Below are 288,358 nucleotides of genomic sequence, written 5' to 3' on the forward strand. Positions count from 1 at the left end.
AAATAAAAACCTCAACCCTAAAAATTTACTTGGCTCATGAAGGTGTTGAGTGTAATTTTTCTCGGAACCAATAGAAGTTGAGTGACAGGAGAAGGTGCCGAGGGAGCTTGGCACATGAAGGAGCCAAGTGAACTCGGCACGTGAAGGGCAACTCGACATCAATGGATTCCAAGTGAGCTCAGCTCAAACCGCAAAGTTTTAACTCAAACAAAGACCAAGCCGAGTGAGCTAGTTTATAATGTAAATGTTACCACCATTAAAACCAGAGAGCCAAAGCTTAAAATATTCAACAATAAAATTTACAAATACAATGAATAAGGAAGAGCAATGGATTCACATCTGCTTTCTTTCTTTCTATTCAATTTTGATTCAAACTATTACAAAATCTGGGAGCATTTGGCTACAACAAGAAAACCCTAAAATAACCCTAAAATTTCAAACTAATGAAACTTCAACATTTAAACTTTAAACTTGCAGCTCTAATGGCTGCATACAATAGCACCTAGAGCATTCACTGCTTCATAGGTCGAACCACACAATAAACTATGAACTTACAGAATGACAGGAAGAAACACGTGCAACTGCAAGCACGAAAACACTTCCTTCTATCTCTGCAATGACTGGATCTACTTATCACTTTCTTTTTTCTTCCTTCTCTGCTCTTCTGATCTATTTTACTTCAACTGATTGAATGAGAGAGTGAGACATTCCTTTTTTCTTCTGGTAAATAATTTTCCCCCTCATTTGCAAATTTGAAAACTCACGTACTCGTAATAAATTTTTTGGTTGTTGTGTAGGTCGTCAAAGGTGATAGGTGAGCATTTGGCTCTAGGAACAAACAACTATAGCATTTTAATTTCAACACTCCCCCTTTGTCCTGAGCTAAATAAACAAGGATCACTACTAATCCAAATCAACTACACCAAGACACTCTCTTAGGTGTACAAAACTTCCAATTCCTAATGGCTTAGTAAATATGTCTGCTATTTGCTGCTTAGTCTTGCAATATTCAATTTTGATATCCCCATTCTCTACCAACTCTTTGATGAAGTGATATTTAATCTCAATATGCTTGCTTCTCCCATGGAAGATTGGATTCTTGGACAATGCAATTGAGGAAATGTTATCATAATAAATTGTGGTTCCATCCTCTTGCCTTTCATTCAAATATATCAAGATCCTCCTTAACCAAATAGCCTGACATGCTACTACATTTGATGCTATGTATTTAGCCTTTTCTATAGATTGAGCAACAATAGGTTACTTCTTGGATGCCCATCAAATTGCACTCGATCCCATATGAAATACATATCTGAAAGTGCTCATCCTATCATCTATACTTCCAACCCAATCACTGTCTGTATAACCTACCAAATTGAATTCATTTACTATAGTATACAAAATTCCAAATCCCTTGGTACCTTTCACATACCTTAAGATCCTCTTTCCCGCTTGCCAATGGGAATCCTTTGGTGTTTCCATAAATTTGGAAATCAAACTTACTGCATGCATCAAGTCTGGTCGAGTTGTAGTCAAATATATTAAACTTCCAACCATACTCTTGTATAGTTTTAGATCCACTCTCTTGATAGAGTCTTCCTTGCTCAACTTCAGACCTATTTTTGTTGGTGTGGGGGCTGGCTTACTGTTTTGCATTTTGAATCTCTCTAAGATCTTCCTTGCATATTTTTCTTGAGAGATAAAGATGACATCATGCATTTGTTTTACTTCTACTTCAAGAGACCAAGGTCTATCATCTCAAATTCATTTTTCATGGTCTCTTTGAACTCACCAATTACAACCTTTTCATTACTAGTAAAAATCAAATCATCTACTTACAAGACAAAAATCAACACATTTCCATTTGCTGCATTGATGTAGAGAGTAGGTCACCATTGGCTTTGCTAAAGCCATTGCTCATCAAATATGAGTCAATCCTACTGTACAATGCCCTTGGAGGTTTCTTGATCCCATAAAGAGCTCTCTTCAATCTATATACTTTGTGTTCTTCACCTTTAATTTCATAACCAAGTGGCTACTCCACATAGACTTCTTCCTTCAATACACCATTCAAGAAAGTGGACTTCACACCCATTTGAAATACCTTCCATTTTTGTTGAGCTGCAATTGCTATGATAGCACACATGATTTCCATTCTTTCAATTGGGGCATATGTCTCATCATAATCTCTGCCATATTGCTATTTGTAGCCCTTGACTACCAGCCTTGCCTTATGCCTATCAATCTTGCCTTTAGCATTGCATTTGGTCTTGTAGACCCATTTCACTTCAATCACTTTCTTTTTGGGAAGCAATTTAGTTAGCTCCCATGTCCCATTCCTTTCTATTGCATCTACCTTCTCATCCATGGGCTTACACCATTTCTTCTCCTTAACAACTTCTTCAAAATATATTGGATCACTATGAGAAAATAATGCAAAATTAACACTCTCATCATAATCTTCATACCTTTCATCTGGGTATATCTCCCTAAGACTCTTTGTCTTTCTTGGTAATAGGGAGGAGAGAGTGGGATTAGAATCTTCACTAATGTTGCTTTGTCGACTAGCTTGGTCTTCACTGTTACTTAGCATTGGCACTCAATCATGCCTAGAGGAGCTCAACAATGACTAAGGTTGCTTGCCTTTTCTTCTATCTGCTCCATCTTGCTATTCTTCAACATCCTCTTTACTCATAATTGACACTTTACTTGAGGTGCTTGGCAATTCATCAGTCGATCCATACATGATTGGTTTGCAAGAAATTCCACATCTCTTGAGATAATCATCTTGTTGTTCAATGGGTCATACAATCTATATGCCTTTGATTCTAAGCTATACCCTATGAAGATGCACTTCACACCTTTTTCATCCAATTTCTATCTTTTCTCTTTAGGCACATGTGCATATGCAACACATCCAAACACTCTTAGGTGTTCAACTATCCATCTTCCTTGTGACCATGCTTCCATAGGTATTCTATCATGGATTGCCTTTTCAGGATACCTATTTACTAGGTAAACTATTGTTGCCATAGCCTCTCCCCAAAATTCAATTGGGAGACCTTTCCCTTTCATCATGCTCCTTGTCATTTCAACAACGGTCCTATTCTTTTTTTAAGTCACTCCATTCTACTATGGTGTATAGCTGGCTATGAGCTCTTTCTTTATGCCATGTTTCCTAAAAAAATTTACAAAAGAATTGGAGGTATAATCCCCTCCTCTATTTGATCTTAGGACCTTGATATAGTGTCCACATTCTCTTTTAGCCTGGGCTTTGAACTCAAGAAACTTATCGAATGCTTCAGATTTAGATTTCAAAAAATAAACCCATGTCCTACGACTGAAATCATCAATAAATGCCATGAAATAATTACTTCTCCCAATGGAAGTAACTTTCATAGGACCAACTAGGTCAGTATGCACTAACTCTAATAGATATCTAGCCCTCATAGAATTTCTAGAATAAAAGGGAAGCCTATGTTGCTTACCCAAAATACAAGTCTCACAATTGTCACATGAATTTCCTATTCATGGCAAACCTTCTACCATTCTTTTATTTGACAACAAATTTAAACCAGCATAGCCAAGATGACCATACTTGAGGTGCCATAGCCATGAAGGGTCTTCAATCACACTCCTTAAAGTTTATTGTGTGGGAGGCGCAACACCAACTTGAGATGAGAAACATGTCTCTATCCTCAAGGGAAACATTCTCTTATTTGTCATTTGAACTGCTACAAGTAAGTTCTTGTTCTCATCCTTTTCATGAATGACACACTTGTCATTCTGCATCAACACTTTGTATCCATTTTGAATGAGCTGACCAATGCTCATCAGATTGTGCTTCATACTAGGGGAAAAATACACATTTTGTATTTCTTTCTTCTCACCTTGCTTGGTGCAAACCATAATAGATCCTTTGCCTACTATTGGTAGGGTTCCATTGCTACCCATTTTAATCTCAGATTTGAAACTCTTGTCAATAAATGAAAACAAGGTTTCATTACCACTCATGTGGTTGCTACATCCACTATCAAGTTACCAAATTTCAGGGCTTCCTTCTTCACCAACATTATGCATGATGAAGGCAATGGCATTGTTTCCACTTTCCATGTTCACATCAACCAAATTTTCTTGCCCTGACTAATCATTTTGCTTCTTCCAACATTCACTTGCATAATGCCCATATTTATGATAGTAATAGCATTCTACATTACTCCTATTTGAGTTGTAGTTTTTCTTACCTCCTCTTGAAGTATTTTGTGAGCTACTTGATCTATTTTCTCTTCTTGAGCTTTCTACTACAGCATTTCTTTGTCCTCCATTACCTTGGCCTCTGCTTCTAGAGTTTCTGCCTGAGTCATTTCTTCCTCTCCCCATTCCTCTTGGATTTGACTAAGTCTTTAATGCTTGCTCTTGGGAAGAAGAAGATGTAGATCTGTTGATCCTATGCTCATGGGTTTAAAGAATACCCATCAACTCATCCATTCTCAAAATAGTGATTTCTTTTTCCTCTTCTATGGTCATGACCAAATTGTTATATTTATGAGGTAAAATCCTCAATATCTTTTCCACTATCCTCTTCTCTTGATAGTCTTCTCCATTTGACTTCAGTTGGTTAATCACATTGGAGGTCCTTGAACTGAAATCTACAACTGATTCATTTTCCTTCATCTGAAGGTTCTCAAATTCCCTCCTTATATTCTGCAGCTTTACTATACAAACTTTATCAGTCCCCTTGAAGTTTATCTCAAGGATATCCCATGCTTCCTTTGCATAATTTTCTATTGCAATCTTGAGAAAAATAGTTTCTATCATTGCTACCTCAATCATACTTAATGCTTTAGCATCCTTCCTCCTTGAATCTTTCAACTTAGTCTTTTGTGCATTTGTGAGAGCAACATACTGAGTTGGGTCTATCACATCATTGAACCCATTAATCACAAACTCTCATAAATCATTTGTAATAGTTATGGTCTTCATCTTCTTTGCCCATGTATCATAATTTTGTCCATTGAAGGGTGGTGGCTACTGTCATATCTTTCCTACATCTCTTTCCATGTCAAATGTCCTAGAAAAATATGCCCTAACTCACTATGGATGTGGGGCCTCAAAGCTCTAAATGGAGAGAAATAAAATAAAATTAAAACCTCAACCCTAAAAATTTGCTTAGCTCATGAAGGTGCCAAGTGAAATTTTTCTTGGCACCAATAGAAGCCGAGTGACAGGAGAAGGTTTTGAGTGAGCTCAACACATGAAGGAGCCAAGTGAACTTGGCACATGAGGGTAACTCAGCACCAATGGATGCTGAGTGAGCTTGGCTGAAACTGCAAAATTTCAACTCAAACAAAGACCAATGTAAATGTTACCACCATTAAAAATAGAGAGCCAAAGCTTAAAATATTCAACAATAAACTTTACAAATGCAATGAATAAGGAAGAGCAATGGATTCATGTATGCCTGCTTGCTTTCTATTCAACTTTGATTCAAACTATTACAAAATCTGGGAGCATTCAGCTACAACTAGAAAATCCTAAAATAACCCTAAAATTTCAAACTGATGAAACTTCAACCTTTAAACTTTAAAATTGTAGCTCTGATGGCTACATATAATAGCACCTGAAGAAATCACTACTTCACAAGTCAAACTACACAATAAACTATGAACTTATAGAATGACAGAAAGAAACACATGCAACTACGAGCATGAAAATACTTCCTTTTGTCTTTGCAATGACTGGATCTTCTGATCACTTTCTTTTTTCTTCCTTCTCTATACTTCTGATCTCTTTTACTTCAACTAATCAAATGAGAGAGTGAGACATTCCCTTTGTCTTCTGCAAAAAAAAATTCCCCCTCATTTGAAAATTTAAAAACTCACCTACTTGTAATAAATTTTTTGGTTATTGTGTAGGTTGTCAAGGGTGGTAGGTGAGCATTTGGCTCTAGGGATAAAGTACTATAGCATTTAAATTTAAATAGCAGGTATTAGGCATATCATCTTAGTCTTCTAAGAGAAATTTTTTTTTGACATATTACCTCCCTTGTACTTCTATTGAAAAACTACATGTGAATGGTTGTGAATGCCCACCTCTATCCCTCATGGTCTCGTTTGGTATCCAAACTCAAACTAGAGCATGTTAATGTAGTTATGATACCTCGTAATGAATAATAACCTCAAAACATCATAGAAAGTTTTGATGAATGTTAAAAGTGAGTTGATTTAGGACTCTTCCATTGTAGGTATGGCCTTTATATCAAATTTGAAATATGCTAAATTGTTCCTCTTTAACATCACACTGCTTAGTGATTAAAATGACCACCTATTTATACCACAATGTTCTAATATATCATTTGAAGGGATGAATATTGAACCATGTAACTGCTAGATAAATGTATTGTGAAAGGAAATTACAATCTAAAGTATTAGAAAGGGGACTATTTGTAGAAGGAGAATATCAATAAAGACAACCTGAAAGAGAAAGTAATGTATGTATACTGAGCCTTGTGCATAGATTGCTCTTATGAATGTGAAATTGTAAAAAAACTATATTTTAAGTTACGCCTCTATCTCCAACGATCGTTCACTCCAGGTGACATTTTGACAAATTATCTCCAAACTATCTTAAGACTATTGTCAAAATTGGGGCAGTTTCTTCAGTTCAAAAAAAGGAAGTCTATGATCTTCCATAGCTATATATTAGATCTCCATATCCACACTATCATGTAACATTGAATGATGCATTGAATCTATGAATTGTTACACCAAAAATTAACACTCGAGGACAGTAAACCTATGGCTTCTCCATGAGTGAAATAATCCCAGAAGGATGCTCTATTTTAGAAGGCGTCTAAGCACAATCAACCCAAATTTAACCTTCCAAAATTTTGATCCTCTATGGGTAATTTGAACCCACATGCCAATTAAGAAAAGTTAAATTGCTTCTATAGAAATTATGATGGGTGTTTTTGTGATTCATTACCAGTTAAGGATGGACTGAATATGACAATGATAATACTCTTGTTTCTTAATGAGTGTTCCTAATTTTATTGATAAAGTAACATGTAAACTAAGTTTAGGCTCCAGGGGTATATTTACTAGATAAACCATGTTTCAATGAGATTTCCTAGTTTAAGTGGCATCCATTGAAATTACATATAATGCCAAACAAATGCTATTATATTTCACACTACAAATGCATTGTTCTATTACTCAAAGTTCTATTATAAAATCCTTATATTCCGAACACACAGATCTTCTATATAATTAAAAATTATGTTTAGATTTCATACTCCTTATTTCTTACACCATAAATTGCTCGAGATGACATTGATTAAATGCTTGCATTGGGGTTTTCATTACTTTAATATGCCTATCATAGTTTATACCAATGTACAATTAGCAGACTAAATATTTTGTTAAAAATTGGAGACTACTCTATATTCATGCTAATATTGTTTGATGAATACAAAAATGAGTATAGTCCTAAATTATTTTCATTATGCTAAATGTAAGTAAGTATATTATGGAGATATACTAGTTAATTAATAATTGTTGTCCTAGGCATTCTCTTAACTCCTTATGGTCAAGTATAATGTGGCTTTAAATTGGAGGGTTAGAGATGGATACATAATGTTTTATTTCTCTCTACCTGTCAATACTATTATAATGGATTTAATATGCTTCATTTATTCTATTACCTATTTTTGTCCCTTAAAGTGCTTTGTCAAGATATTTTATTTTATTGCACATGTCTAGATATGTCGTGTATCATTTTCTACATATAGATAGATATGTTGTTATTTTATTTACACATATATGTAGATGTGTTGTGATGCTATTTTCCCTACCACATTCAGTGATTAGGCTACTTAGAGATACGTGGAAAGTAGTATGTTTCACAGCTACACTAGATCCATCCGATCCTCTTGTTTCGAGTTGCTAGGTTTTTTATGCTAGGGTTGGGGTGTTCTTCATGCCAGGAAGAACCCTAGGGGAGTAAATGCTCTATGGTTGGTGTGGTAAATGTACCTGGGCCACACTCCCATCTTAGAGAGTAGATGGATGATGACCATTGGCTTTGGAGATTGGATCACATAGATGGACACATGCTAACGTTTCTTGATTCCTAAGGATTGTTCAATCATCTTTAGATGATCATTATGATATAATTATATAATTGGATAATGTCTCTTTAATTATCTCATTCTAGTTGTTAAACATGCAATTTGATGGATGTGATGTGTAAATCAACATCTTAGATAATGCAATTATAAGTATTTGTTGTTATTGATGAATTTTTAATCTTGATTATAGTTAATATAATAGATATTGACTTTCCAACTAGGGTTTCTCTCATCTTATCCACATTTTAAGAATTTGTATGATGTGGCATTTTTTGACTGGGACTTGGTTCTTAAATGATGGCTCGCAACTATACTAAGAAGACTAGCAAACTTTGTGAATACTCATTTGCATAGTGAAAAAGGCAAAAACTAACATCATATTTATAAAACAAAATATACATTACTTCTCTCAAATACTTTTGATGCCTTAAACCATATTAGGTAGGAAGGTATGGCAACCTTTCCACAAAATATGAAGGGGATCAATGTTGGATGATGGGAAGAACTAAATTATGCACAAATTATTTTTAGAATAAATTAATTAAGGTGGAAGAATCTTCATTTTTTGACATGGACATATTGATCTCTAACAACATATACTGAAAAGGATTATGGTATCACTACAAAGATAAATGCATTTATATTCTTGGGAAGATAGCCATGTTTCAAATTTCAATTTTTTTAGTTGCTGAAAAAGAAATTCATTTTTTAGATTGGTAATATTCTCAAATATGAGAGTTTAGTGGAAAATTTCTTAACACATAATAGTCCTAGAATTTTTCTTAAGATTTAGTAGTGAAAAAGTTAAAATCCCTATAAATAATTAAAAAACAATTCCATATATCTTCTAAAACCTGAGTATGGTAATTTGGTTAACACAAAGATTAACTTAGGCACCCAAAACTTGAAAGGTGATTTTATAATCATTTAGATTTTTTTTTAAAATCCACAAATTGCCATGACTAGTATTTGTGGTGAATATAAGTAGAGAATTGTTTGACTTAAATCATAAATTAAAATTAAAATATAAAAACAAATTAAATTATTAGTATAATAATTATAGTGAATTTATATTAGATTAATTATATTAGAAGAATAGATACATTATTTTTTATCAATTTAATAGATTATGGAATTAAAAAATTATGTATATTTGAAGGAAGATTAATATTTATTAGTTGACTGGCTCTAGACCCTTCAATCTATGTAACTATTCTATGTAATTCATATTTTTTATTTGATGAATAGACCTTTTCCATTAATTTATAATTTAAATACACATATTCACAAAAAAAGAGGTCGAGGGATACAAGATCACCTCGCAAGTTCAAATGACACAAGGCCGGATTAACAACTATTCATAAAAAAAATTGTTTAAGGAAAAACATAAAGCCTTAGGCGACAAGAGCAATGCCAACCAAAAGAGGGTCTTTATCATCAGAACCCTAGAAGTCCTTGGGGTTAGTGGTTAGCTTATGGGGAACCCAATCATTAGTATTAGCATCAACATATTAATCTCCCTCAGGCCTAGATGTGGAGATAGCTAAGTCTAGTTGAGGGAATGTCCACTTGGGATCATGTTGCATAGACAACCAACTTACAATAGAGGCAGCAGGGGGAGTCACCAGGGACCAAATTGAGGCCAACCTCTATGGAGGTGAGGTTGAGTAGTGACAACCATCAAAACCACCATAGGAAAAGCGACAATGTGGCTACTTCTAGGGAGTGTGCGAGAGACATCTTGATCTGCTCTAGTCTCACTGGTGACCACAAGGAACACGAGAAACCGTACATGGAAAATTTCCCCAATGAGCAAGTAGCTCCTGCAAGTAAGCCACCTCTAGTGCAACTTTGTCAGTCTATACTTGAATCTACATCATGATATTATTACAAATACATGCTTTAGAGTACATAGCAACATGAATATCAAGAAAGTTGTGAGCGAATAAAACAACATTTTGGTCCTTCCAAATAGTAAAAAAAATTTCTATTCCAAAAACATGTCAAATTTGGGCATATCTAAAAGGAATTTTAGATGGATCTCCTAGCACCACCATATGCCAGGTGAACTCCTCTAGATGGAAAGGCTTAAAAAATTCATGAATCTAAAGCCAATATCTCTAGGCTCACCTGTAGAACCAAAAAATGTGCAAGAAGCTTTTGGGCTGATCACAAAAGGGGCATCTAAGATCCAAAACTCCCAAATGTCAGTGCTGAGGGCCCAAAGGCAAGCTTTGGAAGAGGAGACACCAAGAAAAGTGAGCAATCTTTGGCTCTATAATGGAATTCTAGGAAATATTAAATCTAAAGCTCCAAGTCTAATGAGAAGAATGCAAATGGCAATACTGATTGAGCATATTGACCATTAGAAGATGGGGCACCAACCATCAATACCCTAGCTTGGGCTTTTAGTTAGCCATAGGAGTGGTAGGATACCACTTCCAATCCTTCCACCAAGGGCAAGATAAGTAAATACCAAGCTTGTACAATAGATTGGGATGCATCGCAAAGACTAGAAGATCAATTGTTTGCTAATCTACATGGATGAGCTTGAACTGAACCTATAGATCCTTCCAAGAGCAAAGGCTCATAGTGACTCTAGAAAATAAGTGATTAGGAGGTTTAATACCCCTACAAAATAAATGCAGAGTGTTGGCTCCCTAAATCTTAGCTAAAGGAACACCTTGAATGGAAAATAAAGGAGACCACCAAAGGTTTTACTGGTTCATTGAGAGCCCAGCTTTGAACCCATTAGTAGCCTAGTAAAGCCATGGCTTGAGGGCTTCCCAGGCTTTCCAAATGCTCTTCACAATAAAAGTTACCTGAATTTGAACAAATTTAGGAGTCACAAGAAGGGTCGAAAACCAATCCCCTTCCATGTAGTCTGGTTAACTAGAAAGCCTGAAGAAATGTAGTGTCTTAATAAAATCTTCCAAGTCTCATCTCCAGTGAGATCCCAAATTATCCACTTGGAACAAAGGGAAATCCCCTATTTTTTAGTGGAGAGCAACCCAAGCACCCCTGAGGCTTTGGGAAAACAAAAATAATCCTAGGAAACTATGTGAAAGCCATGATGCATAGCATTAGTAGCCTAGAGGAAGTCTAGGAGGAGAGCTCCAACTTGAGATAAGAAGCTTTGGAAGGATCCTAGTAGGAATAATAGTACACATGGGTGGCAACAAGCACTTTAGAAAAAAATCAAAACTTTCCTATAGAGGAAAGTGGTTTAGTGATCCAATATTCCAGCTTATTCTCAATCCTAGCAAGGACAACATTCCACAACTCTACAGGGGAGGCTTGAAATTTGAAAGGAATGCCCAAGAATTTAAAGATTTCCCAATGTTGGACCCATTTCCACCCATATTGTTGAAGCCACTAAGGGCCTGGCAAGAAGGACTACCGATAACAAAGGGTTTTGTGCCATTGAATAACAAACCCAGAAGCAAGGCAAAAAGTATCTAGGCATTGCAAAGTGTTGGCTATATTGTCTTCCTCTTCAATCAAAGTAAGGAAGGAGTCATCAGTGAAATGACCATTCACAAGTTGTGTAGAGGAATTTGGAAGAGAAATACCATGAACCATACCCCTAAAAATGGCATCGACAAGAAGATAGCCAAAGCCTTTAATCGCCAGCACATAGAGTGAAGGTGCAAGAGGGCAACCTTGACAAATAGATCTATAAAGCCTAAAAGCTTTAGATTTTCTCCCACTAATGGTGATGCCAGAATAAAAGGCCACTCAATCTGGTCATAGGCTTTAGCAAAGTCAATTTTGAGAAATAAGGCCTATTTCTTAGATTGTCTAGCCCATTCCATGTCTTCCCAAACAACAATGATATTGTCCAAAATATAGAGGGATTTGATGAAATTAGTTTGTTCAGGCCGAACAATTTGAGGAAGAAAATGTCAAATTTTGAGAGATAGGGCTTTGGAAATGATCTTGTAAGAGACATTCAACAAGGTGATGGTTCTCCCATTTCAAATTTCCTCAAGATCACCAGCTTAAGGTATGAATTTAATATTGCCCTTATTGATAATGTTGCCTAGGGAATTAGAATTGTAAGCTTCATGGTAAACCTGGAGCAAATCAGGACCAATATCATCCCACAAGATTTTGTAGAATTCATAAGGAAAGCCATCACAACCAGGAGCCTTGTAAACAACCATGGAAGTGAAAATTTCCTTCAAGTTTGTAAGCATTAATTTTTTCTCAAAAAATACATAATGCTTAGGAGAAAGCCAATTGGGAGTAACCGCAAGACATTCTTCAAGAGCTTACTGATGCACAAAAGTGGATCCTTGGGTCATGAAAACCTACTCATAATGGCACACAACAACCTAAAGAATACTTGGTAGATAAGGAAAGATTTGATCATCTTTTTGGATGCATTTGATGCCAATTGTAGAATGGTGAGCCCACACAACATTAAAAAATTATTTTGAAGCCTAATTGCCAACCTCGAACCAATGGAGATAGGCCTTGATCTAAGCTCCTCTAGCAGCATAGTTGTTTGCAACTTGCTTCAAGTGCTAAAGATTGGCAAGCCTAATCTGGAGATCTGTATCAAATAGATTCATAGCAAGAGCTTCTGAAGCCGTATGCATATATTTGCTAGTGGTTTCATAAGATCTTTGATAGTACTTGGCCAACTGTCTACCATAAATGTGAAGAAACCTCATAGTATGAAGAATGGCATCATTCCACCATTGAATCCACCCAAAATGGGTGTGGGGTCAAGGCTCAAGATTTTACACTTGATGAATATGGGAAATAGTGGGAGGATGGGACAACAATGAGGTGTTAAGGTAAAACTAGGTTTTACAAGGATGAAGCTGAGCTATTTGCCAAGTGATAGAAAAGATAATGGGGGAGTGATATGATAGCATCACATCTGGAAAGGGGGTGACAAGTAGGGAATATTTATGGGAAAAAGAGAAAAAGGACTGCATAGAAATCATAGCTCTATCAAGTCTCTTTAATACTTTGTTGGACCCAACTCAAAAATTTGACCATGTATGCCAAACCCCATCTAGGCAGTGTTGACTAGTATTGGGATCAAAAAGACCTAGCTCGTTCTACATGTAAACTAGGCCTCACATTCACCATCTACCCATCTAAAAAGCATAAGTCTCTCCTTGTAAGTGGCCAACTCTACCATGTTGAAATCTTCACAAAAGACCCAAGTCACGAATGGCAAATTATTTTCCAATCAGTGCCATTGGTGTAATCACTCCACATCATCAGTAGGAGGACATACATTAACAATACCAAAAGAATGATTATGAAAAGGAAACAAAATCTAAACCACCCTATGTAGTGGGTTAGAACCATACAAAGTAACAAAATAAAGTAAACTAGGAGAGAGAAGAGTAACAACTACACCTTGGCTAGCCTCATGTTGGAAAGAAAATACGATGCTATTTGGCCATATAACATTACAAGCTAAGGTGAGAAGAAACCCAATAACTTTAACTTCTTGAAGACAAATAAAATCAATATTACCAAGCATATGCTTGGTGTCAGAAACAAAATATTTTCTAGGGAGGTTTGTCAGCCCCTGCATGTTCCCTAAGACACAATTCATTGTAAACTAGCTTGCATGTCATCCTCATCTCTAAGAGAGGAGAAGCTATTATGTAAATATTTCAAAGAATCCAACAAAGAGTCATCAATAGAAATGACTCTTAAAATCCTCTCCCCATTATCAAAATACTCATCACGGTCATCTGGGCTGTGAGACCTACAAAGAGTTTTTTGTGAGATCATTGATGCCTCTTGCAATGCTTGAATCCATGAGGGCCAAGGCTCAAGAGTGTGACCTCTCACTATCCCCTACACAATAGGGTTTGAAATAGGAGTTGTAGGAAGCAGAGGAATGGAAGGCTCTAGTTGAACCAGGCTTGGGCTAGGCCAACCAGTATCCACAGTCAAAGGACTCTCCTTAGTTGCAGCTGAGCCCTTTCCTTTTTTCACCATTGTTGTCTTGTTTTAATTAATATTGTAATTGATATTTTTATTTAAAAATTAATACAATGAATATTTGATAAGAAACCATTTCTAAAACTTTTTTTTTTGTTATGATTGTTTTGTAAACTGTTAGCAATATCAACAATAAAGTAATCACCATTTAAATATATGGAACTATTTTTTTGTTATGATTTTATGATAATAACCATCTCATGTTCTCATTTTTCTTCATCGATTATATTGTACAATGGCATCATTTTTCTATTATTCTCTTACATTTGAGGCATTCAATTTCTCAAAGTTTTAGGTTCTTTTAAATTTTTTGGAAGATTTTGTTTCTAGTTTTTCTTTATTTGTTGCATACATCACACAAATTAGTTTATTTTATCAATATTTATTTTTTTCACAATCAAATTTTAAATTTCATGATGCAACCATCCATAAAAGGAATTAAGTGCCTCTAACTATTTTTTGAGACTGGAAATTCAAATATAGTTGGTTCATGTTTACAATCAGTAATTGAAACCTTAGATTTTTTAAAATTGTGAACTTTTCCTATCCCTAAAGATTATATTTTGTAGTATCCTTTGGATTTGAGGATGGAATCCTTCTTTAGCATTCATTGTACAATTAAATAATGATATAGTACGTTGACAATACCACTTCAATTGGGAAGTATAATTCTCCAGAGGTATTAGCATGAAACTATAATACACATGACTAATCATGATATCATTAATTTATATGCCCTTAATTTATCATTGATAATATTTGATGATGAAAATTTCACAATAACATTTTATGTTTGACATACTCAATTTTTGGTACAAAATAATTTTAAAAATGACAAGAAACAAATGCTGAAAATTGAAACTTCATTGACAGGCGAATCAAGAATTATTTAGTTTGAGGCCTATAAGGGAAATTGAAAGCTTACACCATGCCAAAGATTCCAAGCAATAGATTAATAGCCACTCAAAGTTCCATTTTGAATTCTCACTATAAATGGTTAGATAAATCTAAAGTGTGATTGCTACAAGGGTAATCATCATGATGGTAATGGGAGAATCATGAGTGAAGTCCATTTCACTATATAGAGATCAATGAATTCTATTAGGAAAGCAACATCATTGGGAAATAAGTAACACCAAATTTTAGAGATACACAATTATATAAGATAGTAAAAAATTTTTAAAAATAAGATACAGAGAAAATACAATTTAACATGGGAAACCCTTTCGACAAAAAATCCACCAACTAAAACCTCGAAAAAACTTTTGTAATATAGTAAAAAAAAATTACTTACAAAAAATCATATTTTTATAGGTCCAAATTTCCTTACAATCAACCTAAGATTCATCATTATCAATTCTTCATGAATCTTGTAGTCATTTATGCACACTATAATTCATTGTAGAATTTGGTAAAGAAACCATTACATTACTAGTCACAATGAAAATAGTTTTTGAGACCTTTGGTCACACATATTTCTTTGGTGATGTGGACACCTTCAATGACATGAATACCTTTGGCAACATGGATGGCTTTGGTGATATGGATGTCTTTGGTGACACGAATAAATCTAGCAATGTAGATGACTTTGACAATGCAGACAGGTGGACACTTCCAATCACTCTATTTGCCTCAAAGACAAAAAACACCATCATTTTTGTATGATCCACTCACCATATGCCTTGAGACATTCCCTTCACCTAGGAATATTTCTTTACCATGAGAATCTTTCTTCACTATATAGTGTGAGCATTACCTCCATTATATGGTGGTCTTGGTGTATGATGAGGCACATCCATCAATGACGGTGGAATCTCACTTTGTCATTTCTTAACAATCTCTCACTTGATGAAGTGTAGATTCACTCAATGAGGCTAACAAGAATCAAAGGTTTTAAGCCCTATGGAGCTTGCACACCATTTGAACTTAACTATATTCACCAACTTCATCAATATATCTGTAACATTCTCCTGAGTGTCAACCTTTACTAGATTTAACTTTCCATCTTTGACCATGTCATGTACAAAGTGATATTGTATGCCAATGAGTTTTTTCTTGGCATGGAAAATAGGATTGTTTGCCAAACATATTGCACTCTGACATTTAGAAATAATTTTAATTCTTCTAACATCATAGCCAACATCAAAACACAAGCGCTTAAGCCAAACTGCTTCTTGAAAAACGTGAGTAGATGCCATGTACTTTGCCTCATTTTTTGACAATGCAACTACATTTTTTTGTTTTCTCATATGGATTTAATAGAACCACCATTTATTATGAATATATATCCATTGGTGGATCTTCTTCTATCAGTGTCCCTAATCCAATCAACATCAACATAAACTTGAATGCTAACCAATTTGTTAGATCCAACTAAGTTACCTTGATAGCACAATGCATACTATGATGTACCCTTCAAATATCTTAGAACTCTTCTCACAACACCCTAATGTGACTTGCTTGGATTCACCATAAACTAACTCAGTATTTCCACTGTGTGCACAATTTTTGGTCTCATACTAACCATTGCGTACATGAGGCTTCCAAAAATACTTGCATAAGGTACCCACTTCATGTCTTTAATCTCATTGGGATATTTTGGACTGTCATTGACTAATAGCTTCATTCCATGTAACAATCAAACTACATGTTGCCTGCAATTAGTCATATTAAATCTCTTTAGAACATTGGTAATACATTTTCTCTGAATGAGCCAAAAAAAATTTGTAGACCCTATCGCTTCTAATTTCCATCCCCAAAATAAATTTTTCCAACCCTAAATATTTCATTTCAAACTTCAAGGGCAACTGGGATTTTAATTCAAAAACCATTTCCTTACTATTTCCTATAAACAACATACCATATACATATAGAGAAATAATAAGTATTCAATCACCTTTAGCTTTATAATACACATAATGATCTGATTTAAATCTCATAAAACCAAAAGAAAAAACATATGTATCAAAATTTTGTTACCACATTCTAGGTGACTACTTCATTGAACTGTACATAGACTTTTTTAGCTTACATACCAGATGCTCTTTACCTTTTTACACAAATTACTTTGGTTGGGACATATATATCTCTTCTTCAAGATCACCATGAAGAAACATCGCTATCATATCCATCTACTCAATTTAAAGGTCATGTGTCACTACAAATGACAACAAAAATCTGATAGATGTTAGCTTAGCTACATGAGAAAATATTTCTCAATAATCAATCCCTTCTTTTTGAGAATACCCCTTCATAACCAATCCTTCCTTGGACTTGTCAATCCTATTCTCTAGATCATACTTCTTCTTAAACACCCATTTACATCCCACAAGATTTCTACTTTGAGGTGCAAGGGTAGATCCTAGGTTCTATTCTTCTCTAAGGACTTCATTTCATTCTTCATGGTGTTCAGCCAAGAAGCTAAATATGGCATATTTATTTCTTCCTTGACAATTCTAAGCTCATAAACATTTGTAAGAAAAAAATCTAGGTATAATTAACATTCAACATAGATTAATTAAACCTCTCTAGTGATTAGTTGTACCTATCAGGTTGTCACCTTTCTTGAGTAGATCTCCTCACTTCATGTGGTGAAACTTCTTGAGGCTCAACATGAGGTTCCGAATCATGTTATTCTTCACTTATATGACTGCTCAAGCTCTCTTCATCCTCATTCTTGGGTAATTTTGGATCTTCATTCTTAGCTTCATTTGAAATTTGAAATACCTCCTACTTCCTTTCTCTTTTCTGTCTTCTCTGGTTACTCTAGTGAGATAGGTTTCATATGATGAAAAATAACACTTCTATTGTACAACACATTTTCAGTGAGAGGGTTCCACAATTTGTATCCCTTCACATCAATATCATACCCAATGAAAATGATTTTCACTACTTTGTTATCCAACTTGGACCTACTCACTTCAGGTACATGAGCATACACCTCACAACTAGAGACATGCAAATGTCTTAATGAGGGCTTCTTACTAGACCATTATTCCATAGGTATTTTGTTGACTATTGCCACTGTAGGAGAATGATTCAACAAGTAACACATTGTAGCCACTGCTTCGGCCTAAAAATTGTGCTCTAATCTAAAACTTACCAACATGCTCTTTGCTCTCTCCTTCAATGATTGATTCATCACTTTTGCTACTTAGTTCTATCGTGGAGTATAAGGTTTCATCTTATGCCTTTTAATGTCATGATCTCCACATAATTTGTCAAAATCTGCATTACAAAACTCATCATTGTTATCTATCCTTAAAATTTTAATCTTTCTACTAATCTAGTTTTCAACAAGGTTTTTAAATTCCTTAAAATGACCGAACACTTCTAATTTATTATTAAAAAAAATGAATGTTCTCCTCAAATAATCATCAATAAATGATACAAAATATCTTGAGTTAGATAGATAATAGACATCCACAAGATTGAATACATGGGTAAGACCACCAAGATGGTGTTCAAAAAAGTGGACAATCCCTCCCCGCCCAAAAAAAGTAAAATTTTCAATAACCTAATCGGGTTATATGAAATTTCAAAAAGTGGCTAGACTTGGCTACCAAGCCTAGCAAAAATACACAATAAAAAACCCGATCTAGCAAAAATACATAAAAAATAAAACTCAATCGGGTTTCTAGGATGAAAAATTTATTCAAAACTTGATCAGGTTATGCAAAACCTGGTTGGGTTATTCAAAACTTGATTGGGTTTTGAAGAAATAAAAATAGGCTCCAACCTAGAAGCCATAACTTTCACATCCAAACTCCAACTGACCGCATTCAAAATACATTGGAAATAGATTGAAGAGATATACAACATTATAAAATTAAAATTATAGTAGGAAATCAATACTTTTTTTTCCATCCATTATAATAAATCATGGTCTAAAATAAATAGTCATTATTTTCCAAACATGGTATGAACAAATAGGTAAGAGTATTATGATATTTTTAATCTTTCTATCATCTCTCTCACTCCCTCTATCCCTTTCAAACACAAAATCACTCACTCATTCACTCATTAACTCCTAATCTCTCTCTTACTAACTCTTAGCTTCTCTCATTCTCACACCAACTCCTAACCTCTCTCTCTCTCTCTCACTCACACACACACACATATTCCCTTATCTCTCTTACTCTCTCTATCCTATCTCCCCACCTCTCTCTCTCTATCCATCTTATTTCCCCCATCCCTCTCTCTCTTCATATTTCTCACTCTCTTCATCCTCTCTCTCTCTCTCTCTCTCTCTCTCTCTCTCTCTCTCTCTCTCTCTCTCTCTCTCTCTCTCTCTCTCTCTCTCTCTCTCTCTCTCTCTCTCATTCACTTCATCCTGTCTCCCTCTCTCTCTCTCTCACACACACATATTCCCTTGTCTCTCTTACTCTCTCTATCCTATCTCCCAACTCTCTCTCTCAATCTTATTTCCCCCTCCCTCTCTCTCCATATTTTTCACTCTCTCCATCCTATCCCCTATCAATCTCTCACTCTCTATTATCCTCCTCTCTCTCTCTATTCCCCCCGTCTCTCACAATCCTAACCCTCTCTCTCTCTCTCTCTCTCTCTCTCTCTTCATGCTATCCCCATCTGTCTCACTCTCTCTTATCCTATCCCCCCTTCTCTCTCTCTCTCTCTCTCTCTCTCTCTCACACACACACACACACACACACACACACACACAGACCCTTGTCTCTCTTACTTTCTCTATCCTATCCTCCCACCTCTCTCTCTCAATATTATTTCCCCTCCCTCTCTCTCCATCCTAACCCCCCCACACTCTCTCTCCTAACCCATTCTCTCCATATTTCTCACTCTCTCCATCTTATCCTACTATCTCTTACTCTCTCTGTCTCTCTCTATTTCTCTCTCTCTCTCTCTCTCTCTCTCTCTCTCTCATCCTATCCCCTCTCTTTCTTCCTATCCCCTACTCTCTCTCTCCCTCTCTCTCTATCTAACCCCTAATCCCTAACTCCCCTCTCTCTCCCTGACATCTAATCCTTGAAATGGGAACTTCAAGTAGAGAGAGGGAGGGAGAGGGGATAGGATAAGAGAGAGCGTAAGAGAGATGGAGAGAGAGAGAGAGAGAGAGAGAGAGAGAGAGAGAGAGAGAGAGTGTGTGTGTGTGTGTGTGTGAGAGAGAGAGAGAGAGATGAAGTGACATGGAGAGAGGGACATAGGAGAGAGATTAGGGAATAGGATAGAGAGAGATAGCGAGATGAATTAATGGAGAGAGAGGGACATAGGAGGGATATATTAGGGGATATGATGTAGAGAGAGATATTAGGGGATAGGGGAGAGAGAGAGAGAAAGAAAGAGATTAGGGTTTAGTGAGATAGAGAGGGCTTAGGGATTACTTAGTGAGAGATAATGTATAAGGGTAACAAGTTAGACAGAGAGAGAGGTTATTAGTTAGTTAAATAATGTGAGAGGTTAGTAAAAGTAAGATATATATCTTATGATTTATTTAGCTAGTGAGTTATTGTGTGTGTATCTTGGAGAGAGAGATAATTAACACAATGTTAGCATTCATATTTATGTATTGATTATGCATTTAGAAAATAATGACTACCTATTTTAGATTATGCTTAATTCAAATTGATGGTAAATAAATTTTTTATTACATAGGATTGATTTATCCAAATCATGTTGTATATCTCTTCAATATGTTTCAAACACATTTTGAACAGAGTCAATCAGACTCTATATGTGAAAGTTATGGCCTTCAAAGTAAAGCCTACTTTTAGTTCTTCAAAACCCAATCAAGTTTTGAATAACCCACTCAAGTTTTGAATGCAACTTTTCATTTCATAACTCAATCAAGTTATTTGAATCCTAGAAGCCTAACTGGTTTATGGCTTGGTGATAGCATAGGGAAATGACCCAAAGGCTTGAGAGACTATTTTCCTTCCAATTTTTTTTCTTTTAGACATTTTTTCATCTTCTAAGATGAATTCTCATCTTTGCCTTCATTAGGTTTTCTAATGGTGAAGTGGGTATCTCTAAAATCACCACCATAATCTTACACATCTTCTTATCTTTCTAACCATATAATTTTTTCTTTTTTGGAAAAAATTAACATTGTAAACTTTAATTACTTTTACCAATGCCTAGACATTCCCCATAGACATATGTCTACCATTTTTTTAATAACTTCTTATATGCTTAACCAAATTCAAAATAAATTATATATTACTATTCTACACTTGTTTCTATACACTTTTTTTTTTTAAGTTTTCATTTTTTATTATTTTGATGCAAGTTATGCTCAACACATGAATAGGTACCAAAATTTTAGGATGTAGTCAGTTCAATAATTCATAATTAAAAAAATACTCATCATAAAATTATAAAAAAACACACTTCTAGATATGACTCTTAACTATCATCCTACCAAAGGGATATGCAAGATACTAAATATAACTTGATCTTTTGTGTTGCATATGAAAACAACTATGTTCTATTTTCTAAAAAAATCATGGACTATTTTTTGTGTGTGTAGGGTTTGACCCACCTAATCTTATTCATTTTGTCAAAAATCTAGTAGTTTAGAAAGTAGATTTAGAGTACTACAATTTATATGTTTTATACATCTTATCATTTTTAGTAGATGACCTCAAATTTCTTGTCCAAGTTCAAGTTTACATGATTTAGAAAAAAGGTGTCCACTAATACCCCTTTTTTTTACACCATCTTGGTGCATTCACCCACATTTGAGTGAATATAGTCCAACAAACTAGAAGATTTTTTAGAACGGGAATATAATTGAACACAATTTTTCTTTCCATAGATGCAATGTTCAAAGAAATCAAATTCAAGGTTACAATCAACCAACCCCTCAACTAGGTTTTTATTCTTCAAGGTTTCCAAACCTTTCTCACCAGTATGGCCAAGCCTATAATTCTAGAGCATTGTTTTCTCGGTAGGAGGTTTAACTTCCATCACATTTACACCATGTATTTCCATATTAATTTTATCAAACTTGACAGAGACATTATTACAACATAAAGGTTTGGGATCTAACTTATACAGTATTCCAATGTGTTCACCCTTAGCTAAAATAATATAACCCTAGTCATCTTGCAAACACAATGGACAAATTTTACTTGAACTCTGACATTATTCAACTTTCTGATAGAAAGTAAATTTCAAGCTAGGCTAGGTATATGAAGTAGTCCATCAATTCTATTTACTTGGCATCAAGAAACTAGATTCTAACTCTGCCTCTTCCAATAATCCCCAGTGTGGAATTTCTCACCAGGAACACATTTCCTCCATCATATGGTTCATACTTTGAGAGCCAGTCTTAATGTGATATCATGTGGAAGGATGCTACCCAATCCACTAGCCATACATCATCGGATGCAGGCACTGCTAAGGCCGCTATGAAAGCATCATTGTCCCTCTGAGAAGATTTAATGTTTGAAGTTTAATTTTAATTTTTCTTTTTCTCCTCCTTACAATTCTTTTAAAAATGACATTTTTGCCCACAGTTTCAACATTTCACCTTGGACATTTTTCCAGTAGTGGCAAATCATCACTCATAAGACTTTGACTTTATGTCCTTCTTACTTTTTTCCTTAGATCTACCTCATATAGTGAGATCTTATTTGGCCAATTTAGAGGGCTTCCTTCACATTTCCTCTAACAAAAGTATAACAACTACTTTATCCATTTTAAACTGGGCACTCATGCTTCTGATGACAATTACCAAGCGATCCCACAAATCAAGCAATAAGAACATCAATAACATACAACACACATATTCACTAATGGACACACTAGCAAATTTCAACTGCAAAATCACCATATTGAATGAGTTTAGATGATCTTCTAGATTCATTTCACCATCCATCCTCAAAGAGTACAATTTCTTTCTTAGCAAAAGTTTGTTTACCAAGCCTTTTACCTGATAAATGTCTCCCAACTTCTTCCACAAGGAATGTACAAATTTCTCCTCATGGAAATTCAATAAAATTGAATCCACAAGAATCAATATTATTAGTCATCTAGCCTTCTGATCCACTATATCTCAATCTTTCTATTTCACACTTGAAGGTTTATTGTTAGACACAACGATCCAAAAATCTCGATCGACTAGCATATCTTCAACTTTAAGTTTCCACAACTCAAATTTTGTGCTATTGAAAATTTCAATGTCCACTCTTCCTGAAGTACCAACCATCTCAAAATTTAACAAAAAATATTCAAAATCCCACTAAAAACAAATTGGCACAAAAAACCAAACCCTACTCAACAAGGATAACAAAACTAGCTAGGCTTTGATACCACTTGTTAGGAAAGCAATGGTGTGAAAACACTTTCTAAATTTTGAATGAAAAGGAAATAAGAAACAAAAAATTTCAAAAATGCACAATTATATAATATAGTAAAATATATAAAAATAAGGCACATAGAAAAAAAGATTTACTATGGAAAACACTTCTGGGAAAAAACCCACCACCCAAAACCCCGAGAATTTTTTTGTATTATAGTAAATTAAATTTACATACAGCATTTTGGATTATTCACAGGTCAAAATTGCCTTACAATAAACCTAACATTCATCATTATCAATTCTTCATGAATCTTGCACCATTGATGCACATTGCAATTCGATGTAGAATTTGGTAAAGAAATTGTTACATTACTAGTTACAACATAAATAATTTTTGATCATATAGAGGCCTTCAATCATGCAGATGCCTTTGGTGATGCAGACACCTTCGGCAATGCAAATAGCTACATCAACACAGACACCTTCAGTGACACTGATGACTCAGATGACGTTGATGCCTTTGGTGGCAGGAACAATGTGTACGACTCTAATGATGTAGATGACTTTGACAACACAGATGACTCTGGTCACTCCATTTGCCTTGGAGACAAAAAAACCATCATTGTCCTATGGTCCACTCACCATATGCCTCAAGATATTCACTTCACCTCAAGAATCTTTCTTTACCTCGAGAGATCTTTCTTTCACCATATGGTGTGAACATTTCCTCCATTGTATGGTGGTTTTGACATATGGTAAGACACATCCACTGATGGTGGACTCTCACTTTGTTAGTTCTTAAAAAAATCATCATCAATGTCATCTCCTCTAGACTTTGACATGAGTTTGAAAGATATCTCAATTCCTACAATAACCTTGAACAATCCTTGCAAAATGACACCTAGACAAGCGTTAGTGCCTCCAATGTGATAGAATTGTTTGTTTCTCCATTAGTCTTCAAGCTCTATACTAGACCACTTCACCTCGAGTATTTCCAGTAGGGACAAGTTTACTATTATCAGGAGGTATAGTAGGAATTGCACTTCTATGTTGGAATTATAGATGAAGTAACTGAGAGGGAGGGGGGTGAATCAGTTACCACAAAAACAAATTATGATCCCTTAGATGTCTTAGATAACTAGTTACTACTGATACTTGGTAAACACTTCAAAACGTGTTGTAACTTGATAGATTAACTTGTTACTAATCTTTAAGCATTCATAATTTTTAGCATGCATGCAAAAGTAAATAACATGAACACAAGAGAAACTAGATTTAACATGGAAACCCAATATGGGAAAAACCACCAAGTAACTAGCTACCAATTTTCACTCTTCTGAAGTGAGCCTTGTTAGGATCCAGCCTTGTTAAAGGTTACAATACACACTGTTAGGTGTGACCCTATTAGAGGATTTAATCACCCTGTTAGGAGTGGCCTTACTAGAGGTCTTTAGAAAAATTCAACTAAACTATCACCTTGTTAGAGGATTTACAAAATGGTTGTTAAACCAACTCTGTTAAGAGATTTTGAAATTATTGCTACAATGGTTAGAAAGTAATAATGAATTTACCTGAATATGATGCAACTATATTTTTTGATTACAGATCTCTATTCTACACCATTAGATCCTCCTTGATCAAATATAGCTTTTCTGGTCCTCAATGATCTCTGATCATCCTTCAAAATTTGCTCTCACAATAATCAGTCCTCCTTCACATTCATATCACATCAAATCCATCACACACTTAGAATTTGTAACTTGACCTCTTATATATACCATTCAGATTATCAAGTTAGCTTATTCACAAGTTACATTTACCAATAAACCATACATTAGTTGGCTACAAATATTACATTAAACAAATAAACTTTATTTCACAAAAAAATGAAATCCTTCATTGGCTAACCCTGCTCGGTAAGTGTTGCTTCCAGAAACAATTTCCTGAGTTAACCATCTCAACTCGGTTAACACTACAAAATCTACAAAATCCTTTGGCTATTGAGTGAACTTGGTAAGAACTAAATTTCCCTCATTGTCCATGAGAGCTCAGTAAGAAATGTCTCTACCATATTTCTCTTTGATGACCAAGTAAGCTCAGTAACAACTAAACTTCCTTTCTTAACCTTGAAAGCTTGGTAACAACTATCTGCACAAGGTAAATCCTAAGAATGCTTGGTAGACACTGTAAACCTTCTTGCTAACCTTCTAAGCTCAATAGACTCTATCTTTTTCCTTGCTAACCAATAGAGCTCGGTAGACTCTATCTAATAACTGATATGACATTTGTGTAACATCAAAGACAACACACAATTGAACAATTGTATCCAACATTCTAGAGGCTCCACATTGAACTAACCTGAGAAGAGAGAAAGGCCTAGAAGGAAGTAGTATGAGGAAGAATCAAGTGAAAGGGTAGATTTCACCACACTTGACTCCAATGAAAATTTGGTTCATGAGTGACCTCTATGAATATAATTATCTAGCATTTGTAGGTACCCTATTTCTTTCCTTATGAGATCATGTTAGTAGGAATTTGGAGTGTCACAATGCTTGACTAGGGCTAAGATTGTGAAATATTAATTAAAAAGGGTATATTTATATAGATAGTTATCTAATGTTAAAAGAAAATGTATATTTATATTGTTATTAAATATTTAAATTTCCAAATGTTAAAGAATATAAAGAAATTTATATTGTTAAATATTCTAAAGATGATTTAATTTTGTTGTAATCTGTTTCTTCCTATAATTTTATTTATCTATTTAATGTATATTTATAGGTGAAATGAATTAAAGAGACACAAAAATGCCAAATGTAATCAATGTGAATAAAGAAGAGTTAATTTAATTACCAAAACAAAATCTACAATTACTTCTACAAAAGGAAGTAGTTTTTAAGTTGATTACATCTCTTCTAAATTAATTTCCCCTCTTTATTTTAAACATGAGACTTGCAAATGTAAATTTAATCTTATAAATACGAAATTCAAAAATTGAATTTTAAATTTTATAAAGTCAACTCTAAATCTGACATAAAACAAACTCAAGAAATATAATTTGTATATAAAATTGTGAAGTGTTGAGTGGATTTTTTTATCAATAAGACTCATATTTAATGAGTTATTTATTTATTTTTTAATCTACTTGGTTATAATTTTATGATGTAAGTATTTAAATTAATAAATAATAATTGTTTATTATTTGAAAAGGTCATGCAAATTTCTAATTTCATTTAAAGTGGACATTTATTAAAATTGTATTAATTATTTAATAATTTGACATTTATAAAATAAAATTTATGTTTCACATAATTTTTAATTCATTTTTCAATAAGGAGAGTAAATATTTAAAGGATTGACCATTTTTATTAAACAAAAATATATAATATATGTTGATATTAATGTTATATATATATATATATATACAGAGAGAGAGGGGGGGGGGGGGGGGGGGGGGGGGTTTGTGTGAGTGATTTAGATAGAGAGCATAAAGGGAGATATGGTGGAGAAGGGGAGAAGGGAAAGATGAGCTAGAGGGAGAGAAAGGAAAGATGATAAAATAATGGAAATATTGATTTAAGAGTAGGATAATTAGGGATTGAGTAGAAAGGGAGAAAGTGAGAAGGGGAAAGTAAGAGTGGGGAGAGGGATATAAATGGGATATACCATGAGAAGTATGAAAATTAGAGAACAAAATAAATAGAAATGTTCAAGGAAGAGAGGAGGGGAGAGGAGAGAAACATAAGGTAGAGATAGATGGTAATATATGGAATTTAAGGTTAGAGAAGGGATGAAAGAGCTAAGATAGATAGATAAAGATAATAAGTAGTGAGGACAAGAGAGATGAATATAATAACTAGGTCATGTAGTGTAAACATATGCTTATGGAGAAAAGAAGAGGGAGGACAGAGATAGAGAGATATAAATGGTAATTAAGATCAATAAATGGTGAGTGGAGGTAGAGATTTAGGAGTATGATTTAAATTTAGTTGTAGTACAAATGTTTATGGTTATTTATTTTAATCATTCATATTTAAGATTAGGTTTCATGATATGATTTGTAAATTCAATTAAATTATTATTTTATTAATTTAATTTATAAATTTTATTAGATTATATAGTTTGATTTTTATATTTTAACTTATTTAATCAAATATTTTAAAATAGAAGTATTATTTTGTAATCAAAATATCACATCTCTTGAAACAAATTTTAATTAATAAGCTAAAAAATTTATATATATCATTTAATCATATAAGTACACTAATTTTTTACAAAGATTAACCTTTTAAATACAAAGAAAACAAAAAGTGAATTTTATCAACACAAATAAATAAAATGTTGATGCTAAGTGCAATTCAACACTAAGCCCAATATATAACTTATATTTTATATGGGAGGGTAAATATAGGGGAAGCAATGTTGATACTATTGAGAGTGGAGAGTACAAGTCAAGGAGAGAGATATGAATATTATCAAGAGTGGAGAATGCAAGTCAAGGAGGGAGAAAGATGTGTGTGTGTGTGTGTGTGTGTGTGTGTGTGTGTGTGTGTGTGTGAGAGAGAGAGAGAGAGAGAGAGAGAGAGAGAGATGAGGATATGAATAAAAGGAAATATAGAGGTAAATGAGATATATCTTGACAAAAATGATAAGTAGGGATTAGGATAGAGAAAGATGGATATATGGATATGTTGATATATAATAGGGTGGAGAGATGGTGCAAAAAGAAGGGGGAGATGTAGAAAAATGAGATAGACAAAAATTAAGGATAAAAAATAGATAGAGAAGTAGTTTGGGGAAGATAGAGAAAATAGAAAAAGGGAGAAGTGAGATATTCATTAGATATAGATAAAAGAGGATAATTAGGAATAAGAATATATGGGGAGAGAGAGAGAGAGAGGGGGGGGGGGGGGGGGGGGGTGGTAAATATAGGGGAAAAGATATTGATATTATCAAGGATTGAGAGTACAAGTCAAGGAAGGAGAAAGGGAGGTGTAAGAGAGAAGGTGAGGATATGACTAAAAGGAAATAGGAAGATAAATGAGATGTATCTTGATAAAGGGGATAATTAGGGATTAGGATAGAAAAAGATGAATATATGGATAAGTTGATATATAAGAGAGTGGAGAGATGGTGCAAAAAGAAGGGGGAGAAGTAGATAAATGAGATAGACAAAAATTAAGGATCAAAATAGATAGAGTTTGGGGAAGAGAAAGAAAATAGAAAAAGGGAGAAGTGAGAGTCATTAGATATAGATAAAGAGGGATAATTAGGAGGGAGGGAGGGAGGGAGAGAGAAAGACGGGGGGGGGGGGGGGGGGGGGGGTGGGGGGGGGGTGAATATCATATAGTTGGAAGAGGAGGGATAGTTAAAGAGAGTAATTAGGGAAATATGAACAAAGGGATAGAGAAATATAATTTTAGGGAAGTGATGATGAGAGGGAGAGAATAATGAGGATATGAAAATAAGGGGACATATCAGTGAGAGAGACAATTATTATAAGGGGAGATGTGTGAGAAAGAAGTGGAAGAGGGTGAGAGACATGACATAGACATAAAGGATAAATAGAGGGATGATATATTGAGAAGAGGGAGGTAAGAGAGTGAATGGGAGTGATATAAAAAGAGTGATATAGGAAGATAGTAATTTTAGGGAAGTTATGGTGAGAGGGAGAGACAAAGAGAGATGATGTAGAAACATAAAGAAAATAATTAGGAAATAGAATATAAATAGATGGTTATGGAGAGAGAGAGAGAGAGAGAGAGAGAGAGAGAGAGAGAGAGAGATTTCAAGGGGATATATGAGAGATGTTATTGATAATTATAAGGGGGAGAAAGAGAAGTTAAAGAGGATGAGAGACATGAGGTTGACATAGAGGATAATAATTAGATGATATGGTGAATGGAGCATAGGAGAGAGAGAAGTATAATAGCTAAAGAGAGCTAAAAAGATAGGGGGAGAGAGAAAGAGAGAGAGAGAGAGAGAGAGAGAGAGAGAGAGAGAGAGAGAGAGAGAGAGAGAGAGAGGATAATTATAGGGAAGTGATCATTGGAGGGAAATAAGTAAAGAGGTGAGGAAGAGTGAGAAAGAGAGTGATTAGGGAATGAGAGAGAGAAAAGAGAAGGAATGAATGGTAATATTTGGGAGGTGAGGATTTGAAGTTTTATTTATGGGAGAGAGATACGATAAAGTGATAGATGAAGCTACAAGTAAAAGAGAACAAGGAGAGAAATATGATAGTACTTGACAAAGAGGATGATTAGGGATTATGATAGAAATATATGGTGATAGGGTGTAAGTTATAGATTTTTAAAAAGGGGAAGGGATATGAAACTTGAGTTAGTGATATGATTAAATAGGAATCTAGGGAGAAATAGTCAAGGGGGTGGGCAGAGGGGAAATTAATAAGATAAGGAAAGGGGGAAGTGAGAGAGTGATTATATACCAATAAAGGAGGATGATTAGTACTCAAAATAAAGGGAAGGAGTGAGTGAGGGAGAGAGAGAGAGAGAGAGAGAGAGAGAGAGAGAGAGAGAGAGAAATGATAACTATAAGGGGACATATGAGATATATATGGTGATTATGAGGGGACATATGAATAATATTATTGATTATTATGAGGGAAAAATGTGAGAAAGAGAAGTTAAAGAGGATGAGAGACATGAGGTTGACATAGAGGACAAATATGAGATGATATGGTGATTGGAGTGCAGGAAAGAGTGAAAGAGAGTAATTAGGGAGAGCTATAAAGAGAGATGGTAATTGTAGGGAAGTGAAGGTTTTAGAGAGAGAGAGAGAGAGAGAGAGAGAGAGAGAGAGAGAGAGAGAGAGAGATCTTGAAGAGGAGGGGAGAGTTAAAGAGAGTGATTAGGAAAATATGAAGAGAGGGCTAGAGAGATAGTAATTTTAGGAAAGTGATGATGAGAGGGAGAGAAGGAAAGAGACAATGAAGAGAGAGAAAGAAAATAATTATGATATTAAAATAAGTAGAGAGAGATAGTAATTATGAGGGGGCATATGAGTGTGAGAGAAAATTATTATATGGGGATATGTGTGACAAATAATTGAAAGAGGGTGATAGACATGAGGTAGAAATAGAGGATAAATAGAGGTATGATATAATGAGAAGAGAGAGGGAAGAGAGAGAGAGAGAGAGAGAGAGAGAGAGAGAGAGAGAGAGAGAGAGAGAGAGAGAGAGAGAGAGAGAGAGATGTTATTGACAATTATAAGGGGAAATATGACAGTGAGAATTTGAAGAGGATGAGAGACATGAGGTTGACTTTGAAGGTAAACATGATATGATATGGTGATGGAGAGTAGGAGAGAGAAAAATAGAATAGTTACAGAGATCTAAAAGGAAATGGATAAAGAGAGAGAGAGAGAGATGATAATTATAGGGAAGTGATTGTTGGAGGGAAATAAGTAAAGAGATGAGGTAGGATAGAAAAAATATAGTGATAGGGTTTTAGTTATAGAATTCAAGAAGAAGGAGGCTTAGAGACTTGAGTTTGAGATAGGAATAAATATGAATCCAAAGAGTGGGGGTGAAATATTGTTGGAAATATAAATAATTGAGAGCGGGGGGGGGGGGGGGGGGGGGTGAATCAGTTACCACTAAAATAAATTCTAGATCCCTTAGATGTCAATCTTAAAATTCATATTGATAAAATTGATCATTGTTGTTACTTGGTAAGCACATAGAAAATTTGTTCTAACTCAGTAAATGTATACTGTGAATTACTTTAGTAAATCTTAAGATTTTATTAGTAATTAATTGCAAGCATGAAAGAAATAATATGAACACATGAGACACCAAGATTTAACGTAGAAACCCAATCTGGAAAAAACCACCAATGTAACTAGTTACTATTTTCTCTTCTGAAGTGAGCCCTTTTAGGAGCCAACCTTGTTAAAGGTTACGAAACACACTATTAGGTGTGACCTTGTTAAAGGAATTAATCACCTTGTTAAGAGTGGCCTTGCAAAAGGTCTTGAGAAAATTCAATGAAATTGCCACCTTGTTAGAGGATTTACAAATGGTTGTTAAACCAACTCTATTAAGAGATTTTAGTTCACTGCTATAATGGTTAGAAAGTAACAATGAAATGACTTGATTGTGATGCAACTAAATTTCTAATTATAGATCTATGTTCTAGTTCATACTTGATCCTTCTTGATCAAATGACACTTTTCTGCTCCATAAGGATACCTGTTTATCCTTCAAGTTCACTTCTTCTTCTTATCTCTTTCAACTCATTCAACTTGCATACATCACATACATTGAAATCACAACTTGAATTTTTACTTATACCTTCTAGATTGTCAAGTTAGCTCAAATACAAGTTAGAATAACCAATATTCAAAACCTTAGTCGGCTAGGATCAATAGGTAAAATAATTGAGCTTTTCATGCCAAAATAAGAAAATCCTTTGGTAGCCGACCCAACTCGGTAGAAACTGATTTTGAAGTGATTTCTTGTGTTAACCAATGGAAAATTAGTTAACACTTCAAATTTACAAAATTCTTTTGGTAACTGAGTGAACTCAATTAACACTAACTTTGATCAACTTTTCCTTTGTTAATCGAGTGAGCTCGGTTAAGACTCTTTTCTACTTAACTTCCTTCGACACCCAAGTGAGCTCGATAGAAACTGCCTTCTACTCAGTAAACTAGGAAAATTGTCTTCACTAACCAAGTAAGCATAGCATGCACTTACTATCAACTAATATGATATTAGTGTAACATCAAAGACAACACACAATTAATCAATTGTATCCAACAATCTCCCTCTTTGGCATTGTGGCAACACAACATGTCGTAGCACAATGAAATTTTGAGAACAAGACTCTCTCTATCAAAAGTTTCTCCCTCTTTGATTTTATGCAAAAAAATTCTATTATAGTAGTCTCCCTCTATGAAAAAACTTCTTAGCTTATCCCTTTGCAAAATTCTAGAAAGATATGAAAATAAAATTCTCCCTCTTTGATAACACATGCCAAAGACAATGTTGATTAGTATCAATGTACCTTGAGTACAGATTCATTTGTAATATGTCCTTATCAATACTACATCAACTGATTGATTTTCAACTTAGTTCTTGTTGATGGATCACTAAACTTTATTTAGTGAGCTTCTAATAGGGGAATGACTCCTAGCTTACCTCTTAAATACGAAATTTCATCCTTAGGTAATGACTTGGTGAATATATTTGCAATTTTTTCTTTTGTATGCTCATATTCCAATCTAATTTCTTTGTCCAATACTAATTCTCTTGCAAAGTGATATTTGATAGCAATGTGCTTTGTTTTGGAATGCATCACTAGATTCTTTGATATGTTGATTGCACTGGTGTTATCACAATACATCACTATTAGCTCTTTGATTTCAACCTTCATTCCTTCTAACAACTATTTGAACCAAACAATGTTAGAACAATTCAATACTACTACTACATATTCTACTTCTACTGTGGATTGAGATGTTCAATTTTGCTTCTTGCTTGTCAAAGAACCAGCCTTTTACCAAGAAAGAATGCTCCACCACTAGTGTTTTTTTTGTCATCAAGATTTCTTGCCCAATGAACATCAGTAAATACTTTTAGGTCAAGGTTGTCTCCAAGTTTGTACCATAAGCCATAGTCTTTAGTACCTTTCAGATATCTCAAGATTCTTTTTATTTCCATCATGTGATTTTCTCTAGGTTTAGCTAAGAATCTTGCCATTATCCCAACTGCTAAGGCAATATTAGGCCTTGTATGTACCACATACTATAATTTCCCAATCATTGATCTATATAAGGTCTAATCTACTTCTTTGGAGTCATCATCTTTTGTAAGCTTAAGTCCAGTACACATGGGGGTTCCAACTGGTTTTGAATCCTCCATTCCAAATTTCTTGAGTATCTCTTTGATGTACTTAGATTGAGTGATATAGATACCATTTATGTTCTATTATATCTGCAATCCAACAAAGAATTTTACTTCACCAAACATGGACATTTCAAATTCTTTATTTATTTGTTCTGAAATATTTTTTACATAGGTCATCATTTCCTGTGAATAAAGTATCATCCAAAAATATTTATGTCAACACAATCTTCTTGTCTAGTCCTTCCTTGATGTATAGGCTGCTATTATAATTTGTTTTTTGAAAACCAATATGTATCAAATAGTTATGTAGTCTTTCATACCAAGCTTTAGGAGCTTGTTTCTGACCATGTAGGGCTATGTGTAATTTCTAGACCATGTCCCTTTTGTCTAGATCAACAAAACCTTCTAGTTGTTCAATGTAGACTTCCTCATCAAGAATTACATTCAAGAATGCAGATTTAACATCCATATGATAAACTTTGAATCCTTTGTGAGCTACATAAGCTAGTAAAGTCCTAACACCTTCTAATCTTGCAACAGGGGAAAAAATTTCACTGTAATCAATACCTTCTTCTTGAGAATGACCTTTACATACCAATCTTACTTTGTTTCTTAACACTTTTCCATCTTCATTCAGCTTATTTTTGAATACCCATTTTGTACCAATTATATTTTTATCTTTGGGCCTAGGTACAAGAGTCCAAGTTTTATTCTTTTTTATCTATTCTATTTCTTCATTCATAGCCTCAATCCAATGTTCATTTTCCAATGCATCTTTAACACTTCTAGGTTCAAATTTAGCAAGTAAACATGTACCTTTTAGTTTGCTTCTTGTCATTGTTCCAACTATTTGTCTCCAATAATCTGATCAGGTGCATGATGCGTTCTGATATATTTAGCCAATACAAGTCCTTTGACTTTTGAATGAATTGTAGTGTCTTCATTTTGAATCTCAACTTCTTGCTCAGGGTCTTCTATCTATGGCTCAGGTTCTTCAGACTCAGTATGAACTAACTCAATAGCCTCTAAATATGACTCAAGTCCCTGTGACTCAATCAACACTTCCTGCAACTTGACAACTGATGGAGATTTGGTTAGCTTGGGATATGAAGTATTCATTTTCTCAAATGTGTTTGGTAATGTATCAGGTTCATAGTAGACAAATCTTTTGTAATATTTTGGTTCCTTTTTGCTTTCTTCTTCAGAATTTTCTAAAAATTCATCAATTCTCACATGTGCACTTTCTATGATTTTGTGAGTGGACAAATTCAGATATTTGTATGCTTTACTTCTGTAGGAATATACTAGAAATATACCTTCATCACCTTTTACATTAAATTTTCCTTTTCTAGATTCTTTCAAGATATAAAATTTGCTACTAAATACTTTCAAGTAACTTACATTAGGTTTGTAGCCATACCATAGTTCATAGGGAGTTTTGTTTGAGTTCTTCTTCAACTAAACTTGGTTCAAAGTATGAACTGCAGTGCTAATAGCTTCCTTCTAGTATTTGATAGCAACATTTTTCTCAATCATTAGTATCATTGCACAATCCATGATAGATCTACTTCTTCTTTTAGCTATTTTATTCTGCTTAGGAGTACTAGGGGCTAATACTTTTGTTTTGATTCCTCTTTCAATACAGAAATTGTTGAATTCATTTGAGATGAATTCACCACCTCTATTTGATCTTAATCATTTCAATCTTTTTCCAGTTTCCTTTTCTAATCTAGCCAAATACCATTTGAATTTCTCAAAAGCTTCTGATTTTTCTTTGAGATACATAATATTCATCATTCTAGAATAATCATCAACAAAAATAATGAAAAACTTTTCTCCATTATAGGTTTCTATTTCAATGGGTCCACACAAATCAGTATGCACAATTTCTGAGACATCTTCTAATTGATAGTTTTTGCTTTTAAAACTAGTCTTTCCTATTTTACCAATTTGGCAATTCTTGAGTAATCCAATATCAAGTTTCTTCAAATTAGGAAGACCTCTTACTCTTCTAAGTTTACTAATCTTGACCATATTATCAAAGTTTACATGATATAACCTTCTATGCCATAACCAAATTTCTTATGCTTGAGCAGTGAAACATGAACAATCAAAATAAAATAGGTTACCTTTTGTTTGTCTACCTAATCCAATTAGATTTCCTTGGTTATCTAGTAGTCTTGCTTTTCCATTCATGAATTCTACATTGAATCCAATGTTGTTCAATTGTGCCACACTCAGAAAATTATATTTTACTCCTTCAACCCAATAGGCATTATCACATACAAGTTCATTAGTTAAAGAGATTCAACCTTTCTCTTTTATGCAACAAGGTTCATTGTTCACAAACCTTACACTACCTCCATCATAGTGTTCAAAATGTTCAAACTTAGTTTTGTCTCCAGTCATATGGTGAGAACATCTAGTATCTATGATCCATGTGTCATTTTTAACAACGTGAGAGACAAGTGCCATCTTATCTCCTTCATTATTAGATTCATCTTTTACAGCAATATACACTATTTCATCTTCACTATTATCAGAATCTTTAGCCATAAAACAATTTTTCTTACCTTTGTCTTTGTAGGATTTGTGACCTTTGAATTCCTTCTTTCCTTTGTACTTGTGGCTTTTCTTCTCTTCCTTGCCTTCTTTATTTGGACACCTAGCAATAATATGACCAATTTCTTCACAAGAAAAAAATATTAGAGGGATCTTACCTTTGTACTTTCATCTACTTTTGGAATATTTCTTTGCAAGTAAAGCTTCAACAATTTCAAGATCACTATTTGAACTTTCTTTAGTTTCTTCCTCACTTTCTGATTGATTATCTTTTATTTTCTTGCTTTTTCCTTTGAGTGAGATTTTAGCTTCGAATGAAAACTCAATATTCTTGGAAGTAGGAACATAATTTTCAAAGTTGTCTAGTTCAAAAGCTATCAATCTTCCTACTAGGGCATCCAAACCTATCTTGTTATTTGGATCACATCTCTTTTCTTGAATAGCAGATACTCTGATTGCATAGATGGGAAGCAAAGTTCTAAGAACTTTACTTACAACAATTTCTTCTTTGATTTCTCCTCCAGATGCTTTGATTGCACTAACACTAGCCTTGATTCTTTCCACATATTTTACAACATTTTCATCTTCTCTCATCCTCATCTGATCAAATTATCCTCTAAGGCTTTCTTCTTTGGCTCTTCTTACATTGCCATCACCTCCATAGATTTCTTTCAACTTGTTCCACATATCAAAAGTAGTTTTACACTCTTTGACCTCATCAAATTCAACATAATTGAGAGCAGATGCAATGTCAATCATCATGATGTTATGGTTCTTCCTCTCAGCAATATCATCTATTGATAATGTTCTAGTGGGAATTTTATATTCTTCATCAAGATATTTGCATCCTAAATCATTAATGGTAGCCAGATGAATCCTAATAAGTCCTTGTCATGTTACAAAGTTGTCTCTATTTAGCTTTGGAATCTCTCTCTCTTGTAAGACATCTCAATCTTTAGCTTAGGTCCTTGAAACCTTCTCTGCAAGCATCAAAATCTTTGATACCAATTGTTGGAAATATAAGAGGAGTAACTTGGGAGGGGGGTGAATTAGTTACCACTAAAATAAATTCTAGATCCCTTAGATGTCAATCTTAAAATGTAGACTAATAAAACTTATCACTATTGTTACTTGGTAAGCAAATTGAAAATTTTCTATAACTTGGTAAATGTAGAGTGTGAATTACTTTAGCAAATCTTAAGATGTTATCAGTAATTACTTGCAAGCATGAAATAAATAATATGAACACATGAGACACTAGGATTTAACGTGGAAACCCAATTTGGAAAAAATCACCAATGAAACTAGTTACTATTTTTCACTCTTCTGAAGTGAGCCCTATTAGGATCCAACCCTATTAAAGGTTACAAAATACACTGTTATGTGTGACCCTATTAAAGGATTCAATCACCCTATTAGGAGTGGCTGTTAGACCAACTCTATTAAGAGATTTTAGTTCCCTGATTGTGATGCAATTAAATTTTTGATTATAGATCTCTATTCTAGTTCATACTTGATCCTTCCTAATCGAATGAAATTTTTCTACTCTACATGGATACTTTCTTATCCTTCAAGTTCACTTCCTCTTCTTATCTCTTTCAACTCATTCAACTTGCATACATCACATAGATTGAAATCACAACTTGACCTTTTGCTTGTACCTTCTAGATTGTCAAGTTGGCTCAAATACAAATTAGAATAACCAATATTCATCACCTCATCCAACTAGAATCAATAGGTAAAATAATTAATCTTTTCATGCCAAAATAAGAAAATCCTTTGGTAGCCAACCCAGCTTGGTAGAAACTAATTCAGAAGCAATTTCCTATATTAACCAACAAAAGCTCGGTTAACAATGCGAACTTACAAAATTCCTTTAGTAATAAAGTGAACTTGATTAAAACTGACTTTGATCAACTTTTTCTTTGTTAATTGAGTGAGCTCAATTAACACTCTTTTCTATTTAACTTCCTTCGATGCCCAAGTGAGCTTGTTAGAAACTACCTTTTGCTCGGTAAACTATTAAAACTATCTTTACTGACCAAGTAATCTCGATGTGCACTAACTATCAACTAATATGACATTTGTGTAATATTAAAGACAACACATAATTAATCAATTTAGAGACTTGAGTTTGAGAGAGGAATAAATATGAATCCAAAGAGTGGGGGGTGAAATATAATGGAGACATGTAAGAGAGAGTTAGAAAGGGGCAAGCGATAAGAAACTTGAGTTAGTGATATGATTAAATAGGGATCTAGGGAGAATGGTTAGGGGGAGAGATTAATAAGATAAGGAAAGGGGAAAGTGAGATAGTGATTAGATATTACTAAAGGATTATTTTTAGGAGAGAGAGAGAGAGAGAGAGAGAGAGAGAGAGAGAGAGAGAGAGTAATTAAGAAAATATGAAGAGAGGGATAGAGAGATTTTAATTTTAGGGAAGTGATGATGAGAGGGAGAGAAGGAAAGAGATAATGGAGAGAGAGAGAGAGAGAATAATTATGATATGAAAATAAATAGAGAGAGCCAAGAATTATGAGGGGACATATAAGTATGAGAGACAATTATGATAAGCAGACATGCATGACAAAGAAGTAGAAGAGGGTGAGAGACATGAGCTATAAATAGAGGATAATAAGAGGTATGATATAATGAGAAGAGGGAGGGAAGAGAGTGAATCAAATTGATTAGGGAGAGATATAAAATGAGTGATACACAAAGATAGTAATTTTAGGGAAGTTATGGTGAGAGGGAGAGATGAAGAGAGATGGTGTAGAAAGCAAAAGAAAATAATTAGGATATAGAATATAAATAGATGGTTATGGAGAGAGAAAGAGAGAGAGAGAGAGAGAGAGAGAGAGAGAGAGAGAGAGAGAGGGAGAGAGATTTCAAGGGGATATATGAGAGATGTTATTGATAATTATAAGGGGGAGAAAGAGAAGTTAAAGAGGATGAGAGACATGAGGTTGACATAGAGGATAAGAATTAGATGATATGGTGAATGGAGCATAGGAGAGAGAGAAGTATAATAGCTAAAGAGAGCTAAAAAGATAGGGAGAGAGAGAGAGGATAATTATAGGGAAGTGATCATTGGAGGGAAATAAGTAAAGAGGTGAGGAAGAGTGAGAAAGAGAGTGATTAGGGAATGAGAGAGAGAAAAAGAGAAGGAATGAATGGTAATATTTGGGAGGTGAGGATTTGAAGTTTTATTTATGGGAGAGAGATACGATAAAGTGATAGATGAGGCTATAAGTAAAAGAGAACAAGGAGAGAAATATGATAGTACTTGACAAAGAGGATGATTAGGGATTATGATAGAAATATATGGTGATAGGGTGTAAGTTATAGATTTTTAAAAAGGGGAAGGGATATGAAACTTGAGTTAGTGATATGATTAAATAGGGATCTAGGGAGAAATAGTCAAGGGGGTGGGCAGAGGGGAAATTAATAAGATAAGGAAAGGGGGAAGTGAGAGAGTGATTATATACCAATAAAGGAGGATGATTAGTACTCAAAATAAAGGGAGGGAGTGAGTGAGGGAGAGAGAGAGAGAGAGAGAGAGAGAGAGAGAGAGAGAGAGAGAGAGAGAGAGATGATAACTATAAGGGGACATATGAGATATATATGGTGATTATGAGGGGACATATGAATAATATTGTTGATTATTATGAGGGAAAAATGTGAGAAAGAGAAGTTAAAGAGGATGAGAGACATGAGGTTGACATAGAGGACAAATATGAGATGATATGGTGATTGGAGTGCAGGAAAGAGTGAAAGAGAGTAATTAGGGAGAGCTATAAAGAGAGATGGTAATTGTAGGGAAGTGAAGGTTTTAGAGAGAGAGAGAGAGAGAGAGAGAGAGAGAGAGAGAGAGAGAGAGAGAGAGAGAGAGAGAGAGAGAGATCTTGAAGAGGAGGGGAGAGTTAAAGAGAGTGATTAGGAAAATATGAAGAGAGGGCTAGAGAGATAGTAATTTTAGGAAAGTGATGATGAGAGGGAGAGAAGGAAAGAGACAATGAAGAGAGAGAAAGAAAATAATTATGATATTAAAATAAGTAGAGAGAGATAGTAATTATGAGGGGGCATATGAGTGTGAGAGAAAATTATTATATGGGGATATGTGTGACAAATAATTGAAAGAGGGTGATAGACATGAGGTAGAAATAGAGGATAAATAGAGGTATGATATAATGAGAAGAGAGAGGGAAGAGAGTGAATGAGAGTGATTAGGGAGAGATATAAAAAGAGTGATACATGGAGATAATAATTTTAGGAAAGTTATGGTGAGAGGGAGAGACAAAGAGAGATGATGTAGAAAGAGAAATAAAAATAATTAGGCTATAGGATATAAATAGATGGTTATGGAGAGAGAGAGAGAGAGAGAGAGAGAGAGAGAGAGAGAGAGAGAGAGAGAGAGAGAGAGAGAGAGAGAGAGAGAGAGAGAGAGAGATGGTGATATTTTTTATGGGAGGGACAAAATAAATTTATGGGAGAGAGATGCGAGAAAGTGATAGAGAGGTTATGAGTAAAATGGAATAGGAAGAGAGATGATATAGATCTTGATAAAAAGGACAATTTGTGATCAAGATAGAAAGAGATAGAGATAGGGTCTTAGTTATGAGGCAAACACATGTTATAGAATTAAAAATGGGGAGATGGTGATAGATTTGAGTTAGATATAAGAGTAAATATAACTCAAGAGAGTGATTGGGGATTGAAATAAAATCAAACCATTTCACTTATCCTAATTAAATAAAAAAGTCCACTAAACTAAATTGAACACTAGCCATAGCACTAATTGAAAACTAAATTGTATTTAACCTATCTCATAGATTAATTATTAATTTATTCTAAAATGCTATGTGTGGTTCTATATGTTATCCTATAAAAAAAAATTCTAAATATAATCTAGACACTCACACAAATCAAAATTATGATTTTATTCTTAGGATTTTCTCCTCCAGATGCTACAAGCTATATAAATTATGTATTATATAATATATATAAAATACCAATATAAATATAATTTAAAATAAGAAAATTGTTATTAATGGGCACTAGTGTATACTAATTAAAGAAAATCAAAGTAAACAATAGAGAATAAGGCTAGATGGCCCAAATTAAAAACAATTAACAGACAAATAATATTTTTTTTGAACTTTTAAGAGAATAAGATTATGTGGATTAATTGCTTTGCAGTAAACATTCTAAAAAATGAAAATTATTTTGAAATCTAGGCAAAATTTGTGGAAGGCTCCTAAACAATTGTTCCTATAACACAAATTTGCATGACCAGTCATATTTCAAATAAATCATTTGAATATTTGAAAAAAATAAAAGAAGTAAAATCAAACTTTATAAAAACTATGATTAGTCTTTCAAATATAAAAATACAATATTTTGATTGGTCCAAACTAATTTACTAATTGGTAAAAGTGAATGCAATAATATTGCCTACAACAAGTGAAAAAAGGAAATCAATTTTTAGACTTAGGTTTAGTAGGTAATGTCTCAATTCATTACAACAACATTAATAAAAATGTTCAAAAGAGGGACATACAAACATAAATAGAGAAGATACATTCTTATACCAATAATATGATTTTTAGGGTTTAGAAGAAGAAGATGCAACAATTGATAATGAGAGACCAAGTAAGCAATTAGCTAATATTAATCGGATACCTAGTCAAGAAATAGAAGAAGGATCTAGACAATGGAAGAAGAAATACATCAAAACTTAGATCAGAACCAACTATATGGTAGGAAAAATAATAGTAACCATTGTGATATTAAAATTGGCTTGGAAGAGATGGAAAATGATGTGGTGGATGTTGAAAAATAACTTCAAGGAATCCCAAAAATTGATGAAATATAAATAGATTAGAACAATGCAAAAAATGCAAGCATTAAAATCTAAACATTGAAGATATCAGGGATAACATTTAGGACACATAAAAAACTATTAAATGGCATCATGTTGATTCACAATGACATCCGTGACCAACTCATCTTATGGAATGATGTTCATAAACCTCACCTAAATTTGAAGGAGCAATTGTTAATTAAACATAGGAGTATCTATAAGGAAGAAACACCTAATGAAGACATAGTAGTTGAAAACCAAATAGCTCAGTTAGAAGGAGACTCAAACAAGATAAGAAAATATTTAAGAATAGAAAACCAAAATTTTCAATAATAGGGCTATCAAAGAAATTCCATCAGATCCACAAGGTTAGATTAAGGACCCTTATGCAAATAATAAGTTAGAATTATTAAAGGAATGGGAGAAACCACTATTACCCTGACACCAACATGGGAATATATTAGAGGAGGTTATATATTTAGAGGACAAAGATCATTATCATCAAGCAAACAAATCATTAATAAAAGAAACAAAATCACAAAGATAAATTGAACTCCAAAAATTTGATATAATCCAAATATCAAAGACAAAATGAGTAAGCCTAAGAGGAAAAAAGGAAGAAAAAAGAAGAAATCACCTATAGAGTCAGGGCAAGGGGTCAGTTCAATAAAAAAAATGATGAAAAACCCATTTTTGAGGAAACAATGTTAGATAACCCAAAAGATATTGGAAAAGATAAATTATCAATAAATCAAGAATAGATAATTAGGATTCAGATAAATCAAATGGAAAGTGGAAATAGGATGAATTTTTGAGTAATAAAGAGAAAGAGAAGTAAATATCTAACAATATGTTTATTGAAGTAGAAACTATCCTTGGGAGAACTGAAATGAGGATTAACTAGGTGGAAAAAAATCTAAATTGGGAAGAGTTTGGGGTACAAGGAGTGATAGAAACTTAGCAAGAGAATGATACTTTAGTGGATAAAGGGAGCCAAGAAGTACAATTAGATCCCATATCTTTGGATGACGGTAATAGAGGATTAGATAATAGAATTAGCAACACTATTATTCAATAATTAAAAGAGAATCAAGAATATAAAGAGAAGGATGAATCCAAAGAACTTAGTGTTAAAAATGCATATAGTAACCCAAATAACCTAGGTATTGCAACAAACTTGGAAGGTATACAAATATCCAAAATGTGGAAAGCAAATAAAAAAATATGACAAAAAGTCTTTGGTTGAACTGAGAGAAGCTACATGAAAAGCTAGTGACCAAAAAAATTAATGACATGCTCCATGCAGGGAAGACAAATTTCCTTCCCAAGGAGCCATGAAGTTGACCACATGGAATGTTATGGGTTTCAATGCCCCTAACAAAAATCATGTACTCAAGCACAACTTAAAATTGTTTGAATCACATTCATGCCTGTAAATTCTTTCTTTTTAGATACTATGGCAGAGCAAGGTAGAGTGGAGTGGGGAGGAATTTTGAATAGGATTTTGAGTAGGAATTCTACCAAAATGGGGTAGGGAAACCATTCTATGGGTTTTGAGTAGGGCAAGGATGAGGGAAAGGGGGATGCTACTAAATATGGGGACCCACGTGCTTTGTAGCCACACCCAAGAGAAAAAAGCATCTCTGTTTGCAACCAAGGACATTAGGAGGATGGGTCCTAGGGGCCTGGGGAAGATGGACTAATCTTTTTGGAGTCAAACCTTTAGGTAAATCAGCTTTTCCTAAAGTTATAGACAAATCTAATAAGGAAAAGGGGATTTTTACCATTGAAGTTCCCACTGAGATTATTGACCACAACATTCTAGGTATGGCTGCCACCCTAGTGGGTAGATTTATTGGCCCCCAACCCAATATTGATTTGGTAAGGATTTTTGTTAGGAAAAAATGGGAGTCAAAAGGTCAAGTTGAGGTAATGGCTATGGAAAAATGCTTTATGTCTTTTGAGTTCTCATGCCCAGAAGATTGCTCTAGGATTCTTTGTGTGGGAAACTGGATGATGGGAAAATCTACTCTTATTCTCCAAAAGTGGACTTCCAACCTTTACCTAAACAATGACTTTCTAACCCAAACCCCGGTCTAGATTAAGCTACTAGAGCTATCCTTGGAATATTTTCATGAAGATTTTTTTGATGAAATTGCCAACTCTTTTGGTGAACTGTTATTTATTGATCCTATTACTGCATCTAAGAAAAGAATCAAATATGCTAGAATCTATGTTAGAGTGGTTGAAGGCTAGGATATTCCTCAAGTGATTGAGTTTCAATCTTGTCTGGGTAGACGAGTGCAGCAGATTGACTATGAGAATGTTATTTTTTCTTGTTTCCACTACAAAAATGTAGGACATAAAGAAAAGGCTTGCCCTATTTTCAGAGAGAAGGAAAAGGTGTGTAAAGTTCAAACCAAACAAGTGAAGAACAAGGAAAACCTAGTTGATGCTCCCAAAAAGGTGTGGAAGGAAAAAGATACATAAGGAAAGGCCCTAGGGGAGAAGCTAATGGAAAAAAGGTCAAGGGGGATCATAACAATCTAGAAGTAAACAATGATCCTGAGAAGGAGGCACAACAAAAGACCAATAGGGTCTTGATTGATGTAGTACCAAGTCCTAAAATCACCTTACAAAAGAATGGAGGGAAGGATATTTAGTTATTATAGTGGTGTAGGAAAGAATTCCTTTGAGGAAACTATAGAGATGGATACTACCGATGCCTCTTGTGTTCCATAATCTCAAGTTGGGCCTTTTGAGGAGGAGGTGAGACATTCATAGGAATCCAACTTCAGCACAAACAAAGGGGTCTCCCCTATAGTGGTCAATTATTTCCTTGAAAGGGTCTTGGCCACCACTCCTAGTCACCTCTTCCATTTGGAGGCCTTCTTTGATAGCTACAAGGAAGCCAATGAAGCTCCATGGATATCAATCAAGAAAAAGAAAAAGAAAAATAGTAGGGACCCTTCGCTAGTATCACCTACAACCACCAGAAGTAGGGTGAAAGATGATATTGGAAGAAAATCTGGTACCCTAGGGAGAAAAAAAAAGAATCAAATCAGAAAGGAAGAAACAAGGAGGAATATTCTGGATGGGACCCAAAGAACCATCTAGGAATCTTGTAGCCAAAATAAAGCATGAAGATCATTTCTTGAAACATTCATGGACTGAATGGAATCCACAAATAGGAAATTGTTAAGAATATGATTAGGGATCATAGGCCAAATTTATTTTTAATTCAAGAAACTAAAATGAAGGAGAAAGTTGACAAGATTTCCTTTGGTAAAGGAATGAGGAAGATGGCTACAAACTCAGATGGTGCTTCGAGTGGTCTGCTAAAAATATGGAAGGAAGCCTTTGAAGCCAACATCATCTATGACGAAGGTAATATTTTTCTCATGAATTTTTTTAATCCCAAGGATTAGGATAAATGGTTTCTTTTGAACCTCTATGCTCCTAATATTAAGAATAATAGAAGAATTTTTTGGAATTTTTTTTTATTTGGTTGTCTAGATGGACGATTCTAAGGGAATTGTTATGGAGGATTGCAATACCCCTCTGTTGGCTTTTGAGAAGTTAGGAGGGTTACCACCAGATGTGGATAACAAGCAACAATTGGCCAACTTGATAAGGGATTTGGCTCTTCTAGATGTTGATCTAGGGGGATGCAAATCTACCTAGTCCAATAGGAGAATTGGTTAGGAGTGCATCCAGGTGAGATTGGATATAGCCCTTATTACTTTGGACCATTCCCCTATCTCTCTTATTCTTGATAGAGTCAATAGAAAGAAGGCTTTTCCTTTTGGATTTGAGAAGATGCGGTCAGCATGCCCTGGCAAGTATGACAAAATTAAGGAGTGGTGGGGTATTGAGGTTGATGGTACAACCATGTACAAGGTTGCTAAGAAACTTAGATTCATTGAGTTAGAAATTCAAAAATGGAACAAATTGGACTTTGGCAATATATTTGATGATAAAGAGAGGATATTGGAGGAACTTTTTGAGGTGTAGGAAGAAATCCAGACCTGGGGATATGATGAAATAATGATAAGTAAATCCTTGCTAAACTTTACAACATAATGGGTAAAGAGGAAATGTTTTGGAGGCAAAGGTCTAGGTCGGTTTGGCTCAAGGAAGGGGACAAAAACTCTAGATTCTTTTACCTATCCACTATGAAACACATGGCTACCAACAAAATTTGTGAGATTAAAAAAGGAAATGACACTATCAAGGAAGATAATGAGATAGCGGAGGAGGCTATTAGGTACTTTTCTTCTATTCTTTCTCAAGATTTTAACTCTGATGTGGAAGATCAAAATGTTATTCTTAACAACATTCCTAGTGTTATTAGTGATGCTCAAAATCAGGCCTTAGTGGCTATCCCAAAGCATGAAGAAATTAAAGGGGTAGTTTTTGCTCTGTTGACTGAGAAGGCCCCTAGCCTAGATGGTTTCCCTACCTTCTTCTTCCAAATTTTTTGGGATATTATCCAATTTGATCTTGTCAAAGTTGTTCAGGAGTTTTTTGATGCCAAGAACCTATTGAAAGAAATCAATGCCACCTTTTTGGTTATGATCCCTAAAGTCACTAGGGCTGATTATTTTGGATTTTTCAGACCAATTAGCCTCTACAATTATTTCTATAAGATTTTTTTGAAAGTCTTAACTAATAGAATTATCAAATTACTCCTGGAGATTATTGCGCCTCAATAATCGAGTTTTTGTCCCAAACAGAAAAATTCTGGACTCCATCATGGAGGTCCATAAAGTTATTCATTCCCTTGAAGTTGGCAAATAGGAGGGTTTTCTGCTCAAACTTAATCTATCTAAGGCCTATGATAAGGTGGATTGCAGGTTTTTGGATAGAATCCTTGAAGCTTTTGGTTTTAATTCCAGAGTGAGAATGATCATCTCCTAATTGGTCTTCACTTGCCCTTCCTTTGCGGTCATGGTGAATGGGACCCCCTCTAACTTCTTCAAATCCTTTAGGAGTCTTTATCAGGGGGATCCTCTATCACCGATCCTCTTCATCATCTTTGCTGAAGGTTTGGGTAGGCTCATCCATTCAGGAGTAGAGGGGAGCTGGTGGGTCTGAAACCTTCTTCTAGCCCCTTGGTTTTCACTCACCAGCAATTTGTGGATGATACCATTTTAGGAGGTGAAGCCTCGGTGAGAGAAGCTAGGTCTATGAAATGCATCCTCAATACTTACTCTAAGGCCTTTGGGCATCTCATCAACTAGGACAAGAGTTTTGTGTTCTTCTTCAATACCCCTTTTGATAGACAGAAGAAAATTGTTGACATTTTGGGTTATTCTATTGAGACCCTCCCTTTCATCTATTTAGGCCTCCTCTTGGGGATTAGACCTCCTGAGAGCTTCTAGAAAAATCTAATTGATAGATTCAGTAGAAAGCTAGCAAGATGGAAAGGTATAACTCTAAGTCAGGCTGGCAAAGTGTTGTTGATCAAGTCCACTTTGTAGAACTTACCCACTTATGCTCTCAGCCTCTTCTCTATCCCTTCTAATGTTGTTGATCATGTAGAAGCTTTTTAGAAGAATTTCATGTGGTTAGACACTAATGAGAACAAGACCCTTCGGTGCCATGGGAGAACATTTGCAAATCTACGAAGAAAGGGGGTTTGGGGATTAGGGGATTAGGAAGCTAAAACAATTCAACTATGCTCTTTAAATGAAATAGATTTGGAGACCCTTTAATACCAATGGTGAATGGAGAGATATTTTGAAGTTAAAATATGCTGCCAATCTCAATCTTAAATAGTTCAATAGTAGGGATCCTGACCCTAGAGGATCTAATATCTAGAATGGCCTTCTAATCCCCTGACCCCCTTTCTTTGTAGATTTGCAAAATGGCAACTGGGCAATAGTGAGGATATTAATTTTTGGCATGATCAATGGCTTAGGTCTGGACCTCTTTGGGATATCAAGCCTTTCAAAAGATGGGCTAATACTTAAATTTAAAGATTTTAGAGTAGGATGACTATAGATCTCATAATAACTAGATTGATCTAACAGAGATATCCTAGGAGCTCAAGCCACTAATGGACATGGTCAAGCATATTCATTTGTCACATAACAATGATTCCATTATCTAGGGGGAGACTATGAATGGCACTTATATAGTGGCCTCAGGCTATAAGACTTTACAAAACCTTGGCCTAACCCAAGTGTTGGCCAAAGCCTAGTACTTGGGGCTAATCCCAAAAATTAACATTTTCTTTTGGATTATGCTCCAAAATCATATCCTTACAATGGAAAACCTCACCAAGGGGGGGAATATGATGCCCAATAGATGCATTTTTGATGCAAGAGCATCTTGCATGGGAAAATTATTGGGGAAAAAAAAAAGTTGAAAAAAAAAATTGTGGAGGAGAGAGAAAGTGACGAAAAGTAGAGGAAAAATATTTTTTTTTAAAAGGAGAAAAGAAACAAAAAGAGGATTTCTATTTTTGAGGTGCATAGGTGGCATAATAGAAAAAAATAAAAAAATAAATGGTTGTCATTCCATTTATCGAGGTGTGTGGGTAGAATTCTAGAAAGTTATGAATATTGTAGAAAGTTGTGGATATTGTAGAAGGTTATGGAAGTTGTAGAAGCTTGTGGATAATTCATGCATGGGGTGGTAAGTGCCTATTTAAGCAAGGCATATGAGCATTTCTAATCAAGCTCAAGGAGAAGCTTGAGGAGTAGAAGCTCAAGGAGAAGCTTGAGAAGTGGAAGCTTGAGAAGGAGAAGCTTGGGAAGTAGAAGCTTTGGAAGGAAAGCTTGGAAAGGTGAAAGTTGTGGAAGGTGAAGCTTGGAAAGCTTGGAAGGATTCAAGGTGTGAAAGAGCAGGAGGAAGTGAAGAGTGAGTTTTCCTGAGTCTGTGGACAGAGCACCGAATGTGAGGCAGTTTATAGCAGGATTGTGATAGAGTTGTGAGTGTGTAGACAAAGTGCCGAATGTGAGGAAGTTTACACTTGGATCTTGATTAGGTTTGTGAGAAGAGCTAGTGACTGCAGTTTAGAAACAAGGAGGTTTCTTGGTGGCTTGCGAGCACAAGTTGAGATCTCAGAGGTTTCTACCAGAGTGTGGATCTGGACTAGCTTAGGCTTGGATTGGATCTTGAGAGATCTTGTAGAAATGTTATTGTAATTACTACTAGATTTTCAAGTATAATAAAATTGTCTTCATATTGTTGCATTCTTGGTTGTGATTTGGTAAGGGTGTGTGGCCCTCTATCAATTTTATGTGAAAATCACTATGAGAGTGTTGAGCATATGTTTATCCACTATCCTTACATTAGAACCATTTGGTCTCTTTTCCTATCTTTTTTCAACATGTCTCGGTGTTTCCCTGGTAACATTTTGGGGCTCTTTTAATAAAGGCACCTTGGGATGTTGGGGAGCAACACAATGGCTTTGTGGAACTGGACCTTACCCCATGTGTGCTAGGGGGTTTGGAAAGAGTAGAACAATAGAATTTTTAGGGACAAGGAGACTAAGGTAGACATTTTTTTTCACAAATGTCTTAATCCCTTGATGGAAAACTACACCAAAATCAAAGGCTCGGTCTCCCCTTCTCGTACTAAGGGCAAGGATAATAACAAGAGGGATGGATGCAGATGGTCTCTTCCACCTGAGGGATGGCATAAGGGTAATTTTGATGGGGTGGCCAAAGGCAACCAAGAAAGGCTAGGGTGGAAGGCATCATCAGAAATGCTTTTGATATAAGGATTGCTATGGTTGCAGCTCCCCTTGGAATACAAACTAATCATTATGTGGTGGCTATAGTGTTTCACTAGACTATTAAACTGGCAAGAGAAATGGGAGTTAAATTTCTCTAGCTAGAAGGAGATTCAAAAAATATTATTGATTGTCTAAATGAGAAAAATAAGCCAACCTGGATGACTGTGAATATCATTAATGACTATATTCAATATCTCAAGACCTTTGAAAAGACCTTTGTGGCACATGAGTACCAAGAAGCTAATCAAGTGGCAGATAGGCTAGCTAACTGGGTAGTTAAGCACAATGAAGTGGCTAAGTGGATGGAAGGCTATAATATCCTATCAAAAATTAATGATTTAATTGAAAAGGAAAGGATCCTAAGAAGATTGGGTATCTTAAAAAGCTCATCATGATTGTTAACAAGTTATGGAAGTAGTCAAAAATATGATGTGTAGATTTATTATGCTTGTTAGTGTGTTATGGGGAAAGTGCAAAATTGTGATGTGGGCATGCTTATACTTCACACATCAACAATTTATATCAACTTATTTCAAGTATCAATTTTGGGCAAAAAATTAACAAGGTGGAAATTAGGCCCAAGAAAATGGGAGAGCCAAAGTTTTTCTAATTTTGAAGGGCTTTGATATAGGTTACCGAGCTTGTACAAAGGAAGATAACATAGTGGGAGAAAGACACGGGAGGGAACTAGAGGAAAAAGCTTAGAAGTGGTCGAGGCACTCCAAATTGTGGAACATTTTGAGAAAATGGGAATCATGAATTTCATTGAAAGATTTCATGGGTGGAAACCCTCTATTACCAAGAGAATGGTTAAGAGCTAGAATGAGGGAATAGTTAAAATTGATGGGGTGGATTTCATAGTGATGGAGGATGTCATATCTATTGTTACTGGCATTCCCATCATGGGAAAGAAATTCTACAAAGATAGGAAAATCTCAGGGCAAGCAATGGTGGACTTTACAAAGGATCAAGAGGAAAAAAAGGCACTAGTGAAGAAAGGAATGCATTACCTCCCAATCTCCATAAAGCCGCTATGCAAGTTCATGTTGTGGGTCATCATCAAATATTTATCCCTCAATACTAGATTTGACCACCTTTGAACCCACCACTTTGTGTTACTTAACCACTTTAGATATGGGGTGAAAAATTCTATTCCCTTCTACATATAATCTTTTATGAATGCAAATATTAATGATCTTCAAGAGAAGTGTACTAGGAATCTGGTGCTCCATGAGGGGCTCTTACTGTTAATCTATGAATTCTTTAAGGCTAGAGCAATGGGGAAACAAATTAAGTATAGGAAGGAGGGAAAGAAGGGTAGAGGGGACTCTAAAGAATTAGAAGAGGACTATTGGCCTTTTGATAGTAAGGATAGCCTTGAAATGCATAGAGACTCGAAGGGAGAAGACTCCCCTTAGTAGGGCTCTAGCAAAAAAAATCATCAACATGGAAAGGAAGGAGAAAAAAGCTCTTCCTGAACCCAAGCAATGCCTTGATACCTCCTTGGACAGAGACTATAATGAAAGGTTGAAGGAATGGACACTGGGTAATAAAGTGCAAAAGGAGAGGAGGATCTTAGAGAAGGGGAAGACAAGAAGAGGAAGAGTGGTAAAAGAAACATCATCATCAAAATTTTGACTAACAAAGAGGAAGAAGCCATGACTTCCTAGAGCTAAAAAAGGAAACTCTCTGAGGCCAAGGAGGATAAATAGGAGGTGGAGAAGGAGGGGGTGGAAGGGGACCCCAATTAGAGTGATAGGGAGGAGTAGGATTAGGGCCATGAGGAATTTGACACTAGCAAATATAGATGCTCAATCATGGCAAAGGATTGGAATGTGGTGTGGCATGGGGATCAATTGTGAGATGATCAAAACTCTTGTCAAAGAGAATGAGGAGAGTAAAATACAAATGGAAGAGTTGATATAACCAAACCTAGTGATTTTTAGTGACACCACAAAGGAAAATCTGGATATGGATGTCCTCAACAATTCCAAAAACAACACGGTGGACAGCTTCTGCACCACCAAGTAGATTTTTCATGAAATCCAAGATCTTAAATATAGGGTGAGTAGCTTGTAAAGGGAGAACTTAAACTTAAAGAATAGGATAATGGAGGAAGAATAGAGCATGGACAATAGAGTGGAGGAGGTCAAGAACAGGACCCTAACAATGGAGAGATCAATGCAGATTATAGTGGAACAAAGCTATAATATTCTCAAAGAGGCTGATGAAAATATTAAGTTATTCATTAACAATATAGAGGACCAAAGAATCAGTAAGGAGGATGACCCTACCCCCCACAATGCTAAGGACAAGACCCTTGAGGGTAGCTCAAGGAAGTGCACTAGATCCAACATGAGGAAGAAGGTTTCCCTAGAACTTGACCAGAAATTGTCAAACTTAAAGGAGGTGACTGGTAGACTAACAAGGTTGGAGATAAGTGTAGCAAAATTGCTGAGAGATATCTCCTAAGTGCCCTAGCTTTTTTTGGCTAGTCCTAGTTTTTTGTCTTGACTCCCTAGCTTTTTATAGGTCTTATCTTTTAGTTTTGGGGAGTTGTTTTAGTTGTTTTCTTTTAGTTTCTTTTGATACTTCAAGCATTCCTTTTTGTTCATTCTATGTACTATAAGGGTTTCAGGGCCCAGTTAAATCCTATTTTCCTTAATCAAAAACATTGTTTGAATCACATATTGTACTAATACAAGAGACAAAACTTAGTAAAGGAGGAAAACAAGTAGAAAATTGGGAATCTGGAAAGCTAAACTGGTTGATTTAGTACAGGCCATCAGAGTAATTTGTATTCTATGGGATCCTGACTTCACACTATATATATTTAATAATAGTTGGATAGGGGGGAAGTCTATAGCTTCAAAAGAGAAGTTCTCTCCAACAATAAATAAGAAAGAAGTGTAGAATGAGATTAAAAAAACTTTATGGAGGCAAACCCTACAAAGAATGTCTTTATTGGGGGAGATTTTAATTCCATTTTATTTTTCAAAAGATAAAGTAGACCTAGAACCAAAGAAATCTCATAGACTATGCTAGATTTCAAAGAATAGTTTAAAAAGGAAATATTTCTAGGTATCCCAACCTCAAATGGGGTGTTTGCACAGAATAACATACAAGCTAGTTTCTATAACACAACATAAAGATTGGAAAATTTTATATTTAGAGGTAATTTATTCACATTCAACCACTCTTTTAGTTTGACAATTCTACCAAGTGTCATTTTAGATCATTACTTGGTTTGACTTAAGATAGGAGAACCTCATTAACCAACTAGAAACCCATTTAAATGCAAAAGAATGTGGTTCCTAGAGAATGAATTCTTAAAAAATATAAATTAGTGGTGGTATGAAGAGAAATTTGAAGGATCCAAGTTGCTCATTTTCACAGCAGAACTGAAAAAACTAAAAGGAAAATTTAATAAATGAAACAAAGACTATTTTAATAACATATTTAAACAACATTAGAAGTTGAAGAAGAACTAAAAAATCTTAATGAAGAAAATATCAGGCTATTAGCAAAAGAAGAAATATATTGGAAACAAAAGTCAAGAGTGACATGGCTATCAAAAGGAGACAAAAAAGAAAAAGAAATCCATAATAGTACACTTAATAAAAGAAAAATAAATTGAATAATTAAAATTAAGGATAACACATGAAATATGACTAGAAACCCAAATGAGATAGCATAAAATTGTGCTAATTATTTCATTGACACTCTAAATAACTTTGACTCCTCAAACTTAACAACTCAAAATAAGATGTTTGGTTCAATTCCCAAGTTAATCACTACATAAGAAAATTAAATTTTAATAAATAAATTCACAAAAGAGGAAATAAATGAATCTCTTTTCCAACTCAATCCAAATAAAATCACTAGGCCATGATGGTTTTAAAGATTTTATTTTTTTCAAAAATAATGGGATACATTAGGACATAATTTGCACGAGGCTATTAAAGCAACTAGAAAATTTGGATCCCTATTAATTGAAATCAATAATACTTTTTTAGCATTAATTCTAAAGAAAACTAATTTTGAGGAGCTAGGAGATTTTAGGCCTATAGCCTTATGCAATATCATCTATAAAATTCTATCTAAAGCATTAGCCAACAGACCTAAAAAAGTTTTACTAAAACTCATCTCAAAAGAATAGATAAACTTCATTACCAATAGATCAATTCTTGATGGTATTATCATAGTTCAAGAATTAATTCTTTCTATACAAATTAATAAGGAATCATACATGTTAATATAGTTAGACATTGAGAAAGCCTACAACAAAGTGGATTGGAGATTTCTTTGTAAAACACTCCAAGCCTTTGGCTTCTCTGATCAATGGATAAACAATATATAAATGTATTTTGATACACAAATTTTCACTACTCATAAATGGTATTCCTAAAGATTTTTTAACTATTCCCAACATTATTAGGCAATGGGACCCAATATCACCTTTTCTCTTCATCATTATGGCCGAAGTATTTGGTAGAGCCATAAAAAAAGCATAAACAAAAGGAAATATTAGAGGCATTACATTAATAGTGGAAGTCCCTAAAATAACTCACTTCTAATTTGTTCATGACACCATTTTACCAGGAGAAAGTACCTTGGAAGAGACTCAAAATTTTAAGAAAAGCAATAAAAACTTATATAGGGAAGCATCAAGGAAAAAAATTAATGCAAAAAAATTAGAAATTTTCTTTATTAGTACCAATGATGAAACATAGAGAAATATTTGCAATATAATGGGATATTGGAAATGAACTTTCCCATATAAATATCTTAGAATCCAACTAGAAAAAGGAGTTATAGAAGTCAAAACTTGGACTATGATTATGGAGAAAATAGATAAGAAAATGGAGAGTTAGAAAGGAAAATGGTTAACCAAAGCAAGTAGGATAACTATGATCAAAACAATTATATCAGCCATTCCTACATATCATATGTCTTATATTTCCCTACACAAAGGAGTTAAAAGGAAATTGGACTCTAATCTAAAAAACTTCTTTTGGAAAAGTATGAAGCTAAGAAAAAATAGGCATTGATAAAATGTGATAATATTTGTAGACTTAAAGAATATGGAGGCCTAGGAATTAAAAAATTGAGTTGGCAAAATGAGGCTTTAGGAGCAAAACTATTACATAGAATATATAAAGAGTATAATAGTAAATGGGCTAAAATTTTATTTCATAAATACTTGAACAACTCTATCCCCCTTTGCTTTTTCTAAACTATAAATCCTCCAAAAGGATTTAGAAATTGGAATTTAATGATGAAATAGTGTACTAACTTGGGATATCGAGCTAGGTCAGGATGATTTATTTTGGGACAATTCATGAGATGGAATTTCTTCTCTAGATAGTTTTAATTAACTAACCACTATCAAGAATATCCTAACTAGTATCTATGGACATCGAGTTTGTGATTGTAACATTAAAGTAAATAATAACTAGTATGAAGGATGGTAAAGAAAAACACTAGAAGGAACACCTCTATCATAGTAGGGAAAAATTGCATGCACTCAATTTCTAAACAAAAGGCAAGTCAATCATAAAGAAAGGGATAATAAATTAATATGGGGACCTTCAAAGGACATAAATGGGTATGTGTGGGATCACGGTGGGCCGAAAAGTGGCAATATGGAAAAAAATCACATTTCTTCCAATTTTGATGAAATTTCAAGGGTTTCTAAAGGATATTGTCATCTTTCTATTGATATAATTGCTATCAAATTATGAGTTTAGTAAGTCATTATTACTTATTTCTAATGGAGTTACATATAAACTATTGATTTACATACTAATTGAAAAAAAGTTATAACTTTCAAATGGTATAACCTTGTCAAAATCCAAAAGATGTGCCACATTCTATGCATTCCTATTATGAGGAAAACAAAAAAAATCTTAATTTTATAAAGTTTTGAATGAGTTAAGTTGGTCAGACATGAGATTTTTTAATTCCAAAAAATATTGTCTTCGAAAATTCAAAACTAATTATTTACTTGGAGCAAAATTACAAAAAAAATATGTATCACATCTGGCTATGAGTCTGCTTCTTATATCTAGAATCTTAAAAAATAAATTATCATTTGATTGTGATTAAGGTGGTCAAACATACACCTACTTCTTATTTTTTCCTATAATATTTGTACTTTTGCATTGAAATTCTAAATTTTGAGTAATTAAATTATTTTTTTATTATAAAAGTGTTATCATTTTAGAAACTATGTTCAATTTACTATAGATTCTATTCTTACAATTTTTATATATAAGGTTCATAACTAGTTCAAGATTTCACATCAAGTTGACTAACATTGTTGTCTTGATTTTTCATTGCCACTTAAGGCTATAGTTTGGCCCACCATAATCTTGCACATACCCAAATGAAAAAGTTAAAATAGGATATGAAAAGATTTTAAACTCCTAACAATGGGAAAAGATAGATGTTCCCCTTAATCTTTGTTTGGATTCAACATGCCTTCTGAAGGAAGGAATCTTTCTTTGGGCTTCCATACAAAAATAAGTAAAAAACCTAAATAATGGACAAATTTACCAAGATTGATTTCAAGGGTCCATCAAGATGTCCATTATGTGAAAATGATTCTATAAAAATTGAGCATTTGATGTACCATTGTTCATATGCAAGGAATAGTTGGCAATGATTATGTCAAAAACTAAACTACCAAACAACATTTACTAAAAATATATCAAACCTTCTAAGGAGCTAGCCTAATCAGAGGGAATCTAGAGTTTATTATAACCCATATAAAATATACCCCTCCATTCTACTATGAGAATTATGGAAAAAAATAAACATAAGGATATTATATAATAAATTGATGGTTTAAGCATCCTTCCTTAACAAGATGGAGGCTAGTATCATAGAGGTAGCTAAGAATAATCTCTAGAACATATATAGGTAGGAAGATACTTTTATTGAATGGATGCAAATTTTGGCATAATGATTTACAAGTTGTTGATGAAGAAAGGGAAGTTATTTATTGGATTGTTAATCAATTATACTATTTATCATTAATGTCAAAAGCTTGACATGTTATTTCATGTTGATACCATATCTTTAGCAAATATATTGTTTGGAGCACCAAGGAATTGAGGAGGAAATAAGAAAGGAGCCTTATTGGGTACCAACTAAAATTATCAATGGAAGCAATTTTGCGTGGTGAATTGACTTTTTGGATTATCAAAGAATAAGGCTTATTAGTGAACTTATCTTAAATTGGAGCAGTGGAAAAGACAAGCTTTAGGTTAAGAGAAGGAAGATTAGTTGAGAAGATTCTACATGGATAGAAATATGTCTTTATGTGTTGGAAAATGAAGATGGTGTAACTGAGAGGGGAGGGGTGAATCAGTTACAAAAAAAACATTTTCAAAAGTCCCAAAGATGCCTTAAACTTAGTTGCTGGTGCTACAAAAAAATCACTGCTTAAATCTTGATAGATGTTTAGTTAATTTATGAAGCATTTACTAAAAATAAGCAATTATGCAAAAGAAAGTAATCATTAACACAGTAGACACCAGATTTACGTGGAAACCCAATATGGGAAAAACCACCAGCAACTAGTCACCAATTTTCACTCTTCTGAAGTGAGCCCTATTAGGAGCCAACCCTATTAAAGGTTACAAAACACACTGTTAGGTGTGACCCTGTTAGAGGATTTAATCACCCTGTTAGGAGTGGCCTTGTAAGAGGTCTTTTGAACAATTCAACTGAATTGCCACCCTGTTAAAGGATTTATGAAATGGCTGTCAAACCAACTCTGTTAGGAGATTTTGGAATCACTGTTACAATGGTTAGAAAGCAACAATAAATGATCTGAAAATACATGCAACTTATCTTGCTGAATACAGATCTTAGTTTTGCTCCACAAGATCCTTACTAATCAAATATATCTCTGCAGCTCCAAGATTTCCCTCTGCTCAATTCTACTTAGGCACACGCAAGTCTCTTCCTTGCACTTCCTTGCACTTTTCGTATGTTCATTCTCTCTCTTCTTCTTTTTTCTTGAGCACCTCTTTATATATTATTCATAATACCATGTCAGCCCAACCAACTTGTTAATACAATTCCAAAGTCGGCTTGCCCAAACAACTTGACTAAACATATTCTAAAGTCGGCTTGAACTAAAAACTTTCACTGGCCGATGTTGCTCGGTCAATACAGAACAAAAACTTCCTTCCTGTGTTAACCGGCAGAACTCGGTAAGAACTACAATTACTGGGGAATTCGGTAAACCTACCACTTCCTTTGGAAACTGACTGGACTCGGTAAAAGCTGTCTTCGACTACCGAGTGAGCTCAGTGAAAACTCGGCTTTCCTTAGCTTACCGTGTGAACTCGGTTAACACTAACCGTTTGCTAAACAATCCTTTGATACCCGAGTGGTCTCAGTAAGAACTAAAATTTCCTTAGCTTACCGAGTGAACTCAGTTAACACTAACTCACCGTGTGACATACAGGAACGCTCGGTATATACTGCAAAAGGCTTTTACTGACCGACTGAGCTCGGTAGACTCTGTAAACTGTTTTCCTGGTTGATAGAACTCGGTAGACTCTGTCTGATAACTGATATGACATTTGTGTAACATCAAAGACAATACACAATTACTTAATTGTATCCAACATTTATGATCATCAGATCTAGGTTTAGGGTTTGTGGTATATAAAGAAGAAAGGAAAGGAAAAGAGGAGAGGAGTAGTGATTGGATGAAGTGATAGAAAGGAGAAGGAAGATAAAGCGACTAGAGTACATAGGAAAAGAGTGTTTAGCAATTGTAAAAGAATGGTTAATGATATGTTTTTGTATTAAAGAACTTTATTGGATATGATATAGAAAGACAATGTAAATCACATATCATTTTTTTATTCTTTCTATTACTTTCTTACCATTGTAGCAGTCTAAATCCCTTGAAAGGGTGACCTTAATCAATTTTTTGTAGAGCCTCTAACAATGTCACATTCCTAGATTAGAGTGTTGAAATCTTTTAGTAAGGTTAATCCTCATAGAGTAAAGATCCTAATAGAGGTACACCTAACATTTTTTGTAACCCTTAATTAAGCAAGCTCCTAACATAGTGTATTCTAGATGAGTATAATATTTGTCAGCACTATTCTCACACCATAGTTTTCACCCAAGTCAGGTTTCCATAAGATGAATACTTATGCTACTATTTCATGGATTATTTTACTATTTATTTTGGTTTAACATACATCTAACTGATAACAACATTATAGGTATAACTGAATCTTATTGGTAGATAGTTTAAAATTTATTAATTTGGTGATTACTAATTCACCTCCCCCCCCCCTCTCAGTAATCAATCCTATACCTAAAATTGGTATCAAAGATTTGGTCCCTCAATTAGAAGCCTACCTACTTTGGGAAAATATCTCAAGAAGTATAAGAAGGAAGCACCAAAGTTTAACAAGTATGAAGATGATTTCAAAATGTGGGAAAGTTGGATTAAACCACACCTATTCAGTTTTGGAGACAATGCACAAGACTCTCTTACCATAGGACATACATAACCTATTGGTCCACTAGATGATGCTCAGAAGAAGGAAAAGCTAGTATGCAAAAAATTAATGATACAACTTGCTAGCACATTAAAGAAGTTAGAGTATGTTGACATTCAAAATATTTCGACAGCTAAGAAGATCTAGGATAAACTATTATGAGTACATGATGGATATATGCATGTTTTGGAAGCCAAGGTAGAAGGATTGAAAGGAAATCTAGATGCCATGAGAATGTGTGAGAATGACAATATTTCACAGTATGAAACAACATCAAAGAAATCATTGTTGCAATCAAAGGAGCTAGATGAACTATTGAAGAAAGTGAAGTTGTAAGTGAGATGTTGAGAATTTTACCTAACCAATATGCAATTAGAGTCTTTTCTATACAAGAACTAAGAACTATTGATAAAAGTAAGATTACCATTGATTCACTTATTGGGAGACTAACATTATTTAAATTTAGCAATTATGATAATAGTCAAACAATTGGTGAAGTTGCACTTCAAGCTTCAACAACCAAAGAATAATATCAAAGAAGGAGATTTGTTGATGATGGAGAATATGAAGGTCTAGAAGTAGAAGAGAAAGAGTTGAAAGAGCTAGAAACCCTGATTGAAAAAGTATTTCCCAAAGCTAAAGGCATATACAAAGGAAATTGTCCTATCGCATGTTGGAATTGTAGAAAAATTGACCATTTTGTACATAGTTGTCTTAACAAACCAAAGAAATAGCAAGGTGAGGAAAAGATAAACTAGTATAGGAAAAAGAAACACTTTGGAATAAAGGGAAAGATGGAATGTTATATAGTTGAGAATGAAGACAATGAAGATGATGTAAATGGAGATGATGAAGAAATATTTTTTGTTGTCGTAAAAGAAGAACCAACCACCAACAAGGAATTTATTAGAGAACAAAAAGCATTAATCTCATGTGTGGATAAAAAAATGACTAGATCATTGACATTGGCTACACTCATCACATGATCGGGGCAAAGGACAAATTTGTAACCATGAAGGAATGAGATAGAGGATTGGTAAAATTTGGAAATGAATCACCTGGCATAATCAAAGGAAAAAGTATAGCCAATCTAACTAATGATATTGTGTGTGATGAAGTTTATTAGAATGACAATTTACAATACAATATTATGAGTGTTTCTCAATTGAATGACAAAGGCTTCAAGTTTAAATTTAGTAATGGAAAATGTAAAATATTTGAAAAGAGTGAAAAGTTACTTGCTACCAATGAACAAACTAAAGGCAATATTTTTAAGTTGGAAACCTCATTAGGTCATTGTTTGATTTCTAAAATAGAAGAGAGTTGGTTATGGCATAAGAGACTATCTCATATAAACTTTGAAAATCTAGAAAAATTAAGCAAAAAGAAAAGTGTGAGGGGAATGTTGATAGTAAACAAAATGGAAAATGTTGTATGTAAAGAATGCCAATTTGGAAAAATGTTTTTTTCAAGTTTTTCAAGTAAAGAATTCTTGACCCAAAACATATCGGATTTAGTTCACACAGATCTATGTGGTCCTATTGGTCCTAAAACTATCATGGAGATAAATTATTTATAATATTTGATGATTATTATTCAAGGCTAATGTCCATTATGTTCTTGAAAGATAAATTAGAATTATTTGATATGTTCACAAAGTATAAGGATAGGGTAAACTGATCTAACTTTAAAGTATCTCAGATCAGATAGAGGAGGAGAATTCACATCTAATGAGTTTAGTCAATACTGTGAAGAAAATGAAATCAAAAGATAGATGACAGCACCAAGAACACCTCAATGAAATGATATTACAAAAAGGAGAAACATATATATATTTGAATGTGCTAGAACATTATTAAGTCAAAATAATGTACTACACAAATTATGGAGAGAAGATATTAGCACAATAGTCTACACATTTAATTGGGTACAACTTGGGAAGGAGTAAACATGACCCCATATGAAATTCAGTATAGAAGAACACCTAATGTAAGCTATTTCATAATATTTGGAAGGAAGTGTTACATCAAGAAAGATGAAAGGAATGGGAAGTTTGACACCAAAAGTGAAGGAGGAATGTTTGTGGGATACTCAACCAAAAGAGAAACATACAATTGTCTAAACTTCAAGAAAAACAAAATGATTGAAAGTGCAGATGTGAAGATAGATGAATTCTCTAAACATAATGAGGAAAATAGTACAAGGAAATTAGAGGAATACAATGAATTGATATGGTTTGAATTTGAGAATATAGGAACATGACAAGAAATTGCACAAACTAATAACATTATACCAACAATGCCCTAACAAGAACAAATTGAAGAGGAGAATCAAAACACAAAACCTATAACACCAAAGTGGGCCAAGATCAATCATAGTTTTTCAGACATAATTGGAGACAAAAATGAAGGAGTGTTGACAAGAAGTTAGGCAAGAATAAGGAACACTACATGTCTAATATCAGAAATGAAACCCAAAAAGGTGAAAGATATTATGAAAGATGAAGATTGGAAATAATCTATGAAGGAAGAACTGGACTAAATTGAGAAAAATAAAACTTGGTCACTAGCTCCTAGACCCAAAGAAAAAGACATTATGGGAACAAATGGGCATTTAGAAATAAATTGAATGAAAGTGGGGAAGTGATTAGAAAAAAGTAAGATTATTCTAGAAGGGTTATGCATAGGAAGAAGGTTAGATTATGGAGACACATTTGCACTAGTAGCCAGATTGGAAGGAGTAAGAATACTACTTCCATATGCAACCTATAAAGGTTTTAACATCTATCAAATAGATGTAAAATCTACATTCCTAAATGGAGTATCAAAGGAGGAAGTATAAATTGAGAAACTAGAAGGTTTTGCTACAAAAAAAGCAAAAGATATGGTGTGAAGATTACACAAAGCTTTGTATGGACTAAAGAAGGCATCAAGAGCATGATATGAATTATTACATTCATATTTGATCAGAATAGGATTTCTAAGAACAAGTGATAATTGTAACTTGTATCTTAAGTCTATAAGGAAAAATAGGGCCTTAATTACTGAAATTTTGTGGATGACATAATATTTGGAGGAGATGAATCATTAAGTAGGTCATTTGCAGAATAAATGAGGAATGAGTTTGAAATGTCTATGATTGAGAAATAAAGTTTTTTATTAGAATTCAAGTACAATAGATGAAGAATGGCATTTATATCACTTAGTCAAAATACATAAAAGAGATATTGATAACATTTGTGATGGAAGAATCTAAACATGTAAGTAAACCAATGGTTATTGGTTGTAAGCTATCTAAAGAAGATGAATATAAGGAAGTGAATAAAACATTATATAGATCTATGATTGGGAAGGTATAGTATGTTGTTCATAGTAGACCTCATATAGCTCAAGAAATAGGAATTGTTGTAATATTTTCATCACAACCCAAGGAATTGCATTTGACAATAGTTAAAAGGATATTATGATATCTCAAAGGCACTCGAGATTTTTGTTTATGGTATGAAAAGAAAGGAGACTTTGATCTTAAGGTCTACATATATATAGATTGGGGAGGCAATATTGATGACATGAAAAGCACAACTAGTGGAGATTTTTACTTGGGAGAAATATTAGTTTCATGGATGAGAAAGAAGTAGAATTGTATATCACAATCAACTACAAAAGCTAAGTAGGTGGCAACTGCAATCAATTTTCAACAAGTTGCATGGATGAAACAAATTCTTGAATAAATACAAGAAATAATTGAAGAACTAGTTGTTAAACATTGTGAAAATACCAACACTATCAACATATCCAAGAATCTAGTAATGCACTCAAAAACCAAACATATAGCAATAAAGTATCATTTTCTAAGAGAGTAAGTGAAAAATAAAAGAGTTAGACTAGAATATATTCTAACCAAGGAACAAGTTGTTGATATATTTATAAATCCATTTCCAAGGTATAGATTTGAGTACTTGAGAAGAAATATAGGGATTATACTCTTATTTGAAATCAAATAAGTAGATGTAGTGTGCATCATTTGATGAAGAGCCTAACCCAATATTTTTTGCATGGATTGATGTAAGTATGGGATGCCTATAGGTAGAGTAGTCTAAAAGAGAGGATACATGAACATCATCATCAAAGTGAGAAGCAAGATTAGAAAAAGGTTTAACACCTTTCACATTGTTGTTAAAGGGGGAGAAGATATGAAGTCAAAGAGAGATCATGTAGACAAAGATGGGAAGTTTGAAGAAAAGATAGAAACAAGGGAGCAAACTATGATGAACATGGAAGAGAATCTAAAAGGAATCACAAAAGAATGAAAAGATCATATTGTATGGAGGAGATCAATTTTTTGGCACATGATCACATTGCTTATTCTTAGTTTTCCATCAATGTCAAAGGGGGAGATCGCTCGCATAATTGATTTACATGTTCCTGAGGAAGAAAGGGAAGCTATGTATTGTATTGTTCATTAGTTATACTATTTTTATTGATGTCAAAAGTTTGACATATTATTTCATTTTGTTACCATATCATTAGAAAATAAATTGTTTGGAGAATTGAGGAATCAAGGAGAAAATAGGAAATGCACCTTATCAGGTTGCAACTAGAATGATCAAAGGAAGCAGTTTTACATGGTGAATTATCTTATCAGATTACCAAAGAATAAGGCTTATTGGAGAAGTTATCATTCTTCACAGAAGCTGAAAAGACAAGATTTAGGTTAAGAGAAGGAAGATTGTTAAAGAAATTTCTACATAGATGGAAAGATGTCTTCATGTTTGTCCTAGATCTATGTTTAGGGTTTGTGACATACAAGGATGAAAAAAAGGAAAAGAGGAGGGGAGTGGTGATCAGATGAAGTGACAAAAAGGAGAAGGAAGAGAGAGCTATTGGAGTACAAAGGCAAAAAGTTTATTTCAATTATAAAAGAATAGTTAATGGTATGCTTTTTTATTGAAGATCTTCATTGGATTTGATATAGCAAGACAATGTGAAGCACAAATCATATTATTATTATATATGTTACTTTCTTACAATTGTAGTAGTCTAAATCCCTTGAAAGAATAATTAGTCTGTTGTAAAACCTCTAACAAGGTGGCATTCTTAGATTAGAATGTTGAAATTCTTTAGCAAGGTTACTCCTAATAGAGTAAAGATTCTAATAGATCTAAACAAAAATCTTGTAACAAGGTACACCTAACAATGTTTCTAACCCTTAATTGGGCATAGAGCATATTCTAGAAGAGTACAATATTTGTGAGAACTATTCCCACACTATATTTTTCACCCAATTTGGGTTCCATGAGATAAATACTTGTGATATTGTTGTGTGCATGATTTTACTATTTATTTTGGTTTAAAGTACATCTAACCAATAACATCATTATACGTATAACCAAATATTATTGGTAGACAATTTGAAAGTTGTTAATTTTGTGATTACTAATTCACCCCCTAGTAATCAATCCTATACCTACACTAGAGATGCACAAGAACTGGTTCAATTTAATCAATCCACCAATGACTTATCCAAAATAAACAATCTAGCAAGGGTAGAATGCAAATGGGAACCTCCCCCAATTGGATGGGCTAAGTTAAATTTTGAAATGGCTTCTATAGGTAACCCAAGTCCTACTATCTTAGGGTGTATTTGTTGAAGTTGATGAAAGATCAACCCCACATCTCCTAAGAATCACTTGCATGAAAACACCTATCATAGAAAAAGAGAAGCAAAAGCTATGGAGGCTAGAATTCCCAAATCCACAAATGAGACATTCTTGATAAACAAAAAGAAGATTGTTATTATCAAAAGTGAATGAATAAATTAAAAAGAGATCAATCCTTATAAAAGGAGATCAAAACCCTAACAAGTAACTAACCTAGTTTGAATTATAATAATTAATATAAGAATTAATTATTATATGCCCAAAGTTTAGCTTAAGTAGACTAGAGATAATAAGTGACTTAATAATTAAATCAATATGATTTAATTAATAAGAAAATAATTTATTACTTTAACACCCCCACTTAGATAAACTTAGGAGTAGCTAAAAACCTAGAAACTTCTACAAAAAGAAAATTTGGGTCCTGACAATAAAAGCCTCATGAGGTACCCAAGCACAACCAAATCTCTTAAAAGAGGAGAAATAGACAAAACCACATGGTAAAAACCTTACTCCAAAAAGAGATGGAATAATGCTAAAAAGAACTAGTGAAGGACTAAAGAAGCCTCCAAACTAGGAAATGTCCTAAAAGATAGGAACAAAAGGTGATCATGAAGAACGCCACTAAAGCATGAAGTTGCGAACACTACCAAACTGCCAATCTGAAGAACCTCCATTGTATAGAACATGACTAGGTAGAGAAGACTAAGTCTGATGAGATGATCAATCAAAGTTGGAAGGTATCTTCATGGCCTCCAAAAAAAGGAATGAAAGAATGTCTATATGGTAAATAATCCATCTCACCGAAATGCATAGGTATCCGTCCACTGCAATTGCCTAGTACATAGGATCAAATACTGAATACATAGCTCACTCCATTGAACCAAGAAAGTAATAGAACCAACATAACCCCCTATAATGTTGAGAGGTAAGATATGAACACTGAGACTAAATGCAATATCTCATGCAGATAGAAGAATCAGGAACATTGAGAGTACAAAAGAAGTATAAACACTTGTAATGGCATGTGTCATTGACACATCATGGGGATAATATCATGGAAGGAAGATTCACTTGACAAAGGAAGATGGTGAATATGTCCAACATGAAGCCCCCCAAGGCACTTTATAATGTAGTGCGAGTACAAAAAAAACAAAGATATGCAAGATCCCAAAATGCAATAGAGTGACACTTTATCTCAGTGCATTTGCAAAAATACTACAAAAGGATGTCAACAAAGATCAAAAAAGACATAAGGTTGATACAAGAGATAGTACAACCCATGAAAAATTATTTGAAGCAACAAAATCGATCTCCAGACTTGAAATAATCAAGATATCCACTAGAATGCAAAAAGAACAAAAAACTAAATGGGATGTGCCTAGAGTAGAATTTGGAAAATAGAATGTCTCAATCTATGTCTCCCAGAGTGCAAAATAGAATCTCTAAATTTGAATGCATAAACCATAAACTAAACATCATCAAAAGTCCAAATAAACTGCACCATTACGACAAGCTACAAAAAGTGAAATCTGGATGATGTAAAAAAACCACATGTAGGTAAAAAAAGTGTTGGAAGGGCAAAACAAAAACAAAATTATTGCCTTGAGATTTGTGCTAAATGTCTCAAAAATGTTCCCACTAGTACCAAAAATTACTATGGGAAGCATGCTAATTTTGTATAAAAATGTCTCGATTTGCATGCCAAAAATATTGGTATGTATGCAAAAATCTTGGTTTATGTGCAAAATCTCGATTTTCATGTCAAAAATCTCAATTTATGTGCCAAAAATCTTAATTTTTCGTGTAAAAATCTCAATTTTCATGTCAAAAATATCGATCTACGTGCCAAAAATCAAAAAATACCACCTTGGGAAACATGCCCAATCTGGAAGCAATATTATTTTGCCTCTAATTTCAATTGGGTCCAAATTGGACAAATTTTATTTGAAAATAGGGGTTTGGGCGCTTTGAGTGCAACGATGATGACTACTTGGTCTCAAAGTGACCCAAAAATCAGTGACCCCCTAGATTCAATACAAAATAACTCTAAAAAATGAAAGCCTCTAAAAGAAGAAGCACAAATCAAAAATCCAAGCCAAACCTCTCATAAACATAATAGGGCATGAAGATTTGAAGCTCTGATACCATATTGAAATTGATGAAAGATCAACCCCACAACTCCTAAGAATTGCCTGCTTGCAAACACCTATCACAAAAAGATAGAAGCAAAAGCTATGGAGGCTAGAATTCCTAGAACCATAGATAAGACATTATTGATGAGAAAAATAGAGATTTCTATTATCAAAAGTGAATGAATAAATTAAAAAGAGATCAATCCTTATAAAATGAGATCAAAACCCTAACAGGTAACTAACCTAAGTTGCATTATAATAATTAATAAAAGAGTTAATTATTATATGCCCAAATTTTAGCTTAGGTAAACTAGAGATAATAAGTGACTTAATAATTAAATCAATATGATTTAATTAATAAGAAAATACTTTATTACTCTAATAGTATCTAGGGATAATGTCTAATAATCTAGTGAAGCTAGAGGCTTTGATCGAACATTTAAATATCAACAAAGAATTTGGAATTAATAAATTTGTTATAAAAGGTGACTCACAAATTACCTTACACTTGTTAAGGAAAAGGAAAACTCCTAATTGGATTCTCAACTCAAAACTTGAATATGCATTAATCGTAGTTGATAAATTTGAGGAAATAATCATAAAACATAAATATTGAGAAGAAAATAAAGTGACAAGAAACCTCACCAAAAAAGGTGTAGATGGAGAAGACCTTTTTCTTAGATTGTCTAGCTGACAAAATCATCTTACATTCCATATCTAGATTCTATATAGTTTTAATTCATAATCAATAGTCATTATGATGCAGCCAAAATTCCTCAAATAATTAACAAAAACTTAAAAGAGAAAGAACACAAAAATAAATATTAGAATCCCAAATTTTTCTTTATTGTTCTTCCAAATCCTTCTCCTCCTACAATGAGAGAAATTACAATTTTAAATACAAATCTGAAATTACCATTTTTGGCATTTTTTCATAAAACTATTTTTTTGCCATTTTTGGTAAGATGAGATGAACTGCCAACTAACATTTGAGATTGGAAGTAATATTTTGAGGTTATTAGTAAAAACTAACTTTCTAGAAACTAAGAAAGACATTAAAAGCTATAAAAAAAACTATTAAAAGCTCCTACTTAGAAAGCCAAAATAAAGGAATTATTTGAGGAATTTTGCTAATTTATAAATTGTAATTTATACATTGTAAATTGTATAAATTATTTTAGGAACTTTATAAATTGTAATTTATACTCAATTTAGATAAAATATTCATTGATTATTACTAACAACAGTCTTGGTCAAAGAGGTGAGTGTGTGGATGATAAATAAAGTAGCCAATCTAACCATAAGTCAAAGTAGCAAGAAGAACACCTACTAAAAAGGGAATAACAGGATAAATAAAAATGCTCTAAATTGTGTAAATGAGGAACAATCCTCATAATCGCACTATTTATGTAAATAGGGGAATGCCTCTATATTGTTTTGTATCTTTAGTGGATGTAAGTCCTCAAGCAAGATAGGAGGTTTTCTTGTCTCTATTCTTTTCTACCAGTGCCCACTTGAAGGGAGGATTCATGTGTAAATTTTATTAATAAATAATAAAAATCTTGGCCTCAACCTTTTACTGATTAAAAAAAACATTAAAAGAAGAAAATTATTTTTGAGATAGAACATTACAAGCCTATCTTAATTTATTTAATTGTTTTGGGAAGTATTTGTTTAACCTAATCTTTTACTTCAAAATAAAATATTAAATAATAAATAAGTGAAAATCAAATACATGCATTAATAAAAATTGTGCATTTGATAGGTCAAAAAGGGAAAATGATTTAATTGGGTTTGTGTGCCCTGTAATAGGTCAAACTTGTCAAAACTACGACCCTTGTTCTCTGCCAATTCTATATGCCTAATGGACTTCATTGTCCCCATTATGTCACACACAGTCTTCTTATAAGTTCTACACCTTGGATGTGTACCCATAGGTGATGTTAGCAAATGAAATTTTTTTTGGGTGGACATATTTTGTGGAGGCCCCATGTATCAACAACCCTTTATTTTTCAAGCCTCTGCACCTTGTCTTTCATTCAAGATTTGTTTTTTTCACTAGTTTTTTTTTTTTTTTTTTAATTTAAAAAAAACTTGGACCTAGATGTGCATCGATGGTTTTTCAACCCCCATCAATAGTATTTTTGGTTGTGGGTCACTTTGTTTCAAACGCAATGCTCAAAGCCCTTGGAAGGCTCCCTCAGTGCCTTAGAAAGTGGATTTTTGGGACATGTATTGAAGGCATTGAAGGTGAGTTACAATAGCAGCAATTTGTGTTATTTTTTGGAGTCTTTTTTGCCACTCCCCCATGCAACTTGTGATTTGTGGGATGTTTGATCCCCATGCTTGGAGTCCCCTTACCAATGTGTACCTCTTCTAGGGCCTTTAAAGGCATATTATTTTTTGGAGATCTTTGGCATGTGACTCCATGCATACCATGATCCAAGGCCCACCCACTCCATGTAGGCCCTACACACCATATACCTTCAATGAAACAAGGTGGATTGATAGGAATTTTTGGCCTTTCTATCCATGTTGAGAATATGTTGGTGGTTTTGCCCTTGTGGGACTTTCCTTTCTTGCTTGGAGGTTTCACATTTTTTTTTATGCATGAAAGTTGGTTCTAGAAATCTAGACGTGGTTGTTTGCCTTTGTTGAAGCAAATGTTTTTGGCACATCCTTTATTTGGACCACTAAGTTATCTTTTTGGCACCGACCCTATTGTTTTTGATGAAAAGAGTTTTTTACTAGCACATGGGGATATTTTTAGGCTTTTTTTTTCCTCGTTGGCCATTTGACTATCAATTTTTGGCTTGTATCCTATCGATGTCAACATTCCATTAGCATGCATGTTAGCGGTTATGGTTTTGTTTGAACCATCTAGTTGTTTTTTGCTCATATCTTAGGCATACAAACTATGTTTTCTATGAACAAGATATCATCAGAAAGTTGGTTCAAAGCCCCTTCATAGTGGTACATGTATTTTATAGTTTTGATTCTTTTTTTTATAGCTTTTTCAGCTGTCAAAGTTAGGATTTATATTTTTCACTATGGGGAACATATCTTGAGCATCTGATCTTTGATTAATTTGGGAATTATTTATATCATTGGAAAGGTCTTTCTATAATTTTTCCAATGATATTGGTTTTTTTTTCTAGATTATACTCCAAGTACATTCTATTCAATTTTTTGTAATTTTGTATTCTGGTGGATCTCTTGGTTGTTTTAGGCCCAAGGATCATTTTAGTTGCTTTGGATGACTCGTCATGGGCTATGCTATCTTTGTATCAGCCTTATGCCTCTTTTGATATTTTTTGACATCCTTTTGTAGCATTTTTGCAAACACACTGAGATAAAGTGTCACCCTATTGCATTTCAAGATCTTGCACATGTTTTTGTTTATTTTATTGCACTACATTATAAAATGCCTTTGGGGGGTGCATGTTGGTCATTTTTTTCATCTTCCTTTGTCAACTAAGTGTTCCTTCCATGATATTAGCTTCATGATATGTTGATGACACATGCCATTATAGGTGTTTGTACTTCTTCTGCACTCTTGATGTTCCTAGTTCTTTCTGCAAGAGATATTGCATTAAGTTTTAGTGTTCCTGTCTTACCTCTCAACATTATAGGAGGTTTATGTTGGTTCTAATTCCTTCTTGTTTTGATAGAGTGAGTTATATATGGAGTATTTGATCCTATATATTAGGTGACATCAGTGGCTAGACACCTATGCATTTTGTTGAGATGGATAATTTATATGGACACTCTTTCATTCCTTTTTTTGGAGCCATGAAGATATCCTCCATGTTTGATTGATCAGATCTTTAGGCTTAGTATTCTCTACCTAGTCATGTTATATATAGTGGAGGTTCTTTGGATCAACAATTTGACAATGTTTACAAAATCATGCTTTAGTTGTGTTCTTCGTGATCATCCTTTTGTTACTATCTTGTGGGTCATTCTTTCCATCTCTTTTTGGAGTAGGGTTTTTCTCATGTGGTTTTATCTATTTCTTCTCTTTATAGATATTTGGTTGTTCTTGGATACCTTATCAAGTCTTACTGTTGGGACCCAAATTTACTTTCAGTAGTTGTTTTTAGGTTTTTAGATACTTCCTAAGTTTATCTTGGCAGGGGGGGAGGTGTGGGGAGGTGTTAGAGTAATAAAGTGTTTTCTTATTAACTCTATTTTACTTTAGCTAAACTTTTGGCATATAATAATTAATTCTTTTATTAATTACTATCATGCAACCTAGGATATTTCTCTTTTGGATTTTTACCTTTTAGGTTTTACCTTTCTCCTTTTATAAGGATGGTAAATGTAAATCTATTCATTCAATACAATTTACAATTTATTTATTGCACATCAAGAATTTTTCATCTTTTGTGGATATATGAATTTGAGCCTCCATAGCTTTCTTCCTCTCTTTCTGTGACAAGTTCTTACATGCATTGATTCTAGGGATCTGTAGCGTTGATCTTTCATCAACTTCAATAATATATATAGGAATGAAAATAAAATATTTATTGCAGCAAGAAAATAAAAGTAGCACTAAAAGATAATGAAATACTTATCTCATTATTCAAAAGAAATTGCTCATCCACATCCCATATTTTCCAGATCAATCCTTTTATATGATGCATAGTCACAACATGCATTAAGGAAATATAATATATTCCACAATATACACAGTGCCTCCTACAAAATTAGAAGTGTTTCCATGTGCCTTCACACTACTTGGAGATTGATTTCCATAGGTGATTATTTGTGGAAATACTTGTTTTACTAACATCTCTTGAATGTAGTTCCATATGCATCAAATCAAAAAATGTCTCTAAAAAAGCATTTGTCAAACAATGGGAATAAAATATCAAGCGACATCCAATACACTTCAAGCCAAAATATATATTACTAGAATGTTCAAAGTTGTATTTTCTCTTATTTAAGTCCATGATGAAGTCATATGAAAACTTGTAAGAATTTGTCTTAGGGAAAAATTCACCAAAGAACTAAGAACTCAAACACAAGAAAAATTGTAGACTAGAAAGGAGTATGATTAGAATAACAATGTATTTGATTCAATATGTGCATGGAAGTACACTAGGAGTGCCTATATATAAAAGCATTTGAATGCCTAAGAATCAACTACATCATAAGTCATACAACTAGGCACATGTCAACTAGATATGGGTTATCCTCCATTAAGCATGAAAGTAAGTGTGATGATGAGAGGATAAGGTTACAATGGTGTAACACAAAAATTAATGTTGTAGACAAGATGTGCTAAAAAGGGAGTGCGAATAACTGTGTTGTTTACATGAAAACTCAGTGAATGATGCAAACTTCAATGTTGTAGACACCATGTGCTAAATTAGTGTTGTGTACTTCTATGTTGTCAACATGACAACTCATAAAGGTGCACAAACTCCTAAGTGTCTCACAAAATAAATAATAAAATAATACATTAACCTAAGTAAACTTAAGTAAGTGTAAATAGTAAATAAATATTTACACCAATAGCCCCCCTTTAAGTGCAACTTAGGGGAATGCCCTTAAGCTTACAAAAATTAGGATGAAATGTAAGATGGGTCCTAGCTACTAGGCCATGTTAGGTACCCATGTACATAATAAAAATGCAATCTCTCATAAAGTGGAGAAAGAGGGAAAACCCCATGGGAAAAACCCTCTCCCAAAAAGAGAGATGAAAAGACAAGATGCATGGATGGATGGAGTAATCAAGACACCCCCCCCCAATTATGACATACATTGAGTATATACAAAAGTGAAGAATGAGAAGAATAAGACCTCATAAGAGGAAAAAGTCCCCCCCATAAGAAAGAAGAGGAAGAGAGACAAGGTGGTGCCCCCCCCCCCCCCCCTCCCCCCCCCCCCAATGAAGAATGTCGACCATTGATTACTGCTCCAAGGAAGAAGCTGGTCCAAGAATGTTGAATGATGTTTCTCCCCTTTGGAATAAACAATGGAAAAGGTACAATCTTGAAGATGTATGTTGGCCTTGAAACCTACTCAAGTGTCCCTATGTTGATGTTGATGGTCACCCCTTCCAATAGTACTGAAAAGAAGGAATGCAAATCTGGCAAGGATGTCTATTGAACCTATTCCAATGAACCATATGTCTCCTCAACTAATAAAGAGACCTCCAAAAATTGTTGTTCATAAGGATCCACAATCATGACAACCTATGAAGATTGATCATGTAGAGAATGAACATGAGGGTCAGAGTGAGCCCTCACAACAACTATAGAAGGATCATCATCATCAAAGAGAAGATGTAAATCATCAAGGTGGTCTCCCAAATCTAAGGTGTGTGACTCCATGAACAAACCTACAATGTTTGCTAAATAGTCATCTTTTGTTGTTGGAGCTGGAAGACTAAGTGTACCCTGTTGTGCTGGACCTATCATTGTGGCAATATATGCATGTGGAGTGTGTTAATGTCATGACCTCTCACTGAAACTATTGTTAGAATCCCACATGTCTGAATACATTGAAGCATTATCAATCATGTCACTATCAGTTTCCATAGTGTATGAAGTGCGGAGAGGATTAGAGGATAAGCTGGGTGAACTTTCCTCAAAGTGAACATCCTTCTCCACAAAAATCTCATGAGTATTTGGATCCATAAGTTTGTATGCCTTAGCTCTATCTTCATATCCTATGAAAGTACAAGGCCTAGGTTTTGGTGCCTTGCATCCCTTAGAAGATAGGTTTGTCAATGTTAGACAACCAAAGACTCTGAAGTGGCTCACAACTAGTTTTCTACTACACCATGACTCAAAAGGAATCTTGTCATCTAAGGCATTATGAGGAGACCTGTTAAGTATGTGAGTAGCACTACTAATGGCTTCAACTTCAAGTGTAGGATCAAGAGACTTGGCTTTAATCATGCAACTTGCCATGGTTTTAAGAGTTCTAATCCTCAATGCTGCAACATCTATCTTGTGCAGATTGAATGCTGGTGGATTATGAATATCAATTCCCTCAAGTTTACAAAAATATTTAAGTCTTCCATTTATCATACTTCTCCTTGAGATGCATATCCACTAAACATGATGAAAACTCACCCTTAGAAAATTTGATGTTAGGTAGACCTTTGACCATGTGTTTTGAGCAAAGTTTCTAAAGATAGAAAAAGTCAAGATGACCAAACCACTCATGCCATAGTTTGATTTGTGAATGTGAGTGAGTTAACAAGGCTTGAGAAGGAGACTTAGGCACAAAGTGGGAGAAGGAATAAAGTCACTTGTCATGATTGAATTTCCCCACTACAACCAATGAATCATCTCTAAGACTGTGCACCATCGCTGAATCTAGAAGGAACTCAACTTTGTGACCATCTCCAAAGTGAGTGATTTGGTAAACTGAGAGGAGATTGGAGCTAAGGTTTGGAATGTAGAGAACATATTTGAATTCCCCATTGTCCATTTCCACATGTCCTTTCCCTTCAACTTCCATTTTAGTATCATCTCCCATGAAGATGTGCGATACCTCTGTCTGCTTCAAAGAAGAAAAATCTTCCTTTAAAGAACCCATATGATAGGAGGCACCTAAGTCAAGTATCCATTCCTTAGAAGAACTTGTATTTTCCATAAGTCCTTTCCCTTTTCCCTTTGAAGAGGTTGGAGTTGAATCCTTGGAAGTACCTAGCACTTGAATTTTGTTCTTCATGAGTAGGTTTTCCAACTCATCAATTCTTTTAGTCTTGCAATGATGCTCATCATGATTTGGCTTTTTGTAGTATGCACAAAAAATTTTTTCCTTCTTTTCATTTCTTCCCTTCTTGTTGGAAGAAGAATTTCCTTGCTATGAGTAGGATTGTTGTGTCTCAGATTGTGATTTCTACTTCCACTGCTTCTTCTTATTGTTGTTAGAACTTTTGCCTTTTTGACTTGATTGGTGCTCATCACTAGCCACCCATGCTTTTGTCTTTGATGATGAAAGAAGTCCCAAATATATCAAGTTAGATTGTTCAACAATCAAAATCTCTGCAAATGCATCAAATGTATGCTTCTAGTAAGAACTTCCCATGGTCAACCTATGAGTATTATAACTCAAAACAAAGGAAGCATACTCTGAAGGTAACCTCTTTAGGATGTGATGAATCAACTTTTCATCCTTCATGGGATTTCCCATAGTCTTTAAGTAGTTCCCTATACTCATTGGATTTGTTGATGTAATCTTGAATTGCGTTAAAGTTCTTTGGATCCAAGAGAAATAGATCATCCTCAATCTGAAATCCCTTTTCCTCATCCACCTTACCATACAATGATTAATTTTTTTCCCATGTAGGTTTGGATTCCTTGAAACTAGAAATGTGGAAGAAGAGATCTCTATGTACACAATTCTTGATAATTCCTAAAGCCTGCTGGTCTTATTGTTGCCAATTAATGAGTTCTTTACCATTAGTGGGTTTTGGTATTGTACCATCAACATAAAGACTATAACCTTTTTCCATTAATCTACTCCATGCAATATATTTCCAAGTTGAATAATTATGTAAAGTTAGAAGTGGACATTTAGGTAACCCATCATGTAGATATGAAAAGAGCACAAAAGAGACACACAAAAAATATAGTACACCCCTCCTTTTCACTCAATCAAAAGACCCCCCCAAAAAGGATCCTTTTGGCACTTTATATGTAGTGCATGTACAATAGGCCACTTATCAAAATGTACAAAGTGGGCTTCTGATTTTTCTTTTTACAACTACCTTTTAAGGCCCAAATCTAAGACTAAGCATTGTAGCTAAAATGTACAACAATTCTAAAAAGTAATCAAATCATTACAATGTAGAAAAACCCATAATTTTGAAAGTGAGAATTTTGTCCACACAACCCTAGAATTTGACTATAGATCTAGAAAGTAGACAAAAAATAATGCACTTTCAAAAAAAAGAAACCTGTTTCATGTCCATATGAGCCTATACAGAGCATTTGAAGTTTAAATATGTAGGATTGAACAAGTATAGTCACCAAAAAAACATAATTTCTAAAAATTCCTTGCACCAAAACTAGAAAAGAACACCACCACTAGAAAGTTCAAGAAATTCTACCCAAAATCAAAAAAAATTGCACCTAATTTGGAGTCTAGATGACCAAGTTATGGCCTCTCAAATTCAAGCTACCAAATCAAAAAGCAATTTAAAGGGGGGTCTGGAAGGAAAATTGTGTGCTTAAATTTGGTATTCAAATGGTCATCACAGTAGTTATAAAAGACCTAGTCCTGTCAATTTTAACCTCAAAAAATGCTAATGTCAATGAAAAATAGTCACCTGGGCTGACATGGCATGCTAACTGGACTGTACAGTTATACATGGATGAAACATGGTAGCTAAGTTAGATGATTCCTCCTACATTTCCACTGACTAGTTGGTATGATGTTGCATCCATGTGTTCGGGTGGTTCATTGGCCGATGTGACACATGGCAAGTGCAGAACAGTCCACATATTTGTTGTGTTGCATGGTTAGAGATTTAAAAATCTACCATCATCGAACCTGTGGGGTATTGGGAATATAGATTCTATCACCAAAAAAGATAGTTCATAGGCTAGGAACTTGTCATGGGTGTGCATCAAAAAAACCAAGTAGCGTGCCGAAAACCTGTCATGTGCATGCATCAAAAAAACCAAACAGTGTGCCAGAGTTTGATTGCGGCAAAAAAGGGTCGTCGTTGGTGGGCAAGTAGTAGACCAAAAATTGGAGATGGCAGCCAGGGGTTATGTTGTTATTAGTCCCACATTGGTGGGGATTTTAACTATGATAGCAATTAAAAAGAAAGGGTCACAAGCTTAATACAAAGAAGCTCACCGCTTAAAAGAGTTGGTCACCAGTTGTGTGGTGAGATCGGTCAGATTATGTTGTATAACTAGATTTGATACAGCCACTAGTGGATTGTTGACACTAGATTATGCAAAGGCCCATCGATTAATGCCATCATACTAATAAGGGAATATTCCTACGAAATATTCAAGGTGTAGGGCCAAGGTTTGACTGCCTGGTACCTGTACCAAAAAAAATTTCTTTGCTAGCCCAACTGGGCAAAAAAAATTGAAAATAGAAATTTGAAATAATTGCACAAATTAACAGATCCAAATTGAATAAAATTCTAGATCTAAAATATCATACTTGTGTTGCAAATCAGGGCCTTCGGGTGCCGATTTTCAAAAAGAAATTGCCTCACAATCAACGTTGGCCTAGGGTAGCCAAATTTATAGTCAATTTGCACCAAATCAACATTCTGGATGCAATGGCAAGGTCCATTCTAGCTCTAGACACTCCCAATTTATGTGATACCCCAAATCTGGGTCGAGGTGCTAAAGCAACAATGGTCTTCAACAGCTATGTGAAGAGAGGTTCTCCAAGCTCTGATACCATGTAAGAATTTATCTTAGGGAAAAATTCACCCAAGAACTAAGAACTCAAACACAAGCACAACTATAGACCAAAACGGAGTATGATCATAATAACAATGTATTTAATTCAATATATGCATGAAAGTACACTAAAAGTTCCTTTATATAAAGGCCTTTGAGATGCATCTAAAATGCCTAAGAATTAGCTACATGATAATTCATACAACCAAGCACATGTCCACCAGATATGGGTTATCCTCCATTAAGCACAGAAGTAACTGTGATGATGAGAGGATAAGCCTACAATGGTGTAACACACAAATTAATGTTGTAGACAACATGTGTTAAAAAGAAAGTGCAAATAATTGTGTTGTCTACATGACAACTCAGTGATTGATGTAAACTTTAGTGTTGTAGACATCATGTGTTGAATTAGAGTTGCATACTTCTGTGTTGTCAATGTGACAACTCATAAAGGTGCGCAAACTCCTAAGTGTCTCACAAAATAAATAATAAAATAATGCAATATAACAAAATAATGCATTAACCTAAGTAAACTTAAGTAAGTGTAAATAGTAAATATGTATTTACACCAACAAACCTCAATGTAGTATTATCAAACTTATTAAAGTCCACATCAAGACTTAAAAATGAAGAAATTTACTAAATTGGGGCCCAAGAAATATAAAAAAGTGTTCCTCTATATTTGATTATAAAATTCTTCAAACCTGTAGATACCTTTGAACTACAAGGCCATTCTGTTTAATAGATAAATAAACTTGGCCCTATATAATCTCATCATTAAATTTTGAAACAATAAAATAGGTCCATAAACATAGCTCTACACAATAGATGTTTCTCTTAATAGATTGCACTAGCATGTAAGAATGATTCTCTACAAACAACTATTTATTTTCCAATGCTAGGAAGCTAAGATGATTCCATTGTAGTATAATGATCATGGGTTCATCATTGCTTTTTATACAATAATAGCCTCCATTTAGTATTGATCATGCCACATTGTGTCTGATATATATGAAAGTCAAGGTGGTAGCATTGGAAAGCTGCTAAAAACTAAACTAATTTTTAGATCCGCCCTCTATTTTAAATCTTTTCCCATTAGGTTTGACTAATAGCATATCAACCTTTAACTAGAGAGGATGCACATAGATTATAGTTTCCATGCACAATTATGTCACTGAATATAGATCACTTGTTTATCAATTTGTGCTCAAGTTCAAGAAAATCTTCCGCAGGCTTAAATAGTGCCCTAGAGCAATAAGTCATAGAGGGAAATCAATTTCTTTCATATGTCTTAATTCTACCACGCAGTCTCATATGCAACACATATTCGCAAAGGCCAAGGATCTTCCTTAAAATTAAAATCCTCCTCAATTCCACCCAACAACGCTAAACATGAGGGATCAAAGATTGTTGAGGATATTCTAGCCAATACATATGTATAACAAAAAATTTGGAAGGTGTTGTTCATTTTGGTGTAGATCCCTGATAGCACTACATTGCTTTGATTACTAACATTGCTCTCAATAGATGAAAAAATTCTAGGACTTAAATTTCTTCTTTATTTGCCCATCTTAGGCTTTTCTTTGATACCATGATGAAGAGATAATGCTTAATCAATTAAACATATTGAATATAGATTCATAGGTCTGAATCTGAACTAGTGGTATTTGATCCCCAAAAAGATAGAATATTTATTGATTTTGATATTCTCTCTTGGTTTGATCGATTTTACATTAATATTACCTCATATAGGCATGATCACAAAAGGCATGTCATGAGTGGACATGTCTAATGTCTGCTCACAACATGACTTTATATTTAACAACTTAGTTAATGTAATCTTTAGTTTGTATAGTTAATACATTGCCTAATACGGCTCTAGACAAATTATGAATGAACCTAGCTCCTAGTAATATGGAATAGGGTTGAATTTACCATTTAGTCTTTAATGCAAATATTTTGTAATTACCAAATTAAAATCACTTATATTATTCTTTCCTTATTATTTAATATTCTTATTTTACATGAATTTTCACATAACTTCTTATGCATATTTATCTATTTAACATGTCATACTTAAAATAACTCATTATGATTACAACATATTATTTTAATTTATTATATTTAATATGCTATATTAAAATAAACTTAGAACATACATAGATTTATATATATGACCAATACCGTGTATATAGTTCCACATCATATTCTACTATATGTAGACTTATTTTTCTAATAAAAAACATATTTCATATTCTTTATATAATAAATTTTATCACCTACTAGACTATTGATATTAAAATGATTCATAACTTATTTGAAGTTTACATAAATAGTGGTCATGTTATTATATTTGCCAGAGTTACATACTATTGCAATCACTTGTGCATAACAAGTGATTAATTCTTCCTACTTCAACTAATGAAATGTAAGCATTTTTATAATTAAGTTAATCCTTTAATTTTTTCTAATGTTTATATGTCAAATATTAATTTCTAAAATAATGAAAAATATTTTAATTTAGTTTGGCTCATATTATTTGAGTCTTATAGGAGCAGATTTCTAGGAACCACTACCCTATATTCAAGGATGAAATATATAAAATATGAAACACATAAGGCTTATATCAAACTCATTAAACTTATCAAATAATTTTTTACCTATAATAATTACATATTATAATTTGAAAAATATTTTTATGTTAGAAACTATTATATGTAGTTTGAATGATAATTGATTTTAATCTTAACAAGAGCTCTCCAATCTCACCTAATGTGAAAAGAAAAAGTTTAAGTTATTGTTAAAATTATAAAAAATGATTAACTATAAAAATTTATAAAATATTTATAAATGTATTTATAAATAATAAATATAATATAATATGTATCAATATTTTTATATTTTTATATTAATAAATAATGAAGTAAAAATAATATTTTAAAGAAATATTAAAAGTTTAATCAATTATTTATTGCTTACATATTTGATTATTATTATTTTCAAATCAAGGACATTTTAAAATCTTGACTTTGAAAAATATTAGAAATCTACGAAGATTTTTTTATTTTTACTTATTTCTTACTCTATATAATACATTTTTCAAATTTTTAAATGGAAAATATAAAAGAACATTGACAAAAATATGAATAGCTAATGAAAAAAGAAAAATATTTAATGAAAAATTAAAATTAAAATAAAAATGAAATCAAACATTACAATTCTAGTTTAAATTTGTGGAATGAAACAAGATCTTTTAGATTTTTTAATGGAAAATATTAAAAACCACTGGCAAAAATATGAATAGTCAATGAAAAAAGAGAATTATTTAATAGAAAATTAAAATATAAATAAAAATGAAACCAAACATTACAAATTTAGTTTAATATTGTGGAATGGAACAAATCAAATAATACAAATTTGAGGTGAAAACATAAGTCTTAGGGGGGCTCATAATTTAAAGAGAATGAATGAATTCTAACACTAGCTATATACATATTATATATTTATATAATATATATAGAAAAAGCCGAGAGATATCAAGGCTTTAATTTTTTAGATATTATTTGGTGTAAATTAAAGCCTCGATATCTGTCAGCTTTTTCTATATATATTATATAAATATATAATATGTATATAGCTAGTAGCATCCAGAGGGGATGTTAAAAATATACAATTCTAAGATTTATTATATTACTACATAAATTTTTATAATATGAATTTGTATAATTCTATTATGTATAAGAATAAATTTCAAATATGTGAAATAGCTCTAATTTATATATCCAATATTTATCCATTTATCCAACATATTTCTCTCTCTCTCTCTCTCTCTCTCTCTCTCTCTCTCTCTCTCTCTCTCTCTCTCTCTCTCTCTCTCTCTCTCTCTCTCTCTCTCTCTCTCTCTTTGTCCCCTAGAGATTGTGACTATTTATTCTCCCATTTAATCTCATGTGCATGTCTCTCTTTCAAGTAATCATTATCATTCATTCTCTCTTCTACCTCATCTCACTATCTCTGACCCCTTATTTATCCAACATATTTATCTCATCTCTCTCATCTCTCTCTCTCTCTCTGTCTCCCTCTCCCTCTCTCTCCCTCTCCCTCTCCCTCTCTCTCTCTCTCTCTCTCTCTCCCCCCCCCCCCACCCTTTCCCCCCTCCCCCCTTTAATATTATCACAATCTCCCTATGTCTCTCTCATGTATCTTTTTTCCTAACCCCCAAAACATTATATTTAGTTGTACTGAAAACCAAAATATAATGTGTCCATTGTAGTGCGTCAAAAAAATTGAGAACCAAAACATTATATTTTGTTGTAATGCAAACCAAAGCATTATATTTTGTTGTTATGAAAACCAAAACATTATATTTTGTTTTAATGAAAATCAAAACATTATATTTTTTCGTAATGAAAACCAAAACATTATATTTCTAAATATATATTCAAATTAAAGACACAAATAAAAATGTCAACAAAACATTAAGTGAACATAAAGCAATATTTTGAACCTAGTTTGGATGGTTGTTAAATGCTTTCTCGCCCAATCTCCTTCTTTTTTTTGCTCTATTTTTTTATTTCTAAAATATGACAATGGCACACAACTTAGTGGTTGTAATTATGCGAAGTTTAGATATTTATATTTTGTAAACAATACTATGATTATTTTTTAGTTGTATTTTATAATTTATCTCTTCTATACACTACTAAAAACTATAAAAATTAGTATACCTCATCTCTCTCTCTCTCTCTCTCTCTCTCTCTCTCTCTCTCTCTCTCTCTCTCCCCTTTAATATTATCACAGTCTCCCTACGTCTCTCTCAGGTATCTTTTTTCCTAACCCCTTAAACATTATATTTTGTTGTACTGAAAACCAAAATATAATATGTCCATTGTAGTGTGTCAAAAAAATTGAGAACCAAAACATTATATTTTATTGTAATGCAAACCAAAACATTATATTTTGTTGTAATGCAAACCAAAACATTATATTTTGTTGTTATGAAAACCAAAACATTATATTTTGTTGTAACGAAAACCAAAACATTATATTTCTAAATATATATTCAAATTAAAGACACAGATAAAAATGTGAACAAAATATTAAGTGAACATAAAGCAAGATTTTGAACCTAGTTTGGATGGTTGTTAAATGCTTTCTCGCCCAATCTCCTTCTTTTTTTTGCTCTATTTTTTTAATTTCTAAAATATGACAATAGCACACAACTTAGTGGTTGTAATTATGTGAAGTTTAGATATTTATATTTTGTAAACAATACTATGATTATTTTTTAGTTGTATTTTATAATTTATATCTCTTCAGTACACTACTGAAAACTATTAAAATTAGTAATGATGAAATATAAGAAAAAACATACATGTGTCAAGTTGTACATAAATGAAAGTGTGACATATGTCAGAAAACATAAATTTAATATTATGGTCTTTTTATTAGGTATGGATCCAAACTATAAACATATATGTAAACAAATCCAACCATAAAAAGTTACGATACAAACTAATTGTTACAATGCAATGACCTTATAAAATAATCACCAATGAGCATAGTGTTACGGCCTTCATTCTCATTATGATCCCGTTGCACTTCTTCCAAATATTCTGTAAATCGAGATACTCGATTAAACATCTCCCGTATCTTATCGACAACAATTTGCATTCACAAAATATCATTATCTAAAACATAATCTATTGACAATATTGCAGATTCAAAATGTTGAATCATTTGGTAACAAGATTGTAGCACAGACTTTTCACATTTATCGATTGGTGTTTGAGGTGAGCCATCTGAGTTTAAAGAAACAATGAGACTTGGTGCAATAATTTCAAATTCATTGTCTGATAAATCCATTTTGTAATCGTTCTTGAAAATCAAAATATTTGAAGACAGAGTTAGATTCTATTATTACTTATCAATTAAAGAAGGAAACAAATATATAGTTGAAAAATAGGAAAATAATATTCATATAAAGCTTGAGACATAGATGAAAGAAAAGGAATTTGTAAAAAATATATATATATATATAAAATAGAAAAATACTTGTAATGTATAACATAAGGGCAACTGAAAAGATAACATATGTCAATTGAAAAGCTGAAGAAAAAAGGCTACAAAATTTAAAATTAAAGCATCATGGTTGTATAGTTTAATAAGGTATTTCTTACAATTGTTAAATAATATGCATTTGTATATAGACATGTTATAAACATAGCATGTATTCTATTTGAAAAATAATAAACATATTCAGTTTGAGACATAAAGCAAGGGAAAAAGAAGTCTAAAATGTATATTTGTGAAAAATGAATGTAATGTATAACATAGGTGAATTGAAAAGATAACATATGTAAACTCAAAAGATAACGAAGAATTTTTTTCATAATTAATGCAACATATGAATTTTCAATAATTAATAACAAATTCAACAACAATTGAAAACATATATTTAATTTTTTAATGCAATGGAAAAAATGTTAAACTTACCATATATCAAATTATTACACCGAAAAGGATATAAATCATATATTTGGAAAAATCAAATAGACATGGCTAATATGTAAATGTAAACTATAATATTCATAATAAACTTTATATATAATCCATATAAAGATAGTTGAAATGTTCACCAATTTTATAGTAACATCAAGGGTACATTGTTCTTGGAAAGTAACAGGGAGAAAAATATTCTAATTAGAATCACTATCATCATCAAATTGAACAATATTTTGTTGAAATGAAACAGAGTCTGTAGGATCTAAAATATCGAATCAATATAGATTTTCATAAGTTCTACGTTGCAAACACCATGTGTTTGTAACTCTTAGCCTTATTCTTTGAAAATCACAAGTAGTTTGTGTCCATGTTGGTATTTGCTCTGCAATAATCTTCCTTGTTCTTTCATGGATCGGTAGAGTCAGGAAGACCCCTTGAGGTCCCCATCTATCTACCACAACTTGATTCCATAGGGTGTTTTGTAATCCACCAAACTGCAATCTAAAAATTTGACCATGATAATGGTAGTTTGGTAGACCGTGAGTACTTATTTGTGGAGAACGAAGCATTTTTTCCAACCAAATAGGACCATTTTCTGTAGAGTCTATTGGATAATGAGATTTCTCAAACCAAATCTCTGAAGGAATAGAATAAAGCTCTGTGGGGTCACATTCTTCACAACAAAGCAAATGTGAAAAATCAGGATTTGGGTAGAAGTGACCAAAATTTTGAAGAGTTGGTGGATAATATTTCAACAACCCTATTTCTAGAAGATGTCTTTTACAAGATAAATAATTTGTTCTTTCCTGAGTGTGTATTCTTTGAAGATCAAAATGATGATATATGTCATCAACTTTAATTGTTCTTTGCCTCAACATTCTTTGTCCTTGTAATATCTGTAAATTAAAAAGAATAAGCATTAAAAGAGACAATTTATATTTTCTATCTATTCTATAAATAATATTTCTTGTACCATGTTAAGTTCAAATATTTCTTGGATAAAAATAATTGATTAACAATAATCAAAAAAAATTGAATGAGAATATGAAACATTCCAATTTCATTTTTTTGGTAAATCTTTAACAATTGTTCATTATTATATAAAAAAGAAAGAAATTATAGAGGAAGTACAACCTGCATTGAAAATGATGCACATCAAAGTAATAACATATTTGTTTTATTAATTTTTTGTCAAATTTTGTATTCGTTTATCAAATAGAATATGTGCTATGTTTTTAACATGTGTATATAGAAATGCAATTAATTTAGCACTTGTAGAAAAGACTTTATTAAAGGATACAATCATGATGATTTATTTCTAAAGCCTTTAACCTTTTTTCTTCAGCTTTTCTTTTTTCTAACTGTTTTCCATACTTCATTTTCTCATATCGATCGAAAGAAAATGGTGGCATTATCCTCAAACCCTGAAGTGACTTTACACGAGAAATTGCAACAAATGTCATTCCTGTTCTTTCTCTTGGTCCGATATCGATTGTTTCTTTTTCAAGTGTCAAACCTTGTGATTTATGTATTGTCAGTGCCCATGCTAGTCTCAATGGTATTTGAGTGGTTGAACCTCTTTGTACAACACTAATAGGTACTATTTGAGGATGTTCATTATTGAATGGAAAGCTAGAGTAGGCATCAAATTTTACCATTACATATAATGGTAGCTAAGGTGGTGTAGTACCTGGCTTGTAGACTATTTCCTCAACATAACCCAAAGCTCCATTTACAAGGCCTGCTTCTATCCACAAGTTTGATTTAAGCATGACTCTTGATCTCTTTGAAATCAATAATTCAATATCAAGTTCATCTATACAATTATCATCTATTGAACTATAGTTTGACAACTTTGTAGCAATTAGACGTGCAACTGGTTCTCGAAGAGAATGGAGTTTTCTTCAATTGTGTTTGTGAACATTGTCATTTGTAGAGAATAAATGAAAATTGTTGTCAAAATCATCATTTAAAATTTTTGGAATATTGACCGTTGTTCGTGACATTAGTAATTTCCAATCATCAATTGTTGGTTGAGCATCTCTAATATTTGTGAGCAACTGGCGAAACTTTTTCTGATCTAGATTCTCTTCGTCTTGTCTATAAACTTTTTCCAATGTAATCACAATATTGAAGTCTTGCCATAGTATTTTTGCACGTCTCCTACTGTCATATGGTACCTTGTCTTTTACAAGAGGGAGTTGGCCAAGATCACCAACCAAAATTAGTGAGATACCTAAAAAGATATATCAATTATTTAGTAGCAATTCAATAAAAAAAAAATAGTCATCCTTATTTTTCATTTTTCTAGTAAATCAATTGTAATTTGGAAATAAGAATACCTCCAAAGTTAAGATGGGAATTTTGAGGAAATGCTTGACGAAGTCTAGAGTCTATATTCTCAAGCAACTTCTCCCCAAGAAAGCTCATTTCATCTATTAATATGTATCTTATATGACTTAGTTCTTCTTGAAAACTTGTCAAACACATTCCTTCCAACTGTCTAAAATCATTTACTTGAATCTTCAATTTGGAATGTACAGTTGAACCACCTATATTGTATGCAGCCACTCCTGTTGGTGCTAGAATTAATAGTGGACAATGGTCAGGGAATGCAGATTCTTTTAAAAATTTATTGATTGCACCAATCAAATATGACTTTCCTGTACCAGCTATACCCTGAATTATCATATATAGGGGTGTTACAATATCACCACCATTATAGTGTCTCACAATAACATCAAATTCCATTTTTTGTTTTTTACCCAATTTACTACTATTGATTTCTTGTTCACGTTGAAGATTTGGAGTGTATCCACTTTCTTTCATTCTATCAATAAAATTGATTGCATCTGAAGTATATTCATTTGACTTGTATTGCTCTGACCAACTATGTTGCCTATCCATATCCCTTCTTCCTAGCATATCAACTTCAGAAATCTCCATTAGTTGACCATGATGCATCCATGAGATGATTTCCCATTCATGCTCTATAATTTTAGGAGGACCCATTTCATTGTTGTCACTTGCAGATTCAGATCTGTCATCACTACTTTCTATGTCCACTCTTCGTTCAACATGCCATGGAACATAATCTAGTGACTCCCAATTTGAAATTATTGTTATATTATCATCACCAATATCAGCTTGAATGTCACGAAATGGTTTATATAACAATAGTTCTGAAAAGAAAAAATCAACAAACTTGTTTGATACACATGGTGGAATCGAAACAAACCTTGGATAGACTCTAACAATTGCAGCTATTTTTCTAGGCTTCCACTTATTATCTTTCTTTCTATTTTTATTATATATCCATGCTCTTGAATCATTAATCAAGGAGATGGAGTCCATAGAAACTGGTCTTCTTCTATATGAATCTATGAATGATTCTTTTTTCTCTTCAATACAATCTTCATTCTTTGTCTTAACAGGTTTAAATATTTTTTGGGAGATATTTAGATTAACAAATCTTCTACTGCATTCCACCAATGGAAGTTCTAGGAGCACGTGACACGTTTCCTAAGCTCCAACATCTCTTTCAATAATAGTCTCAGTTAAAATTTTTTTGTATACTTTGGATGAAAAGTCATCAGGATTCTCTATATTTGCCAACCGTGTCAACATTTGATGGTAGGTCTCAGAACTTTTCTCTGCTTTGGATGCATACTTTGCAATATATTTAATAATAGCATGTGCTGACAAAATAGGTTGCCAGTCTATATTTGCTCTCCACAATTGCAAAATGTAACGATTATGAGAGTTGACTCTATCATCATTCCTTTGAGGTTCAATTTTTTTTTCTCCACTTTCTGCATCCTCATACAATTTTGATCCATTTATATTTAATGCCCAAGGAGCATTATACCTACGATTTGTATGCAATTAGTTAGAATGCAATAAATAATTTATTCTAATAGTTTTGTTAAGAGAAATTAAATAGATAGTACCTGCATGTCATTTTTCCCTTTTTTTTCTGAGACATGCTCCCTCTTTACAAATTGTATGTCATTGCACAGTATTCAATATTTCTTCATAGTCCTTGTCCACATTCATTTCTAGTATTTGGCTTCTATTTCTAAGACATGGATGTTGTGCACAATTCTGCAATGGCTTTATGAAAATAAATACATTTAAATTAAGAAAGAAAATATGGTTGCAAACAAATAACAATTATAAAAAATTAATTATAGAAATGTTAATAGAATGAAACTTAGTCTACAATAACCTACATATGTTTTTCAGTGTGACATGCCCGTGGATTCCATGCATGGACAATGTGATGGAAAAAAGATTCAGCTTCTCTTGTTCTTCATTATGCCAATCTAACTTATCCATATTTGGAGCACCATGAAGCCACAAAAAACCATGTACATGTGGAGATCCCCTATGTTGCCATTCAAATCTTGACCAAAAGTCTTTAACTTTGAAGCCTTTCTCCAAAATTTCTTTACAAAATATTGTATGCCTGAGGTGCATGTAGTGCGCAACAATATGAGGATAATAAATAACATTTTGTCTCCTCCACTTCTGAGCCTCCCTTGGATCTGACGGTTGAGTTCCAGGCATGAGTGCATGTAGATTGGGCCAATACAAATCAGCTGCACTCAGTGTAAAGAAAATTATGGGGGTCCCTAGCTGTTTTAGCAAATCGTATAATTTTGACTGACTTTTTTTCCAATATGACCTTGTACCTCTTAAGGTTGTTCCAAAATGCATCAATTTATCAGCAAGATGTGTGCCAAAGGAATTTTCCATATGTTCACGTAACTCATCAATGGTCATTGGCAACTCTTCAATATTTCTTTTTACGAAAACTGAACTGGAATTTTGTGCACAGTGCCTCATTATCATGTTTTCCATGTAATATCTAAATCAGGGTTGTCTACCAAAGCGATGATCCCTATACTGAATTAGATGCTTCACATATTCATGAAGGTATACTTTTCGTAGACGTGACTCCAACCAGTCACATTTTCCATTTGGAAACAATGTTGGAAATGCCATATCTATTAAACTTGGTGTAACATATTCATTAACTAGAGATGTACCTATTGATGGCCAGTCAATCAAACTGAGAGGATCCATGTTGGGGTTATTAATCCATGCATGTATGAGTTCCATTTCCTTTTGAAGATTCAGTGGTCTTGTTGCCATTGATGTGGAATGATTTATGTTTTTTTCATTAGCCTCATCCATCTCAGTTTGTAAACATATGATTTGTTATGAATCACTCTCAACATCTACATGAACAGTCTTTATTTGATGGAATATATTACAATCAATATTTTTTTTCAATTTCATCCAATGCATGAGTATCCACATTAACATCAGCATAAAATTTATCATTCTCAATTTTATACCTCAGAGCATGGTAGACCTGATTTTTGTTAACTGTAAAGTCATAGTTTGTACCGCGTTGATCTTTTTTTCAAACTATTATTATAGGAAAGTCTTTTATTAGGTGCAGTAGACTTTGATATACATTATCTATATTTTGAGGGAAACATATTGTGTGTCCCTTGTATTTATATTGGCCCCCTACTGCATGTGTCACTTGCAAAATTGGACTAACACGCACAATTAACATTTCTTCAACCTGAGTCAAATCTGCAAGTTCAGGTGGTTGTGAACTCGGGTCCATATTGTTATCAGTTGAAAATATGTTATTTCCTTTTTCTTTCTGACACCTACTACACATTGGACCTTCTTGTGTATGCTTAACTTTAATGCTGACATAACACTCTTGACAGATGTAGCACATTGTAGGCATAAACAAATTATCTAATTGACGTCGAAAGAGTATCTGAAGGTTTTGGTAAGTATTTCCAATCATTTCATTGTTTCTCCTCTCAATATTTATATCACAACCAACATCTTCATTTTGTTTATCAAAGTTTCCAACTATAGAATTCAATTGTGCAACACTTGTCAATGCAGGACAATCATTTTCAATCACTGATGTAGTTGTTGAACCATTGTTATGCACTTGTATTTCTTCTAGTATTCTATGTGTTCTTCTTTTAGCAACACGTTGTCTATCTTGTTCATTGCGAATGAGACATTTATTTTCCTTTTCAACTTCATTCATTTCATCTTGTCATCGTTTTCTATAATCTTTACAATATTGCATCCTAGAATTCCTTCTACCCACATTTATTTTAGACAAGTTTGCACTTTGTGTTCCTTCCAACATTCTTTGCTCCATGTCTCCAACATTATGTTCATTATCTTGTACAATATGGTCATTGCAATTATTTTCTTTTTGACCTTCATCTATTTTGTCATGCTCCCCTGATATGTAGTCCATTTGATTGTGAGATATTTGAGGCACTTGGTTCTTTGTAGAATGAAAGTTAAAAGATGCAATTGAAATTTGTTCATTTTCAACTTGTGATGGTCTATATTGTCCTGAGACAGTTGGACTGCCTAAATTACTTGTAATACTTAGAAATTTTTTCTGATGATTTGTTTTTGTACCCATCATGTCTTCTTTTTTTCTAGAATATCTCTGTCTCTCTCTTTCATTATGGAGTAGACGTTGTTTCTCCCTTTCTGTATCATCCATCTCTTGTTTTTTTCTATGTCTATATTCTCTTTGATATTCTCTTTTATATTGTCTTGTGTCATCTTTAGACTGACAAATAGCACGTCTCAGTGCCATATCTATCTCGTCCTACTCACCTGATATATAGTCGATTTGATTTTGAGATATTTGAGGTACTTCATTCTCTATAGAATGAAAGTTAAAAGATGTAATCAAAATTTGTTCATTTTCAACTTCAAATTGTCTATATTGTTCTAAGACAGTTGGACTGCCTAAATTACTTCTACTACTTAGAAATTCTTGTTGCTGATTTGTTTGTGTACTCATCATGTTTTCTTTCTTTCTAGAATATCTCTCTCTCTCTCTCTTTCATTATGGAGTAGACGTTGTTTCTCCTTTTTTGTATCATCCATCTTTTGTTTTTGTCTACGTCTATATTCTCTTTGATATAACTTTTTATATTCTCTTCTCTCATCTTCAGATTGAAAATTAGCACATCTTGGTAGCATATCTAGAAATTGAGAAGTAAAGTACTATTCAGACTATGTTTCTTTACTTTGATTGTTAGACCAATTTAAATAAAATAAAAGAGTACATAATTTTATGTAACTAATTATGATTTTAATGTATTTTACATAAAGTTAGATTGTCTTACTATACATAACTTTTAAAATATCATAAAAAATATTTATTGTATTTATTCATTTACATATAAAATCACATTGTTTCCATATTTAATTGTATCTTTCAAAGAGATAATCATAAGACTATATTTCCCTTGTTCTAAATGAAAAACCATGTTTAAAAAAAGAAATTTTTTTTATTGGAAAACATAATAAATTTGAAATATTACACTATAAAAGCAGGCCAAAAATATAGTCCATCATTAAAAAAAGTATGGTGTATTAGTCACACATGAAATGACTATTTAATAGTGAAATTGTATGTAAAACATCTAGACATGTATATATTAAATATGTTTTTAACAAAGAAATAATAGGACTCTATTATAAATAAATAAAATTGCATTACATGTGGAAATATGTATTATAGAATTGGAGTATTCTCAAAATATATATGATTGTGTTGACATTGTTTGTCATCTATACAGAATAGTGTCATGCAAAGGCACTAAAAACTTCTCTCAATAGGTTCTTGTCAGGACCCAAGTGGTACTTGAGCTTCACGTTCATAGAGTTAATTATGTTTTTAACACCTCTAATAGTATCCACAGCATCTGAACTTTGTGATTGAAAATCACATATTATTCTTTTTCTTTGCATCATAATATCAATGTCCTCTTTCTGTAATTTCTTGCGCATTGACTCATAAAATTGTTGAATAATCTGATCAGAGGAACACAATGCTAAAGAACTATCAAACAAATTACAACCCAAACCTTCGATAAAATTTTGTATCGTAGTCATCGGTATATCTGGAAAACTTTTTATTGTGTGAAATTTTTTATGACAGTTCATTAATGTTGATCTTCTCAAATTACATACCTTTAACAATTCTTGGAGTGAGGCTTTGCTATGACTTATACCAATTGAGACTAATTGATCAACAGGCATTGTCTTTACCTTTCTTATAATTGGAATATCCTCTTTTAAGAAATCAAGCTCCCCAACTATTGTTTCATCAATATCCCGTGCCACAATTACCTTGTCAAGGATGCTTTTATATTGTTTGATTTCCTTTTGAATCATGTGAATACCTAGAATTTCCAAATCATCCCTCCATTCTATAAATGCAGTGTGTATTCCATCGTCATTGTTATTACCTGAATGAAATACAGAGTCTTTGACCGACGATAGAGAACATTGCACATGTTCATATGATTGAACATGAGGTGAACTGCATGTATTTTCAACATTTTGCAGAGATTGAACATGAAAATTTTCATCTTTATTCAAACCAGTAGAAGTCACATCATTGTTGTCCACTTTAAGAGGAGGTGAATTACCTTCATCCTCATCTATATTGTCATCATTGATAATCAAATCCTGATGTACACCAAGAACTTCATGTGAAACCATAGGTGGGCCCACTGTGACATCACCTCTCACAATATCCATTGCATTTGTGAATTTTTTTGTATGGTATTCAAACGTGTGATATACCGAGTGCATTGGAAGTAATGTAAATTACTTTTCAACCCACTCTATTGATAGTAATATGACATCCATTGAACGACTTTCAATCGAAGTTTCTTCATGAGAGTACCAATCTATTGGATCAATTGGGAGACCAAATATATTCTATGTTTCATATAATGGAAGCAACCGATTCTCATCTTCTTTTAGGCCTTCTGGAATATTATGAATATTACAAGATTGCATGAGGTCCAGTGACAATCTACAATAGTCCATTTTCCTAATTTGTTTTTCATTTACACAATTTGCCCAGTGGTCCTCTAAAGTAGCCTAGTGTTTGTAACTTCCATTTACAATTCCAGATATCTTCCCTGTTGAATCAAAGTTATATCATACATCGCCAATAGTATTAATCCGAAGATGAGCCACATCTTTTTGATATTGTCTCCTACAATTCCTTCTACCCACATTTCTTTTTGACACGTTTCCACTTTGTGTTCCTTCCAACACTCTTTGCTCCATGTGTCCAACATTATGCTCATCTTGTTGAACACTATACTAAGTGCAATTATTTTGTTTTTGGCTTTTAGCTACCTCTTCATGTTCACATGACATATAGTCCATTTGATCTTGAGATATTTGAAGCATGTTGTTCTCTATAGGAGGAAAGTTAAAAGATGTAACTGAGAGTTGTTCATTTTCAACTTCTGATGGTCTATATTGTTTAGAGACAGTTGGGCTACCTAAATTGCTTGTACTCCTTATAATTTTATGATCATTATTTATTTCTGTATCCATCATGTATTGTCTTTTTCTAGAATATCTCTCTCTTCGTTTCTCATTATAGAGTAGATGTTGTTTCTCCTTTTCTGTATCATCCATATTTTCTTTTTGTCTATGCCTGTATTCTCTTTGATATTCTCTTTGATACTTTCTTCTCTCATCTTCAGACTAAAAATTGACACGTCTTGGTGGCATAGCTAAAAATCAATAAGCAAAGTATTATTTAGACTATAATCCTTAGATTTAATTTTTCTACAATTTCAAATACAATAGAGGACTACAAAATTTTACACAAGTAAATATGATTTTAATGTATTTTCTAAAAAAGTAGGAAGTATTAGCATATAAAATTTTTAAAATATCAATGAAAATAATTGTTCTAGTTATTCTTTTACATATAAACTGACAATATTTTATCCTTATTACTATTATATGTCAATGATATAATCGCAATAATTTTTTCCCCCTTTTGTATTAAGTTGAATACTATCCATAAAATAAAATATATATAATGAGAAAAATAATGAACTTTTTAATACATAATAGAATTTTTTTTACATAAAGATTCTATTTAACTGATGTTAATTGGACAACACATGAATATATCTGTCTTAATTAAAGGCAAGAATTTGAATAAATTTAGGGTTCTTAACAGCTTATTAAAATGTATTTAAAAGACACTAAGTGTGTTTTGGTATTTAATATTAATAATTAAAGTAATAATAATGTAATAAATAAATTATCTGATGTTCATCTGTAATAGAAAATAATATTGAACTCTTAGATTGTGTTGGATACAATTTATTGGCATTAGATGATGGATTATAAGTAATCACAACAGTAGTGTTAAAGAAATAAATATATATTATGATTCATATTCATAGCTAATGATATCAGTTATTTAACAGCGGGCACTATTTTTATTCTAATGAGGGAGTTTTTAAACAGTTTTTTAACAGCTAACAGCTATATAAATTCCTCATATTAATAACAGGATTTTAACAGCTGGCACTATTTTTATTCTAATGAGGGAGTTTTTAAACAGTTTTATAATAGCTAACAGCTATATAAATTCCTCAGATTAATAACGAGATTTTAAAACAATCTTCTTTGTTGTTATTTTTGTTTTACTTTTTAAACAATTATATTTAAAACCATACTAACAACAGTATTATGTTATGAATTGTGTAATCTAGTTCCATTAGATTAAATGTAGAGTTTACTTTATGTTAGAGTTATAATAGCTATATTAGGGTTAAATAAGGTAATAAGCATTATTAGAGTTCAGTTATTATGAATGTTAGGGTTGTGAAGAAATGTTACTGCAGTAGATAGTAAGTCACATCCATTTTGTTCCATATGGTGGTGTGCACATCATTAATTGTCCTCATTACATGCGCATACCACATATACAAACTATACTGGCACTCTAGCTTTGAAAATGGACAGAGTTGTGGCCATTGATGTAAGGTGCATTAATGCCATCTATGTATGGCATGAGAGAAAGGTGGAAGACAGGATGAATACAGCCATGAAGAAATTTTAGAATACAGTAGGATTGGTTAAAACTAACAAGGGCCCGACCCTTTCTGATTAACAATGATGGAAAGGATAGAATCCATGTTGTATTTCCGTATAAACCAATTACTGAAGGATGTAGATAGGATACATAAACTAAAAATGGAAAAATAGGCTTGGAAAATGAGAATTCGATAGACGAAGAACCCTAATGTGCCAACAATTGAGGAGTTCATTATTATGTACAAGGAACAGAAGATAGCATGTCAATTCTAATACTCTGACGGACATGAAGAATAGCGTTGTTTATATGTAATAAGTGCAGACACATTCATACACAGTCAGAAGAAAATGTAATTCAATAAGTGCAAAGAAATCCAAAATTGATTGGCTCTTTTTATTCTAAGACAAAGGCCATGGTAATATGTCTTGGCACTGTGAGTAAATTTTCTATGAATCACAGATTTGTAGGTATATTTTTCTTGGTCAAACATTTCAACGCTCTGAAGTGGGATTCCCAAAGTCTTGCAGAAATTACCAGGAAACTTCTCCCCTTCAGTTTGACATTGGTGAAATTTTAAGAGAAGTGTGTCCTATCCACATCTCATTATTTGAAAAAGAACGACCACAAATGACCTAAGTCATTTACTTTTTAACAAAGATTAGCAAAAATACATATAAAACTTAACTGGGGATCTCAAACAAAGAAAAGGGTGAATAGCAAAAGGAGTTCTTCAAACTCATCACTTCACTAAAGTTGAAGGTGGCGATTTTCATCACAGGCAAGAGCATTCAACAATAGGAAAACTATGAATGTGAATTAATTCATGATTGTTTGTATTGAAAGAATGACAGAAATATAATGTGAATCTAATAAAAGTCTTTAAAAAATGATAAAATTTGCAAAGAAAGGCAGATTTGGAACCTGTTTGAGATGGTTGCGAACTAGTGTCAAATTATTTATCTCCCTAACAATAAATCGCTGCAAAAGTCCTGGTTGAAAGCAAACAATTTTACAGAATTTAGAAAATGGAATGGTAGACAGTAAGAAACAAATAATCGCGAAGCTGGTTAAGATCCTTACTCTGCAAGTTTGCGAGTTCCAAACAATGACGAATTAAAATCAATGCCCTGCAAATGTATATTAGGAGGCAGTTACGAAAAATGGTTTCGAATGGGATGGCATTGTTAGCGCACTTAGTTACGCAAGAGAGTGTGACTGGCAGGCCTAATGTCGACTGGTGTGAATCTCACAAACAAGAGACTATTCGAACCAATGTAGTGGGAACTTTAAATTTGCCACACGTGTGTAGGGAGCAAGGGATTTTTCTCATAAAGTTTGATACTGGATGTAAATTTGAAAAATAGACAGGAGGCATTTACGCAAAACGATTTCGGATGGATTATTACGTGTTGGTTTGACACCTGTTTTTAGTCTCCGCATTATAAATTGTCGAAATTTGATGATATCTAAAATGTTTGTTTCACCGTGAAGTAACTATAACCTATTCACACAATAAAACATTGTCATTCTGGTGCGGTGTAAGCTCTCTTCCAACTATAATATGCTGACAACGCATTGTTACATGTTTACGAATTTGAAATCTGTGTAATTCATCATTTTATTTTTTTAGATGATGAATTACACAGATTTTTTTTTTAAATGATGAATTACATAGATTTTAGGTGTTCCACGGTTTGAGTGGGTCTCATATGAGACTGAAGCAGCCTCTCGGCTAATTACACTTATATGATATATTTTTTTAATTATAATTTTTTTAGAAATTATTATTCTTCAATATTTAAATATGTATGAAGATAGTTTTTTTTAATCTTAAAAAATATTGATTAAATTATATTAAATTAACATCATTACACTCACTATTAAATTTTTATTCTTCAACTATTATAACTTACCTCAACTCACTATTTTCTAACTATTAAATTTTTAATATTAAACTATTACAATTTTAGGAAAATACAAGCCACTAGGTGGCACTTGTTATTTTTATCTTATTCATAAAATTGAGAACAATATATTAAACCAAAAAAATTAAGTTACTGTCTTTATAATTTTGGCTTTCCTTTTATTTAGCCTTGTTTATAGCACAATCCTTCCTAAAAACATGGCTTGATGGATATGTTTTCCTCCTTTTATGTTGGCATTTCTTTCTTTCTTGTTCTATTATTGAATGTTTATTTCTCATTCTCCAATCTTTTATTTTTTAATATTTTAGATGAGTGATGTGTGTCTTTCCTTTTTAATATAATATTTATATGTGCATCCATTTACTTTAATTTAATGTTTTATTAATTTTATTTTACCCATCAATAATATATGGTTTAATTTAAATATTACTTTGCTTGTTAGTAATTTATTATTGATAGTAATTTCTATTATTATTATTTCTTATTTCTTATTTCTTGTTTATAATTATATAATTGATTATAACTTTTATTATTAATTAGTTATAAAATTAATTTTTATATGTATTATTTGTTTATTCTTTTGATCAGTTTACAATAAATATAACACTTTCTATATACATCAATTATGTGTCAATAATATATTATTATAATAATAGTAATACATTATATCATTAGACTAAGGATATATCATATTACTTTATATCTTATATTATTATCTAGTATGGCTCATTTAGTATTTGTAAGTGCAAATAGAGTTTTGATTCTAATATGATGTGAAAGAATTATAGTCATACAATTTATTACCCAAATATCTAACCAAGTTACAATGTCTTAAAATATTCTTATGATATTTGTTAAGACATTGTAACTTGGTCAAATATTTGGGTAATATAAAGCACTTTGGGAGTGACAAAAATGTGATGGCATGCGACAAGGGAGTGAGAGTCAAAGCGAGAAGTGGAGAGATCAGGACTTTGAATTCTACTTCGGGTGGTTCTGTCTAGGATAGAGTAGAGAAGGGCTTAAGTGCCTACTAGGAGGAGGATGAGCAAGGGAATGAGGGCCCACAGGAATCAAGGTAGGTCCTAGGGAAGGAGGCTTTGAAATCTAGTTGGACAATGTTGGGCCCGCAAACTACTTGGAATGTCCTTGACTCGGGTTCGAAAGGCTGATGGTCTTCTCTCTTTGGTATTAAGCTCACAGGTAAGTCTTCCTTCCTAGAGATAAAAGACATCTTGGGAAAAGAAAAGGAAAATTTTTCTATAGAAATCCCTGATGAGCTTGTAGATCATAACATTGCTTCTATGGCATCCTCTATGGTTGGGAAGTTCATTGGCCTAAGACCAAATATAGACATTGTGAGGACCCATGTAAGAAAAAAATGGGACCTAAAAGGGCATGTGGAGATTGTGACTATGACAAAGGGTTTCCTCTCCTTTGATTTCTCTTGTATGGAGCATCTCACAAGGATTTTATTTGTTGGGACCTTGTCCTTTGGACATTCGACTCTAGCCTTGTAGAAATGGACTTCAAAGCTGGATATCAATGACTCTTTCTTTGTTCAAGCTCTTTTTTGGGTTTGTCTACCTAAAATTCCAATGGAGTTTAGGTATGAGGATGTTTTTGATGCATAACTAAATCATTTGGAGAGCTCTTATCCATAGCCCCTATTATGGCATTGAGGGGTTAGTTAACATATGCTAAGATATGCATTGGAGTTAGTGAGGGAAGAGATATGCCAGAGGTGGTGTATCTCCACTCTAAGCTAGGTACCCATATCTAGAAGCTAGATTTTGAGAGTGTCCCATTTGCTTGCTTTCATTATAAGAAGGATAGCCATGTTGTTAAGCTTTTCCCTAGGGTCTAGGAGGAGAAAGGTAGGAACTAGTATCAAAATAAAAGTAAAGTCAAGGGAATAACAAAGGAAAAACCCAATAGCTCCAAAGAGGGAGAGAAAGTTTGGAAACTAAAGGAAATAACTAACAAGAAATCTACTCCAAAGAAACAACAAAAGAAATTGGAGGTTGCTCCACCATTAGTAGTTGATGGAGTCCCTGGGGCAAAACCCACAGGTTTCGAAACTATTTGGGTTGAATCACAAATGCATGTTGTTGAGGAGAAATGGTTAGTTTCTAAACTAGAAGTTCTAGAAAACTTATTGCAATCATGGCCTATGAGGGAAATAATCCAAGGGGATCATTCAGGGTTAGCAAGAACTAACCCAAAAATAGGAGAGGAAATATCTAATGTCCCCATTTCTCATGACTTGGTTAAGAGTGTGGAGGTAGCTCATTCATGTAGGCCTATCCTCAAGAGAGTTGGGTAATCTTAGCTAGGGAATTGCCTCTCTCAAGAAGATCTCAAGAGTGGTGGATTCGGTAATATCCTCTTTGTTGGGTTAACTTACTTGAATGGACGCTCAGTTTACAACTTGTATGGATGAAAGCTAGGGGGAATGGAAAACTATTAGAAAGAAAAAGAAGAGTTGTGACCCTCCCATAGTCTCCCCAGCTGCAATAAGAAGTAGAGTGAAGGATGATGTTGGAACAAAACCTAAGACTCTTGGGAGAAATAGTCATAGTCAGAACAGGAAAGAGGAGACAAGAAGGAATCTAGTGGATGGGAGCCAAAAGACCATCCAAGTGGCCTTCCTATCAAAGAAGAAATGAAAGTCGTATCTTGGAATATTCATGGGCTAAATGGAGCCCACAAACAAGAGGTAATAATAAATATGTTAAGGGATCATAGGCCAAATTTCATCCTTATTCAAGAAATCAAAATGAGAAAGGAGGTGGAGGAAAGAATCTCTTTTAATAGGAGTTTGGAGGGCTTTGCAATGAATTTGGATGGGGCTTCGGGAGGTTTTCTTACTCTCTATAGTTATAATCTTTTCAAGTCTCATGTTTTATATAGTGAAGGTAATATTCTCCTCATTCAAGTTGAAAATATTAAAAATAAAGAATCCTGGTTTCTTTTGAATGTGTATGCTCCCAACACTAAGAATGGTAGGAGGAAATATTGGGTTAAAATTAATAATATTTTATCTAAATTCCAAGTGGGAATTTGTATTATCATGGTTGACTTCAACTCCCTTTTAAGGGATGATGAAAAATAGGGGGGATTGGCTCCAAATCTAGATAGTAGGTAGGACCTTTCTAACTTTATCAATGAATTGGCTTTATTGGATGTTGACCTTCAGGGAGGTCTTTTCACTTGGTCTAATAGGAGAGTGGGTAGAGATTGCATTCAAGTTTGATTGGACAGGGCTCTTATTTATTTAAACTGGATGAATTCAAACTATTGCAATCTTTCTTTAATGGTTCAGACTGGCTCAGATCACTCTCCCATTTCTCTTACTTTGGACCCCATTGCTATCAAACGTAACTTCCCCTTCATATTTGAGAGAATGTGGACCTTCCACCCATATAGTTCTCTCCATATCTTGGAATGGTGGAACATCTACATAGAGGGTTCTACCATGTTCAAGGTGGCTAAGAAGCGAAAAAATATAAAGCTAAATATTAGAAAGTGGAACAAGTCTAATTTTGGTATCATTTTTCACTCCAAAAAATAGATCTTAGAGGACCTATGCATCATTCAAGAAGCTATTCAAAAGGAGGGGTATAACGAAGAGAGGCTGGAGGTAGAAAAATCAATTCTAACTGAACTTTACAATGTTATTAGTTGAGAGGAGGCCTATTGGACATAGAGATCAAGGGTTGTCTAGTGAAAAGAGGGGGACCAAAATACTAGGTTCTTCCACACCTCTACTCTGAAACATAGAGTTCATAAAAAAATAAAAAAAATCAAGCAGGGGGAAGTTGTTTTGGAAGAGGAGAATGAAATATTAGTTGAGGCTATTTCTTTCTTCACTAATCTTCTTTTGAAAGATCCAAGTCTCATGGATCAACATAAGTTGGAAATCATTTAGAATATCCCAGCTCTGATCCAACCTAAGGAGAATGATATAACTGGGGCTATCCCTTCCCCTCTGGAAGTTGAGCAAGCTATCTTTTCTCTTGCAACCAACAAGTCCCTAGGCCCAAATGGTTTCCTATCTTTTTTCTTTCAAATGTTCTAGAATGTGGTCCACCAAGATGACACCAAAGCAATGCAAGAGTTCTTTGGTGCAAAGAGTCTACTCAAGGAGGTAAATGCCACTTTCCATGTGCTTATTTCAAAAGTGGCTAGGGTAGATTCTATGGACTAATTTAGACCTATCAACCAGTGCAACTCATTTTACAAGATTATTTCTAAAGTGCTAGCTTCAAGGATCATCAAGGTACTTCCTTTCATTATAGCACCTTAGCAATCTAGCTTTGTCTCGAGGTGAAAAATCTTGGACTCAATTATGATAGTACACAAAGTTATCAACTCTTTGGAAGAAGGTAAGAGAGAAGGTTTCCTTGTCAAGCTCAACATGTCAAAGGCCTATGATCGTGTGGACTAGTCCTTTCTTTTCAAAGTTCTTAGGGCCTTTCGGTTTAATTCTAGGGTCATCAAACTTATTAACCAATTGGTGAATACTACCTCTCTATTTGTGCTGGTAAATCCAATGTCACCCATTCTTTTCATTATATTGGTTGAATGTCTTGGAAGGATGATTTTTGCCAACATAAATTATGAAGCTCTGTTTGGAATCAAAAAACTTCTTATAGTCCCCTGGTTTTCTCCCACCAACGATTTGTTGATGACACTATAATGGGAGGGAAAGCCATGGTTGGTGAAGCTAAGGTGGTGAAAAAGGTCTTGAGCTCTTACTCTAGGGGCTCAAGGTAGCTTATCAACTAGAACAAGAGCTCTATTTTCTTCATTAACACTTTGATTGAGAGACGAGGGAAGATTACTACTATTCTAGGTCGTGAACTAGGAAGCCTCCCTTCAATATATTTGGTTCTCCCCATGGGCTTGAGACCCCCATATTCTTTCTAGAATAGCCTTATAGACAATTTTAATGAAAAATTGGTTGGCTAGAAAGGAGTCACTCTTAGCCAAGCTAGCAAGATTTAGTTGGTCAAATCTACTCTTCAGAATCTCCCAACTTATGTGTTGAGTCTCTATGGGATTTCCAACAAGTATTCAAATCTTTTGGAGAAGATCTAGTAGACTTTTCTTTGGTCAGGATTGAAATACAATAAGAGGTTTCCCCTGGTGGCATGGGATAATGTGTGCCTCCCAAAATAGAATGGGGGACTGGGGATAAGGAAACTAAGACCTTTCAATAAAGCTCTCCAAGCTAAATAAATTTGGAGAATCTTCTCCAACAAGGGGGGTTGGAGGGACATCTTGGAAGGCAAATACCTTTGAAAACCTTCAATTAGAAATTTGCTCTTTGGAGGGTCAATTCCCAATGGATCAATTATATGGAAAAACATTTTAGGTGCCAGAGAGATAGTTAATAGTAGGACAAAATGGAGTGTTGGTAATGGGATGAACACCCTTTTCTAGCGAGACAACTAGCTGATCCAGGGGCCTCTTCTTAGCATTCCTAATTATGAAATATGGGCTTGTATTTGCATTCCAAATCAAAGTTATCATAATTGGGGGGCTCTGTAGCATGTTTTCTAGGTGATTGGTAATTATTATTATTATTATTTTTTATCGAGGAAAGAGGCATTTTTGTGAAAAAAACTAGTGTTTGGTTCACAATGCTTGGAGAACACAAAGGTTTTGTTCTTCTTTCTACAACATAATGGTAGGGGAGAGGCATCGTAGAGAGCCAGAGGATGAAGTGGAGAAGGGGAAGAGAAGATTGAAGGTGTGGGAGAAGTTAAGGGAAGGTGACATCTCAACCTTCATTGAAAAACATCATGGTTAGAATCCTAAGACAACTGACCTTATGGTTAAGTCATGGAAATATGGGAAGGTGAAGATTGATGGTATAGACTTCTAGGTCAATGAAGGGGTCACAACATAGGTCATTTATTCTCCTAATCAAGGCATAAAATTCTATAGGGATAAGAAAATCTCCCTGAATTTGGTGAAAGACTTTATAAAGGATGCCAAGGAGATGAAGGAATTAGTGGAGACTGGAACCTACTATGAACCTGTATCAATTAAGAAACTATGGAGGTTTGTCCTAAGGATGATTATCTCCTACATAACACTTGAAATTAGGTTTGACAAGATCCATACCCACCATTTTTTTATCCTAAACCACTTCAAGTATGGAACAAAAATCTCCATCCCCTTCTACCTATTTTTCTTTGCAAACAAGAGTATCATGGGTTTTAAGAAGAAAGTCTACACTAATCCTACCTTTTATGAGGGTCTATTATTACTCTTATATGAGCATTTTAAAGTTCAAACCTACGAAAGGGTTGTTTCCCATAAATTGGAATCCTTAGAGGAAATGAAGACCTCTTATCTCCCTTTGGATACAGAGGATAGTGCAGGTCTGCATGAATGATGAAGAGGAGGTGGCCAAAATTATGAAGGACATGGGAAGGAAGAAGGAAAAGAAGTCTAGGAAATGAATGGAGAGAAAGATAAAGCAAGAGGTCAACTCAGAGGAGGATTACAATGATGAGGAAGAGGAGGGAAATGTGAAAGAGGTTGGCACTAGTAAGGTTAGGTGAGCAGGAAGGATGACAACCCAATCAAAAGGTGAAGGGGTGGAGAGAAGGAAGTAGAGAAGGCACTCAGTAAAGGTGAGGAGATCAATCTTGAAGCTCAAGAAAAGAGTAAAGAGGAATATGGTTCGGCTAAAACCACTATTATTCTTGGCACAAAAGGTAGGAAAATTGCATGGAGAAACTTTCATTCTAGCACTGCAAAAAAGGGTCTAGTTAGAGAGCATATCCACCTGGAGGTTTTGGAGGGAAGGGATGGAAAAATTCAGTTCGAGTAGCTCATCAACCCAACTTTGGTGATTCTAAGTGAGAACATGAGGGAATTAGGGATGAACCTCCTAAAAAATGCCTAAAATAGTATTGTGGAGAATTTCTAGTCAATTAAATGGATTTTCCATGAAATTGAAGAGATTAAGTTCAGGATGCAGGGGCAGGAAAAGATGAAAGGCGGGGGGGGGGGGGGGGGGTGGGAATGTCAAAATTAGCAAGTTGGATGTGTGGATTTATGAGATTGAAAAAAGAGTGGAAAGGATGGAGAGCTCTCTCCATAGCTTAGCTAACTAGAGCCTCAACATTATCAAAGATCTAAATGAAAATATCATTCATCTCCACTCAATGATGGAGGAAAGAAAAAAGGGGAAAGAGGAAAATGACAAAGAGGAAACCAAGGCTAATAATAAAGATGATTCCTTATAGGTTGAGAGCCTGAGCAAAAGAAGGAGATTAGAAAAGAGGAAGTATATCTGGATGATAGTCAATTTAAGACTGATGAGGTTGAGACCATGGTAGAGTTAAAGCTCACGAATGCGAAGCTAGTCAAGGAAATGGTGCCTTGATCAATGCTCTTGGTTTTTTGTTTATACCCTAGCTTTTGGTTGTTTTTATTTTATCTAGTTCTAGTAGCCAAATATGGCCTATTGTTTTTTTTTTCTTTGATGCTAGATTTGGACTTATAGTAGTATTTTGATGTTAATCGGTGGGTTTCAGGAACCCCTGTAAAAAACCTATTTTACTTAAGAAAAAAAAATGCTTATGATATGAATATTTCAACCCAATTTTTTACAACCACTACACACATTCAATTTAAATTTATTCTACTAGAAGTGGTAGAAGTGTTGGATATGAGACCCTTTATCCCCTTACCTCTTCATTATGGTGGTAGAAGTGTTGGGTAGGTCAATTAGCAAGTTGGTTGCATTGGGAAACTTAAAAGGCATCCAACTTGCTACATAATTGTCTCTCGAGGTCATACAAAAAATTTGTGGATGATACTTTACTATTTGGCAAGTTCTTTATCCACGAGGCTAGAGCTTGGAGGAATCTACTCACCAACTATGAGGATTGTTCAGGTTAGCAAATAAACTTGGTCAAAGGTAAGGTATATTTTTTAACACTCCTAAGGTCTTGCAAGTTAAAGTTTAAAATATCTTGGGATGTCACTTAACTAACCTCCCGAACACCTAACTAGGTCTCCCCCTGATGATCAAGGATGTCTCCACCACCTTCTAAAACATTATTCTAGAAAGGATGCAAAAGAAGCTTGTTGGGTAGAAAGGTAAAATCCTTACTAATGTAGGGAAACTCTAACTACTAGTGGTGGCTCTGTAGCGAATACCTATCTACTTTCTTCCATCTTGAAGATAAATTAGAGTATGGCTAAAAAACTCAAAAAACTACAAAGGAACTTCCTATGGTTAGGAACAAAGGAGAGAAAAAAATGGAACCTTTTCAATTGGGAGACTATTTGTAAACCCAAAGATAAGGGGGGGTTAGGAATAAGAAGAATTATTGACCTAAATAAAGCCCTGCTCACTAAAATGGGGTGGAGATTCTTGGAAAATAAGACCAGATGGGGAAGAATCATGAGGGATAAATACCTTGCCAACACTGAATTCAAGTATAATATCCTCAATAATGACTTCCCAGGTGGCTCTAAGGTTTGGAATAACATCCTTAAAACTAGGTCCCTTCTAAGGAAAGGGGTGAGATGGTAAAAAAAAAATATTCTAGGAGGATTACTAGCTAGGGGGGAAACCACTTATCTACAACAAGTTCAACAGTCTTTAGGAACCTTGAAAAAGAATGGTGGGGGATAAGGTGGTTGACTATATCAATGCCCAAAGGAAATGTAAGTGTTTATCCACTATTGGTATTCCTAATAGGGATGACCCTTTGGTTAAAGAGATGAAGGAAACAATTAGTTACCACAAACTTCCCTTACATGCTCAACCTGATAAGGTGGTTTGGGATAAGAGTACTAATGGTCAACTCTTGGTTAAATCTACCTACCTCCTTATATTTGATAAGGATCAAACCCTCATCAGCTAGAGAAAGATCTTGAATAGTCATTTTCTACTAAAAGTTAAGTTCTTTTAGTGGATGGTCATGCATGACAAGATCTTAACTACTAACAACCTAAGGAGGAGAGACATGCCGATTACTAATAGATGTTATCTCTACAAAGAGGAAGAGGAAAGCATTGTGTGCCTCTTTCGTGAATGAACCTATACTTTAAAAATATGGTTCTACATTTGGAACAAATTCCTGTTGGTTTGGGTCATGAACAAAGGAATGAAATAATTTGTGGAGAATTGGAATTGCCCCTTCTACCACCCCCGGCTCAAAATTCTTTGAAATATCTTCCCCCACATGTTTGTTGGGGTCTCTGGAAGGAGAGGAATAATAGGATTTTTAGGGAGGAAGCAAGGGGGGAGGAGGTTGTGGGGGAGATATTGAGGAAGCTTGTTCTGGTGGTGTACTACAAAATGCTAGAGGAGACATGTTTTTAGCCTACTTAGGGAATTTGGGACAAGGAACCAATAATGTGGCTGAGGTCACTGCAATACTTTAGGGTCTAAAATTTTTAGTGGAGATGGCGTTTAGGAAGTTAAGCATAGAAGGTGATTCTAAACTCATCATTAACTCTATCCAAGGGCAAGCCCAACTAGGTTGAGCTATACATAGCATCTTGGGAGACATTTGGTGATTCCTGATGACCCTTGATCACTATGAGTTACAACACTCTTACAGGGAAGGCAATGCAGTGGTAGTTTTGAGATTTGATTTGGGTAGCCTAAAAGGCTAGACAAGCACTGAAATGCTACCTAACTATAATAATTCCCGCATTGGTAGGGAAAGGACCCCTCCAAACTATGTTTGACGAATATCCAAAATTGGAGAATTGGCAATTTTGTTGGCCTTTGTAGTTGTATTACTCTAATGGTTAAGACTACCTTAAATTTGACAAGACATTTTGTCGAGATCAATTATGTGTATTTCATCACGCAAGGGAACAATAAAAGGAAAGGAATTGATAACCTTGGCTTTAAAAAAAGAGCCATCATTTTTTTGTGGCATTGGCTAATTATGAAAAGAGTTATCATTGTTATTATTATTAGATCATTAAGGGATTATGCTTGGATCCTTTTCACTTCTTGTAATGATGTTTTAAGACTGCGTAAACATTTTAGATATTACATCCCTATGAAGTGTAAAGAAGAAGCCACTTTAACTTCTAGACACATTATTTTTAGCCTTGGGTCTATGAAAATCTAGGCGGTGTTTTTCTTGCAAATAAAAATTACTAAGCTTATTGAAAGTAACATCACTAAGGAGTAGGATTCCATGGGTGGGGACCTTAACAAACTGGAGTCCACGAAGATGGAGGATTTCTCCAAAAGGAAGGAAACCTAAAAATGCTAAAGGAAGGTGGGTTTGTCCCTTACATGTAGGCCATAGCTAGTTATGACGAGAACTCTTCTCAATAATTCATTAATAGTTGGAAAGACAGGAGGGTCATTATCAATGGTATCACTCTCCAAGGGAATGAGGAGACCATAGATATGGTGACAAGCCTTGAAATAACTAGAAGGAAGTGGCAGAAGACCATGAAGGTGATGGATGAAGCTAACCTGTCTAGGTTTTTTAGAGGAAATGAACTCTTGGACTAATATCATGGCAATTTTTGGAGGGATAAGTTATTGGAGCCCTAGGACGATGTGTGCTTGTTCATAATGAAGTATCTCACCCTAGAAGGTCAATATGGCATGTAATATTTTTACCATTTCCCTTTTATTAATCACTTTTATAATAGGGAGTTAGTCTGTGTTCCCTTTTTTTTATGCATACTCTAGAAGAGATGATTATGGATGTTAGGGAAAAAAAGGGGGGGCGGGGGGCTAACTTTACTATTTTATACTAAGGGATCATGTTTCATCTATTCCAGTTCCACCTAGCCCTATGCCCTCCTAGAGTGATTATCATTGATAATTTCCTCCCCACTGTTGATCCCCTTTGTTTGGAGTTTGTGGGTGGTAGTTATGCCCCTACTCCACAACCCCCACCCAAAAAAATCCTAATCAAGAGAAAGAAAAACAAACACTAGGTTCTAGAGATGGTTGCTAATAAGAAAATTAAAACTGAAAAGAGAGTAGAGGTGGAGACTGGGGACTCAAATGAAGAGATCCATGAGAATAGAAGAAGATCAGGTAGGCTTTCCAAGACCAAGGGTAGATTCAAACAAATGGCTAGATGCTTACATGAGGATGCAGAGGAAGATACTAATTTAGAGGAGAGTGTTAAGATTTTAGGGGATGGTAAGGAGAAATTGAAGAATGGTACTAATAACAAAGAAGAGGAGAAGTGGGATGACACTATTGATGGCACACATGATTTTGAGGTGGAGAACCCTACCAAGGACCTATCCCAAGACCCCATTCATATTTCTACCACTTTCAACCTGATATTTGCTGCTAACCAAGAAGACCCAAAATTTGATAAAGCTTCCCCTAACACTATTTCTTCTCCCATAAGGAATGATGGTATGGAAATCTTAAGGGCTCCCACTAACACTCTAGATGTGTAGGATAAGAGGAAGTCACTAGTGAATTGCAGCAAGGCAATAAATTTAAGTAAGGTAGAGGAGGTGGCTAGTACTCTTAAAGACTTCTAGGAACTAAAGGATCAGTGTAATGCACTAGAGGAAAGCTTCACCTTCTCCTCCAAGTTCACTTTGAAGGTGACCCATTTAGTTGCGACCACCCTCCAACTTTTGGCTCATGACAAGGAGGAAGAGGGCCTTAGGAATGAAGATTTGAAGTTGCTCTATAATTTCCTTGCGGAGGACTGGGCCAAACTTCTTTTGGTTGGGAAAGGCAAGAAGATGGTTGCCAGTTGGTGGCCTTCCCCCTGATGGTCCTTTGGTCTTATGCCTAGTGTTTTTTTTGGGGTCTCTACCTATTGTTTCTTTCTACCTTTTTTTGATGGTTTTTCTTTTTCTATTGAACTTGGGTATGGGTTGTAGGTGGTATGATGCGTTGACCACCCACATGCCTTTTGTGAATTTGTTAAACTTTGTTAATGTTAGGTGTATGAACTTTAGTACTTTTATTTACTATTATGATTCTACTTCTATTTTTGATGTAAATCATTAAGCGGTCTATTTGGTTGTTTGTTGGTTTTCTATTGGTAGTTTTGCCACTGTTGTAAAGGGCCAGCCCCCTTGTTTTGGTTTCTTTTATATAAAAAACACAACTTCTTATTAACAAGTTTATTATTATTGTATCATCAATTTTTATAAACATGACTTAGCACTTAGTTTGATGTGGCACATTCTAATTTTCTTTATACAAGCTATTGTTTGTGTAATATAATATAAGATGAGTGTGACTTATATCTCCTCTCATATTTCAAATGAATTTGGAACTAGGGTATCCCTATTAAATGCAATGTGTATATGGTTTCTACCTTTGGTATAATTATACTTGTTCCTTATTCAGTAGTGACAATAGTAATTTTCTACACCCTTTGCATAACATTGTTTTGTCTTGTGTTACAAGTCGAGCCAATAGAAGGCTTTCCACTGTTTTAAATATTTTCCCATCAGGCCTATAGTAGCATATCAACCTTTAACTGGAGAGAATGCACACAAATTGTAGTTTCCTTGCACCAATTATGTCATTGAATATAAATCACTCATTTATCAATTTGCACTCAAGTTCAAGAAAATCTTCCTCATGCTTAAATAATGCCTTAGAGCAATAAGTCATAGAGGGAAAGCAATTTCTTTTAGATGTCTTGATTCCACCACATGGTCTCATATGCAGTGCATATCCTCAAAGGCCAAGGATCTTCCTTAAAATGAAAATCTTCCTCCATTTTGCCCAACAACGCTAAACATAAGGGGTCAAAGATTGTTGAGGATATTCCAACCAATACATATGTATAATTTTTTTTTTTGGAATGTGTTATTTTTTTTCTATTGTAGACCCTTGATAGCACTATACTGCTTTTATTACCAACATTGCTCTCAATACATGATAAATTCTAGGGCTTGAATTTTTTTCTTCATTTGCCCATCCTAGGCTTTTCTCTAATACCATGGTGAAGACATAATGCTTAATCAATTAAACATACTAAATATAGATTCATAGATTTGGATCGGAACTAGTGGTACTTGATCCCCAATAAGACATAATATTTATTGATTTTGGTATTCTCTCTTGGTCTGATTGATTAGATATTAATATTACCTCAAAGAGGCATGATTATAGAAGGCATGTCATGTGTGGACATGTCTCATGTTGGCTCATGACACGACTTTATATTCAACAACTTAGTTAATGTAATCTTTATTTTGTATAGTTAAGCATTGCCTAATATGGCTCTAGGCATATCGTCGATCTGCCTATAAAGAACCTTGCTCCTAGTAATATGGAATAGGATCAAATTTACCATTTAGTCTTTAATACAAATATTTTGTAATTGCCAAATTAAAATCACTTATATTATTCTTTCATCATTATTTAATATTCTTATTTTACATGATTTTTCACATTATTTCTAATACATATTTATCTATTTAATATGTCATACTTAAAATAACTCATCATGAATACAACATACTATTTTAATTTATTATATTTAATATGTTATATTAAAATAAACTTAGAACATACATAAAACTATTATACCAATACCATGTATATAGTTCCACATCATATTCTACTATATATAGACTTAATTTCTAATTAAGCCGATAAGCTTTATGTGGGAGCTTTGCTCCCAGAAATTTATTTATTGACAGAAATGTTGTAAGACTCCTCATTTTTTCACTAAGCCGATAGACTTTATGTCTAGAAATTACTTTTTTGATGGAAATGTTGTAAGACTCCTCATTTTTTCAATTTTCAGATTGTTTTTCTGATAAAAAATCTTTTCTTAGAAGTTTCGAATAAATTAACTTTATTCTTCTCATACTTTCCTTTTACTAGGTTCCCATATATCTATAAAATATTTTAGAATAGATTCTTGAATGACTTTTTCTTATGATGTTTTCTTTTATCTTTTTGATAGTTTCAATTTCGCAATGTTGCCTTATAATATCATTCAAGATATGAAAGTTAGATTTGTACAATACTTAAGAAATTGTCCGAAGATTTTTTTAAAATAATTTATGTAGTTATTGAAATTGGTTTGTTGCAGATGGAGCAATTGTAAGATAATTGGATGGAGATTGTAGCTTGTCACCCACCTATTTTAATTTATGTTATCCATGAGAATGAGTTTAAGTGACTTTGTATATTGGATTTTAATAATTTGGTTAATATTCAATAAAGCTTGAACATTGTTATTGTGAGTTAAAATTAGGCTCACAATTTTTTTAAAATGTTAGCTTGTTATGCAATGAAATAATTTTGAATAATGTTTAAGAAGATCAAAATATATTTAAAGACTTCATTTAAGTTTTCTCCTTATAATGTATTTTACAATTGAAAGAGAATAAATATAAGCTTAAATTTTTTTAATGGTAAACAGTAAAATTGTTATATAAAAATTATATTCTCTTATAAAACAAAAAAAAATTCAATTATCATTTCTTAGATAAAATAAAAGAACTTTTATTTACATTCAATAAAACAAAAAATATAATATGCATATAATTTTGTTATCTTTCTCTCACTTTTATAGATTATACTAGGAAACTTTCTTCTAAAAAAATACATTTCATTATAGAAGCTATCATTTTTAATTAGTAAAAGAAACTTTCTACTAATTTTTTTTATGATTTTTAAAATATTTAAATTAAAAAAATTCTATTTTGACATATTTAATTTTTTTTGATTAATAGTTTGTCACATATTCTTCATAGATCTTCTATCTTTAGGACTTGATTAATGTTATATTATTAAAAATAATCAATTTTTTTTTACAATTTTAATTTTTTTGTTTTTCAAGTTTAAGTTAAAGAATGAAAAAGGTATTTTAAATTATAGATACCGACTTATTTGATAAATGAAATAATATTTTTTAAGTACAATTTATATTTATAATTTTTTATTTATTGTATTTAATTTGTAATTTATTTTTTTCAAAAGTGTGTAAATGTGTAATTTTCAAAAGTATGTAAGTGTGTAATTTCAAAAACAATGTAAACAGATAATTTCTAAAAATTATATACATCAATAATTTTAAAAATAATTTTAAATTTTTTAAATTTTTTATTATATTTTGTTCTAGATCTTTTACTAATTATATAAGGAATTCTTGTAATAATAAATTACAATAGTCTTATATTATGTGCTATGTTTATTCTTTAATGTCCACACTACCTTTTACAATATTTATTAAATCAAAGTCTTTTTTATTATCATTTTTTTAATTTCAAGATTATTTTTTCCAATCATAAACTTGACATTTGAATTTTATCTATATTTTTTCATATAATATTATTGTGTTTTAATAATCTTAAACCCACCTCTTGATTCATAGTAGGTCATGCATACTATTTTAAGCTAATAGTTGTAACAAGAATAATTAATCTTAATATTAGAATTAAGCTTATAATTATAGTGAAAATTTCAATTACAATTCTCTTAAAAAATGAGTATATGAAGTTTTTATACTTTAAACAAATATAATATCATTGATATTAAATTTTGATTAGAAAATGAAAAAGTACACTTGTTAGTTTTTATTTTATGTATATTCCTATATTTTCCTTTTCTGGTTTAGATTTTAGTAAATTTTTAAGATCATTTTAAAAAAAAAAAATTAATTTGAAAAATATGGTTTTATGAGATTAATTTTATTGATTTGAGTATTATTTATTACAAATAATTTATATTAATATTATTAATTTTTATTTTAAATCTTTTATCCCATTCAAATTTCATCTCCTTTTCTCTTCTTTCTTATTTCATGTATTTTAATAGTTTAGTGGAATGTTTTTAGTATTTATAATTAGATTTAATTATTTTAGTTGATTTTAATTATATAATTCTTATTAGTAATTTTAGTTTTAGATTTTTGTGTATAATATTATTGATCTAATTTTTACACAATCTCCTATCAACTTAGTGTTGCATGCAACTGCTAGTATATTTCAAATTCTTTATATAATAAATTTTAATAAATTTTATTACCTAGTAGACTACTAATATTAGAATGATTCATAACTTATTTGAAGTTTACATAAATAGTGGTCTTGTTATTTTTATCTTATTCATAAAATTGAGAACCATATATGAAACCAAAAAATAAAGTTACTTACCTTTCATAAAGTTACTCTCTTTATAATTTTGGTTTTTCTTTTATTTACAGTCCTTCCTAAAAGCATGGCTTGATAATATGCTTTCCTCCTTTTATGTTGGTGTTTCTTTCTTCCTTATTCTATTATTACTCCTTGCCTTATAGGCAGGAGACTTTAGTTTTCCCCCATTTATGCTATTACTTTTTTTTCTGGAAAAATCTCAAAACATTAATGAATATTTTCTATATTTTAATGCTATTTTTTAATTGGTTATGGAAAAAAATTTCACTGGTTTTAAAGATTTTTTTTTTTTTTTTAAAGTACGTCAGAGGCTTACCTATAAACAAAACTAACATTGGAAATGGATGGCTCATACGAGCTCTCCAGTAATGCAAGATGATTGAAGATGTCTGGTGTGTTGATTTCTTATCTTTGTACATACAAATAGACCATTCACGTGGGAACACATGGCTCACCCTGGGAAGCGATAGATTAATGAGTTGATGACAACACAACTACAATTTAGAATTATTGTGAGATTGCATGACAAATGTACTTCTCATAATTTGAGGATGGCTAATAACTATTCTCGTTGTGCCATTATGATTCCCACAAACAACGGTATTAATGTCGCATGATAGCTTACCCAAATTCTCTGATGCACTCTTCTCCCATGGTTATTCAGAGTAAACAAAATTTAGGGTGTGTTAGCATCGTGTGCCCAAGAATATAGGCATTCTACATTGCATGTGGGGTATTTTTGTTGTCTTTATCTGCTACCCCCATCAGTGACTAATATTTTCATAAGTAATTTTTGCATTCTCCAAAATTTAGCTATTCTTCGCATTCGTTCAAAGAATACCTATCCAAATTATGGTAATGTGCTATTTCATCAAATTTGTATTTATTTATATTCAATTGTTTTTCTGTTAAATATTTATCGACATATTAAAAATCTTGTGTTCCTTTTTCTCATTTTCTCAAGCCCCTCTAAGATTTTTGTCTATGAAGTTTTTCAAGTTTATACTTGGGGATTTTCTCTATTTGAAGGAAACCATCTGATGTTGTTTATTCTTTAATTATAGATCTTACTTAATGCTTGATGTTATATTTCTAATGATTCACTCTCTTGTTTTTTTGTTTTTTTTTATGAGGAATGAGTCTTCCCTGAAAACATATGGTTCTTGATTTTCTCGGAGAAGACATATTTTTGGAATATTTGAGATCTTCTTCCTTTGGCCATTGTCACTACCAAGCCTGTGAAAAAACCCTTACAATTCTTATTTTGAACATTGATCTATTGCAAACACTTTGCAAGAGTTTAGAGATTCAATGATTGCAGTTATATTTCTAATGATTCAACTTTTTATTTTTGGTTTTTTTATGAGCTATGTGTCTTTCCTTTTAGATGGAAAGGTTCTGGTTATGGGATTTTAAATCCATCTACCCCATAACACACATAATTTTATGTTATGGGTTTCTCACATTTTACTGCATGTCTTATGGCTAGTGTTTTGCATGTTTTTTTCTCTTTCTAAGTATGTACTTGTATGCTCATTATGGTTTTTTGATATGGTTGTTTGATATTTAATGTCTTTCTAATTTTTTTTTCTTTTTCAAAAAGGCCTCATATTAGAAATTTTCCACCAACAAGTTTAAACGATCTTTGAGCATATTTATGAGTTGTAGCCCAACCAATGAGACTGTATGCTCAATAAACTTTATCTTTTGGAAATATTAAATTGGAGAGGCTTGGTAGAAAATATTAAACTGGAGAGCCTCTTCCCATTATAAATCTAATTTTTCAATTATTACATGGATATGATTCTTTCCTCAAAATTGGGTCTTTCAACACTTTTTTCGTATCTTGTTGGAGTTGATTATCAGTGCCATGCTAGTATTTGGAATTCAACAAACTGATTCCTTTTTGGGCATCTCTAGCATCTTAGTTATGCCTTTACAAAAATGTGTCTAGTTTGATTTTGAACAAAAAATTAACAACTACAACAATTCTTGAAGTTAATAGAGTCAATATTGTAATGGGCACCCTGGAAATGCCCAAGAATTGAACCAAATGCTGAAATAGATTTTAATGTCTTAGCATAGATTTAAAACCACATAACACAAACAAGAAGGAATTTAACATGAAGATTGAACCGCTACCGAAATGATATTAGTTCTCACAATGATAAAATCAAGTACATAGCAATGTATTCTAAAGGCCAAACCCCAAGGGAATGACATCTAAAATGTTAGAAGAGAAGATGAACGTCCTCTAGTGCCAAGAAAGATATGTGACTAACACATCCAAGCTCTTATCAAATGCAATTCACAACCATCCGATGCTCAACAATGACTCTCCCACCTCTATTTATACTTTTCCTACACCCTTCTAGAAGGAAACCAAATATCAATTAATTGCAAGTGCTAGAAGCTTCCCCCTTCTAATAATTAATGCACTCTCTAGAAACTCCTCCCTTGCAATAGAATAATTAATTGTGCTTCTAGAAAATTAAATTACTAGAGGCTTCCCCCTTTCCAATAATTAATACACACTCTAGAAGCTTCTCCCTTGTAATACAATAATTAATTTAATTAATTAAATATAAACTCACCTTTTAATTTTTAATTTATTTAATGACTTTATAAGAAATTAATTTAATTGCTAAAGTGGGGACATTACAATCCGCCCTCCTTGAAATTGCTTGTCCTCAAGCAATCCAACAATACAATGAACTCCAACCTCCACCCAGATTCCAATTGAAATAGTATGTGACATCTCTATGGACATTAAACCAACTACAAACGAGCATCATCAGGACCAACCACATGTCTTGCAGCCTAGCACCCAAAACTTGTGTTGATGATGTAGAAGTCTGAATGTCACTAGAAGGCAACTCCATAGAAGATCTTTGTAACCTTTTCTTCTTTGTACCCACCCACATAATATATATTGGACTAGAATCACCATCACCAACATGCATTGAAGAAGATGTAACGACAAGTGAACCATATCCACTCATGCTAACTGTATCAACAATAGGTGTAGCCACATCAAAATATGTGGACATAGGAAGAAAACTAACTGTTGCAATAGAAAACTTAACCAAATCTATAGTTGATGGAAACTCATAATCAACATGTTCACCATCATTAGAACACACATCAACCACTACATGCATACTACTAAACTCCTCAGTGGATGGTTCAACTGACACAGAAGTGGCTCCTAATATGACAGTATCCTCGCATTCTCCTAATCCCACTATTGCTACATTGCCTTCTCCTGACAAAGCTTCATGCTCTATATGTGTCTTGATCCCACCTGAGGAATCAACTACCTCCTGCACTGGAGCAACATACAAATCGTCAATATTGATGCCCATTTGTTTAGCCATACGCTACAACATCATATCCATTTGCCTATTCTGCTCCTATAATGTATCCAGTAACCTGAACATTACATTTTCCTAATCTAGATTGATATACATCTTGTCAAATAATTTTCCCTCTATCCAACTATTCCAATTTCTTTATAAACCTCCATAGGATGGTAGGACTTATAGCTCTGATACCACTATAATGGGCACCCTAGAAATGCCCAAGAACTGAAACAACTACTAAAATAGATTTTAATGTCTTTGCATAGATTTAAAACCACATAACACAAACAAGAAGGAATTTAACATGAAAATTGAACCCCTACTAAAATGATATTAGTTCTCACAATGACAAAATCAAGTACATAGAAATGTATTCCAAAGGCCAAACCCCAAGGGAATGACATCTAGAATGGTACAAGAGAGGATGAATGCCCTCTAATGCCAAGAAAGATATGTGACTCACACATCCAAGCTCTTATCAAATGCAATTCACAATCATCAAATGCTCAACAATGACTCTCCCACCTCTGTTTATACTTTTTCTACACCCTTCTAGAAGGAAACCAAATATTAATTAATTGCAAGTGCTAGAAGCTTCCCCTTTCCAATAATTAATACACTCTCTAGAAACTCCTCCCTTGCAATACAATAATTAATTGTGCTTCTAGAAAATTAAATTACTAGAGGCTTCCCCCTTTCCAATAATTAATACACACTCTAGAAGCTTCTCCCTTGTAATACAATAATTAATTTAATTAATTAAATATAAAGTCACCTTTTAATTTTTAATTTATTTAATGACTTTATAAGAAATTAATTTAATTGCTAAAGTGGGGACATTATAGTCCGCCCTCCTTGAAATTGCTTGTCCTCAAGCAATCTAGCAATATAATGAACTCCAACCTCCACCCAAATCCAAATTGAAATAGTATGTGACATCTCTATGGACATTAACCCAACTACAAATGACCATCATCAGGACCAACCACATGTCCTGCAACTTAGCACCCAAAACTTGTGCTGATGATGTAGAAGTCAAAATGTCACCAGAAGATAACTCCGTAGAAGATCTTTGTAACCTTTTCTTCTTTGTACTCACCCACATAATATATATTGGACTAGAATTACCATCATCACCAACATGCATTGAAGAAGATGTAATGACAAACGAACCATATGCACTCATGCTAACTGTATTAACAATAGGTGTAGCCGCATCGAAATATGTGGACATAGGAACAACACTAATTGCTGCAACAGAAAACTTAACCAAATCTATAGTTGATGAAAACTCATAATCAACATGTTTTCCATCATTAGAACACACATCAATTACTGCATGCATACTACTAAACTCCTCAGTGGATGGTTCAACTGACACAGAAGTGGCTCCTGATATGATAGTATCCTCACATTCTCCTAATCCCACTATTGTTGCATCGCCTTCTCTTGAGAAATCTTCATGCTCTGTATGTGTCTTGATCCCACTTGAGGAATCAACTACTTCCTATACTGGAGCAACATACAAATTGTCAATATTGATGCCCATCTATCTAACCATAAGCTGCAACGTCATATCCATTCGCCTATTCTGCTCCTGTAATGTATCTAGTAAGTTGAACATTACATTTTCCTAATTTGGACTGATATACATCTTGTCAAACACTTTTCCCTCTACCTAGCTATTCCAATTTCTTTATAAAACCTCCATAGGATGGCATGGCTTATAGCTCTAATACCACTATAATGGGCACCCTAGAAATGCCCAAGAACTGAACTAACTACTGAAATAGATTTTAATGTCTTAGCATAGATTTAAAACCACATAACACAAATAAGAAGGAATTTAACATGAAGATTGAACCACTGCTGAAATGATATTAGTTCTCACAATGATAAAATCAAGTACATAGCAATGTATTCCAAAGGCCAAACCCTAAGGGAATGATGTCTAGAATGTTACAAGAGAGGATGAATGTCCTCTAATGCCAAGAAAGATATGTGACTCACACATCCAAGCTCTTATCAAATGCAATTCACAATCATTTGATGCTCAACAATGACTCTCCCACCTCTATTTATACTTTTCCTACACCCTTCTAAAAGGAAACCAAATATTAATTAATTGCAAGTGCTAGAAGCTTCCCCCTTCCAATAATTAATGCACTCTCTAGAAACTCCTCCCTTGCAATACAATAATTAATTGTGCTTCTAGAAAATTAAATTACTAGAGGCTTCCCCCTTTCCAATAATTAATACACACTCTAGAAGCTTCTCCATTGTAATACAATAATTAATTAAATTAATTAAATATAAAGTCACCTTTTAATTTTTAATTTATTTAATGACTTTATAAGAAATTAATTTAACTACTAAAGTGGGGACATTACAAATATAGTCAACAATTTCTATTTTTTTAATAAGATATTTCTCCTTTAAAAACTGGGTTTGTGCTTGATTATCTTACATGAATTTTATTCTTTTTTATGGCTAAAGATTTATCCATACCTACTCAGTACCTGGTTTCAGTATCATGACATTCCTAATAGTCATCACTGGTTATGGAAGCTCCATGTTAAATATATTGAGCTCAATTGTTAAATGGGTGGTGGCTGAATTCAACTATGGAAGAGGGCACCTCTAATTAAATGTTTGATAAATTGGACTATCCTTGCCTTGTATGTTGTATAAGCTCATTTAAAACAAAGCTTTTGAGAGAACTTTAAGTACACTCTCTCACTATCTTTTAATTTTCCTAGCACCCATATTGATTGATTTGATGACATCATTTTTATTATTCTCAATTAGGTCAAGTTGGTGGGTGAAGTTTATGAAAGATAGTCAAAGCTTTGGTTCTTACTACGAGTGCAAGAAGCAACAGACTTCTACAATTTCATGACACTCTACTTCATGACAACAAAGGCATTAGTTTAATAATTCTTTCATATTAATTGCTGCAAATTTTATATGCTGATATGGGCAATCCATATATGATGTACTTTAAATTGAACCAAACATTCATAAAATCAATACCTTTTTATAAATAAAAAAATCTCATCATTGATTCTGATCAAGTTTGTTTTCAAGAACTGTTAAGTCACAAGAGGTCGATTATATAATGACCAAGTATTTCAAGTTTTATACTTGTAATTTCCTTCATCATGGTTGTTCATTACTTATCACTCTATTCTATATTTACTTTTTATAAAGAATTTTAATCCCTCTACTAAGCATGTTGTTCATTAATTATCACTCTATTCTATATTTACTTTTTCTAAAGATTTTTCATCTCTATATTAAGCATGCTATGGACTTTATGGTTATTGAGGCCAAACATCATAACATCACACTGACATTTACATTCACCAAAAAGGTAAATTGGGATCATATTACTAGAAAGTCTGTGAGCTCACAATATGATTTCTACCACACAAAGTGGCTTCTATATATGAGATCTCATAATTTGGTAACTACAAAAAAAATCAATTATCAACTATTTCATGTTTGATCTTATAATTTCCTTCATTTTGGTTTTTACTTTTGATCTTATAATTTCTTTCATTTTGGTTAAGAAATGTTCAATATTAATCATCAGGGTTGGCTATTGATTCATATGGAACCTCAGCAATAATACTGGAGGAACTGTTGAGGTCACTAGCCCGAGTCACATGATTTTTAGAAGGCCTGACACTTTGACGAAGCTAGCAATATCACTACTACCATGGGCAAGGTTAAATATGTTCTTTTTAGAACTTTCCTTGATTGAATACATAGTTTTGTGATTTTATATACTACATGATTTGAAATTTGAGTCATTTTACAAGGCTTTGCAACTAGATCAACGACCTTAGTACCACCTGCATTTTTAATAAATTGCTTCCCAAATCAAAACATGAGATAATTGTCTTTGAAAATTACTCCCCAATGGCCTAGAGGAGGGTCTAGAACTTTACAATCTCTAACATGGCATTGTATTGGAGGAGGATATGCACCACTTTATGCAGGAGCATAAATAACTATTTTCCAAAGTTGCTTGCATGCTCTCCATCAATTCTTCATGTATTTATTCATAATCCTTTGTATCCAATTCATTTTTCAACACTAAGCTTGACAAGTTCAAAGGATTTCAACACCAAACTGTCACTTCAAAATGAATTTGAAAGGATCAGAATAATTTAAGACCTTCCATGTTCTAAAGAAGCCTGAAAGGATCAACAACTTCCCCTCAAAAATTATAGAAACAATTTAAGTTCCTTCAAGTTGACTAGGAACATTCAATCTAATGTCTCAGACAGCTAAAACAATGCAATAAATAGTAACAAAATTTTAGTTTGAGAATGTACAAAAATTGTAGGCATGAACACACCATCACCAATGATTATGCCTCCATAGAAAATAAAAGTACTAAAATGGAGCACATGTTTGGCCAATTAACTATAGGCTTTACACAGGTCATTTCAAAATAACTAAAACTTGGAAATAAACAGTGGTCCAAAGTTAATAGAAGGTGGAAATGTTTTTATTCATTTTCTTATTCATTTTCTTAAACAAAATCACAAATACAATAGGGACTTACATATTTTATGAATAATGTTATAAAATTGGTTCTCGACTTTTCAACAACTTTATAAACTTAGGATAGTTCTATGTTAATGAATGTTTCCTATTGCTCAATACAATGAACAACTTTGCAGGGAGCACTTGCAACTTAAAATAGGTTGTTCTCAAAATTCCCTTCCTAATTTTATTTTAGTTTATGGCTCAACAATTATTTGTTCAGAAATAGTTCAAATCAATGCTTACTATTTGATTATCTAACCAAAAGGTAGGGACTCTAGCTCTAGTAGAGCCCTTGTTTAATTTGGTCACTTCTAGGATGTTTATTTCTCATTCTCCAATCTTTTTATTTTTTAATCTTTTAGATGAGTGATGTGTGTCTTCCTTTTTAATATAATGTTTATATGTTGTTTAGCCCCTTGTGATTCTTTGGGGGGTTTAGTTTAATTTAATGTTTTGTTAATTTCATTTTATCCATCAATAGTATATGAGTTAATTTAGATATTACTTTGCTTGTCAGTAATAAATTATTGAGAGTAATTTTATTTTTTGTTTATAATTATATAATTGATTATGACTTTTATTATTAATTAGTTATAAAATTAAGTTTTATATGTATTATCAATTAATTGTTGTCTCTTATATTATAGTTCATTTATCTAATTGATTATGTCTTATATATTATTGATTAACATGTTTGTAAATGAATTCTTTTGATCAAATTATTATAACAATAATATTATATATTAATTAATGTAACACTTTCTATATACATCAATTATGTGTTAATAATGTATTAATATTATAATAGTAATACATTATATCATTATACTAAAGATAGATCATATTAATTAATATCTCAGAGTTATTATCTATTAGGGTTCATTTAGTATTCCTAAGTGCAAATAGAGTTTCAATTCAGATATGAGGTGATAGAATTATAGTCATACAATTTATTACCCAAAAGTTATAAGTTCTTAACAAATGCTTATGACTTGAATCTTTCAACCCAATTCTTCACAACCACTTTGCACATTCAATTTAAATTTATTCTATTAGCATTCCTGAAATCTCCTTAGAAACAAATGCTAATAAATTATAGATTGTAAATACACTTTAAAAAAAATATAATAATCAATTTTATTTTACTAAACATAAAAAAAAATTGCTATATCCATAAAGATTATAATCAAACCAATTTAACTAAACATTAAGAAATTTAAAAAACACCTAAATATTCAAATAATTTGAATTATTTTTTTATCTCCGCTCAACCAAGCTCACCCCATGATCCCACTCAACTTTTCACAATGTAAAGCTAATCCTCGTCAAAAGATAATTCCAAACCAACAACTTACTAAAAACCAAAAGCCACTTTGAATGGTTCAGAAGTTCAACAAGAGACACAATGCGTCATAGTTCTTGCCTAACGCATAATGGTTGTAGAGGTGTAGATGAGTGAGAATCTAAACTAACATTACGAATGCATTAATTTTTGCCTAGAAATGCACTTGTGATCTGATAGGATTGCTCATATTTTGTTGTTAAATTCATGTCCTAGAAATGTGCTTGTGATTTGATAGGATGGCTCATATTTTGTTGTTAAGTTCTCATGCTATATTATTATATCTTTGGACATTTAAGCCCAAGAATAAGATGCCAAAGTTCCCAATATCGCACTAAGTACTTAATATCATACTATGATCAATACATATGCTTTAGACAAATTTGCACTTTCTACATTGACAACTTAAATTATGTGCAATGAGGAAAGATATCCATACCAATATTTGAATTATAGAACTTGAAGAAATGATGAAGCATTTGGAGTATCACATTATATGTTTAAGCATACCATGCATGCTACTAGACAACCATAAGTAGTTGGAATAACTCCCCCAACTATGTATTATTCTCGTCTTGATTATCAAATGGAACTCACACTATTTTTATTTAATCATTAGCATTGGACAAAAACTAGGATAGAGATATAGATAGAGATAAATAGCAATATACAACAATAACAACATAAACATATATGCAGAGGACAAAATGATAGATAATATAGAGGAAGAGGAAGAGAGATAAAATAGTAAGATAGAGTGATACCAACATAAGTTGTGTGTGAGAAGAAAGAATTAAATATAATTATTTTTCTTAGTAAAATAAATAGTCAAAATAAAATCATGGTTATAATAAAAAAATTAAAATATATTATATTTTAATTAATGAAACTAAGAATTTAATTTTTATATTAAAACTCACATTTCTATAAGAAAAAATGAAATGTATTGAATTATAAAAATATTTTATAAGTAAAACTAATTGTTTAATTTTAAACAATTAGAGAAGGTTTACTATTTAATGTTTTGTATTTCCAAATTTTTCATAAAATTAAGTAATTTTTAATTATGAAATAGTATCTATATAATTTAATATGTACATTTGTAGATAATAAATAGATGTAATACATATAAATTTGATGTTGATGAATAAATATGATATAATAAATAAGAAATAAAATATAACTATTTTATTTTAATACATAGTTTATAAAAACCTAATAATAATTTATATATCTTTTTTAGAATTGAATTATTTCTGTTTTGTGGTTATTTCTTTAGTATTTTTTTGATATAAAATATAATTATTAATTTAATATTAAAATATATATTTAAATTTTAAATGTATTTAAACTAAATGATAAATTGTTTAAATAAATAATAATAATAATAAATAATATAATTTGAAAATTGTAACACTGAACACTATTATAAAATATAATTAAAAAATAATATTATTTAATTTATTTTTATAAAAGTAAAATAATAGTAATAATTTAACTACTTTTAATAAAATAGCAAAGTTTTAAAAAAATTAAAAATTCAAATACAAAGATATAACATATTGAAATTATATTAAAAAAACATATTTATTAGTGTTATATATATATATATATATATATATATATATATATATATATATATATATATATATAATTTGAACTTATGCATATCAAATAGTAAAAAATAAACATCAATGTAAAACTAATAGTAAGTATATTTAAAATAAGAAATTAAAAATATTTAATAGATTGTGATAATTAATATTGATTAGACATGTTGTGTGAGGTGGAAGATAAAATAATTGAAAAAATAAAATCTTATCAACTTTCACAAATGTGGAAAAGATAAAGTTATAATTAATACATTCATTAATGCAAGATGAACTTGTTAGAAAATATTTGTACTTTTTGTTGAAAAAAATTAATTTTCTCCCCCACCAAAAATAGTATGGACAAATAGAATGGATGAAAAATGTGATTTATAAATTAATGGAAAATTAGAAAAAAATATAAACATTTGAAATCTCATATAATCTTTTAAATTTTTAGATTTGATTGGTGAGTGTTAATGACATATTTAGATTGACATGAATGCATAAATATTCCTGCCTTGGCAAGGAACTAAAAAATGAAGCCTCCTCTTTCTTTTTTCCTACTAAATATATTATCCCTCCACCTTCTCTCTGAAGCATTCATAAAACCCAGTGCAAAGAAAAGAATAGAAGTGGAATCATAAAATTCTTGCAGTAGGGATCAAAACCAATGGGGAACAAAAGCTGGAGTCACGGCAGGCTGGATCCCAATAAGCCAAGAAAGATTTGCCAACCGTACCTTGGTGTATGTATATTTCGGAAACTTACATACACCACATAAATTCGAAAATTCTGAGGCACACAAAGTAGCAAATAGTGGAATAGCGCGTGGAGGATAAAGCGGATGGATATATTTTATGGAAGAAAACCCGCGAGAAGGCCTGTAAAAGTTGGGCGGCGCTCAATTGCCAACCCTCCTGAATAAACGGCATAATATAACGATTGAGGGGTTGAATGTAATGAGTGAAGTTGGTGCCTGCAATTGAATCAGAAAATGGGGTGTGCATCTTCAAAACATCTGGAAATGGTTGCCCAAGGCGAGGGATTGAAGCGCTATACCAAGTCTCTCTCTCGCTCGCGCATCAAAAAGAAGAGTAAGAAGAATACCAACATTGATGATCAGCAGCATGATCATCATGTGGCTCTCACCTCTTCCACCTATGGCGTCTTCAATCCCCAGACTTTTGAATCCGAGGAGCAGGAACCCCCCGAGAAAGGTAAGACTTCCGATTCTTCCACGCATCAAATTTATGAAAAGTTGAAGAATTTTGAGTCAGACTCAGGCCCTGAGCCATGGAGTGAAGTTAGCAAAGCTCTAGACAATCTAAAGGAGAAGAACGTGTCTAGGGATTTGGGTATTGGTGGGAAGATCAATTCATTTGATAGCAATTCCATCACATTCCATACCCTGGAAGAACTGGATGCCAAGAATGCCAATGAGGTGGGTTTAGGTTTGGGGCAGACCCGGGGATTGGATTTGGATATGCCCAATATCAATGCCCCATTCAATCAGGATTCATTGCTGAAAAATGAAAACCCCAACGAGAAAAATGCTGCCATAAAGAATGAGTTTGATGAAGATATGAGGGGTAAAGGGCCTCCATCTGGCCGTAGGGTTGTTGAAGCCAAGGCAAACCCTCTTGACGGTTTTGAGGAGAAGTGTCCACCGGGCGGAGAGAAAGGAGTGGTGCTTTACACGACATCATTGCGAGGAATCAGAAAGACCTTTGAGGATTGCAACAAAGTAAGATCTGTGCTTGAAAGCTACGGTGTCCCTATTGATGAGAGGGATGTTTCTATGCATCTGGAGTTTCGGAATGAGCTTAAGGAGTTAATGGGGCAGCCCGTACCTGTCCCCAGATTGTTCATTAAGGGCAGATATATTGGTGGTGCTGAGGAAGTTTTGCTGTTTAATGATGATGGCAAGCTGGATGAATTTCTCACCGGACTTTCAACAGGCAATGCTTGTTGCAAGGCTTGTGATGGATGCGGGGGAATGAGGTTTGTGCCATGTTTGGAATGCAGTGGAAGCTGCAAGCTTATCAATGATGAAGGGTTGTCGGTCAGGTGTCCTCATTGCAATGAAAATGGTTTGATTCAATGCCCCATATGCTCTTGACTTGTATAGGGTATTAATCCACTTTCGAATCCTTCATGTACACATTTTTTCCCATTTTTCTAGGTTCAAACCACATTTGAAAGTAAATGGTGTTCAAGTGGTTTGAGTAAAATTAGGTAGCCCTTCTACAGAGTTTTGTATCTTTTAGTTTACATATTATCTCCTGCATTTCAATTGGTGTGTGGGTGTTTGGTCACTGTTGCTCATCTTCGGTCTAGAAGAAGAGATGGAAATATTATTCCTGTATTGATTTTGTTCAGAGTGGTTTGCTGTCCTTGAAGGAGTCTATCTTGAGAGGTATTTACGAGTTTGTTTAGCAGCTCCATCATTTTTTAGGGTATTCCGGGCTTATAGGTTTGGATGGTGAGTGCCTTCTGAAGATATGTGGCTTGCAAAGAGATAAGGCAAAGTGTAGGGATATGTCACGCGTTGCAATTCACTACTTACAGAAAGGCAAGCAAAGGCCATTTTTGCCTTCTTTACCAATGTCATTTGAAGAGGACGTCTATCATGATAAATGAATCATGTGATTTGTTTTAGGGTTAGTTCACTTTATTGTAAGCTGCGATTGTTCACTGATAAACAGAGTGTGTAATTGCACGAATTACGTATCTTATACAGTGTGATATGATTGAATTGTATTTGGTTCCATTTAATCAAAGTTTCTTATATGGGATGGTAGCAAATTTGCTGCAATGTGTCAAACATTTTGTTCTCTTATGCAATTTTTCTGATATGTTCTGCTGTCAATTTGAACTATTCATTATTCTCGCACGAATGGATTTGTCTTGATGCCATTTGGTTGCTGTGACATATCCAAAGCATTCAAATGCGAAAGTTTTGATGTATTTAATGAGAGGCCTTTCACAATTTCTGAATAACATAGCAATATTCAATACATAGCCATACATTGAATAGGGCTAGCATAAACAAATTGCCTGTTTTAAATAATCAGTGAAACCAATTGGGTAAAGATAATTCTACTTTGGATAATAATTTTGAAATGAGGAAGGCTTACAAGGCATTCATTTAAATACCCTTGTCTACTGATTTTTTGCAATATATGGAAAAGAAAAGTCATTAAAGTAGTGACTACTCATGGGTAATAGTCATGGCAGTGATTATTTCAGTATGAAAATACTGAACGTTGTGAAGAACCTTACAAAACAAAACTATCTAAAGAATACTTCAAGAGGGAAGCCCCAATAGTTTTTAGGTAGTCATGAGAAGAGGCTACAGTGTTCTGTGCTTGAGAGAGACGAGGGTCAATATCCATTTTTCTTCATTTTCTTTTCTCGATCAGCTTCTTGCAAGATCGATGTTTGAAAGGTAGAATATCGCATGTTATTTATTTTACCTATTATGGCTCATGTGCAGAGTTCCTCGGCAGTGGTTTGTATTTTTTAGTTGCTAGTTTGATGGATGCAGTGCAGATCTGCTATAAAATGCTTTGATAGGAATATGGCATGGGTATTTCCAAAACAGGGTATGATCATAGGAAGCCCCCAAAAAGTCAGAATTGGATTATTGTACGTCTCAATTATATGCTAGTTCTTTGTTGTAAAACTTTATCTTTTTCTTTTGTTCTTTTATATTCTGATCTATTCTGATGATAGACCATGTAGTATGATCTGAAATGTTGATGTAAGAAACGGTCACACAATCATAATAGATCTGACACTTGTATTGTTTGGAAGATCTGTTTGAAATCTGTAGTTCTCAACATCCTAAGGTTTTTGTGTTTGCCATATATTTGGCTAATAAATTTGCTGAGAATAGAGTTTGTTCTGGAAACCCATCATTTTGGTGCTTCTGAGAATCCAATGTGTTAGGGAAGGATGTGAAAGTGATTTGCTTGTGATGTGTTGGTTGCACGAATGGATCCATTTGAGTACCAGAGATCAAGCATCCGAAATGGAGCTCAGATTACTGTCAGTATTTATTATGTACCAAACCAAAAGACCATCTGTCTCATGCCTTCCAAAACTTAATTGTTCTTTATCATTTTACTAAATTATTTACATATGAATTGCAAATTAATTTACATTCATGTTTAGTCATTATTTAGTATAGAAGGTTATGTTGTTTGGGAATGCATAGTGCAATTGAAGTTGTTCAATGGATTAACATTTCAAATTTGTAATTTAATTTTTAATAGGTTATTCAAAAATATTTTTCAAATATGTAAAATTCATTTGTTGGAAGTCTGTAAGTTCTTATATAGTTATGTATTTTTAAAATGTAATTTTGAGATTGTTTCTATATTAAGAAAAAAATATAAGTAATATATTTTCATTAAATCATTTCAATTTGTCTTTTTGAATTCAAGCTTCATTAATTTTTTTAAGTGACAAATCAATTATAACATATAATCTTGAATAGATAATACCCACTTTTAGTAGATTAAGGTTTTTTTAATTTTTATTTTTTTTATTAAATCACTAATCTCTTTTTCTAATATCTTTTAATATTTCTTCTTATTAGTATTTGTTATTAAAAAAAATATTATTAAAAAAAAACTATTGAATTTGTTATAAAAAATATTATTTTCATTCATTAGTAAAGTCAACATGTTAATTTCTGAAATTAGAAAACCATCAAAATTATTTATCTTACATTGGTTGGCTAATGGATTCAACATCTCATATACAAGTTTGAGGAAAAAGAGTTGAGGCAATACTTGAGCATTTATAGAAGTTGTATTATACACGCACACGCACACACACACACACACACACACACACACACACACACACACACACGCGCGATTAAATTATTTAAATTTATTTGAATTCAAAATATTGAATATTCTAAAATTAAAGATATTTATTTTATTATTATATAACTCAGAGTGAGTAATAAATATTTTGTTTAAATTTAAAGCAAAATAAACAATATAGAAAAATTAGATTATACAATTCTTAACTTTTTAATATGCTATGAAAATTACAAAGCTATTTTTTTTACATATGCTAAATATACAAATATTTACACTCTTTTAACAAAGTCAGAGTTTTCCAAGCCTTTTAGTTTTATCTTCTTACAAGAAGATCAAATTTATTTAATGTTTTAAGATAATACAATATAGATAAAGTGATTCAATAATTTTTAAAGTAAATATTAAATATTTCCCATTGGCTAGTTAAAATTTAATATTTATTTTTTAATTGATATAACTCAAGTTAAAAGTTTTCTCCATTTTAAATTTATCTATTTATTGAAGAGTAACACATAAAATACCAATGAAAGTTGTTGGTAAACAAATTTGTCACCATAAAAATGGCCCAACAGAGCGTATGTGGCAAACTGTTCACAAAAGTTGGATAGGCCCTTGGTATGCGGCCTTCCTCTGCGTATAGAGGGGCAACTCCCTTGTATGATATAATTTTGAAGTTTTTAAATAAAAATGAAATCAAATGTTAAAAGATGAGAACACTCATGATGACAAATGCACCACACAACTTCACAACTTCCTTGAATTAACATAAACTAGCTAATTACAACAATCAAGATCTACACTTGAAGGCTACTATTAGCACAATGCTGATTTGATAATTCATGAACATTCACACAATACCATGAAAACACTCATTACAAAGAAATGATCAACATCTCAACTTTCAGATATGTACAAAGAGAACTCAAAATGTGTTTCCTTTTTATTTCTTTGCACCAAGAACATAAAAGAAATTTATGATCACAAGAACAAAATTTGTACACACTTTCCAAAAATTGTCTTGCTACCAAGACTTTAAGATAGTGTCCCCTTATTTCCAAATCCAAAAAGTCCCTTTTTACAAAGCTAAGATGATTTCTTATATGGGCATCAAGGTTAAGAACTACTCCTTCGTGGTTAATAACTACTTCCCAAATACATGATTTGGGTGAGGTTAATTAACCTCTACAATATTAACCCAAAATGACTAAAGTCGCTGATTACATAGGTAGAAGATTAAAACCATTACATCACATGAAGGATAAGGCATTTTAGAGAGCCTTGTTATGGCTTCAAAATCTATGGGGATAGGAATGAAGGTACAAGCCATTGCACATTTTCTCCAAGACATCAAACCCCATTATTGAATGCCTCGAAGCTTTTCATCTGATCATGGAACACTAATGATCATATGTTTGGAAGGGTTGGCTTTCAAAATGTTCTCCATCCATGTGAATTACGTGGCCGATTCTAGGAAGACATTGTCAATTTTCCAAAATAATGAGCTTGAGCTTCATCTCTGCCACAAATATTCAAGAGACACTTTGTCAAATAGTTTGAGTGCATGGCCTTGAGCTCAATCAAATGCATTGTGTGAATGAACTTGCAAGCTCTCTAGAGTCGATTGATATTGTCGCCTACGTGCACTCATATCTCCATGTTCATCTTTGTAAGCATGCCCATGCTTTTCTTTAAGGTGATATCCCCAAATGATATTAAAACAAAAATGTACAATTTTAATTTCCACTTGAATTATTGGTTGGAGGGTGAAGAGAAAATAATGAAACAGATGACTATAGTTTTCAATTTCTTCACATTGACTATATTGATCTCCTCTACTTGCACGCTGGAATACTTGGATGGATGATGAGCTTGTCTATGATGATCGAGATAATCAATTTTGCAGTTTGAATCTCGAGTATTATGTCAAATGGTTATCGTGCATCATCTCTACTATGCCAACGTTCAAAGAAAAGTTTCAAACACACTAAAAAACCAAGCGTAGTGCAAATATGAGTGGTCAACTAGCAAAGACCATTCAATGTACTATGGCTGGGAAGATGAAGGATGGTTGGTCTGACATTCCATGTGCTTTTTCTATGATCTTGTGCTAATTCGCTTGTCATTTTACTGTGGGCTATGAGAATGGAAGTGATGGGCAACACTTCTATCTTGCTTGAACATTCTGTCACACAATCTTTGTTAATAGCTTATGCCTCTACAGTTTCCATGCGTTGAAGCTTTGTTGGATTATCTCCAATTGAATAGTTAGCAATAGCATTAGCCAGTGATTCATCTTTTCAATTCTCTTCTTTTACTAACTTGATTAGAGAGGTTAATTAACCACCTTCAAAATACATATTTTGGAGCTTAACCTTAACCTTTGAGACAAAAAAGTTAAGGTTAATGATGGGGGAGAGAATACATGTTTTGACCCCCAAACCTTAACCTCTTTTTAGAAGGTTAATTTTGCAAACTTATCTTAACCTTTTGATGGAGAGGTTAATGGTTAAGCTTTCAAAGTGAAACACGTGTTTTGACATTTAATGTTACCCTTTTTAGAGATTAATGGTTAATGATGCAATTGAAAATACGTATTTTGGTCCATTCCATTAACCTATGAGAACTTTTGACTCAAGGACTAGATTTTAAAATTTTGAAGTGTTGGACGGAGCTGGTGATTAGCCAGAGGATTTGAAGGGTGAAATTTCTCAAAAACTCTAAGGGAAAGCAAGCATTTTAATGCTTAAAATGAGGCTTATTTTGAAAAAAACCATAGCTCAGGAAAGGCAAGGATTGAGGCAATTTGATATTTGGGCAACAAAAGTACAACATTTTGTTTTGCATGAGAGAAGATAGACTCCAAGAAGATGAATGCGCACTAACTCTATTGTTATATCATTTTATGTTAATTTGAGTGGGACATTTTTAATAATTTCTCAATTTAAACAAATAATTTTTTAAAAAATTTATTTGGATAGGTAAGAGGCCAAAGCCAAGAATCGTTGGTATTATTATGTGTTGTTATTAATTATTATTATTATGCATTAATCTTGAATAGATTTGAACCCAAGACCTCCCACATAGGAGGCTCACAATTTACCAGTGTGTTGTATGCTCTTGCCTCAATTTAAACAAAGATTAATTTTATATATAATTTGGAATACAATTTTTTTTTTGGTCAAAAAATTGTGTCAGCCCTTGCCATTAATAATTTTCTGACTATTTTTAACTCTTGTATATAATTCTTATATTTATAAATTAATTTATCTATACTTTGAACTCTTATTTTTTTTCCATTTCTTTAAAAAATTAATTAGTTGTTATCTCTACTTTTAACTCATGTTTTTCTTTCTTTTTATTTAATTTTAATTTAAAAAATCGATTGAAGTTTTAGTTTTTAAATTATTTTAATTAGTTTAGTTTTTTTTACTTCAAATATTAATCTTTAGTTGAGCTAATAGGATATATGTGGGAGGAGTTCCTATTTTTTAAACTATATTTTTAAATATTTCTCATATTAATTTCTAAAAAAAATTAAAAATAATTATTTTACTCATATATTTAAGCCAATAAACTTTAAATTAGTTTAGTTTTTAGTTTTTATATTAAATTTTTAGTTTGTAAATTATTTAAATTTATTTTTTAAATTAGTATAGTTTTCATTTAAATATTGCTTTTTAGTTTAGCCAATATGATATGATATTTGTGGGAGTTGTTATTTTTAAATATATATATATTTTAAAATATTTCTCATTTTAATTTTTCATTAAAAAAATAACGGAGTTTTTTTAAATGATTTTTTTAAATATATTTAAGTTGGTAGATTTTAAATTAGTTATCTTTTTATTTTTAAAAACAATTTTATTCATATATTTAAGCTAATAGACTTTAAATTAATAAGTAGAAGATATTTTTCCACAAGTTAAATTGTGATATTGTTACTAGGGTATAACTATGTAGTTTTTGAGTCAAACTCATTGACTCATGGTCAATGAGTAATGATTTACAAGACTCCATCTCTCATGATAATAAATAGAACACTTAGCAATCATTAGATCTAGGTGATGCACAAAGGTGAAGCATTAGGACTTCCCTTAGTTTAGTTTTTAGTTTTTATTTTTTATAATTATTTCAATTTATATATTTTGCTCCACTTTTTTTTTTTTTGAAAAGTAGGGGTAAAAACTTTATTGAAAATTAGAACAACTAAATACAAAATAGCAAAGGGCCAAAGCCCCAATAACCACCAAAGACCACAAAAAAGGAAAGAACTAGATCATCACTCCCCAATACCACTTACATCTTCTGCAAGAGTCCTCTCTAGTTCCTAACATAACTCGTAGGGCATCTACTCCCACTCATTAATCTTTCGCCCATCTATATTTTTTGATGCCCATTTTGCCAAACAATTAGCCACCCTATTCCATTCCCTTGGAATATGGGCATAAGACACTGAATCTATCAAAGAGCTAACTTGTAATATTTGTTGCACTATCATAGGCAGCTACCAGCTAACATAAAAAATCTTCCTCTCAAGGCGCAGATTGACCAGGACTTGAGAGTCAACCTCACAAATCACCTTACACCACCCTAGAGCATAAGCCTACTTCAAAGCATATAGGATAGCCAAGCCTTCCATCCTATTAACAGTCTACATCCCTTTATTAGCCAAGAAAATAAAAACCACTAATCCAAAAGAATCCCTACCAATCCCACCAATCCTAGCCAAACCTGGATTACCCCTGGAAGAACCATCCATATTTATTTTCAAAAAACCAACAGGAGGGGGCAGCCATCTCCCCATCCTTTGAACTTTTTGCTTCACATGTCTACCTCTCCTAATACAAGCTAAGGCCGGAGATATCCCTTGTATACCAAACCTATCAACCATCTCAGCATCACCTTTCTCAAGTGACAACACAATCTCACTCTTATCTTCGACAATTTCTTGGATCATTCTGACAATTCTAATCCAAACCTATTGAATCCACAATTTTTTGCCTTAAAAGATTCTTTGATTCCTTTCCAACCATACTTGCCATAGTAGAAAGATAGGTCCAGCATACCAAACATCCTGCAAGAAGGGAGTTGAGGAGGGGGCCTTCCCAATCTCATCCAAAACTCTGCCAGGGAGGAGGCATGAATGCACGGGCATTTCCAAACATCCCACTAGAAATTCTAGAGTTGTAGGGTGAAGGAGCAGCAGAAGAATAAGTGTGGAGAGTCTTCCTCCTCACCACTATAGAGTGTTAACACACATCAAAGGGCCAAAAAAGCTCCTCTTCCAAATATTGTCCCAAGTCAAACATCTATTCTAGACCAAAGTTCAAATAAAGCAATTACACTTTGGCCAAGAGAACTTATTCCAGACTTTCTTCCACTAGTGAACCCCTCCCTGCAAATTGCTGGGAGAGCAACTCTTGATACCCAGAAGGAACAATGTAAGCACCCTTGGGATTAAGGGACCATGCCAACACCTCACTATCCATAAGGGTGCTATAGTTATGACAAGAAAGAATTTAATGAAGCTTAGCGCACTCCACCTCCAAACCAAAAATAGGCCATTCCTCTGGGTTCTTCCATCTTGCTTCCACCAACTGCCCCTGAAGGGAAAAGGACTTAAAGTCACACATCCTTGTCCATCCAGCTTCACAAAACCTCTGGGACAATATACACAAATGGGGATATTGGACAACCATTGGAGGGTAGCCATCCCAAGAATCATGCCAGAAATGTGCCTCTATCCCACTCTTGTAGATCCAGAATAGGCCACCCTTAATGAGCACAACCTCTTTCTTGATAGTAGTCTAAATCATCGAGCCTTTTCTTGTCAAGCTATACTGAGGGATATCTTTCTGGGGGAATCCTAGAAAAGTACTTATGGGACAAAGTTATAGCCTACACCTAGTCCTATTCCACACACCATCGCCAATACAATTTAGCTACTAGAGCAGTACCAAATAGCAATGGTTGCCGTAATCCAAGACCACCAAACTGTTTTGGGCTACAAACAACCTTTCATTTAATAAGGCTCCACTTAGTTGATGATAAATTACCAGCCCATAAAAATTGTCTTGCTAAGGAATCAAGGCCCTTAATGAAGCTCATTGGCACCACCTAAATCATACACCTATAGAGAGGAAGAGCCTACACCATAGATTGAAGTAGCTAGACCCGACTAGCAAAGGATAGCTAGTAATGGGTCCAATGATTAACTTTGACACTGAGCTTATCCAGAATAACCTGCCAAGAATCCCTAGATTGCTTGCCAGCTGAGATAGGGATCCCAAGGTATAGCAATGGAAGACTCCCAATTTGGAATTTGAGAATATGAGGAACTCTTCATTGAATGGAAGGTGGAGTGTTGAAGAAAAAAATGGAAGACTTGCCCTCATTAATTAACTAGCCTAAAGCAGCAAGATAAACATCCAACACCTTGCACATATTAGAAGCCTCCCTATTGGTAGTGTTGGTGTAAACAAGTATTTATTTATTACCCTTACTTAAGTTTACTTAGGTTTATGAATTATTTAATTATTTTGCATTATTTTATTATTTATTTAGGTGAGACACTTAGGAGTTTGTGTACTCTCATTGATGTACGAAACTCTAATTATGCACATGGTGTCTACAACACAAGAGTTTGCATTATTCACCGAGTTGTCATATTGACAACATTGTTATCCGCACTCCTCATTTAACACATGTTGTCTACACCACTGATTTGCGTGCTACACCATTGTAGGCTTATCCTCACATCATCGCACTTAATTCTGTGCTTAATGGAGGATAACCCATATCTGGTGGACATGTGCCTAGTTGTATGAGTTATCATAGTGCTGACTTCTATGTATTCTAGAAGTTCTCTTAAGGCCTTTATATACAGGCACTCATAGTGTACTCTGAAGCCAACATATTGAATGAATATCATCATTTTGATCATACTCTCTCTATTTTGGTCTACTGTGCGCTTGTGTTTGAGTTCCTTGGTCTTGGGTCAATTCTCGCCTAAGCCAAATTCTTACATGGTATTAGAGCCAAGGGAGATTCTCTACACATAACTGTTCGAGACCATTCATGCTTCAACACCTTGACACAAATCTAGAGCATCCACAAAAATCGTGAGCATCTAGAGCCAGATATGACCTCGCCATTGCATTTAGAGTGTTGATTTGGTGAAGATCAACTATAAATTTTCCTATGTTGGGTGGAAGTTGATTGTGAGGCCAATTTTTTTTGCAAATCGAAACTCGGAGGCCCCAATTTGTAGTTCAGGTATGATCATTTTATTGATATGATTATTTGTGTTTCAGATCTATAATTATTTTATTTCTCTGTATTTTTTGAATTTGGTATTTTTGGATTTATTACATAGGTAGAGAATTTTTTTTTGCCGAACCGGGTAGTGACACCCCGGCTTGGCTCTCTATTTTGGTGGAGGAATATTCTATTATTTTTGCAAGCTTATTATTATTAATCTGTGGGCAACATTTCTTGTCAGGTTGTACACCTCTGTGAAATTTGGCATATCACCCCTTCATTGGTTAGGGATCCAACTTTTCGGCCAACACCTTTCATCGGCAGGCTATTCAATTTACACCCACAATGTATTGGTTTTATCTACCTCGAAGGCCCTAAACCCCACGCATGTGGGACTATTGCCAAGGTTCCGACCACTGTCATTTTTTGCATTTCGGCAACCTTTAAATAAATTCTAGCAGCACAACACTTTCCATCCAGTGAAGACAATCCGATGTCAAAAAAATATAAAAATGGTTGCATCACAATGGCCCACATAGCAACCAACTATAGCAGAACATGCATCCACATGGAATCTCAATCAAAAGACATGTTGACATCCTCCACAGTCTTGTACATGCAGGTACCAATAGTTGTCAAACACGTGGCGTAAATTGATTCGCCACTACAGTGACACGTCATTCTCTCCCTAGTCAACGAATTTGCTTATGTGGAAGAACACAATAGGAATCCATACATGGAGTCAGTGGGCACGTGGACAATCTATACAATTCTGTACAATGTTGATGTCATGCTGACATCATCATAGGCCAAGGGGATGCTGACATCATCATTTTGCTACATTAAAATTGATAGCCATCTAACCGTCATTCTAGGGAAAAATACAACTACTGTGATGGCTATATGACCATCAAATTTAACCCCTTCATTTGTTGATGCAACCCCTCTCTAGATTGATTTTGGTTTTTGTAGTCTGACTTCAGGAGGCCATAACTCGGACATTTGGACTCCAAATAAAGTGCAATTTTTTTTTGAAATTTGGTAGAATTTCCTAAACTTTTTAGTGGTGTAGTTATTTTTTGGTTTTGATGCATGGATTTGTTAGAATTTGTATTTTTTGGCGATTGTACTTGCATAATCCTACATTTTGCAACTTCAAACGCTCCGTACAGGCACATCTAATGTCAAAAATAGGTTCTGATTTTTTTGAAAGTGTGTTATTTTTCATCTACTTTCTAGATCTACTATTAGATTGTAGGGTTGTCTGGACAAAAGTGTCACTTTCAGAAATAGGGCCTTTCTTTTCTTTGTAATTCTTTAAAATTGTAGCACATTCTAAAGTTCCATATTTGTAATCCATTAAGAGGTTGTAACAAGAAAAATCAAAAGTCCACAAAGGCCAAAATTGGCAAGTGGCCCATTGTAATCACACTACTGATAAAGTGCCCAAAGCATCTATTTTGGGGGGGTTTCTTGATTTAGTGAAAAGGGGGGGGGGGGGGGGGGTTCTTTTTTTTTTTTTTTGCATTTTTCTTTCATTTTCTGCATTATGGGAAACTTTAAGTTTCCTAAATTAACTCCTCATAACTATACTACATGATCAATCAAAATGTGGTATCACTTAATGCATAATGGAGTTTCACAATATGTAGATGGTACTCTTCCTAAACCAACAACTGATAAAGTATGAACATGTGATATTTCAGCTTGGGTAACAATGGATAGGAAATCCCTAGGTGATATATGTTTGGGGGTTGATGATAAGATCATGTATTAGATTAAAAAGTGTTCTACATCAAAAGAAGCTTGGGATACCCTTGAATGCATTTATGGTAAAGTGTTTGAAGATGATGTTTTCAAAATTGAAGATGAGCTTGTCTCCTTAGATACTAAGTCATATGATTCCATACAAGATTTCATCATCAAGGTGAATGAACTAAGGACAAAGCTTACTGATTGTCAGAGTTCTATCAAAGATGATAGACTAATCTATCTCATAAATAACAAGCTGCCATCAGAGTATTCCACATTTGTATCTTCTTTTAACACCTCAAAGACTACCCTAGGGTCTACCTATAAGAAAGTTACTTTTGATGAATATACTAAACTATTGGATGATGAAGAAAAGAAGTTGATATCAATGAGGATTCTCAAATCACCTTAGTCTAAAGCATTGGTGGCCAATGAGGGTTCTCAACATTCAACTGGACAATCTTCAAATAAAGGAAAGGGTAAGAAGAAATGGAAGAACAAATCTAAGGATGCAAAAAAGACAACACCACAATCTAATCAACAAGGTAAGTCCTCAAATTCCAACAAGAAGGGGGGCAACAATAAGGAGAAGAAGAAGTGTGCTTATTGCAAGAAATTAGGTCATGAAGAACATGAGTGTTATCTCAAGAGGATTGATGAGTTGACCAACGTCATGAAGAAATATAATGTTCCAATGCCTAATGCTTATAAGGATAAAGGGTCTTCTTCAGATTCAAAGGGCAAAGGGCAAGAACTCATGGAAAATTTGAACTCTTCAAAGGAATGGATATTTGACTCAGGTGCCTCATATCACATGGGTTCTTCAAAGGAGGTTTTTTCTTCAATGAAGTAGTCCAAGGTACCGCACATCTTTGTGGGAAATGATAGCAAAATGGAAGTTAAAGGAAAAGGAAACGTGGAAATGGAAAATGGAGAGTTTCAAAATGTTCTCTATGTTCCAAATCTAAGTTCAAATCTCCTATCAATCTACCAAATCACTCACCTTGGAGATGGACATAGAGTTGAGTTCCTTCAAGACTTAGTAAAGGTGCACAATCTTAAAGATGATTCCTTGGTTGCAGTGGAGAAAGTGAATCATAACAAGAGGTTGTACTCTTTCTCTCATTATGTTCCCAAGTCTCCTTCAAAGGCCTTGTTAACATAATCAAATTAAAACATGCAATTATGGCATGAGCGACATGGTCATCTTGACTACCGCTACCTTTAGCAACTTTGCACATACCAAATGGTCAAAGGTCTACCTCAAATCAACTTTTCTAAGGGTGAATGTTTAATAGATTCAATGGATATGCATCCAGAGGGGAAGTTACAGAAAGGGAAGTCTTCAAGAGGACTAGGTGTTGTACATATGGTTCACATGGTATTAGTAGATCCTTTTGCAGTCAGCCAGGGTCGCTACATATTGAATTTCGTTGATGAATTTTCAAGATTCACTTTGGTCTACTTGTAGGGCCCATTTTCCATTTCACCAAGATTTAACGTGGTTCACCCAATCCCTGGGCTACGTCCACTAAACAGCAAGTCCGATCTTATTACAATCCAGTGATTACAACCTGATTACAATCCGTAATCCCTTACAGCTCAATACCGCCGCAAGAACCAATTTCGTATCACAACATTATATCAAATACCCAACCCTAAGCCCTTTTTATACAAGTATTAAACCGCTTTAGGGTTATAACATGTCGGCCATAATATGTCGGCTACCATGTCGGCTACTTCCCAAAATTTTTTTTTGGGGCGATGCCTCAGACCCCACTATTTATGAAGTATGTACAGTACTTTCCTGATCAGTCACCACAATCTAACAATAATTGTGGAGCCCATTTGCCGTTGCACCAAAAGCCATGACTGTTAGTGAACATGGAACACCACATAATTAACCACCTGTGGGTAGGGAAGCGCGTCGCATCACCCAACAATCTCCCCCTCGACGCGCATACCAGGTGCTTACGCGGGTCGGGAAGGCACCAGGGAGATTTGAACCCATGACCAAGCCAAAACCAGGCTCTGATACCAATTGTGGGGCCCATTTTCTGTTGTACCAAAAGCCATGACTGTTAGTGAATATGGAACACCACATAATTAACCACCTGTGGGCAGGGGAGCGCGTTGCATCACCCAACACTACTTTCTTCATAACAAGAATGAAGTGTTGGATAAGTTTCTAGACTTCAAGACTCATGTAGAATAGAAATCCAAAAAGGCCATCAAAGTTCTCCAAATGGACAATGGAAGCAGTATGTGAATAGAAGACTTAAGGACTTTTGCAGACTCGAGGGAATTGATCTTTAGACTCTACCAACATTCAGTCCGCATAAGACAGATGTTGCAACTTTGAGGATCTGAACTCTTAAGTCTATGGAAAGTTGCATGATCCATGCCAAGTCTCTAGATCCATCATTAGATGTTGAAGCAATTTCTAGTGCCACTCACATTCTTAATTGATCTCCTCATCCAGCCTTAGATGGAAAGACTCATTTTGAGGCATGGTGCAGTAGAAAACCAATTGTGACACACTTAGGAGTCTTTGGTTGTCCTACATGGGCAAAGATATCTTCTAGGGGATACAAGGAATAGTCACCTCGACCTTGTACTTTCATTGGTTATGAAGACAGTGTGAAGGCATATAGACTTTTAGATCCTGAGACACATCAAATATTTGTGGAGAAGGATGTATACTTTGAGGAAAGTTCACCAAGCTTGTCCTCCCATCCACTTTGCACATCATACTGTGTGGAAACTAATAGTGACACCGACAATAGTTCTTCAATAGATTCAGATATGTGGGGTTCTATCGATAGTTGTAGCGAGAGGTCACTACATTAGTTCAGTCCACATGCATACATCGCCACAGTGATAGGCCCAAAACAATAGGGTACATCCAGTCTTCTAGGTATAGTTCTAGTGATAGATTTGGAGGACAATATTGATGATTTGCCTCTTCTTCTTGATGCAGAAGTACCTTCTTCAATTGTCTTGAGGGCTTCATTCGACTCTCTTGTTCATTCTCTACATGATTGACCATTATAGGTTGAAGTGATTGTGGATACTTATGATCAGCAGTTGCAGCAAGGTTCTTCATTAGTTGCAAAGACAGATAGTTCTTTGAGATAGGTTCTTTAGCCAGTTGAGCAAGTTTCAAAGACATCACTTATTCATGGGATTCTTTCCATGCACAGTGTAAGCATCTTATTTCTACCTTTGGCATTGTTTCTTCCTAAGGGGAGGAACACCATTTTGCAGTCTTGGATCAACTTCTTCATTGGAGCAGTCATTGCTCGACATTCTTCCTTAGGGGGGAGGGGGGAACCTATCCTATCTCTCTTCCTCTTCTCATCATTCTCTTATGTATATATTGGATGTATGTCATAATGGGGGGGTCTTGATTACTCCATCCATCCATGCATCCCTATTTATCTCTCTTTTTGGGGGAGGGTTTTTCCCATGAGGTTTTCCCTCTTTCTCCGCTTTATGAGAGATTGTTTCTTCATTATGTACATGGGTACCTAACATGGCCTAGTAGCCAGGACCCATTCTGCATTGTATCCTAGATTTCATAAACTTAAAGGCATTCCCCTAAGTTGCACTTAAGGGAGGGTGTTGGTGTAAATAAGTATTTACTTATTACACTTACTTAAGTTTACTTAGGTTAATGCATTATTTAATAATTTTGCATTATTTTATTATTTATTTAGGTGAGACACTTAGGAGTTTTTGTACTCTCATTGATGTATGAAACTTTAATTATGCACATGGTGTCTACAACATAGGAGTTTGCATTATTCAGTGAGTTGTCATATTGACAACATAGTTACTTGCACTCCTCATTTAACACATGTTGTCTACACCACTGATTTGTGTGCTACACCATTGTAGGCTTATCCTCACATCATCACACTTAATTTTGTGCTTAATGGAGGATAAGCCATATCTGGTGGACATGTGCTTGGTTGTATGACTTATCATAGTGTTGACTTCTATACATTCTAGAAGGTCTCCTAAGGCCTTTATATATAGGCACTCGTAGTGTACTCTGAAGCCAACATATTGAATGAATATGATCATTTTGATCATACTCTCTCTATTTTGGTCTATTGTGTGCTTCTGTTTGAGTTCCTTGGTCTTGGGTAAATTCTGGCCTAAGCCAAATTCTTATAGGTAGCCATGCCCATCAAAGTCGTATCATCCAAAAAATATAGGTGAGATTATAGAGGAAGGTCCCTTCCGCATTGCCAACCCTAAATGAAGCCCCCTTCAACATTACTTTTTATCAACCATCCCAAACCTTCCACCAAAAGAAGAAATGGGTAAGGAGAGAGAGGGTCGCCTTGCCACAAACCTTGAGAGGCCCCAAAGAGATTAGAATTCTCCCCATTAATCAAAACTGAGAAAGAAGTCAAATTCACACAACTCATAACCCAATGAATCCATTCCTCCGCAAAACCAAAGGCACCCAAAACCTTCTAGAGGAAGGACCAACGAACCCTGTCATAAAGCCTTGGCCATGTCCAGCTTGATGAACATAGCCTTGTCTTTGGAATTGGTCATGGAATGAATAGTCTTAGTAGCCACAACCACCCCATCTAAAATTTGGTGGCCCGCCACAAAACCACGTTGTTCTTCAGAGATTAGCAACATAAGCCACTTTTTTAACCTATCAACAATCAACTTAGATATAATTTTATAAGTTACATTGCAAAGAGAAATAGGATGAAATTGACTTAACCGATCAACCCCCTCCCCCTTAGGGATGAGAGCAAGGAAGATAGAGTTCAAGGCCTAGAGCATTTGCTTATTCTTCTAGGATTCTTGAACAATTGCCAATAAATCTAATTTGATAATGTCCCAAAATTCCTGGAAGAACTCAATTGGGAAGCCATCTGGACCATGAGGCTTTCCTTTTTTCATCTAGAAAGCAATCTTCTCTAACTCCTCCAAAGATATGGCACTCATAAGATACTCTTTCATTTCCAAAAAAACCAGAGAAGGAATACAGGAGAAGACCTAAGCCTCTGCAATCGAGTCCCCCTGCGATTCCTCCCTAAACAAAGAAGCAAAATATTGCATAGCTTCATTTGAGATATCTTGAGTAGAAGAGAGAACCTCCCCCCTATCAGTCACCAAAGTTGATATAGAATTACCATGTTGTCTGGCCTTCACCAAATTGAAGAAGAAGGCAATATTCTTATCTCCCTCTTGAAGCCACTCAATCAAAACTTTTTGTTTCCAAAAGATTTCCTCTCTTAGCTCCCATTCCTCCAAGGTTTTTAAAGCCCTAACTTCCTCCTACAACAAATACTTAGACACCTCGTCCTTCCTAATCAACCTGGTAATATCATTCAACTCTGCTTGAGCCTCATTTTTCACATGGTAAATGTCAGAACTGGAAGACCACAATTTGCCCACCCAAAAACAAGGAACCATGAAGTGATCTAATCGTTTAGCAATGCACCTGTCACCCACCCTTCTATTTTTCCAAGTGAATTTCCCATTGCTACACATGATACCCACAAGATTGAGTGCCAATATATTATCCCGAAATAAGATAGAAGAGGGCTCAAGTCTTGCATTACCTCCCCATTTTTTAGTTAAATCAAGAATAGCATTAAAGTCTCTAGCAATAATCCATGGTAAGTAAGGAAATAAGCTATGAACCAAATGAATATTATTCCATACAAGAAGTTCACCTTAGAACTCAACCAGAGCATAGACATTGGAAAAAAAACATATTCTACCGATTCAGGGCACAAAGAAACCATGGATAAGGATGACTTAAAGAAAATCCATGACATAGATTGGATCTTTTTTGGGTTCCAGAGACATGCCACATCCCCCGAAGATCCTTGAGCTCCAATGCACTAACATTGACCATTCCTCCACAATTTAGTTGCTATACTTATCATACATTCCAGAGAAACCTTAGTCTCTTGAAGAAAAAGAACATCAGGAGAATGACTTCTAACTAATTCCTGAACAACTTTTGTCTAGGGTTGCTGTTCAAGCCCCTTACATCCGAAGAAATGATGATCATTTCGAAGGAGTCAAAAAGTGGGAATCCAAGGTCTTAATAGATCTTGACTCCACAAAAGTCTCCCCTATCATCTTAATCTTCTCCAAATCCTTCTTTCGTCCAATTTTAACACTTTTCTCTAAAACCCCCTTCTTGCCATCCTTTTGAAGAATGCCCAGATGAGGAGGAGATTTACCTTGCTTATCCATATCCAAAATCATAGTCTGTGCAGGAAGAGCAATGCACTCTACTCCCTGTCCTAAATCAATATTTGGCCCTAATATCATCTAAGCCCCTATCTACCCATCTATGACCATAGGCATGGTAGATTCCACATGAGAAGAGGTATTCTCCAGTCCAGAATTTGCCACAAATTGATCTACACTGATTAATCTAGGATTAACTTCTTGCTAACCCAATTCATCCAAGACCTCAAACCTGTTAAAAGTATCCTCATCTTGTCTCTCCATAGAGTCCTCTTCTAACCTCTATTTCAATTTTGAGCCTTAACCTGAACAAAACCCTTAGCATCCTTGCCCCCACCAACAACAAGCTTCTTCCCTTTATTAGCACCAAGAGTGTTAAGAGGAGGAGGCAGAGGCTATTGCTCCACTGACTTGGCCTTCAGGAATCTTCACAACAAGTGGCCATATTCATAACAAAGGTGGCTTAGGAAAGCAAGGGTCTCATAATCTAGTTGTTGCACCCATGAATGTGAGCCCACACACATTTCCACCACATCTGGAAATGGTCTACTCAAATCAAGTTCCACACAAATTCGAGCAAAAGTCATTACTTTCTTGTCCCAAGGTTTGTGTTGAAGACTCCATTGGCTTTCCAAGGATCGATGCAAGCATATGAAGAACATCCTCATGACAATATTCTGTTGGAAATATGGGTAACGAAACCCACACTGGAACATGATTTGGAAGATCCTTAGAAGGATTAAATCTTGCATGCCATGGCTTGATGAATAGCCCAGCCTGGTTGTAAAAATAGGGCCCACCCTAAAAAACCCTATTGCGATCAACTAGGCAAATAAATGTAACCATGAAAAAGTTATTTGCAAGCAACATGACCTCCATTTTGCCTCTAGTTCCCGAACTCTCTAAGCCCAATTGTCTAGAAATTGAAGAGAAACTCTTAATCCCAAGAGTTTCCAATACAACAAGTTCTTAGTATATTATTCAACATCCTCAACAATCATTTCAAAAGGGATTACCAATTTGGGCCTTTCTTTGTAGCACTTGAGGTAGCCATTAATCTTCACGATTCGAGATCCCCCAAGTGAGCTCGAATCTGTAGCACATATAATCTGAGAAAAGAGGGCATTTTCAAAAACCATCACCTCTTGTCCCAGTGGATTCAAGCCCATTACAACATGAAAGTCTATGTCAGGTGCAACCCTAGAAGGCTCACCCATAGCCATAGCCACGCACTGCCCTAAATAATCCACAACAAGGGGATCTATCTAGGCACCTCCGCAAGGTCGAGCAACCTAAATGTAGAATGATGTCCAATAAAAAAGGTAGACAATGCCTTCATCGACGAATGTCATAGCTCCCCACCCCCACATAACTGAACATCCACCCACTTCCTTTACACGCACAGAAAAAGCAAAGACAAGCTAGGGCACGACTACCCTAGCTTGATGTCAAATTGTAGAAACTCGCCATCCTAAAGCCTCTAATTTCATTTTTGCTCCACTTTATACATGTTATTTTTTGTCATATTATTTTTTTATTAATTTTACATAATAAATTTTAATGGGAATATTTTTTAGATGATAAGTTATTAGTATATGATAAATTAAATAAATAAATATTATTTATTTGATTTATTACAAAATTAAATTTTATTTTACTTAAAGTAAACACTTATCGACTCATCGTTGCAAGCACAAAAGCTTACGACTGCTTGTAATAGTAAAATGATAAATTGGGAGTTATTTTGAATTATAAATACTTTAAATTTAAAATATTAATTTTCAAATATTTTTATTCATATATACTTTTTTGAAAATAATAATTTTTGGTAATCTAGTCAATAGGCTATTACTCGAGCAAAGCCTAGTCTGATTGTCATGCCATCTTGTTGAATGGTCTGATAGAGGAGCTTTTGTTAAATGTCACTGAGTTGCTTCCATGAAAGGCAGTGGAGCAATCTATGTACTCTATGACATGGAGATGTTCGTCATTTTGTTGTTCGAAAATAGAGTTTGGGGAAATATGACTAGCTAGCCGCCTCTAGGAAAATATGGCCAACAAGTTTAGGGTGATAATGGACAACCTGCTGCGTCCAGTTGTGTAGATGCTAACAAAGATTTTTACCAATGTTCACTACAATATATTCTGGACTTCAACATTTACAATAGCTATCTATAAAGCTTTATATAGGAGAAGTTGAAATCCAATCTGCACATGTGAATGACAGTAAACCATGTGCCCCATGTTAGTCATTTCTATTAATTATTGAGCAAATTGGCTATGACAAAGATTGTATGCAAGACAAAACAAAGTCAAACCTTTTTTTTTTTTTTTTTGGAGATTCACAAAAATGTAGTGATTTTTTCTCAATTCTGTTGTTGTTTTCAACTACAAACTATGCAAATCATGAAGATCAAATGCTGAAATTTTCCATGATGTTTTCATTTTTTTGAAACTACATCCATATTAAATTTCTATTTATATTTTGAAAATTAAATGAAAGGACTATAACAATCAGTGTAGTAAAAAATTTGTAGAATATATGAGTTTTTTTAAAAAAATTGTTTGATGCAAAATCTAAAACAATTATGTGTTGGGAAGTTGCTTAAGGATTTACATTAAATTCATATTCTATTAAAAGAAAAGGTTATGGATTCAAAATGTATTCTAGTTGCCAATTTATACTTCGACTTTAGTTAAGGTTGATTCAATAGGATATAAATAAGTAAATACAATTAATTTAGAATATAACTGCAAATGTTGAATTGGTGTATATATTTTTGTAATTAAATAAGAATGATGATGATGAAATTAAGTTCAATCCAAAAAAGAATAATGTTGAATGGATGAGATTATCAAATTTGTTTGATGTGAAATCTAGAAGTAACACATTGTTAAGAAGTTGCTTTGGGATTTATATTATATCTATATTCTATTTGAGGAAAAGATTTTAAATTTAGAATGAATTTTTAGTGGTGGATTTATACTTAGTTCTAGTAATTTGTCTTGCAAGCTCATCTAGAGACTTGGTAGTATTTGAAAATATTTTTAGAGTACATTAATTATTATTGTATTGATAAATTAGAAGGATTAAAATTTGTCAGTAGTTTACTAATTTTATATGTTTGGGAAGTTAAACTATAGTCTTTTACCAGATTACTAAAATAACTTACAATAATACTTTATATCAAATTAAAAGAAAAATTATATTATCATAAATATGATATAAAAAATAGGCAAGAGCCTACAACACAATGACAAATTGTGAGCCTCTTATTGAAGAGGTATTGGGTTCAAATCTACTCACGCTTAATAAATAATAATAATTAATCACAACAAATAATAATAAATCTTGGCTATGGTCTCTTACCCATCAAAAAAAAATATTATATAAAAAATAACACTTTATATCAATAAAAATAATAATTATAATATTATAAATATTACATTAAAAATCATTAGGTAGTGGAGGAGGTCAAGCAAAAGAGTCAAGCAAAAGAAGAAGGTGGTGAAGAAGAAGAGGATAAGGTGATATAGAAGGAGAATTCCAAGAAAAAAAGGAAGGAGAAGTACAAAGGAAAGACAAATAAAAAGTAGGAGAAGAAGAAAAAGTAAAAGAAGAAGATGAAGTAGATTTCAAATAACAAGGTATACCTTATGTTGGCATAACCATTTCACCTCTATAACAAAGCTACAAATATAATAATAGATGAGGAATAACTTGAAGCTTAGGTATTATTTTTCCAAGGTCAAAGGATCATGTTTACAACAAATATCTGGACATGAGAAGGTTTTCTAAATGATGCATTGGGTGAGGTAATAGACATTGTTTACAATATTAAAACCACAATACACACCATTGTATGTTGTGATACTGATATATAACTACATGTGACCACCATGAAATAATGAAGACCCAAAAAGGGTACTAATAATACCAATATCCTTAGGTAGAAAAAGACAATTACCAATCGCAATGGCCTGAGAAATCATCATACAAAAATCTTAGGGAATGACTTTGAAGAAAGAAATGGTTGACATTAGAGACAATGAAAAGCGAGGATCAATATTTACTACTTTGTCCAAAGTGAAGACCTTAGATGTATTACGTCTCCAACATTCCTCTTTGAAAGATTTGCAAAAATATGAAGCCACCCATATATGGTCCTATGAAAAAATGAGGAAACAAGATTCGAAAATATGCTTCTAAGAAATGTATGAGGATGATGCAAACATCTCTATTGTTATTGTCATGATAGCAAATGGTTATTTTCAATTATGAGTATATGGAATATTGGAATATTTCACTACTTCATTCTAATAAGTTTGTATATGTCAATAACCATATCTAAGGTGACTTTATGATCAAAACATAATGACTCATAACCAAAATCCCCTAAAACCTTGCACCAATTAGTTGCTAATTAAAGAGGAAATTAATAATAGCTATCCCAAAGATCACAGATTGTGGTGCGAACTACTTTGCCCTTTGCAAATCAATGTTGCTATCCCGGTGAGTGGTGATACGTATAGTTCCATCCACTATGGATGCTATGTCCCGATGCTCTATGCAGATTGACTGACTGCCACACTTTGACGCCATGGATTTCTACATTGGTTGGGTTGGCTTCTCTCTCTAGATTCTTCCTTCTTGTTCTTGATTTTTATTAGCTTGGTCACTATTCCATAATTGTTTGTCTATAGGGTATGTTCTTATTTGGGCCTTACGAGGCTTTGAATCCTCTCTAATCAATATAAGGGCGCCACCCCTTGGCAGCAATTTGTCAAATAATAATAATAATTTTAAAACTAAAAAATGTGAAAGTTTCATTTATAAATATTAATCAAATATTTAAATATAACTAATTAAAATATTATTATTATTATAATAAACTCATTTTTTCTCTTATAACTACTAATTTTTTATTTTTACTATTCTAAATTAAATTATACAACAAATTCACGCCATTATGTGACACTTGTTTGCAATTGCTTATTCTTTTCTTTCCTTTCTTTATTCCCATCTAAGGATATACAAATATATTACAAATTTCTTACATATTTTTAAAAATAAATAAATTATACTACAAATGTGTTTCTTACATGATTTTGTTTTATTTTCTATTAAATATACTTACCCTATTTTTTTAGTAAACATTGTCCACTCTAAATATGTTTTTTTAATATTTATTAACTTTTATTTGTTTAAACATAATTAAAAGTTAAAATAATTCAATATTGTTATAATTTAAGTTAAAAGTTTTCTCCATTTTAAATTTATCATAATATTTATTGAAGAGTAGTACATAAGATACTAATGAGACAAGATAAACATTATGCACTAACTCTAGAGTCCTTATTTGCCATAGCTATAGCTATCATTATTTCCTCCCCCCCAATTGCATATATTCTAAAACTGTGACAAATTTCTAATGCAATTTTTATTTTGGTTAACTTTGTATAATGTATGTGCATTTCATTCTAAATTTTATTTTATTTTAAATATACTTAACTTATTGAAATTTCATTTTCAAAATAATTATCATATTTCATTTCTAAAATAGTTATCATATTTGATCTTTGTTTAATTTATGGTGAACAATTAATACAAATGAACGGTGGAGATGAAAACCACTAGACTTAATTATTTTAAATATTTTAAATCATATTAAAACAATACAAAAATTACTTTCAAATCTAACAACAATTCAATTAATTTAACATATAATTATTTCACTATATATTATTTTTATAATTAAATTATATATATATATATAATTTATATTTGATTTTGTTAATATATTATTGTTGGCCAAGTATATATTATTATTATATATTTATAAATTGTATATTATTCATAAATTTTTTTTTGATCGATAAACAACCGAAGCCTTGAATGATTTTACTAATTTAAAAATAAAAATTACATCAGCTTGACTCCATTCAAACGGGCACTGGTAGGAAAGAACGGAGAAGAAAACCTCCAGTCTCGCCTAGGACATAAAGTCTTATATAATTACATCTTAAAAGGGGCATACCCAAGTGAGAACATGACCTATTAGATAAAGTTTCAAAATTACAACATAGCGAGGGGCATACCCCTGCCAACATAGTATCTATTATGGATATAAACTATCAAAATAAATATCAGAATTCATATAATCTAATGTCCATAACTACCTCTAAGCGCATAGATCTCTTGACTAGAGCCACACTCCTTCCATAAAACTTGATTGATCAACAAGGTTAGTATACAAATAAACAATCATTAGAAAAACCACCTATATGAATCCAAGATTTGGATAATCTTGTACTCAAAAAATGGTGGTTAGTAAAGATAAAAACAGAGTGCTCAATATTTGTAGTTTATCCGAGCCTATGCACTTACACAAAAAAGAGTGTTGATAATGTCATGGAGAAATAACAATCAAGCCTAATCCAACCGATGCCACAAACCCTAACTTCCAGTGGAGATCTCTGTAAGTCTACAGGGTGAATTCAAATTGGATTCTAATTACCCCTAACACTAGTTTCAAATTCATAATCCAACTACTAACCATAGCTAATACACCAAACCGAGTCAACCAAATGAGGATGAGAGACAGACAATCCTAACAACCTTCTTTTTTCCATTCTCAAAATTGATCACCAAGGGAGCCCGATAAAGATTTTGTTCTAAGCATTGATCTATAGAGACAATCTAACCCAATACCAAACCCTAGTCTTATGGAGGCAAACCCTAATCTGAGACTTTAAACAAAGAATATTGAATCTGACATCAATCTAGGATATGTGATTGAAACTAAAGTTGTATCACCTCCTCTTAGTTGAATATAGAGCCAAGAAACCCCTAAATCGAACGGTTACATCATAATCAAGTCTTAAATTTTCTCAGAACTTGCCCTAGCAACATAGCATCACTAAATCAAGATAAAACCATGAATAGCTCTAAAATCCTAATTCCAACATATGATACTAAATGAAGGCAAAGCATAACCCTAGCTAAGAATTATGAATAGGTAGTTTAAACCCAAATTTAAATTATAAACCATTTCAGATGTAAAGGAAATAATGCATTAATAATTAAAATTTAAAACAAAAAACCAAACTATTTTAAATCCTAAAGCATTCAAGATAACGATTAACAGACAAATGCTAGTAATTAACATACAACTCATATTCAACTAAGTATTAGTACATATTTATAGATGAGGGTATAATTGGTATCGTTTACAATATAGAGCTACATACATAGACTGTGCTTACATTATAGAAGGTATATATAAGCCATTGCCGATCATCTTAATAGCTTTAGATCATACTATAACCCACCCAGACTGTACATGGTACCTTATCTATCTACATATAAAAAAAACCCTAACTATACTTAATCAAAACCCACAAAAAAATAACAAAGGCCACACCTTATTTCTAGACCACCATGATAACTTTAGGTATGTCATTGGGGGTTCTCAACATGAAAGTTAGGAGGGAATTCAAAACTAGACTTAGCCCTGCTGAATTTTTTTGATTTCATCGTGCAAAATTCTAGGGCATCCAGGTTGTCAAAGTTCACTCCCAATTGTATGTAGGCCTTAGATAGAGTAAGGTAGTTCACTAACCATTCCTTTTTATCCTCAGCTATGATTCCTCACTAGTGGAGTAGAAAATGGATACTAGCCTCCATTTTAGGCCATTCATGATAAAAAGCCAAGCTCTCTTGAATTACCAAAGATGGATGCCAAAAAGTAGTTTCCAATTTAGGGGCACCCAACGACAGTTTCATATACTTCTCTGGAAATGGGATACAAAATTTGTCATCAATACTTTTAACGACTTTCTCCAATCCCTTCCTCCAAGTTGGGACAAATATATCAAAGAAAAGTCTTATAATGGCCTCAGCTTCCACCTTTACCCTCACCATACATCCGATGGAAGAGCTAATGATTTCATTGTTGGTCCTCCAAGTCAATTGGTAATCAAAAACCCCTTCTCCAATGGCTTTGCTAATGGTGATTTGTGACATATCATTCATCAGGTTGAGGATCCTATTCCATCGCTCTAGGTTTATGTTTCCACAAAAGGAAATAGTTCACCTTTTAGATGCATGAAAGAGACAAATATTTGTTTCCATGTTTAAGAAATGAGGTTGGTAGATGATAGTGTGAACATGAGATCCCAAATAAAGACAAAAGAAGCCTCTAGAAGGTTAGTGGTGATGTCATCCAATGATGTAACCTGCTCTAGCTCAACATAATCTTGCCTTAGCTTCAATATGATGGAAACATCACTGAATAGACTGAAGCTAGAAATGCATATAAAAGATAATGAAGGGCCATCCCAATTCATGATGGGGAATAAACTCTACAAGAAAACCCTTGCATCAAATGAGATGCTGTCAAGACTATTACAAAATAAAGGTATTCCATGTGGAAGTGCATTAGGAAGATTGATATTACTAAGATAGACATAACACGAGAGGATGAGGTAATACATATACATACATACATACATACATGCATACATACATACATACATACATACATACATACATACATGCATACATACATACATACATACATACATACATACATATATATGTGTGTGTGTGTGTGTGTGTGTGTGTGAAAGTATCCAAAGAGAGTATTAATATATATAGATGAAGAAAAATGAAACTGAGAAAATACTTGAAGAAGAAGAAAGTCAGATGAGAGGATAGGGCACAAACCGGAATAAGAAAACCATAATTATTCTGGCAGAGGTGAATGATCATTTATGATTAATGAATTGGCCCCATCTGCCTCCAAATTCACTAAACTATCCGCTATCTAATTGCCTTCCCTATATATGTGACAGATCCTGCAATCTGCCAACTTATCTAGAAGAGCAAGAACTTCTTCTAGATTGGAGTTGAGTACCCAATTTGGGGTTGTTCATGTTCTAATTTCATTTAATATGATTTGTGAATATTCCTCTATAATAACTTTGGTTAATTTCAATTTGTGGAAAAATTGAAGTCCTTGTTTCAATGCTTCTAATTCCGTAAGATTATTAGAAGTAGGTTGAATAGACATAGCTTTTTTGGCTATCTAGTGACCATCCTCATCATTGATGATGCATCCACTGTCGGCCTTGCCAAGATTGCCTCGAGCAACACTAACAATGTTTAGTTTAGCCCACCCATTCGAGAGGGGGACCCATCTACAGTTAACTCTAGCCTCCTTACTATTCTTTAGATAAAAAAGTGTGGGGTTGATCAATTTAGACCAATTCTTCTTCATTTGCTCATCCCATATGGAAAAGGAACCTTCCTCTTTCTAGGTGTTTTTGAGATGCAAGTTAGTAGTTTCCACAATACTAGCTTTGATTTTTATAATTAATTCTTTAGGTTCCAATTCTTGGTTGTGGAAGATACACTGATTCATTTCCTTCCAAATTTCCCATATCAGAATGGAAGGATAGATGTTCCATAGTTTATTGTAAACACCCTTGACCTAGCTAGTGGGCCATCCCTTGAGTAGGTTAGGAAAAGAATTCAGGAAGGGGGTTGACCATCCCAACATACTCCTAAGCCATTCCTAACATTTTTGAGAAAAGGGAAAACTGAATAGGATGTGATCAGAGTCTTCACTGTTATGCTTACATAAAACACATCTAGATGGACCTTGCAAACCAAGCTTCCTCATCCTATCCATGGTCGAAATTCTATTTTGGAATGCTAGCCATAAGAGAAAACCTACTTTAGGGAGACACAAAGAGTCCCAACATAGCTTGAGTGGAATATCCACATTGTCCCATCTTTGAGAGGCTAAAATAGCCTTATATCCATTTTTCATGCTATAATTACCATTGTTAGAGGCTGCCTATATAAGTTCATCTTTCTTCTTAGATTGCCTAATCCTTCTATCTTCTATTAGATTTTCATAGACTTTAATTGATTTGACATCCACATCCAAGCCCTCCAAAGATTTCCACACCCATTTTGGTTTACCATCTTCATAAACCACAGTCCTATAGTCACGAACTTTGATTCCCCATAGAGAAATTATTTTGTCTTTGAGATCCTTAATTGTGCAACTAAGATGTAAAGGGGGCTGATCATCCCACGAGTCTTCCCAAAAAAAAGCCTCATCACCCTTACCTACAACCTAGGTCAAGTAATTTGAGATCAAATGTCGATATTTTAGCATAAAGTTCCAACATTTTTACCCTTTCAAAGGGTGTTCCATACTGAAAATTGATAGAGGATCCTCCTCAGTTAGGTATTTATTGTAAATTATCTTGGCCCATTTGTGATCTCTATCCTTATAGAGGTGCCAAATGAGTTTTTCCCCTAGTGCTTCATTTTGCTATTGTAGATTCTTGATCCATAAACCACCCAAGTCCTTAGGTTTGCAAATTTTCTCCCATTTAATGAGCACCAATTTTTTGTCCTCTTCACAATCTTTCCAAAGAAAATTTTGCATTTTGGATTCGAATTTAAGGAGGTTCCGTTTAGACAGTGGAAAGCAAGATAATGGGAAGGTCGGAATGGCTGATAATACTGATTTGATATTAGTACATTTTTTGGCCTTTGTTAGCTATCTATCCTTCCAATAGCCGAGTTTGGCATCCATTTTTTCCAAGGTATTACACCATAGCTTGCTAGATTTCAACCCTTTTTCTAGGGCAATTCCTAGATACTTGCAAGGGAATCGACCTTTTTTGTATCCCATGTATATTATTTATAATTATCCTTCATAATATATAATAATTTTTCTAAAATTAATATATAAATAATCATTTTAATTTTAATTTTAATTTATAAATTTGTTATAATATTTTACTAAATTATTTTATACTTAAATACATTATATTAAATCAAATAATCATGGCATTTTTTTATTTATATTTTCATAGATGAATATAAAAATATTTAAATAAATAATTTTAATGCATTGATATTATTATTTTTATATTTCTTATATATATATATATATATATATTAACAAATCTAATATTTATATTTGGAAAGTGGGTATTTCTCATGACTCTTTTTTTTATCGATACAAGGAAAATGCCTTATATTATTTATCAAAAATAATATTAGAATTTTGTTGTTTAATCTCATTCAAATTGAAGAAAATCCCTAGTATAGCCTAAGACATTAGTCTTATTCTAAAATGTACATGTGCCCCTTTTGGATCATGGGGTCTTTAAAACTAATAATCTTTAAATTGTGCTTTATTGTTTAGCTTATGAAAAAACCCTTGTTCTTCCATTAAATGCTATAAACTCATGCAAAAGGTTAGCATAATAACTACATATAAAGTAGATTATCATATGAAACTCTTTAACATTAGAAGGGAAATGTCTATAATGTGATTGGAGTCCTTTATTAATATTACCCCAATCATATCTATGGCTATAACTGATATGGATAAGAAAAACATAAGATTTCATTTGAAATATGAATGTTGTTAACTTAACACTATAAACACTTTAAAATGAGGTGCATATGTTTTAAAATGATATAAATGGAGGTAAAAGTTAGCTAGATCTATGAATTTGTTTAATTTAAACTTGCTCATAAATACATTTATTATTTTAAAATTTTATATTTTTAGAGTGAGTTTGTGTTAATATGAACCTTGTCCATGAGTTCTTGTTGTTACTAACATTTGTTTACTTGTAACTTTTGATCATTACATTCTTACCTTTAAATTTGCAATTCATAAGTATTTAGAGTTACAGGGTGTTTAGAAATGTACTTTAGTATACTTGACCTATGCTTAGTTATATTACGAGGAAAAGCATACCAATCTTTACCAAAATATGGTAAATGTAATATTACCTTACAAATTAGTAGCATTTTAATTTACTCTATTTGGGCAATGAGCCAAATTTGATATCACAATAGAATGAAAATTAAGTATTTTTACAAATTTATTTGCAGAGTAACCTTTCTCTATGTCTCCATAATGTGGGTAATAATTATAACCATAGCTTAATAATTTGAATGCTTTGAGATTCACCAGTCATTAGTATCATATAGAATATAATTTTTTAGGTCTTTATATGATTAAATAATTAAATCCTTGCTCCTTGGTTGTCCTTAAATCGCCTCATTTTATCCTATTAATTGTCATGCTACTATGATTTCTGACACATTATGGTGTAGATAAAATTAATCACGTCTACTAAGTGGTAGTTGTTAATTTCTTATAACTGGTTATAGATTAATTGCACAATGAATTCATAGAAAGAAGCTCTATCTGATTTATAACAATTAATACTTTGGGTTAATTAATTGAAACTAAAAAGTGGAAGCAAATTAACATAAGCTAAACACACGTAGACAATAACACATATATACCCATGAAACCCTAGTTTGAGGAAAAACATGCAACTATTTGATCTTCTATTTAGCCTAACAACAAACTTTCTCTTCTAGAATATAATAGAGTTTGCTACAATTTTACATATATGGATTCCAACTGCTTTGCTTAGCAAGCAAGGAAAGAAACTTTCCTTACTTTCTTTGGCTTTAAAATCACATAAAATCACTCTTGCTTTATGCAACCTCACAAACTCATAATTATTCTATAAAATAATTAAAAAATAAAGTTTTTGCTAAACATCCAACTCAAGTTGCTTTAAAGATACTCCACCATCTAAGCTACAAAAAAAATAAAAAATCAACACTCATATTGGATGGGATTAAGAGTGAAATCTACTAAATAGGGTAGTCTAAAATTACACAAAGCATCATACTTAAAATCTCATTTCTAATAAAAAAAGATGCATATCATTAAAAATTGGGATACAAAGCCATAACAAAGACTAGAAATGCTAAGAGCATGTTCCCATGTTAGTGCTTAACTTATTTTAGCTAGTAGTGACTACTCAACAATTTTAGGAAATAATTATGGAGCTTGATGCCCCATGAGCATATACTTTTAGCAAGAAACTTGAATTATAAATTAATTAATTGGATATTATTTTTACAAATAATAAATTAGAAATACAATCTTTTAAAAAAAGAGGGAAAAAAATTTGTGGAGCCATGTGGTGTTCTTGGTAATAAGCAACCAATACTTATTTTCAGCCCCTCCTCTTTTCTCATAGCTTATTTTAAATTGTTAAATAATAGTTGCTTCGCCAAAATAGCTAAAGATTCCAAATTATCCTTTTCAGACACTTCTAAATTTCAATGGGAACACTTAACTACTTAAATTTAAGCACAAAATATACTTAAGAAACTGCATGGGAATATAAGGTAACTATGATAGTAAAAACTATTGCCATTAGAGATTTATATAGAAATGTATGTTCTTATATTCATATGTTTAATTTTGTACATAATCTTTTATGAATGTTCCTCATCCATAAGTATAACATTGGTGTATTGATTAAAGACTCAATGCAATACTTGCTAAAGTATAAAGGTCAAGAATCTTCCATAAAGAACAAAGAAATAGCCAAAGGGATCCAATATCATAAATAATAAAGGACTACAAGCATTAGAATAGGATGAGCTTACCAATGTTGTAAGAGTGTTGAGTAACAATTGAAGGATAGCATTCACAAAAGAATAAACTACCCTATGCTAAGAGAATGTCTTTTATATAAGCCTACTACAAAGGAAAAGAGGAGTAATATAAATTATAAGGACCCATTGAACATGAGGAACTCATAAAAAAAAGGCCAAATCAATAAATAAATGAAGATATTATTCTTATAAATATGTGTTTACTATATAAATTCTAACTATTTAAGATTATCTACATAAGTTTAAATTATTGTAATCAAGCCAAAATACATTATTCTTGGAGTAAAATAACTAGGGTCAACATTTGAATTGAAATATTAATGGTTGGTATGATAATGTAGTAAAAATGAATGTATATATATAGATCGATAAATGACCAAAGCCTTTATATTATATTTAAATGTTAAAATTTTTTTTACATTGTTCTCCATTCAAATGGGCACTGGTAGGAAAGAACGGAGCAAGAAAACCTCTAGTCTTGCTGGGGATCGAAGTCCTATATTATACAAATTTTAAAAGGGGCATTCCCTAGTATATTCAAAATTAATGAGATCTTACAATGTTCATTTATTAGATCTTATATTGATAGGAATAAATTTTCTTGTAGTATTCAACTTGTCTTCCAAATTTGGACTTATGATGCTAGTCGAAACTAAATATACCTCCTGAGATAATACTTCTAAACTAATCTGCATATCAAAGAAGACCTTTCTTTCCACAAGGGGTTAGTATTATTAGTCCAAAAATAGTAAATGAAGGGATCAAACACATGATTGGATGAAAGAACCTTTTCTATAAATTTTTTTAACACTTTTCTTCTTAGTTATATGTAGATTATTATGAGTTGGTAAAATACTAGTTAATTTATCAATTTTTAATGTTAGTGTCCTTTTGATGTTTATGTGAGCTTAAACTATCCATATTAGTGAATATACTGATCATACTATACTGTATTATATTAGGAAGGGTTAGGAGTGATTAAAAGTTTCCATAAAAGATTTCATTGCCTCTTTGATGTTGCTTACTATAGTTGATTGATTTATTACCTTATATGTTTCTTTCAAATTTTGAACTTCTTAACTTAACTCTAATTATTCCTGCATGAGTTGAAATGTGTGAAATGAAAACTTGCAAAATTATATTACCAATTTCTAAAGGTGATAGTACCAAGATTCTATCATTATTCATACATTTAGAAGAAAATAGATATGAAGATCCTAAATGCATCATATAGATGTTGACAAAACTAAAAACCAAATTCATCAAGAACTATAATTCTATTCTGAAATGAGATGATTAGGGGTTATATTAATTCTAGGAGCCTAGGGAAAGAGAATCCTATCAGTACTAGATAACAATAGAAGCAAGGGGAAAAGGAAGGGCCCAAAAAGAGAAAACAAGACCCAAATAATGAAGAAGGCATAAACTTAGAGACATAATCTGATACCATCCAAAATATAGAGAAACCAAAAGGTAGGAAAGGAGGAATAAGAAGAGAAAAACTTCCATCTAGTAACCAACATGATCAAAATTCAACATCCATAAAAAACTATCAAGAAGGAGAAGCCAACAAACTTAACCTTCCTTTTTCTAGTACAACATGATGATTTCTACTATGTCCTTAGGGTTCTCGGTTTGGAAGTTTGGTGGAAATTTGAAGGAGCTTTTCTCCCTGCTAGACCTTTCTATATTTGGGATACAAAAATTCGAAGCTTCCCAGTTATTGAGCTCCGCTCTCAGTTAAATATGGAAATTGAAGATGCTAAGATAGTGCTTGAGCTATGCCTTGTTATGATCTTCTATAATCTTTCTCCACCTGAGAAGAAAATGGATGCTGGCTTCCATTTTTGGCCACTCTTGAAAAAATATGGCATTCTCTTGGATTACCAAAGTGAGTCATCTAGGGACAATGGATAGCTCAAAGCTCCTAGGCAGATGCGCCATGTAAAGCTCTAGCAGAGGGATTCTAAGCTTCTCATCTATACTCTCAACAACTTCTTCAAGACCTACACACCAAGTTGGATTGAACACATTGTAGCAAAGCCTGATAATCACCAACTTCTCCACATTGGCTCTAGCCAGACACCCTATAAAGGAACCTACAATGTTTCTATTGGTTCTCCAAGAGAAGTCATAATTGAAAACACTTTCCCCTAAGACACAGTTAACATTGATCCTAGTCATGTCATCCATAGGATTTAAAAGACGATTCCATCTTTCTAGTTTAACGTTGCCTCTAAATGCCATGGTACAAACCTCTGAGTAATGAAATAAACTAACATTGGTCTCCATACTAATACTATAGCTAAAGCAAGCTCAACAAAGTTAAGGCAAAATAAGCAGCAAAATCAAAGACAAAGTTAAATAGAAACTTAACAATCTCAAAGGAAGGATCCAAAAGAGCCTCGATTACTTGACATCATCTATTGATGCCAGCTAAAGGAAAACTATATAATGATGATACAAGATGATACCTAGTGTCAAGCTATGATGGAAAATTAAGGGGAATAATAAAGAGGTTACACAGGTTGGAAGTTACAAAATAAATTTGCAAAAAAGAGGCTGAGAGAAAGATTAGAGCTAGGGATAAAAACTTATAGGATTCAAAAATATGTTCCCAAATAAACTTACTTATTTCCTAATTCTTAAAATGATTTCCTTTTAGAAATGGAAGTACTATTGTCATAACTATTTTTATTTTTAATTAGAAACCCTTTATTATTATTATTTTTAAATTTACATTTTTAAATCTTTAAAAGCCTTGATTAATAACTAATAATTCTTCTTCGTCTGCCCCTTTGTTTGCTAAATGATAATTTTTTTGATTTCCTTCTCTAAATATGTGTTGGATTTTGGTTTCCTCAAAGAGATAAAAAAATATTTAAAACTTCTTCTAATTTTGAATTTAATACCCAATTAGGGGTGTTTCTTTTTCTTAAAGTGTTAAGAACAATTTGAGAGTCTCCTTCAACAATGAGCCTTTTGATACCTAAATCAAAGCATAGTCTAAGTCCTTGGAGGGCTTCAAGTTCAACTAAATTATTCATCATGTTAGCCATATATTTATCTCTTTTGATAATCCATCTCCTTGAGTCCTTGTTTATTATACATCCTATCCCTAAAATCCTAAGGTTGCCTCTAGATGCTCTGTCAAAGTTTAGTTTTGACCAACCTAAGAGGGGAGGTTCCCATTTGAATTTATCCCTTGCCTCTTGAGTCCTTTTTTTTGTACACTAATGGTGGGTTGATTAGATTATTCCAATTTCTTTTCATTGTACCATCCCAGTCTATAAATGCCCCTTCTACTTTTTGTGTCTTCCTTAGATGCGTATTCATCACTTCTACTATACATGCTTCTATTTTATTGAATAGCATAGAACTTGTCAATTCTTTTTCACAAAATATCCTTCTATTTCTTTCTGTCTAGATTTCCCACAAAAGAATCAAGGGGAAAATGTTCCAAAGTTTATTATAAATATGTTGAAAATTGTCTAAAGGCCACCTTTTCAAGTTGCTTTCAAGGCTATTAGGTAATGGTGAAGACCAATTGAGCCTTAATTTTAAACAATTCAAGTAGTGTTGAGAAAACTTACATTGAAATAATAAGTGATCAATAGTTTCACTTTCTTTCTTACATAAAATGCATCTAGATGGCCCTTTGAATCTTATTTTCTTGAGCCAATTTGATGTCAGTATCCTCTTGTGGAGTATAGCCCAAAGGAAGACTCCTACTTTAGGGAGGCAAGTGGAGTCCCAACATAATTTTAAGGGTAATTTGACCTCTTCCCATCTCTTTGAGTGGATAATAAGATTGTAACCTTTTTTAACATTATATTTGCCATCTTTGGAGGATCCCCATATTAGTTTATCTCTTCTCTCTATTTGATTCACTTTCCTCTCTTTGAGAATCTTTTCAAAAGCCTCCTTTTCTATATGATCTAGATTTAAATATTCTAGATTTTTCCACTTCCATATTTTTGAGCCATTTTCCTCTGTGAGATGTTTATAATTGCTCACTTCATTCCCTCATAACTAAACTAATACATTCTTAACATTATTTGAAATACCTAATCTATCCATGGGGGGATGTCCATCCCATGAATCTTCCCAGAATAAGGCTTCATCACCCCTTCCTATATCCCAAGTAATGTATTTACTAATTAGTGCTCTACATTTAGTAATGAAATTCCAACACACCGATCCTTTGGCCAAATGTTGCATCCTGAAGAGGGAAGAAGGATAAGCTATATTTAAATATTTTTTATATAGGATCTTAGACCATTTTTGTTCTCTTTGATTGTAAATTCTCTATACCAGCTTGGAACCTAATGTTTCATTCTACCAATACAAATTTTTGATTCCCAAGCCTCCTAGTTCCTTGGGTTTGCTTATGTTTTCCCATTTTATTAATTTCAACTTCTTGTGTTCTTCTATTATCATTCCAAAAGAAATTTCTGAGTTTTGCTTCTATTTTTTTTTAGTAGTATGGTTTAGGGGTAAGCAAGATAGTTGATATGTAGGAAGGGGTGAAATTACAACTTTAATCTTTGTTACTTTTTCGGCTTTTGTTAACCATTTTCCCTTCCAGCTTCCTATTTTCTTATTCATTTTTTCTAACATGTTATTCCAACCTTTATTTTTACATGAGCCTTTCTTTAATTCTATATGAAGATATTTACAAGGGAATTGTCCTTTTTTTATAACCCATCAAATTGCAGATCTAATCTTCTACTTCATTTTTGGTGTTGAGGAAGAAAATTTCTGATTTCTCTACATTCACTTTCTGACCTAAAGCTTCTGTGTATAACTGTATTACACTTTTAAAGTTTTGAACCTCTACCATTGTGCTTTCCCTTGGCAATATAATGTTATCAAAAAATTGTTGATGCGTGATGTTTGGGATATTGTTAGTTATTGCTATTCCTTTAATCTTTCCTTCAGTTTGATCTTTTTTAATGTACCTCCTGAAAGCTTCTGCCATGATTATGAACAAAAAAGGAGATAATGGATCTCATTGCCTAATACCTCTAGAGGTGTTGAAGAAGCCTTCTAGAGACCCATTGATGAGAAGTGAGATTTTGGGAGATGAAATACATTTGAAAATATAATCGATCCGTTGATGGGAAAAACCAAAGGCTTCTAGTGTTTTGCATAGGAATCTCCAATCCACCATGTCATATGCTTTTTGAATATCCAATTTCATAAACATACTACCCTCTTTGTTTTGGTTAGCTAAATGCATCATTTCTTGTACTGTAATGATTCCATCTAGAATATATCTACCAAGGACAAATCCTATTTGTTCTTCTGAAATTAATTTAGGAAGAATCAATTTAAGTCTCCTTGCTAATATTTTTGACAAGATTTTGAAGATAGTATTACAAAGCGCAATAGGTCTAAAGTCCCCAGGGTAACTGGCTTCTGATTTTTTTGGGTATGAGTATCAAGAAAGTATGGTTGATTTCAGTTAATAGGGATCCCCCATTCCTAGATGCTTCTAAAGCTCTCTACAGGTCTATCTCGATAATATCTCAACATTTTTGAAAAAAGAATGATTGGAATTTGTCTGGCCCTAGAGACTTATCTGGGTTCATACTGAATAGTGTTGATTTAAATTCTTCTAAGGTGAATGGTTTATTCAACATTCTATTATCTTCTAAAGTTACTAATTTTGGGATGGAATCTAAGAACTTAGAGGAGAGGAACAAACTGGTAAAATGTGAAATGTTCTATGAAATGGACTCTATCAAAAGACTATGGAGGTATGTTTTATGGGCTGTTATAGAGTACATTTCTTTGGATACTAGATTTGACCAAGTGAGAACTCACCAATTTTTTTTTCTTAATCATTTTCGCCATAGCATCAAGATCTCTTTCCCCTTCTATTTATTTACTTCCATGAATAAGGCTATCACTGGGTTCAAGAAAAAACCCTCAGCAAATCCTACCTTGCATGAGGTATTATTGCTTCTAACTTATGAGCATTTTAAAGCTCATACCATTAGCAAATCTCCTCTGTAAGGTGCGAAAGCTTATGGGGAATTAAGTAGCTCTAGCTTTTCCTCTGATATAGAGGATGTCCATGTAGACACCTAAAAATCATTTAGAAAATAAAATATTTTTATTTTCTGAAAAAAGTCCCTGATGACATCATCATTTATTAATTAATTATTTAATTAATTAATTTATTTTTATGCCATTAAATCCTTTTATCTTAATTAAAAATATTTAATTAAGGAATCCCTCCCAAAAAGTTTAAATCTTATTTCCTTATTTATTAATTATTTAATTAATAAATTGACCAAAAATTCCAAAATAAATTATTTATTTATTTTTTGCCCAAAACTTGGCCAATTTCTTTAAGACCACTAACCTCTTCCAAAATCTTCTAATCCTTCTTTAATTTTGATTAAAGGCTAATCCCATCATTTCCTACCCCTAATCCCAACTCAAAATATTTAATTAAGATTAAATATTAATCCTCACGTTTATTAAAAATATTTTAATAAATATCTCCTCAACCCAAACCTTTGAAATAAATAAAACTTTATTTATTTCCTAAAAACTTTATTTATCCTCATCCTAGGAAGTTCTAGACTCTTCTAGAAAGTCTTCATCCTCATCCAAAGCCTAGACTCTTCTAGAAGATGTCAATCCTTATCTTTGACTCTAATCCTAATCCCCCCCCCTAACCTTGTCACATTCTCTAAACATGGGTTAAGACTTGCTAACCCAAGCCAGAGTTAACAAATATCTCCTCCTTCACCCACCCTCATTAAATGCCATCCACTTGCCCATCTCTAACATCTCTAATCTAATCTTAACCCAAGCCTAATCCAAGCCTTAATCATTTGTACATTCCTAAGTCAAGCTTAAGACTTTCTTAATCCAACCCAAGTCAAAATATCTCAACTCTCTCACAAATATCCCAACTATAAAACTTTATGAAGCCCACAAAGCCATAAATGACTCTTACAAGCCCATTCATTGCTCTTACAAGCCATTATGAGGGTCTTTATGAGCTTTGAGCCTCCTTTGTTGACCCCTCAACCCCTCTTTCTCTAACCAATGACCTTGTGACATGTGTCACTCCCTGACTGGCTGTAAGAAAGCACAATCCATGTGCTATCCTCTCATTCAATCTAAACCTTTCATAAGCTTTTTCCCATCCTTGCATCCTAGCCCTTGATCCCTCAAGCCCTTTGCCTATTTAAGGAATCCTCTCCCAAGCCATTTTAACACAATCTAGAAAGAAAAGCCATAATGCCATTTTGAGAAGCCATTTTTACATCAAATCCATTCACCAAAATCTATCAAAAATCCTCCATTGAATCCCATTTGAGCATTTGAGTATACATACATAATCAAGCCATCTTAGCTATTGGACACACCTCTACATCAAGTGATCATCCTCATTGAGAGAGCCTATCCATGGCTCATATTCTCATTTGAGGACTTCACTTTGTCTCTCATGAAGTTATGTTAAATTAGTATGCAAATGCTTTTTGATTGTTTTAATTTGGTGTTTCTAACATACTAAAGTAGCATATACATTTTGGCACGCCCCGGTGGGACCCCACATGGGTAATCTTCATTAGCTTTTTTAGTCAAGTTTTGTATGTAATTTGCTGATTTTGGCTAATTTTGCTTGTTTTTGTGATTGGTAGGATTGTATAAATTGATTTTGTAGGTCCACATGAGCATGAAGAAGACAAAGGAACTCATAGTCTATCTCATAGTGTTTGCAGATTTTTCAAGCTTATAGGTGGACGAAGCACTTGGAATTCTTCTTCCTCTTCTTGTCTATATTCTTCTTCTTGAGGGATCTTGGCCTTTTTTTTTTTTAAGGAAGCAAAATCATACACACTTTTTTTTTAAGTGCTTAAAATGAACCCCCAAATCATACTTAAATCCAGTAAAAACTAAAAATTTGCAAAAAAAAAAAATCTTTTAACAAGTGAAACTAAACCAATGCAATCATTTGCATCCTTGCAACATCAAGGTTTTAGATGCATTCATGCAAATTTAGGAACACTTCATTTTTGAGAATTTAAAAAGAACTTCAAGTTTCCATTTCAAAAGGTTCAAAATCAACACTAAGTGCACACTAAAATCTAAATCAAACTCAAAGCATCAATCAAGGATAAAATGAACCTCATTTGCAAATATTTTAAAGTTCTTTTAAAAATCTCATGAAAACTAAGAGTCCTAAATGGTTGTCAAAATTGTCTTAAAAAACTTTTTTATTTGTTCCAAACAAATGTCTTGTTACAAAATCTTGAATGTTTCTTAGGTTTTTCATGCATCAAAACAATCTAGGAATATCATTTTTGGGCTTAAAACGTGCAAACTAGAACACAAAATCTTGAATGAAAACCAAAGTCCAAAGAGTCATTTTCACTTTTGAGTCCAAAACAATCTTGAATGATCTAAGGTTAAAACAAAGCACTTCAAAGTTGTTAAAACAACATGCAAAATCTCAATCTTGAATGCTCAAAGGAAAAAACTTGAATGTTTAATCACTTGTCTTTGAATGCATGTTGCTAAAATCACTCTTGAGTGCCATGGATTAAAATCAAGTTTTTTATTTATTTATTTTATGAATGCATAATTAAAACAACAAATCCAATCTTGAATGCAAAAGGTCAATTAATCATTACAATATCTCACACTTCATCTTTTGGGGCATAAAAAGAATCTACATTTTAGAAACTTTCTAAGTTATAAAAACAAATAAAGACAATTTGAGTGAATTTGTTGTTGGACTCACCCTCTTTAATCACCCATCATTCTAACCATTGGTTTCAATATCAGTGCCATATTTGGGGATGGGTCTACCTAAGAAGGTGTTAAGTGCTCCACAAAAATCAAATTCCACTCACTTGAGTTTTTATTAGTTTTTCTAAGATAGAAAATTTCTTGAATGCACATTAGTCTCACTAACACTTCATTTAATCATAAAAATTGAACAAATCTTGACGTGGAGGGCCTTCAAGCGCGTGCTTGAAATCAAGCTTTACACACATCTTTGTTTTGGGCTTAAAACAAACTCACACTCAATCTTGAATGCCTTAAAGAAAATCAATCGATACTTGACGTGGAGGGCCTCCAGGCGCGCAAGTTTACTTTTTGTTGACCCTAAATCTTCTTGGTGTATTCATTCTTTGATCACTTCTCTTTTGTTGGTGCATTTCAAATTGGAATTGAACCTTTGCATCTTAAATCACGTGTGTTTTCAAAAGGTCTAGATCAGAAAACTTAAAGTGTTAGTTGGAAAAGAACTCTATCTTTTAGCCCAAGATCATCCAAGCCTTCTCTCCCCTTGTTGTTTTTCGAGGCCATCTTGGGTGCATAGGATTAGGATCCAAAATCTTGTCTTAGCTTTTAGGAGGTCTTCTTGGGGATTTCATCACCCCTTGGGATGACCTCAACTCCAGCATTTCGGCAGAGTATAAAGATCGGGGGGTGAATCTAAAGATGCCTCTCTTGGGATCAAAACTCTGTCACTTAGGCTAAGCCTCAAGGAACTTTATACCCTTGAGAAGTGAAAGAGGAGAAGTGGGTTACTGCTCCTCTCATCTATGTGACATTGTTTTGGTTTCATCTATAGATTTGGGCCTCACGTACCTTGGGTATATCGAGGACTTCCTAGCTAGACCAACTGTTAGCCTTGTAGACAACCATATAGGATGTTAATGTGTTTGAAGTGACTGATCAAAATATTTGTAGAATATACACACTCCTTGGCACACGTATCACATTCTAAGAATCAAAAACTTCTATCTGGTTGTTCCTATCTATTTCTTGATCTTTTACTTGTTGAATGAATGTTTGCAAAACTTGGTCAATCCTAGCTTAGGGCACACTTAGCATAATCACTGCCTGTTTCAGAAGTTGAACAAAGTTGAAGCAAAATAACCACGATCTCTCAAAAGCTAAACAGATTCAGGAATTTATGTCAAAACAACCCAAACCCAAACAGAAGTTTCACAAAGCCAAACTCAAGCAATCTCAGGTATACCAAGAAATTTCAGCCAAGAGAAAGGAAGTAACACCAAGCCCTCGAATTACCAAACTCCACAAAGTAGAAGAGAAAGCTGCCAAGAAATCCCTTCAAGATGCCTGGTTAGATCACACTATCTTAGCAAACATCCAGGAGTTAACCCTACTTATGTCTTACCAACTAGGCATGATTTCTATGATTAGGCCCCCTTGTTTCTCCACATCTTCTTGCATAAGTTTAAATTTAGAGTCATCTTTATAGGAAAGCCAACCATTCTAGGTTATCCCTTTAAATCATTTTAGCTCATCCATCTCATCTAGGTCTTTGCCTTAGAATCAAACCAATCCCCTCAAACCTAGCTAGCATCCCAAAAGGCCTAATTTTCACATCCAAGCCTTCAAAATTGTTGTCACCTTGCTAAAGGTTTTCCATTCCTACCATCTTGCAAATCTACCAACCTCACCAAGGTTATCCCTCTAATAGAGCTTTGTCTAGGGTAATCTAGCTTTGTCACTTTTTATCCCTCATCACCTTGAGCCAAAGGTTGGGATCCACAAGTGGTCAATCTTGTGTTTTTCCTAAAGGATCATTAGTCTATCCTTAAGTTGACACAATCACCACCAAGCTTGCACATAGGAAAGTAGACCTTTCATTCTTTGGCAACATATCTTTGAAGTTAGAATGCCCAACCCAATCCTCCTTAGGTTTGTCATATAGCTTTGCCTCAACCTAGGAAATCATTTGCATAGAAAAGCCTTCCCCCTTTGCATCCATTAGCATTGTTGCATCTCATCCCTAGGAACATTTTCATGCCACCCGTCACTCACTTAGCCAAGAAGAAGAAAGAAACAATGGAACCCTATCATTTGGATCAAACAACATTGCTCCCCTTGAGCACTCAACCATCCTTCAGCCCAAAGAACACTATACCATCACCTACTGACATTGAAGCTTTCATGAACCAACTAGGAAATGCAGTATTGGTGAATGCCATTATAGAAAAGAACAAAGAAACAATCATGGCTAACTTTTGAACGGACAATATAGGAGCCTTCAACTTTGGAAGACCTCCTCCCTTATCAGATCCATCTCACCTATTGTTTGGACAACTACCACTCCCAATAGGCTCTTATGATTTAGATTATCCTCAATATGTGCCAAAAGAAGAGCCTCAAGCCAATCCTTATTATCCAATAGACCCAAACATACCAGCCTCCACTCAAGTTGAAATCTCCCTTCCGCAAGCCAATCTAGCCACCACCACTCCACCATTGGTCCATACCACCCCATCCCAAACCCCATTCATCCAAAAAACCTCATCATTCACTCCCTTCACTATTGCTGCTGCTGCTCTCCAACCCAGCCTTCCAAATCCACCCATCTCCCACATTAGTACTAGCATCTTTGGCTAACCTCAGCAATATACAACCGGGATGCCAGCCATGGGGCCAAGTAATCAACCTTTCATCATCCCTAGCTTGTTTACCTCAGCTCAGAGCACAATTCCATCATTTCCACTAGGTCCTTGGAGCTCAGTGCCATCAACCACAAATCCAAAAGCTATTGCCCTCACTCCACAAAGCTATCAAACCCCACAAGCTACTACCAATGTTCTGCCAAGCTCTCAAGTGACCCAAGCTCCTGCCACCACTCTACCAAGCTTTCAAATCTAGCCACTAAGCTATCAAACCCCATCAGTTCCATTTCCAAGCTTTCAATTCACACCACCTCCACCACCAACTAATCCATTACCTCCTATTACTAATTATTTTTCTATGCCACTTCTAGGAGGAAATCCACCACCACCAACCACCAATTACTTGGCCTCTTTTGCCATGCAGATACCCTCCCAAATGGGAGAACAACCCACATATATTGGTCAAACTCCTCAAATCCAAAGTCAAGTTCCACAAGCTCTCCGATCCTTTCCCCAAGCTTCACAACCATCTTATACCTTACCTCCACAAAGAAATCCATTTATCCCATAGCTAGCTTATGTTCCTCAATCCCAACCTCAAATCCAATATCAACAGCAAGCCTCACAACACATGAATCAATATGTGCCACGTCCACCTCAGCAACCCATCATCCACCATTCAATTTCCCAAGCCATGTACAATCCCTACCAGGCCATACCTCAAAGCCATCCATATTCCATTGCCCCATCTAGCACATACCTACCTTAGGGCACTCCTACATTTGGGGCACCCTAGCCATCACCCATTAATTCAAAATGGGAAGCCATGAAGATAGCTTTGAAGAACATCTAGGAGGGAAATGATCCAAAAACTTTCAAGTTTGAGAATGTGTGTCCTTACCCATTTGACAGAGCCATTACCATGACACCATTTCCCAAACACTTTGATATACCCAAGTTTGACAAATTCAGAGGAAAAGGAGACCCTATCACACATATCAAATAATTTTACATGCACTGCCAAGAAGTGGCATACAGTGATGTCTTCCTCTTGCATCTCTTTCCCAAAAGCTTGGCTGGACCAGCTCTTGAATGGTTTTATAGAATCCCATATGGCACAATTAAAAACTTTTCTGAATTGTCTGAGGCATTTGTAGCCCAATATGCCCATCTTGTTGAAACAGAACTATCAGTAGTTGATCTTGTCCACACTAAGCAAAAAGGTGGAGAAAGCCTTCCTAAATATCTGCAAAGATGGCAAACCCTTACCACCCACATATCTTGCACCTTGCCAGAGTGCCATTTGGTTAAAATGTTTATTGATAATGCCCATCCTAGCTTGGCTCACTGCATGACCATGAACCGTTTGTAGACCTACAAAGATATCAAAGAGAAAGGAATGATCCTCGAGCAAGGACTCATTAAAGGAAGCCAACCAAAATCAAACACATTCAAATGAAAAGTCTAGGTATTGGAACAAAAATAAGCACATTGCAACATATGGGGTTATTGATACAAGACATGTGAATATTGTTGGTCCTTCCCAAAATCAGTCTAACCCACTGTATCAATCAAACAATCAACAAGTTATCAACTACCAATAGCAGAATCACCAAAGGTATCAAAGCCACAATCCAAGATCCAACTTTCAAGGGTCTAGCAATCAAGCTAATGCCATCAATGTAGTTGCAAGACCAAAGCCTAAGTTCCAACCTGCACATAGAAACTATACACCCCTTGGTGAGCCATTGGATGTCATTTTTGAGAAATTGACTAAGGAAAACCTCATCAAATTTCCTCCTAGTCCAGCAAATTGACCCAAGCCAATCCAAAGCTGCATGGTACAAAGACAATGAGTACTAAAAATTTCATAGGGTAAAAGGTCACACCACCCTCAGATGCATGAAACTAAAAGATTATGTGCAAGACCTCATTGATCAGAAATAAATCACCATTGGTGCCCAAACCTCTCCCAATGCAGGCTTATAGATCTATCAAAATGCTTTTACTCCTCACAACAACCAAAATCTTAGAAAAGCACCTATCTAAACCAACAACAACAATACCAACAACTGCCAGCTAAACCAACAACATGGGAAGAACAATGACCACACTTCATCCTACATAGACTATGGTAGCCTCATCGGTTGTATATCTAAAAAAGAGCCTTCTATCAATGTTATCAATATCCAAGGCCCAAACAATGAGTGTGTAGTCACCACTAGAAGAGCGTAATTAAAAATCACAACCCCATCAGTCCCATCGGCACTATCAACCCCATCAGTATCATCAGCTCTGTCCAAAAGCCAATACAATATCTTGGAACACCTCGGGAACATGCCAGCCCAAATCTCCATTTTAGACCTTCTCTGCACTAGCCCTATGTACAAAAACATCCTTGACAGTGCTCTCATAGAATCCCGTGTCCCTTTAGATATCAATGCTACTAATTTTTGTAACCTCGTTGGACACCTATCCTCCTCATGTGCCCTATCATTCAAACCCATCGACATACTCGTGGTCGAGCCAAATCACACCCTTCCGCTTTGCATATCCATCATGGTATCCAATTTTGCCGTAAAAAGAGTAATGATAGATAATGGATCAGCCTTGATTATTTGCACCCTAAAATTCATAAAATAAGCTGGGTATACTGAGGCAGATATCATCAGTGAGGTTATCACCATCAAAGATTATGACAACTTGGAAAGAACCACAGAAGGAACTATTTTGCTGCCAATCAAGGATGGGCTAGTCATCCAAGAAAAACTCTCCCATGTTATTAATCTAAACCTACCATTTAACATCCTCCTTGGTCACCCATGGATTCATGCCGTGAAAGCCGTTCCATCCACTTACTATCAATGCATCAAATTTCTACATCAGGGCACTAAGGTAACCATCCATGCTGATCTAGAACCCTTTGCTTACTGCAATGCAGTTGAAGCTTCATATACAAACCATTACCCTAGAATTGATATTAGTACAGCCAATGCCAGCTCATCCCACACTTGTAATGACCCAAAAACCATCCTTGCCTCCACCCTGTCTACCGTGAAGATCAATAACAAAGGCTGTGGAGAGTATAGTCTGTGAGACGCATTTGCTATCAAGGAACTCCCACTTGATTCGAACACCCATGGATGATTGACATATCAAAAAGCTAAGGAGATTCCACCTCCTCAATACAAATAGTTTGGCCCAACAACCTTTGTATCCTCAAAAATCCCTCTTCATGAGGAGCTCACTCTAGATATCAACAATTGGTTACATAAGGATGCACCTCCAAGAAATCAAGCACACCTTGATCACTTCAGCCAGAAGTATCCCCAAGAACATAAGGTCATCACTGAAAAATGGAACTATCAAGGTGGTGGTCTAAGATCAGAAGAAAGAGGCATGCAGTGCCCCATCAACGCACATAAGTGGGAATCAAAGTCAGGTCTTGGCTTTGGCATACCCACAACTAGGGGCACCAATGAGAATGGTCACACTTTTTCAAATATTCATCGCGACCTTGTCGAAATCAAAGACATTCTTGAGGAAGTTGAAAAGAGAGCCTACGACGATATCCCAGACCAAATCTTCCTCGGAGACTCTGTTCTCTAAGAACTATCCATCCATTTCATTGACCTACCACTCGCTCACCCTAAACTCATAGATTGGGACCAACCAAGCATCGTACACATTAATGAGTTCACATCAGAGGAAGCACTTCTAAGATTCATGGGAGCTGAAACTCCTCACAAGAAAACAAAGCCAAATTCTACCTATATCTATAAGGTAGATCCCAAGGGGTATTTTGGAGAAAATCCCCAACCTAGTTTCGATACACCCAAAACTGGAACTAAGGCAAATCTGAGACTAGCTCAAGAAGCGAAGAGAGCTCCTCAGTGAGAAAATCCAGAGGCACAAGCAGAACATGAGGATTTAGCATTGCCTCCTCAAGATAATCGACCAGAGGTGTCTTCTATTCTAATTGAGGATAGTAGAGAAGTCAACATTGGTTCTTTAGAGATCCCCAGACTTGTTCACATTGCTGCATCCCTATCGAAAGACCAAGCTGATCTCCTCTTTAAGATCTTAAGAGAGAACATTGGCCAATATGCATGGTCATATCAGGACATGCCAAGACTTGATCCAAAGCTTATAGTTCATCATCTTACAGTCGATCCAAAGATCAAGCCTGTCAAACAAAAGATTAGAAAAATGCACCCCAAGGTGGCATTACTAGTCAAAGCTGAATTAGAAAGAATGTTAGCTGCTAAGGTTATCCAACCTATCAAATACTCAGAGTGGATCTCCAACATGTTCCCTGTCACTAAGCCTTCTGGTGACATCAAAATCTGCACTAATTTTAGAGATCTTAACAAAGCTTTTCCAAAAGATGATTTTCCCTTACCCAACATAGATATGATTGTAGACCTTATAGATGGACATGAAATTCTATCCCTCATGGATGGATTTTTTGGGTATAATCAAATCAAGATTGCAGAAGAGGATTAGCATAAGACAACATTCACTACTCCTTGGGGAACCTTTTGCTACAACATGATGCCTTTTGGCCTAAAGAATGTTGGGGCTACATATCAAAGAGCTATGAAAACCATTTTCCATGATCTTATCCATAGCATTTTGGAGGATTATGTGGATGATATCTTGGTTAAATCTCACACCTTCATGGATCATCTTGCTGACCTGGAGAAAGTCTTTGATAGGTTAGCCAAATATCATCTCATGCTAAATTCCAAGAAGTGTGTCTTTGGGGTCACATCTAGCAAGCCTCTAGGCTTTATAGTTTCTAAATGAGGTATAGAGATTGACCCCAAGAAGGTCAAGGCTATCTTAGACATGCCTCCTCCCTAGACACTGCGACAGCTTCACACTCTTTAGGGAAAGCTTCAATATATTCGATGCTTCATCTCTCAGCTTGCAGATAAGTGTACGCCATTTGCACATTTACTGAAGAAGGATGAAAACTTCAAGTGGGATCCTTTATGTCAACGCAGATTCAATCATCTCAAGTAGTATCTCATCAATCCCCCTATCTTGGTTCCACTAGTTCCTGATTGTCCCTTGATCTTGTACATATCAACAACTCCTATTGCTCTAGGGGCACTTCTAGCATAGCTCAATGACTACGGCAGAGAAAGAGCCATCTACTACATCAGTAGAATCCTAGTTGGTTATGAACTCAATTATACTCCTATGGAAAAAGCTTGTTTGGCAGTTGTTTTCTCAACTCAAAAGCTTTGCCACTACATGCTAAGTCATACCATCCAACTAGTCTCCAAGATCGACCCTCTCAAGTATATGCTCTCTAGAACAACACTTACAGGCCGTTTGGCGAAATGGGTTATGCTCATTAGCAAATTTGACATCCAGTATGTTGATAGAAAGGCAATCAAAGGGCAAGCTATAGCAAATCACCTAGCTGATGCACCTCTAGTAGATACATATCCTTTGATCACAGAATTTCTAGATGAGCATATCTGTCTAACTGAAGAACAACCCCCATGGAAATTTTATTTTGATGGCTCATATACATCTCATGGATCAGGGGCAGGAATATTGTTGGTCACACCTCAAGGAGATTACATTCCAAAAGCCTTCAAGCTACAATTCCCTAGCACCAAAAATATAGTTGAATATGAGGCTCTCATAGTAGGATTAAAGATAGCTGCAGAATGGAACATCACTGAGTTACAAATCTTTGGAAATTCTCAGCTCATCATCAAGCAAGCCCTAAATAAATATCAAACCAAAGATGAAAATCTATTACCCTACAAAGAGCTAGTTGATTAGCTAACCCAGCATTTTACAAAGCTTCAATTTACACAAGTGCCTCAAATGTAGAACAAAGCAGCAGACGCTATGGCTACAATCGACTCGCTCTTGGAAATTCCCCAAGTGGTTATGCAGTATGAGTTTTTAGTCAAGTAGCTCCTCACACCTGCCTATGTGAATGATGACTCAAACTGTGTTTGTATCTTGGTTGGTCCCCAATCCCCTTGGTACTATGAGATTCATGCTTACCTTAAATATGGTATCATCTCCCCTCACCTCACACGTACCCAATGCCAAAACCTCATCCAAAAATCATCTCGCTATGTTATCATAGCCAATAACCTATATCGTTGGGGTTATCATGATACTCTCTCTCGATGTTTAGATGAAAATGAGGCTGCGATGGTGTTAAAAGAAGTACACTCTGAACTTTGCAGTGCCCACACGAGTGGTATTTTCCTTGCACGAAAAATCCTTAGAGCAGGCTACTATTGGCCTACCATTGAAGAAGACTCCTATGACTTTGTCACAAAGTGTCTCCCATGTCAGCAACACACAAATCTTGTGCACACTTCAACACAGGATCTACAACCTATTGCACCACCTTGGCCTTTTGCTTGTTGGGGCCTTGATCTAGTTGGAACTATCACACCTCTCTCATCTGATGGACATAAATGGATAATAACAGCTATAGACTATTTCACTAAATGGGTGGAAGCAATCCCTCTAGTCTTAGCTACAGGAGTTCAAGTCTCCAAGTTCATCTTGTACCACATTGTTTTCCGCTTCGGCATCCCATCCACCATCTTCACTGACCACAGAGGTAACTTTAAAAATCTCAACATGGAAGAATTATGCACTTCCCTCCACATCCATCACTACTTTTCTAGCCCATATTTCCCACAAGGTAACGGCTAGGTAGAGGCAACTAACAAAACCCTCCTCAAAATCCTAAAGAAAGTTGTCAATGATTTCGGCCGCGATTGACACCTACAAATAAATTCTACCCTCTAGGCCTATTGAACTTCCTTCTATACATCCACAGGCACAACTCCATACTCCTTAGTCTATGGTGACGAAGTAGTACTATCCATAAAGGTTGAACTTCCCTCCTTGTGCATATCTTTGCAAGGGCAAATATCAGATGAAGAATATAGAGTAGCTCAGCTCACCCAGCTAGATCTCTTAGACAAGAAGTGACAACAAGCCTATGATCATCTTACAGTCTATCAAACTTGTCTCAAAAGGAATTTCAACAAGAAGGTGCTTCCATGACACTTTCAGCCGAGCGACATGGTCTTCAAAGAAAATATGAAAGTCCAAGCTGATCGAGAAAAGAAAGGAAAGTTTGAACCTACTTGGCTTGGTCCTTATGTTGTCACTACCTCCTTTGGCTCTGGAGCCTATTAGCTATCTACACCAGAAGGAGAACTCTTGAATGATCCTACTAACATCATTCATCTCAAGAAGTTCTATGGTTGAAGATCCTTGGTATACCTAACTTTTGAAAAATACAAAAAAATAGTAAAGAGAAATAAGTGTCCAATGGTGAAAACTTCACAATTCAAGCACCTTGGATAGGTATTTTAGTGAAAACCTGGTAATTTAGGTGCCTTGTATACTAAGACTAATCCATTCTCTATCACTATCCTATCCCTCATCCATTCACCCACCATCCCATAAAACACCTACTTGTTCCCCTGGTGTTCCAACCAAATATCCAAAATCTAATGAAGCTTGTAAATACCTCCTGTACAGCTTGTAAATCTTGTACCTCAGCTTGTAAATATTGTACCCCAGCTTGTAAATCTTTTATCATCCCTTGTATCATAGCTTGTATATCCAAATTTTGTCCAAAACTTGTACCATATTTCAGCTTGTATTATATACCAAAGCTTGTATCCTAGTTTGTATCCTATCACATGCACACAAAGAACCTCATTTTCACTTAAGCTTTTCGCAAACCATCTACCTATCTGCCTATCAACTATTAAAGACATCCCACCCTTCACAAACATTTCCATCTCACAAAACCAAAACATGAACAACCTTGTACATTTGTAACATGTCTTGGTCTGTCAGCCTGTACATCCTCTTTAGCTTAGTACCATTGTATCTATCTAGCTTTCGTGTCAGTTCATCCTTGATCAACATCTTGCACACATCACACAAATCTTGGTTAGCTATTCCAATGCATCCTTTAGCTAGATCTCTTATCATCAAAGTGTTATCCTTCTCAATTCAGCTTGCCAAGTACATCACTCATCCAAATCCACTAGCTTAGGTGCTCTTTGATAGATCCTTGTAGGATATAACTTTCCTCATGTCTGATCTTGGTCCGTTAGTACCTCATCCTACCCATCTCATTGGCAAACGATTCTCTTCTAGATTTTCACTTTCTTTTGATTTGGAATCTTCCCTTTTGGGTCTTGAAGTATCTTTTCCAAGAATTCTTTTTGTTCCCTCCTCAAGGTTGCCACGATCTTCCATATCATGGTATGCTGCGAATGGGGCACTCTGAGCGTATGATTTTGATCAAGTCTTTCATTTGTTTATTTTTTGCTTGTGGGTTACCCAGTGTTAGTTCCACACTGTTTCCTCTAGGTTTTATGTGTGATGCTGGGGCAATCCTTATGTGTTTGTTTCGAGTTAGTCCGTCAGTCCTCTAGAAAGTTGGTGAAAAGGCCCTGATGTTCTTGGTACCCTTGGCAATTAACCAACAGTCCTATAGCAAATCTAGTGCTCAACCACATGGTGGTACTTCTCTTTGAAGTATCCCGCTGCTCAAAAAGCTTCAATGGATTCCCTTCATCTCCATTATCCCCCATCCATATCTAGCATCCATCTCTCCTACCCCAGCTTGTGCAATTGTATCTCTTAGAATCAATCATCACTCTTAGCTTTAGGGATCCACAATCCTAGTCTTAGGGATCCACCAATCCAATCAATCCACCAAGCCTCATCTTTCGAGATCCACAATCCTAGTCATAGGGATCTTAGAAACCTATCTTCCCCCAATCTGACTCTTTGAAATCCTATTGCATCTGCTTTATAATCCCCTCATCCTTCTCCCTATCCTGGATTCCTTTTTATAGCGCTCTACTCCTTCATCCTCTACCTTCCCTAAAGTCTTAAGCTTGCTTCCTCTTGTGCATTTTATTCTCCTTTATCATTCTCCCATAGTGAGAGTTTGAGCTAACTAAACCTCTTCTCTTAAGCCACTCTTCGTCCTCCCACCCGCCAAGATTCTTGTACTTTTCAAGAAGCCGTCGAGCCTCGCTTTCTCTCCCCACCACCTTCTTGAGGGGGCATCTTGCAGTCCATTCTCTCCTCTTCTACTCTAGCCTTGGGCATCTTATTTTCTTATCTTTGATGCCATGCCACTTGCAGCATCACATCAAAGAGGGGCAAAATGTAGACACCTAAAAATCTTTTAGAAAATAAAATATTTTTATTTTCTTAAAAAAGTCCCTGATGACATCATCATTAATTAATTAATTATTTAATTAATTAATTTATTTTTATGCCATTAAATCCTTTTATCTTAATTAAAAATATTTAATTAAGGAATCCCTCCCAAAAATGTTTAAATCTTATTTAAAAATTATTTTCTTATTTGTTAATTATTTAGTTAATAAATTGACCAAAAATCCCAAAATAAATTATTTATTTATTTTTTGTCCAAAACTTGGCCAATTTTCTTAAGACCACTAACCTCTTCCAAAATCTTCTAATCCTTCTTTATTTCGATTAAAGGCTAATCCCATCATTTCCTACCCCTAATCCCAACTCAAAATATTTAATTAAGATTAAATATTAATCCTCATGTTTATTAAAAATATTTTAATAAATACCTCCTCAACCCAAACCCTTGAAATAAATAAAACTTTATTTATTTCCTAAAAACCTTATTTATCCTCATCCTAGGAAGTTCTAGACTCTTCTAGAAAGTCTTCATCCTCATCCAAAGCCTAGACTCTTCTAGAAGATGTCAATCCTTATCTTTGACCCTAATCCTAATCCCCCCCCTAACCTTGTCACATTCCCTAAACATGGGTTAAGACTTGCTAACCCAAGCCAAAGTTAACAAATATCTCCTCCTTCACCCACCCTCATTAAATGCCATCCACTTGCCCATCTCTAACATCCCTAATCTAATCTTAACCCAAGCCTAATCCAAGCCTTAACCATTTGCACATTCCTAAGTCAAGCTTAAGACATTCTTAATCCAACCCAAGTCAAAATATCTCAATTCTCTCACAAATATCCCAACCATAAAACTTTATGAAGCCCAGAAAGCCAAAAATGACTCTTACAAGCCCATTCATTGCTCTTACAAGCCATTATGAGGGTCTTTATGAGCTTTGAGCCTCCTTTGTTGACCCCTCAACCCCTCTTACTCTAACCAATGACCTTGTGACATGTGTCACTCCCTAATTGGCTGTAAGGAAGCACAATCCATGTGCTCTCCTCTCATTCAATCTAAACCTTCCATAAGATTTTTTCCATCCTTGCATCCTAGCCCTTGATCCCTCAAGCCCTTTACCTATTTAAGGAATCCTCTCCCAAGCCATTTTAACACAATCTAGAAATAAAATCCATAATGCCATTTTGAGAAGCCATTTTTACAGCAAATCCATTCACCAAAATCTATCAAAAATCTGCCATTGAAGCCCATTTGAGCATTTGAGCATAAATACATAATCAAGCGATCTTAGCTATTAGACACACCTCTACATCAAGTAATCATCCTCATTGAGAGAGCCTATCCATGGGTCATATTCTCATTTGAGGACTTCACTTTGTCTCTCATGAAGTTATGTTAAATTAGTATGCAAATGCTTTTTGATTGTTTTAATTTGGTGTTTCTAACATACTAAAGTAGCATATACAGTCCAAAGTATCAGCTCGGAGGGTGAGAAAAAAATTTCCTCTAGAAAGAAGGCCAAAGAGTCGGAGAAGATACCGCCCTTATCTATTACCCCAAGAAGGAAAAGCCCTAGAGGACATGGATCTAATACTTCAGGCAAGGGTGATGAAGATGACAATGAGGATGGGAAGGATATGAAATCTATTGAAGAGGATGAGGAGGAGATGGAAATTAAGAAAGAGGAACCAATCACTAAAAAATGGAGGACGTCAGAAGAGAAAGATGTTGGGGGGACTTTGGGTTCGAGGCCAGATATCTTTGCCATTCCTCTTTCCCTTATTCATCCTCAAGAACAGGAGAAGGAGGAAATTTATGGTGAGGGAGGAGAGGTGGTTATGAAGGATAGGTGAAAGGCCTAGAGAAATTCAAATGTTAGAACAATGAAAATGAGTATTGTTAGAGAGATAATGAACCCCCAAATTCTAGAAGAAAAATAGGGTCAACTCTATTTCAAGGATCTCATTGATCCAACTATGGTGGCAATAATAGATAATACTAGGGAATCTAGCTTGAATTTGTTGAATAATTCTAGAAATAGCATGATTGACAATTTTAGGTCAATCAAATGGCTTTACCACAAATTGGAAGAGTTCAGAGAAAAATTTGGCCATCTGGAAAACAAAAGGAAGGAGCCAGATTGAGGAAATCAAAAGAATTAGGGGGAACATCTTAGTTTGGTTGAGAAGAGAATCCAAAATTTGGAGAACTATAATCATAATCTAGAAAATTAGATGATTTCCATTCTCAACTCTATCAATGGTAACATTTTATCCCTCACTGGAATGTTGAAAGCCAAAGTTCTATAGGATGAGGCTGAGGACAAGGATAGAGAAAGAGCTAGGATGGAAGAGGACATGATGATATAAATAACTTTTACCAGCTTGGATCGAGAAGGTCAGAAGATTCAAGAGTAGATGGCTAAGGAGATTCACAAAGTCTATGAAGTAGCACAAACGATGTAGGAGCTCGAGCAAAAGATAAACAAGTAATCTTGGTTTTTTTATTCCTTCCTTTTGCTGTTTGTTTACTGTTGTTTTTTGTCAAGCTGGATTTATCTAGTTCTTGCTTTTTGGTTGTTAGTTGAACTGGCCCTTTGATTGGCCTTTTTTTTATGGTTGGGCTTAACTTGCTTATTATTAGCCTTTGACTTGTTATCATTTTTGGCTAGGCTTTTTCTGCTTATTATCAGCCTTGGATATGTTTTAACTTTTGGGTTTCAAGGCCCCTATAAAACCTATTTATCTTATCAAAAACATTTTAACCTATGCTAATCTATTTGAACTGTCATAATTATTAAGAATGTTTTTATAATAATATGTGAATATTTTTGCAATATTTGATGGATTTTCATGTTCAATCCTTGCTGAGTCTTTGACTTTATTAATCTTAATCTTGGATCTATTGATAATGATGCTATTATGAAAGAATTTTTTTATTTTAGTCTCCTTTTGTAAGCCATGTTTCTCTCAATTTTTGTCTCCAAAATATTTCTTCTTTTGCCAAAATGTCCTCTTCTTTTGTTAGCAACTCTTTTTCTTTTAGGTAATCTTCATTATTCATACCTTTTTTTATAATTTCTTTATTTTATCTTTTTAGATTATCTTCATTATTTAATTTTTCTTTAAATACATTGTTAAAGTGCATTTTATTCCATTTAAGAATATTCTCTTTTAGTATTTTCATTTTTGCCACAAAACAAAATATTTTGGATCCTTCAAAGTTACCTTATGACGACCATAATTTTCTTTGATCCATAAAGTTGTTATCAAAGAATCACATTTTTTCACATTTAAATAGATTTCTATGAGGTTTAATAGGTTTTGTTATTTTGATTCTCACTAGAAAATGATCTGATCTAGCTATAGGTAAGATGGTAGATTGAAGATTCCTATCTATACTTCTTGATTCTCCTTTAAGGAAGAATTTGTCTAGTTTTGTAGCAATATAGGTGAAGTTTTTCCTTCTATTGTTATAAGTATATGTTCCATTATTAGTTGAAATATCTATTGATTCATTAGTATCTATCCAATTTTTGAAATCATTGGAAGCTTGTGAAATATGCTGTATGCCTCTAGTTTTTTCTCTTAGATTTAAAGATTACGTTAAAGTCTCCTCCTAATATTATAAATTCAGTACTAAAGTTTCTCATGAAAAGGCTTAATTCTTCCCATATTCTTTTTTTGTCTACTATTTGAGTAGGGCCATATATATTAATAATTATTATTTGTGAATCTTTTTTGACACTTTTGACTTTACCGCTCATCTAGTTCTGATTTGAATTAATTAAATCTAAATTTATTTTTCTTGGGTTCAATATTATTCCTAATCCTCCATATGCACCTCTAGATTCTTGTAGGATTATGTTCCAACTTCCTAGCTTCTGTTCTAATTTTAGTCCTTCTTCTTTGTGTAGTTTGGTTTCTTGTAGTAATATTACTTCTAATTCAAATTTAGTTAATTTGTTTTTATTAATCTTTTTTTTTTTCTAGGAGCATTAAGCCACCTATCATTCTAGGTTGTTATTCTCATACATACTTGGGAAGGCTCTTCCCCTTCCCTACTTGAAGAATTTGACTAATCATTTGTTGTTCTTTTGCTTGACCATCTGCCTCTCTTAGTTCTTTAAAAGATTTTCTTCCTCGCTTCATCTTTTGTTTACCACATCTGGGAATCTTTATACCTTCTTGATTGATAGAAATGCCTAGTTGTTGTTGGAATTCTTTTATATTAACTGAAAGAGGGTGTGAATTAATTAATCAAGGTCTAAATGTCTAAATAAAACTTTTTTAACAATTTAGTGAACCCATATAACATTCTTAATCATGCATGCATTTATTGTGTGTAAACCAAAACTGATATGTTACTGTTAAACTAACATGTAGAAATGTAAAGCATTAAACACAACACATCCATTAGTACACTTGACACAATGATTTAACATGAAAACCCAATTTAGGAAAAACCACCAGTAACATGCTACTCCTTTTTTACTCTTCTGAAGTGATGCCCTATTAAAGGCCAACCCTGTTAAAGGTTACAATACAGACTATTAAATGTGACTTGGTTAAGGGATTTCAATCACCCTATTAAAAGTGAACCTTGTTAGACGACTTTAGGTCATTCACTTAGAATGCCACCCTATTAAAGGATTTTCCAATGACTGTTAAGGTGACCCTAATCTGATACAATTATTAGAGAGTAACAGTAGAGTTTGATCTGATACAACTTACAACCTTACTTACAGATTACATATCACTATTTAGTCCTCAACTCTACTTGGCTTCCTATCTTTTTAGTTCAGATAGCTTGTTTCCCCCTTCAAGCATTCATCCTTCTCTAGCCTTCTTGCTTAGCTCGACATTGTAGACTTCTCCTCTTGGGTCACTTGATGAAGCAAACTCTCTTTCTTCACCTTGTCTAATTTTTTCATCCAAAAACTCTTTGACCTCTAACTAACTTTGCTTCATGACCAGACATCCCTACATATAGGGAATTAGAACTCTTTTTCTTGCTCATTATTCATCTCAACAATTAGGGTTTTCAATGGATTAGGTATTATACAATGTATCTATCCTATATCTTGTCTTTGTCTAGAAATATCTCCTAAAATCCATTTGAGTTTTCCTCCAAAATAGTTTACATAAGATTCTATGCCTCCGTCTCATTCATCTTATCTTCCTCCTAATTCACAAGTTTCAAGAAAACAAACTTGTCAGCTTTTATTTGAAAAATCTTTGAACTTTTTCATAATGCAACAACTCAACATTATCAATTTACTGATGCTCAACACATACTGTGTTACTCAGCATCAACTGTAAAATTACTTGGCATCAACTAAATTTTACTGATACTTGGCACATACTGAAAATCACTTGGCACCTACTGACTTTCTCAACACCTATTAGTTTTCTCGGTATCCATTTGAAATTGCTTTCACTTGGCTCCAACTAAATTTTTTCTCAACTTGCACTAACTTTACTTGGCACCTTTTATCAACTTAGTAAATAAAATTTGTCCAAAAATTTTGTAACCCCAAGTAGATCATCAATACATTATGTTATCACTATCTTAACTAATTCTTGCACTTCAATACATAATCATAACTCAACCTTCCCTCTAGGTACTTTTGTTACATCTTGTTGATCAAATCCTCTTCATCAATCAACTAAGTGATAGTGCTTGAAACATATAATAAATTGTCTTACCAACATATAGCAGGTTTGACATCAGTGACAAAAAAAATGATTGAAAACACTTCTTCAGCAATAACAATCTTTCTACTCAGATGATCTTTTCAATCTTATATCAACAATCTCCCCCTCTTTGGCATTGATGGCAAACCAAATTGATCAACCAATCAAACAAATGATAAACTAACTAGGTAAAAATAGTAAGGCAATACTAAAAATAAATCTTGTGAATGGAAGTTCTCCCTCTATCAACAACTCCTTCTTAGGTTACAAAATATCTCATTCTTTTCTTCCATGGATCAGTAGAATATCAGAATATCTCCCTCTTTTTCTTTTTGATTTATCCTTATTTATTGCTTCCAGTCTTCTAATCTTCTAATGATGTATCTTCACTTCATTGTTCCTCTTTTGCACTTTTATTTTCCTTAATATCATCAAACTCAACATAGCTTAGGGCAGAGGCAATCTCCAATGTCGCCTGATTGTGTTCTTTCTTTTTCTTCAAGTCTTTAATAGTTAGGGGTCCTGTTGGATCAACGGGTGAACCCACAATAGTGGGTTACACTTTTTTGCCTAAACTGACACTGAACTCTGATTTTTAAGAAAACATTCACTTTCAAATGCAAATTCCTGTTTAACGGTTAGGAATTTGAAGATGAAGTAAACTAGAGTCTTTTAGGATTTTGTGTCTAGATTCTAAATCTATTTTTTTTTTTTTTTAAATTGATTTTATTGAATTATTTTTTCTCCTACAAAAATTGGTATGATATCAAAAACCTGATTTTTAAAGAGTGACACTATTTTTGACACACAACTTTTTTTCTACAATAGATATCAATGTGATTCTTTCGAATTTAGTTTGTTAACATCCATACATAAACCGTAGAGTTGGTCTTATATCTTTATCATTAGTATTTCATATTTTATTGTCGTTTAAAGTTGGCATAACACTAATTTAGACATACGTGGCTTTTGACACATGTAACTTATTATATATTTACCCAATTTTTAAAAAGTAAAATTTGATTGAAAGGTGACTCAAATACGGAGACTGTACTTATTTTTCAAAAATTTTATTTTTATATTTACTATTTTTCCATGAGCGTTGAATATCTTAGTTTATTTTTTACAATAAACTTATATTTAATTCATGTTAAAAAATATATACCTAAAAAATTTGAAAAGCACCAAATTCATAGTCATTAGAAAGCTAGTTCAGAGTACTTCAATCATGTACAATTTTAGGTCTTTAGTGCTCCATTTGAACTTGGTAATTCAGCTCCGAAGAAAGGAAATCATTGAAAAAAATTCAAACTATTCATGGGGGCTTCTAACTAGCTAGTTTCGATAGAAACTTAGTTTCTATCGAAACCATTTTACAAACTTTTGATAGAAACAAAATTTCTTAGTTTCTATCGAAACTATTGGTGGCTTAACCACGCAGTTAGCAAACCGCTTACATAGTTTCGATTGAAACTATCCACCTAGTTTCGGTCGAAACTAGGAAAGCGGGTTAACCCCTGAGAAGCCAACCATAGGGGTGTTTTTCTAGTCGGCTCCTTAGGATTTTTCCCTAGTCGGCTAATAAAGAGGTTTTAAATTTTTTTTTTTGTATATAAATATGAGTTTCATTTTTTACAATTTGCATTTATGTGAAATCAAGTTATTGGCTTTTGAATTGGGTAGAAAGAAATATTTGACAAACTTCAACCTATTTTCGAATTTTGGAGGAAGAATTTACGACATGGGCAATAAAGATAAAAGAGCAAGTAAATATGCACGAAGAAGAACTAAGGAACAAGAAGATGAAAATCGTCAAAAAACGCTAGCAAGATACTATCTTAGATCAGGTACACATGCACAATCTTTTTTCCAATGTATTTAATTAGTTTATTTAGGTAGGATTAGGGTTTAAATCCAATTAGGAATATAATATTTATCTTAAATTAGCATTACTAGATTAACTTAATATTAAGAGTTTATTTGAAATTATGTTCATATTTAGGCCATTAGGGTTTATTCAATTATGTCCATATTAGTCCTTAGGGTAAATATTACATTATGAAAGAATTCAAATTATGAATTTATTTAGCATGGGAATTACCTTGTTTGTTCAATTATGTTAATAATTTATAGTCCATTAAGGTTTATTAGATTATGATTAAAATTAAATAAATGAATTTATTTAGGATGTAGTCAACTAGGACAACCTACCGACATTGGAGAAGGTTCATCCCAAGTTCAAACAGCTACATGTGCATCTCTTGCAAGTATATAATATAGATCTTTCTAGAATTCTAGGTCTCTATCAAACTTTATATCTTTAATTTTTAAATTTAGTGATGATATTTCCCCTTATAAACTTACTTGATTTTATTTGTTATATCGTGCACGTGCATTTCTATTAGATGATGAAAATGTTGGACATGAGGAAATTGAAGATGAAGCAATGGATATTGAAGAAGGACCATCTGAAGGTTAGATAATTTAATCAAGTACATAATATTTCACTCTTGAGTTAAACATGTATATATGTATACATATATGTCCCCTAAAGAGATTGTATCTTAAGACTTTGTTTCATTTTTTCTTGTGCAACCCGAGATCAAACAACAAATGGGAATGTTAATTTAGCTCAAAGATTGAAGAGAAAAATTAATCATAGAAACATAGATCATTTAATTGAAATGGATGTGGAAACATTGAGAGAATATGCTAATCAACCTACACATACTACAAAGACGAAATTGAATAAAAAGTCTAAAGACATAATTGCACAATTTGAGAATCTATCAACAGTGGAGAAAACTCAACTATTATCAATTTCACTTCTCAAAGATGAATTAAAAGAGCCACTGAGACTATTGGGTATAGATACAAGTATAAAAAAGATGAGGACTTCTAAACTATAAAAAGATATTGTTGAAATTGTTAAGGAAGGGTTACATTCCATTGGGAAAAAAACTAGATCTGCAGATAAATCCATTGCACGAAGAGTGATACTGACATCTATTTTAAATAAGAAAACATCCCAAAATAGACAGATCTCTTCATTATCATCTCATTTCGAGTATAGTCGAAAGACGGTACTACATTATCTGAAAAGGAGAAACAATTTGAATGATAGTACATTAGAAGACAATTGGGCACTAATGTGTAGAGCTCCTCGATCTGACATGATTGGGGAAACAATTAAGAACTTAGTTATTCAATTTTGGATTGATAATACTCATCCTTCACCAAATAGAAGAGATATCATCAAGCAGAGGATTGGGCCTAAGGAATATATTCAACACGCAAAACATTGGTTGGATGTCACTCAACATGAATTGTATCTCTCATTTTGTAATTTAAATCCTAACATAAAGATTGGAAAAACAATGTTTGAAAGATTGAAGCCCTATTTTGTGAAGATAAATAAATCTTTTGAAACATGTTGTTGTCGATATCATGTTGAATTTGATCTATACTATGAAGGGTTTCGAAAGATGATAGAAGAAAGTGGTGAAACTTCTCAAAATACTTTTCCTAAATGACCGAGTCAATTCATAACATCAATCTTATGTGACAAACCAAATGATTGTGTCCATGAAATAGATTGCATAAGAGGAACTTGTGAAACATGTGGTAACTTGACTAAATTTCCTTTGAGAGAAGAAGATACTAATACGACAAGGATGGTAAAATGTAAGAGATATAAGTACATAAAGTTAGAAACAAAAGCTGGAAAAGAATCAACAAGGTTAGAATATGTAGAGGATGAGATATTGGCTGGAGAATTTATGTCAAATTTTCGTAAATTGATTCAACCATATATATGCCATGCATTTTTTGCTAAGTGGCAAGAAGAACAATTTCAAACACTAAGAGAAACTTTCCCACTCAGAACAATTCTATCTGTTGTTGACTTTGTAGAGAATTACTCTTTCGTATCTCAAAAACAACTTCAAGCAGAATACTACTATACTGAGCAGGTTACTATTATGGTTCAAGTGTCTTATCGACATGCACAAATTGATCTGGATGGTGTGGAAAGTACAAATCAAGCACAAGTCATTAAAAAAGAGTATCACTTTTATATTAGTGATGACAAAGAACATGACACACATTTTGTGGAACATTGTTTTAAGACATTTTTTGAATATTTGAAAAAAAAAAACATTAAAATAGAAAAACATTTGGTATGGTCAGATGGATGTGCAACACAATTTAAATCAGCTAGACCATTTTATGCATTATGTAGATATCATCGATACCTTAATATACCACACATTTGGAGTTTTTTTGAGAGTGGACATGGAAAGGGTGAGCATGATGGTGTAGGAGCTTGTATCAAAGGTGCTTTAAGAAAGTATCAAATGGACTATAAAGGATATCACATTAATAATGCTCATGATGTGGTTGAGTGGTGCAAAACACATTTTCGATGCCAACAAATATAAATAACACATCATTAGAAGCGTATCGAGTCATACCATTTAGAGTGTTTTGGGAGGTATCAGGTATATATAAATTAATTTGTTCATATTTTTAAATTAAATCTTAAATTTATATTTAATATGTTACCTTAGATGATCTCTAACTAAATTATGGACCTTGTGTACACATTCAGGTGTTGATAGAAGATCAATGCATGCATGCAAGAGGGTAGAGAAGACACGATCTTTGCATTCAGTTATGAGTACAAATAGTAATGTGTGGTCATTGTATACAAGAGAATACTCATGTTTTTGTCCTAATTGTATTGATGAAGACTATGGTGGTTGCATTAATCGAGAACGTGGATATGTGGGTGAATGGACTTTGGTGCCACTAGATGTTATTAATACGAATGAGTTTGAGGACAAAAACTATGATGATATTCCATTGATTTCTAGTGATTATAACCATATTTTAGGATTGATCAGAGTTGGTATGTATGAACTATATATACTTGGATCATGTACATGTATACATTTTTCATAATTTTGGTTAATTTTTATTATATATATATACTTATGTAAATGACGTGTATCCAAAATTTTGACATATATAAGTTTGTGTAGGAAATGTTTTTGCAGTCATAGCAAAATCGGAAAATGTAGAAGGTGCTAGCTATTATTTATTACATTGCACCATGGAAAGAGAGAAGCTAACAAAGACTAAAATAAGTGATGAAATTGTTGTTCCCACAGGTTAGTATATAGTTGAATTATGTATATATGTATGTCAAGTATCTATATTTTTAATGAATTCAAATTCTTTGACTTAAATTCAAGATTGATGTATTTTTTAAATGTGTACATGTGCAGGTTCTGTTGTTGTACAAGGAACATATTTGAAGCAAATAAAAGTACTTAAAAGTGGGATTCATTTCATCGATTATCAACCTAACAATAAGGTATATCAATATAGTAACCATGTTATTGCCACTGGTCTAACTCTTCATCCAGTCAAAGGACCTGGAATACGTAAGTGAAGGCTCCATATTGATGATCATGAGAAAATATTAAATGTTATCCAAGAACGAGCTGATCTACTTGATATGAGATAGAAACAACTCCTAATTTGAAATGTAACTCAAGAACAATTTGAAATTTGGTTCAAACTATTTGAAATTTGGTTGAACAATCATTTGATCAATTTGAAATTTCATGGAATAACTAATTTTCTAAATTGAACTTTTGCTCTTTCATTTTGAATTTTCTTAAGTAACTAATTATAGGAATTATGAACTTATATGTACATGTGTGTACACTAATTACCTGACATGTGCACCTTGAGGGAAAGAAATTCGAACACCACTTGTCTTAAGAGGATGAAATTAGGAGTTTGTAAAATTAATTATATTGAACTTTCTATTTCACTTAACTTGTCAATTTTTGGACACATGTACGCTTTCAATTTAACTAATTAGGACATGTGCTTTCAATTTCAGGACATGTGAGCTTTCAATTTAACTAATTACCTAACATGTGAGCTTTCAATTTTAGGACATGTGAGCTTTCAAGTTCAATTTGCAATTTGTTTAACTAAATTTTGAACATGTACATGTTTTAAGTTGGACTTGAATTAGAACATTGGGCTTAAGGGGATAAAATTCTAGGATACATGTGTGCACTTGAATTAAAATTTCACTATGATTAAAATTTAAAATGTAAGTCAAGAACAATTTGAAATTTGGTTCAAACTATTTCAAATTATGTTGAACAATTTGAAATTTGGTGTCCAATAACTAATTTTCTAAATTGAACTTTTACTCTTTCATTTTTAACTCAATGCAAGAATTCATTTAACTTTCTATTATATTGAACTTTCTATTTCATTTAACTTGTCAATTTTAGAACACATGTACACTTCCAATTTAACTAATTAGGACATGTGCTTTCAATTTTAGGACACGCGAGCTTTCGATTTAACTAATTACTTGACATGTGAGCTTTCAAGTTCAAATTGCATTTTGTTTAAACTAAATTTTGAACATGTACATGTTTTAAGTTGGACTTGAATTTTACAACATTGGGCTTAAGGGGATAAAATTCTAGGATATGTGTACAAATAAAAGGGATGAGTTCTATAGATTTACTCGAGTTAGGAATTATGTACAACTAATTACTTGATACTTTAACATTTAATACATGTTCAATATATTACCAAACATTTAAATTACATGAACTATATATATATATATATATCTAAATTTCATCAATATATTAAACATGCACGTACATATCTAAATAAATCACTTACATATCTTAGATAGAAACAATATATAATATACTAGATCTAGATCTAGTATGTACATTAGATTCCACAACATAATGTAACATGTATCAATCATCTCGAGAACAAATAACAAAAACATGTATCTATCTAGAGATCTATCAAAAGATAATATCAAATATAAATATAGCGTGTACACATCTAGATATGTAAATCCAGGTACATCTATATCAAATCAAATATAAATATAACATGCATCATGTGTGTATATAAAGTGTCTATCTAACATATATGAATGTCTCTCTAGATGAAAGTCTACAACACATCATCTAGATAAAAAAAACTATAGATCATCACGTGCAGGACTATCATAACCACGCCTCCTCACAATGCACTCTGAAGACTAACTAGTATCAAGGTGCTCACTAGGATGTATTGACCCCTTTATATAAATTCAAGAGAAAGTGATATCAATACATACATACATTTAATCAAGAGAAAGTGATATTGAAATACATGTACATGCATTTAATCAAAACATAAATAAACATTACCTGTCCACTACTGACATCATCCAATGAGTCTCGACGATGTACATGATCTAGCATCAAAGCTGGAGTAAAAATAGGCACATCCCCCTACATTGTACACGTGCACGAGCAACACATCAAATTAAAATTTCTCCACATGATTACATTTGAATCTACGTGCATGATATACATGTACATGTGCACACATGCACATGTCTAAATTAAATTAGTTTGAAATGATTGAAATTTTAAAATGAACAAAATCTTTTTACCTGTGTAGATGGTGGCATCTGATAATACTCGGACTGCCTAGCATCGATCGTGTCCACTAATGCATCCAAATTTTGCTGCGTCGCATCAAGCTCAATCTCTGCATCTACGCAGGCCCCATGGCTGGTGACTGGCACGTGTCCTAATAATGATGAGCCAAGTGGACTATGTACATGAGATGGCATAGAAGTAGAATCATCACATGTTAACAAGTCCATCCATCCTGTGGTCAACAAGCTCAAATCAACATCATCAAGGCCCACATCTGAACTCTGAGCTTGCATTGTAACACTAGCTGAAGGGTCTGTGGTATGTATATGTCTCCATGGAGCAAAAGAGTGGTCAACAGATGGATCATCATGTGCACTACCACCATGACCACTACCTAATCAATGAGAGGAATATGGCTGAGGATGTGTCCTAGTACTACCATGGACATGACCTTGAACATCTGATATGGGTATGCCAAGATGCTCTCATAAAAATCTATATGTATCTAATAAATCCTTAGCCAGACCAATCATAGTATCTCATGCCAACACTCTAGTGAGACCCTCTAAGCTAGCCACTGAAGGGATGCCTACTGCACTGTACAAGTCTCCTGAAGATGAAGCATAGGATGATGATCTGGAATGCCAACGAGACATCAAATACTAACCAACCTCATCACTCAAAATAGATCTGACTGCTGCTACAATCTCTCCAACTCCCTGAAGGACCCCACGTAACTGAGTGCTACGCATGGCCTCATCAGCTGATGGACCTAACATAGGGGAAATAATAGGTGCCCTCTCTCCGAAAATCAATCTATGTGCCAGTAGGGGACGACTTGGCTGCCTATCAGCCAATCTACCATGCCCATGTCCTAAATGTCCTGGTAAATTTGTGTAGTTCACCGTCCTGCATAAGAGAACCTCTGCATAAAGCTGTTGGGCAAAATAGAGTGGAATTTGGTCGTTATTTGGATAACGACCATGGGCAGAAAGGAAGCGTGGGTATATCAATGCAACCATCTGTGGATCTGTACACTTAAGGGGAGAATACCCCTTCACATACTTTTGTGAAAGATAATGAGGGAAACATTCCGTCTTCAGGACATCTTTGGGCACCAAGCCCTGCACCTCTTGGAGTGAAAGACCAGAGGAGACCTCTCATCTCTTACTGTCAAGGACAACCTGTATAGTATGTGCAAAATATGGGGCAGTGCCATGAATCTCATCTCGAATAAGTGTCAGGCTATGTAAGATAGTCTGGCATGTACCACTATAAACACTGGAGCATGTGCCACCAGTCAGGGATTCTTGGAGTCTATGAATCTCCTGGTTAGTGCGATCATAGAGCTCCTGAGGTGGGATAGGTTGCTGATCATGGGGGACATGATGCTACTCAGGGGGGATAGGCTATTGCTCAGGGCCTGGGATAGGCTGCTCGGGCCCAGATATAGGCTGCTGCTCAGGGCCCGGGATATGCTGCTCGGGCCTGGGTATAGGCTGCTCAAGGGGGACAGGCTGCTCGGGGGGGATAGAAGGCTGTTGATCAGCCATGTCAATGTATGTAGGTGCGTGTATAATGTGTAAACCTGAAAATTAAAATTAAAATGTATGACATTTAATAAACTTGAAATTTATATTAACATATATGTATGTACAATTTGACAAAATTAAAAAACTTGTATCTAAATTGTTTTACTAAAATTAAACATGCATGTACATGTCTACATATATATAAAAGTCCTAAAACTTAAATGAACATATACCTTAAAAGAAAACTAAATTTTAAAACACATATGTTGTTATATATATATAATGTTTGTAACTCAGGGACCTTTTAAGAACTACATGTGTGCAAGTTATATTTCTATCTAAGTTAGATTGAATGTTCAAAGGTTTTAGACATATGTGTGCACATAAACTTGTCAAGTGTAATTTAGGTCCACGAAGTTTAAATATGTGCATATATATGTATATATAGATATATGCGTACATATAGATGTACATGATATGTATAATTGCACATATAGATCTATCATGCACATGTGTATATATACATGCATACGTGTGCATATATATACACGTGCACATGATATGTGAAAATATACATATCATGACACATATGCATATATAGATCTATTTGTGTACATATATATAACATTGATGTATCATTTTGAGACCTTGATATCAATGTTTAATTAGTTTTAGGATTAGGGTTCAATTTGGTTTGTACTGTTTGATTAGGTTTACATGCTTAGGTTTTGATTAGGACAAGAGTTAATAAATTGAATTAATGTTTTAATTCAATCTTAGGGTAATGGTTCAATTTTGTTAATGGTTGGGGAAAGGATTTAAGGTTAAATTCAAGGTTTCTACTATTAACTTGGGATATATAATTACCTGTTTATGATCATGGTTTAATTCAATTTGGTTTATAAGTATAATATTAATTAGTTAAGGGCCAGGGTTATCTTTCAATCTAGTTTGATATATTCAATTTGGTTTAGGGTTTACCCAGGGGTTAGTTTATTTTAGTGTTAAATATTAAGATATAATGCTAAATTATGATATCACTCATTTTTTGATATTTTGATATGATGGACATGTCATAAATGACATTTCTATATGATTCTTTTGATATGATATGCATGGATTATATATATATATATATATATATATATATATATATATATATAATCTTATGATTTAGCCCGTAAATTATCATTTATAATATAAGGGTTTAGAAATTAAATTTAAAGATCTTAAGGTTAGGGTTAGGGTTTGGATAATTAAATTTTAGTTTTAGGTTTAGGGTTAGAGTTAGGATTATGGTTAGGGCTATGATTTAGGATTGAGACCATGATTAAAGGGTTAGGATCATGTGGTCAGAGACCAAGTACCTGAGTAGAAATTATAGTCTAGATCAATTAGGGTTAGTAAAGTAGCTAAGTTAGCATTTAGGATTTAGGGTTATAGTTATGATTCTAGGGTTAGGGTACATTGGGTTTACATTTCTATTAGTACTATTTATAGGGTTAGGATATGGGTTGACATTGGTATTAGTATTATTTTTAGGGTTATGGTTTGTACATCAGGGTTTAAATTTATGGATCTAGGATTATGATTAGGGCTTATAATTTAGAATAAAGGTTGGGGCTTATCATCTAGTATAAGGGAACTTACCATTATAATTTATGATTAGGATTAGAATAATGGTTTAGTACTTAAAATTAGTTTATATCTAGCTAGCTTTTAAAATTAGAGTTTAGCATTTAAATTTAACAAATTTTAGGATTTTAGTGTACATACATCTTGATTCTAGGGTTTAGTATAATTTAGGGTCATGGTTTAACATTTATGATTATAGGTTATAGGTTTGTACATGATCATTGCTAGAAGTATGGTTAGACGGTTAGGGTATGGGTTTACATCATGTTGAACTAGAAGTATGATTTTGAGGGTTAGGATTTGTATTAGCAATAAAAATTTTGATTATGGTTTTAACACATAGTTTTAATAAATTTATATAATTAAATTTAGGATCAAGTATTAATATCATTTACTATTTAATGTTGGGGTTTATCATTTAGACCTCTACGGTTCAAATTGAGATTTAGAAAATTTTTATGGTTTCAAGTGTGCATCTAAGATTAGGGGTTATAATCTATGATTAAAGGGTTTTGCAGTTAGGATTATGACCAGGTTTAGTATAATTTAGGGCTACTATTTAGCATTAAGGAACTTAAGAGTTAAAATTAAAAGTTAAATATATTTAATCTTTACATGAACATTAGATTATATGATGTACATTTTTTTTATGTAACTTGTATATTATTTAATCAAGTTATGTTCTTATAATTAACTTTTATTATTTAAAGGTTGTAACATGTATTCTTTAGGTCATACACATTCTAAGTTATATACATTCTTATGTATGTATATGTATGTTATATTCTTACCTAGATGCAAATTAATCTCTGACATTCTTATATATGTATTTAATTTAGGATATGGACCCAAGTTAAGACATGTGATTGAATTATAATATAGTTAATTATATACTTAGATTATTTTTAAATTCAATTTACAAACTAAAATTATAGTTAATTCTAAATGAGGCCTAGACAAGGGATCCAAAGAACTAATCAAAAGTTTTACTAAGCAAACAATAACATACATACAATAATTTACAATTAAATAAAAAACATAAGAGATTGCAAATTCCTTAATGAGCACATTTACATTTCATTTTTAAATGATTATAAGTACTAAAAGTAAAATAAATTACACATCCACATGAAATAATATTAACTAGACTCCAGTTCAATCCATTTAAATAATTTATATACATTTGTTTCGAATGCCACTTGGCAAATTAATTCGGAATGCACAATCATCCACTGTACATGTCACAGGGTATAAAAGGATGAAAGAATATAAATTTATAAAATAGTTTACATCATCCATTTTCGATCCATGAAACAAAGTACAATACAATTTAAGTAAAATCATTTTAAATAGTATTAGAAGTTTTTTGTTTGGATCCCTTGGCAAGTTGTTATGTGATTAAGTACTTAGTTATATATGTTTAGGGTTTTATTGTACATAACTATATGGTTAGGTCATGATTATAGTTTAAATAATGAATTTAGGTCGAGGTTATATGGTTTTAGGTCAAGGTTATATTGTTCTAGGTCAAGGTTATATGGTTCTAAGTCAAAATTATATTTATTTGTAAAATTACATGTAACTTAGACAATAAATTTACATCTAATCTAATCATTCAACATTGTAATAAATACATAAATTAAATACATTTCAAAACATCTAAAAAAATAAATTTTTAAATAAACTTTAAATTAAAAGACAATATTATATACTTAGATCTAATATAGATGAAAATTATCTTTAAAAAAATCTTATTTGTGCATTTAGAGATTCATAATAACTGTTAGAAGTTGTAATCTTTCCTTGGTATATTTATAAACCAAGGTTAGACCTCCTTTATTTATTATTATAATATATTAGGATATAAGCCAAGGTATCCTAATATATTTCTTTTTTGTCCTTTTTCCACTACATCTTATTTTGTCATCTAGTGGAATATGTGAGGACAAATATATATTGTAATTTCCAATTTTAGATTATTCCTCCTTAAGAGGAATCTCACACTTGGCCTCACACACTTATGAATGGTGGCATTCATAGACATGGGAGTTACATTCTAACTCCTCTCTCTCATCTCTATTTAAGAGATGACTCTCTTCTCTCATTAAAACAATGAGGTTCCTTCCTCTTCTCTATTATTGTATGAGCATTGCTCTCTATCTCTCTCTCTCTTCCTTCTTAGGCTTTTCATGCCTCATTCATAATGTCACAAGGGGTTTTCTTTGCTTTCCCCTTTCCAAATATCTTGTCTCATGGTGTTGGAGCTTGAAGCTTTCTCTCTCGTATTTTATGGTAATATCTTTTCATGCATTTACTCACTTAGATTCTTTCCTGGTATTGCTTATTTACAGATTTCTTTTTCCATTTCTAAAAATAACATTAGAGGCTTAAGCATGAACAGTAAAATAAAATATACAAAGAAACATATATAAAAAACATATAAATATACAAAAAAACATATAAATTTTAACTAAAACAATAGAAAAAAGGAAAAAACAAATGTTTCATACCTTTTTCAGATGGTCAATAAAGCAAATGCCAGTCTCTCTCCAACTTTCGATCAAAATAATGAGGAGAGAATCTAACCACGCCGCTATTTATGCTAGCGGGTTTCATAGTTTCGATCGAAACTTAAGTAAAGTTTCGATCGAAACTTAAGTAAAGTTTCGATCGAAACTTTAAAACCAGGGAGAAACCCACATTCCAAGTTTCGATCAAAACTTTTCTTAAGTTTCGATCAAAACTTTTCTTAAGTTTCGATCAAAACTTTTCTTAAGTTTCGATCAAAACTATTCGGCGCAGTTAGTTTCGATCGATAGTTACTTTCTATTGAAAGTAATTAGTTTTGATCGAAACTTTGAAAAAGAGTTTCTATCGAAACTATATGGGTAATTTTTCGGATCCGCGCTTGTTTGGAGGAATTTCTTCCTCCAAAAAAGTGTAACCCACTATTGTGGGTTCACCCCTACATCAATGCAAGTTTGTGTATAATCTCCAAGTCCTTCAAGATGTAGCTTCATCAAATATTTCCATGCAAAAACATGATCTCTGTTTAGCTTGGGTACCTCTTTTTTTGACATCCTAATCTTTATGCTTTTAGTACCTTGAAACTAATCCTTTCAAGCAACTTCGCTCTGATACCAATTGTTGGAATTCTTTTAGATTAATTGAGAGGGGGGTAAATCAGTTAATCAAGGTCTAGATGTCTAAATAGAACATTTTTACAATTTAGTGAACCCATATTCTTAACCATGCATGCATTCATTGTGTGTAAACCAAAATTGATATGTTACATTTAAACTAAAATGCAGAAATGTAAAGCATAAAACAAAACACATCCATTAGTACACTTGACACAATGATTTAACATGGAAACCAATTTTGGAAAAAACCACCAATAACATGCTACTCTTTTTCACTCTTCTAAAGTGATGCCCTATTAATGACCAACCCTGTTAAAGGTTGCAACACACACTGTTAAATGTGACCCGATTAAGGGATTTCAATCACCCTATTAAAAGTGAGCCTTGTTAGAGGAGTTTAGGTCATTCACTTGGAATGCCACCCTATTAAAGGATTTTCCAATGACTATTAAGTCAACCTTTCTCCAAAGGATTTACCCTAATCTGATACAATTATTAGAGAGTAATAGTAGAGTTTGATTTGATACAACTTACAACCTTACTTGTAGATTATAGATCACTATTCAGTCCGCAACTCTTCTTGGCTTCCAATCCTTGCAGTTCTTACAACTTGTTCCCTCTTCAAGCATTCATCCTTCTCTAGCCTTCTTGCTTAGCTCAGCATTGTAGACTTCTCCTCTTGGGTCACTTGATGAAGCAAAGCCTCTTCCTTCACCTTGTCAGATTTTTGCATCCAAAAACTCTTTGACCTCTAACTAACTTTGCTTCATGACTAGACATCCCTACACACAGGGAATCATAACTCTTTTCCCCACTCGTTATCCATCTCAACAATTAGGTTTTTCAATGGATTAGGTAGGATACAATGTATCTACCCTATATCTTGTCTTTGTCTAGAAACTTCTCCTAAAATTCATTTGAATTCACCTCCAAAATAATTTGCATAAGATTCTGTGCCTCTAGCTCATCAATCTTATCTTCGTCCTAATTTACAATTTCTAAGAAAACAAACTTGTTGGCTTTTATTTGATGAATCTTTGATCTTTTTAATAATGCAACAACTTGGCATTATCAATTTACTAATGCTTGACATATACTATGTTACTCAACATCAACTGTAAAATCTCTCGGCATCAACTAAATTTTACTGGTGCTTGGTATATACTGAAAATCACTCGGTACCTACTAACTTGCACAAAACCTATTAGTTTTCTTGGCATCCAATAGAAATTGCTTTCGCTCGGCTCCAATTGACTTTTTTCTTGGCTTGCACTAACTTTACTCAACCTTCTATCAACTTAGCAAATTAACTTTGTCCAACCTTTTTCTTCTAAACTTTCTAAGTGTAGCCAAACATTTTGTAACCCCAAGTAGATCATCAATACATTATGTTATCACTATCTTAACTAATTCTTGAACTTCAATACATAATCATAACTCAACCTTCCCTCTAGGTAATTTTGTTACATCTTGTTGATCAAATCCTGTTTATCAATCAACTAAGTGATAGTGCTTGAAACATATAAGTAATTGTCTTACCAACATATAGCAAGTTTGACATCAGTGACAAAAAAATGATTGAAAACACTTCTTTGGCAATAACAATCTTTCTACTCATGATATTTTCAATCATATATCAACAGTTGTTCTATATTCCCTTAGGCATTACTAATACTATCTATTCGCTTTCCTTCTTCCTCTTCATCTTTTTCACTTTCTAGTTCTTTAATAATATGTTTTACTAAATCCAATTGTTCTTTATTTTTGACCCTTTGTTCTTCATTTTTCCCATTTTCCTCATTGTTTGATTCCTCTGTTTCCTTTTGTTCTATTTCTAAAAATATTCCTTGTTCTTCCAATTCTTGCCATAGATTTTCCTCCATTTCATTGTCTTTGTCTTGGTCTTTGTTTTTTTTTGTAGCATTCCTTTTTTATTTATTATCTATTCTTTTGATTCCTCTACTTTTGTTTCTTCCTTTTTTAGGCTTGTTCTATATTGTACTTCAAAAGGATCTTCTCCATTCTCTGGTATTTGCCAAAAGTTATAGCTTCTTTTTTTGACTCTTTTCTAATGGTAATATTGCACCATTGATTTGAGGTTATTGGAGTAATAATTTCTTGCCTGTTCCATTCACCAAAAGATCCTTTTGTCACATCTATTACTTATTCCATTGTTGTTTTAACTTCAAGTTGTGTGGATCCATTTTTGTCCTTTCTTATTGGTGTCTTGAATAGACAAGAATTCTCCTTATGCCCTATTCTCTAATTCTTCTCTTGTCCCTACTTATCTTCACATTTTAGTAGTCCTGTCAGAGTTTGATTTTGTTCAGTTTGCTAAGTTTCTTTGTTTTTATTCTATAGATTCTTGTTCCTTTTTTCTTTTCTATAATTTGGTGAAGTAATTTATATTTTATCCCTTATTGATGTTCTCATAATTTCTATCTAATCTATGACATCATTTATTTTTAGTGTTATTTCTTCATTCATTTTTATAATTTCTCTAATATTCTCCTCCATATATGATATTTCTATTCGAGAATGCTCTGAATCTTCTTTTAAAATTTCAAAATTTTCCTTCAATGTATTTAGCAACTGGATTCCTTCTTTATATCTCCTTTGAGCCATAAGATTAATATCTTCTTTCTCTGCTTTTTTCAATTTCTTTTCCATGCTTCTCAACACACTTTGTATTATTTTAGGTTTAGTTATCTCCCCTCCTTCAGTCTCCTTATTCTTGTGATCACTATGTTATCTATTATACTCTGTATTATCCCTTCCATATAAACCTTTTTCTTTAATAATTCTATTGTGTTTTCCTTTTTTTAGTTTTGCCTTCATTTTGGTCTTCCATTTTTACTTGCTCAAAATCTTTGTTGCTTACTACCCTTCTGATTCCTTCTTTAAGATAATTCACAACTCAATATAAATCACATACTTAATTATATATATAGATCTATTTGTAATTATTTTGACCTAATCTTGATCTATGCTTTCTAGTTTTAGATTTATCTGTAGTTTCACAAAGGTTATTTTCAAGTGATGAGGTTCATATCTCTTTAAATCTCCTATCTTTTCGTCAATTTTAATAAATATTTCTAAATCACAGAGTTCAACTAGGATATATTTTTAATTCTATCCGTTTAGGTATATTACTATTTCTAAATTCCATGTCATTGATATTAGGCTTCCATTTCACAAAGTTTAAATTGAACCCATTGAAGAATTTTATTTTACTTCAAAGTAAATCTTCTCTAAATTTTAAATCTTTACAATTAAATAGATTAAAAAATTTGACAGGAAGGAAATACATACCATATTCACATCCATCATTTTGAAATAGTTTATCATTTTTGATCGTTCTGATTGCAGAATAGTCCAGATAGCATATAGTCCTCTCCTTTCACATTCAAACCATTTCTCTTCTATAATTTTGTTACTTATTATGATCATGTTTTCCATCTTCATTTCTATTTTGTGGTTTTTTTCCTGCCAACTAACCCTAATGCTATTATGAAAGCCCCCAAATTAAAATTTAGGATAAAATGGTTTTGTGGTTTTCTCCACCAAGATATTATTTCTTATTGTTTTATCCCTATTTCTAGGGTTGAATGTTACTATAACATTATTAGCTTCAGAAATGATCAAGGGTTTAGGGCATGAATGATCCATTTTTGGAGGATGATTCTCTAGGACAATGCTTTCCCTATTTTTACTCAATTATTGACGCTATTTTGCATACCTAGTTATTTCAAGGAAAAGAGCTTGATTTTTTTTCCTTTCTCCTCTGTTAACTCCATGATTCTTGGTTGTCCCCTCTCAATTTTTTTTGGCCTTGCAATGTTCTTTTTGTGGGGTCAAACCAACTTCCAACCTTCCTCTTCATTTGATTTTTGGACACTTTGAATGTTCCCTTTGTAGAAATGGTTATGAGTCATTCTTGCATTTCATTGGATGTAATTCTTTGTCTCAGCTCCTTGATAATAAGCCACTAATTTCTTCGAGTGTTCTTCATGCTTTAGGCCTTATTTTATTTGTTAGGATTTCTTTGTGAAGTTTGAGAAGCACAATAATTAATGTATTTTTCATGACCAAGTTTGAGAACATGTTCCCTGCTTTTCATTATTTTCACTTTTGCATCTTTTGATATCTCTACCATTTTTTCAATTAATAAGACAAGTTATGATATGGACATGAACGTATATATATATTTTAAATTTAATATGTGTGCATATATTAAACTTATATAGTAAAAGGTTATACTGATAAAAATAAGAGAAAATATTATATATTGGGCTAGGATAATAGAGATAATCCTATCAGATTTGATAACTACACTACCTTATAAAGTTGATATAGAGCATGATTAATAGCCTGAGTTAGTTATTGTGTGTGTTGTGACTATATTACTTGGTGGTTATGATCTGATTAAAATTATGTTCAAGCTTTGAAGGGCTAATTTCTAGATAAAGGCTTATAATTTGACTACTAAAACCTACTAAAGCACCTAAGGGTAGACTACTAATTAGTTGACCAAACTCCTAACATAAAATTCTTAACGATCAAGATCACTAAGTTTAATCCTACACCTAGTTACATGATAAGTTTATAGGGGGATAAAACCATTGATCCAGATTGATATAAAATTGAAAAGGTTTCAATTTAATAATTTGTGGAAATTTCTTTGTTCTTAGTCTATCAAAATTTCTTTAGTATTTGAGGTTAAAAACATTCAGTTAAAACTATTAGGTTCATGGAGCTAATTTTCTAATTTTACTTGCTAGTTTGACTTAATTAGGATAATATGTCCATCTACATCTTGATTTGATAAAGTGTCTTCTTCTTTGTTTCTTTCTTAGGAAATATGTGTTATCCTTATCTCTTCAAATTTATTTACTATCATTAATGCATATTCAAATTTTGGAATGTAATTATTAGTTACAAGTAGTTCTTTTCCTTAGAGCATTTAGGATAATCAGTAAATATCCTTCAATTACTGGATTCCTGATTCCAAAATCATAGTTGAGTCTTAACCCTTCAATCAAAGCCTCTAGTTCAAGTAGATTGTTAGACAACACTCATAAGGGTTTCACTCATTTTTCTATACATATGCCCTTATTAACATGGATTATACATCCTAGTTCTATTGGGAAATTATTGCCTCTTGAAGCCTCATCAAATTTTAACTTAGCTTGTCCATTTGGAGGAGGTGGCCGTTTACATTCAACCCTATTTATCATGATATTTTAACTAGACAATTATTTGTAAAATAATTTTAAGCTTTTATCCTTGAAAAAAGTTGATTTTATGTAGGAGCACTTTCTATCTCCTATAATTAAGAATATTATTTCTAATTTATTATCATATTATACATTATATAGGAGAGATAACGTAGAATTATTTATATATATATATATATATATATATATATATATATATATATATATATATATATATATATATATATATATATATATATATATATATATATATATATATATATATATATATATATATATATATATATATATATATATATATATATATATATATATATATATATATATATATATATATCCTCTAAAAGAAGGAAAGGATAATTGTTAAGGACCTCTTGAAGCTATATGGTGGAGACACGAGTGAGAGAGAATAATAGAATAGTAGGGTGAGATTATATAGCTAGAGAAAAGGTGGCTTGAACCCCTCCCCCAATATGGAGATATGGGTAACATTCTCTGGGATTTGTGTCCTACTCTACTAGGGCAGCAGGGTGCCCCCTACTATTCTATGACATGAGGACATAGGGAAGAGCATTAGCTAGAGAAATAGTGGCTCTGCAAAGCATCAACATTCTACATCTTGCCATTGAATAGTATGGGCCATAGAATAGCTTATCACTTTTAGGTAACCCCACATCAGTTGCTCGCAACCCTTGCGGGCAGGCAACCTCATGACTTGCCTATTGAATGAGGACTCATTGGCCTCATGAATCAGATGAGGACTGTTATTGGACCAACAACCTACCTCTCATCATCTTTCTCTTATCTGGACATTAGGAGACCAACCCCATAGGTCCTATCTTGGCCTTGTATATGTTATTTGAAAGAAAGAATGAATGCTTGTTGGCTAATGGATATTTGAATTGGTTAGTTTCCTATAATCAAAGTGGTGTTTGAGAAATGTAACCAATTGGTCCCTATAATTCTATGGGCACAACCCTTCAAAATAACTTAGATCATTAGCAAGGAAAAACCTAGTTGCTAGATTGCTTGGTTCCATGACTTCAACTTGGCAGGTGAGATAGTTTTCTAGGAGATTATAGTGCTACTAAAGGGAGCCATTAGTCTCTCTATTACTATAATAGTGCAGACCACCATGAATAATATGTTGGATTAATCATACACAGATTAAACTTCTATCAGGCCATAGCTGGGCTAGGGAGGAACCCTACATCTACATGTATCGATCTACTAACTCAATTCTCTATAGCTACATGCATATAGGTGATGGCCTACTCTATTAGTTGGGGGCGAGGGGCATTGACTGACCCCTCTCTCCTTACTCAAGATGAGCCCTATATCTATAGTTGGTGGTCTTCCACAATAGAGGCAAATTAACAACCCTTATAATTTGATTGAGGTGGATCTAGGGCCATAGAAAATGAATGAGGCTCAACTTTCTTTAAACTAAGATAAAGGAAGCTTGGAAAAGAGGTGGCACTTGACAAGGCAATGGCTCCACCTTTGCTATGGGTGGTATTGCTTAAAACATGGGTAAAGTAAACTTAAATGAATTCTAACCTCTCAAAATAATGGGCAAATAGGTATTTGTATCAAAATAGATATAGAACTAGACAAGGTAGTGGTGGCCCTTATAAATAGTAGGGTGGGTGGAGCTTTCATTTGGTTAAATGCCTTTTTCTCTATAGTCTCTATCTTTTAGTCTCTACTACTGGTCCTTGTTTTGAATATCTATGGATATCCTTTTGTCCCTATGACTACTACTTCTCCTACCCCTTTTTCCTCTTCTAGTTCTATAGGTTGAGGATTTGGAACTCATTCACTACAAAAAAACTTACCCAAAGGCATAGGTTGAATTAGTTGATCCTTTTTTCACCAATTTTGAACTAGTATGCATGCAGGTTCAATACTTGGTTATGCTCTTTCTCAAGAAGTTTCACCAGCATGAGTAGTTCCATATGCACTAGTAGATCTTGCAGAGATACCAACCTTAGTAGCCATATAACTAATCCAGAAAGACAAATCCATAAACCTCATAGGGACCCATGAGTAGAAAGCCACTCACTGATCTTGATCTAGTAACAAAGCAAGAATTATTTGATCCAGTAGTTGGGAGACAAAGGGATTAAGAGGAAGAGCCTTGTGATTGTTCTCACAAAAGTATTAAAACCACCAGTAGTAGTATAGCCATCCCTACCCCCTACCCTTATATTTGATGCCCCTAAATAAATTAATGTCCACTTAGCAATAATCAATCATCTATTTTAGGGTAGGGGATATGGCCCTATTATTCTATAGTGACCCCTACAATAACATGAAGCCCTCAATATATTATTGATTATTGATTATTGAAAATTAGTAACCTATTGATTCTATTTTGCCCCCAAATAGATTATTGCAGAATATAAATAGATTATTCATCTATTCTATAGTAAGTCCTATCTTATTTGGTGGTACTGATGGTAGTCTCAATGATGTTGTTTAGTTAGTCTCATCAATGCCAATGTTTAAAAAAATTTCAACCAAGTAGGTTGGTTTAGTCTATAGTCAGTTCAACCAATGGTGAGTCTAATCGTCATAGTCCACTTCACCTAGTGGCTCTTTTCTCTATCCCTCCCCCCACATCAGAAGTTAGTATATTATATATAGAATACTTTGACTGACATTCTCTAAATAACATGGGAATCTAAATAGAATAATATAGGGATGTTTAGAATAGAAAATACCACCTAACCTTAGTTGGTTGGATAGGCTAGGTCTAACATGACTAGGTAGGGAGGTTTAGTTGGATAGGTCCAGGCCAACGCTCTAGGGAAAGCTGGATAGGGAGGGGGTATGGTCACCCATGTGTAGTAGAGAAGAGAAACATTCCCCTACTATAATGTAATGGAAGGGTCACTTTGAGAGTCATATGAACCAAACCCCTTGCAATAATAGAATAGTAGGGCCATAGCCCCACTATTCTAAGAAACTAGTTCAATCAACAAGTATAACTTCTGCCTACATATAGAGCATTGGTGGAATTGATGTTTGATCTCATCCTAATTGGAGCACCTAGCTACAAAGGGCCCCACTTAATTCCTCCCCTCCTCTAGCCCCTACTATTCTAAAGGGCTAGTGCCAACCCTACCCTATAATTTTCCCCTAAATAGATGAATAATAGAAACCTCTGTAGTGGGGGTCATATTCATGATGATTAGTTGTGGGAATATTATGTATATCTATCTATATATATACATACATAATTTTAATTTTGTATCATGATTTACTTGTAGGATGTAGAATGAGGCATTTGCATTCCACCTTCAATAAGGGGATACATCCCTACTTGAATTAACAAGTTATAATTAAGGAGAAATAATAATTTTTATTGAATTTGCAAGAAAACAAAATAAAGTGAGTTTAGTATCAAGGTCTTCTAAGAAACTAGGGTTCTTAAGATGCAAGATGGGAGGAAAGGCTAGGTAGGGGGATGAGACCCTATCTAATCCCCTGCACCCCTTGCAAAGTTTTGGCAATGGACTATAACACATACCATAGTTGGTTTTCAATATTGGCAAATGAATTGATAAAGCCAAAGAGATTCTTCCCTATCTGATTTTTTCTTGGCCAAAGTAGTTGAAGGGAAAAATAACCAAGATGAGAAAATTTTCTCCTATCAAACCATTTAGCAAGGACTTTTTTCCTTTTTGGCATCTTACATACTCTCCGTATGAGAAGGTTTGGAAATAGTTTTTTTAGGGCTAGAAAGAGAAAAAAAAATTAGTGAATCAAGGAAGGCATGGGAATGAAGGGAACCAAAATTTTATCCCATTAGGGTCACACAAGTTCTTGTCCAAGGGAACCACATGTATTGGATGACCCTTCACTATGTTTGGAAATTTAAGTTCTAATAATTCATTTAGGGATGGTAATGTTAAATTTTTTTATAAGGATTTGGTCTCAAACTTGAATATGAAGGGTTTGAAACCTAGTTGCAAAAATGACCTAAATGCATTGTCTTAGTTTGTGGTGACTGATCAAGGAAGTACTATACATACTTCATAATTCTTTGGGGTTCGGGTCATGGCCAAGTTGTGGGCAACGTATGGCCTACATGTTTTTGATTAGAAAAATAAGTTTTACAAGGATCCTAAAACCCAAAAGTCAAAACATATCAAAAGGCAAAAAGGCAAAAACCAAAGACTACAGAAACCAGATGGACAAAAAGATAGGAAATGAAAGACCTCTACTACTCCTCCATCTTTCTTTCTAGCTCCATCATTTCCATTGCTTCATAGGCTTTCTGGATCTCCTCAACCATATGCTTTTGCCTCTCCTAACCCATCCAATCTAGGTTGTTGAAGGTAATATCTGTAGTCATGTCCCCATCCATCCTATCTCTATCTCTGTCCTTTTCATCATTATCCTCCAAGAAGCCCTTGACTTTTAGTTTTCTTGCAAGGAGAGATATTTTCATTCAAAGAATTCAATATTAAAATCATCTAGTTTTCTAAATTATGATTGTAATTTTCCAAATTCTGAATTCTTTTTTCGACCAATACATATGGCCTACATGTTGTAACACTAAAGTAGCATAAATACTTGTATAAAAGGGCTTAGGGTTAGGTATCTTTCATAATATGCGATGCAAAATTTTTTCTTGTTGTGGTATTGAGCTATAAGGGATTAAAAATTGTAATGAAGTTGTAATCACTGGATCATAATAATATTGGACATGTTGTTTGGTGGATGTAGCCCAGGGATTGGGTGAACCATGTTAAATATTGGTGTCTTGTGTTCTCTTCTGTGAGATCTATTATTTTCTAATATTATTTATATTCACATTTAATTTTTATTTCTTTTTGAGGTTAATTCTAATAAGTGGTATTAGAGCTAGGTTAGTTGTAAAATGATTTACATAGAAAAAGGGCATTGATTTTGATGAGATTTTCTCTCCTATTGTAAAAATGACTTCTATTCACATTGTTTTAAGTATTGTGGCTATTGAAGATTTGCATTTGGAGCATCTTGATGTTAAAAAAACATTCCTTCATGGTGATCTAAATGAAGAGATATTTATGGCACATCCATATTCTTTGAGGTCAAAGGTAAGGATAACTTAGTGTGAAAATTAAAGAAAAGTTGATATGGCTTGAAGTAAGCACCTCAGCAATGGTATCTAAAATTTGACAATTTTATGCATGAGCATGGATATAGTAGGTGTCATTCAAATAATTGTGTTTATTTTAAGAGGTTGGATAATGAAAACTACATTATTTTATGTTTATATGTTGATGATATGCTTGTAGCTAGGTCTAACATGGATCACATTAAGGGGCTGAAACACTAGTTAGCACATGCATTTTCTATGAAGGATTTGGGGGTAGCAAAAAAATCCTTGTTATGAAGATTTGCAGAGATAAGAAGAAAAAGAAATTGACATTATCTTAGGCTAATTATATTGCAAAGGTGTTGCAGTGTTTCTCTATAGAGAATGTAAAATTGTCAGCACACCTTTACCTAGTCATTTGAAGTTGACTAAGGAGATGTATCCAAAGAGACAAGAAGAGCAGGATAAGATGTCCAAGATACTTTATTCTTTAGTTTTAGGAAGCTTGATATATGATATGGTATGTACAAGGTCAGATATTGCACATGTAGTGGGAGTTGTTAGCAAGTATATGAGTCATCTAGGTCTTGAGCATTGGAATGCAGTTAAATGGATTCTCAAATATTTGAGAGGAACATCCAGTAAGTGTTTACATTTTGGGGGATCTACTACTGATTTATAGGGCTATGTTGACTCATATTTGGTAGGGGATATTGATCCTAGGTGGAGTATCACAAGTTATGTTGGTGGGGAAACAATGAGCTGGGTTTCAAGGTTATAGAAGGTGGATGCTTTACCTAAAATAGAGGTAGAGTATGTTGCTACTATAGAGATAGCTAAGGAGATGATATGGCTTCAATTCTTCCTAGAAGAATTGGGAAACCCTCAGAAGGATAATTTTGTGTTTACAGATAGGTAGACTACCATTCATCTTGTGAAAATTTTTTCTCTACATTCAAAGACAAAACACATATAGCTGAGGTACCATTTCATTCATTTAGATTTGGATGATGGATAGTTAAAGCTAGACAAGATACATTCAAATAAAAATCCAGGGGATATGTTTACAGAGGTAGTGACAAGGGAGAAGTTGAATTCCTCTTTAGTTTTAGTTGGTCTTCTGGATTGAATAGGAATAAAAGAACAACAAAGTCTAGGGTGGTTTTCTCCAGTGGGAGCCCCATGTGGTAGTGATATTGCTACAAGATTAGTCTCCAAGTGGGGAGATTGTTGTTTAATGTGAAGCCTAATCAATCCCCAAATGGGAGATTTTTAGTTTGTGGTGACTGATTAGGGAAGTACTATACATCATAATTATTTAGGGTTCAGGCCATGGTTGATATTGTGGCCAATGTATGGCTGATATGTTGTACCCTAAAGTGGCATAAATACTTGTATAAAAAGGCTTAGGGTTATGTATCTTTCATAATGTGTGATGTGAAATTGTTTCTTGTGGCAGTATTGAGCTATAAGGGATTAAGAATTGTAATCAAGTTGTAATCACTAGATCATAATAATATTGGACTTGATATTTTGTGGATGTATACCAAGGATTGGGTAAACTGCATTAAATCTTGGTATCTTGTGTTCTCTTCTATGTGATCTATTATTTTTTATTATTATTTATATTTGCATGTAATTGTTATTTCTGTCTGAGGTTAATTCTAACATATTGAATCACTACTGTGTTCTCTTCTGTGTGATCCATTATTTTTTGATACTATTTATATTTGCACGTAATTGTTATTTCTATTTGAGGTTAATCCTAACATATTGAACCATAGTAGTGGTAATGAAAAGGATATTAGAGCTTTTGACTTGAGCCATAGCCTTGAAAATGATAAGGATATCTCAAATGCTTCTAGACTAGTGAGAATACAAATAGGAATTAGAATATTTAGAATAACTAAGAGGAGGGGGTGAATGACTTATCCAAGGTCTAGATGTACCAATTGATCAAAAAAACACTTAAACAACTTTAGATCTTATCATTTCATTGTTCAGTCTCTACTATAAACTTTTAGTAACATTAACTAGCTATCCACTATTATAAAATAATAGACTTGCAGAATGTAAACATTAATCAATAAAAAATCATAGCAACATCCACACAAGTTTAACGCTTAGATTTAACATGGAAACCCAATTTGGGAAAAGCCACTAGCAACATGTCACTAATTTTCACTCTTCTAAAGTGAGCCCTATTAGGAGCCAAACTTGTTAAAGGTTGCAATACACATTGTTAAATGTGACCTTGTTAAAGGATTTAATCACCCTATTAGGAGTGGCCTTGTTAGTAGACTTCAGAATACTCCATTAGTGTTAATCTCAGATTGGTTTTAACAATTGAGTGTCAACACACTTAAGTCATTTATTAAGTTCATGCAAAACTTGTAATATATGCCAAGTATATTATGTAAATATAGACTATGCCAAGTTGCACTAAGTTCTAAGTCATTCATGTGCTGAGTCACTTAAGTGCCAAGTAGACAACACATGCCAAGTGATTCAAGTGCCAAGAAAATAGTAGATGCCGAGTAGTTCAAGTGCCAAGTTAGAGATAAAATTTTAGTATGTGTCGTGCATCAGTAACCTTAAGTGTTGAGTAACACAAATTTGATATAGTTGTTTGAGATTGCACAAACAACTATGTAAAACTTTTTTTAGCCAACCTAAAGATAGAATATGATATTTTGAAGATAAGGATGAATTTGTATGTAGATTCCCTATGAAATTACATGCAACCAATCATAAAAAGGGAAGGATTAAGAAATAAAATGGATGAATCTCAGTCGTAGATTCATACCCAATCCTAAGTCTTCTAGTCTTCTTAAGGATGAAAAAATTGAAAACTTCATGAAGAATGAGTGCACAAGTAATTGAAAGTAGAGAATACCAAAGTTTGCATGGAGACTTAGAAGTTGTATGAGAGTGAATTGCATAATTAGTTAGAGAAGAACAAAAGATTGAGGATACAACATTGGCATATCAGATCAAAGAGGATCAAGAAGGACATAGTATGAATTTGATCTTTAATCAGGCTACTACAGCTAATCACAAGATCTATGCTAAAACATCCTAACAGGTGATTTTGGTTAAACCTCCTAGGTAGAGTAGTTCTAATAGATTGTTGTAAATCCTTTAATAGGGTGCCATTCCAAGTGGATGTTCTGAAGTCCTTTATCTAGGAATATCTCTAACTGGGTGTTGAAATCCTCTAACAAGGTGGGACTTAACAGTTCTTATAAGCCTTTCATAGGGCAGATCATGTCTCATGGTCAACTTATTATAACCTTAATTGGTGACAGTTTAATGCTATAGTAGAGAGAATTGTGGGTGTCATCCCCACCCTAGTTTTACCATTTCATTTGGAGGGTTTCTGGGTAATCATATTTGGTGTCAAATGTGTGATTGCTTATGTGTTTACATGCTTTGCATTTTATTTCAAGTTTATCTATTGAATGCATGAGATGGATGAGTGGTGAAAAGTTTTATGGGTTCATGTTTTAACTACTAATTCACACCCCCTCTCAATAGTTCACCTTTCCTACTTGTAATTCCATCAATTGGTATCAAAGCATGGTTCTCAAAAGAAGAAATCGAAGTCTATAAGTTGGGAAAGACCATTGAAAACTAGGAGATTGAGATACATCTCATACTACATTAATTGAATGAAGCAAGAGATGCTTTAATGAGTTCCCTAAAGAGAAGGAAAGAGATTGCTATAGTAGAAAATGATACACAATACAAAGAGATTGACACCACAAAGCTATTTGCTGATGGTAACTCTAGTGAATTTGATGCAGCAATTGTAGATCTAATGGAAAAGAACAGAGCATAAGCTAAGAAGATCAAAAATCTCAAGTTGGAGAAAGAATCACAAGCTATATTGATATGTGAGGTGACTAAACAAAAGAAGAAAGCTATAGAAGAAAAGGCCATGATTGAAGAAGACAAGAATTTTGGCAAATAGATTGGAAGAAAAATCAATAGAGCTATCTAGGATCTCAAACATGCAATTAGATACCTTAAGCCAAATAATGAATGCTCATCATGAGTTGAATGTCAAGGACATTGAAATAACCACTTTGAAGCTACAAAATGAATAGCTGTAGAATGACCTAAAAAGAGAAAAGGAATTTGCTAAAAGTTTCAACAAGCCAAATGAAACCATCAAGTACTTTGAGCAACTATTGAAATCTCCTAGATCTAGCAAAGATATATCAGGATTTGGCTACACAAGCATTGAAGAAGGAGAATCATCTAAAGCTGCCAAGGAAAGGAACAATAAAGGTAAGAAAACTAAACCTACTTTTCATCATTGTGGTAAGAAAGGACATACAACTAATGTTTGTAGGAGAAAGAATGCAAATCAAAATGATAAGCCTAGGAACATGACTCATTGTCACAAGTGCAATGAACAAGGTCATCAGGCACATGAATGTAGAACCAAAACCATGCATGAACCAAAATTTGAAGGAAACTTATACAATTGTTAGAAGTATGGACATAGAGCCTTTGAATGCAAATCCAAGTCCACATGGTCATCAAGCAAGCCAACAAAGGTAAGAAACTATGAAAACTCCTATAAGTAATATTACAATACAAGATATAGCTATCACTCTTGTTAGGAATATGGTCATATACCTGAAAATTGCAATAGAACATACTTCAGTGGTAACTACAAGACATGGTTGAATCAAATGACATGTTTTAATAGCTGTCGCAAGACTGGTCACATTAGCAAGCATTGTCCAACTAGGTCAAAGGCACCCAATTCTGAATTTGACAAAAGTAAAGGTAAGATAGATGTTGAGCACATTAGGAATGGAATGAATTGTAGGATTTGAGAAAAAGTGCACAACAAATCCACAAAGCCCAAGAAAACCTGCATGCAGAAAACCTGTCACAGAGAAGAAAAAGACAAGAAGAGGCAAGGGTTTGATCTGAAAAACTTAGATGAAGAAAATATTATTCAACGGATCTTTATAATAAAAAATACAAAGAGATCAATCCTTATAAAGGAAATCAAAACTTGAAAAGGGTAACCTAAAGCCTAAAAAAGCTAGGTTGCACAATATAATTAATAAAATATTAATTATATGCACCTACAAGATAGCTTAAGCAAACTAGAGTAATAGGAAACTTAATTAATTAAATCAAAGTGATTTAATTAATAATTGAAAACAAATAATTACTCTAACATGAATAAGACATGGAAGGAGAAAGATGCTAGTAATACATCAAATGGAGAAAGGATCACTTCACCCAATGGGTCAAGTGGTCACACTTCATCAAACTAAGAAAATAAGAGGTGTGTGGGACTGATACTTAAAGTGTTGCATTATACATCAATTCTAAAAGAAATTAGCACTGAAATGATTCCATTATCATGAATTAAGATGCAAAAATTCATGGAAAGTTCAAGGTTAAAATCTTCAAGTTTCATGTTGTTGTCGAGTATGAAAAATCTTCTATGGATGCTAAGTGAAAAACTAGTTAATGCTAAACTATTGATCAAAGACTGTTAGAGCCAAGTCTATAGTAGCAACTGATAAAGGAAGTCTCCATAGATGCTAAATGAATTAGTAATTGTGTTGATACCAAGTTTTATAGTTTTACATGACCAAGCATTAATTGTAGAGTTCTAAAGGGTATAAGGTCAATTTTCACCTTATTTTTTGTCATTACAAACTCAAAGAAAGAACAAGCAGAGTGAAGAAGTGATCTAAAAACTAGTTTGAAGCACTTGCAAGGATCCTAGAGATGATCAAGCACCAATTTATTGATTCTTAAAGGTATTCTTCACAAGTTGAGGTGTATAGTTTAAATTTGATAAACCCTAGTTTGTCAAAATGGTTTCTAGTTCAAAAAATATGAAAGAGAAAGAGGTGTTTGATGTTCAATTAGTTTGCAATGAATTTAAACAACCAGATTTCAAAGTTATTCCAAAAGTTTCCTATAAAAAAGTCCTAGCAGGAGCATTATCCATGATCTCACCTAAAGTAATAATGGTACAAGATGTGAGGAAATTCTAAAACTAAAACTTAGGATCCATAGATGACATGGAAATAAGATAGGCATATGGAAAATTGTGTGAAATCAAAGTCCTAAAGCAAGAATTCAAGATTTTGGAGAGAAAGGGTTTGACTCATGCCCTAGATTTCCCCACGGTGTGTACAACTGAATGGACCAAAATAGTTCTAAGAAAAATTCATGATGGATGTTTGTGGTTAGAGGATGGACCTATAAAGATTTCAAAAAGAATTATCCATAGGGTAACAATTTTTCCAACCCTAGATCGGCCAAAGACCCTATGTAGTGACTCCAAAGAGGAAAAAAAGAAAAAAAAAAGGTGCTAAATGGAACAAGCGTGGTATGACCATAGCTACCATTATGGATCCTTTACTTGATTTTTTTGTCAAGGTTATTTCCCACAAGTTCTACCAATCAAGCAGGTTAAACAGTGTGCCTTGCATAGCATTGGATGTTGGTTACAAAATTATTAAGAAAGATCACACCTATGATCTTGTAAAACTTCAATTGCAATAGATAAATGAAAACCTAGGTGACATCAAAAAGACAAAAGGTGCACAATGTAAGTTTGGATCAATCCTTATGTGTATATTCTTCTATGTATAGAATGAGTTCCCATCTTTTGGCAAAATTGGATGGAAGAAAAATAGATCTATGATTATCCAAATCAATGAGTATATTGAGCAAATGGGAGAGAAATTTTAGTCAATTATGATAAGCTATTTTGAAGAATTTAAGAAGTCTATGATGTAAAGATTGAGGATACCTATTTCCTTAGTAGAAAAACACTATAATGACATATGTTTCCTTGTTGATATTGATTACACATACATATAGGCTATAGTACCTAGGGTTAGATGGCTAAGATCTCTAGGTTATGAAATCAATGTTGGTGAAGCCTTAGCTACCATTACTACACTCCTAGTAGACAAGATTGATAGAGGTGCTAAAATATTTAGTAATTATGATGTAATGAAGTTTAAAGTGGAAATGGAGTTTAAAAAAACTTCTACATTGAAGAAGAAAGAAAAATTAGTAAGGAAACTAAAGGCAAAATTTGGTGATGATGAGGAAGAAGAAGATGATGAAGAGGAACAAGAGGTACAAGTGCAAGAACCTCTAGCTTTAACCCAAGGCATGGGTGAGGATCAAGAAGAAGAAGGTGCCAAGGAAGAGGAAATCAAAGAGGCACCAGTCCAATCAACACCAAAGGAGAGGAAGGCCAAGGCTCAACCTGTGGCAAAACCAAAGGCAAAGAAAACTGTCAAGCCTATCCCAACAAAGCCTATAGCTCCTACCACCAGAGCCAACACAAGAACAACCACACAAAAGGTTAAGGAAAAAACCAAGCAAGCAAAAAAAGGAGGCCAAGACTAGAAGAAATAGAGAAGAAAATATATTGCTCAACCTGATTCAGATGAAGAAAAGACTGAATCAAATGAAATTAGTCAATTCAAAGTGGTAAGTCACACAAGACTTTTTGATCTTGACAACTTGTGTGATAATGTTAAGAATAATGCAAATTTATCTAGATTGAAAAATTTAGATTTTAATAAATTGATAGAGATGAATAGAATCTAGTGGAAGAGGCATTGTATGCTATGATGTCCAAATTTAAGAACACTACACTTTAGTTTGCCAACAATATACCCAAAAGTATATATGATATTGTTGAGGAAAAGTGGCATTACTATTTAAATCTTGAGAAACAAATTAGAAAGTCAACATTAGTTGGAGTGATGCCATAGCTAAAAAAAGGATAGATTGCTAAGGAAGTGAAGAGATATGTAGCCTTTAGCATTTTACAAAGAAATATTGGTGATGTGGTTAAGAAATCAACCCAAATATGGAAATCAATCTTTGGGTTAGCCATTGTGAAGCAAGGAGAGGTTGATCCCTCTAAAGAAAAATAAGATGATAAGAGTGAGGATAAGCAAGATAGCAAGGATGATAACAAAGATGATGATTATATGCAAGAAGATGAGAGGATAGACAATACTATTGGGGAAGAACCTAAAATACAAGATGATGACATGACAATAGCTAATGATCAGTAAAAGGAACAGAGTGTGTAGGACACACAAGTATCGAGTGTCAGCCCCCCACATGACACAGTCGAGTCAATAGAGATAATTATTATTAAGGATGTTTCTAATGCTTTACCTCAAAACATCAATCCTTTAACTGTAGATGACTTGAAGAGGATATTGGATCAGTCTACACTCCATGCAAATTTATGTGAGAATCCAAAATTGGTAAGTGTAGATGAGCTCCAAAAGGTAGTAACTAATATCACAAGGGACAAGGTGAATACACAAGAACCACCTTCTACCATCCCTTCAATTACTCATGTGCAACCTTTGATGCAAACACCAGTAGATACATCTACTAAGGTTGACACACTTGTAAAATTTGACACTATTGAGAAGAAGCAGACTAAAATAGAAGAGAAAGATAAAACAAGACAAATAGATGCATCTATACCTAAAGAAAAAGATCAAGGTGCAAATCAAATCATTATTATTGATCAAGACAAAACTGAAGAAAGAAAGGACACACCAAAGGAGAAGGAGCAAGAAGCCATACAAGAATTGGTCACATTACCAACATTTGGCTCTCCTACAAAATTCCTTTAGGAGTCGAGCACTAAAGCTGTACCACTGTAGATTTCAGCACTAGGCTCCGATTCATCCAAGGTTGCAAAGATAATTCACTATGGAGATATAACTCTAGATGAAAAAATAGTGATACCAAAGTATGACTATGCAACCATTACCTTGGAAAAAATAGGCTTAACACAACCAGCCTTAGAACAGAAGAAAAATCAAGAAATACTCAGAAAGGAGTATAAGTAGAGGAGAAGCATTGCAGGAAATAAAAGATATCTTTCTAAATGCTTTTAGTTTGCCTACACATAAAGAATCAAAGCCAATACTAGAACAAATATTAGATATTGTTGAATAGGTAAGTAGTGAAGAACAAGATACAAATGCTAAACTTATGGAATGGTTTGAAAGGAAATTTCAAGGAAAAGTCAATGAGAAGATATCTAGTGATATAGCACTGGCACAAGTTGAGTTGACTACAAAAATTGAAAAAGTGAAGAAGGTACTTGAGAACATATTCTTATTATACAAAAAACTATTGAAACAACACTCTTCACATGAGAAACCAGTCATAGAATTATGAGTCTAGAGAGAAATCTCAAAGTTTCAAGTATGCAACTACCTCAAAACCCTACTCAAAGTGAGAAACATTTTCACTCATTGCTTCACTCACAGAGTCAATTAGCTGTGCTAACAATAGAAGAGGCTAATATAAGAGCCGAGTTGACTAACATTCAAGCCTCCCTAACCCCTCATATGGAGATACTCCATAAAGAACTAGCATTTTTAGAAACTTTGTTGAAGAAAGATCCTAATCTTTCCACTTCAGATGGACTAGTTCACCTTGTAGCGAAGATAGCCATCCAAATCAAGTCACTTGATGTTGCATGTGATAATTGGGATGCTGCTCTAAAAATAATAATGGAAGTCCATAAGTCCTTCTCAGAAAAATACCCCATCTCTGCATAGGCCCTTTGATGTAAGTGACAAAAAAGAGGGAGATAATATGAAAAGGGGGAGATATACCAAAAGGGGGAGCAAACAGAGAAGAGCAGAAAGATAAGAGCATAAATTGAGCATATTTGAAGACAAAGAGTATCAACATATTTGAAGACAAAGAGTATCAACAAGAGAAAGACTTACTCAGAATGGAGAATAGATTTTTTGGTTAATATAGGCACATTAACTCAGGGGGAGTTATAAATTTTGAGGTATATAGTCTATTACAAAATTTTGAAGTTTTGTATATGCCAAGTTGTGAATATATTATACTTAAGAAGAATAGATTGGTTATGTATAGTTAAGTATTTTTGACGCTCATGTCAAAGGGGTCCATTTTTTATCTTATATTAGTTTTGACAATGGAGTGTCAACACATTTAAGTCATTTATTAAGTTCATGCCAAACTTGCAATATATGTTGAGTATATTAGTATGTAAATATAGACTATGTCAAGTTACACTGAGTGCTAAGTCACTCATGTGCTAAGTCACTTAAGTGTTGAGAAGACAACACATGCCAAGTGATTTAAGTGCCAAGAAAATAGTAGATGCCAAGTAGTTCAGGTGTCGAGTCAGAGACAAAATTTTAGTATCTGTCGAGCATCAGTAACCTTAAGTGCCGAGTAATGCAAATTTGGCATAGTTATTTGAGATTGCACAAACAACCATGTAAACTATTTTTCAGCCAACCTGAAGACAAAATAAAATCTTTTGAAGATAAGGAAAAATCTGTATGTGGATTTACTATGTAATTACATGCAGCCAATCAAAAAAAGGGAAGGATTAAGCAACAAAATGGATGAATCACAGTCATAGATTCATACCTAACCCTAAGTCTTCTAGTCTTCTTAAGGATGATGAAACCCAAAACTTCATTAAGAGTGAGTGCATAAGTAATTGAAAGTAGAGAACAATGAAGTTTTTATGGAGACTTAGAAGTTGTACAAGAGTGAATTGCAAAATCAATTAGAGAAGAACAAAGGATAGAGGATACAACATTGACATATTATATTGGAGAGGATCAAGAAGGACATAGTACAGATTTGATCTTTAATTAGGCTACTAGAGCTAATCACAAGATCTATGCTGAAACATCTTAATAGGTGATTTTGGTTAAACCTCCTAGGTAGACCAGTCCTAATAGATTGTTGTAAATCCTTTAATAGGGTGACATTTCAAGTAGATACTATGAAGTCCTTTATCCAGGCACACTTCTAATAGGGTATTGAAATCCTCTAACAAGGTAGGAATTAATAGTTCTTATAAGCCTTTAACAAGGCATATCATGTCTCATGGTCAACTTATTGTAACCTTAACTGGTGGCACTTTATTGTTGCAGTAGTGAAGAATTATGGGTGTCATCCCCACCCCAATTTTACATTCTCATTTGGGGGGTTTCTAGGTAATCATAATAGGTGTCAAATGTGTGATTTCTTATGTGTTTACATGCTTTAGATGTTTATGCTTTACATGTTATTTCAAGTTTATCTATTGAATGCATGAGATGGATGAGTGGTGAAAAGTTTTATGGGTTCATGTTTTAACTGTTGATTCACCTCCCCTCTCAGTAGTTCACCTTTCCTACTTGTAATTCCATCAATTAGAATTTTTTCCTATTAGAGGATTTACATAGACTATTAAATCATTATGACAGTTAGGTCAATCTTGATTAAAGGATTTCAAATACTATTCATAATGGTTAGAAAGTAACAACAGGTTTGATTTGTTAATTACAACTCACTTTGCATGTACATATCTCTGTTCAACTCTCATGTATGTATTCACTGTCTAGCCTCTATTGTCATCCCAATCTTTGATTTTTTTGGCAACCCTTCAAGAAATCACCATTCTCTTCTTCTCAACTTAATTTATCCTTATTCTTAGATCCACCAGTCAACAACATCAATAACAATTTCAATTCTCTAGAACTTCTTCACACGTGCATATCCTCTCTACCCATTATAAAAAGTTCACTCTGTACCTCCTTAAATAGGTAATTCTAATATTTTATCACTTAAACACCATCATAGATCTTAGGGTTTATGATTAGATCCATCAAACATATTGTATCTATTTACCATTTTTTATCTCTTCTTTTCTAGAAACTTCTCTCGGAATCCATCTCTTAGGTCTTTTATCTAATCCTCTCCTAGAATTAACTAATCCAACTCATCGATCCTTATCTTCAACACACTTTCCATATTCCAAGAAATCACTTTTGTAGGTTGGAAATTATGTTTCCTCATAAATAGTTAAAATGTTTTTCCTCAGCCAATATTGTGTTCAAACACTTGATCATCATTGGGTTACTCGGTCGCTATAAATTTTTTTGCTTGACACAAAAACTGTCACTTAGTCAATATTGATGCTTGGTCAACACTAACTTTCTTGGCACTTACTATAGCTTGATTGACAATAGCATCACGTGACATGTATAACAAAATTCTTTAGTCTTCTACTCTGTTACTAGGTCAAGTCTATACATTTGATCTATCTTTATTCACAATTTCAAAACTTGAACATTACTATCTTCTCCTCTTGCAACATGATTTAAAAAATCAATTTATCATTTCAAAGTCTGACTAATCAAGTGTCCATTTTTAGTTTCCTCATAATAACTCAATCTATCTACTAGATGTTTTGGTTATGAATAACTTATCAAATCCTCTTCATCAATCATATAGATATGACACTTAGATTAGATAACAAACTATCTTATCAATTGATTTGACATCAATGACAACATAAATTTTTTTCCAATTGTAGTTGTAATGCCCCGCCAAGGGATCCAAAGAGTTAACCTAAACTTTCACTAAGTTTGGTAAAAAAAATAATTTAAAAACATTTTTTATAAAACGTTTCTATCCTATGCGATTCAGATTATTTTAATATACATAATCGAATATTATAAGAAACATTTTAACAAATATATATGTATATATATACATATATATACATGCATATTATTACTAAGCATTACAACATTTTTTATAATAAACACACACACACACACACACACACACACACACACACACACATGCAGATTTGCATAATTTACAAAGAGAACATATACATAGTTTTAAACAAAAAGGGCTTTCTAATTTCTATAAGTAAGAATTTCTCTTAAAAATAATTGTTCTCTAAATTTAACCATTAATTCTTTTAAATAGGTTTGTCCATAAGCATCTGGAAACCCTAGTTCACTAAATTTCTCAGATCTACGCATGTGGAACTTTCTCATATAGAATTTAACTACCCATGACAAAATGAAAACAACCAAAATATTCAACATATGAAAAATCTTCAGAAAGCATTTTGAAGACACCAAGAAGACAGGAAGTGCAAGAAGCAAAATATCATATGCAAGATCACAAGTGTCTACCTGGACACTGATGCTAAATCACTTCTCCTCAAAATCTGCAGAGCAAGCTCCTTCCTTCTCCAATGCTCTCGGGTCCTCCAAAAATGCTCCTCGAGCTTCTAGGAGTGCCTAAATATAAATAACACTCAGGAAGCACCTAGAATGTTTCTAGAAACAACTAGAAGATGTTGACAACTAAGCACGAGTCTTTTTCAACCTTCTAGATGAGTCACAAGGTTGTAGACACCATGTGCTTAATTTGTGCACTAACTCCTGTGTTGTTGACATATGTGCAATCAAGAGAGGCACTTACTCCTAGGAGCCTTATAACTTTTATATTAATTCTTTTATTATTTATTTATTATTTATTATTATTTTTATTACTATTATTAATTTTAATCTCTTTTATTTAATTCTTTTCTCAATTAATTCCTATTTAATTAATTAAAATAAAAATATCTAAAGATCATGATATTATATTAAATTATTAATTAAATCTATTAATTTAAGACTTAATTAATAGAAAATTCACCATAGGCCTCCAAGATAAAATATGAAAACCCATCATAGAACAATCCATACAAAATTAGTCTAAAGGGTTAAAATCACAAATTATGTCATCCGACACATTTTAGAAGGTAAAATATCTAGATACTCGTCCTACCTCTCTAGGACAAATGGTTTAAGGGTTTAGGATTTGGACTTGAGAATTTATCTCCCCTCTCTTACCATTGAGACAATGCGATATTCATCCTGGCAATTCAAGGAAGTCGATACTCGATACCTGCAACCTGCATAAAACCATGCATGTACCTACAATATATATATACTAAGCTAAACAAGAAATGGAAGGAAGTGGTGCATTGTGTAGATCCCTACTAGTAGGTGACTATGACTCCCTTCCTTAACCCTATCAGAAACACCATACATAAAGAGAACAACACACACACCATACACATGCAAGTATGGGGTTAGTACCCATAAGAAAAAACATGTAATAATAAACCATCTAATTAATCATCATCAATAACTAGAAATAATGTAATAATCATCATGCATACATGAAATGTAGAGTCTAAGTAATCTCATCACATATAAATTGAATCCATAGCACAATATCTGATAGTCTCAAAACAATGCTAGTCTAATAAGGTTCGACCATGATAGCAACAATGTATTTAGAAAAATGTGAATGAGGGCAGGCACTACATCCACCCCCCCAGGATTAGGCTTACTCCTAGAAGCCTACAAACAAGTAGGGATATAAATCCCATTATCTAGCTACATTCTCCCATGTAGCTGAAGAGTCATCAAGTGTCCCACTAGACCCTTACCTGCTCTATGGTTCGACCCCTGAGGGTCAACTCCTGCTACTCCAGAATACAAACCGGCTCCAAAGCTAGCTGCCTATCCTCTACCTACAACACATTCCAATCAAGAACATGTACAACATCAAAAATATATTTCCTAAGTACTAAAACATGGAAACCATCATGAATGCGAGCTACACTTGGTGGTAATTTAAGGCGATAAGCAACTGGGCCAATCCTCTCAAGAATCTCGAATGGTCCCACAAAGTGAGGTGCTAGCTTTGAACCCTTTCTATATCGGATTAGACTCTTCCATAGACACACTCTCAAGAAAACCTTATCTCCCATAGCAAACTACTTATCTATCCTATGTGCATCAACATACTTTTTTTGCCTACACTGTGTTGTAGTCAAGTGCTCGCAGATACGCACTACTTCTTGCTCCATATCATGAAGCATCTCAGGACCCAACAAGATGCAATCCTCAAGACTATCCCAACTCAAGGGTGTATGACAAGGACATCCATATAAAGCCTGGAATGGTGCCATGCCAATGGAACTATGATACCCATTGTTGTACGCAAACTCTACTAGGTAAAGATAATCCTCCCAATGTGTTTGCTTACCCATCACATACATCCTTAGAATATCTTCCAAAACCTGATTCACCCTCTCTATCTAACCATATGTCTATGGATAATATGCCAAACTGAAATTCAATTTTAGTTTTGCCTATGTTTAGGTTTAAATAAAATTTTCAGTTTTGAAAGCTAAGTGTTGCATATGCAAGTAACAATTTTAAGTTATGTTTTAGTTCACCTAGTTTCAAGTTTGAAGAGATACACATAATAGTTCAAATTCCTAGTTTTGTTCCAAAATACCCTAAGTTTTAATAAATGTAACACCATACTAATGTATCTCTAATACCAAATGTAATGCCCTGCCAAGGGATCCAAAGAATTAACCTAGAGTTTCACTAAGTTTGGTCTCTTTTTAATTTTATTTTTAAACATGAAAGTTAAACCATTTACATCATACAAATAGTAGTGGAAACAATAACAACATTCAACTGAAAGTAAACATAAACATAACAAGTTACATTCCTCAAGGATCCCTTAACGTTGAATCATTTTTAATTTACTAATAATAATTCCATCTAATACCACATCCACATGAAATAATAATAAAAAGTCCAACGTTCTCAAAATAATATGCTTTGTTCCAAATGTCCCTTTAGTAAATTACCTTTCAGAATGCTCATTCATCCACTGTACATGTCACAAGGTATGAAAGCTTAAAAAGAATATACATATGTGAAAATAAAGTACATCAAACTAATCTAATCCATGATGCAAGTGCATTAAGTAAATGAAACCACATGTCATACATGATACATCATCATAGAAGATATAAATATCCATCATAAAAGATAACCAATAATCACAACACATAATAATCAAAGTGCACGATTCCTCCCAACCATAAATAGCATCATTAAACCATCGTGGGCCATAGCCATCCCTCTGTGCGTAACATTCCAAGTTATCAAAGAGATCATCAATATTAACATAGTAAGAATGTCACTCCTAAATCATGCTACAACATATGCAGAAAAGAAATCTAACATCTAAGATAAAGCTTAAAATAACAACATCTAACATATGCAAATCATCAATATAAGGATATGTTTCCACCATCATAATCAAGAATGCATCAGCCATGGTGTCTCAAATGGATCTCATATGGTAAGAGTGAAAAAGTACTACCACTTGACCGCATGGAACCTAAATGATCCACTCCCATCGCACTGAAGAGATAATCTCAAGTCTCAAACAGGTTATCAAATCACATAGCAAAAATACTCTCTAAGTCCAAGAATCCTAAAATTTTACTAACTCAAAGGTTCCAATCACAAACTAACATCTAATCCCAAAGGCACTCAAAGACATGTAGGAAACCTATTATGCAAGCAAGAAAGTGTCATTGCATGAATCATGCTAGAGTTACCTTGGTAGTCTCTCAATAGATCTCAGCCCCCTAGTGATCCCTATGCGGCCACTAGTATCTTCTCATATAGATGAGGCATACTATGAAATGCAAGGTCACAACCAAGTGTTCTCTCTACTCCCATCCTAGTCTATACTAGCACTCAAGGCATGGGTGAGAACAAAACAATTATCTTATCAGGTTCATTAAGTTAGTATTAGGTGTAATGTTTTCACTTATTAGAACAACTTACAATGAGTTACCCTGGCAACCTCTTAGGGCCCTGGCCCCCATTGCAAGCCACTTCTCGACACTACAAGTAGATAACCCACCCTAAGCTCATGGAATCATAAATCACAAAATCACCACAGTCCTATATAAGCGACTGAAAAAATACCAAAAGATAATACACAATAAGAGCATCAAATCTCCATGAGAAACTGAAATGCATCCATAGATAATCATGACCACAACAGTTCTCTATTGGCAACTGAAGGTATCACTGATAATCACAATATCCATTGGTTCTCAACAAGCAACCAAAAATTATCTCAAAGTCATACTAATCAAAGACTCCAAAATGGTCGAGTCAAAACATGTCCCAACATGACATCATCAAGATCAGATAAACAATTCAATCCCATCAAGTGACTGGAAAGTAATCCAAATACAACTGATCGATGACTCATAAAAAGGTTACATATATCACAGGTTACATAAGAAGACTAAAGAAAATATCAATCAACATGCCATCACATAACAATGGTTGAGTTTAAAAGATCAAGATCAAAAGACATCATCATGACATCACACTCATAACCCCTGAGCCTCTGGTAGACATCCTATAACTGGTCAACGAACTAGTCAACCCAAAAAACCAAAATAGATAGCATAGAAAAAACACAAAATGCAAGCACATGTTTTGGTTTGCTAAAAATTACATAGTTGAATAAAGTGTGGAGAAATTTTTACAACTCGAGTGGAGAAATTTGTACAGTTTACCTAACCCATGTATTTGTTTGATAGATAAAAGTATTATTTGAGAATGACCCCCATCATGTTCCAATACGACTCATTGTAGATTTTAACATGGGTAATTACCAATTCTCTTCATTAATAACTTTCCCTCATAATTCAAGTCAATTTAAATGATTAAATTAAATCTTCATCATTAGACTATAATATTTCAAAATAATTAATTATTTAAAGAAGAAATTTATTAATACAATTCATTAATCAAATATAATAATTATTAATTATTAATAACATATATAATATATATATTTACATATATACATATATACATACATACTTATATATATATATATATATATATATATATATATATATATATATATATATATATATATATATATATATATATATATATATATATATATATATATATATATATATATATATATATATATATATATATATATATATATATATATATAAATATTTAATAATAATAATATTTTAAAAATGTTACAAAAATTGAAATGAAAAAAAATTCTATTTAACAAACACATTTCTCACAATGTATATATTATACCGCTGATGCGGTCCGCAGGCCTTGTGACCATAGGGGATTGCGAACCGCGTCAGCGGTATAATATATACATTGTGAGAAATGTGTTTGCTAAATCAATTTTTTTTGCATTTCAATTTTTATAACATTTTTAAAATATTATTATTATTAAATATTAATAGTTTTTAATATATATATATATATATGTAAATGTATATATGTATATATATATGTATATATGTTATTAATAATTATTAATTATTATATTTGATTAATGAATTGTATTAGATTTCTTCTTTAAATAATTAATTATTTTGTAATATTATAGTCTAATGATGAAGATTTAATTTAATCATTTAAATTGACTTGAATTATGAGGGAAAGTTATTAGTGAAGAGAATTGGTAATTACCCATGTTAAAATCTACAATGAGTCCTATTGGAACACAATGGGGGTCATTCTCAAATAACATTTTACATATACAATATATCATTAGAACAATTAGAAAATTGAGTCTATGGGTTTTGGGGAGAATACTTTTATCTATCAAACAAATACATGGGTTAGGTAAAATGTACAAAATTTCTCCATTCAAGTGTTAAAAATGAAAACTGATACCTCCACACTTTATTCAACTATATAATTTTTAGCAAACTAAAACATGTGCTTGCATTTTGTGTTTTCTCTATTCTATCTGTTTTGGGTTTTTGGGTTGACTAGTTCATTGACCAGTTATAGGATGTCTACCAGAGGCTCGCGGGTTATGAGTGTGATGTCATGATGATGTATTTTGATCTCGATCTTTTAAACTCAACCATGGTTATGTGATGGCATGTTGATTGATATTTTCTTTGGTCTTCTTGTGTAAGCTATGATATATATAACCTTTTTATGAGTTATCGATCAGTTGTATTTGGATTACTTTCTAGTCACTTGATGGGATTGAATTGTTTATTTGATCTTGATGATGTCATGTTGGGACATGTTTTGACTCGACCATTTTGGAGTCTTTCATCAGTATGACTTTGAGATAATTTTTGTTTACTTTTTGAGAACCAATGGATATTGTGATTATCAGTGATACCTTCAGTTACCAATAGAGAACTATTGTGGTCATGATTATCTATGGATGCTTTTATTGTGTATTATCTTTTGGTATTTTTCTAGTTGCTTGTATAGGACTGTGGTGATTTTGTGATTTATGATTCCATGAGCTTAGGGTAGGTTATCTACTTGTAGTGTCGAGAAGTGGCTTGCAATGGGGGATGGGCCCTAAGAGGCTACCAGGGTAACTCATTGTAAGTTGTTCTAATAAGTGAAAACATTACACCTAATACTAACTTAATGAACCTAATAAGATAATTTTTTTGTTCTCACCCATGCCTCGAGTGCTAGTACAAACTAGGATGGGAGTAGAGAGAATGTTTGGTTGTGACCTTGCATTCCGTAGTATGCCTCATCTATATGAGAAGATACTAGTGGCTGCATAGGGATCACTAGGGGACTGAGGTCTATTGAGAGACTACCAGGGTAACTCTAGCGTTATCTATGTGATGACACTTTCCCACTTGCATAGTAGGTTTCCTACATATCTTTGTGTTCCTTTGGGATTAGATGTCAGTTTGTGATTGGAACCTTTGAGTTAGTAAACTTTTAGGATTCCTGGACTTAGAGAGTATTTGTGCTATGTGATTTGATAACCTATTTGGGACTTGAGATTATCTCCTCAGTGCAGTGGGAGTGGACCATTTAGGTTCCACGCAGTTGAGTGGTAGTGCTTTTTCACTCTTACCATATGAGATCCTTCTGAGACACCGTGGCTGATGCATTCTTGATTATGATGGTGGACAATTATCCTTATATTGATGATTTGCATATGTTAGATGTTGTTATCTTAAGCTTTATCTTGCATGTTAGATTTCTTTTTTGCATATGTTGTAGCATGATTTAGGAGTGACATTCCTACTATGTTAATACTGATGATCTCTTCGGTAACTTGGAATGTTATGCATAGAGGGATGGCTAGGGCCTAGGATGGTCTAATGATGTTATTTATGGTTCGAAGGAATGATGCACTTTGATTATTATGTGTTGTGATTATTGGTTATCTTTTATGATGTATGTTTATATGTTCTATGATGATGTATCATGTATGACATGTGGTTTCATTTACTTAATGCACTTGCATCATGGATTAGATTAGGATGATGTTCTTTATTTTCACATATGTATATTCTTTTTAAGCTTTCATACCTTCTAACATGTACAATGGATGAATGAGCATTCTAAAAGGTAATTTACTAAAGGGACATTTGGAACAAAGCATATTATTTTGAGAACGTTGGAATTTTTATTATTATTTCATGTGGATGTGGTATTAGATGGAATTATTATTAGTTAATTAAAAGTGATTCAATGTTAAGGGATCCTTGAGGAATGTAACCTGTTATGTTTATGTTTACTTTTAGTTGAATGTTTTTATTTTTTCCACTATTATGTGTATGATGTAAATGGTTTAACTTTCATGTTCAGAAAAAAAAAAAAAGAGATCAAACTTAGTGAAACTCTAGGTTAATTCTTTGGATCCCTTGGTGGGGCATTACAGTAGTTTCCAATAATCTCCCTCTTTAGCATTGATGACAACACCTCTTAAAATATTTTAGGAATACTTAAATTACTATACAATCCAATAATTTGTACATACATGATAAATATCCTCAATATATCAGATATTCATTAATATCCTTAGTTTTATTCTGATTCATATCTTTGGTCTAGCAACACGTCAAATAAATATTATGAACTACCTCTAAGTAATCATTCTCTATTACTTAGCATGTCTCTTCCAGTTTTCACTTTCTCCATCTATCATTTTGATCTTTATTTGCAACTCTCTGACAATCTCTCCCTCTTGGTTACTTTGATTTTCTTTCCCTCTAGATATATATCTCCCTCTTTATAGTTTAGATAATCTATACATAAGCAACACCCTCAATGTATCAGATATTCATTAATATCCTTAGTTTGATTATGATTCATATCTTTCTTTGGAAACACCTCAAATGAATCTTATGAACTCTCTCTAAGTAATCACTCTCTCTTACTTAGCATGTCTCTACCAACTTTCACTTTCTCCCTCTATCATTATGATCTTTTTTTGTAACTCTATTATAATCTCTCCCTCTTGGTTTCTTTGATATTCTTTCCCTCTTGATATATATCTCCCTCTTTATAGTTTAGATAATCTCCCCCTCTTTGAAAATGATGCCAAAGACAATATCTCTATGGATCTTGATCATGTAGATACCTTCATGTCAATTTTGAATTCTTCATCTGTCATCTTCATATGTGATGAGAGCCATTTATGACCCATTCTATGCTACATTTTAATCCAATTCATTTAGTTTCATACTCACTTCCCTATTCCATTTCCATTTCATTTCATCTCATTATTACCATTTTTATGTTGCATATGATTTAATATACATAATTAGCACTTATTATAGTTTTGTGATTAAAATACAAAAAATTCATTATTGATTGTTTTTACTAATCTTTATTATCGTAGCATGTTTCTTTGTAGAACAGATCTTCCTGTCACCTATTCCATAAGCACTTCCTATCGTATTTTGGATATGAACTATTATTCTTCTAGCTAAATGTGGTTATTGTATTCTACCATCACTGCAATGTCTATCACCACAATCTCAATCTATAAGATCTATTTTTTGAAAGGAAATTAGGTTTTGATTCTATTTGGGCTTATGGCATCATATTTTATATTACTCTTGTTGCTTGCCTTCCATTCCACATTACCAATCTGTTGTAATTTCCTATTAAATTATATCAGCTCTAATAAAATTAATATAGGAGGGCCAATAGTTTCACTTTCCATTTAAATGGGCAATTCTTCTACCACTGTATTGTGCATATGTTGCATGAATTGTAAGAACAAAATAGTCAATCATAGAAAGGGATGAAGAAAGGGTGTTGAGCCATCTTATAAAATGCGGGGGTTAATTGTAAATTGCAGCAACATATATCATGGTGTAGATATATACATTTCCACAAAGTAAACTATTGTACACAGGTCCAAATAGTCTTATTCTACAATAAATAAAAGTAACATATTTGCATTATTAAAATTACATAAGCTTCATTTTTTCTTTATTCATTGTGCAAGTTAGGGAGTAAGGGCCCACTCTTTGGCAAATATTGATGTTTTTTTATATGGGTGTGTTTGTTTAATGTTTTATTTAAGAATTTGAATTTTTTAATTTAAATGTTTATATTTCTATCTATTTAGTGATTTTTAGATTAGTTTTTATTACATAAAAATAGGTTTTAAAAGACCCAAAACCTTGTACAAAGTATCATAGAAACAAGAGCAGAGAAGCTCAAATAACAAAAAGCCTTAAAATCTAAAAAAGAGGAGACTAAAAAAATAAAAACAAGAGGAAAAAATACAACTATGCATAAAAAGACAACAAAAGGAAGGAAAAAATATAGCCTGGAGGTAGCTACAAAGTCTTTAAAAGATCTGTTGCTTGGTCTACTAAGATGTTCATGTTTTCTGTAGATGCTTTCATATCATCCAACTTTTTTTTTCTTCCACACCCTCATTCTTCTTGGAATTAGCCCTTGTTCGCTTGCTAGAACCCTAATCCTCTTTTATATCCTTAGAGCCTTGGCCTTTACCTTGTTCAATCTTGTTCAGTAGGGTACTAAAGTTGTCAGCCACTATCTTCAAGATAGTGTAGTTATGATCGACCAATTTATTAACTATTTTCTCCAAGTTACCCACTCTAGTGTCCAGATCATCCTCTATTTTTTAAAGGTCTTCACCCAACTGATCTATATTTTTTTCTTGGCTTCATGTGGTGGAACATGTTTCATCAAATTCTTTACCTCTTTAGCATTTCCTATCACCTCAGAAAGTCTATCAATGTGTTGACCCAATGTTCTCTCCTCCCAGTCGTCCTACTAAAATTGTCAAAATCTCTTGAGATGTCCTGCATTTACTACTTCATATTACCAATATCCTTCATCAATAGCCCTGGGTTACCAAATATTCCCTTCAAAAAACCTTGTTCTTCCTCATCCCTATTATGTACAAGGTAATCCTCATGCCCCCCATGTTTGTTCCTATCCAAATCAATCTCCTAAATATTTTTATTAGCATCCAAATCTTGAGCAATCACTTTTTCCCTTTTTCTCTCTATTTTCTTAATTATGAGTTCATCATTAGAGGGAACATAATCCCTTTCAACATTCTTCTCCTTGTTTCTTGAAACCTTGCCCGATGTAACTTTCTTCAATATCCTCTTCCTGCTCCTTTTTAGAATTAGTGTCTTATTCATAACCAATCTCCTTATCCTTCCTTTTCTTCCTAGATGAGCTCCTTGGATCACATTTCTTCCTCTTCTTAATCTCAACCTCAGCAACCTCATCCTCTATATCCTCATCAAATTTCTCTTCTAGTTCACTTCCTTCCATCTCACAATCTAAAGATTTTTTTCTCTAACGGGGTCTCTCCACTTTTTTGGATTTCAATAGATTCATAACTAGAACCATTAAACCCTCATGATTTTTAGATTATTTAATTCAAAGTTTGATTTAGTGTTTGTATAAATATTTATGTTATTTTTATTTATCTAATAAATTGTTGTTTTTATTATTTTGATGTTTATTTCTGCTTCTGATGTTCCTGTTGCCAGGAAGTGACAATTCTTGTTGCTGGGATTTATTTAGTTTTCCATATATTTTCTTTCATCTATTGTAGCTACATTCATAATCCCTCATCTCCCAACTAGCATCCCTTGATGACATATTTTCTAGACACCTTTCATAAGATTATGCCCCCAGATTGACATAATTAGACCAAGCTGAAAATCATTCTAATTTATGTTAATTGTTTCTTATTAATTTCCCCAATATTGGAAAATCAATATGACTAATCAATTATTTTTTCCTTATTCTTTACTACTACCTTAGGAAATCTCCTAAATTAGAACTGTCTGCATTAATTTGTAAGACAATTTGATCAGCACACTTGATGCAATTCTTCACTATAGCTTACGTAGCTTTATCTAGGGGAATCACCCTAGTTTACCTCTAAGATATATATGAGCATCCTTAGGCAAATATTTAATGAATATGTTAGCTATTTTCTTTTTGTGTTCACATACTCCAATTTCACTTCTTTGCCTTGAAGTAGCTCTCTCAAGTAATGATAGTTGATAGAAATATGATTTTTCTTCGTGTGCATAACATGGTTCTTTGATATATTAAGATCACTTCTGTTATCAAAATAGATAACCACTAGATCAGTAATCTCTTCCTCCATACCTTTGAACAATTTTTTGATCCTTATAATATTTGAACAATTCACTATTGCTGCCACATACTTGGCTTCAACTATTGATTGGGAAATGTAGTTCTACTTCTTTCTTGTCCATGAAATCATTTTCTTTCCTAAAAAGAATGCACCACCACTTATTATTTTCTTGTCATGAATAGTTCCTACCTAATAAATTTTATTGAATACCTTTAGTTAAAATCTATCATTCTTCTTGTAATATAATCCATAGTCTTATGTTCCTTTCAGATATTTGAGTATCCTTTTTACTGCCATCATGTGATTTTCCTTAAGAATTTCTAAAAATCTAATAACTATCCCAACTACTAATGCAATATTTGGTCTTCTATGAACAACATATTGTAGTTTATCAATCATTGATCTATATTGTGTTTGGTTTACATCCATAGAATCATCATTCTTAGATAGTTTATGTCTAGTAACCATAGGTGTACACATTGGTTTTGAATCTTCCATCCCAAAAATATTCAATATCTCCTTGATATATTTGGACTAAGTAATGAAGATACCTTGCTTCATTTGATATACTTGTAAATCAACAAAGGATTTGATCTCACCAAACATTGGCATTTCAAATTCCTTCTTAATTTCATCAACAAATGATTTGCATAATGCTTCTTTGTCTTCAAATATGATATCATCAACAAAAGTTTCAGATAACAATACCTCATTGTTCTTGCCAGTTTTCAAACATAGATTGTTGTTATCATTTGTTCTTCCAAAACCAATTTTCACCAAATAGTTATGGAGTCTTTCATACCATGCTCTAGGGGCTTGTTTCAAACCCTATAAAGCTTTGTGAAACTTACACCATATATTATTCTTGTTGGGATTTACAAATCCTTCAAGATGTTCTATGTATACTTCTCCTTCAAGTATCCCATTCAGAAATGCAGATTTGACATCCATTTGATATGCCTTAAATCCTTTATAAGAGGAATATACAAGAAGTATTCTCACTCCTAGTCTTGCTATAAGGGAAAATGTTTCTGCATAGTTAACACCTTCTTATTGTTCCTATCCTTTGCATACTAGAATTTCCTTATTCCTTGTGACCTCAACTTTTTCATTCAACTTGTTCTTGAATACCCACTCGGTTCCAATAACATCTTTTTCTTTAGGTCTAGGTACTAGAGACCGTATTTTATTCTTTTTAATCTATTAAATTTCTTCACTCATTTCTTGTATATAGTCTTCATTCTCTAAAGCATCTTTCATAGATTTGGGCTCAAACTCACAAAGTAAGCATGTATGACTTATGAGTATTTTTCTTTTCATAACCCCAGACTCTTTATCTCTAATGATTTGATTAGGTGCACAATCTCTTCTCATATATTTTGCTAACATAAATTCTTTTCTTCTTTATTCTTCAATAGGTTCATCTTGAAAAATGATTTCAAGCTCATTGTCTCTCTCTCTCTTGTTTAGGTTTTGTTTCATGTTCTACATTCTTAGAATTTCCTTCTTGATTTTTGGCTTCCTCTATCTATGACTCGACATCATTTATCTATTAGTTGGCACCCATAGTTTGTTGCATCTTCACATTCCTAGTTTACTAAGGATCTACAAAATTATTTCGTTATTTAGGTGGACTACTTGGAGTACTATCATCCACATATATGAATAAACTACAATCTATTTATTTTGTCTTACATTCAACTTCATTTTTCTCTATATATTCATCAACTTTCACATTTGCACTTTCCACAACTTTGTTAGTGTTAGAGTTCAAACACTTATAAGTTTTTCTCTTAGTGGAATATCCTAGGAATATACCTTCATCACTTTTAGCATCAAGCTTTCCATTCCTATTGTCTTTAAGTATGTAACATTTTCTTCCAAAGGCTTTGAAATATTTCACATTAGGTGCATATCCATTCCACAATTCAAAAGGTATAGTATTTGTACCATTCTTGACTCGCACTCTGTTCAGAGTATAAACAATTGTACTTATAGCTTCTCTCTAATATTTCTATGATACATTATTCCCCATCATCAATTTTTTAGCATGGTTCATTATTGATCTATTCCTTCGATAAGCTATTTCATTATGAGGGGTCCTAGGTGTAGACATCTATCTTTTGATTCTTTTGTCATTGTAGAATATGTTGAACTCATTGGAAATGAATTTACCACCTATGTCATATCTCAAGAACTTCATACTACAACATTTTTGGTCATTTTACAGTAGAAAACTATTGTTGTTTTGACGTCCAACTGACACCTAAATGACATACTTGCCTGTCGGCTCTTGTCAAAATTTTGTTATTGAAAATTAAGAGGATGATGACATCCTTTGTCATGGCAAAGATAGACATAGTCATAATTTAGAAGAATAGAGGAACAAGAGTTCATGTTCATGACTCACAATTGTGACAGTACTTTGCCATAATTATGATAGTTGAAACTTTGAATCTACTATCGTAACTACAATGTATATATGACAGTTGTGATGTAGAATCAAAAGTTATCTGTAGGAACATTCCATCATAGTTATGACACTTCTGTGATATTTGTGTTGTGTAAGGGATGAATATATGCTAGAATATACCATCACTTTCAAGGGAGGTTCATCGTAATTATGACAGCTAGTTAAATTTTATTTTTTTTAAATTATTGCAAATATTATGGTTGACATTGTTTGTACGGTATGCGCAGAGATTTCTAATAAAAATTTCTAGAGGATCTATCCTAAAGAGAAAATTTTCTAGGAATGTGTTGGGACTCAAAATTGAAGCAATTGGGACACAAAATTCAACCCCTAATTTTGAGTACCATTGAGAAAATAAAGCCCTTAAGCACTTTTAATGCATGTGTACCTGGTTGTCCATTCAAGGCCAAAGAGGTGTTTAATGTTTCTAACACATTCCATTTAGTATGTCTATGTGTTCCATGAAGATAAATTGTCATTCTGATCCATTCTGTGAAGTCTCGTGTTGAGCAATGTCCAATTTTGCATTTTTGCTTAAGTGTCAAACAATGACAAGAGACCTAGTTTGCAATTAAATATCTTGCACTCAGTTATGTTTCATGAATCACCTCTTTGGGAGTGTTTAATTTTCATACCAAGGAGCCTATGTTTCAAATTTTGAGTCATTTTGAATCCGTTTGACTAGGTTTTGATTCCCTCAAAGTTGGTTATTTATTGTTGTCATGCTGATTCAAATTATTCAGAACTCTAGGAGGCCCTATTTGACTTGTTATAATTTTGACCTAATTGACCAAAATGAGAAAGTTTCTATTGCATTTGATTTTAGAGATTAGAGACTTGTTATGTTTCTAATTTGAGCTTATGACAAATCTGCTTGATCAATTTTTGAATGTGATCCCATATGCAATTTGTAACTTTTTATTGGTGTCATAAAATGCAAATTGGTCAATACCCCTATTCGTGATGTCATATCTTTGAATCCATGATGGGTGAGAGAAAATGGATTATACCATTGTGTTCTACTCTAAAAATACTTTAAGTATTCCAATTTTTAAATCTTGACAAATTTGTCTACACACTTTTCCAGGTCCATTCGATTTGTAAAAATTACTTTTCGGACAAGTGTTCCCAATCTGCAATTTTGAGTAGCCTACTTTGACCATTTTCCAAATGTTTCCTATTATTAATCATGAGCCCTAATTGTAGATTTATGTTTTCCTCATGACAATGAGCCAATACCCTAGTTTTTGTTTCCCCAAGTGTCAATTTGCCCTATTTTCAGAGCTGATTCTGAATGTGATTTTTTGTTTTCTAAATGTTTGCTTGTAGACAGTTCTGAAAGGGCAACTTCAATGGTCAATATCTTTTGACTGAGAATTCATCACGAGACAAGATTTGATAGGGTAAGATATTTCAAAATAAATAATTAGTTTGTATGATTTTAGAGCCCGATCAGGTGTTTTTGTCAGTTTTCAAAGCCAGTCAAAGGACCTCTTGGCACAAAGTTGATAGTTCACCGATAAGATGTGAAATGAGTTTTAAAGGGATAGTTTAGTGATCAAATAATTTTAGTCATTGTTAGATATTTATTAGAGCATTTCAAGAAGTTAGTTGTTTGAAATGTAAAATTTTTATAATCGAAACCATTCTGGGCTCAACTGACTTCATCGGATTGATAAAGTGTTGTGGAGATTGGTGACATTACAAATTGTAAGAGTGGTAACTAAGAAAGTGAGCCATACATGGATTGCATATTTACAAGTTCCAATGTGTTATCATTGTATGTGTCCAATATTAAATTGAAATATCTCAAAAGGTAAAAGAGGGCCAGAGCTAAGAAGCATAAATTAAAGCAGAGTCATTGGTGACTATTCAATAGTGGATTATATGAAAACTCATATCACCATCTTTTTCTCTACAACTTTGTTTTGCACCTTCTAAAGAGAAAATAGGCATCAAAATCTAGAAATGTTGCTTTAACAAGGCCAAAGAATGGTCAACCAAAGCAAGTGGTTGTTAAGAATTCAATGGAAATGAAGAAACTAGCTTTATCAAAGTCAATCTCTCATCCAACATAATTTAAAAGCATGGGATTATCTTCTAGAAAGATTCCTTCCAAGGTGGATAAAAAAAATGTGGTTGATTCAAATAAGTAATTAAGGAAGGTTGTATCTGGAGGTTTGCTAGCTAACAAAAATCATTCCATAATTCATAGTGCAACCAATGCACAAATAGATGCTAGAGGATGCAATAATCAGAAAAAAACTAAGAGAGTTTGCGAGTTTGGAGCAAAAGGCACCTTAATAAGGAGTTGGATTTTACCAGCCGAAGCTTCTCCATTTAAGAATTTTCATATAACAAAACTCATTCATCAACTGTCTAAAGAACATTTGGCATTAGCTTTGGGGAAAATCAATGACCTTAAGAGGTAGAAGCAACTATAAAAAACCCCAAGGCCAATGAAGCACTAAGAAAGATTGAAATGCAATACCAAAGTGGCAAGGGAAAACAATAGGGCAAAGGCATCATTATGCACATTTGTGAAGAGTGCAGACCATGGAAAGGAGAAAGCACAAATGTGACCCCAATTTGAATTTTAGAATGAAGGAAATTTGTAGAGTGGTCTATATTTTTCAAATTATAAATCAATTACTTCTAAAATACCCACAAGCTACATAGAAGAGGGGCCTTTGCCTCTGTTTGACCCAGTATTCTAGTTCTGTGTACCCCTACCCCAGTCTTAGAAGAAAAAGTTGTTTGTAACTAAAGCTACAGATGACCAATTATTTTGACACCTATTCTAATGGGGGTCCATGATTGTTGAATGGTACCCACTAGCTAGAAGCTCACTCTTTAGGGCCATTCCATTCTACCCTGACCCGATAGAATCTTCTCTTGTCCCACTCAAAAAAATAAGGTAACACATATAGTGTCTTAGTAGGTTGAGCCCTTTAAAAGTGCAGATGAAGAACAATGATGTACCATTTAAACAAAATGACTATTGTCTCCTCTATTTCAAATGCATACCATTTGTTTGTCAAATCCATTAGCCTAACATGAGTTTTGAAAATGCATTAATGTTTAAAGGATCAAGTAAACACATGGGGAGCTTTCAAACAAAGATGGTAAGTTTTCCTTTCAGACACAAGAGAAATTTTGGTTGAGGCCTTTAGTCCCACTTTAAGCTAGTTAAGGCACTTTATATTCTTTAAATATAAAAACACACTACATCTAAGTGTCTTAAAGACATAAAGGCTTTAAAAGCTTCAAACTTGTGCGGGTCCCACCCAACTAACTAGAGAGGAAGACAAAGAAAATTTCAAGCTGGCACATAAAACAAGTATGAAGACATCATCATATGACATGGTAAAGGAATAATCAACTAGTATGTGACACATGGCAGCCAGATTTCATAAAGCACAAGATTGTAACATGTGGAAAATCTAACAATGGTCATTATGTCACTAAGTCAAAGTTGCAAGGTAGTTAATCATAAGACACAGTGATTGACTAGGTGGAAGTGATGTGTTGGGGTGATGTGGATAGTCACTAGACACCAAATAGTAGTGAGGTGGAAAAATTAGAAATTGAGATGTGGTGGAGGCTTTAGACATGGCACACTTCTCAAGGTGCTAACATGTCACAAGGTTGTTATGTCGCAATGACGTGGTAGAATGTTGACTAGGATAGTGACATAGCGACCAATGATGTTGCATGGTGATGTGGTGTAATGATGTAGCAAAGTAGGTAGCTAATGAGATGATGCCACACAACACCCTAGTGGTAGGGATCAGATGACAAAGCAAAACTCAACCAATTAGGACATGACGTGTGTCAAAATCAATCAACAAGTTTGATCCAAATTGATAAAAGAAGGGAAAAGGTGCCAAGTTAAAAAAATTAATTTTTATTGTCTCCTTTTCTAAACATGGGTAAATTTTAAATAAAATTTCATTTAAACCTATAGTTTAAAACTTTAGGAAAAGAAAATATTTGCCCAATGTAGTTTTGAGGCCATAGTAGGAGCTAATTTTTCAAATTGAGATTCTGAGAGTTCTTGATAAGAAAATATAGGCATATTATATATCACCAGAATTGGGAGAAGTTGAAATTTCCAATTCTAGAGTTTATTTTTGCATAGGAAGTCACTAGTTCAAGTTATAGGTAGAAATGTAAAATTTGGGCCTTAGTGAAATTGGTGAAAATTGAAAACACAGTTATAGAGCTGGTAAAAACACATGGTAAAAGGTCTGTTGGGTTAATTTTGAGAATATTATGACATTTTGGTATAATTTGGCTCCAATTTTTAGTTATGAGGGATATTTGTTTTTCAGTTGTGATGAATTTCAAGATTAAAGTTGGAGTCATGATTAAAGAATCAAATCTTTTTGGAATGAAAAGAGAAAATGGAAAATATATCTTGGTTAGGATGGAGTTCTTTCATCCTATATATGGATTTTCTCTTTTTCATTTTAGGGGTTGGAAAAAGCTGGGGAAAGGAAGGAGTTGGAAATTGGAAAGGAAATTTTGGAATTTATGAAGTCTGAATGATAGTATCTAGGATGTGCTAGTTCTAGACCATGAAGCTATATGCTTTGGTTGTGATACCCCCTTCCCATCCCATCAATTTCTCATTCCCACCATTTTCTCTCTTGTATGACAACATATGTATATTGTACAACCTAGTTTATTTGGTATTTTGTGAGTCAATTTCATGTATTATTTCAAGGAAATCAATACAAAGAACAATAGGTGTTGAGTTTCATTTTAAATCTTGTCTCCTTTCTCAATGGTTCATAATGTTTTATGATCTTTGAACAAAGAGCCTAGATCATAGTTGTAGCCCCTTAAGGTTGTATGTTGTATCATTGTTGCTTGTAATTCAAGGAATCATGTAAATGCTTTAGGGAAATCAACAAGGTTGAGGGTTTATTGAGGAGGATATTAGGTAAGAATGAGACTTAGATTAAACATTGATATCCAATTTACAAGGTAGACAGATAGATATGGAGTCTTTGCATAGGATATGTGTCTTAGATACTCAAAATGCATTGGAGAGATTTGTGAATTTCCTAATGGATGAGGCACTGATCAGCTACAATATCATTAGTTTGTTGTCCATATTTGGTTTTCATGCACTTTCCCTACCCAAATAAAATCAAAACAAATTCAAATCATCTTTATATTTTATGTTTGAAAAGCTAAAACAAAATGCCCTCGCTTAGCTTATGGATTCATAGGTTATGATTTTTGCTATCTCTATCCTGTGATGTTACATAAGTATCAAAAGATAAAAGGGTTTCATCTATTGTTAATAGGTTTAGATTATATGTTTAATTGCACTGGTACCATATATTAGAACCTCAAGGTTAACCTACATAGGTTTTTCAAAGCCTAAAGTGAAGGAGTTATGCCTTATAGTTGGCCCAAGATTGTAGTCGAGTGCATCCACCATAAGAATTTGCTAGCCTTAGATGTATTGGTCTAGTTTCTTGGTTAATTTTAAAATCATTAAATCAGGAACCAATAGAATGTAAGGGAGATGCCATTGTAATTTGGATGGAAAATGTTGTCCCATGCAATCTTAAAAAACTTCTCATATAGAAATATAGATCCATATATCTTAACTCTATAAGACCTTTCAAATTATATCTAAATTCCTTGTACTGAAGAATCTTAATCTAGACTTTTATAGGTAACATATACATCCTTCTAAATATGGTACTTCAATTTTTTAGTATTTTAGTATAGAGTTCAATTTCTCCATTTTACCCCAAAACACGAGGATTGAATGATGTCTCATACTAATAGATCATTTATATTCATCTCATCCATGGATTTATAAGATGGAAAAAAAATATGCATTTGAAGTGCACTAGAGGGACAATTTTTTTACATCAACATCTTTATTCAATAATTTCAAAAGTTGTACTTAAATACTAGAAAAAGAGACCTCAAAAGAAAAAGAAAAAACATCAAAACTAGTAGCCATTATGGGGGGAGGAAATTGATAGCCATGATGCCCAAGGATATCATAAATAGAGAAGATATTGAAATTTAAAGATGGTTTTGTAGGTGGTTTCAAGGTGTAGTGCATTGCCTTTACTCGTGTTATCAATTGCTTCCAGTATTGTACACTACTTTTGTAGTGTTTAGTGTGACAATTTAATTACTAAATTATCATTTCACTCTCACAAAATTTTGAATTCAACCTTGCAAGTGGAAAAAAAGTTAGGTGCAAGTTCAATATTTTTGTAGTTTGGCTATATGGTTTCTGATTGTATTTATACATAGTGAGTGAGACAATGCATGTGCACTTCCATCTCCCTTGATCACATAGAATGTCTAGACAATTAAATCTATCCAATATTTATTGGAATCTCTATTAAAGGCTTATTTATGATGTGCAACTAACTATATATATGCATGAACCCACAATAGTGGGTTACACTTTTTTGAAGGAAGAAATTCCTCTAAAATCACATGTCTATGAAATTTTCTATCAAAACTAATCAAAATCAAAGCTTATATCCAAAATCTCCATGCCACATAGTTCTGATCAAAACTAAATAGAAATTTTCAATTGAAACTTTCTATGTATTTTTTTATCAAAACTATGAAGCCTAATCGAGGTTTATTAACCCGCTATCGAGCTTCTTAGTTTTTATCAAAACTATATGATTTAGTTTTGATCAAAATTATTTTATATGGTTTTGATCAAAATTAAGAAAAATAGGAATATTCAAATAGGTCTGTGTGACCCCACATGTCTTTTTTGATAGTGGCAAATAATTTCAATCAACAATAGCCAAAAAGTTTTGATTGGACGCACAAGGAAGAGGAGATGCATCCAAATTTACCAACCTTCAAAAAAGGTATGATTTTCCCCTTTTTAACCTATTTTACACATTTTTAGTTTCATTTTATATATTCTTTTATATGTATGTATATATATCATGTATGTATGTATATATATCTTGTATATATATATGTATATCATGTATATATGCATATATATCATGTATACATATACCATGTGTGTGTACATACATATATGTTTTATATATATATATATATATATATCATATACATGCACATATATATACATGTATGTATACATACATATATGTATATGTATGTTCACATCTGTATACATGTATATATATGTGTGTGTGTGTGTTAAATACATATCATGTACATGTACATATGTGTATATATGCACACGCACGCATGCACTCGCGCACACATACACACACATATACATGTATGTATACATACATATTGTGGATATGTACACATACATTTAAATTTTTAATTTACACATGTGAAATTTTGATATATTAAAATTTAAGTTCATACATACATGTGTGTGTGTGTTTGTGTGTTGAAATCTTCACCTTACCTATAATAATTTAATTTCAATGAACTAACCCTTTAACATTAGTTCCAATGTATATATATGTTTTCATCAAATGGCAGAGTGGAGTGGGGAGGAATTTTGAATAGGATTTTGAGTGGGAATTCTGCCAAGCTGGGGTAGAGCAACTAGTCTTTCAGTCTCGAGCGGAGTAAGGATGAGGGAAAGAGGGATGCTACAAAAGATGGAGATCCACGTGCTTTGCAGCTGCACCCAGGAGAAAATAATATCTCTATTCTATTACTAGGAGGAATTTTGAATAGGATTTTGAGTGAGAATAATACCAAGTTGGGGTAGGGCAACTAGTCTGTGGGTTTCTAGTAGGGCAAGGGTGAGGAGAAGGAGGATGCTATAGAAGATGGGGACCCACATGTTTTGTAGCTAAGCCTAGGAGATAAGAATATATCTATTCCACTACTAAGGATGTTAGGAGGAGGGGACCCTAGGGCCTAGGGAAGATGGACTAATCTATTTGGAGTCAAACCATTAGGTAAATCCTCTTTCCCTAAAATTATAGAAAAATCTGGTAAGGAAAAGGGGATTTTTTCCTTAGAAGTTCCCATTGAAATTATTGACCATAACATTCTGGGTATGGTTAACACCCTGGTGGGTAAATTTATTGGCCCTTAACCAAATATTGATCTAGTAAGGACTTTTGTTAGGAAAAAATGGGATTTGAAAGGTTAGGTTGAAGTAATGGCTATGACAAAAGGTTTTATGTCTTTTGAGTTCTCTTGCCCAAAATGTTACTCCAAGATTCTTTTTGTGGGTAACTGAACTATGGGAAAATCTAATCTTATTCTCCAAAAGTGGACTTCTAACCTTGACTTAAATAATGACTTTCTAACCCAGGCCTTGGTTTGGATTAGGGTGCTAGAGCTACCCTTAGAGTATTGGCATGAAGATGTTTTTGATGGCATTGTGAACTCTTTTGGAGAACTGTTATCTATTGATCTTGTTATTGCAACTAAGAAAAGATTCACATATGCTAGAATCTACATTGGAGTGGTTGAAGGATAGGATATGCCTCAAGTGATTGAGCTTCAATCTCATCTGGGTAGATGGGTGCAACAGATTGACTATGAGAATGTTCCTTTTTCATGTTTCCATTGCAAAAAGGTAGGACATAAAGCTGCGAAGGATTGCCCTATCTTTAGAGAGAAGGAAAAGGCCTATAAAGCTCAAAATAAATAAGCAAAGATCAAGGACAAACAAAACCAAGTTGATGCTACTAGAAAGGAGTGGAAGGAAAAAGCTATAGAAGGAAAGGCTCAGGGGGGAGAAGCTAATGGAGAAAATGTCAAGGGGGATCCCCTAATGGGGCATACCACTCTAGAAGGAAACAAATATTATAAGAAGGAGGCACAACCAAAGACCAACAAGGTCTTGATTTATGTAGTACCAAGTCCTAAAATCACTTTGTAGAAGAATGGAGGGAAGGATGTGGTTGATATTATGGTGGGTGTAGGGAAGAATTCCATTAAGGAAACCACAGAGATGGATATCACTGATGTCTCTTATGTTCTAGAATCTCAGGATGGACCTTTTTTGGATGAGCTAAGACATTCACAGGAATCCAACTTCAACACAAACAAAGGGGTCTCCCCTACAATGGTCAATTGATTCCTTGAAATGGTCTTGGCCACTACTCCTAGACACCTTTCCTGGTTGGAGGCCCACTTTGATAGCTACAAGGAAGCTAATGATGCTCCATGGATAACAGTCAAGAATAAGAAAAAGAAAAATAGTAGGGACCCTTTACCAATCTTGCCTACAACCACTAGAAGTAGGGTAAAAGCTAATACTAGAAGCAAATCTAGTATCCTAGGGAGGAAAAACATGAATTAAATTAGAAAGGAAGAAACAAGGAGGAATATTTTGGATGGGACCCAAAGAACCATCTTGGAATCTTGTAGCCAAAATAAAGCATGAAGATCATCTTGTGGAATATTCATGGACTCAATGGGCTCTACAAATGAGAAATTGTAAGGAATATGATTAAGGATCATAGCCCAAATTTATTTTTAATTCAGGAAACTAAAATGGAGAAGGAGAAAGTTGATAAGATTTCCTTTGGTAAAGGAATGAGGAAGATGGCTACTGACTCAGATGGATCTTTAGGAGGTCTACCAATAATATGGAAGGAAGCCTTTGAAGCCAACATCATCTATGACGAAGGTAATATTTTTCTCATGAAATTTTTTAATCCTAAGGATCAGGATAGATGGTTTCTTTTGAACCTCTATGCTCCCAATGCTAAGAAAGGAGAAGATTTTTTTGGAATTTTTTTCTAATTTTGTTGCCCAAATGGGTGATTCTAAGGGAATTTTTATGGGCAATTTCAATACCCCTCTCTTGGCTTTTGAGAAGTTAGGAGGGTTACTGCTTGATGTGGATAGCAGGAAAACACTTGGCTGACTTGATAAGGGATTTGACCCTTTTGGATGTTGATCTTAGGGGATGCAAATATACTTGGTACAACAAGAGAATTGGTTAGGAATGCATCCAGGTGAGATTGGATAGAGCCCTTATTACTTTGGATTGGATCAGTCAATTTCAGTGCAAGCTTTCATCTCTAGTGAGGCTTAGTTCGAACCACTCCCCTATCTCTCTTACTCTTGAAAGAGTCAATAGAAAGAAGGCTTTTTGATTTAGATTTGAGAAGATGTGGTCAGTGTACCCTGGCCTATATGAAAAAATCAAGAAGTGGTGGGGTATTGAGGTTGATGGTATAGCCATGTACAAGGTAGCTAAGAAACTCAGATTCATTAAGTTAGAAATTAAAAAATAGAACAAATTGGACTTTGGCAATATTTTCCATGATAAAGAGAGGATTTCGGAAGAACTTTTTGAAATGTAGGAAGAGATCTAGACTTAGTGTTATGATGATATTAAGATGAATATTGAGAAGGAAATCCTTGCTGATCTTTACAAGATTGTGGGTAAAGAGGAAATGTTTTAGAGACAGAGGTCTAGGTCAGTCTAGCTCAAGGAAGGGGACAAAAAATCTAGATTCTTCCACCTATCCACTATGAAATACAAGGCTACCAACAAAATTTGTGAGATCAAAAAATGAAATGACACTATCAAGGATGATAATGGGATAGAGGAGGAAGCTATTATACACTTCTCTTCTATCCTTACTAAAGATCTTAACTTGGATGTAAAGTACCAAAATGTTATTCTTAACATGATTCCCTGTGTTATTAGTGATGCTTAGAATTAGGTCTTAGTGGCTCTCCCAAAGCTTGAAGAAATTAAAGAGGTATTTTTTGCTTTGTTGACTAAGAAGGCCCCTAGCCCTAATGGTTTCCCTACCTTTTTCTTATAGATGTTTTGGGAAATTATTCAATTTGATCTTGTCAAAGTTGTCTAGGAGTTTTTTGGTACTAGGAACCTGTTGAAAGAAATCAATGCCACTTTTTTTGTTTTGATCCCTAAAGTTTTTGGTGCTAATTCTTTTGGCTCTTTCAAACCAATTAGAATTTGTAATTATTTATACAAGATTGTTGTGAAAGTCTTAACTAATAGAATGATCAAATTACTTCTAGAGATTATTACACCTCAACAATTGGGTTTTGTCCCTGGCAGGAAAATTCTAGATTCCATGATTGAGGTTCATGAAGTTATTCATTCCATTGAAGTTGGAAAATAGGAGGGTTTTCTACTCAAACTTGATCTATCTAAGGCCTATTATAGGGTGGATTGGGGTTTCCTAGACATAATCCTTGAAGCTTTTGGTTTCAATGCCAAAGTGAGAATGATTATATCCTAATTGGTCTCCAACCCTTCTTTTGCAATCATAGTTAATGGAACCCCTTCTGACTTATTCAAATATTCTAGGGGTCTCTGTTAGGGGGATTCTCTTTCATCTATCCTCTTCATCATTCTGGCTGAAGGTTTGGGTAGTCTCATTCATTCTAAAAGGAGAAGAGGGTAGTTAAAGGGCCTAAAACCTTCTTTTGGCCCCTTGATTTTTACTCACCAACAATTCGTCGGTGATACCACTTTGGGAGGTGAGGCCTCAATGAGAGAAGCTAGGTTTGTAAAATGCATCCTCAATACTTTCTCTAGGGCCTCTAGGTAGCTCATCAACAAGGACAAGAGCTTAGTGTTCTTCTTCAATACCCCTTTAGATAGAAAAGAAAATTGCTGACATTTTGGCTTGTTCTATTGGGGTCCTCCTTTCCATCTATTTAGGTCTCCCCTTAGGGATTAGACTTCATGATAGATTCTATGAAAATTTAACTAATAGATTCAATAGAAAGATGGTAGGATGGAAAGACATCACTCTGAGTTAGGTTGGCAAAGTGTTGCTGATCAAATTCACTTTGTAGAACTTACCCACTTATGCTCTTAGTCTCTTCTCTATCCCTCCTGAGGTGGCTGATCATCTGGGAGCTATTCAAAGGAATTTTGTGTGGTTAGGCATTGATGAGAATATGAAATAACCTCTGGTGGCCTAGGACAACATCTACAAATCTAAGAAGAAAGGGGGTCTGGGGATTAGAAAGCTAAAACATTTTATCTTTGCTCTTCAAGATAAATAGATTTGGAGACTCTTTAATACCAATGTTGAATGAAGAGATATTCTAAAGTTAAAATATTATGCAAATCTCAATCTTAAATAGTTCATTAATAGGGACCTTGACCCTAGAGGATCTTATATCTAGAATGGCTTTTTGAGGACAAAGAGCTTAGCCTTTGGGAAAGAAAAATGGCAATTGGGTAATGGTGAGGATATTAATTTTTGGCATGATGACTACCTCATATATGGACCTCTTTGGGATATTAAGCCTTTTAATAGATGGGCTAATGCTTGTGTTGAAAGATTTGGGAGTAGGATGAGTGACTATAGGTGTCATGATGACTAGATTGATTTGGCTGAGATGTTTGAGGAGCTCATGTCACTGACAGACATGGTCAAGCATATTCTTTTGTCTCATAACAAAGATTCCATTATCTAGAGGGAGATTGTGAATGACAATTATACAATGGCCTCTAGCTATGAGACTCTGCAAAACCTTGGCCTGACCCTTGTGTGGGCCAAAGCTTGGTACCTAGGGCTAGTCCAAAAAATTAACATTTTCTTCTAGATTATGCTCCAAAATCATATCCTTATAGTGGACAATCTCACCAAGAGGGGAAATATCATGCCCAAAAAAATGTATTTTATGCAAAAATCACTGTGAGAGTGTTAAACATATTTTTATCCACTATCCTTACATTAAAATCTTCTAGTCTCTTTTCTTTTCTTTTTTCAACATGTCCTAGTGCTTTCCTTCCAATATTTTGGGGCTCTTTGAAAAATGGCACCTTGGGATGTTGGGGAGCGACACCATGGCTTTATGGAACTAGACCTTACCTCATGTGTGCTGGGGGTTTGGAAAGAGCAGAAAAACATAATTTTTAGAGATAAGGAAACTAAGGCAAACATTATTTTTCACAAATTCCCTAATGCCTTGATGGAAAGCTACATTGAAATCAAGGCCCTGATCCCCCCTCCCAACACTAAGGGTAGGGATAATAACAAGAGGGATGGATGTAGATGGTCTCTTCCACCTTAGGAATGACATAAGGCTAATTTTGATGGGGTGGCCAAAGGCAACCAAGGAAAGGCTGGGGTGGTAGGCATCATTAGAAATTCTTTTGGTATAGGGATTGTTGTGGTTTCTACCCCCTTGGAAAACAAACTAATCATTATGCAAAGGTTATAATAGCTCACTAGACTATTAAATTGGCAAGAGAAATGGGAGTGAAGTTTCTCTAGCTCAAAGGAGATTCAAAAAATATTATTGATCATCTAAATGAGAAGAATAAGCTAACTTGGATGACTAAGAATATCATTAATGACTGCATCCAACATCTCAAGACCTTTGAAAAGACCTGTGTGACACATGAGTACTGAGAAGCTAATCAAGTGGTAGATAGGCTAACTAACTAGGTAGTTAAGTACAATGAAGTGGCTAAGTGGATGAATGGCTATAGTATCCTGTCAGAAATTAATCAGTTAATTGAAAGGGAAAGGATCCTAGGTAGATTGGATATCTTAAAAAGTTCATCATGATTGTTAATAAGTTATGAGATATAGTCAGAAATATGATGTATAGATTTATTATGATTGTTAGTGTTTTATGGGGAATGTGTAGAATTGTGATGTGGAAGTATGATATCACTTGTACTTCACACATCAAAAATTTATATCAACTTATTTCAAAGATTGATATTGGGTAAAAAATTCACAAGGCAAAAATAATGTCCAAGCAAATGAGGAGCACCAAAGTTTTTCTAATTTTGAAGGGCTTTGATACTAGTTATAGAGCTTGCATAGAGGAGGAAAACATGGTGGGGAAAAGACATAGGAGGGAACTAGAGGATGAAGCCCAGAAGTAGCAAAGGCATTCCATAGTGTGGAACATTTTGAAAAAAGGGGATATCACAAACTCCATTGAAAGACTCCATGGTTGGAAACCCTCCATTACCAGGAGTATGGTAAAGAGCTAGAATGAGGGAATAGTTAAAATTGATGGGGTGGACCTCATAGTGATAGAGGATGTCATATCCACTATTACTAGCATCCCTATTGTGGGAAAGAAATTCTATAGAGATAGGAAAATATTAGGGCAAGTGGTGGTGGAATTCACAAAGGATCAAGATGAGAAAAAGGTGCTAGTGAAGAAAGGAACACATTATCTTCCATGCTCCATCAAGCTGTTGTAGATGTTTGTGTTGTGGGTCATCATCAAATATATCTCCCTTGATACCAGATTTGATCGCCTTTGCACCCACCACTTTGTGTTACTTAACCACTTCATGTATGGGGCAAAAATTACTATCCCCTTCTACCTTTATTGTACTATGAATGAGAACATTAATGATTATCAGGAGAAGCATACTAGGAATCCAATGCTCCATGAGGGGCTTTTACTATTAATCTATGAATTCTTTAAGGCTAGGGCAATGGGGAAATAAATTTAGTATAGGAAGGAGGGCAAGAAGGGAAGAGGGGACTCTAAAAAATTGGATGAGGACTATTTGCATTCTGATATTGAGGATATCCTTGAGATGCATACGAACTCAGAGGGAGATGACTCCCCTCAATGGGGCTCTAGCAAAAAAATAATCAAAATGGAAATGAAGGAGAAAAAGCTCTTCCTAATCCTAAGCAGGGCCTTGACACATCCTTAGATAGGTATTATAATGAAAAGGCTAAAGGAATGGAAACAGGGGAAGAAAGTGTAGAAGGAGAGGAGGATCTTGGAGAAGGGGAAGTCATGGAGAGGAAGAGGGGCAAGAGAAACATCATCATCAAAATTTTGACTAACAAAGAGGGAAAAGCCATGACTTCTTGGAGGTAGAAAAGGAATCTCTCTGAGGCCAAGGATGATAAATAGGGGGTGGAGAAGGAATGGGTGGAAGGGGACCCCAATCATAGTGATAGGGAGGAGTAGGAGTAGGGCCATAAGGAATTCGAAATCAATAAATATAAATGCTTGATCATAGGGAAGGATAGGAATGTGGTGTGGTGGAACTTTGACACAACTTCTACTAGAATGGGGATAAATTGTGAGTTGATCATAACTCTATTCAAAGAGAATAAGGAGGGTAAAATACAAATGGAAGAGTTGATAGATCCAACCCTGGTGATTTTTAGTGACACCACAAAGGAAAATCTAGATATGGATGTCCTAAACAATGCCAAAAACAATGTTGTGGACAACTTTCACACCACCAAGTGGATTTTTCATGAAATTCAAGAGCTCAAATATAGGGTGAGTAGCCTGGAAAGGGAGAACTTCAGCTTGAAGAATAGGATAATTGAGGAAGAACAAAGCACGAAAAATAGAGTGGAGGTCAAGAATAGGGTCCAAATGATGGAGAGTTCAATGTAGATTATAGTGGAACAAAGCTGAAATATTCTCAAAGAGGCCAATGAGAATATTAAGTTGTTTATTAACAACATGGAGGAGCAAAGAATTAGTAAGGAGGATGACCCTACCCCTCATAGTGCCAAGGATAGGACCGCTGATGATAGCTCAAGGAAGCACACCAGATCTAGCATGAGGAACAAGGACACGCTAGAACCTGACCAGGATCTATTAGACATGAAGGAGGTAGCTGGAAGACTTACTAAGCTGGAAATAAGTGCAGCAAAAATGTTGAGAGCTATCTCCTAAGCACCCTAGATTTTTTTGGCTAGTCCTATTTTTTTGTCTTGACTCCTTGGCTTTTTATTGATTTTATCTTTTAGTTTTAGGGAGTTGCTTCATGTGTTTGCTTTTAGTTTCTTTTGATACTTTAAGCATTATTCTTTGTCTATTCTTGTATTGTAAGGGTTTTAGGGCCCAATTAAATCATGTTTTCCTTAATCAAAAACATTAGTTCCAATAGGTTAGGTCACATATATGAACCCTAATATAAACTTCACCTTGACCTCCTCACCCTAATCTTGAAAATCTAATTAAACTTTTACTATTCAACCTAATATAATTTAAATAAATATAATCGTGCAGTCCTAACCCTAGAAATGTCATGTAACACATGCTAACCCTCATGTAAGTTTAATCCTAATCATAACTCTAAACATTATATATATACCTTAGAATTGACAAATTGATTCTAACCATAACCATAAAATCTAAGTTACCCTAGAAACATAAACCTTTACACCTAAAGTTATATCATTTTAACCCAAAAGTTATCCCTAAACCTAACCATGATGTAAAGACTAACTATATTTTTTTACAGCATGATCCTCACTTCTTAACCCTAAAAAATGGGCTAATTTATGAATCCTAACTAAAAATTTTAATCTAGATTTGTACACTAAGCCTAAACATTTAATCCTAAAGATACCTAAACATTATATTAACTTTCCCTAACATTTATCATAATTCTAATGATATAGCTCTAGAAATCCTAACCACAATCCTAACTTTAAGCCTAACCATGTAACTATAGTTCCATAACATATTTAACTTTTAATCCTAGGTAATACTAAATGAGGTAATAGGATAATTATATTAACTTACTCAACATTTAACACTAAATCCTAATCATAATCATAATTCTACCTGTAACACTAATGTATGTCTCACACTGATATTAAACACTAATGATCTGACTATATAAGTTACACAATTATAACACTAACCCTAACTCTAACTATAATAGCTTACTCAACATAAAACACTATTTTAAACACACATTCATTTAACCCTAGTCCTAAATATTTTCCTAACCCTAACTTAATGAAAATTTACGATGATTAAACCCTAATAATGGTCCCCTAAATTCAATCTTAATACTAAACTAGGTAACCCTAAAATTAACCCTAGAGCCATAATATAAACCATAATCATGATAAAACATTAACCTTGAATGCCAACCCTAATTAAATTAATTTATGCACTATGATGCACATGCAGTTCAAGAACAATATGTAGTACTAATTTTATAAGTCTAAGCCTAACTATAACCCTAATTAATAAGTCTTAACCTAACCCTAATTTTTTTAAAATTTAAGACTAACCCTAAAAATTAACTCTAAACTTAACACTAACTCTAACTCTAACCATAGTCCTACTTATTTCCCTAGTAACCTTAGCTATCATCTTGACAATATAGCTATTAAATTATATAGTGAATCTAGTTCTACATTTAACCTAGATTTATGTGTTAGGTAGTCCAACCATGTGATCTAGACTCTATCTAGATTTAATTAAAATAATTTTATGATGTCACACACACACAATGTACACATACAGTACATGTGCTATGTTTGTTTCATGTTTACAAAATTCTATGTACATGTACATAACATATATCTATTTCATGTTTAAACATGTATTATTTAATTTCACGTGTTTACAAAATTCTAGTTTCTTAAATGTCATCAAGTAGAATAAATTTAAAGTTTATTAAAGGTCATATTTTAATTTAGGATGTACAAGTTCACATGTAGTATTGTACATATGTTATATTTGTTTCATGTTTACATGTATTATATACATTTAATTTCATATTTAAAAAATTCTAGTTTCTTAAATATCATTGTACTTAATAAATTTCAAGTTTATTAAAAATATCATATTTTAATTTTAATTAGGTTTACACATTATATACATGTACAAATACTACCTACATTGACCTTCACATGGTAGATCAACAACCTCCTATCCCCCTAAGCAGTAGCCTCTTATCCCCCAAGCAACAACCTCCTATCCCCCTGAGCAAAAATAGCCTCCTATCCCCTCAAGCAACCTCCTATCCTCCTAAGAAAAAATAGCCTCCTATCCCCCCCAAGCAACAACCTCCTACCCCCTTGAGCAGCAACTTGTCCGTCTTGAGCAACACACTATTCCTGCAGATTAGTAGCCCATCCCACCTGACATGCTCTATGATCACACTAACCAATAGATTCATAGACTTCATGAATCCTTGGCTAGTGGCACATGCTCTAGCGTGTATAGTAGTACATGTTAGAGCATCTTATATAGCCTCACATATCTTCTAGATGAGATTCATGGTGTTGCTCCATATTTTGCATGTACTATATAGATTGTCCTTAATAGTAAGAGATGAGAGGTCTCTTCAGGGATCTCACTATAGCATGTATAGGGCTTAGTGCCCAAAGAGATGCTTAAGAGGTAATGTTTGCCTCATTATCATCCACTAAAGTATGTGAAGGGGTATTCTTCCCTTAAGTGTATAGATCCACAGATGGCTACACTTATATACCCACGCTTCCATGTTGTTCATGGTCATTATCCAAATAATGACCAAATTCCACTCTATTTTTGCATGAAAAATTTATGCTGAGGTTTTCTTAGGTAGGGTGGTGGACTACACTAATTTACCATCACATTTAAGACAGGGGCATGGTAGACTAGTTAATAGGAAGTTGGGTCATCCACCATTGACACATAGGTCAATTTTCAGAGAGAGGACACCTACTATTTCCCCTATATTAGGTCCATTAGTGGATGAGGCCATGTGTAGCATGCATTTGGGGGGTGATCTAGGGAGTTGGAGAGATTTTTGTAGCTATCAAATCTACTTTGAGTGATGAGATTGGCCACTATTTGATGCCACATTGACATTCAAGATTACCATCTAGTGCTTCATCTTTAGGAGACTTGTATAGTGCAGTAGACATTCCTTCACTAACTAGCTTAGAGGATCTTATTGGAGTGTTGGCACAAGCTACTATGAGTAGTCTTGCTAAGGATCTATTATATTCATATATATTCATATTAGAGCATCTTGGCATGCCCATATTAGATGTTCAACATCATGTCCATGGTGGTATTGGGAGACATCCTTAGTGAAATTCCTCTCATCGATCAAGTAGTGGTCATGGTGGTAATACACATCATGATCCACCTACTAACCACTCTTTTGTTGTAGAGGGACATATACATACTAGTACAAACCCTTCAGCCAGTGTAGGGCATGGTTAGAGTTTAGATGTGGGTCTTGGTGATGTTGACTTCATCTTATCGACCAAAGGATAGATATACTTGTTGACATGTGATTATTCTACTTCTATGTCATCTTGTCTAATTAGTCCACTTGGCTCATCATTATTAGGACATGTGCCAACCACTAGTCATGCTAGTGTAGATGCAGAGATGGAGCTAGATGAGGCCCAAAAAAATAATGGATATATTGGTAGACATGAACAATGCTAGACAATCTGAGTATTATCAGATGCCAACATCTACATAGGTAAATCTATGGTTTTTACATTCATGTTAAAATTTCAATTGAACATTTGTTCAACTAATCATTTATGCACGTATACACATTGTGTCTTTTTAATTAAATACACATTTTAATTTGATTTATTAAACACACACACACACACACACATGTATTGTAGGGGGATATTCCTTTCTTCACTCCATTTTTTATGCTAAATCGTATACATCGTTAAGATTCATTCAATTATGTTAGTAGTGGATAGGTGAGTTTCAAGTTTTTTTGAATTAGACACATGTGAGTTTTAAATGTAATATATAAATTGTATGCAATTTGTAAATTTAAAAAAGATTTAATTAAATATGAAATTATTTACATTTATTTCACTTTCTCTTGAATATATATATATATATATATGGTCAACACATCCTAGTGAGCATCTTGATAGTTAGCCTTTAGACCACATTGTGAGGAGACGTCATGATGATAGTCGAATAGCTAACAATGTATAGTTTTTAATATTTAGATTATTTGATCTAGGATTTCATCTAGAGAAATTATTTGATCTAGACTTTCAACTAGATTATAAATTTTTGATGATTGAGATACATATATACTATGTTCTTATGTGTTAGATTATGTTAGATTATGGTGGATAATGTTCTATTTTGTTGGATATTATGTTAGATTAAATGTTAGATTATGTTGGATTGTGTTAGACTATGTTCTTTTACATGTTAGATTATGTTACATTATGTTGGTTTATGAAATTGATTTATACATATGAAATTGGTTAGGGTTATAGTTAGGTAATTAATTTTACATTATTCATAATTAGTTACATATTTCCTAATTCCTAATAATGCAAGTGATATTTAGATATGACTAAAGTCTAGTCCTAATTTCATCCCTTTAAGATAAGTGTTTGAATTTCTTCCTCTAAAGGTACATGTCCTAATTAGTTACATACAAGTTCCTAATTTCTATAAATAGTTACAAATCACAATTTAAACTTCACAAGTTAAATGAAAGAGTAAAAGTAATATATAATTAGTTACAAGTCCTAATTTCATCCCCTTAAGACAAGTGTTTGAATTTCTTCCCCTTCAAAGACACATGTCCTTATTAGTTGCATACAAGTTCCTAATTTCTATAATTAGTTACAAATCACAATTTAAACTTCACAAGTTAAATGAAAAAGTAAAAGTAATATATAATTAATTCAACCAAATTTCAAATTGAAAATGATCAACTTCAACCAAATTTCAAATTGTTGAACTAAATTTCAGATTTCAAATAGTTCAACCAAATTTCAAAATGTTCAAGTTGTTTCTATCTCATATCAAGTGGGTCATCTTGTTGCTAGATAAAATTTAATATTTTCTAGTGATCATCAATACTGAGCCTCCACTTATGTATTCCAAGTCCTTTGACTAGATGAAGAGTTAGACCAGTGGCAATAACATGGTTGCTATACTGATATACCTTATTTTTAGGTTGATAATTAGTAAAATGAATCCCATTCTTAAGTACTCTATTTTTCTTCAAATGTGTTCCCTATACAACAACAAAACCTGCATACAAGTCGATCAAATAAGTTAATAAGTTTGAATTCATAAAAAACATAGATGTACATACACATACATGATTCAACTATATACTAACCTATGGGAAACATAATTCCATCACTTATTTTAGTCTTTGTTAGCTTCTCTTTGTATGGTGCATCACAATAAATAATAGCTAACACCTTCTACGTTTTCAGATTCTACCATGACTGCAAAAACATTGCCTACACAAAGTGTATGTATATAAATTCCATGTGTCATGTATATATATAAAATAAATTAACAAAAACATATGATTATATTATGAAATACATACCAACTCTGATCAATCTTGAAATGTGGTCATAATCACTATAAATCAATAGAATTTCATCATAGTTTTCATCCTCAAAGTCATTCATATTGATAACATCTAGTGGCACCAAAGTCCATTAACCCACATATCCACATTCTTGATTAATGCAACCATCATAGTTTTCATCAATGCAATCAGAAAAAAAACATGAGTAATTTCTTGTGTACAATGACCACACATTACTATCTATACTCATAATTGAATGCAAAGATCATGTCTTCTCTACCCTCTTGCATGCATGCATTAATCTTCTATAGACACCTAAATGTAAGGTCCATACTTACATATAAAAAATGAGTTTTAAACATGTGTGTACCATAATTTAGTTATAACATAATATATCAAATATAAAATTGATTTAAATTAATTTATACTTGATACCTCCTAAAATCGTTAGAATAAAACCATAGATAGAAATAAAAATTACATAAAAATATAAATAATAACAAAAAATAATATATAGCATAGAAGAGAATAAAAGACACCAAGATTTAACATGGTTCACCCAATCCCTAGGCTATGTCCACATGGTATGTCCAATGTTATTATGATTTGATGATTACAACCTAGTTACAATCTATAATCTCTTATAGCTCAATACCACTGCAATAAGCAATTTTTGCATCACACCTTATAAGACAATCCCTAACCCTAAACCCTTTTATACAAGTATTTTTCCTACTTTAGGGTTAAAATTAGTTACAACGTGTTGGCCATAAATTGGTAAATATAAATAATAGCCAATTGGCCAATATTAGCCATTGGAAAATAGTAGCCCACCATTGGTGAATAGTACCCCCAAAAAAAATTAAGAATTTATTAAGTATGTATAGTACTTCCCTGATTAGTCACCAAAAACTAACAATCTCCCACTTGGGGACTGATTAGAATCTGCACTAGACAACAATCTCCCACTTAGAGACTGATCCTGTAGCAATACTACTAACACATGGGGCTCCCATTAGGTCAAACCACCCAAGACTCTATTGTTATTTTATTCCTATTCAATCTAGAAGACCAACCAAAGTTGACGAAGAATTTGGCTTCTCCCTTGTCACTACCTTTGTAAACATATCTAATGGATTGTCATCTGTATGTATCTTATCTAGCTTTAACTTTCCATCATTTAATACTGATTGAATGAAATGGTACCAAAACTAAATGTGTTTTGTCTTTGAATACAAAGCTGAATTCTTTGCAAGATGAATGGCACTTTGACTATCTATAAAAAATAATTATCCCTCTAAGGATGTCCCAATTCTTACAAGACAAACTAAAGCCAAATCATCTCCTTGTCTGCCTCTATAGAAACAACATACTCTACCTTTGTAGTAGATAAAGCATTAACCTTTTATAACCTAGAAACCCAGCTCATGGTTGCCCCACCAATAGTAAATACATAACCTATAGTACTCTTCTTGGTATCAATAATTTCTGCCAAATCTAAGTCAAAATAGACCTATAAATCTGTAGTAGAGCCCCAAAAGTGTAAACACTTACTAGATGTACCTCTCAAATATCTTAGAATCCATTTGACTACATTCTAATGCTCAATTCTAGGATGACTCATATACCTGCTAATGAGTCCCACTGCATGTGCAATATTTGGCCTTGTACATGCCATAACATAAATTAAGCTTCCTATAGCTAAAGTATAGGCTACCTTGGACATCTTATCCTCCACTTCTTGTGTCTTGGGACACATCTCTTTAGTCAACTTCAAATGACTAGGTAAAGGTGTGCTAACAACTTTAACATTCTCCATAGAGAAACATTACAACACCTTCTAAACATAATCAACCTGAGATAGTGTCAATTGCATGTTCTTTCTATCTCTACAAATCTTCATACCAAATATTTCTTTTGCTTCCCCCAAATCCTTCATAAAAAATACATGTGCTAACTGGCATTTTAGACCCTTAATGTGATCTATTTTAGACCTAGTTACAAGCATATCATCAACATATAAACATAAAATAATGTATCTATCATCATCCAACCTCTTAAAGTAAACACAATGATCTGAATGACACCTACTATATCCATTCTTATGCATAAAATTGTCAAATTTTAGATACCATTGCTGAGGTGCTTGCTTCAAGCCATATAAACTTTTCTTCAATCTGCACACTAAGTTCTCCTTACCTCTGACCTCAAATCCCTATGGCTGAGCCATATATATCTCTTCATCCAAATCATCATGAAAGAAGGTGTTTTTAACATCAAGCTTCTCCAAATGTAAATCTTTAGTTGCCACAATACTTAAAATAGTGTGAATAGAAGTCATTTTAACAATAGGAGAGAATTTCTCATCAAAATCAATGTCATTTTTTCTATGCAAATCTTTTTACAACTAACTTGGCTTTAAATATTTTCTTACCTCCATCCTCTTCTTTTAACTTGTAAACCCACTTATTCTATAAAGCCCTTTTACCTACAGGCAACTTGCATAAATCCCATGTCTTATTGTTTAGCAAAGAGTCCATTTTGTCTTTCATCACAAACTCCCACTGAATCTTAGTATCCACCTCCACAACTTCATCATAACATTTAGGTTCACTAGCATTAGTAAGTAAAATAGAATACAAGGAAGGAGAAAAATCTTTTAGAGGTCTACTTAGCCTTGTTGACCATCTAACATTCACTGGTGTATGTGGTATTTGTTATTGTAGTTGTTACACATCATAAGGAATGGCTGGAATATTATCTTTTGGAGTATCATCCAACACTACATAATCATCTTCTTTCTTCTCATGTTGTTGTAATAGATCTTTGTATAACACTTTCTCATTGAATATGACATCCCTTCTTATAATTTTATGATTTTCAAAATCCCAAAGCCTATAACAAAATTTATTAATGTCATATCTAAAAAATACACATTTCTTTGACTTAGCTTCTAGCTTGGTTCTATTTTTAGAATTTATATAAGAAAATGCTTCACAACTGAAAGTTTTGAGAAAATAATAACTCACCTTCTTACCAATCCATGCTTCTTCTAGAATACCACAACTCAAAGGAGTAGAGAGACCTCTATTAATCAAATATACAATATTATTGACAACCTTTGCCCACATGTGTAAGGGAAACTGAACATGCAATCTCATGATCCATGCATACTCCATTATAGTCATGTTCATGCATTCAACCACTATATTTTCTTGTGGAGTCCTTGAAATAGATTTATGTCTATGAATACCATTGGTGGAGCAATAATCTTCAAATTCATGATTGCAATACTCACCACCATTATCAAATCTAAGATATTTTACCAATCTCATTTTGGACCAAGCATTTCTATTTCTTAAAAATTTGAAATACATCATATTTCTACCTAAGGAAATAAACCCATACTTTTCTAGTTGCATCATCAATAAATCTAACATAATAATGAGAGCCACTAAGGGAAGATACCTAAGCTGGTCCCCATACATCTGTATGCACAAGCTATAATTTCTCTATTTAATTTTTCTTCCAAGTCTTCACAAAATTCACTCTCTTTTATGTTCCATACACATAACTTTCATAGAAATCCATATTAACACATTTTAGACTTAGTAACATTTTCTTTGAATGAAGTACTTTCATACCTTTCTCACTCATGTGCACAAGTCTATTGTGCCACAGTGGTATATCATAATCTATAGTAGCTATTTTTTTATCCCTACTCAATTGTAGCAATTGTTCCTAAACATTCATTTTTCTATGAAACAATTAAAGTAGAAGGAACAATATGACCTATACAAAGATATAAGGTGCCTACTTTTACACCATTTCTACTACAAGGGAACCTTTTTAAACCTTCTAACTTTTATCATTAAAAGTAACTACACAACCCTCATCACCAAGTTTTCTTACTCAAATTAAATTCATACTCAGCCTTAGAACATGTCTTGCCTCATGTAGTAGACAATGATTCCCATTCTACAACTTAATCTTAACTTTTCCTTTTCCAACAATCTGACAAGGTTCATTATCCCCAAAATAAACAAGCCCAAAATCCCCTTGGACATAATAAATGAAATAACCTTTATGAGGTGTAGCATGAAATGAAACACTAGAATCTAAAACCCATGAATCTTCAACACTTTCTAAAGACAGAAGCAAAGCATCCTCTTTGAATTTGTTACTTACCATATTTGCCTCCTTGTTCCCTTCTAGATTATCTCCTTCATTGTTCTTTTTAGTCTAGCAATCTTTCTTCTTATGCCCTAGTTTACCATAGTACTAGCAATCTCTCAGTCCTCTAGATTGAGACCTCTTCCCCTTTGACTTTTGTCTTGATTTTCCATGATTTCTAGAATTATTTCCTCTTTCATTCGTTCTACCTCTACTTTGTGCATTCAAAACACTTCCTGATGTAGATCCACCCAAGGTTTTCCTATGATTTTCCTCACTCAAAATAACACCAATCACATCATCATATTTTATGGTATTACATCTAGAAACATAATTACGCACAGTCATTACCAAATCATTCTAGCTTTTAGGCAAAGAACACAAAATCAAGAGAGTCCTTATTTCTTCATTAAAATTAATACCCATAGAAGATAACTAACTAGTAATAGTATTAAATTCATTTAAATAATCCACAATAGATCCACCTTCTGTCATTTTCATATTAAATAAATGCTTCATGAAAAATACCTTGTTTGAAGTAGAGGGCTTTTCACATAATTTCTTTAGGGTTTCTATCAACTCTTCTATTGTCTTTAATTTTTTAATATTAAATGCCACTAATAATGTCAGGGTTAATCAAATGCTTCCAAGTGCCTTTCTATCTAAAAGATCCTAGTCATTGTTTGTCATAGATCCCTAATTCTTTATTTTTCCTTCCAATGACTTCCATAAATCCTTCTAATAAAGATAGTCTTCCATTTGCATCTTCCATAACTAAAAATTTTGATCATTAAACTTGTCAACCCTTAGCTTACCCTTGTCTTCCATTACTCCCACTCAACCATGAGACTTTTCTATAGAGGATAACTAATAAACAACTAGGCTTTGATACCACTTGTTAGGATCAAACTATAGATAGAAATAACAATGACATGTAAATATAAATAATAATAGAAAATAATAGATCACATAGAAGAGAACATGAGATGCCAAGATCTAACGTGGTTCACCCAATCTCTAGGATACATCCACCAAACAACAAGTGAAATAATATACAATCCAGCCATTACAACTTGATTACAAGATCCAAGTGATTACTATACACTCAAAAAGTTCACTTTCCTAAACCATTCTATCCAAGGTTTTCCATAGATTGGAAAGCTTGAAATGGCAGTGTAGGTCTCCCTAGTCATGGAGTGCAAGAGGCATACAAATGAGCATAAAATAGCTCTTAGTTGAGTCTTAGGAATGTATCCCTTGCTAGTAAACCATGAGTTGGGAGATTCTTTAGACAAGAGCAAGAGTGCTAGTGTTAATGAACGCTTGAGCATGCAATGCAAGAATGAAGCTATGCTAATATGAGATGCATAATGAAAGCTATGCTAAAAAAAGATGAGAATGTTACCAATCAAACTAATTACTATGTGATTCAAGCTATTTGCAAAATTAAATTTAAGCTACATGCAAGCATGATTCTAAACTAGTATGCAATGGAAAAAATCAAAGAAATCTGTTAGAAAACCTGCAGCATAACAATACTTAAAAGATGGATCATTTAAGGGCGAAAGCTCTCTCCTTTTTAAAGTTGTATGGATGGTAGAGATCAAGATTGAGATGGTGGGTGATCAATGGTTGAATTTGAAAATGGGAGGGATCCATGTGCACACACAAGTCAACCAATAGAGAGTAAGTTGACTTTTCATATAAGACAAAAGTCTAACAAGCCTTTTCTTTTAATTGCAAAATAGAAAAAGGACTACATGTGTGCACTTTAAGTTGGTTAGAAGAATGGGGTCTTTCATTTAATTAAAAGGGGACATGTTCTTTTAATCAAATAATGAACTTAGGATAGCGTAATCAAACTATAGGTTATAATCAAATTAATTGATTATTAGCAATTTGATCTAGGTAAATGATTAATTAAATTAGCCAAAATGCTAAGAAGAGGGCTGATAGCCTAGATGACCATTTTTAGGTGATTACATTTGCCTCTCTTTGACTAATGTGTGATCGATCTAGGAACACATTACATCAAAGAAAATAGAAGCCAAGAAGGTAGCAATAGATATAGATATCTAATTCCAAAGAATGAAATGTAGAAAGAGATAGAAAATCTTGAATGTACAGCTTGATAGCGGTAGTACTAAACAATAAGAAAAAAGATGATGTCAATATTCAAGAAGAATGCTAACACATAGAAAAGTAGATAGATCAAGAGCAGATAAAAAGATCAGACAAATGCTCCTGAGAAATAGATAGCTATAGCAAGTGACGATAGAGTATTTCTGCCCCCTCGAAATCAAAATCAAAATGAGGTAAGGGGAATTTAGAAGTAGACTAGCTATGAGAAAATTGAGGTATAGCAATGTACAAGATGATAGATAGATGATGAGAACCTAAGAATGACTGTTAAGAAGTGATAGAATGCCCTATTTTGACCAAAGTTGACCACAAAGGTTAAAGCATGAAAATTAGGTCAAATAAAGTAGAAAGGTGATCTTAGACATGAAAAGGTGAATTTGAGTAGATATGAAGTGTAGAAATGATGAAGACATGAAGAAATGAAGGGAAATGATGTGGAGATTAGACCTTAGAAGGTTGACTAATTACTCAGAAGAAAATGAAATTTTGAAATGTGATTTTGACCATCAAGATGAACTTAGATTTTGATTTAAATCCTAAAAATGGATCTAGGACATTGAAATTAGCCAAGGGTGCAATTTTCATAGAATTTTGAGGAGTTTGAAGATTAGGTCAAAATCAGGTTGAAGGCTATATAAGGGGCCCAAGTGTCATTTTCAAATTTATTTTGTCATTTGTAATTTGTTGAGAGCTTATGAGTGGTTCAGAGAGCATCATGGCTTTGGTGAATATTCTACTTCACCAACACCATTTCAAGCATAGTCAGTTGCACAACTGACCAAAGCACTACAGGGCATCGGTAAGTGACTACTTTTTTACCATTTTTTTGAGCTTTTTTGGTGTTTTTCACACGTTTGGAGGGTTTTTATGGAAAATATCATGCAATATTTTAAAAATATCACACAGATACTTTATAAAATATTGTGTGATACATTTTGTTTCAAAATGTTTCACATGCATGCTTTATTTTCTACCGTATAGGACATACCCATTTTTTGCCCACACTAGTGCAAAATATTGTATGATGGAATTATATCACATGACTTTAGAAAAAGTAGCATACGATATCCTTCCAGCATATTGTATCACCTATAGTAGGAAAAAGTATCGCACAAATGTTTTTTTGTTGATTTTTTTGTTTTATGATCATGTTTTGTGATGCGTTATTGATGTCTACCTATATTATGTGTGCAAGAGGTATTTCTAGTGTTACTTATGAGAGCCCCCAATGTGGTGGGGTTGCGAGTTGTTGAGTATTTGATAGATGCTGAGCATGTTTCCATATCGACCATGAGATCAAGGTGGGTTATACAGATGTCCCATATATGGGCAAACCATGGGTTGCTGACCACATTAGCTGAGTGGTGGCATAGTGAGAATAACACCTTCCATCCCCCGACCAGAGAGGCCTCGATCACATTAGAGGATGTGTATGGTATAATATGAGTGCCTTGCTATGGTGATCTGGTAAGTTGTACATTTGATTGCTCTTGTTATGTTTTGCAAGTTTTGATTTTGATGTCGAGTATGCTAATGCCAAGTTTGGTGATATGTCACATGTGTATTATGATCAGACCCTGACAGATGGGTAGGCAACTATACAATAGATGTTTCAGGATGTTACCATTCTAGATTACCATCTGAGTTGGGAGAGACTCATTGATGATTATTGTTTTGACTACTCTCCACCAAGTTTTTTTGTACTTTGGTAGCCCAGGCCTTTGTGACAGACAAGGGCTAGAAGGGCTTCCCTCTAGGATGGGGTCAATTAGTGGCAGATTTGATTACACAACTGTGAAGGATGGCATAGGAGCCAAAAATACTAGCAGATATGTACCACAAGCTTCATGAGATAGTATATCATTGTGGTAGTTTTTAGGCTTGTGAGATGGTTTTGGCATAGATCTGGGCCTAGGAGCACATTGTGGTGATCTGACCATGGGTGTAGCCATGGGAGTAGAGCCAACCATACATATTTAGATACATAGGATTTGTCCCTCAGTTGCATAGCGGAAATGTCACCTATTACTACCATATTTTTGATGAGCTGACAACATTGACATGGTGGCCCTACCAAGAGTGTCATAGGTGGTTAGATGCCTAGGAGCTAGATTAAATGAGATACAGGAGACCACTAGTTGGGAGGCACCTAGAGATTGTAGAGTGGTTCATTATCAGCCAAGTATGTAGCAGTTTGTAGAGTGATAGGTGATATCGGTGTAGACCACCACCTATGCTCATTTCCATTTCAATGAGGCACGTGGCTAGCTACCTATGCAAGATTATATATCATTCAATAGTGTGAGATACAGTGACTCTAGTTTGAGCTCCTTGGGATTATCATCTAGACATGGCAGATGCAAGAGTAGACCCTAAATATTTATATGAGAGACATACGCATCCATTCCTTCAATTTATAAAGCTCGATGTGCTACCTACAGTGGGGGGACATAGAGGTGGTGGAGGCAGAGATGGAGGTAGAGGCAGAGGTAGGGGTGTCAAATGGATGGAGGTTGGAGAGGGATCCCAATTAGGGAGGATGAGGGTGCAAGCATAGGCCACAAGGGAGGTGGAGAAGGAGGAGGAGCAGGAGGAGGAGGTGCCATTGTGGTAGTGGTGGTGAGCAAGGAGAGTGGAGGTAGAGCCAAAGTAGCCAGCCAAGGGGGAGGATGAGTGAGATGTGAGGATTTGTACCTTAGAGGTGGAGCTATAGACAACTTAGGTAGCTATCACAGTGCAAGATCACCAGCTCATAAATGAGAAAGCACAGGGGAATGAGCTCTTGAGAGAGCAAGATGTTGCGAGGTGAGAGGCAACACATCATGGTGCATGGGCTGCATTCTATTATGCCACCTATAGGGGTGTAGTTCCACCAAAGTAGGGACTTCCCAACTATTCAAAGTGGGCTAGTAGATTAGAGAGTTTGGTACAGTTGTCAAATAGGAGGTAGGCTCTGCCACCCAGGCCACCACCTAGTGTAAAGGGTGGGAGTTAGTCATAGGTTGATTATGATAGTTTTGACATTTTGATTGTACAACATGTTTTCTTGAGATAGATATCCAAAATTTTAGATCTCATTTTTGTATATGTACTATGACACACACACACACACACACACACACACGAGATACTGGATTCGATTGGCAATTTTGTGTACTTGTCTCAAATGGATGTTTTAGCATTTTAGTTTTCATGTGATGTTTTAGTTTCTATTTCTTGCTCATGTATTTTTTGTTTGGATGCTGATGCTCATGTATCTCTCTTATGTATGATGTTTTTAGCTCTCATGATATAGACTTTATGTTTCTAAAAATATGTGACACTTGGATAGATTGAATGTGATGCTTAGATTAACCCCCTGTGATGATTGGACAGCAAGATAGAGAAGAAATGAAAGATCAAGAAGGTGAAAGACATGATAAAGAAAGCAAAGAAGGATGTGAAAGAAGTTAGCTGATAGGTCCATAAAAGGATGATGAGAGAGCTCTCCACATATGTAGGAATGCAAGACTAAACTAGAAAGATGAACCTAAAATGCAAGCTAATATGCAAAGTGGTTTTCCAGCAAGTGATACATAATAGGATGATGAGAGAGCTCTCCACATATGTAGGAATGCAAGACTAAACTAGAAAGATGAACCTAAAATGCAAGCTAATATGCAAAGTGGTTTTCCAGCAAGTGATACATAACATTTAGACTCTTATTTCATCATTGAGCACTTATTAGGGACATTATGAGATCATACAACAATTAGTAGTATAACTACGAGGATATGAATATGATCGATATCAGATAGGTATGTGGAAAACTAATCTAAGTATCAAAGACATGTAAGTTGAGATAACTATGTGATTAGATTCCCTAAGTTTAGTATAACAAGATTACACCTATATCAAGGCATAAGCGCCACTTAGGATAGCCCTTGAGTGTGGTCTTGTGAAAAACAATCAAGGATGATATGTTTATAAGTCAAAGTGTCAAATAGGAAAAGCATGAATTCTTAAAAAACTATAGATAGATAAAGTATACCCACAAGTAGAAATCAAGAAAATGTATACCATGCCCCCAATCTTCTAGTCAATGACATCCTTGAGAGACTATTAGGGAGGGAACACAGTAAAGAAATCATCATAGATAACACACAAAGTAGATAAAGATCAACATAGCTCAATCATTTAAGTGTTTAAGTGCATGTGTGTAAGTTACTCGGCCATTTTGTCAAGACTTGATTCTGATAGTGAAAAATATCATGATATCAAAGACCATAGGTAAACTATCTGACGAGTGTTGAGAAACACTTAATGTCAAGTTGGGGGTAGTGTTGAAAAACATTGTTTTGTGAGTTGTCAAAGAAACCCTAATGCATAAGAATACCTCAATAGGCTAAGCCATAGTTTCCCTAAGATGGAGACAAGAAGCAATCCCAAGATAGGAAATGTGTAGCTAAATGGGTGATTAAGACTGATAGACATAGTTGCAAGGGTCTCAAGTAACACTTGTTTCCAAGTTTTCACCACTTGGCAGATTTCTTTTTTTCAGGACTTTTTTCAACTTTTTAATATTTTTTTAAATTTATTTTATTTTATTTTTTTGGGATACATCAAAGCACCTATTTCTAGGTTTTCACTAAGATGATCATTTTTTTAGGACATTTTCTAATTTTTAGGATTTTTTCAAGATCATAAATATGTACAAGATAGCTAAGTAGTAAGCCTTTAACCATAGAACTTTTTTAAGTGTAGGACATTAATAGGCTCTGCAAGTTTTCTATCTTCAAGAGTACATAGTTGATGAGCACTAGACACAAATGTTATTGTGATAATGTATGGGCCTAACCAATTGGGTTCAAACTTTCCCTTCTGCTCTCTATGTTCTTTATTTTTCATATTTTCTCTAAGCATGAGGTCATCAACTTGAAACTCATGTGGATGAACCTTTTTGTTATTCTAAGTAGACATGTGCTTTTGATATGCCCTTATGTGATCAAAAGTTTCCTTATAACACTCATCAAGAGTCTTTAATTCATGTATTTGCATAGCTCTATGGTCTTCATTAGTTATCAACCCATGTAAAGAAAATCACAAGGAGGGGATCTCTACTTCTAATGGGAGAACGACCTTAGAACCATAGACTAAAGAAAAGGGTGTGACCCCTATAGGAGTATGAATGGTAGTTTTGTAGGCCCAAAGTGTGGGATTTATCTGTAGGTGCCAATCTCTCCCCGACTCATGAACTGTGCGATGCAAGATTTTTAGCAATGTTTTGTTGGAGGCCTCTTCTTGGCTATTCCCTTGAGGGTAATAAATAGAAGACCAATGTTGTTTGATCTGAAACTTCTTGCATAGCTGCCTTAGGTCCTTATTTTTGAATTGCCCTCCATTATCAGTGACAATAGAGGAAGGAATATCATATCAAAAAATGATGTGATTTAGTATAAATAGGGCAACATGTTTTCCTATAGTAGTAGATAATGGCACAACTTCAACCCATTTGGTGTAATACTTAGTTGCTATAATGATGAACTTGTGACCACTAGATGAACTTGGGTGAATTTTTGCAACCAAGTCAAAAGCCCATTGTTGAAATGGCCAATATGTCACAGAAGGAATCAACTCATGTCCAAGAGCATGAATTAAGTTACCATGGAGTTGACATTTTTGACAAGACTTGGCATAATGAACATCATCAACTTGCATAGTCGGCCAGTAATACTCTGCTCTAAGAAACTTTCGAGCAAGTGCAAGGCCATTGGAATGTGCCTCACAAATGTTTTCATGGACTTTGGCAAGTGCCTTTTTGGACTCTTCTAGCTCTAAACACCTAAGCAATGTTCCATGTAGACCCTTTCTATGCAAGTCACCAAAGACCAAAATGTAATGTGAGGCATTGCAAATGAATTGGCATTTTTGGTTGCACATGAGGTTCTCAAGAAAAATTTGATCATAAAGGTAAGAGGAGATGGCTTCTTAGCATGAGGAATCATGACCTATAACAGTGCATATAACTTGATTATCGGAGGAATCATAGGCAGGATGATGCAGTTCTTCCACTAGGAACTCAAATTGATATTCATGTTCTTGTAGTTGGAGAAGAGATGCCAGAGTGGCCACAACATTAGTAGCTTTGTTTTCTACTTTAGGAATTTGCTGAAATGTCATAAAAGTGAAGTAGTTCCTTAGAGAATCTACCAACTTTTGGTAAGGTATCAACTTGTCATCTTTCATTTGATAGCCATTATTTACTTGGTTAATAACAAGTTGATAATCTCTGTAGATATGCAATTTAGTTATTCTCCGTTCAACAGCCATCTTGATCCCATTTTTTAAAGCCTCATATTCTACCATGTTGTTTGTACAAGGGAACAAGAGTTTGTAAGATTTGGGGATCATATATCCATGAGGGGAAACAAACAAGATACCTAATCTAACTCCATGTTGTGTATGAGAACCATTAGAGAACATTTTTCAAGTTCTCTGAGTGATGTATATAATGGAGGCATCTGGAAATTTAGCTTGTATTGGTGTTGTATCCTCTAGAGGAAAATTAACTAGTTGGTTCGCTATAGCTTTTCCTTTGATGGCTTTACATTCGACATACTGAATGTCAAATTCTGAAAGAATCATTATCCATTTAGCTAGACAACCAGTAAGTATAGCTTTACTCAACATATATTTCAAAGGATCAATCTTAGCAATTAGGTGGATTTTATGTGCCAACATGTAATGTAGAAGCTTTTGAGAAGCAAAGACCATTGTGAGACAAGCTTTTTCGATGCTAGTATAGTTCATCTCATAAGAAACCAAAGTTTGACTAATATAATATATAGCCCATTCTTTACCAGTCTCATCACTTTGGGCTAATAGCACTCCTAGAGAAGAAGTTGCAGCTGAGATATACAAGATCAAAGGTTTTCCTAGAATAGGTGGCATCAAAATAGGAGGTTTTTCCAAGTACCCTTTGATTTGATCTAGACTTTGTTAACACTCATCATTCTAGATATGAGTAGAACCTTTGTGCAAATTCTTGTTAAAAGGTTGAGCTTTATTAGCCAATTGAGAAATAAACCTTCTTATGGATTGTAGACATCCTTGTAGATTTCTAAGTTGACTGATATTTTTTGGAGGAGGCATATCCATGATAGCTTGGACCTTTTCAGGATCAACCTCAATACCTTTTGCTGAGATAATGTATCCTAGCAATTTTCTAGAAGTGACAACAAAGGCACACTTTTTGGGGTTTAGCCTAAGTTGGAGTTGTTCCATATGGTCCAATATCAAACTAAGGTCTTTAAGATGTGTATCTCTTGTTCTAGATTTTTCCAATGTGTCATCAACATAGTCTTCCATATTTTTATGCATCATATCATGGAATGTAGTGGTCATTGCTCTTTGGTAGGTAACACCGACATTCTCAAGCCCACAAGGCATGACATTCCAATAGAAAGTACCCTATGCACATGTAAAGGTTGTCTTCTCTTGATTATATAGAGCTATCTAATTTGATTATACCCAAAAAACCCATCCATAAGGGAGTACATTTCATACCCCACAGTCATGTCTAATATCATATCAATGTTTGGTAGTAGGAAATTATCCTTGGGGCATGCTTTGTTAAGATCTCTAAAATTAGTACAAACTTAAATGGTTTTATCATGTTTGGATATAGGTAAAATGTTGGAGATCCATTCTACATAATCAATTGCTCTAATAAAATTTGCACTCAAAAGTTTTTCCAATTCTGCCTTCACCAACAAAGCTACATGTGGATGCATCTTTCTCATTTTTTGTTTAACAGGCTTGATATTAGGAAAAATAGACAAATGATGCATGATAAGATCTGTGTCAAGTCTAGGCATGTCCAAGTATGTCTATGTGAAATTGATCTTTTTATCTTGAAAAAATTAGGCAAATTGCCTCTTTTCTTTAGCTGATAATGATTGAGCTACATGAATAATTTTAGGAGATTCCTATATCCCCAAGTTGATTAGCTATATAGGCTCAATGAGAACCAATGATCTATCTTGAAAATAGCTTGGTAGACTACCAAGTACCTCATTTTTAGGTGCCTCAAAGAGGTTTTCACCATTAGATATGTCTTTATTTTTACTATTTTTAGTTCAGATACCACCACAATGTGGTTTTTGCCATTTAACCATTTTTTTTTTCTTTTGATTTTATGACTAAGGTACTTGATATTTGATTCTATCATGTGAATCATGGGTTCACTGGTGGAAGAAGTGACGGGTTCAATGGCATTTAGGTAATAGATGAGCTCATATTCATTTCAAAAAGACTATATTTCTGATGTCTGATGTTGAATTGACTAGTTTATGAGATCAGGATGAATCAATGAGAATCAATTTGAAGCTTCAAGGTTATTGATGCAAAAAGAGTCATCTCTGGTGACATGAAAAGTTGAACCTATAGTGAATTTTGCAAAGGTATCTAGATCATGAATAGTCCTAGAGGAACTAGCGTAGCCCACTAAAGCATTTTGCAAGCCAAACTCATCAGACCTTACACTAGACTCATCTACCACATTTGATTGAATTGCATAAGTGTGAATGACATCAACCTCAAGTTCACAAGAGGTGTTTGATAAAATTTCCCATTCATACTCTAGAGAGTCTATACTCTAATCTTTAGCAATTAGATGGGCAATATTTTTTCTAATCTATCCTCTATTTAAATCTTTAGGGTTAGTTTCATCCTGTTCTAGCTGTCTAGAGGTGGAAGCCTCATCATTATTATCAGTAGTGAATTTTTATTCTCCCCAAAGAAGAGAGGTTATAAGTATAAATTCTTCATCTTGCAAAGTGGTAGCAACAAAGGGAGAATCATTTTCCTTTGATTCACTAGATATGGGTGCATTTTGACTAGACACTAGCATATTATTCTCTAGCCCAAATCTTAGGCCAGTAGTGTCTCGAGCATCATGACCTTGACTATGACTTAAAAGTTCAGCTAGAGCTGTTTTGTTACTAGTTAAGGACCATGACCTTGATAGCCCATGTTTTCAAGCATCTTATATCCTTTTCCATATTTTTTGGGAGAAATGGGAGTGGTGATTGTAATATCCTCTTTATCTTCCTCTCCCCTATATATCTGATCTTAATAGCTTATTCTTCTATTTCTGCTTCTAGGAGACCTGAGGACTATACAAAAGTACCAAAAAGAGTCATGGAAGATGTGGAAGGTATCTTTTTGGTAGATAGCTTCCCATAAGACTAAGGGGAAATAGGTAGAGTAGCAACAAAGTCTAAAGTGTATTTGCCCATACCAAGACTCATCATTTTCATTTTATGGTCATACTCTATAAGAGACAATGTTGGCTCATGAGAAGAGCAATTGTGTAGAACTAGTGTTTCAATGGCAGAGAATGTGTTGATGGCCGTTGATTTGTCACTGGGGACAACTACTTTAGTACCATTAAAAGGAAACTTGATATATTGATGGTACGTAGAAGGCACTGCTTACATGTCATGAATCCATGGTTGTCCGAACAACAAATTATATGCAAGGGGTATATCTAGGACTTGGAAAAAAACATCCTTCTCCACTAGACCAACTCTAATTGGTAGCAAAATTAGACCCTTAGAAGGTCTTTCAACCTCATCATAGGCTTTTATGGTGATCTTGCACCTAGGGTCAATAGAAAATTCTGACATGCCCAACTATTTGATCACATTAAAGGAAATAATGTTTAACCCTGCACCATTGTCTATCAAGACTTGGTGAACATGAGTATGGAATATTTGGACTTTGACATGGAGAGCAAGGTTGTGGGGATGACTAAGAGCTTGGTCATCTTCTTTAGAAAAGGTGAGGTGATGAGGTGAAGAGATATGATTCACCATAGCTTGGAACCATTCTACATCGATATCTATGGGAACATTGGTAGAGCATAAAGCTTTTTCAAGGATATCCTTGTGCAAAGGAGATAACCATAATAACTTGAAAATGGAAATTTGAGCTGGGGTACACTGTAATTGATTGATAAGGTCATAGTTAGAGATCCTAGAAGTGGTTGGTTGTTTAGAAGGTGAAGTATTCTTGGAATCATAGGAATCTTTTAGAACAACCTTAGATTGCCCCCTAGTAATAGCATTAAGTGGTTCACTTTGTGATGAAAAAGAATCGATCACTCGGAGCACCACCTTAGGTAAAGAGTCACTATGGTATTGAGGAAAATTTCACATTTTTAAGACAACTTTAGGTTGTTCATCTACATATCGGTTGTCATCATTATAACTTGCCATACATAAATACTCAACAAGCTCAAGCATACCTATAACATTGTCTGTGTTAACATAAGCATAGCTAATCTTGGCATCATGATTTTTTTTAGTGGCTTTAGAGGTTTCACCCTTCTCATATTCTGGTAATGGTTTCTTAAAAGCTTTTTGATCAACATTTTTGGCAAGACCATCTCTGACAACTTTATCTTCCTCAATAAGATCTTGAATTATATATTTGAGCTTAAAATAGTTTTCAGTGTTGTGACCCTTGCTTTGATGATAACTACAAATATGATCCTCTCTCCACCATGGGGGTTTGATGGGTGCATCACAGGGTCAGGAATTATCTAGAAAAGTAATCAACTTGTTTGTAATTAGATTTTTTAAGACCACTTCATAGGGCTCAACCATTGGTGTGTAAACATGTCAATTCTTGGTAAACTTAGTGCTCTTGTCAAATGTTTGTGATTTCACATTTTCTTATTGCTTTGTGGCATAGATGGCAGTGGAAAGATTAAATGTGGGTTCCTTGGTCTTAGGAGTGTCCACCACTCCATCATTGACAACATACTTGTTTTTATTCCAAGGTTTACCTTTGTCTTTACCATTTCCATTGTTGTTCTTGTCTTTGTTTATGACAATATCACCCCTTTTGATAGCAACACCTTCAATAAGATACACACTTTCAACCATGGAATTAAAAGATGTGAATAAATATTTCCTTATATCAAAGTATAATTCTAGTATGAGTGTATTGACAAAAATATCAATTTTTTCTACCTTAGGAACTTGTCGGGGATAGCGAGAGTATAATGACCTCCATTGTTGAAGATATGTTGTGAAAGGTTCTCTCAATTTTTGTTTGATGTTGCATAAGTCCAGCACTGTTATAGGATGTTGAATATTATAGGAGTATTGTTGGATAAAATCTTGTGCAAGCTCATCAAATGTTTTAATATGAGGACTCAATTTGGTGAACCATTCCATAGCTTGCCCTCTTAGACTCCTAGGAAATAACTGCATAAGAAAGGTGTCTTCATGCATAAAATCTATGCTAAGAGTATAAAAATGCCTCACATGATTGTGAGGATAACCATTTTCATCATATTTTTCATACCTAGGAACCTCTATATCCTTAGGAAATGGTAGCATGTAGAGACTCCTATCAAATGGAAGTGCACATATTGATTCAACAAATGAAGTTTTTGGGTGGTTCTTTTGAAGCTTGTAGTTGTGCAAATTATTTCCTCAATTCCTATATCTCTTCCCTGAATATTTTAGCTTCAGTGGGTTCTCATTTTGGAATTATGTGCTCTATATAAAAATCTTGGGGAAGTTTCCATCCTTTTGCTGCCATATATTGGAAGTGTTGGTCTATGTTTTCCTTTAAAGCTCTACGCATCAGTTTTTGAGCAAAGCCATCTTGTTGGAATGTTATAACATCTTCACTAGTTACTTCTTCATCACTTTCATGATGAAAAGGGCATGTACTTGTGGTGACACTAAGAGTTCTTAAAGGTGTTTTGTTGCCATCATTGCCATCAAAAGGATTTTGAGAGAAACTCCCCTTGTTCCCTTCATGGTGGGTATTGTTCCTCTAAATGATGTTGGGCTTCATCGAGGTGTACCATGGTGACCAAACCATTCTCACCCTTAGGTGTCTCACAATGTGTACTAAATAGGTTTTTAAAATTGTAAAGTGAATTATGCCTAAAATTAGTTGTTTGTGTTTCAATAGACTCAAGGTATTCCACACAAGGCTACCCATTAGGACATCTAGGTGGGGTTTCTAATTGTTTGAAAATAAAAGGGGTGTGGCTACTACTCCCAACTTGAAATCTAATTGTAACCAACATGTAAGGACTCATCTTTATTTAATAGGATGAGAAAAGTAAGTTAGATTTGAAGCTTTTACAATCAAGATTAGTCACTTGTCAAAGTGTGATAGATGGCTTGTCAAGTAATGCTCAAGAACTTATAGCACTAGTGACTTGAGCCAAGCAAGCAAGCAAGTAGCTAAAAAGAATGGTAACCAAATTTTGACAAGTGAATTATCAGTGATGTTTCAAGAATTACATCTAATAGAATAAACCTATCTTTTCAACCTAGGACATCTTCCTAACATACAAATGTGCAACCAAGACCCAGGAGATGGAAGTAATGAACCCCAAACTAGAAAAACTAGATTGCAGACATTGTTTTGGCAAGAAATAGTTTCAAGCAATACTTTCTCAGTTACTAGGTGATAGTAGGATAGCATAAATTTTTGTGCGATACACTTTAGAATAGGAGGACGATACTTTTCTCATGGATGATAGTTCAAACAAAGTGATGTGTTAGATCTCAGTATGCAAGCGCAATATAACTCATAACATGTCGGTAATGAAATTTTGGAAAATTATAGTTTTGCAATATTTCTTTAGAAACTAGGTGATAAAGTGCTAGTTTGTGTGTACAAAAGACCAGTTTTGACTCCAAATTTTTGTTTTATTCTTGACAATCAAGTGATTTTTTGAATCAGACAGTGTATGTTTCTAGTTCATGTCAGTTATCAACAAGGTTTGCAAACAGTAAGTGTTTTAACATGTCTCAAATAGTTGAACAAGGATAGAAACAACCTTGCCAACATGCACTTGTGATATCATAACAACCTTCCTACTAATATTACCATGATTATTTGATATGTAAGAACATTAACACTAGTCAACACATTCAAAAATAGTAGCTAAGCAATCTACCTTAAGGTCACAGTTCATTACTGAACAAATTGGCCCATGATTTATGCTCCTTCACCTCACACCAAATGGTTACCCACAAGAGATATTGACTTTTTCATAGGAGTTCCATAAGCACTGTGTACGAGTGTAAGGACCCAAAATGGAGGAAGGAGATGATGGATTTAGGAAGGTGGATTTGGGTATATAAGGACCCAAAATAGATTTGGAAAATGGAAGCATGGATGATTTATGCATGAGGGAAGCCTTTGGATTAGCAGAATTGGATGTCATTTTGAATCTTTCTTTGAGATTCATTGCTACATTAAGTAGCTTTGGTATCCACAAAAATTTTGCATTTTTGATTTTGAGCCTTTGTGGCTTTCTGATTTTGCTTTGGATCATATTTGTCTTTTCTTGAACATGTCTTTTAGAGGTGACATGTTGATCCTTGGAGTTTTGTGGATTTTTGGCTTTATTTTCTTTTTCTTTAGCATCCAATTTGTTGCCATTGGCTATGGTATGGGTGCATGAAGGTAAAAGGGATGGAGAGCGGATAGATGGTGAAAATTTTAAGGAATTCAAGGATGTGTGCCTTTGTTGATCTTTACTAGGACCATGAGGGGATGAAGGGGGAAACATGGATATGGTGGATGGGTGTATGTAAGGACCCAAAATGGAAGGAAGGGATGAAGGGTTTGGATGTGGAACATAGGGAGCTAGAATGGATGGAAGTGAGGAAGGAATGGGAATATGGATATAAGGTCCTAAAATGGATTTGGAATAGGAATGATGTGAAGGTTTAGGTTTGGAAGGAGAAATTGTGGATTTGGAAGAAGTGGAAGGAATACCAACATCTTGAGACATTGTGTCTTCAATGGGATGCTTATCATTTTTAATACAAGTTGTGAGTCCAGGTAGATGGGATACATGAGGGGATGGGATAGGTGTGATAGGATCATGTGGAGGATTAGGATCGCGAGGGGGATTATGAGGGATAATAGGATCTTGGGATGGGGTGGGATCATGAAAAGAAAATGAAGGGGTGCTTTGATCTTGACTTAGAAGAGGGTCATGGAGTGGAATGCATTGATCATGAGATGGAATAGGTTCATGGGATGGAGTGATTTGATCTTCACATGGAGGAGTGGTAGTGGATGGAATTGAAGAAACTTCTTCATGAAGTGGAGGATCTATGGAGGATAACTCTTGAGATGGAATGGAATTGGTGGTACATGGAATGTCTTGATCTAGATTAGGAAGGGGATCATGAGATGGACTAGGAGGGACAAATGGATCTTGAGGGTGAAGGCAATGAGGGGATGGAGAAATGCTCCAATCGAGAGGAGAAGAGGCATCTATAATTTCATTCTTTGGAGGAAGGTCGTGAGATGGAATTGGGGGTATCACTTTGGGTGATTAGCTCTCTTCATTTTGTATTTTACACTTAGCCAAGAATGATGAGAAATACCCCTTATGAGGTGGGGAGGATGTGGATTTTGGAGGATTAGGAGTGTGAAGGGAATTGCATGGAGGGTTGGGGTTGGATGGGACATAAAGACTATGATCTTTGAAAAATGGGGGAAGAGGACACATGGCATGGAAGGCGGCCTCTTTCTGTTGGCTTGCCAAGAGATAATTCTTTAATTGCTCTATTTCCTTGGCAAGGTCATTTGTGTTTGAGGAAGTGTGTGGGCTATGAATAGAAGTGTGTGTAGTGTAAGGATAATGAGGTGGATTTACCTTGTCAAAGGTAGAAGAATAATGAACATGAGATGAATTAGAGTTGGATATGAAGTTTTGAGGATGGATTTGATATGTAGGTTGAACGGGAGGTATAACTCCATATTGTCTTTGAATATTGTCAACCATTTGATTAAGCAAATTATGATCCATAGATGTTAGATGAAGAGATGAAAGATTTGATGATGGATGTAATATGAACTTAGGACTAGGAGAAAGCTTGGATTTTGCATTGATTTGATTTGAAATGGATTGGACTTGATATTTATTTGAATTGAATTTGATTTGATTTGATGTTGATATTGATGTTGATGAGGGTTTGATTTGATTGGATAAAAACCCTAACCAAGTGAATGTGATATTTGAATGAAAGTCCAATGGTGATGACAATGCTCCTATGACCAAAGTAGAAGATTTGATGCAAAGTTGAATTAGGAGAAGGCATGAATGAAATTAGAAAGATTGATTATAGAGGAAGATGTAAATGGATTGAATTAAGAATTGATTAGAAAAGAATGAATTTGACAAGGGATTGGATTAAGAATCATGAGGATGAATCATTGAATGAAGGAATTAGATCTTGATGTGGATTATGAACCATGATTAGGATGAAGATTATGAATTTTATTGAATGATTAAGAAAATGAGGAAATGGTTTGGATGAATAGATATGATTAAGATTTTGAGGAAAGATTTGAATGATTAAGAATGTGATTAAGACAAGAGATGCACAATGATGATGGGATGGATGGATAGAAGAAGTGATGGAGAAAACATGAGCTTGAGCTTCTTTTTGTTGTTTTTGAAATGTTTTTAATTTTTTTGGATTTTTGAACTTTTATAATTTTTTTGGATTTTTATGTTTTATAATGTTTTTGGATTTTTATATTTTAAGATGCTAAATTAAACAAGGAAATATGTACAAGGCAAGTGTGTTTCAAACACTCAAGAACATCAAACACACCAACAATCCTATAAGGTTTTGACTAGGATGTACAAGGATCAACTAGAGGGCATCTTCGATATACGCAAGGTACGTGAGGCTCAAATCTGTAAATGAAAGAAAATACTGCCACACAACCGAGGGGAGATGGTAACCCAAATCTCCTCCTTCACTTCCCAAAGGTATAAAGTTCTTTGGGGCTTAGCCAAGAGTGATAATATTTTTCTTCCAAGAGAGGTGTCTTTCGATTCACCTCCCACTATTTGTACTCTGCCAAAACACTGGAGTTGAAGTCATCCCAAGGGGTGATGAAATCTCCAAGTAGGCCTCCTAAAAAAGAAAAATAAGACCACTTATTTCTTGTGCACCCAAGATCGCCTGAAGGCGCAAGGGGAGAGAATACATAAGTGGCCTTGGGGTTTAAAAGACACTTGTTCCTTTCCAAATGAAGCTTTAAGTTTTCTATCTACTTGAAGACACACATGTTTAAAGCATACAATGTCCTTTCCAACTTGAAACTTTTGTCAACATAAATGAAAGCACGAATTCATCATCAAGAAAGTAAAGTGAGCGTGCGTAAACAAAAATGTTGAAAATGAAATAAATTTCTTTTAGATCATTCAAGAGTGTGTGACTTTATTTTATGCACCAATTCCAAATATTTTCTAATCTAGGCATACATGTCAATTGTCCCTTAATGCATTCAAGATAGTGTGAATTCTTGTTTATGCACCAAATCTAAATGTTTGCTACCCTAAACATGCATTGCAACAAAAGTGTGAGCATTCACAAAAGTTTTTCTTTACGCATTCAAGAGTGTGTTTAGGGTTTACTTATTAACTTACATCATACATTTAAATGAAAGTGATTAAATATGCAAGTTCATTAACCCTTAAGTTTAAGTGATAAAAATCACTACAAACTCCCTTAGTGATGAAAATCACTATTGTTCTTTTCAAATCTTTCAAACTTAATTCTCAAGAGCAATAAAATATTTAAAAAAACCTATAAGAAAATATGGTTAGGTGTTTAAAATTCTCCCATCTACAATGCTACAATAAATAAGTAAATTAACTTCAACAAAATCTCAAAAATGAAGGCTAACTATGAGAAAATTTCATTTTAACTTTTTTTGTATTTTTTTCTATACATGAATAAGCTTAGAATGACCTAAATTCTAGACAATAGAATGTAAGTAGAGATGAAAAAATGCACAAATGACAAAAGAGTGCAGATGATAGAATAGCACAGATGACAAAATAGAAGGTCATCAAAAAATCGCAGACGATAGAATAAGTCACAAAATGTGCAAACGATAGTTTTAGAGGTGGAGACAACAATTTAGTGTGCCTACCACACAAACAAAAATATACAAAGTGGAGATGAAAAATAGAATTTTTTGTAAAAAATTAGGAAAAATGCAAAGATGCCAATTTGCATAGACGCTAATCTACGTAGATAATAGAACATAGACGACACTGCGTTCAGCATAGACGACAAAGTGAAGTTTTCAGCAATAGATTATAGATTTTTTGACGGATTTTTGGATGAAAAATAGGGACATGGGTCCCACTGGGCATGCCAAGATGTGTGCTAGAAAATGTGACCTATTAGGAGCATGGGTTAACAAACAAACATTAGCTAAAATTTTTGAAAACGTATCAAAAATTTATCAAAATGAAAGTAACAAACACTAACTAATGCTTGCTTGGATTTTGTAACTCTAAGTAGCTAACAAACCCAATCTTTTAGCCACCTCTACAGCTCAACAAAGGCACCCATAAGAGGCCTTGTTGGTGTGTTAAGATGGGGGTATGTTTGGTGTACTCTCCCAAACACAACAATAAACAAATCTCTTGAGTGTGTGAGTGCAAGTGTGAATGCAAATGTGAATGAAAATGCACTAAGATCTTAAGCTATGTGGGATGAAGAACACTTCAAGAAATGGCTATGGAGAAAGCCATTCTTGAAAGCATTCAAGAATGAAGATGATATGCAATAAAGGAAACTAACTAAGAATGTAAGCTATGGAATGGAAATGCAAATGCATGAAGAAAACTAAATGAACCATGTAAAATGAAAACTAAATCAGCTACCAAAAGATTAGTATGAACCTACAAAATCACTATGAGAACTCTACTAATACAAGCTCAAACTACCATGAGAGCTCAAACTATGAATGCAAACTCAAATCTCAAACCAAAATGATAACAATGCAATAAGATGAGAGATGCAAATGCTTGAGACAAGCCCTCTATTTATAGGTTTGAGGGAGGGCTTGGTGAGGTGGCATCCATGTAGATGCCACATAAGGTGACATACAAGTCATGCAAATGGTCAAGAATTCAAAGTTTTCTCACACATGTGTGAACAAACTTGAGAAAAAGAGTGGGAGACAAGAGTGTGTAGGCATGTCATCTCACACATGTGTGAGCACACTCTTAGGCTAATGAGGGGGATTAGGGAGATGATTAAGAATAATTAAGTGGGATTAGAGAAGAAGTAGGCTTAAGAGGATGAAAATGATGGTTATAGGCTAGGCTCTAGGTTAGGCTTAAAATTAAATTAAATGAAATTTAATTTAATTATGGGTGGATAAAGAATTAATAGGATGTGAGGATTAAATAAATAAAATTTATTTAAAAATAGAGAAACATGGAGGATCATGTGTTAAATTAATTTAACACATTAAGGCTAGAAGTATTTAAATTAGATTTAAATACTTAAGAGAATGAACTCATTTAATTAATTAATTTAATTAAATAAGTAGAAGAATGTGAGCAATATAATTCATTAATTAATAATTAATTACAATGTCACGGGAAATATTAATAAGTTAATATAGTTTTTAGGGACGATTTTAAGCATCTACAAGAACAACCAAGGGAACACATATGGTGAGTGTAAATCTTGGGGTGATTTGGGTAGTCCACTAGGATTGATCCTTGCACCAAGAAGTTGAGCAGCAAAATAGGGTGGATACTAACCTAGGGTATTTAGATAGGGCTTCTATTCATAGTGTTCCTCTTGCACCCAATTAAGGGACACCCCACCTTGCAGTGGGTAATAGAACTCGTGGTCATAAGAGCACCTTAAGCGTTCTTGTCTAGTGATCTCCCTATGGTCAAAATCTCATAAGTGATCACACTAAGTGAAGAAAAATACTATATTTGCCAAGGTTTTGTGTCCTTGATAGCCTTGAGTTTATAGTGGGTTAGAAGAGCTGAGTAATTTTATTGTCCCCACTTGGATCGTTCCTCTTAGGTTGTCCAAGAGCAGGGCCTCTAAAGGATTCTAACTACCACAAAATGGATCCACTTTCAAGAGTCAAGATTTCTAATTCACCTCAAGGGTGAAGAGCATATTCTCCTACCTTGATTTCTTCCCTCAAACATGCTAAGAAGATTGAATTACCCTCTTGCTTTTGAAATCCAAAGGTGGGTCAACATTTTTTATTCATTGCAAGTGTGAAGAGCATACTCTCCTATCACCAAAGAACTTGAATCACAAGTTTAATGTGCCTAAAAAAGAACAACTAGTATATATCATACATGAAATAAAAAAATAAGAAAATGTTTAGTTTTTATGCGTCGAGTAGCCCTGCAAACAACCATTAGTAACCCTTTTGTAGTTGGAGCTTTGACATGCATTCTTTTAAGCAATGTTTAAGGCTTTCAAGATGACACAACTATTAGCACCATAGGAACAAAAAAAATATGTAAATAGACTTTTGGAAAATAGTAATAGACCTGCAAAACCAAAAATCAACAAGTAGAAGATAAAAACTAACCCAAAACACGTCAAATAGAAAGCAAATCCCTGCTAGGCAATAGTTTTCACTCGAAGATTGTCATGCAATACTTTATAGTATAGCTACATGATAGAACTTCTCTATCCGATATTTCTTCTTCAACCAAACAATAGAAATTTGTATATAGAGGTGACAGAACCCAATATGCCCATGTGACACTATCTCCAACAAAGTATCACATGTTAGTAATGTGAACTATCATACAAAACTAGAAAAATGTCACCTAGAACTACAACTATTAAAAAAACAAAAGTGTAGGATAGTAAATGAAAATAGTGATGAAAATAGAAAAAGAGAGGAAAAAACTCAATTTTTTTCCCCACGGCGGACACCAAAAAATATACACTCAAAAAGTGCACTTCCCTAAACCATTCCATCCCAGGTTTTCCATAGATTTGAAAGCTTGAAATGGCAGCTTATGGATCCCTAGTCATGGAGTGCAAGAGGCATACAAATGAGCATAAAAGAGCTCTTAGTTGAGCCTTAGGAACATAACCCTTGCTAGTAAACCACAAGATGGAAGATTCTTTAGACAACAACAAGAGTGCTAGTGTCAAAGAACTCTTGAGAATGCAATGTAAGAATGAAGCTATGCCAATATGAGATGCATGATGCAAGCTATTCTAAAACAAAATGAGAATGTTACCAATCCAACTAATTACTATGTGATTCAAGCTATTTGCAAAATGAAATTTAAGCTACATGCAAGCATGATTCTAAACTAGTATGCAATGGAACAAATCAAATAAATCTATTAGAAAACTCATAGCATAACAATACTTAAAAGATGGATCCTTTGAGGGGGAAAGCTCTCTCCTTTTTTAAGTCATACAGACAATAGAGATCAAGATTTAAATGGTTGATGATCAATGGTTGAATTCAAAAATGAGAGGGATCCATGTGCACACACAAGTTAACCAATAAAAAGTAAGTTGACTTGTCATATAAGACAAAAGTCTCACAAGCCTTTTCTTTTAATTGAAAAATAGAAAAAGGACTTTAGGTGTACACTTTTAGTGGGTTAGAAGAATGGGGTCTTTCATTTAATTAAAAGGGGACATATTCTTTTAATCAAATAATAAACTTAGGATAGCATAATAAAGCTATAGGTTATAATCAAATTAATTGATAATTAGCAATTTGGTCTAGGTAAATGATTAATTAAATTAGCCAAAATGTTGAGAAGGGGGCTAATAGTCTAGATGACCATTTTAGGTGATTACAATTACAACTTGATTACAATCTGTAATCTCTTATAGCTCAATACTGCTACAAGAAGCAATTTTTGCATCACACCTTATAAGACAATCACTAACCCTAAGCCATTTTATACAAGTATTTTTCCTACTTTAGGGTTAAAATTAGTTACAACATGTTGACCATAAATTAGCAAATATAAACAATTGTGAATTGGCAAATAGTAGCCCACCATTGGCGAATAGTACCCCAAAGAATTTATGAAGTATGTACAGTACTTCCCTGATCAGTCACCACAAACTAACAGAAACACTCTAAATGGTATGACTCAATCCCCCTGTGATGACATGTTTTATATATATATATTTGTTGGCACCATAAAATGTGTTTTGCACCACCAAACCACATCATGATCATTATTAATTTGATATCCTTTAAAGTCCATTTGTGTGAGGCCTCACCCCAAACCATCATAGCATAGTGATACATTATTATTTTGATACTCATGACTCAATATGTTGAGACACTATCAAATACACTAAACATTATTATGTTATCTTATGTTGTGTGATGTTTTACTTTCAGATATTTGATTTCATAATTTAATGCTTTATGAACATGTATACTAATGAAGTAAGTGAGTGCAGAATTAATACTTTGATTATGCAATTTTAATGATTGAGAAAATGAGTAGAACAAGATAAACAACTGATTATTTGAAAGATGTATGTTTTAATTTATGTGATTTCTCTGATATGTTATATACATATATGCATGTGTGTTTCTTGAGCTACTGATGTGTGAAATGAGTGTGTAAGATATTTTAGCTAAGAAATCTAATAGAGAAATGAAACTGAACCCTATGTACCATTTGTGGAAACCAGAGTTAAAATCGATGAAAAATACAACCATATTTTTCATATTTTATTTGTATCACGGTTTGAATGAATGTATCATTTTGTAATCTTTAAATGTTAATGTTTTGTAACAGTATTTTTATAGTGTCGCTTGACACTTGTGAATTCTATATGCATTCTAGCATGATGGTTAGGGTTAACTGAGTAACCTAAAGATCTAAGTCCAACTAGGTTAGTGATCTTTTTACTAATCAATTAGTAATTGGGGTTAATTACCCTAATCAAGATTAGTGAGTAATCTACATTTTTAAAGGTTGTTAGAAAGTCCTAAAAATTCCTAGCTTTCGTTAGGACAATAATTAATCCTAAAGGCCTAAAATCATGAAATCTAAGTACCCAAGGGGTATGGGTATGGTTTGGGGGCATTTTCCACCCCCCTAGCCCCTTTTGTTGACTTTTATGAGTACTCAAAAATTCCATTTTTACTTTATTGCGAAAATTTAGTGTTTCATCATGAGTTGGATAACTTTAACTCCACCTTGAGGTTAGCCTTAGGTCTAGTTGAGTTAGAAGCCTCTAGAAATTTAGGCAGATGGGAGAGTTATTTCTTTTTAGAGGTGGTTGAGTTTATGATCTTATTTAGAGGCAATTTTGAGAAGGTTTGGAGTGTTCACCCAACTTTTAGTTTTAGAGTGAAAATTAGGATTGAAAGAGAAGGAGAAGGAATGGAATGCTCATCTCAAACTTGTTCAATTTCCATAACCCAATTTTGAAGGTAGAAATACTTCACCTCATTTTGTTCATGTTGTGCTTCATGTTTCAATTTTATTGCTTATGTATGTTTGTGTGTGTGTTGAATATGTTGGGAGGGATTGAAATAAGCTTTCTTAAATGTATTTCCTTTGTATTTTTCTTTGAATTTTGAAGGAATTTTATGGGTGTATTGACATTACTCACCCTCAGATAGGGTAGAAGTGGCCATGTATGGAGGAAGGTCTTTAGTTGGACTCTGACAGTGTGGAGTCTCTTCTTAGGATGAGAAGAGGGAGATAGGGTAGGGTGTTATGGGCCCCTACTTGTTAGTACTATACACTTGAAAGTGTCCCACTCTAAACCCTTCTATCAAACGATTCCATGAGTTGGAATGCTTGGATGCCGGCTTAGAGCTCCCTATCCACGGAGTGCAAGAAGCTAGTTTTCAAGGATGAAGGCTCTCAACCAAGCCTTAGAAATGTGCTTCTTACTAGTAAACCATGCAATGGGAGGTTCTTTGAGACAAGAGCAAGAGTGCAAATATCTTTAAGGAATCCCTCAAGAATGCAATGCAATTATGGAAATTAAGCTAAGATGATAATGCAAAATGCAGCTATGCTAAGCATGTATGAGAGTATTAAAAAACCAAATATTAAGCTATGTGAGATTATTTGCAAGAATGAAAGCTAAACTAACATGCAACTATGCTAAGAATGCCATATGATCTTATGCTAATATGATGGAATGAGAGAATGAGACAAGAAATGAGAAGTTCTCCACAAAGCTCCCAAGAAACCTGTTAGAAAACCTGTAGCATGACAATATTCAAATGAGGATGGATCCTTTGAGGGGGAAAGCTCTCTCCCTTTTAAAGATGTATGGATGGTAGAGATCAAGATGAAGATGGTGGATGATCAATGGTGGAATTTGAAAATAGGAGTGATCCATGTGCACACACAAGTCAACCAATAGAATATAAGTTGACTTGTCATATAAGAGAAAATTCACAAAGCCTTTTCTTTTAATTGAAAAATAGAAAAAGGACTTTATGTGTGCACTTTAAGTGGGTTAGAAGAATGGGGTCTTTTATTTAATTAAAAGGGGACATGTTCTTTTAATCAAATAATGAACTTAAGATAGTATAGTCAAACTATAGGTTATAATCAAATAAATTGATTATTAGCAATTTGGTCTAGGTAAATGATTAAATTAATTTAGCCAAAATGTTGAAAAGGGGGCTAATAGTCTAGATGACCATTTTTAGGTGATTACATTTGCCCCTCTTTGACTAATGCATGATCGATCTGGGAACACATTATGTCAAATAAAATAGAAAGCCAAGTAGGTAGTGATAGATATATATATCCGATTTTGAAGAACGAAATGTGGAAAAAGATAGCAAGTCCTAAATGTATAGCCTGATAGTGGTAGTACTGAACACTAGGAAAAGATGATGTTAGAATTCAAGAAGAATGATAACACTTAGCAAAGTAGATAGATCGAGAACAAGTGAGAAGATCAAACAAATGCTCCTAAGAAATAGATAGTTGTAGCAATCAGTGATAGAGTATTTCTACCCCCTCGAGATTGAAATTGAAATGAGGTAAGGGGATGCAAAAACTAGTTGGACATGAGAAAATTAGAATATAGCAATGTCCAAGATGACAAATAGATGATTAGAACCCAAGAATGACTATAAAAAAATTGATAAAATGCTCCATTTCGACTAGAGTTGACCTTGAAGGATATATCATAAAAATTAGGTTGAAACGAGTAGAAAGGTGATTTTAGACATGAAACAGTGAATTGAAGTAGATATGAAGTATGGAAATGATGAAGACATGAAGAAATTAAGATGCCCTAGTGATGATTCAAAGATTAGACCTCAAAAGGTTAGCTAACTGCTCAGAAGAAAGTAGAATTTTAAAAGACAATTTTGACCATCAAGATGAACTCAAATTTGGATTTTGATCTCGAAAATGAATTTAGGACGTTGAATTTATTTAAGAGGTAAAAGCTTTATATAATGTGATGATAAGGTAGAAAAGAGATGAAGTGAAAGATTAAGAAGGTGAAAAGACATGAACAAGAAGAAAGTAAAGAAGTATATGAAAGGAGTTAGCCAATATGTCCACAAAAAGATGAAGAGAGAGCTCTCCCCATATGCAAGAATATAGGATTAGGGTAGAAAAATGAACCTAAAATGCAAGCTAATATGCAAAGTGGTTTACCAGCAAGAAGTGCATAACATTTAGACTCTTAATTTCATCATTGAGCATTTATTTAGGGACATCATGAGATCATACAACCATCACTAGTATAACTATGAGGATATGAATATGATCGATATTAGATAGGTATGTGGAAATCCAATCTAAGCATCAGAGACATGTAAGTCAAGATAACTACACGATTAGATTCCCTAAGTTTAATTTAGCAAGATTACCCCTGTATCAAGGCATAAGCGCCAGGATAAACCTTGAGTGCGGTCTTGCAAAACAGTCAAGGATGATACATTTATAAGTCAAAGTGTTGAATAGGACAAGTATGAATGCTTACAACACTATAGAAAAACAAAGTATACCCACAAGCAGAAATCAAGAAGACATGCCCAATTCCCCCAGTCTTCTAGTCAATGACATCCTTGAAAGACTATTAGGGAGGGAACACATGGCAAATAAATCATCATAGACAACACACAAAGTAGATAAAGATTAGCATAGCTCAGTCATTTAAGTGTTAAAGTGTGTGTGTGTAAGTGGTGCAGGAGCACATTAAATTTCAGGAAGACAAAGATATAAAAGCTAGAGAAGCCATTTGTAATAAGTTGTCAAAGGAGGTCTTAATATGATTTAATTGGTGAATGGATCTATTGACATCCATCTAAATTCATTTGAGTCATAATGTTGGTCTAGGTTGGGTTTGTATGAAAGTTGTAATGTAAAAATACATAAAGTGCATAAAATGTTGCCAAGAATGCAAAAGGGTCAAAAGAATGTAATGAGTTGGTTTAAAAGGTGGTTTGGAAGTTATAACCAACCAAAAAATCTATAAAACTGTATGTAAGGTCGAACCAAAGCATGAAGGAAAGGAATAGATACATTTTGAAACAAATTTGGTAATATTCTGAGTTGTTATTTTGATTGGTTTTCAGTTTTAGTGTTGGTTACAGGTCTTGTACGAACATGTACAGCCTGGAAACTATGTAAATTTTGTATATTTGGATAGAGAAGTGAATAACCTTTCTTTTGGATTTGGTTTGGATTTGTTTCATTTAGAAATGAAGAAGTTATGCAGGTTTTGGAAAATCTTGTAAATTGCAGATTTGAGAATGACCAACTATAGTCAGATTGAAACGTTTGGTACAGGAATATTTTGGAAAATAAAGACCTCTAAAAATATTCATTGGAAATATAAATGACTTAACTTTCATTTCCTTTTGGTTTGGGTTGTTGTTATATAGATTTGTGAAAGTTATGGGCATTTGAGTGAAAACTGGTTTTTAACAATTTTCATTGGAGTTATAGACAGTGATTTGTGCTTGAAAAATTATATATGAATGGGAAAAATAAATGGCTTACAGATTTTGAAACTAGAATCATGATGGATAATGTGTAATTGGTTTGAGATTATTTTAATTCTTTTTTGTGAAAGTTATGTGATGCCCTAGGCAGGGTTACCAGTTTTGGTTCTGGTTTATGACAGAGAAAATGGGTCTTGGTTCAGAATACATAATTAATAATCTGCTTATTGGATTGGTCTCAGATTTTGGTATGTTTTAGAATTACTAATTTGGAACAATTCCTCCAAAAAATTTTTAAAGAAGACGTTTAGAACAGAAGTTATGAACAATGGAATCATACATAGCGATCTGATTATGTGAGTGAAGATTTTGTCTTTATTGGTGTATAATGTCAGGGTTCTTTGTTGTAATCTTTGAGATGTTCTTGGTTCCTTGAGGGTGTACCAGCCTATTGTGAATCCCTTGAGTTGAACTAAGATTATTTGAAGATAAATACAGAGGGCTCTGCATCAGATTGGTATCAGAGCTTGAAGATCTTGAGTGTGTGGGTAGAGCGCCGAGGGAGGCAATCCACACCAGGACCTTGAAGAATTTGTATTTGTTTTGTTGATGAGTTTTCGTTGTAGGTGCTTATCCATATTGCTGAAAATGAAGGTTGGGATGTATGGGTAGAAAAGAGAAGGTCTATCATAAAAATTCTCCAATGGAGATAAAGCTAGGTAGAAGGTGCATGGCACAAAGAAGGTGAGGCATCTTCCAGGATCTACTGTTGGGTAAGATGAATGGTCAAGGGCCATGGATTGGTCTAGTTGATTGCCAAGAGACTAGGGAGAGAGGCAAAGAGGAGGACTCCTAGGTGAGGCATAGGGGAGAGTTTTTTGTGTTGAGTTTGAAGCAGCAATGGTAAAGATGGATCTCTTACTGATAAAGCACCGTGGAAGTTGCAGCCATTAATGCTCCACTAAAAGGAGTATTTGAGAAGATGATTTTGAGGACAGTCCTGTGTCCTTAAGGGAAAAGATGATGGTGATAAAGGCATGAAGAGGCA

The 288,358-nt window shown here is 33.7% G+C and overlaps 1 protein-coding gene across 1 annotated transcript; it reads left to right on the forward strand.

Annotated features, from left to right (window-relative positions):
- Positions 1–124,186: 124,186 nt before the first annotated feature.
- LOC149548166 (uncharacterized) lies at positions 124,187–126,311 on the forward strand. Its single transcript, XM_089792210.1, has one exon. The coding sequence runs from the start codon at positions 124,501–124,503 to the stop codon at positions 125,623–125,625; it is 1,125 nt and encodes a 374-aa protein (XP_089648336.1). The 5' UTR covers positions 124,187–124,500; the 3' UTR covers positions 125,626–126,311.
- The last annotated feature ends 162,047 nt before the right edge of the window (positions 126,312–288,358 follow it).

The sequence above is a fragment of the Cupressus sempervirens genome, chromosome 7 (assembly GCF_028749045.1).
Source record: "Cupressus sempervirens isolate cs-2001-9-10 chromosome 7, ASM2874904v1, whole genome shotgun sequence".
Taxonomy (NCBI): domain Eukaryota; kingdom Viridiplantae; phylum Streptophyta; class Pinopsida; order Cupressales; family Cupressaceae; genus Cupressus; species Cupressus sempervirens.

Bases quoted from the DNA above. Each gene is read 5' to 3' on its own strand.
- LOC149548166 (XM_089792210.1), top strand. From the start codon at position 124,501: ATGGGGTGTGCATCTTCAAAACATCTGGAAATGGTTGCCCAAGGCGAG.